The following is a 242,306-nucleotide window of genomic DNA, read 5'->3' as shown; positions in this document are numbered from 1 at the left end:
TGACATGTTAAAAGTTTTGATTGGCCAGGGTCTCAGTACTGAGACCTCCACAATTTCTAGATATAGCCAGGAGAAGCAGAAGTCAGGTTCCATAATGGAGGCCATAATCTGCATTTAAATGGATTAAGTAGCGAGTTGGGGAGTAAAAAGTGCTGCCATGCCCTTTTCCTTGATATAGCTAGAGATTGGTGGGGGTCTTACCACTGATACCCTAACTGATCAAATCTTCACGTTGGAATTATGTCAAATTTTTATTATAAATTACATTGACACTTTAAAGTGCTATCTTATGACAGCATGTACTGTACGTCCATGAGTTTTACTCAAAGATATTTATTTACAAAAGACCTTTCTTAATAAAAATTAAACTGTTTAGTAATATTTTATGTAATGTTTTATTATCTTCTAGGCTGAAATATGACTGAACGATGTTACACATCCAAAGCCTGACACCGTTCCACTTGAGCCTCTTTTACAGGGCTGAGAAACAGATGAACAAACGATCTTAGGAACATTTTGTTTATGATCATTGGCCTGTGTAAACACACCAACAATCAACAAAAAAAAAACAACAAAAAAAACTCTTGTTTATCAAGTGATCACATCTTTATGTCTTTTTTGTCAGCAGCACATATTCCTGTAAATGCTGCCAACATAGAATCATGTCTAGAAGTGGAGGATTGGAAACAAAAATTAAAGGACACTGTATCAATAATTGCATAGTGTTAGGCTGGGTTCACACACTATGTTTTTATCACATTTTAAAGGTCATGCAAAAAAATAAATAAATAAAGTAGTATATTGTATCTAGACAGAAAAAACAGCAGAGCTTCTCATGGGATAGTGTTACGTTATGCGCTCCGGCCACACATGCTGGCTGTGATCACATGGTCCCTCTACCTGCTGCTGCCAGCGGGGTTGGGAATTGCATCACGGGACATGCCCGCATGCGAGCCCCAGTCTGTTACTCATCTGGTGCTTCTCCTGCCCCTGCCTCTGCCTATCTGCTCCGACGCGCATGTCCCCATCCCCTAGGACGTGCGCGCCAGAGCTTTAAGGCTTAAAGGGCCAGTGTGCTCATTAGTGTAATTCACCCGTGGCTCATTAATAAATTCCTCCACCCTCCTCACTTCCCTGCTGGATCTTTGTTGCCTTGAGCCTGAGAGAAAGCATTCCTGTTATTGGCTTGCTGTGTATCTGATCCTTTGCTCCGTGACCTGGCCTTGCTCCTTGCCGTCTGCCTACTGACCATTTGTTACGTTCCTGACTATGCTACTGTGCCACCTGCCCTGACCTTCTGCTATCCTGACTACGAGCTGTCTTATCCCTCTTGTGCCTCGCATCTCCTCAGCCGCCTGTGTGGTTGAGCCATGCCAGGGGTAAGTCCATCTTGCTTTGCGGCAGGCTCTGGTGAAAGCCAGTGGCAACTTAGACTCCGCTCCCTGGTACGGTCCGAGTAAACTGCCACACATGTCCATCGGGATTCCTGTCTTCTTAAACGTGAGTGATACAGTAAGATCCGGCCATGGATCCCGCTGAGGTACCCCTGCCTGAATTTGCGGATTCTTCCCTTCGTTGGGGTACATCAGTCGCAGCAGTAGGCCCGACAGGCACAGCAACTTACCCAACTGTCTGCTATGGTGCAACAGTTATTAGCCTTGCAGCAGCAGCAACAGCAGCAGGTACCGCAACCTGGCTCACTCCCACCACCGGTTCCTGCAGTGTCTTCTGGCTCCCAGCTACATCTTCCATTACCTTCCAAGTATGATCAGGATTCCAAGTCATGCAGAGGCTTCGTTACACAGGGCTCCATGCACTTGGAGCTCATGTCTGAACAGTTTCTGACGGATGTGCTAAGGTGGCCTTTGTCATTAGACTACTGTCCGGAAAAGCCCTCTCCTGGGTTACACCCCTTTGGGACCGTGGTGAACCGGTATCCTCCAATTTGTCAGCCTTCTTGGCAGAATTTTGCAGTGTTTTTGAGGAACCCGCATGTGCCTCTTCTGCTGAGATGGCTTTGCTCAACCTCTGTCAAGGGAATTCTTCCATTGGTGACTATGTGGTTCAATTCCACACTCTTGCCTCTGAACTTTTCATGGAATGATGAGGCCTTGTGTGCCACATTCAAAAAAGGACTGTCAAGCAGGATTAAAGATGCCCTCGCAGCACGTAATCCTTCATCGTCTTTGACTGAACTGATCCACTTGGCCACTCGCATTGATGTGCTATTTGCTGAGAGACAGGCGGAACTGCGCTTAGAGAGGGAACCTGCCCAATCAAGAAGATATCCTCGTCTAGTACCCGTGTTTCAACGTCCACCTCTTCTGTTTCTTGCGCCTCTTGCCGAAGAGGCAATGCAGGTGAATCGTTCTCGTCTTACGCAACAGGAGAGGTCACAACGATGTAGTGAGAATTTGTGCTTGTATTGTGCTAGCCCAGAGCACTTCCTCAAGGACTGTACAGCTCGCCCACAGCGTCTGGGAAATGCTCGGACTTAGGGCTTGTGGGAGAGGCATCCCTGGGTGTGAATACTTCCTCTCCACGCTTAAATATTTCTGTACAAATCTTCGCTTCAGCCAAGTCTTCCTTCAGTGCTACAGCATTTTTGGATTCTAGATCAGCAGATGACTTTATTGATGCTTCTTTGGTCCACAAGTATCATCTTCCTCCTACTCGGCTTGCCAAGCCCTTGTTCATCTCCTCTGTTAATGGACAAAATCTGGACTGTATGGTTCACTTCCGCACTGAATCTCTTATCATGCAAGTGAAATCTAGAGAAAGGAAGGAAGGCGCCTCATGTGCGGGATCAGTAGATCTTGCAGGTGGGGGTAGGGGACGGTGCTTCCCAAGCCGCTTACCAAAGTTGGTTGTGCGCCCACACACAACAAGGTTAAGAGCAGAAGAGATATAGAAGAAGGTCCACTGCAGCCCTCCTGGGTAAGAGTAAAATCAAAACCGAATGACCAGGGAGTCAGGCGTTTGTCTGGCGCAGAGAGGAACCATCAGGCAGCCAAGTAAAATCAATGGATTTATTAGATGCAACGCGTTTCGCTGCGCATGCGCAGCTTCATCAGGCTGCCTGATGAAGCTGCGCATGCGCAGCGAAACGCGTTGCATCAAAAAATCCATTGATTTTACTTGGCTGCCTGATGGTTCCTCTCTGCGCCAGACAAACTCCTGACTCCCTGGTCATTCGGTTTAGATTTTTATCATGCAAGTGGGAACATTTCACAAAGAAAAGATTGAACTCCATGTTCTGCCAAGATTTCTCTGACGTTTTCTGTAAGAAACAGGCTGAGTCTCTGCCTCCATATCGTCCTTACGACTGCCCTATTGATCTTCTGCCTGGTACCACTCCTCCCTGTGGAAGGATGTACCCTCTATTGGTTCCTGAGTCCAAAGCCATGGCTGAGTATATTCACGAGAATCTCCAAAAGGAATTTATCCGAATTTATCCGAATTTATTGGTTTCTTCTTTGTTGGAAAGAAGGATGGCTCACTCTGTCCATGCATTGACTACAGGGGACTTAACAAAATCACGGTCAATAACCGTTACCCTCTACCTCTTATCTCAGAACTTTTTGACCGTCTATGTGGTGCCAAGGTCTTCTCCAAGTTGGACTTGCGTGGAGCATATAACCTCATTCGTATCCGCAAGGAAGATGAATGGAAAACAGCCTTCAATACTCGTGATGGACATTTTGAGTATCTTGTAATGCCTTTTGGTCTCTGCAATGCTCCAGACGTTTTTCAAGAGTTTGTCAATAATATCTTTCGTCATCTTCTCTACACCTGTGTTGTCGTATACCTCGACGACATCCTGATCTTCTCTTCCAACTTAGAGGAGCATCCTACTCATGTTTGTATGGTTCTTTAGTGACTATGGGAGAATCATCTATACGCCAAACTGCAGAAATGCCTGTGCGAGAAATCTAGTCTTCCGTTTCTTGGCTACATTGTCTCTCATCAGGGCCTTCAGATGGATCCAGATAAATTGTCTGCAGTATTGGATTGGCCTCGTCCTTCGGGCCTATGTGCTATTCAACGCTTTCTGGGATTTGCAAACTATTATCATAAATTTAGCCCACATCTTTCATCCTTAGTTGCTCCAATTGTGGCTCTCACTAAGAAAACATCTAATCCTAAATCTTGGCCTCAAGAGGCTGAAGAGGCCTTCTCCCGTTTAAAGTCTGCATTTGCCTCTGCTGATCCTGAGAGGCTTTTTGCAATAGGTTAAAAAGTAGGGGCAATACCGCTCACCTTTATTGTTGTGTGCCAGACACAACAACCTATTGTAGCATATAGTCATGGTGCAGCCGCCCGGGTATCGGCACTAAGGAGCCTTCTGACAATCAAAGATATATTAGGTTGATAGAAAAGGGTCCGGGGGTCATCGACGCGATCAGTCCGTTCCAGAATCACAGTAAGCAATGTGTATGATAAACATTTATTTATTTCAATGCCAATAAAACAAACATGTTTCGATACCTGAGCAGTCTCTTTCTCAATGCTAAAATGGCACATAGCATATATGCCATTTTAGCATTGAGAAAGAGACTGCTCAGGTCTCCAAACGTGTTTGATTTATTGGCATTGAAAAAAATGAACACATCTCTTAGGGTGGGTTCACACTACGTTTTGTCCCATACGGGAGCGCATACGGCAGGGGGGAGCTAAAAGCTCGCGCTCCCGTATGTGACCATATGCGCTCCCGTATGTCATTCATTTCAATGAGCCGACCGGAGTGAAACGTTCGGTCCGGTCGGCTCATTTTTGCGCCGTATGCGCTTTTACAACCGGACTTAAAACTGTGGTCAACCACGGTTTTAGGTCCGGTTGTAAAAGCGCATACGGCGCAAAAATGAGCCGACCGGACCGAACGTTTCACTCCGGTCGGCTCATTGAAATGAATGACATACGGGAGCGCATACGGTCACATACGGGAGCGCGAGCTTTTAGCTCCCCCCTGCCGTATGCGCTCCCGTATGGGACAAAACGTAGTGTGAACCCAGCCTTACTGTGATTCTGCAACAGAAGGATCGCGCCGATGACCCCTTTCTATCAACCTGAAAAAAATAAAATAAAACTTTTCCAATTTTACGATGCGCATATATTTAACAGATGCAGCACTTTAAAAATATGTTTCACTTGTTGGAACCACACTGATAAAAATAAAAACCACAATGCAAAACACATTTCCTTTTGGCAGGCTTGACAAAAAGTTTGGTTTGTGGAAACCGGCAATGCAATAATCCTCAAAATGTCTATAACACTGTCTAAGAGCTCTTAAAGGGGTACTCCGCCCCTAGACATTTTATCCCCTATCCAAAGGATAGGGGAAAAGATGTCTGATCGCGGGGATCCAGTTGCTGGAAACCCCTGTGATCTCTCCTGCAGCACCCTGTGTCATCTGCTGCACAGCGCAAACTTTGCTCCATGCCTGATGCCGGGCGATGTAGGGGCCAGAGTATCGTGATGTCACAGCCCCCTCGTGACATCACTCCCCGCCCCCTCAATGCAAGCCTTGTATAACTCTGCTAGGATAACCTAGTAATTTATTGAAGTAGTTTTAAAGTGTCCTTAAGGCTAAATGAATGCCAAAGATACAGCGACATGTGTTAACCCATAACAACTAACAGCTTATTTACAAACACATTACACTAGTGATTTAAAAAACTAAAATAGAGATGCATAAAGTAGCAAATTTTTTTGGCATGCCATGCTTTTTCCAAGCATTCCAAAATGTGTTCCTTTTGGGAGTTGCAACAGGATTGAAGAAAATTATCACTTTTAATGGGATGGATCATGGCAGGTTGTGTATGTGAAGGCTTGGCTGGTAGTAGCAGTGCATCCCTTTGGAGACAATTTATGTCAGGTTGAAATACCGGATGTAAAAACTTTGTCATCATGTATTCCAGTGTGAACATGCTGCTGCTGTTGGAAAGCCATAGCAAATTGACTGCATAGCCTCTTTCTTGGAAGGTGAAAAAAAATTCATCCATTGTTGCATTATACCAAGGGTGGCTATCCAGTACTCATCTCTTATCTTTGTGTTCACAATACAACTGCCAGTGTCAGCAGGCAGTGGTAGAATAGTAGCTGTATCCAACAGACAGTAGGCATTGGTGGAATAGTGGTAGCTGTAGCCATAGGACAGCAGGCAGTGGTGAACTAGTGGTAGCTGTGCTTACATAGAGCCATATTTGCTAAATTCAGACCCTGGCTATGCCTTATTTAATTTATTTATCCTCGTTTTCTGGATCCGACAACATAGAAAAGAATTTCCACATGGCAGAATACCATAAAGATAAAGGTAAATCCTCACTTGACTGTGCTCTTCCTCTGGAAGGCTATTTTCTCAAGAGTATATATGCAGCAGCATCGCCATCACCTGCTACTGAACTGACCACACCAGCAGACCTTCTTATGGTATATTTGAAAGATGTTCTGGTCCTACCTCCACTCTGCTCTTCATTATTGACATCAGCATCATCATCAAATACCTCATCATCCCTATCATCTCAGTATGAACTTCTGATGTCTGACCATTAGCTTCTTGCTTCCCCTCAGCATATCCACCAGTATCCCCACCACACCTACCACTACCAGTCCCACTTGTGCTATGGCTGGCTCCATCTTCCACCTCTACAACCTCTGCAACACACTTCAAAGGCTGGCTGTCCTAACACAACTCCTTATGGTTAATGCTATCCTTCTGCTAGTACTAGTAGGGAAACAAAGACGGATGATAGAACAGACTGTCTAGGACAGACATTTCCACAATGCCATGTAAATGTAGACAATGAGGAATCCACGGACACTTGGTCAGTGTCATATCGACTGTTCCTCCTCCTGTGATGACACAGAACGAGTCGACCAGTCCTTTAAAACCACACAACCCCTGGACAACAGTGACAACTTTTGCTTCCTGATGCTATTGCTACTACTACCACCAGGCACCTGGCTGCTGCTTATACGTGTACTGGTTCTGGTACTGCCACCAACATGCTTACTGGCAGGACATGGCAAGGATACTCTTTCCTCTACCTTGTCCTTGTCCAATATTTCCTCCAACATTTTATCAGACTTTTTAATTGTAAAAGGATTTGGAGGATATTTTTATGTTTTTGTAGTTATTTGTCACTCACCTTCTAGTAAAGTAGTAGATAAACTGTAAGTGAACAGGATGGGAAATGGCAGGTAAAGTTCAACACAGAAAAATACAAATAAAAAAATACAGATAAATACAGTCTGGGTATATAAATATGTATATATATATATATATATATATATATATATATATATATTAAATGGAAAAACACTGAGGATGACTGACATGGAAAAGGACTTTTAGTCAACAGTAAATTTAGCAGTAGAAATCAGTGTCAGGCAGCTACTGCCAAGGCAAATAAAATCATGGGGTGCATCAAAAGGGGCATAGACATGAAAATTATTATTTGCCCACGACATGAAAATTATTTTACCACTGTACAAATGACTATTCAGACCACACATGGAATACTGTGTACAGTACTGGGCCTCAGTGTACAAGAAACTTATAGAGGAGCTGAAGAGGGCTCAGAGATGAGCAACCACACTAATATGGGAAATGGGATGACTACAGTACCAGAAAGATGATCAGAATTAGGGTTATTTTATTTAGAAAAAAGACAGGTTAGGGGTGACCTAATAACTTTTTAGTATATAAAGTATATCAGGAGGCAGTTCAAAGATCTCTCACATGATCTATTTATACCCAGGACAGTATCTATAACAAGGGGTCATCCTTTATGTCTAGAGGAAAGAAGTTTTCTACACCAGCACAGATGGGAATTCTATACTGTTAAAGCAGTTAGACTATGGAACTCTCTGCCAGAGAAAGTGGTCTCTGTAAATTCAATAAAAGAGTTGCAAAAAGGACTGGACACATTTCTGGAGAGTAATATTATTGATACTAGATTCATAAGGACAGAATGTTGATCCTGGGATATTTTATGATATTATCAGACATTGGCCCTCATTTACTATTACAAACCCGACATGTTTTGTCGGTTTGTGCGCCAGATTCTGTCGCATTGCACCAGAAATTCTGTCTGCGCCAGAATTTGCACCAGAATTTAAAAAGCCCCGACTAACTCTCCATTTTGCTAAGAAAACCCGAAAAAGGGTCTTGGTCACTGGGAAAAGAGGGCATGGTCTCTGAAAAGGGGCGTGTTCCCGGCATTTTCACAAAAACCCAACATATTTACTAAGGTTTCCACAGAAAATGTGGTGGACTTCAGCTGAGTAAAAACCCAACAGATCAGAGCATGTGTAAATAAAAAGCAAAGTGTAGGGAAAGGGGAAAATGTAGGGAAACCTTAGTAAATACCATGGAAAATAAATTGTAGGGAATTAAAACCCACAAAGAAACCTACACTCCACTCTTAGTAAATAAGGGCCATTGTGTCATATATGGAGTCAGAAAGGAATTTTTTCCCCTTAGTATGGGGCAATTGGCATCAGCTTCATAAAGGTTTTTTTTTTGTTTAGTTTTTTTGCCTTTTTCTTAATTTCAACACTGTGAGGACACAATAGGGATATAGGTTAAACTTGATTGACTCTGGTCTTTTTTCAACCTTTTGAACTATGTAACTATATATAATTTTATAATTAATAAAGGTATTCCTAAAGGAAATCTGTAAGCGACAATTCACATTCCAAACTACTGACTGTAAGATTCACAGCACTAGGCAGACATTCCTAAGTCTCTAAAGTTCTGAGGCTAGAACACCTCCCTTCCCTGTCCCTGCTTAACTGACAGCTGGAAACCACGCCCTGCTTTCTGTGCTGTGCATACAAACTGTACGCAGGTGCAAGATTTGGGAACAAAATGTGTCCAGTTTATCCCCACCAATTTTGCTAAACATTCCACAATCACAGCATTGTTTTATACTTTATATCTTAATATCTTCACCATCTTTGGGGCAAAAACGTCTCCCAGGGATGGTGAGGATCATGATTTTATTATATATAACGCGTTATCTAGCGTTATATATGCTAAAGTCTGCTGATTGGTTCCCTTTAAATAGGAATCCCAACTCCACCCTGTCAAACACCTAATTTTAAAAAGACGAGGTCTTCAGAAAACCTCTGATGCAACGCATATGCCTTTTTCTTTAGATTTTAGGCCATGAAAGCTTCATTTTGTACAGTAGATTTGTATTGTATTGTATTATATTTGTATTTATTTGGTATAGCAAAATGAATTCTCAAAAATATAACAATAAGGAAATGCTATGTAAAGCCAATACCATCTCACAGTAATAAAACTGGGTGGCTTTTGTTAGTCTTTTCTCGCCTTGATGGTTGTTTGTCAAATTGCTTTCTTGGTTTTAAAGAAATCAATAAGTTATTCATTAGATGTTTTGCACTGCATTTAACACGTGCTGCTCTTTATTTATGGGTGCTTGACAGGAGATAAAAGGTTCTCCTTTCCATTAGGCTAGGATGACTATAAAGCATAACAGATCCAAATAATCTAAACCTACTTAGCTGTAATAGTGTGGAAAGGTTGACTGCTCTGAACTTATGATGTGCACTAAAATAAGTACTGTAAAATGTATACAATATGTAACATTGAATTTATCTCCTGTTATTCACCTGTTTGTGACACATAAATGAGAACTTATATCACAGCCAGCAGAACTTCCTCCCTCGACTGTGGCAGTAACTGGGAGCAAAGCCAGAGGGTTGGAGCACACGATATCAAAGGAGGAATCCCATTCAGGCTGGGCTAAGCATACTGGGAGCAACATCATCCCTGAGCAGGGCGGCAGAAAGCGGGCACCGGGCATTGGAAGAGAAGGTGGTGGCTCTAGGCAGCTGACCACACAACTGCATTCCACACAACCAGACCACACAACTGCATTCCACACAACCAGACCACTCAACTGCATTCCACACAACCAGACCACACAACTGCATTCCACACAACCAGACCACTCAACTGCATTCCACACAACCAGACCACACAACTGCATTCCACACAACCAGACCACAAAACTGCATTCCACACAACCAGACCACACAACTGCATTCGAGCCCCCATTCTCACAGGCCCCATATCAGTTAAATGGTCTGCCTGTATGGGCACTACACCACTGATTAACTGGTTTTTCATTCACCCATAGGTGAATCTGAGGACAATCAGTCTCCAATATTTATGTACTGATGTTGCTTTTTGTAGAGCATTATACAAGACATTGAAAGTTTATTAGAGAGTGGGGCCCCAGCTAAGTAAATCTAGTGTTGCAGTAATCCTAAGCAAACACAAAGAGAACATACACTTTACATGTAGTCATGGCCGTAAATGTTGACACCCCTGACATTTTTCAAGAAAATTAAGTATTTCTCACAGAAAAGGATTGCAGTAACACATGTTTTGCTGTACACATGTTTATTCCCTTTGTGTGTATTGGAACTAAACCAAACAAGGGAGGGAAAAAGGCAAAATGGACATAATGTCACCCCAAACTCCAAAAATGGACTGGACAAAATTATTGGCACCCTTAACTTAATATTTGGTTGCACACCCTTTGGGGGACAAAAAACAGAAATCAATCGCTTTCTATAGCCATCAATAAGCTTCTTACACCTCTCAGCCGGAATGTTGGACCACTCTTCCTTTGCAAACTGCTCCAGGCCTCTCTTATTTTCCCAACAGCAATTTTAAGATCTCTCCACAGGTGTTCAATGGGATTTTGATCTGATCTCATTGGTGGCCACTTCAGAACTTTCCAGCGCTTTGTTGCCATCCATTTCTGCGTGCTTTTTGACGTATGTTTGGGGTCATTGTCCTGCTAGAAGACCCAAGATCTTGGACGCAAACCCAGCTTTCTAACAATGGGCTGTACAGTGCAGCCCAAAATCCATTGGTAATCCTCAGATTCATGATGCCTTGCACACATTCAGCCAGAGCCAGCAAAACAACCCCAAAACATCATTGAACCTCCACCATATTTCACTGTAGGTACTGTGTTCTTTTCTGTGTAGGCCTCATTCTGTTTTCTGTAAACAGTAGAATGATGTGCTTTACCAAAAAGCTCTATCTTGGTCTCATCTGTCCACAAGACGTTTTCCAAGAAGGATTTTTGGCTTACTCAAGCTCATTTTGGCAAAATGTAGTCTTGCTTTTTTATGTCTCTGTCAGCAGTGGGGTCCTCCTGGGTCTCCTGCCATACTGTTGGATTATCCTTCGTTGACACCTTTCATCAATTTTTCTCTTCCATCCACAACCAGGGAGATTAGCTACACTGCCATGGGTTGCAAACTTCTTGATAATGTTGTGCACTGTGGACAAAGGCAAATCTAGATCGCTGGAGATGGACTAGTAACCTTGAGATTGTTGATATTTTTCCACAATTTATGTTCTCAAGTCCTCAGACAGGTCTCTTCTCCTCTTTCTGTCATCCATGCTTAGTGTGGCACACCCAGACACACAATGCAAAGACTAAGTGAAGTTATCTCCTCTTTATCTTCAGCTTTGAGGTATGATTTTTATATTGCCCACACCTGTTACTTGCCCCAGGTGAGTTTAAAGGAGGATCACATGCTTGAAACAAACTTATTTTTCCACAATTTTGAAAGGGTGCCAATAATTTTGTCCAGCCCATTATTGGAGTTTGGTGTGACATTATGTGCAAATAGCTTTTTTCCTCCCTTTTTTGGTTTAGTTCCAATACACACAAAGGCAAAAAACATGTTTATAGCATCTGTAAAAAAAATACTAAATTTTTTTGAAAAATTTCAGGGGTGCCAACATTTACGGCCATGACTGCAGATGTTATCCTGGTTCTATTTGGCAGTGCTAACCCCTGAATAAGCATGTAATGTATAGAGTACCTATCACCAAACTAAATGTTTAACTCCTTGGGGACGAAGGGCGTATGCATACGCCCTCGCGTCCCGTCACTCAAGGACGGAGGGCGTATCCATACGCCCTCGGCATTTCCGATCACTGCCGCTTGCCGGGCGGTGATCGGACCGGGATGCCTGCTGATATCTAAGAGCAGGCATCCCGTGGCAATGCCTAGGGGGGTCCTGAGACCCCCCCATATCGGCGATCGCAGCAAATCGCAAGTCAATTCAGACCTGCGATTTGCCGCGATCCGGGCAAATCGGGTCACTGGTGACCCGATCTCTCGGAAAATAAGACTGATCGGAGCTGTCAGAGACAGCTCTGACCAGCCTAAAGCATAGGAGCAAAGTGGCAATGTTGCCACCCCCTCCTATTCCCTGCCATTGGTCGGTCAGGCTGACCACCAATGGCAGGAGGGGGGCGGGGGGGTTACAGTTCCTTTCCCCCCGCTCTGCACACCGATCGAAGTCGGTACAGAGCGGGGGGAACACGGGCGGCGAGGGGGAGGGCATGGCCCGGCCTACCCGGACCGGAGGAGGCGGCGGAGGCGGCTCATGAACAAGCGGCGCGAGCAGGAGTAGCGGCGGCCGGAAAGTGCGGCTGAGAAGGCTGCAGTGAAGATCGCGATAAGTGATCTTGACTGTGGCCTTCTAAAAGCTGCAAAACTACAACTCCCAGCATGCCCACACAGCCAAAGGCTGTCTGGGCATGCTGGGAGTTGTAGTTTTGCAACATCTGGAGGGTCACAGTTTGGAGACCACTGTGTAGTGGTCTCTAAACTGTGGTCCTCCAGATGTTGCAAAATTACAACTCCCAGCATGCACTGACTGTCTGGGCATGCTGGGAGTTGTAGTTTTGCAACATCTGAAGTGGCACAGTTTGGAGACCACTATATGGTGGTCTCCAAACTGTAGCCTTCCAGATGTTGCAAAACTACAACTCCCAGCATGCCCAGACAGTCAGGGATGCTGGGCGTGTAGTTCTGCAATATCTGGCCCTTCAGATGTAGCAGAACTACAACTCCCAGCATGCCTGGACAGTCTGGGCATGCTTGGAGTGGTAGTTTTGCAACATCTGGAGGGCTACAGTTTGGAGGCCACTGTTCTTCCCCAGTTGTTGCATAACTACAACTCCTTGCATGCCCAGACTGTCCAGGCATGCTGGGAGTTGTAGTTCTGCAACATCTGAAGGGCCAGATATTGCAGAACTACACGCCCAGCATCCCTGACTGTACGGGCATGCTGGGAATTGTAGTTTTGCAACAGCTGTAGGCACACTGGTTGGGAAACACTGAGCTAGAGTCTGTTTCCTAACTCAGTGATTCCAACCCGTGTGCCTCCAGCTGTTGCAAAACTACAACTCCCAGAGTGCACTGACAGACCGTACATGCTGGGAGTTGTAGTCTTGCAACAGCTGGAGGCACATGGGTTGGAATCACTGAGTTGGAGTCTGTTTTCTAACTCAGTGGTTCCCCACCAGTGTGCCTACAGCTGTTGTAAAACTACAACTTCCAGCATGTACGGTCTGTCAGTGCACTCTGGGAGTTGTCATTTTGCCACAGCTGAAGGTTTGGGGCACCCCCCCCCCCCCCCATGTGAATGTACAGGGTACATTCACACGGGCGGGTTTACAGTGGGTTTCCTTCAAGGAAACTTACTGTGAACCCCTGCCTGTGTGAATGTACCCTAATAACACTACACTACACTAACAAATAATAAAAAGTAAAACACTACACATACACCCCCTTACACGTCGCCCCCCCAGTAAAAATGAAAAAGTCTCATACGGCAGTGTTTCCTAAACGGCGTCTCCATCTGTGGCAAAACCACAACTCCCAGTGTTGCTGGACAGCCATAGACTGTCCTGGCAGGCTGGGAGTCTTGCAGCAGCTGGAGGCACCCTGTGGGAGACAGTGCCATAGGGTTTTGGTGGAGACAAGCCCCATCCTTGTAACCGGGTCCACCCCTACTGAAAATTCCTAATTCAGGCCTCAAATGCGCATGGTGCTCTCTCACTTCAGAGCCCTGTCGTATTTCAAGGCAACAGTTTAGGGCCACATATGGGGTATCTCCGTACTCGGGAGAAATTGCGTTACAAATTTTGGGGGGATTTTTCTCCCATTACCCTTCCTAGAAATGGTAAATTTGGGGAAAAAACCTTTTTTAAAAATCTTTTTTTTTCATTTACACATCCGAATTTAACGAAAAGTTGTCAAACACCTGTGGGGTGTTAAAGCTCACCGGACCCCTTGTTACATGCCTTGAGGGGTGTAGTTTCCAAAATAGTTTGCCATGTGTTTTTTTTTTTTGCTGTTCTGGCACCATAGGGGCTTCCTAAATGCGACATGCCCCCAAAAACCATTTCAGCAAAACTCACTCTCCAAAATCCCATTGTCACTCCATCCCTTCTGAGCCCTCTACTGCACCCGCCGAACACTTGACATACACATATTAGGTATTTCCATACTTGAGAGAAATTGGGTTACAAATTTTGGGGGGCTTTTTCTCCTTTTACCCCTTGTAAAATTTCAAAAACTGGGTCTACAAGAACATGCAAGTGCAAAAAATTAAGATTTTGAATTTTCTCCTTCACTTTGCTGCTATTCCTGTGAAACACCTAAAGGGTTAACAAACTTACTGAATGTCATTTTGAATACTTTGAGGGGTGCAGTTTTTATAATGGGGTCATTTATGGGGTATTTCTAATATGAAGGCCCTTCAAATCCACTTCAAAACTGAACTGTCCCCTAAAAAATTCAAATTTTGAAAATTTTGTGAAAAATTGGAAAATTGCTTCTGAACTTTTAAGCCCTCTGATGTTTTCCAAAAGTAAAAACATGTCAACATTATGATGCAAACATAAAGTAGACATATTGTATATGTGAATCAAAATATTATTTATTTAGAATGTTTATTTTCCTTACAAGCAGAGAGCTTCAAAGTTAGAAAAATGCAAAATGTAAAATTTTTTCATAACATTTTGGAATTTTTCACCAAGAAATGATGCAAGTATCGACAAAAATTTACCACTAACATAATGTAGAATATGTCACGAAAAAACAATCTCGGAATCAGAATGAAAAGTAAAAGCATCCCAGAGTTATTAATGCTTAAAGTGACAGTGGTCAGAATTGCAAAAAATGCTCCCGTCCTTAGGGTTATAATGGGCTCCGTCCCCAAGGAGTTAATATATGGTTCCCTATGTAATTATAATACACTTTGCTATTTAATTGCTGTTAAAATTCTCATCCTTTATATGTTTCTAACGTGATTGAAAAAATGGCCACTAGGTGGCTCTGTTCTGTTTCCTGAAACAAGTCAAACAGTCAGTTTGGTCTCTTTCCAGCCTTACAGGAGACCAAACTCAGGAAGTGAGTGCAGGGTATGACGAGGCACAGCTCTCGCAGACTTTAGCGACGTTGTGCCTGCTGGGGAACACCCACTTTCTCCTGACAGGAGCTCACACAATATGAGCAAACGGAAAGGTATGATACAGAGCTTTTTAAAGCTCGGAATTTTTTTTTAAAGGCAGGAGGGGTGTAAGGAGTAGAAAGGGAATATAATCTGAGTAAGTTTAGAAAATATGCTTTGATGACAGGTACTATTTAACATGGATAAAACAATGTTCTTTAGACTGAGTTCGACTAAACGTTCTTTTACAACAAAAAAAAGGTTATACAAAGAGATAAAAATGTTACATTTGCACATTAGCAAACCTTTTCACTTCTACTGCCTTTTCTTACACAGCACACACCACCCACAGGAATGAATAAAATCCCATAAAAATCCTGTGCCAATTTAGTGTTTACAAGCTAGCGTTTTACAGCACAATAAGGAAAAGAAGACATTAGCTAGATTTCTGCATACAATAAGGTTCCCCGGACAATACGATAAATTAAATGATCGTTTCTATACAATTTTTTTTCATTCTAAATTCTTCATTTTCAACACTAGTCTTTTGTTAGATACAAAGATAACATAGCTCAGTAACACAGTGATTTAACTGATCCAATTTATTTTTAATAAATGTAGCTTAAATAAGTAGCTCTCAGACAGGGTTAGTTATATAGAATCAACATGTCTGATAGGGCTTTACATAAGATTTAATCAGTCACAATGCGTGCAGTCATCGAGTCTCATACACAAATACTAGGGTCTTTTTAAATGTTTCTTTCGAGGACTTTTTCATTGATGGCGTAGCCTCAAGATAGGCCATCAATAGGTGACAAATGGGGGTCTGACACCCAGCACCCCTGCTCATCAGCTGTTTGCCAGAGTCCACATATACGGTGAAGAGTGTGTCAGAAGCAGTCAGCTCTGTACATTGTATAATACCAATACCAAATTACTGCTGCAGGATCCCGGCAAGGCCACCCCACAATGTATGGAGTTGTCTGCTTCCAGCTCTGTTTACTGCATATTACATTGGTGTCATCTTGACAGTGCATGGCTGTGACACCTCCAACAATGGATTTATTGGGGACACATAAGTATTGGGGATACAGCGATCAGTTTGCTGACTTATTCGTTTATTGTCACACGCACACACTTGTGGTACCACCCAATCGCGCAATATCATGTTCGGTAGTACTTTGTTCATCAATTACATACACCCTACTGCAGCATTTTAATAACAGTGGTTGTTGTTTTTGCTGACTATTTTATATTATAGTTTTGGCTGCATTTCTTCAGTTAGTGTTGTTTTTTTTAAGACCCATGGAAGGATATCGCAGGGAAACTTGTCAGAAGAGTGGGAAAGTTTTCTTTGTAATTGTTGAGTAGTTATTGATGTAATTAACATTGTTTGCTTATTAAGGTGGTTATACTAGTGTGGATCATCTACTATTAGTGTTTTTGGCACAGCATAACTATTGATTTAATAATTTTTTCTTCCGATCATTTTTTTTATTCTTTATTTTGAAAAATGGGTGGATAGAGAGTTCAGAGCTGGAGAAGAAAGTAAGAAGGGGGATGGAGAAGGGAAGGAGCACGCAGAAGAGGATGTCTTCAATAGGGGTGTCTCCAGTAGAGGTAGAAAGCTGTACAGGGTCTATCTACATTGAATATGAGAAAACATAAATGTGCAATAGGTGTTCAGGAGGGCTGAGAGAGATCCTCAATAAGGAAAGCATGCCCTTTCAAGAAGTTCTAAAACTCTGACTTGGGGTACCAAGACTAAAAAAGGTGGCATTGGTGTCACATAGTGAAGCAGTAAGGTCTTCCATTCACTTAAGCTCACTGACCTTTGTGAGCCCCAATTACACAAAGAAGTAGCGTAGTTTGCAAGGCCTAGCCGCTCTGACTAGTGCTAATCTCACAGTGATAGAGAAGGTACCAAATCATTTGAAAGGTCTGTCATAACAAAAAATAAATAATAGTATCATCCACTGAACCACATCTCCACAGCATCATAGTTACATAGTTACATAGTTAGTACGGTCGAAAAAAGAAATATGTCCATCAAGTTCAACCAGGGAATTAAGGGGTAGGGGTGTGGCGCGATATTGGGGAAGGGATGGGATTTTATATTTCTTCATAAGCATTAATGTTATTTTGTTCCATGAATGTATCTAATCCTGTTTTAAAGCTGTTAATTGTTCCTGCTGTGACCAGTTCCTGAGGTAGACCGTTCCATAAATTCACAGTCCTCACGGAAAAGAAGGCGTGTCGCCCCTTGAGACTAAACTTTTTCTTCTCCAGACGGAGGGAGTGCCCCCTCGTCCTTTGGGGGGGTTTAACCTGGAACAGTTTTTCTCCATATTTTTTGTATGGGCCATTAATATACTTATATACGTTTATCATATCCCCCCTTAAACGTCTCTTCTCAAGACTAAACAATTGTAACTCCTTTAATCGCTCCTCATAGCTAAGATGTTCCATGCCCCATATTAGTTTAGTCGTGCGTCTCTGCACCCTTTCCAACTCCGCAGTGTCCCTTTTATGGACAGGTGCCCAAAACTGAACAGCATATTCCAGGTGGGGCCGTACCAATGCTTTATAAAGGGGGAGTATTATGTCCCTGTCCCTTGAGTCCATGCCTCTTTTTATACATGACAATATCCTGCCGGCTTTGGAAGCAGCAGCCTGACATTGCATGCTATTCTGTAGTCTGTGATCTACAAGTACACCCAGATCCTTCTCTACCAGTGACTCTGCCAGTTTAATCCCCCCTAAGACATACGATGCATGCATGTTATTTGTACCCAGAGGCATAACTTTACATTTATCCACATTGAACCTCATTTGCCAAGTGGATGCCCAGACACTTAGTCTATCCAAGTCATTGTCACGATGCCGGCTGGCAGGTAGTGGATCCTCTGTGCCAGAGAGGGGTGGCGAGGACCGCGCTAGTGGACCGGTTCTAAGCCACTACAGGTTTTCACCAGAGCCCGCCGCAAAGCGGGATGGTCTTGCTGCGGCGGTAGTGACCAGGTCGTATCCACTAGCAACGGCTCACCTCTCTGACTGCTGAAGATGCTGAAGATAGGCGCGGTACAAGGGAGTAGGCAGAAGCAAGGTCGGACGTAGCAGAAGGTCGGGGGCAGGCGGCAAGGATCGTAGTCAGGGGCAACGGCAGGAGGTCAGGAACACGGACTAGGAACAGACAAGGGAACACTTTCACTAGGCACAAGTGCAACAAGATCCGGCAAGGGAGTGCAGGGGAAGTGAGGTGATATAGGGAAGTGCACAGGTGGGAGCCAATTAAGCTAATTGGGAAGATTGGGCCAGGCACCATCATTGGTGCACTGGCCCTTTAAATCGCAGAGACCCGGCGCGCGCGCGCCCTAGGGAGCGGGGCCGCGCGCGCCGGGACAGGACCGAGGGAGAGCGAGTCAGGTACGGGGGCCGGGGTGCGCATCGCGAGCGGGCGCTATCCGCCTCGCGAATCGCATCCCGGCTGAAGGCGGGACCGCAGCGCACCCGGTCAGTGGATCTGACCGGGGCGCTGCAACAACGAAGATGAGGCGAGCGCTCCGGGGAGGAACGGGGACCCGGAGCGCTCGGCGTAACAGTACCCCCCCCCTTGGGTCTCCCCCTCTTCTTGGGGCCAAAGAACCTGAGGAAAAAAAACTCAATTTTTCCGGGATGAGGTCCGATGCACATTAGGAGGGGTTCTGTGTGGAAACGTACGAGACAGTCCAATCTTTTATTGTAAAAACAATAGATGTAGAGGGGTCTGGCGAGACTGGTCACAGGAACGTAGAACCTGTTGATGAGAGAGGCCAAAAAAAATTTTCCTGCAGATCCGGAATCCAAGAAGAGCATAGTAGAGAAGGAGAAGGTAGAGGCAGATATCCGCACAGGCACAGTAAGGCGTGGAGAAGCAGAGTTGACATCAAGAACTGTGTCACCTTTGTGCGGAGTCAGCGTACGTCTTTCCAGGCGGGGAGGACGGATAGGACAATCCTTCAGGAAGTGTTCGGTACCGGCATAGTACAGGCAAAGATTCTCCATGCGGCGTCGTGTCCTCTCTTGAGGTGTCAAGCGAGACCGGTCAACTTGCATAGCCTCCGCGGCGGGAAGCACAGGAACAGATTGCAGAGGACCAGAGGAGAGAGGAGCCGGGGAGAAAAAACGCTTCGTGCGAACAAAGTCCATATCCAGGCGGAGCTCCAGACGCCATCCGGAAGAACGCATGTCAATGCGAGTGGCTAGATGAATGAGTTCATGTAGGTCAGCAGGAGTCTCTCGTGCGGCCAGAACATCTTTAATGTTGCTGGATAGGCCTTTTTTAAAGGTCGCGCAGAGAACCTCACTATTCCAGGACAACTCATAAGCAAGAACACGGAACTGAATGGCGTACTCGCCAACGGAAGAAACACCCTGGGCCAGGTTCAGCAGGGCAATCTCGGCTGAAGAAGCTCGGGCAGGTTCCTCAAAGACACTTCGAATTTCCGAGAAGAAGGAGTGTACAGAGGCAGTGACGGGGTCATTGCGGTCCCAGAGCGGTGCGGCCCATGACAGGGCTTTTCCAGACAGAAGGCAGAACACGAAAGCCACCTTAGACCTTTCAGTAGGAAACTGGTCCGACATCATCTCCAAGTGCTGGGAACATTGCGAAAGAAAGCTACGGCAATACTTAGAGTCCCCATTAAATTTGTCCGGCAAGGACAGGCGGAGGCTAGGAGTGGCCACTCGCTGCGGAGGAGGTGCAGGAGCTGGCGGAGGAGAAGATTGCTGGAGAAGTTGCGACTGAAGTTGGTGCGAAATGGTGGACATTTCCGACAGCTGACGGGTTAGAAGGGCGATCTGTCGGGCTTGCTGGGCGGCCACCGTGGTGAGGTCAGCGACAACTGGCAGAGGAACTTCAGCGGGATCCATGGCCGGATCTACTGTCACGATGCCGGCTGGCAGGTAGTGGATCCTCTGTGCCAGAGAGGGGTGGCGAGGACCGCGCTAGTGGACCGGTTCTAAGCCACTACAGGTTTTCACCAGAGCCCGCCGCAAAGCGGGATGGTCTTGCTGCGGCGGTAGTGACCAGGTCGTATCCACTAGCAACGGCTCACCTCTCTGACTGCTGAAGATGCTGAAGATAGGCGCGGTACAAGGGAGTAGGCAGAAGCAAGGTCGGACGTAGCAGAAGGTCGGGGGCAGGCGGCAAGGATCGTAGTCAGGGGCAACGGCAGGAGGTCAGGAACACGGACTAGGAACAGACAAGGGAACGCTTTCACTAGGCACAAGTGCAACAAGATCCGGCAAGGGAGTGCAGGGGAAGTGAGGTGATATAGGGAAGTGCACAGGTGGGAGCCAATTAAGCTAATTGGGAAGATTGGGCCAGGCACCATCATTGGTGCACTGGCCCTTTAAATCGCAGAGACCCGGCGCGCGCGCGCCCTAGGGAGCGGGGCCGCGCGCGCCGGGACAGGACCGAGGGAGAGCGAGTCAGGTACGGGGGCCGGGGTGCGCATCGCGAGCGGGCGCTATCCGCCTCGCGAATCGCATCCCGGCTGAAGGCGGGACCGCAGCGCACCCGGTCAGTGGATCTGACCGGGGCGCTGCAACAACGAAGATGAGGCGAGCGCTCCGGGGAGGAACGGGGACCCGGAGCGCTCGGCGTAACAGTCATCTTGTAACTTATGCACATCCTCTATAGACTGTACCGTGCTACAAAGCTTGGTGTCATCTGCAAAGATAGAAACAGAGCTGTTAATACCATCCTCTATATCATTGATAAATAAATTAAACAACAGCGGGCCCAGTACAGAACCTTGGGGTACACCACTAATAACCGGGGACCAATCAGAGTACGAATCATTGACCACCACTCTCTGGGTACGATCCATGAACCAGTGTTCAATCCAGTTACAAACTAAAATTTCCAAACCCAAAGACCTTAACTTACCTGTCAGACGTCTATAAGGGACAGTATCAAACGCTTTAGCAAAATCCAGAAACACTATATCCACAGCCATTCCTCTGTCAAGGCTTCTACTCACCTCTTCATAAAAGCAAATTAGATTGGTTTGACAACTTCTATCCTTAGTAAACCCATGCTGGCTATCACTTATAATACAATTATCCCCTATGTATTCCTGTATGTAATCCCTTATAAGTCCTTCAAACAATTTACCCACAATGCACGTTAAACTTACCGGTCTATAGTTTCCCGGGGAAGACCTAGAGCCCTTTTTGAAGATTGGCACCACATTCGCCTTGCGCCAGTCCCTTGGCACAATACCAGACACCAGAGAATCTCTAAATATCATGAACAGGGGTACAGATATTACTGAACTTACCTCTCTAAGAACTTTTGGGTGCAATCCATCTGGCCCTGGAGATTTGCTTACATTTACTTTACTTAACTTACCTTGTATCATCTCTACATTAAGCCAGTTCAGTACATTACATGATGTTTTACCAGCACTGACCTGGCCAATTTCAGCTCCTTTTTCCATAGTGTATACAGAACTAAAGAACCCATCTGTGGCATATGAGAGTCACATTTTTTGTAGGGAAACTGCTTCTTGATACCTGGAGCTGATCAAGGTTTTGTGAGCAAGCATGAAATTGTTCAATCTCTACTATTTAGAAAGGGAGAGTAGATATAGCAACTGGCAAGCACTGAAGATAATAGAACGGAATGTGCCCTTAGTATATCTCAAGCAGTCTGCTTGAATAGAGGCAAGCAATTTTGGCAAATTGCAACTGTAAAGGAAAATGGGCTTTGCAGTGAGGTATATACCCTGGTATTTAATGTATTGAATGACCCATTTAACATTGTTTCTATGGAATATTAGTATTACTAAATTGCCTCTACTGCTTTTTGCCTATACCCTATATGTACTATTTGGAGACATAGATGTACAATAGAACATTCTAATTAGGCTCCAGAGCAGGATCACTCTTATTTTCTAGGAAGGGATTAACTAGGAACTATATAAGGACAAGAAATATTTAGGGTCTCAATTGATTTCCTTCCCTGCCAGTATATTTCATGAAAAGTCTGTGTTCATATCAATATTAGGAGCTCCATTAGCTGACTTAACTTAAATGCCATTCTTTTTGTTCACCAAAATCCTGCATAATAATGTGCATCCCAACGAAACCCCAACAGACCCCATTTAAAGTGAACGGGACCTGTCGGTATATGTTGGTATTGTATCACAATCTCCTTGCAGTGTGTGTAACACAGCTCCATAACACTGATGTGAACATAGCCTAAAGCAGTTTGTCTTATTCATCCAGCTATTCCACTTCATAGTGTGTTGTAGTGTATAGCATCATTCAGTGCGGTATCTTCAATCAATTTATGATTGCCAGTTTTTCTGAAAGACTACTTGTGGAGTGTATGTTAGCATTACCACAGTCTAGATAGGTTTACTATTACCAGAAAGTTAGTCCTGCATTTGGCTTGGCAGGGAATTGGGCCAGCTATTAGGAACTAGAAATAGTGTCAGGCCCTTTCAATTCACCTAGCCCCTACCTGGTTTCCAAGATGATTGTGTTACCATTGGCAACACTTTGTTGTACTTTGGGGGGTTAATAATGGTCATTAAAGGATAAATGGGTACTGTCAGAATTCTGAAATTTTTATATGTTGTACATCTTGGCAAAACATTGACCTTTGGAACATAGTTCATAAAATATGTAATCTGCATTTTATAGAAGTCATGGCTTATAAAAAAAAAAAGACCACTTGGGGTCCCCATACCATTCATAACATAATCATGTCCAGTCGCGGCATAATCTTTGTCCAAGCTAAAGAACAGGCAGGGCAAAGTCCAGGAAGTGAGGGCAGGACTAGCACTCCTCCATGCTCACTCCAGTCCTGTCTATCAGATCACTGTCTGAAAACACAAAGAAGGAGGAAACAGAGCAGCCCGTAGTGATTGGATGAAGAGACTCAGCACAGCAGACTCAGGGAGGAAGTGAATGCATGGCGGGCTTAGTGCTTGCCTCAGATACACCCCTTCATGTCAGAATGAGTAACCAGCAGAATGAAGGGATTTGTGATCCAAATACAGGAGCTTGACAAATATCAAACACATGTAAAGAATCTGCATAACCTAGTGGGTAAAATATAAAACACTTATTTTTTCTGTGATGTGACAAGTACGCATCAAGTTTTAAAAGGTTACGGTTTTGGTGGATTTGCTTCAGTAATTTGTGTCACATTCCACTTTTTTTTTTACCTTGTTATGATGATGACAGACAGGTTGGTGCAAGGACACAAGCAGCTGATTATCAGAGGTGTGAGATGTTGACCCCCACAAATCAGATATTGATAGCCTATACTGGGGATAGGCCATCATTGAAAATGTCCCCAAAAAACCCTTTAAGGCTGCATACATCATGTTTGCAGCCTACGGCTGCCAGATCCGGCTGGTGGACCTGTGCCGAAACCAACATCAAGTGATGCACTGATAAAACAATATTTGCACATTAACACTTACTTTTTTTGGCAGGCTTTGGACAGTGTAAATAAGACAGTCTGAAGACAGTAGCTCATGCAGTTTAATAAATTTGGCACATTTATAAATGTTGTCTAACTTCATATCACCTATTGGATGCTCACTTTATGCGAATACTTTGCAGCAAAATTTAGACACATGAGTTCATTCTACATTGGTCAGGCTTTAGTTATACCCGCCCTTTAATCCCTTTATGCTTTGTGGCACATATACCCTAAGTGATGGTTACTATGGATGTCACAATGATCTTAGGGGTACTGCCACTGTACCCACAAAATCACTGTTATATACAAATATGTATGCTCCTGTGTAACCACTAGGACTGGAGATAGCTCTGATCCCAGCAGTTTAAAGGTAATGTGTCCAAAAATGACCAATTGTTTAAATCAAGTTTTAAAGGGGTTATCCAGGAATCGAAAAACAGACCTAATTTTTTTCAAATATTGATCCCTGTCTGTCTGCACTTTGGGTGTGGTATTACAACTTGGCTCCATTCACTTTAATGGAACTGAGCTGTAGAACCGCACCCAACCTGGAGACAGACAGGGAGTGGTCTTTGAAAGAAATCTCTTGTTTTTTTCGATTCCTGGATAACCCCTTTGAAAGTTAGCTGAGACTTCCTGTTCTGTCTGAGATGCTAAGGAAGAGGCTGATGGTAAGTGAACTGTACAGGATTACAGTGAAAGGTGACAATAATAGATAGAAGACAATAGCCAATGCTAAAAGCTCAGTCTATGTCCACTGTGCTTGCTGTAAAGCATATAATAACATACAAAAAATAAAATAATAAATATCACAATATGAATATAAAAAATAATGAGAAAAAAGAACAGTATCTGGCTCCAATCAGTTATTGTCAGATGGAGGTGGCTTCCTCTGTCAGCTTATTAGGGCCCCTCAATATGATCGCATATTACATTGAGTCTCCTTAGCAGCTGAGGGCCTAACGAACCCAATCGGGACTTGCCTATAAGACTTCTCATAAGTTTTACACTGACAGGTGATAATGTAAATGTAACCAAACTGATGCTGAAAAAATACAACCTATCCAGCAAAAAACAAGCCCTTATATGGCTATATTGTCAAAAGAGAAAAAAAAGGTTTTAAGTCAGTTAATGTTTTTATTCGACAAAAGTACCAAAAAAACAGGGAAAAAAACACTTAGGACATGTGGTTGTTACGCCTAGCGCTCCGGGTCCCCGCTCCTCCCCGGAGCGCTCACGGCGTCTTTCTCCCTGCAGCGCCCCGGTCAGTCCCGCTGACCGGGAGCGCTGCACTGTCTTGGCCGTTGGGGATGCGATTCGCACAGCGGGACGCGCCCGCTCGCGAATCGCATCCCAGGTCACTTACCCGTCCCGGTCCCCTGCTGTCATGTGCTGGCGCGCGCGGCTCCGCTCTCTAGGGCGCGCGCGCGCCAGCTCTCTGAGACTTAAAGGGCCAGTGCACCAATGATTGGTGCCTGGCCCAATTAGCTTAATTGGTTCCCACCTGTTCCCTGGCTATATCTAGTCTCCTCCCTTGCACTCCCTTGCCGGATCTTGTTGCCTTGTGCCAGTGAAAGCGTTTAGTGTTGTCCAAAGCCTGTGTACCTGAACTTCTGCTACCCTTCCTGACTACGAACCTTGCCGCCTGCCCCCGACCTTCTGCTACGTCTGACCTTGCCTCTGCCTAGTCCTTCTGTCCCACGCCTTCTCAGCAGTCAGCGAGGTAGAGCCGTTGCTAGTGGATACGACCTGGTTGCTACTGCCGCAGCAAGACCATCCCGCTTTGCGGCGGGCTCTGGTGAATACCAGTAGCCTCTTAGAACCGGTCCACTAGCACGGTCCACGCCTATCCCTCGCTGACACAGAGGATCCACTACCTGGAAGCCGAATCGTGACAGTAGATCCGGCCATGGATCCCGCTGAGGTGCCGCTGCCAAGTCTCGCTGACCTTACCACGGTGGTCGCTCAGCAATCGCAGCAGATTGCCCAACAAGGACAGCAGCTGTCGCAGTTGACCGCCACGTTACAGCAACTTCTGCCTCTGCTACAGCAGCAACCATCTCCTCCGCCAGCTCCTGCACCTCCTCCGCAGCGAGTGGCCGCTCCTAGCCTCCGCTTGTCCCTGCCGGACAAATTTGATGGGGACTCCAGACTCTGCCGTGGATTTTTGTCTCAGTGTTCCCTGCATATGGAGATGATGTCGGACTTGTTTCCTTCAGAACGGTCTAAGGTGGCGTTCGTAGTAAGCCTTCTCTCAGGAAAGGCCTTGTCTTGGGCCACACCGCTCTGGGACCGCAATGATCCTGCCACAACCACAGTCCAGGCCTTCTTCACTGAACTCCGGAGTGTCTTCGAGGAGCCAGCCCGAGCTTCTTCTGCCGAGACTGCCCTGTTGAACCTGGTCCAGGGTAATTCTTCCGTTGGCGAGTATGCCGTACAATTCCGTACTCTTGCTTCAGAATTATCCTGGAATAACGAGGCTCTCTGCGCGACCTTTAAAAAAGGCCTATCCAGTCGCATCAAGGATGTGCTGGCCGCACGAGAGATTCCTGCCAATCTGCAAGAACTCATCCATCTAGCTACCCGCATTGACATGCGTTTTTCTGAGCGACACCAAGAGCTCCGCCAGGAAAAAGACTTAGATTTCTGGGCACCTCTCCCACAGTATCCGTTGCAATCTACGCCTGGGCCTCCCGCCGAGGAGGCCATGCAAGTGGATAAGTCTCGCCTGACCCAGGAAGAGAGGAATCGCCGTAGGGAAGAAAATCTCTGTCTTTACTGTGCCAGTACCGAGCATTTCTTGGTGGATTGCCCTATCCGTCCTCCACGCCAGGGAAACGCACGCACGCACCCAGCTCACGTGGGTGTGGCGTCTCTTGGTTCCAAGTCTGCTCATCCACGTCTCACGGTACCCGTGCGGATTTCTTCTTCAGCCAACTCCTCCCTCTCAGCCGTGGCCTGCTTGGACTCCGGTGCCTCTGGAAATTTTATTTTGGAGTCGTTTGTTAATAAATTCAGCATCCCGGTGACCCGTCTCGTCAAGCCGCTCTACATTTCCGCGGTCAACGGAGCCAGATTGGACTGCACCGTGCGTTACCGCACAGAGCCCCTCCTCATGTCTATTGGACCCCACCTTGAGAGGATTGAGTTCTTCATTCTCCCCAACTGTACCTCTGAGGTCCTCCTCGGTCTGCCTTGGCTCCGGCTTCATTCCCCCACCATTGATTGGACCACCGGGGAGATCAGGAATTGGGACTCTGCCTGCCACAGGAAGTGCCTCTCCCCCCCTCCCAGTCCCGTCAGGCAAGCCTCTGTGCCTCCCCATGGTCCCCGTCCTGGTGTCACACTGCTCCGTGCCAGGCCTCGCCCTCTGCCCTCCCTCCCCATTCCCACTCCTGCTGTACTGCCTGCCGTTGAGGAAACCCTCCATTCTTTCCAGGTGTCCTCATCCCAGGGGAGGCAGTTACCGGACAAAGAGAAGGGGAGACCTAAGGGGGGGGGTACTGTTACGCCTAGCGCTCCGGGTCCCCGCTCCTCCCCGGAGCGCTCACGGCGTCTTTCTCCCTGCAGCGCCCCGGTCAGTCCCGCTGACCGGGAGCGCTGCACTGTCTTGGCCGTTGGGGATGCGATTCGCACAGCGGGACGCGCCCGCTCGCGAATCGCATCCCAGGTCACTTACCCGTCCCGGTCCCCTGCTGTCATGTGCTGGCGCGCGCGGCTCCGCTCTCTAGGGCGCGCGCGCGCCAGCTCTCTGAGACTTAAAGGGCCAGTGCACCAATGATTGGTGCCTGGCCCAATTAGCTTAATTGGTTCCCACCTGTTCCCTGGCTATATCTAGTCTCCTCCCTTGCACTCCCTTGCCGGATCTTGTTGCCTTGTGCCAGTGAAAGCGTTTAGTGTTGTCCAAAGCCTGTGTACCTGAACTTCTGCTACCCTTCCTGACTACGAACCTTGCCGCCTGCCCCCGACCTTCTGCTACGTCTGACCTTGCCTCTGCCTAGTCCTTCTGTCCCACGCCTTCTCAGCAGTCAGCGAGGTAGAGCCGTTGCTAGTGGATACGACCTGGTTGCTACTGCCGCAGCAAGACCATCCCGCTTTGCGGCGGGCTCTGGTGAATACCAGTAGCCTCTTAGAACCGGTCCACTAGCACGGTCCACGCCTATCCCTCGCTGACACAGAGGATCCACTACCTGGAAGCCGAATCGTGACAGTGGTATCACTGTAATCATACTTGACCCTTAGACTTAAGACAAAAATGCAAAAAATATTTACAGAATTGCCAATAAAGAATGTGCCAATAAAAACTACAACTTGTCCCGTAAAAAATACAACCCATCATAAAGCTTTGTCAAGTGTAAAGAAAAAAAAATTAAAGGTTTTGGAATGAGCGGATAAAATTTTTTAATACGAAATCACTAATCCCTGAATACAGACCACATCCTCAACTGGTTAAAGTAATTGTAATAAGTAGTCCCATGTCCTTAAAGGGTTAAAGTAGTTTTTATATGTAGCCTTGAATACATTACACTGTCCAATGGTGTTATCGTTTTCTGTAAAGCATTTTGTGGGTTACTAATTCTGACAGTGAGAGCATCTGTGATATGTAGACATGTTTATATATATATATATATATATATATATATATATATATATATATAAATAACAAATTGATTTGTAAGATTTTAGCAAGGATAATGCAGTTGGAAATATTGGAGAACTGAATCGTAACAGACGTTGTGGAAAGGCAACGCTGCACACTGACTTCACCCACTGATAAATACATAGAATCTGTGCTATACAAATTCAATTGGCCCTTTAAGCAGCAATATTCATCTCCTTGCTCAGCAAGACAGAACTAAACGGTAGAGAAGGCAGCAGCCATCACATGCAAGAGTACCATTCCAGGGCTGGCTGTAATTGACTCAAAACACTGCAGCATGTAGAACGCAATCGTTCCAGGCCACTGAAGCACATAATAGGTTTTGGTTAGGATCAACATCATCTTAGACTATGGACAACAGACACTTTATCCACCTAGCAAGCCGAGCAGCTGGAGGCCTGAAATATTATTTTTACTCTCTCTTGTCCAACCTGCTTGTTTTCTCTGGAGATGGAGGTGTACACTATATATAACATAATGTTGTAGTCTTTACCAAAGCAGTTATTAGTTTAGCACCGCTAATGCGACATGCTATGTGCTTGAATTAGCTTGTTCAGACAAATGTCCCAAGAGATTAAAGCCCAAAAAGGCATCAAATATTGTGTACTGATCCCTTTCTACGTTTGCTTATGAATGTAAAGCTAAGCTTTTTTACTTTTGCACATGAAATTAGTTATGATAGGAAATATCTTATTGTAAAAACAGAGAACAGCACATAATGTTGTAAAGTACTATTATACTTAAAGGGTCACTCTCATTAAAACAAATTTTTGCTATTGCACTCCTTATGGTAAATGAAAAATATTTCTAATATACTTTGTTTAAAAAAAATTAAGTTTTCTATGTTTTATTTGTGCTTTAAAAAAGCTCAAGAGCACATTTCCCCCCATCTTATACACAGACTTTGGACCAAAGTCTAAACACAGGAAATGCCGCCTGGAGTGCTGAGGGGGGGGGGGGGGTGTCCAGCCTCGTCCAATCATAGCTCCTCTCACACATAACTGCCATATGCTGTTGGTTGGACACCCACCCCCACCCCCCTCAGCACTCCAGGCGCCACTTCCTGTGTTTGGACTTTGGTCCAAAGTCTGTGTATGAGATGGGGGAAAATGTGCTCTTGAGCTTTTTTAAGCACAAATAAAACATATAATTTTTTTTTTTTTTTTTAAAGTATATTAGAAATATTTTTCATTTACCATAAGGAGTACAATAGCAAAAATTTGTTTTAATGAGAGTGACCATTTAACTTTTTATGAATGGATCAAAACACAAGGCAGTGCTTACTATTAGGCCCTGGAGGCCTGCACCTAGGGCTTACAGGGGTGCCAGCTACTAGTATTAAAAATTACACATTTATTTTGCATAATCATCACCCCCCACCCCCGCACTCCTGCTTACAGCTGCTTTTAAAGTTATAACTGGCATCTTTTCCATGAGGGGGGGGGCTTACTGTGATAGTTTGAAGTATATAACAAGTGTCTTCTGCGGCTGTTGTAGGGATAGCACAGTGAGAAGTGAAGCAGGGGCCAGCTTTGGATGCTGTGACACCGAGAGATCAAACTGAGCACCAGCCCCAATGGCAACATTTCAGTATTGACCTTCTTCCTGGGGGAGATTAAAATGTTGCTGTTGGGGTGGGCACTCAGTCTCCCAGTGTCAATGTTCCCTTGCTGATGTATTTTTGTTGCACAAGCACCTTACTTTTGAAATTTATAGCATCTGGGCCGCGTGCAAACTATTCTCCTCTTACACATTTCTTACAGGTAGTAAGTAACCTTTTGGTTTACAGTGTACCTGTTATACTTAGGTCACTTTTGTGAGTACCTTCTTTATATTTAAAATACACCTTTTTTCTGTCTTGTAGGTTTATAGTAGTTTTATTCTTTGCATAAGGCAAATCTATACACTATTATCCGAAAACATAGGCCCAGTGTCACAGTAGTTTTTAATACTGATCCCTGACATTTGGACGTTATATATACTGCAGGTATTCGTAAGTAGTCTAAGTGGGATTAGGGAGACCAGGGACGTGCATACTAGTGTTGAGTGTTAATATTCGAATAGCGAATTTTTATCAGGAATATTGGCATTTATATTTAGAATTCAGCAAAATATATTCCTTATGACGAATATTTGTTTTTTTTTTTGTTTAGTTTTTTTCACAGTACACATCACAATGATGTGTACTGTGTAAATAAAAAGGGATATTCGCGAATTTTCGTATGTTTTCCTTCCAGCTTCCAGCTTGTGGTCCTAAGAAGGAAAATATATGAAAATTTGCAAATATCGGCACTTCCAGAGGACACTGATCCCTCCCTTCTTTTAGCTTGTGGGACAATGAGAAGGATGCAAATACAGTTATCAGAGGTTAGCAACCAATAGGAAAGTAGTTAGTTGAAAGATATAATCGCGCATGCGCATTTTGCAAATTTCATTATTGATTTCACATGAAAAAAGTGATCGAATATGCAAAATTCGCGAATATAGGACGAATATATTTGCAAATCGAATATGGCCTATGCCGCTCATCAATAGTGCACACATTGACTAGAAAGGGGGCTTGCGCCCCTGCCCTTTTTGATTCTCTTCCTAAAAGTGCCCTCTTCCTATGGTATGTAGTATAATGAGTGGTAATTGATCTGCACAGCTCAGCAATGGAGACTGAGAGGAGGGGGAGGGTAGGGGAGTAGAGAGAGAGCAGGGACATATCCCAGCTCTGCACTAGCACCTATACAGAGACAAAATCCCTGCTCTGCACAGCTCCTCCTGTCAGTTCAGACTACAGCAGAAACTACAGCAGAAAGTGAGTTAACCCATTATTGTACACAGACACAGGAGTCAACACTCCAACCCGGAGGAGTCTCAATCAGCAAGATACACAATGGGAAAAGCGGTCGCAATTCATTAAGTGCGGGGTGCGTATTCAGAGGAGCATAGTTCAGGTAAATCCAAGAATAGAAAAATCATGAAATTGCACTCACCGTTCTAGTAGAGACAAAAAAGACGATTTATTCAAACTTCACAGACAAGGTGTATGGTGCTATACAAAGATGAGATGTGGCTCTTCCAAATGAATGGGTGACAGTATATCCTTATATGAAGGACATACCTGAGCCCGCATACCACGCCAAGGTTTCTCAAGTGATGCAGGAGGTATGTCCTTCATATAAGGATATACTGGCTAATGTCTCAATTTTACATCAGTTTTGAGGGTTAGCTAATGTCATTGTTACATCCACCACACCAGTGCATTTATGTTTATGTTGTGTTTCTGTACTTCTCTATGTTCCCATCCACACACCCATTCATCGGGGACAGATGATATATGTTGGTCCTTGTGGTTGGTTGCAGACATCCTCCATTGTATGCATTTTTTTGCTGGGGATTGCCCATAGCAACGGACCACAAGTGCAGGACTTGCTATTACCTATAAATGCACACCAGCATTTGGGCTCGAGCACTTCCTGACATTTGAGACCACGTTCTTGTTGTGTTTGTTTTGTAATAATATAAAAAATGCGCCTTTATTATCATGTATAGGTAGCATTTAGATGCACCTGTGAGGCCAGCAACTCATCAGCCTACTTAGGTGGGGCTTATAGCCTGCTTCCTCCCTCCCATTGTTTGTGTGACCACACACTGGAGTTGACACTGGGAGCAGTCTGTAAGTCGGACCAAAAGCTTTTGTAATTGCGCATTTGCCCCTGTTTTCTTGCTTATCATGCACAGGCAGGTTTAGGTTAGGTCCCGCATCACTTGAGAAACCTTGGCGTGGTATGCGGGCTCAGGTATGTCCTTCATATAAGGATATACTGGCTAATGTCTCAATTTTACATCAGTTTTGAGGGTTAGCAAATTAAAAACAAGCAAAAGCGTTAAAATATGCAAACTTCATACAAAAACACTGTAATCCAGCCTTTCATTTAATCCGAGATTACTGTGGGCATTCGTTTTGAGAATCCATTTTACTTCGGCACAGAGTAAGGCTTTCTACCTATCAGTACCCGCTGTATAATTAACTCTTTCGATTCCATGAAAGGCTAGATCACAGAGAGAATCATGATGACATCCCTTGACATGCTGAATAAATCTCGGAGACTCCTTTTGTGACTTGATTGAATATAGATGTTCTCTAAACCGTGTGAGTATGGATCTTTTGGTGCTGCCTATATAAAACCGGACCCATGTACATACAATAGTGTAGACTACCCATTGAGTTCTGCAAGTTATTATCTTTAACAAAAATATCTACACCTCCAATTTGAAAATATTTACCAGGTAGAAAATAACTACACCATGAACATGATCCACATTTATGATTGCCGGTAGGACTGCAATTAGCTAACCAGTCTGAATTGTGCTTAGAAACAAAAGAACTTTTAGTTACAACATTCAATTCTTGCATCTTCTAAAAGCAAAAAGCGGGTTGTCATGTACTAATTGTCCTAGGACAGGGTCATTTTTAATTAGAAACCAATTTTTCTCACTGCCGATTTGATGGTGTCAGATATAGGGCTATATTTAAAGGAAAGGTGAAAATGAGTGGTGTCATTTGTAGCGACTTTATGCTTTTTACGTTTTTTGAACAGAAGATTCCTCCTGTCTTGCAGAAAGGTTCTATTCAGAGCCTCTTTGAGGATGCTTTCCGGATATCCTCTGGTATGCAATCGCTTCTCCAACTCTGCAGCTTGTTTAAGAAACCCTTCATTTGAGCTGTTAATACGACGCAGGCGCAGAAATTGCCTATACGGTATGGCCCTTTTAACATGCTCAGGGTGGTAGTTGTCGAAGTGGAGAAGAGAATTGCATGCAGTAGGCTTCCTGAAACCTGACATGGAAACCTGACCATTCTCAAGTTGGACAAGGACATCCAAGAACTCCAGTTTTCTATCATCAATTTTATAGGTAAACCTGGGGTTCATGTCATTTGTGGAGTTAAAAAAAGAAACAAATTCCTCAAAATCTGTTCGAGTGCCATCCCAGGCGAACATGTCATCTACAAACCTGAGTTAGCATTGAGCAGATTTGAGAAAGGGGATGGAGACCGAAAAAAACGAAATGTTGTTAGGATATGGCTACATATAAATTTGCTAACATGCAAGCTACGGGCATGCCCATAGCCACCCCCCGACCTGCACGTACCATTGTTCATCAAATTGGAATCTATTATTATTCAAAACAAAAGAAAGAGACTCGCAAACAAAGTTTATAAGACCTTCACCCTTGTCTGTGGCACTTAAAAGCCAATTCAAGAACTTGGAGAGAGGTTCGGTGACTGAACCCACCCCGGAGACAATAGGTCCACTGGGAGGGGGGGGGAGTTAGCGTTTTGTGTACCTTGGGGAGAAAGTACCATTGTGGGGGGGCCGGACAAGGGGGGATGAGTTTTTCCACTTTTTGCTTGGAAATGACTCCCAAGTCAACATATTTTCTTAATAAAGTGCATAGTGTGGCTTTTGTTTTTTTCTATCGGACTACCCCGCAAGGTCACAAAAATTGCTTCAACAACAAGTTGAGATGAAAATTGCGTCTCTACAACAAATTATTAAAGAGCAAAAACGTAATATGTACATCAGAGATCAACTGGACTATGATTTAAATAAAGTTTTTTCTTACAATATAAGCAGACGTCAACGCTTAAAGGGGTATTCCAGGCAAAAGCATCTTATCTCCTATCCAAGATGTCTGATCGCGGGGGTCCTGCCGCTAGGACCCCCGCGATCTCCCTGCAGTAGCCTGCATTCTATGCGTAGCTGCGTCTGCAGTTTCGGAAACCGCCGGGATTCCAAGATGGGGACGTGACGTCACACCACGCCCCTCCATTAATTTCTATTGGAGGGGGCGTAACAGCCGAAACGCCCCCTCCCATAGACATGAATGGAGGGGGCGTGGCGTGACGTCATGTCCCCATCTCGGAAGGCCATCGGTTTCCAAAACTGCAGACGCAGCTATGCATCGAATGCGGACTGCTGCAGGGAGATCATGGGGGGTCCCAGTGTTGGGCCCCCCGCAATCAGACATCTTATCCCCTATCCTTTCGATAGGGGATAAGATGTTTTTGCCCGGAGTACCCCTTTAAGGAAAAATAGAGGAAAAAAGAAGTTCACAGACTTCTGGACCACAAACTCAGAGTCTAGTGGAGCAGAAGACGCAGCTAGACAAAAAAGTAAAAATAAGAATAAAAACATCATTAAAATAAAAAATATAGCTGAAAATGATTCACACATAGTTGTTGTGAACACAAGAGCTTCATCTTCCTCTAACAGCATCCCTTTAGAAGGAAGACAAGGAGGGGTTCTAGACATAAAAGAACAACAGAACACATAAAGAAGACAGGGGAGCAGACAAAGAGGAAGAAAGTCACAAGGCACGAATAACACAAGATCTGGATACTTGTACCATCATTAACCTGACCGACGTCGAGTAGGACTCTGACACCATTGCAGTCCTTTCACGCGGTCTCAATTTTTGTTTATCGCAGAATTTTGATATTGTGGAGTTCGAAATCGATCTTTTTAAATGCATACGTAAACTTAACCTTAAATTGTTTGCAAATAAAGAATGTAATTTTTCTTGTTTGACTGGAGAAACCCCTGTCTCTATAGGCCCCCTAGGCTTCAGTGTCCTCAATGGAGCCTCTAGCACAGATTTAAATTGTTTAGATACATTAAAATATCTTTTTGTCCACCGGTTACTCCTGGCAGCAATCTTGACCTTTTTCAGTTAAAAGTGCTTGAGGAAGTTAGGACTCTGGTTTATTCTCCGGCTCCCCGCAATCTCACTTACACTGAACAAAAAGCATTAGACCGCCTTAAGCAAAGAGATGATATTATTATATGTGAAGTTCGATCTGCCCCCTAAACTTTAACATTGCGGTAAACTTTGACCCTGTGAGTCAGAGTCAGCAGACACATTACAGCCAATCAGCAGCAGTCCCTCCCTTCCAGACCCTCCTACCTCTTGCACGGACGCCATTTTACCCTCATTCAGCATGCTGCAGGCTTAGGAAGTGGAGGGTCAGAGAAGCTGCTCCTGCTGTATAGGGAAAGCGATAGCTAGGTTGCTGCTAGGTGATGTATTCAAGGTCCAGTTTACTTCTAAAGCACTAGTGTAACATCTGCTTTAAGGACAGCACCCAAAAAGCCCTTTTTAGGGCTGAAAGATATCAGTCCATGTGTCTTGCAACTCCTGGTTGGGAGGGAACCGCTGGTTAAAAGGGGTACTCCAGTATAAAACTTAATTTCCTTCAAGCAACTAACTACTACAGTATTCAAAGGGCTGAAAGATATCAGTCCGTGTGTTTTGCAACAGCTGGAGGCACCCTGGTGGGGGACCACTGCTTAAAAGGGGAACTCCGCTGGCAAGATTTTTTTCTTTAAATAACTAACTACTACAGTATTCAAAGGGCTGAAATATATCTGTCCGTGTGTTTTGCAACAGCTGGAGGCACCCTGGTTGGGGACCACTGCATAAAAGGGGAACTCCGCTGGCAAGCTTTTTTTCTTTAAAGCAACTAACTGCTACAGTATTCAAAGGGCTGAAATATATCAGTCCGTGTGTTTTGCTACAACTGGAGGCACCCTGGTTGGGGACCACTACTTAAAAGGGGAACTCCGCTGGCAAGCTTTTTTGCTCATTGTCACACTAGTGCAAATCACATTTGGTGTGACAGTTGTGCAAATTGAAAAAAACTAACCTTTTTTGGCTGTTAAATAAAACCAGTCGTCACTGTCAGTTCACGTCACAGTTGCCAGTTTTTTGCCTGCAGGGCAAATTGTGTCACCATAGTGCAAATCACATTAGGTGTGACAGTTGTGCAAATTAAAAAAACGTACCCTGAACCCCCAAAGTTCTGAGGACTTAGTTGACTGGCTATCACAAGACACCCAATCTACTACAGCTTCCACTCGGATCCTTGATGCACCATCCTTCTCCTCCTCTAGCTTAGCTTCGGGCACCTCTCATGCTACCACTTCCCCGCCTGCCGCCACCACCAACACTAGCACCACTGCAGCTTTACTTGATCCATCAGAGGAGTTATTTACACATCAGTTTGAAGACATGAGTGATGCGCAACCATTATTGCCAGAGGATGTAGTTAACAGGGATATGTCTCAGTCAGGCAGCATTACACACATGGACGTACGGTGTGATGATGAAGTTGTAACCACTGCTGCTTTCTTTCTTGAGGTGTCAGATAGTGGTGAAGGTGTTGATGAGGGGGAAAGTTCAGATGGGGAGACAGAGAGGAGGAGGAGAGGAGTTGGAAGCAGGGAGAGGTTGTCGCAAGGGGCTAGTGGCACAGTCAGACAGCATGCATCGGCACCCGGGGTCAGCCAGACGGGACACCAATCAACGCATGCTGTTGCCACCACCAGAATGCCATCATCGGTCAACAATGCAGTCATCAAGCAGAGCTCAGCAGTGTGGCATTTTTTTTGTGTGTCTGCCTCTGACAACAGCGAGGCCACTTGTAACCTGTGCCATAAGAAACTGAGTCGTGGGAAGTCCAACACCCACCTAGGCACAACTGCTTTGCGAAGGCACATGATGTCACATCACAAACGCCTATGGGATCAACACATCAGTACAAGCAGCACACAAAGTCAAAACCTCCATCCTCCTCCTGGTCCAGCATCTTTAGCCAGGTCAACCACTGCTGCCCTCCTTGCCCCCTCTCAACCATCCGCCTCTCCGTCTCTCACCTTGAGCAGTTCCTGCTCACCTGCCCACAGTCAGGTGTCTGTCAAGGAGATATTTGAGCGCAAGAAGACAATTTCTCAAAGTCGCCCCCTAGCCCGGCGTCTGACAGCTGGCTTGTCGGAACTGCTAGGCCGCCAGCTTTTACCATACAAGCTGGTGGAGTCTGAGGCCTTTAAAAAATTTGTAGCCATTGGGACACCGCAGTGGAAGGTACCCGGACGAAAGGCAATCCCCAACCTTTACTCCATTGTGCAAAAGGAAATTATGGCATGTCTGGCACACAGTGTAGGGGCAAGGGTCCATCTGACCACTGATACCTGGTCTGCAAAGCATGGTCAGGGCAGGTATATCACCTACACTGCGCATTGGGTAAACCTGGTGACGGCTGCCAAGCATGGAATGCGTGGCACTGCAGAGGAGTTGGTGACACCACCACGACTTGCAGGCAGGCCTGCTGCCACCTCCTCTACTCCTCCTACTCCATCCTCTTCCATAACATCCTCGGCCGAGTCCTCTTCCATTGCTGCCCCCCCCCAGCTCCCCAGGTGCTATTCAACATCCCGGATACGGCAGTGTCACGCCATCTTGGGGTTGACTTGCCTCAAAGCGGAGAGTCACACCGCACCAGCGCTCCTGTCGGCCCTGAATGCACAGGTGGACCAGTGGCTGACTCCGCACCAACTGGAGATCGGCAAGGTGGTTTGTGACAACGGAACAAATTTGTTGGCGGCATTGAGGTTGGGCAACTTGACACACGTGCCGTGCATGGCACATGTGTGTAATCTGATTGTACAACGCTTTGTGCTCAAGTACCCAGGCTTATGGGATGTCCTGAAGCAGTCCAGGAAGGTGTGTGGCCATTTCAGGCGTTCCTACACGGCCATGGCGCACTTTTGAAAAGGATTTCTTTGTGGTTTTTTTTTACCGTCCTGCATTATAGAGTCTTCTGGACTTGATGATAATTTAAACTTGAATTTTCAAGAGTACTAACCAATGTTAGGGATCGACCGATATCGTTTTTTTAGGGCCGATACCGACAATCGGTGGAGGTTAAGGCCGATAGCCGATAACTTATACCGATATTCCGGTATAAGTTATCGGCTATTTATCCCCCCGCGACACCGCTGCAGATCATTGATTTAAAGTGGGCGCTTTAAATCAATGCACTGCAGTGGCTTTTGCGGTGCCATAGGCCGCCGCCATCCGCTTCTCTCCCCCTGCCTGTCCGGGGATCCTGAGTCCTATCACCGACACCGACCCCCCCACCGCCGCACCGCTCCCCCCACCGCCGCACCGCTCCGCGCCCCCTACCTCCCCACCGCGCCGCATCCCCCATCGCACCGCCCCGGCCCCATTGCCTCCCCCATCCCCGGTTTTATAATTACCTGTTCCCGGGGTCCACTCTAGATCTGGCTCCGGTGGCGTCCTCCTGAGCTGTCACTGTGCGCACTGACAGTGACATCACGTCGCGCACGTCACGTCACTCGTCATTGCACACAGCGTAACGCAGGATGCAGCAGGAGCCAGAAGTAGCGTGGGCCCCGGGAACAGGTAATTATAAAACCGGGGATGGGGGAGGCAATGGGGCCGGGGCGGTGCGGGGTGCGACGTGGTCGGGGGGGCAGTCGCGGTGCGGCGGGTCGGGGGGGTGGTCGCGGGGCGGTGCGGGGGGCTGGGCATTATCGGCTTATCGGCAAGGTAATTGCCAATACCGATAATGCCGATAATATGGCCAAACCGGCCGATAATCGGTCGATCCCTCCTAACCATTACACCAAGGAACGCTTGTTGCGTGTGATTTTTTAACTTAAATTTTCAAAAGTAAAATACAGAGAGGGAAGAACTAATTTCTTTGTGTGTTTCTCCGTCCTGCATTATAGAGTCTTCTGGACTCTTGGATATGCGCTTGTTCTTATATTTCAGCCATGTGTACATGCCTAATGTTTCGGGCCTCTGGTGCTACACTTTTTCTGCTGCTGCAATTTTTCTGGCCGCTGCTTTCATCTTGATTTGATGAAAAATTTTATTTGGAAAAGGATTTCTCTGGGATTTTCACCGTCCTGCATCATAGAGTCTTCTGGACTTTCTGATAATTTAAACTTGAATTTTCCAGAGTACTAACCATTACACCAAGGAACGCTTGTTGCGTGTGATTTTTAAACTTACATTTTCAAAAATAAAATACAGAGAGGGATGAACTCTGTTTCTTTATTTGATGAAAAAATGTATTTAGAAAATAATTTCTTTGTCTGTTTCTCCGTCCTGCATTATAGAGTCTTCTGGACTCTTGGATATGCACTTGTTCTTATTTTTCAGCCATGTGTACATGCCTAATTTTTCTGGCCTCTGGTGCTGCACTTTTTATGCTGCCACAATTTTTCTGGGCGCTGCTACAGCTGCGGCTGCAACAATACCAAATTTTTGAGCCATGTGTACATGCCTAATTTTTCTTGTACTCTCTGCTGACATCTCTGTCAATTTTAGCAACCATGCATATTAGATGTATGGTAAGGGTAGCATGGTGGCTCAGAGGTTAGCACTATATGCTGCCTAAAGGGGGGCTCTAACTATGTGCTGCCTAATATGGGGGAATCTATGTGCTGCCTAAAGGGAGGCTCTAACTATGTGCTGCCTAATATGGGGGAATCTATATGCTGCCTAAAGGGGGGCTCTATGTGCTGCCTAACATGGGGGAATCTATGTGCTGCCTAAAGGGGGGATCTAACTATGTGATGCCTAAAGGGGGGATCTAACTATGTTCTGCCTAAAGGAAGGCTTTAACTATGTGCTGCCTAATATGGGGGAATCTATGTGCTGTCTAAAGGGGGGATCTAACTATGTGATGCCTAAAGGGGGGCTCAATGTGCTGCCTAAAGGGGGCTAAAGCATGTAATTCCAAACCATTTAGGAATAATAGGTGATTTATGCCCTTTATGGATTGAAACCAGACTCTGCATCAACTATGTAATTTTCCATGGGAGTTTTGCCATGGATCCCACTCTGCCACGCCACAGTCCAGGTGTTAGTCCCCTTGAAACAACTTTTAAATCACTATTGTTCGCCGGTTCGCGAACTTTTGTGGAAGTTCGCGTTCATGGTTCGCGAACCGATAATTTTATGTTCGCGACATCACTATTCCTCACATGTCTTTCTGAAGTATCTTGGCCGGAGTCTTGTCTCCTAGCCTCGATCGATATAGAAATCTTTACACTAGTATCTCTCAAAAATTTGCAGTTGAATGCATTAGAGAACTATTAAGTGCCACAGACAAAGGTGAAGGTGTTATAAACTTTGTTTGCAAGTCTCTTTCTTTTGTTTTGAACAGGTCGGGGATGTGGCTATGGGCACCCCCGTAGCTTGCACGTTAGCAAATTTATATGTAGCCATATTCGAACAACATTTCATTTTTTCTGACTCCATCCCCTTTCTGAAATCTGCTCGATGCTACCTCAGGTTTGTAGATGATATTTTCATCGCATGGGATGGCACTCAAACAGATTTTGAGAAATGTGTTTCTTTTTTAAATTCCACAAATGACATGAACCTCAGGTTTACCTATAAGATTGATGATAACAAACTGGAGTTCTTGGATGTCCTTATCCAACTTGAGAATGGTCAGGTTTTTACGTCAGGTTTCAGGAAGCCTACTGCATGCAATTCTCTTCTCCACTTCGACAACTACCATCCTGAGCATGTTAAAAGGGCCATCCCGTATGGGCAATTTCTGCGCCTGCATCGTATTAACAGCTCAGATGAAGGGTTTCTTAAACAAGCTGCGGAGTTGGAGAAGCAAATGCATGCCAGAGGATATCCTGAAAGCATCCTCAAAGAGGCTCTGAATAGAGACTTTCTGCAAGACAGAAGGAATCTCCTGTTCAAAAAATGTAAAAAACATAAAGTTGCCACAAATGACACCACTCGTTTTTCCCTTTCCTTTAAATATAGCCCTATAGCTGACACCATCAAATCAGCAGTGAGAAAAAAATTGGTTTCTAATTAAAAATGACCCTGTCCTAGGACAATTAGTAGATGACAACCCGCTTTTTGCTTTTAGAAGATGCAAGAATTTAAGAGATGTTGTAACTAAAAGTTCTTTAGTTTCTAAGCGCAATTCAGACTGGTTAGCTAATTGCAGTCCTACCGGCAATAATAAATGTGGATCATGTTCATGGTGTAGTTATTTTCTACCTGGTAAATATTTTGGAGGTATAGATATTTTTGTTAAAGATCAAATAACCTGCAAAACTCAATGGGTAGTCTACACAATTGTATGTACATGGGGCCGTTTTTATATAGGCAGCACCAAAAGATCCATACTCACACGGTTTAGAGAACATCTATATTCAATCAAGTCACAAAAGGGGCTCCTTATTCAGCATGTCAAGGAATGTCATAATGATTCTCTCTGTGATCTAGCCTTTCATGGAATCGAAAGAGTTAATTATACAGTGGGTACTGATAGGCGGAAAGCATTACTCCGCAAAAGCAAATTGGATTATCAAAACGAATGCCCACAGCAATCTCGGATTAAATGAAAGGCTGGCTTACAGTGTTTTTGTATGAAGTTTGCATATTTAAAAGTTTTTGCTTGTTTTTAATTTACACCTACTTTTGTTGCCACCTCCTCTGATGCACGTCATCCCGATAGACTTCTTAAGGTGATGCCGGTGTGTCAGAGGATAGGGTCTGAGGAAGCATGCCTGTGCGCACGCGCAACAGCTGTCACCCATTCATTTGGAAGAGCCACATCTCGTCTTTGTATACCACCATATACCTTGTCTGTGGAGTTTGAATAAACCGGCTTTTTTGTCTCTACTAGAGCGGTGAGTGTGATTTCATCATTTTTCTATTCTTGGATTAACCCATTAATGTCTTGCATCCCACTGCAGTCCCATGAGCTACACAGGGACAGGTTTTGATAAAGTGCTCTTCACAACACTCACTGTAATGCCACTCCATGTGTTTTCCAGGCCTCACCAGCATTCATTTCTTTAGGAATGTGTGTATATGTGACTCTATGTATGTATGTATGTTATAGCTATCTTGTGTGTATTGTATGTATGACTATGTGGTGATTGTGTGTTGCATGTGTGACTATGCAGTAATAATGTGTTGTATGTGTGACTATGCGGTGATTGTGTGTTGTATGTGTGACTATGCAGTGATTTTGTGTTGTATCCATGACTATGTTTAGATTGTGCTTTGGATGTGTGATTATGTGGTGATTGTGCATTGTATAATCTCTGATAGCAGTAATTCACATGCATTGAATGTGTCTGCGTTTGGCAAACACTTGGAATGTCACTAGGGGAATGTGAGCAGTCTCTGATGCATGGGCATAGATCAAGTATTTCCCTCCAAGCGGGATGGGGGCAGCACAACCATGATATGACGTTAAGAGCTCTTTTGTGTTTTTAAATTAGGAGCAAGGAATTCAGAGAGATTGAATCATAGATATGATTTTCAGTATTAGTATTGAATAAATCCCTTTTCTTGTTATTTCCTTAAGATAATAGTGTCTCCTGTTTTTTGCTAATTTCCTCTTATTTATGATATGTAATATAAGTGTGCTTACAATAAAATATTATATCAATTTAAGAAGATTATATAGTTATGTAACTGTATGCTTCCTAATGAATATTGCAGAAGAGCAGCAAAAAATATTCAGTGGCGCTCCCAAGGAAGTAACCCGAAGTCGTGGGTATAGGGTATAAAGTAATTAATTAAATTTTACAGCATAAAGGAATCAAAGAAAATAAATAAATAAAATAAAATAAAAAACTAAATGCAAGACGCGTTTCGGGAGTCACAGCTCCCTTTCTCAATTGCAGGTGGTGGCTGTATAGCAAGGTAACAGGTAGGGGGGTTTTAAATACTTTAGAAAATGGTGCAAAAACCAGGTGAGCTGGTGACTTCATGTGGGATGGATGCCGGGGACAGGTGTGGACAGGGCAAAAGAGATACATTTTCAATAAAGGAGCATGAAAACCATGTAAAACCTAAGAAATTACATAAATATATATCGGTAACATAGTATTTTAGGGGTATTTGGTGGTTTAAATAAACCGCGTGAAGTGTCCATGGAGGCGACCAATCAGAAAGCTGCCGGTGTCCGTGGGACCAATCAGGAGGCAGAGGGAGTAGGCTGTCATCGCTGTGCAGGGTTGCCGCGGTGGGTATGAATGGAGACTGGCCTCTTGAAGCTGATTGGTCGCTTGCTGCTGGATAGTATGGGGGCGACCAATCAGGGACGTGCCGTACATAGCTGTGTACAGTTACGCTGTCATAGGAATAAAGTCAGTGAGGGGATGCCATCCAAACATGGGCATGGGGATGGTAGGCTTAATTCTGATTGGCTGTTCGGGATGTTGAGTGGGCCAATCAGAGAGGGGATGTATAAATTCGGTTTGCAAGTCTTTGCCGCTTGTGGCAGCAGGATATCGTTCAAAACTGTCAACCAATCGCTGCTGGGCAGGTCCAGGCGGCGGACAATCAGGGTAGAGACGTATGTTTCCTCTTTGGAGAGTTCCTAGAGGCATCGCTGGCAATTCTTTTTTGAAGAATCCGACCAATCACGTGGGGGGGTGGCAACCAATCCAGAAGAAGGAGGTTTTGTAACGCTGTCAGGATGCCGGTATCCAACTTTATCATCGTCCGGTCAGGCTGTCATCCGATCTGGTGGTCATTGGGGTCGGTCATCAGGGTCTGGATCACACCTGAAAATGAAAAAAGAACTATAAGTGACCATTTTCATAGAGGAGCTATGAATTACCTGTAAGGGAAGGAAGAGGTAGAGGGGAGGGAAGAGACAGGTGGCTTCTGCGGCAGCTCGGTGTCATCTTGTCCCGCAGTGAGGAGGCATCTGGTGCGGATGTCACGATGTCATCGGGACCTCGTAGCTTGTCTTTGGCTGGCATGGGTGATGCAGGCGGAGTCATCGGGTAGTGCCGGCGGTGGCATCGGGCAGGCAGCGGGGTCATCGGGTGGTGCCGGCGGTATCATCAGGATGTCATCAGGGTAGCAGCAGGTGGCGGCATCGGGATGGCATCTCGTGGAGGCATCAGGGTGGGCAAACTGGCAACAGTGGCTTGGCATTAGGGCAGCAGTAGGTGGGGATATGAATTAGGTGACATTTTCGATGTACTCATTCAAACCCACGGGTGTCAAAGTTTTAAGGGTGAAAATCCAGAAGTTTTCGCGTTTTCTTAGCATTGCGAAGCGGTGGGTAGTGTCAGCGAAGAATTTTGCGTCTTTTTGTATATATTATTTGGCATCTTTTTGTATATATTATTTGGTGTTTTTATTGTTAAACATGCACCTTTAAGACTTTCATTTATTTAAATTGTTATCATATGTGTATAGAAGGTTTTTAGTGGTGAATATTGTTATATAAGTTTATTTTGTACCAGTAAGCTCCATGACTATTACTAAAGACTTCTTGTCCAAAACATGTTAGTCAAGTTTTTAGATCTGTTTACTTTTTGTATGCACTAAATGAAGAAATTCAAAAAGAAAAGAACTTCCTGTGGAGCATATAACAGCTGATAAGTACTGAACGGACTAAGATTTTTGAATAGAAGTGATTTACAAATCTGTTTAACTTTCTGGCACCAGTTGATTTAAAAAAAAAAAAAAAGATTTTCCAGCACAGTACTCCTTTAACCCCTTAACGACGCAGGACGTATATTTACGTCCTGCGCCAGCTCCCGCGATATGAAGCGGGATCGCGCCGCGATCCTGCATCATATCGCGTCGGTCCCGGCGCTAATCAACGGCCGGGACCCACGGCTAATACCACACATCGCTGATCGCGGCGATGTGCGGTATTAACCCTTTAGAAGCGGCGGTCAAAGCTGACCGCTGCTTCTAAAGTGAAACTAAAAGTATCCCGGCTGCTCAGTCGGGCTGTTCGGGACCGCCGCGGTGAAATCGCGGCGTCCCGAACAGCTGATCGGACACCGGGATGGCTCTTACCTGCCTCGTCGGTGTCCGATCGACGAATGACTGCTCCGTGTCTGAGATCCAGGCAGGAGCAGTCAAGCGCCGATAATGCTGATCACAGGCGTGTTAATACACGCCTGTGATCAGGATGAGAGATCAGTGTGTGCAGTGTTATAGGTCCCTATGGGACCTATAACACTGCAAAAAAAAAGTTAAAAAAAGTGTTAATAAGGTCATTTAACCCCTTCCCTAATAAAAGTTTGAATCACCCCCCTTTTCCCATAAAAAAAATAAAACAGTGTAAAAAAATAAAATAAATAAACATATGTGGTATCGCCACATGCGTAAATGTCCAAACTATAAAAATATATCATTAATTAAGCCGTACGGTCAATGGCGTACGCGCAAAAAAATTCCAAAGTAAAAAAAAGCGTATTTTGGTAACTTTTTATAACATTAAAAAATGAATAAAAAGTGATCAAAAAGTCCGATCAAAACAAAAATCATACTGATAAATCAATACTTCAGATCACGGCGCAAAAAATGAGTCCTCATACCGCCCCGTACGTGGAAAAATAAAAAAGTTATAGGGGTCAGAAGATGACATTTTTAAACGTATAAATTTTCCTGCATGTAGTTATGATTTTTTCCAGAAGTGCGACAAAATCAAACCTATATAAGTAGGGTATCATTTTAACCGTATGGACCTACAGAATAATGATAAGGTGTAATTTTTACAGAAATATGCACTGCGTAGAAACGGAAGCCCCCAAAAGTTACAAAATGGCGTTTTTTTTTCGATTTTGTCGCACAATGATTTTGTTTCCCTTTCGCCGTGCATTTTTGGGTAAAATGACTAATGTCACTGCAAAGTAGAATTGGCGACGCAAAAAATAAGCCATAATATGGATTTTTAGGTGGAAAATTGAAAGGGTTATGATTTTTAAAAGGTAAGGAGGAAAAAATGAAAGTGCAAAAACGGAAAAACCCTGAGTCCTTAAGGGGTTAAGGACGAAGCCCATTTTTACCTAAAATGGGCACTCTAATTAAAACTAATTTTTGCTACTGCACACAAAAATCTTTCTAATGTACTTTAAAAAAAAAAAAAAAAAAAAAGTTTTCTATGTTTTATATGTGTTTAAAACATGCTGCCACTAGGTGTCTCCCTACTTGCACAGGGCACATTTTCCCCCATCTTTTGCACAGACTTTGGACTCCTGCTGGCCTGGCAGAAGTCCAAAATCAGGAAATGCTGAGGAAGGGGGGTGGGGTGCTGCCTTATCCAATCATAGCTCATCCCACACACTGAACTGCTCTGGGCTGTGTGTAATAGAGGGTGGAAATTCTCTCCTGTATGGCTCCAGATGATGTCATGCCTGCTGGGTAAGACCCCTTCCCAGTCTGTGAATCTGACTGAGACTGAGCAGAAGATACAGAGCAATATTGAGGTAGAAAACTGATTCTGAGATAGTTTTTTTTCATGATATATTCTACTTTAAGATAGTGGCAAATTCTTGGTGAAAAATTCCAAAATTTCATGAAAATTTTGAAAATGTAGCATTTTTCTAACTTTGAAGCTCTCTGCTTGTAAGTAGAATGGACATGCCAAATAAATGATATCTTGATTCATATATACAATATGTCTGCTTTATCTTTGCATCATACAATTTACATGTTTTTACTTTTTGAAGACATTAGAGGGATTCAAAATATAGCAGCTTTTTTCCAAATTTTCACGAAAAATTCAAAATCTGAATTTTTCCTGGACCAGTTCAGTTTGAAATGGATTTAAGCATCTTTATGTCAGAAATCCCCTATAATGGACCCAATTGTGAAAACTGCACCTGTATTCAAAATGACAATCAGAATGTTTGCTCTTTTTGAGTGTTGCTGTGTAAGAGGGGGCGTGAAAGAGGAGTTTCAAAAACTGTGATTATCTGTTGTGCGGAGTGAATCTGTGGAGTGGGTGCGACTGCCTATAGCCCACATTCTTATTTTGGGTAAGTTTTTCTCTTTTGCACATAGTGGGATAACTGTTAGAGTTTAAACACCCTTTTTCATTTTTTTTTTTTTTTTTCTCTGTTCCACCTCTAGGGGGAGGAGGAGTAGATTGGGCACAGGTGTATAAATCTTAGCTTGGGACTCTTATTGAGAGCTTGCTCTTTTTGAGTGTTGCTGTGTAAGAGGGGGCGTGAAAGAGGAGTTTCAAAAACTGGAGTTTGAAAGCAGGAGGTTGAGATCGCTGTGAGTTCATTTTTGAACCCACAAGGTCTACAAAAAATTTTAAGTGTCATTTTGACTGTCTGTTTTTTTTGTGAAATCCCCATAATTAGATGGCCTCCATGTTGGAAAATGCAGTCCAATGTACATCCTGTTCAATGTATGCAATCCTTGAACAACAGTTTGAGGGTGCATATTGTTGTGCGAGATGTGTGCTAGTTGTCCGTTTGGAAGCCCAGATCCTGCATCTAGAGGGGCGACTGGCAACAATGAGAAGCATTAACAACATGGAGAGGAGTCTCCTGCTCACTGAGCAGGCACTCTCGGGAATAGAGGTGGGGGAGGACAGTGGGACGGAGTTGCAGGACAGTCAGGCAGTTAGCTGGGTTACAGTTAGAAAGAGGGGTAGGGGAAAAAGTGTCAGGGAGGCTAGTCCTGAACTGGCACACCCCAACAAGTTTGCCCGCTTGGCAGATGAGGGGGATGCCATTACAGAGCTAGCAGAACTGCAGCAGGATACCGCCTCTGACCGCCAGGGGGGTGTCTGCTCCAGTAAGGAGGGAGGGAGGAGTACAGGGCAGGCCAGACAGGTACTAGTTGTGGGGGACTCAATTATTAGGGGGACAGACAGGGCAATCTGTCACAAAGACCGGGATCGCCGAACAGTGTGCTGTATGCCTGGCGCACGAGTTCGGCACATCGCGGATCGGGTTGACAGGTTGTTGGGCGGGGCTGGAGAGGACCCAGCAGTCATGGTACATATTGGCACCAATGACAAAGTAAGAGGTAGGTGGAGTGTCCTTAAAAATGATTTCAGGGACTTAGGCCGCAAGCTTAAGGCAAGGACCTCCAAGGTAGTCTTTTCTGAAATACTACCAGTACCACGAGCCGCACCAGAGAGGCAGCGGGAGATCAGGGAGGTAAACAAGTGGCTCAGAAGCTGGTGTAGGAAGGAAGGGTTTGGGTTCATGGAGAACTGGGCTGACTTCGCTGTCGGTTACCGGCTCTACCGTAGGGACGGGCTGCACCTCAATGGGGAGGGTGCAGCTTTGCTTGGGGAGAAGATGGCTAGAAGGGTGGAGGAGTGTTTAAACTAGGGACTTGGGGGGAGGGAACCTACAGCAAAGAGGGGGAAGATAGTGTAGATAGAGAGGTGGGAATTATAAATGTACCTGGGGGTGGAGCGGAGGGAGGGGTTAGAATAGTTAATAGGAATAGGCTTCATAGGAAAATAAAACTTACACCCTTGAATCCCATTAACCCCAATAACATAAAGGATGGAAATGTAAAGTGTATGTTCACAAATACCAGAAGCCTAGCAAATAAAATGGGGGAGCTTGAGGCCTTGATACTGGAGGAACATATTGATATAGTTGGGGTCACTGAGACATGGCTGGACTCCTCGCATGACTGGGCTGTCAATCTGCAGGGGTTTACATTGTTTCGCAAGGATAGAATGAACAGAAAAGGTGGTGGAGTCTGTCTGTATGTAAGAAGTGGTATGAAAGTCAGTGTGAACGATGCCATAGTGTGTGATGATTCTGAGGATGTGGAATCATTGTGGGTAGAATTACAAAAGGAGGGAAATACTGAAAAAATAATATTTGGGGTAATCTACAGACCCCCTAATATCACTGAAGAGATAGAAGTTCGGCTTCATAAACAAATAGAGAGGGCCGCCCGGGCAGGTACAGTGGTAATAATGGGAGATTTTAACTATCCAGATATAGATTGGGGTCCGGGGTTGGCTAAAACTACAAAGGGGCGACAATTCCTAAATTTATTGCAGGATAATTTTATGGGCCAGTTTGTGGAGGACCCAACAAGAAGTGATGCCTTGTTGGATCTGATCATTTCCAACAACGCAGAGCTGGTTGGTAATGTAACTGTGCGGGAAAACCTTGGTAATAGCGACCACAATATAGTTACTTTTGACTTAAAATGTAGAAAACAAAGACAGGCGGGGAAGGCAAAAACATATAACTTTAAAAAGGCAAATTTCCCTGGGCTGAGGGCTGCACTACAGGACATAGACTGGGGGGAGGTGTTCTCAAATACTGATACAGAAGGTAAATGGGACATCTTTAAATTAACTCTAAATAACTATACAGCTAAATATATACCAAAGGGGAACAAATATAAACGATTGAAACTAAATCCTACATGGCTGACACATGATGTTAAAAGAGCAATAAACAGCAAAAAAATAGCCTTCAAAAAATACAAATCTGATGGGTCAGCGATAACATTTAAACAGTACAAGGAGCTTAATAAAATCTGTAAAAATGTAATAAAAACAGCAAAAAAATCAAAATGAGAGACAGGTGGCCAAAGAAAGCAAAACTAATCCTAAATATTTTTTTAGATATATAAATGCAAAAAAACCAAGGACAGAGCATGTAGGACCCCTTAATAATGATAATGGGGAGGTTGTCACAGGCGATCAAGAGAAGGCGGAGCTACTGAATGGGTTCTTTAGTTCTGTATACACTATGGAAGAAGGAGCTGACATTGGCCAGGTCAGTGCTGGTAACACATCATGTAATGTACTGAACTGGCTTAATGTAGAGATGGTACAAGGTAAGTTAAGTGATATAAATGTAAGCAAATCCCCAGGACCGGATGGACTACACCCAAGAGTTCTTAGAGAGGTAAGTTCAGTAATATCTGTACCCCTGTTCATGATATTTAGAGATTCTCTGGTGTCTGGTATTGTGCCAAGGGACTGGCGCAAGGCGAATGTGGTGCCAATCTTCAAAAAGGGCTCTAGGTCTTCCCCAGGAAACTATAGACCGGTAAGTTTAACGTGCATTGTGGGTAAATTGTTTGAAGGACTTATAAGGGATTACATACAGGAATACATAGGGGATAATTGTATTATAAGTGATAGCCAGCATGGGTTTACTAAGGATAGAAGTTGTCAAACCAATCTAATTTACTTTTATGAAGAGGTGAGTAGAAGCCTTGACAGAGGAATGGCTGTGGATATAGTGTTTCTGGATTTTGCTAAAGCATTTGATACTGTCCCTCATAGACGTCTGACAGGTAAGTTAAGGTCTTTGGGTTTGGAAATTTTAGTTTGTAACTGGATTGAACACTGGCTCATGGATCGTACCCAGAGAGTGGTGGTCAATGATTCGTACTCTGATTGGTCCCCGGTTATTAGTGGTGTACCCCAAGGTTCAGTACTGGGACCGCTGTTGTTTAATTTATTTATCAATGATATAGAGGATGGTATTAACAGCTCTGTTTCTATCTTTGCAGATGACACCAAGCTTTGTAGCACGGTACAGTCTATAGAGGATGTGCATAAGTTACAGGATGACTTGGATAGACTAAGTGTCTGGGCATCCACTTGGCAAATGAGGTTCAATGTGGATAAATGTAAAGTTATGCATCTGGGTACTAATAACCTGCATGCATCGTATGTCTTAGGGGGGACTAAACTGGCAGAGTCACTGGTAGAGAAGGATCTGGGTGTACTTGTAGATCACAGACTACAGAATAGCATGCAATGTCAGGCTGCTGCTTCCAAAGCCGGCAGGATATTGTCATGTATCAAAAGAGGCATGGACTCAAGGGACAGGGACATAATACTCCCCCTTTATAAAGCAATGGTACGGCCTCACCTGGAATATGCTGTTCAGTTTTGGTCACCTGTCCATAAAAGGGACACTGCGGAGTTGGAAAGGGTGCAGAGACGCGCGACTAAACTAATATGGGGCATGGAACATCTTAGCTATGAGGAGCGATTAAAGGAGTTACAATTGTTTAGTCTTGAGAAGAGACGTTTAAGGGGGGATATGATAAACGTATATAAGTATATTAATGGCCCATACAAAAAATATGCAGAAAAACTGTTCCAGGTTAAACCCCCCCAAAGGACGAGGGGGCACTCCCTCCGTCTGGAGAAAAAAAAGTTTAGTCTCAAGGGGCGACACGCCTTCTTTACCGTGAGGACTGTGAATTTATGGAACGGTCTACCTCAGGAACTGGTCACAGCAGGAACAATTAACAGCTTTAAAGCAGGATTAGATACATTCCTGGAACAAAATAAGATTAATGCTTATGAAGAAATATAAAATCTCATCCCTTCCCCAATATCGCGCCACACCCCTACCCCTTAATTCCCTGGTTGAACTTGATGGACATATGTCTTTTTTCGACCGTACTAACTATGTAACTATGTAACTATGTAATGTTTGTTAACCCTTTATGTGTTTCACCGGAAAAGTAGCAAAGTGGAGGAGAAAACTCTTATTCTCCATTTTTTACACTAATATGTTCTTGTAGACCGATTTTTCCATTTTTACAAGGGGTAAAAGAAAAAAACACCCCAAAATTTGTAACCCAATTTCTCTCGAGTATGGAAATACCTCATGTGTGGATGTAAAGTGCTCTGCGGGCGCACAACATGGCTCAGGAGAGAAGGAGCAACTTTTGGAGAGAGAATTTTGCTGAAGTGCTTTTTGGGGGGCATGTCACATTTAGGAAGCCCCTATTGTACCAGAACAGCAAAAAAAAAAAAAAAAAACATGGCATACTATTTGGAAAAGTACACCCCTCAAGGAACGTAACAAGAGGTACAGTAAGCCCTTACACTTCACAGGTGTTTGACTTTGTTTCACTAAAATTCTGGTGTTACCCCAAATTTTTCATTTTAACAAGGGTTAATAGGAGAAAATGCCCCTCAAATTTGTAACATAAAGTGCTCTGTGGGCGCACTACAAAGCTCTTAAGAGAAGGGACAAAATTTGGATTTTGAAAAGAAAATTTTGCTAAAATAGTTTTTTGGGGGGTATGTCGCATTTAGGGAGCCCCCATGGTGCCTGAACAGCCATAAAAAAAAAACACATGGCATTTATTTGGTAAACTACACCCCTCAAGGAACGTAACAAGGGGTACAGTAAGCATTTACACTCCACAGGTGTTTAACAAGTTTTTGTTAAAGTTGGATGTGAAAATGAAAAATAAAAATGTTGCCTTGCCTTTTTTACTTGGAATATGACAGGGGTCTGGAGTGAGAGACCGCCATGCGCATTTGAGGCCTAAATTAGAGATTTGCATAGAGACGTGTGAGTTGGTCCATTTGGTAATATTGTTTATACACTTGTTTCTGTGTTTGTGAAGTTGTCTATCTTTGGCGCTATACTATTTAATCACTAGGATACTCCATTTATTACTAGCATTTCTATCTGGGTTTTTATGTTATGTTCTCTGATAATTATTTTTGTGTATCTTGGGCAATTTATATACTGTTGGTGTCCTATTATATACTCCTCTTGTAGCCATATATACTACAGCAACTGACACTTACCAGAGCCTCCTCTTCTTTTGCCTCTGTGGCTGCTGAGTCGTATTCAGGCCTAGGTATTTACATCATTTTAGTGATTTTAAATGTATGTTTTTTTTTCTGCATTTATGTAAAATAAAATATTTTGATATCTTTACAATCCGATCTGTACACGCTTTTTTCTTTATGTTTGAATTTTCTAATTGCGTAGGATCTTAAATATACATTTTAGGGGTCCCTAGTGTATAATTTATCTAATCAAGGTAAAAGCATTTTTTATGCGGTATTTATCATTATTGTTTCCCATGACAAAGACATGACTATCCTTAACTACACATACTTAAAGGGGTACTCAGGTGGGAAACTTTTTTTTTTTTTTTTTTAAATCAACTGGTGGCAGAAAGTTAAACACATTTGTAAGTGTAATGTACTTTTATTAAAAACATTTACCCTTCCAGTACTTTTTAGCAGCTGTATGCTACAGAGGAAATTCTTTTCTTTTTTAATTTCTTTTTTGTCTTGTCCAAAGTGCTCTCTGATGACACCTCTGTCCATGTCAGGAACTGTCCAGAGCAGCATAGGCTTGCAATGGGGGTTTTCTACTGCTCTGGACAGTACCCCTCAGGGAGCTCTCGGTAGATGAGTCTCTTATCAGTTTTAAGGGGAGACTCATGTTCCGCCAGTATATTCCCTTGAAGCGGGCGCGGTATGCCATGAAGCTCTACAAACTTTGTGAGAGTACCTCCGGGTACACAATTTTAGAGTATATGAGGGACGAGATTCCCATATTGAACCCCTCTATTGTTCCCCCTACTCTGGGTGTTAGCGGGAAAATCGTTTGGGACCTTGTGCACCCATTGCTGGATGCGTGGACAACTTTTATACCAGCATCCCTCTGTTCACATCCCTTGCCGCCAGATCCACGTCCTCTTGTGGGACCGTGCGGAAAAAACAGAGTGGCCTCCCTCTAAATTTTCTCCAGACACCTATGCCCAAGGGTGAGTCCTGTGCCCTTACCCATGAAAACCTGTTGCTGGTCAGTTATAAGGATAAGAAGGATGGCCTTATGCTGACCACAATTCATGGTAACGGCAGCTCACCTGTCCCTGTGCGAGGTACCACAACAACGGTCCTCAAGCCCAATTGTATTCTGGACTACAATCAGTATCTGGGGGGGGGGGGGGGAGTTGATTTCTCTGATCAAATCCTCAAGCCATACAACGCCATGCGGAAAACACGGGTATGATACAAAAAAGTTGCGGTCCACTTTGTACAGGTTGCCATGTACAACTCTTTTGTACTGTCCAAGTACGCTGGCAACTGGCAACACAGGGACATTCCTCCAGTTCCAAGAAGAAGTCCTAAAGGTCCTGATCTTTGGTGACCGGGAAAGAGCAGGCCAGACTTCTCAAGGAACTGAAGTTATAGGTGCCAGGATCGTCCCAGGCCAACACTTTCCAGGTGAGGTCCCCCACACTGGAAAGAAGGGATGATCCCAGAAAAGATGCAGAGTGTCACAAGAGGGGGATTCAGAAGGACACCACCACTCAGTGTGGTACTTGCCCTGATCATCCGGGCCTCTACATTAAAGATTGCTTCAGGGAGTATCACACTTCCATGGAGTACTACATTTTCCCTTTTCATTTTAATTTTTCATAATTTGACCCCAATGTACCAAGTCCAGAGTACATTGCAAATTTTAACCCCATAAAACCACTAAATTGCCCCAAAAACTCTTTATAAAAAAAAAAAAAAAAAACTGATAAGACCTCTGGGGGTATTTTTTTTTCCAAAAATGGGTTATGGGTCACTGAGTCACTATCATCGGGAACTTTTTATGTTGCCTCAAATGCGAAGTGCTCTCTCTCCACTTGAGCGGGGTGCGCATTTGAGGCAACAGGTTAAGGACGGCCACACACATCACATTCCCAGAATGATGATTCAGAGCATACGCTTTGGGGTGGGCACATTTTTTTGTTTTGGCTATGCTCTGGGTCATCATTCTGGGAACATAACCTGTTTTTTTTTTTTTACGTCCCACTGTACACCATTTTAGTTATTTAGTGTACCCCAGTTATTTACCCCATATAATGCCCCTTGAGGGGGGGTCCCGCTGTTCTGGCTCCATAGGCAGCAATGCAAGCCCTGACTGCGCTCCTGCACCTCAGAGGACAGTGTGTAACCGCAGAGCTCCTAACATCCAGATATGAGGTATGTCCTTACTCCAAAGAAATGTATCTACAAATTTACGGTGACATTTTCTAGTTTTACCACTTTTGAAAATGAAAAATTTGGGGTAACCCCAGCATTTTAGTGTAAAAAAATCTAATTTTTCCTTTTCACATCCCATTATAATGGACATTTATCAAACACCTGTGGGGTGTTAAGGGGCTTCCTAAATGCCACATGCCCCCCCCCCCATTTCAGCAAAATTTGCAAATGTGACTCCTTCTCTTCTGAGCATTGTCGTGTGTAAAAAAATGAAGATTTTGAATTTTCTCCTTCACTTTGCTGCTATTCCTGTGAAACACCTAAAGGGTTAACACACTTACTGAATGTCATTTTGAATACTTTGAGGGGTGCAGTTTTTATTATGGGGTCATTTGTGGGGTATTTCTAATATGAAGGCCCTTCAAATCCACTTCAAAACTGAACTGGTCCCTGAAAAATTCAGATTTTGAAAATTTTGTGAAAAGTTGGAAAATTTCTGCTGAAATATGAAGCCCTCTGATGTCTTCCAAAAGTAAAAACATGTCAACATTATGATGCAAACATAAAGTAGACATATTGTATATGTGAATCAATATATAATTTATTTGGGATGTCCATTTTCCTTATAAGCAGAGAGCTTCAAATTAAAAAAAAATGCAAAATCTTAAATTTTTTCATCAAATTTTTGAATTTTTCACCAAGAAATGATGCAAGTATCGACGAAATTATACCTCTGACATAAAGTTGAATATGTCATGAAAAAACATTCTCGGAATCAGAATGAAAGGTAAAAGCATCCCAGAGTTAGTAATGCTTAAAGTGACAGTGGTCAGATGTGCAAAAAACACTCTGGTCCTTAAGGCCAAAATGGGCCTGGTCCTAAAGGGGTTAAAAATTAAGTAACACTAGTGGGCACCATAACATGGAACCACAATATTTCATTATGGCATATTAAAAAAAAATTATTCCAGGTAAAAAATTATGTCTTGCGTCATATAACAAAAAATGTAATAACCCCTTTAAAATTTACTTACAAATACCATTTCCACCCTTCCCCATTTATTGTCTGGATTCAGGAACTGAGGATTCATGGTATGATCCCTGGGAAAAAGTATGCAAATTAGCTCCTCACTGCCACCTACTGGAGACTAAAAAATAAAAACATATGTCATCTCTAAACTGTAGAGTTGAGTGAGCTTTTCAAAGCTTGTTTCATTAACTGGCAATGCAGTACCCGCAAAACCTGTGTATAACACTCTAATAACTCAAAAGCCCTGTATAATACTGCTAGGGCACCTAGGACTGTATTTGAGTTTTGTTTTTTTTTTATTGTTTTTATGGCTAAGTTATGGCGACATGTGCTAACAGCTTCCTTAAAAACACACTGCATTAACAGATGTTTTAGGCTTAACACTAAAATAAAGGTGCATAAACTATTGCTGTTTGCTGGCAGATGCCTGCTGGTGTTAAAATGCCCACAGAGGTATCAGAAGACACAATGACTTTTTCCAACTGTGCCCTCCTGTAAAGTTCTTTTTTTAAGTAAACTTTTTTTTGCCAGCAATGGAACTGTGCTGTATTGGAATTTAAAAATGCAACCCGGTCTTAGACTGAGTCTCAGCTGAGAGGTAACTAACAACAAAGTTCCCAAAGGGCACTAATCCCTCATAAATCCCTCCACCATAAAACATAACTTTTAATATTCCTTTTATTTTAAAAATAAGTGCAAGTGGGTTAAAAGCACATCCACTATCTGCTGCGCACTAATTTACTAATCCAAACCCTATACACTGTGCATATGCAGGATTTATCCCCTTTATTGGGATCCAACATTCAACATGTTATTAACCGATCCTAGTGGGGTTTGGATATTAGTGCTGAGATATCACTAACTAGTAGCAATGGCCGTGAGCGAGTGTGTTAAAACCTCTGCTCTTATAGTGCTATCAGATAGTGGTGCAACTTAATATATTGCTGCTAAACAGGATGTAGCAGCAATATGCACCACTATCTAATAGCACTATGAGCAGAGGTTTTAACACACTCGCTCACGGCCATTGCTACTAGTTAGTGATATCTCAGCACTAATATCCGAACCCCACTAGGATCGGTTAATAACGTGTTGAATGTTGGATCCCAATAAAGGGGATAAATCCTGCATATACACAGTGTATAGGGTTTGGATTAGTAAATTAGTGCGCAGATAGTGGATGTGCTTTTAACCCACTTGCACTTATTTTTTAAAATAAAAGGAATATTAAAAATTATGTTTTATGGTCAAGGGATCTATGAGGGATTAGTGCCCTTTGGACACTTTGTTGTTAGTTGCTACAGTGTACCCTCCCCTCCATCTGGGGCAAATCATTGGTTGTGTATATCAGCTGAGAGGTAAACATAACATAACTCAGGATAGGCTAGGTAATGGACATAGCATAAGTAATATATGCAGTCTACATTAAGATAAAGCATAAGATATATAACATAAAAGAGAAGAAAAAAACATAAAGCAGCCACTGCATTACGGAGTGCCACATAAGAGCAGAAATCACTTTCGTAAACAATGAAATTTAGAAAAGTTGAAAGGAAACATAAAAATTTCTCCATATTTTATAGTGTCACAAAATGGCAAAGGAAATCACTTTTGTAAACATTGAGTAACATTGAGTCATTGGCCCAGATTTTATCAAACTGTGTGAGAAAAAAAATAGAGTGATTATCCCCCAGCAACCAATCACAGCTCAGCTAACGAGCTCTGGTAAAGTGAAAGCTGAGCTGTGATTGGTTGTTGTGGGAAAAATCACTTTATTTTTTCTCTTACACAGTTTGATAAATCTGTGCCTTAATCCCTAAACTCAGGCCCTGACTACTTTCTTTTTTGCAGAGACAGCACTGTGGCTGGTTTTCTGCATCTGGTAAGATAGAAAAGAGTTTTGACATGATAGTGTCACCTATTGGCAGGGATTCAGTGCTCACTTGATCTACGGGGAACCCCTGCCTATTGCGTAGTTGCCCGAGGCAATGACTCCACAACTTGAAGACAAACCCTATTCTAAATAAGTGCAGGGTTGCCACAAGTCAAAATAGTGAACTTCAAATACACAGTAAGGTCTGGGAAACAGTGAAGGTACAGAAACAAACAAACACAAAGGATTGTCAGCGAGCCAAGTCAAGAAGACAAGAGGACAGCAAATGTGATGAGAACCAGAGGGAAATCCAAATACAGAGCTCGGGTCATAAATACTACGTAATCAAGATAGATGCAGGATATAAACGCTAGCTACAGAGACTGCAGGCTTAAATAGCAGAGCTGACCAGGTGTGGTCACACAATCACCTAATTGGCCAAAGAGACAGAACAGAGGATAGGCAAGGGTGTAACCATGGCAACACAAACTCTGTATACAACCAGGAAGATTCTATCTTATTTTGTTTTCCAGATAGAATACCTTAAAGAGAGGTACACCACCACCCAACTTTGCCCCAGGGTTGCAATAGGAATAGAGTTGCAACAGGATTGGTGTCTCAAAACAGTAAAGAAGAAATTGCTTTTATAAACACTGAACATTGGGAAAATGTACAAGAATTCTCTCTTGTTGGGAGTTGCAACAGAAGTTGATGTCTTAAAATAGTAAAGAAGAAATAGCTTTTGAATAAAAAGCCAAAATAAATTATCCCTTTTTTGGTATCATGGGTTGTGTGTGTGTGTAGGCCTGGTTGGTAGTAGCAGCAGTATGGGTGGTGGACTGGTGAAAGTTGTACTAGCCAGCGGAAAGCAGGAAGTGGTGGACTAGTGGCAATTGTAGTAGCCAATGAACAGCAGGGGTGTTGGACTAGTGCTATTTGCAGACAGTGGTGGACTAAAGATATTTGCAGTAAGTCCTTGTGATGTCACACCATGTGGTTACTGTCACGATGCCGGCTGGCAGGTAGTGGATCCTCTGTGCCAGAGAGGGATGGCGAGGACCGCGCTAGTGGACCGGTTCTAAGCCACTACAGGTTTTCACCAGAGCCCGCCGCAAAGCGGGATGGTCTTGCTGCGGCGGTAGTGACCAGGTCGTATCCACTAGCAACGGCTCACCTCTCTGGCTGCTGAAGATGCTGAAGATAGGCGAGGTACAAGGGAGTAGGCAGAAGCAAAGTCGGACGTAGCAGAAGGTCGGGGGCAGGCGGCAAGGATCGTAGTCAGGGGCAACGGCAGGAGGTCAGGAACACGGACTAGGAACAGACAGGGAACGCTTTCACTAGGCACTAAGGCAACAAGATCCGGCAAGGGAGTGCAGGGGAAGTGAGGTGATATAGGGAAGTGCACAGGTGAACACACTGATTGGAACCACTGCGCCAATCAGCGGCGCAGTGGCCCTTTAAATCGCAGAGACACGGCGCGCGCGCGCCCTAGGGAGCGGGGCCGCGCGCGCCGGGACAGAACAGACGGAGAGCGAGTCAGGTAGGGGAGCCGGGGTGCGCATCGCGAGCGGGCGCTACCCGCATCGCGAATCGCATCCCGGCTGGCAGCGGAATCGCAGCGCCCCGGGTCAGAGGACGTGACCGGAGCGCTGCAGCGGGGAGAGTGAAGCGAGCGCTCCGGGGAGGAGCGGGGACCCGGAGCGCTCGGCGTAACAGTACCCCCCCCCTTGGGTCTCCCCCTCTTCTTGGGGCCAAAGAACCTGAGGAAAAAAAAACTCAATTTTTTTCCGTGATGAGGTCCGATGCAAATTAGGAGGGGTTCTGTGTGGAAACGTACGAGACAGTCCAATCTTTTATTGTAAAAACAATAGATGTAGAGGGGTCTGGCGAGACTGGTCACAGGAACGTAGAACCTGTTGATGAGAGAGGCCAAAAAAAATTTTCCTGCAGATCCGGAATCCAAGAAGAGCATAGTAGAGAAGGAGAAGGTAGAGGCAGATATCCGCACAGGCACAGTAAGGCGTGGAGAAGCAGAGTTGACATCAAGAACTGTGTCACCTTTGTGCGGAGTCAGCGTACGTCTTTCCAGGCGGGGAGGACGGATAGGACAATCCTTCAGGAAGTGTTCGGTACCGGCATAGTACAGGCAAAGATTCTCCATGCGGCGTCGTGTCCTCTCTTGAGGTGTCAAGCGAGACCGGTCAACTTGCATAGCCTCCGCGGCGGGAAGCACAGGAACAGATTGCAGAGGACCAGAGGAGAGAGGAGCCGGGGAGAAAAAACGCTTCGTGCGAACAAAGTCCATATCCAGGCGGAGCTCCAGACGCCATCCGGAAGAACGCATGTCAATGCGAGTGGCTAGATGAATGAGTTCATGTAGGTCAGCAGGAGTCTCTCGTGCGGCCAGAACATCTTTAATGTTGCTGGATAGGCCTTTTTTAAAGGTCGCGCAGAGAACCTCACTATTCCAGGACAACTCGTAAGCAAGAGCACGGAACTGAATGGCGTACTCGCCAACGGAAGAAACACCCTGGGCCAGGTTCAGCAGGGCAATCTCGGTTGAAGAAGCTCGGGCAGGTTCCTCAAAGACACTTAGAATTTCCGAGAAGAAGGAGTGTACAGAGGCAGTGACGGGGTCATTGCGGTCCCAGAGCGGTGCGGCCCATGACAGAGCTTTTCCAGACAGAAGGCTGACTACGAAAGCCACCTTAGACCTTTCAGTAGGAAACTGGTCCGACATCATCTCCAAGTGCTGGGAACATTGCGAAAGAAAGCCACGGCAATACTTAGAGTCCCCATCAAATTTGTCCGGCAAGGACAGGCAGAGGCTAGGAGTGGCCACTCGCTGCGGAGGAGGTGCAGGAGCTGGCGGAGGAGAAGATTGCTGGAGAAGTTGCGACTGAAGTTGGTGCGAAATGGTGGACATTTCCGACAGCTGACGGGTTAGAAGGGCGATCTGTCGGGCTTGCTGGGCGGCCACCGTGGTGAGGTCAGCGATAACTGACAGAGGAACTTCAGCGGGATCCATGGCCGGATCTACTGTCACGATGCCGGCTGGCAGGTAGTGGATCCTCTGTGCCAGAGAGGGATGGCGAGGACCGCGCTAGTGGACCGGTTCTAAGCCACTACAGGTTTTCACCAGAGCCCGCCGCAAAGCGGGATGGTCTTGCTGCAGCGGTAGTGACCAGGTCGTATCCACTAGCAACGGCTCACCTCTCTGGCTGCTGAAGATGCTGAAGATAGGCGAGGTACAAGGGAGTAGGCAGAAGCAAAGTCGGACGTAGCAGAAGGTCGGGGGCAGGCGGCAAGGATCGTAGTCAGGGGCAACGGCAGGAGGTCAGGAACACGGACTAGGAACAGACAGGGAACGCTTTCACTAGGCACTAAGGCAACAAGATCCGGCAAGGGAGTGCAGGGGAAGTGAGGTGATATAGGGAAGTGCACAGGTGAACACACTGATTGGAACCACTGCGCCAATCAGCGGCGCAGTGGCCCTTTAAATCGCAGAGACCCGGCGCGCGCGCGCCCTAGGGAGCGGGGCCGCGCGCGCCGGGACAGAACAGACGGAGAGCGAGTCAGGTAGGGGAGCCGGGGTGCGCATCGCGAGCGGGCGCTACCCGCATCGCGAATCGCATCCCGGCTGGCAGCGGAATCGCAGCGCCCCGGGTCAGAGGACGTGACCGGAGCGCTGCCGCGGGGAGAGTGAAGCGAGCGCTCCGGGGAGGAGCGGGGACCCGGAGCGCTCGGCGTAACAGTTACGTAGAGCCGTAATTCCTAAACTCAGACCCTGGCTATGCCTTACTTTTTTTTTTTTTTTTTGCAGAGACGGCACTGTGTCTAGTTTTCTGCATATGGTAAGGTAGAAAGGAATTTCCACATGGTAATTACCTTAATGAGATAGGTACACCATTACCCAACAGTTCTTTTTTTAAGCGCACAGATGCTGCAGTGTCGTGGTCACCTGCTACCTGGCCTACGTCTGGTACATTGGACAGATGTTTTAGCCCTAACCTCGGTTCCGCTCTTTATTGCTGACATCATCATGGATGGAACAGACCGTCTAGAAAGACCACTTGCACCACTCCATGTAATTATAGACAATGAGAAATCCCCTATCTGGCACACTGTCATATCGTTAGACTCTTCCTCCTCCTGAGATGACTGAGAAGGAGCCAAGCAATCCAAAATGGCTGTATTATCCTCAGAAACAACACAACCCCTAATGGATGGACAACTTTTGCTTGCTGATGCTGCTGGTATTACTTCAACCAGGCACCTGACTGCTGCTGCTACCTCTACTGGGCCTGGGTAAATGAGTGGTGTCCACAGTGCTGGTACTGCCACCAACATGCTTACTGGCAGAGTAAATGACACAATGGTGTGCTCTTTCCTCTACCGCATCCAACCATTTTTTTATTTTTATTGAAAAATATTTGGAGATTATGGCCCAGATTGATCAAACTGTCTGAGAGAAAAAGTGGAGAGATTTTCCCACAGCAACCAATCACAGCTCAGCTTTCACTTTACCTCAGCTTGTTAGCTGAGCTGTGATTGGTTGTTACGGGAAAATCTCTCTACTTTTTCTCTCACACAGTTTGATCAATCTGGGCCTATGTTACTGTTTTTAGGGTAATTAGTCACTCATCAACTAGTCAGGTTGTGGAGAAACTGTCTAGAAATGCGGATTTATGTCAAACCCAGGTAGAAGGGCCATGTTTTTTATTAAACCCAGAAAATACAGGTAATTTGGCGTGAAATGTCTATATCACATTTACCCTCAATGCTAAAAATGAGGATTTATGCCAAATAACAGATCAGCCCACTACACAATGCTTTACTCATCTTTCTTTGTATTGTAGTGGTAGTGTAATAGCTGTATATGGGCCTGTTTTGCAGTCACACTGCTAGAATTTGTAGTGCAACAACTGGACACAGTGACTGAGGTCAGCCCCCTGCACAATGCTTTGCTTAAATTGCTTTGCATTGTATTTGTAAATGGCTTTTTGGGATCATTAGTTCCAGAGTGAGTTCTCCTGTGCACCGCTCACTGGTCAGCTTTTCCTCCAAGATAGCACAACCTGACAAAACATGTCTGGTTTGCCATAGTAAATCAGGGCCCATGTGTTCCTTATACCTTCTCTTGTAATAGCGTGCAAGCCGAGCCTGGCAAAATTCTAATGTACGGTGTCCATATTAGGACATCATTAGGCGTCACACAAACCTCCGTCACACCTCAGACAAGCCTCCCTCAGCCCTCAGCTCTCAGCCAAACCTCCGTCATGCCTCAGACAAACCTCCCTCAGCTCTCAGCCAAACCTCCGTCATACCTCAGACGTCAGCCGGACAGCAGTTAAAGTTTTCCAGCCTCCCTATGCTAACTGCGTAGCGGAGGAAAGCAGAGCATGCGCTCTGAGCAGTACGGACAACTGCGCATGTTCAGGGCTATGCTCCTAACGCTGCCTACTTTAGCCCTACGCTGTCAGCGGAGGGCTGCACATGCACTCTCAATTTTCTATGAATCAAGGAAAACTGACGTCTGAGGCATGACGAAGGTTTGTCTGAGAGCTGAGGGAGGTTTGTCTGAGGTGTGACAGAGGTTTGTCTGAGGTATGACCAAGGTTTGTCTGAGGCATGATGGAGGTTTGGCTGAGAGCTGAGGGCCAAGGGAGGTTTGTCTGAGGTGTGACAGAGGTTTGGCTGAGAGTTGAGGACTGAGGGAGGTTTGTTTGAGGTGTGACAGAGGTTTGTCTGAGGTGTGACAGAGGTTTGTCTGAGAGCTGAGGGGTGAGGGAGGTTCGTCTGAGGTGTGACGGTGGTTTGTCTGACGGCTGAGGTAGGTTTGTCTGAGGTGTGACGGAGGTTTGTGTGACGCCTGATGATGTCCTAATATGGACAACGTACTAATGTTCTTTGATGCTTTTCACCCAAAGTTCTAAGCGAGACCAGGTTTGCCAGACTCAGCTCGCTCATCTCTACTAAACTGATCTATATGGTTGCCAGGCCCATTTACTCCAGATGCAACCCAGGAAGACAAGTAGTATTATATTTAAAAACAGAATATTCTGAAGCTTTTTGATCTATTTGCCCAGTGGTTATAATGACCCCACGAGTGATTCAGACCTGGGAGAGTTTAGTATATTCAGTGAATTTTCATAATAGGTCCATAACCTGTAAACTCAGAAGGGTTGTATTGTGTTAATGACTATAAGGCTAGGTTCAGACTACGGAATCTCCAGGCAGAAAATTTCCGCCCGGAGATTCCGAGTGCCGCCATCAGACGGCGCTAGGACCGCGCGGACACTGCAGTCTCCAATAGACTGCAATGTGTTCCGCCTGAAGAAAGAGTACCGCCTGAAGAATTTCCAAGCGGATTGTCCGTTCACAAATTCCGCTTCACAAATTCCGAAGTGTCAATTTGGGAACGGAAAATCATTCATAGTTGTTACGCCGAGCGCTCCGGGTCCCCGCTCCTCCCCGGAGCGCTCGCAGCTTCCTCGTATTTGCAGCGCCCCGGTCAGACCTGCTGACCGGGTGCGCTGCAATATCCCTCTCAGCCGGGATGCGATTCGCGATGCGGGAGGCGCCCGCTCGCGATGCGCGTCCCGGCTCCCGTACCTGACTCGTTCCCCGTCTGTCTTGTCCCGGCGCGCGCGGCCCCGCTCCTTAGGGCGCGCGCGTGCCGGGTCTCTGCAATTTAAAGGGCCACTGCGCCACTGATTGGCGCAGCAGGCTTAATCATTGTGTTCACCTGTGCACTCCCTACTTATACCTCACTTCCCCTGCACTCCCTCGCCGGATCTTGTTGCCATTGTGCCAGTGAAAGCGTTTCCTTGTGTGTTCCTAGCCTGTGTTCCAGACCTCCTGCCGTTGCCCCTGACTACGATCCTTGCTGCCTGCCCTGACCTTCTGCTACGTCCGACCTTGCTCTTATCTACTCCCTTGTACCGCGCCTATCTTCAGCAGTCAGAGAGGTTGAGCCGTTGCTGGTGGATACGACCTGGTTGCTACCGCCGCTGCAAGACCATCCCGCTTTGCGGCGGGCTCTGGTGAATACCAGTAGCAACTTAGAACCGGTCCACCAACACGGTCCACGCCAATCCCTCTCTGGCACAGAGGATCCACCTCCTGCCAGCCGAATCGTGACAATAGTGTATATAATAATATGTATAGTGTATAATGTATAGCGTAGTGAATGGTTTTCCGTTCACAAATTCACACTTTGAAATTTGTGAAGCGGAATTTGTGAACGGAAAATCCGCTTGGCCTGAAGAAGCCTAAGCCTAAGGGAGGAGAAGTGTAAGTCTTTCCTTTATATGTCCTATTCCTTTTGAATACATGTCTGGATTTGGCTCAAAAACTGCAGTGGCAGTTGCCCAAAAACTGCCAGAAAAAAAAAACAAGTGGAAACTTAGCCTTAAACGTTATTTTTACATTGCAGTGGAAATTTATTAGCACAGTGTATCTTGTAAGGGTACTATGAATAGTGTCATTGTAAAAGAAAATACCTCTCTTTCCCCTATTGACTTGCTTAATGATAAACACAACGAGGTAAATATTGCGCCCCATTGTCTTGGCTAAAGATAGTGCACGCATTAGATATCATAGCTATGACATACACATTTCACTTTTCTTTCCTCAGCTAGCTAGTCATTGTATTGTACTGTACAGGCCTTGGCTGGAAAGTTAAAGAATGGAGCATAGAATGGAGTAGAGACTGGAAAGAAGATAGGAGTAAAGGAACCAGGACCAGACATTGTCCATTAAGAGGTTGTGCAGGTTGCCGTCCAGATTTGCACTGCCAAGAGTGGTTTGTCTGTTATGAATATGTGGTAGCAGCCTTGGGGTGTAGTGTAGTTGGGGTGTTGCTTCGGTATATGAGGGGTTAACTTAACCCCTGTCACTCATGACACCAGGGTGAGGGTTAATACACTGAGGTAAATCTTCGACCTATCGCCACCCTTCCCAGAAACGATAGGTGCGTGCTTAAATGAATGAAGTTCCACAATAGAGATAAACTTGAACTTGCATAAACTTTACTGAGGTGCTTGCGGTACATCCAGATAACAGCAACAGTCTTAGCAATACAGTCTCTATGTAGAACGGCAGTGATTGACAGATGCCGCGGACCATTAGCTTATCCAATGACTAGCAGAATTAGGATTGATGCAGAGATCTGTCCGGATTTAGGGGTCTGTTTAGGTCCGGTGATCTTGCAGACTTAACAGGGATTGAGGTAACTCACAGTTTTGTAAGATGGCCGTTGCCGCAAGGCTTGGGCCTAGTCACTGCTGACCTTTATCAGCAGCCCACAAGGAAAGAGAGAGATTAATGGCCGCCGCTCCCTTATATGGGCAGGGGCACGGCCGTTTTGGATTGGTCCATGTCAGCTGTCACTCACCGTTACAATGCATGGTGGGCGATCACCTGACTTCCTCCAACGGTCCTTGAATCATAAAACCATAGAGTTTTGGAACGCATCACGTGACCCACAGGTCCTGCGACACTACAACAAGGTAAGTGCACTTTATTTACGTATATACACATTACATTTGAATAATTGTAACTATTACAGGGGTGACAAGGGGCTAACTATTGATGAGGACCCCACCGGTACCTAGGAACTCTGACTTTGGGGACCTCACCACAAGGTAACGGATGCAATCCGGTACCGGGACACCACAAACCCCCTTACTTAAAACAAGTCGACCCCGACGCCTGTCCCCTAAGGCAGGGGAACTAGGGAAGGTAGAACAGGATTGCTAACTAGACAGAATCTATATCCTGACAAAACTTTTATACACATTAGGTACTTTTAAACCTACTAGATATTTTTCTAGGCATTCAAAACATTTGTTAGACTAGTAATCCTACTAGACAATTGTAAAGGCTTCCTGGACATTTATGAAGCTATCTGGATAATTATGAAGCTATCTAGACCTTTAGTTTCTAGCTTCTTAGACATTTTAATTAAGCTTACTACACATTCTAAGCTTACTATACAATTAGGCAGCTATCTGAGATTTAGTTGCTAGCTCCTAAAACATTTTGTTTTAGCTCTCTACACATTTTATGAAGCTAACTAGACATTAGTACAGCTCTCTATACATTTAGCTTCAAGCTGACTAAACATTTTTTATTATCTCCCGCATTTTTTTCGCCAACAATGAGTTACCTGTCAGTACACGAAAGGTATACTGGCTAGCCGGAAGCTAGGTCACAGTAAGTTTGGCTGCTAGGGTCTATCAGCTACACGCTACCCCTAGAGCACTTCAAAATAACCTACCTAGGCTACCTCTAGAATTACGTGTTTCATTCTATATTCGCAAGAGCACCTACTGGCCAGGTAGAGCATCTCACACACGCAATACAGAGAAGAGAAATATGAGTGTGCCTAACAGTAGCAGGAATTGGGATATCAATTGGCTACAATTCCTAAGTGTTTTCTTGAAATGTGAGATACATTTTGTTTTTGTGTATGTACTGAAGTAGACGGAGGTAGTACATTTAAGTGAGCAGTCTAGAGTACTATGTGTGCAAGTACTATATTAAAGATAAGTTACCCTATTATTTTTATTGAGACAGGTGCTAGCGATTGGCGACTAGAACAATGTCACTCTCGGAGGAGCCAAGAGAGTCACCTATTGAGCAACTACTAAAACACCTTTGAGCATTTTTATACCTTTGTATGTACATGTGTACAAGTATTATTTACATTTTTGTGTTTGGTGTACACGTGCATATAGCGGGCAATTTTCTGTGCACAACCTTTACTTACTTTTTATGTACACAGACATGAAGCTATATATTTTTTTTCTTGTGTACAAGAACCATATAAATTTTTATGATACATTTATCAACACTCCAACAAGGTTCAGGCGCATACACCTGATAAGTGCAACATTTAGCAAGAGAGTCCTATAAATATAGGGTTATGTACATAAAACGGACGTGTAAGGATCTGCAGTCCACCTACACTAGGAGTCTATGGGAAACACGACTTTACCACAATCAGCCGGGCACAAAACTTACAAATCTCCTACTGGCTAGGAGTCTCTTGACCTGAGGGTCAGGCACAAAGCTTGATGGTTACATTGCTGAACTTAAAACTGGAACAATCTTAGCACAGTCCTGCTAGGCACATGTCTTGAACTTTTCTGTTACTGAAAAACAAAAGTGGTTAGCATATAAAAGCAACAAACATTACTTTACAGTCCTTTAAAAGACATTTATTCTGAATCTTCTCGTGCCTCTCTGGGTTCCCCTATATCTGCCAACACCTGGAGCAGGCGAGGAGTTAATGTAACTCTACCACACCACATTGGTGAGAGTAGAATGGGCACCAGTAGGATTCAAGGTGACCAGAGGCTTATTGGCCGGAATGTAAGTGGGGCAATAGGGCTTGAGCACCATCTCCAAATTAGGAGTGGGGCAAAACACTTTCGTCGGTACCCTGGAAGCAGGCAAACTCTCCATGTCAGAAGAGGGCCTTGGTACATACGTTGGTACCTGTGCAGGAGGCAAACTCTCATTGCTCCGAGAGGGCCTAGGTACATGCGTTGGCACCTCTGGAACAGACAAACTCTCATTGCTCTGAGAGGGTCTAGGTACGGTCTTTGGTGCCCGCAATTTAAGCTTACTTTCTGGAACTTGCAATCCGGTACCGGGACACCACAGTTGCAGTCCAGATTTTCACTGCCAAGAGTGGTTTGTCTGTTATGAATACATAGCAGAATCCTACCATTAAATTCTAAAGGATGTTTTACAACAGAGGTGAAACTGCGGTGTCTATACAGTAAATCTGCCAATAGCAATACTTATTCAGTAATGCCACATATTACCTCCCATACAGTAAATCTATAGTGTCAATGTTAATAGTAGCTGTAACAGACCCAGGCAAGGCAAGTACTGGAGTAACAAGGTACTGGGGTAACAGACCTCCAAAAAGCCCTAATGAATGTTTTACAAGGCGCTTTTTCAAAGGGGATATAAGATGTGAAAACAATGGGAGTCTGCTGCAATGGAATTTCCATGCTGCATTTTATAGCCTAAGGCTACGCTCATACAGCCGAAAATGTACATGTATGAAGGAAAATACGGACAAACATTCTGCACATTTAGGGTATGTTCCCACGAGTGGACCCACAGCGTATTTTACGCTGTGGATCTGCTGCTGAAGGACCCCTGCATGGTGGCTTTACATGTGGCTGCTTGGTTGGCAATACACCGCTACGAGCAGGCACACTGCTATGTGCGAGTCGCAGCGTGCATGCGCAGTATACTCGCACATGGCAGTTGCTCTCTGCCTAGCTCATGGAGCAGGGGGAGCGTCAGTGATGTGTGTGAGTACACTGCGCATGCGCGGCGACTCGCACATCGCTTCAGTGTCTCTGCTCCTAACGGCGTATTGCTGCTCTGAGCAGGCACATGTAAAGCCACCATGCAGCGGTCCTTCAGCGGTGGATCTGCAGCATAAAATACGCTGTGGGTTTGCTCGTGTGAATGTACCCTTAGGCTTGGTTCATACTTTGAAAGCTACATAAGGAAAAATTCTAGGACATTGCCGTCTCCATAGATGGTAAAGTCTGTGGAGCGTATTCCGCCTAGAGAATAGACAAGACCCTTCTTTTGTCAGTGGAATTTAAGCGCGCAACTAAAATTGTGAAGTATGTACTGTGCAGTGGAATCCCATAGTCAGCAATGCTACTCTGCTGCACCATAATTTCTGAGCGGAAATTGAAAACGAAATTCCACTCGGAAAATCTGTAGTGAGAACCTTGTCAGCAATGGGACTCTGCTGCACCCAAATTTCTGAGCGGAGTTTTAAAAACGGAATTCTGCTCGGAAATTCCGTAGTGAGAACCTAGCCTTACTTGGTGTGGCAGCACTAGGACCGCTCGGAAATGTGCCATCTCAATAGACAGCAATGCATTTTCGAAGGAAGTCTACAGATGCTGGAATTGGGATTTCCGTCGTGTGCAGAAATTCCGCCATGTGCACAGCGCAGCAGAATCCCATTGAAATCAACTGGATTCTGCTGCAGCGCAATTTCCATGCAAACTATTCAAGCTAATAATATAATGAAGTCTGCGGAGCCAGGACATGTATCAAGCTCTGGGCATTACATATACTGTGCTAAAGAGAGGAGTTGTATTTTTTTTTTTATTGAATTATTTTATTTATGTTTCCGAAAACTCACAAACACTTTATTGTATAGAACTTCCAGTAAGGGTGTGTTCACACTGAGGAATTCAAGAGGAATTCACAAGCAATAATTTCGGTCAGGAAATTGTTGCCTTCTCCATCAAGCGGAATTCGAGCGGAATTTCCATGTGGAAATGAAGAGGAATAGAAGGAGGAGGCTATTTAATCTACTTTTCTGATTTCTGCTTGAATTCTGCTCGAATTCCGCTTGATAACGATGTCGGGCAGAATTTTTTTTTTTTACCATTGACTTCTATTGGATTCTGCTCGCGGATTCTGCTTGAAGAATGAACATGTTCTTTCTTCAGGGTATGTTCACACTACATAATTCCCGCTGAATTGCGTAAGCGGAATGCCGCGAACGGAATTACGTTCTGTAAACATAAACATCAGTGTGAATGGGTCTTCCGCGAGACCCGTTCACACTGCGGAATTTCAGCGGCAGACAATTGTTCTGCGCAAAGAAAGAACATGTTCATTCTTTGCGCGGAAGTCCGCGAACACTGCATAACCGTCAATGGTGATGGCGCAGTGCCGCGTATAAAGGAATCTCCACTGGCGGAATTCTGCGAGCGTAGATTCCGTTCATTATCCGTAGTCTGAACATACCCTAGCGGAAAGGAATTCAGCGTTGGAATTCTGCTAGCAGAATTTCCGCGGTGTGAACAGAATAGCAGAAATAACATTAAAGTCAATGGGCAGAGGAGATGTGAAGTAATTTGGAGCGGAGAATTCAAGAGGAATTACTCGTCCCAGTGTCACATCACTGCTTCCCCTGACAGAATGCAGTAGTCTTCCTACGCACATGGGCCGACATTTATCATTGTCTTTAGACTGTTTTCTGTGTCTAGTAAAGGTGCAAAAAAGGCGCAAGCAGGGTTCATTTGCGCCTTTTTTGCGCCTTTCGGTTTACACATGTCTGCTGATTTCGAGTTGTAATCCACTGATTTTGGCAATAGACATGATATGGAAGAGTTTTATGAACTGCGCCTTTTTGTGAAAAGGTGCAAAAAAGGTGCAAATCACTGAAAAGTCTCTAAAACTACACCAGCCCAGACTTAGCTTAGCTTTTTGGTGGATGTGAAGAGAGACATTTCAGAAAATGTGACCTGCACAAAATGTATGAAATGCTCTGTGACCATTTAATACATTTGTTGCTCCTACACATTACAGCACACAAAAAAAGGGTGTAAAAAAATGCTTCACTTACACCTACAATGATAAATGTGGGCTCCTCACACCCATATTGCAGCCAGTGCCTGTTTGTCTATGACAGGGTTTTTCAACCAGGGTGCCTCCAGCTGTTGCAAAACTACAACTCCCAGCATGCCCGGACAGCCAAAGGCTGTCCGGGCATGCTGGGAGTTGTAGTTTTGCAACAGCTGGAGGCACCCTGGTTGGAAAACTCTGGTCTATGACCACAGGGCGTGCAGTTCCAGCAGCCACAAGCAGGGGGAGCAGGCAGCCTTGTAGAACGCCTTGTGAATGGAACACCCATTGGCACAGCATGCCCCTGTCCTCCTGGAGGAGCTCACTTCAGCCTGTGCCGGAGTCCGAGCGCCTCACATCACGGGGCTCAGTGAACTTTCCCCTCAGCACTTTCCTACCGGATTGGAGAAGTCGTCACAGGCAGCTGGGCATGAGCTCCATGGACAGGAGGTAAATGGAGAACGGTGGGCACCGCGTGTAATGTGAACGCTGCTCAGGAAAGTTATGTGGGAGTTATTAGTAGGGCATGACCTTGTCTGGCATTATCCTGGAAGCGTTATATAGGGGATTAGAGGACACTGAGCACGTGTTACATGTGACAGGGCTGAGGTAGCAGAGTGGAAGGTGTCATAATGAAGTATAAAACTAACACTGGGACATCACCACACAACTTGTCACATAACAAACTCAGCTCTGCTGCATTCACTTCATACTCGCGCTGCAGTGCCCCAGGCTGTGTGTTTTGTCATTGTCCAGGCAGGCAGTGGGGTGGCAGGGTCACACACTGGGCTGGGACTGTAAAGAAAGAGGCACCCAAAGGAAATGCATTCTTCTCCTTATCTTATCTGTATTATTCTTGCCTGCTGGTTGTTCCTAGTTTCTGTTTGTAAAATGTCACAAGGACTGGTAAATAGAACAGTATTCCCCAACCTGTGGCCCTCCAGCCCTGACAGTCCTTCCTGGACCATTACAAAAGGCCATAGAAAGTCTATAAACCCATACACCACAACCACATGCACTGCTCACTGAGAAGAAAGGAATGGTCCCAGCACCCATGTTAGAGATCAGTGGAGGTCTCAGCTCCTGTACCCCCACCCCGATCCAAACTTCTCCTGTCACTATGACATGTCAAAGTTTTTCATTATGGCTGCTATCTATGATTTATTACAGGTGTAGGCAACCTTACAGAGGTGGAGACAAGTGTTGCGCTTCTACAAGCGTAGATTTCGTAGATCGAAACACGTAAAGGGGTAGTAGAAAAAAAGGGGTACTTATAAAAAGGGGAAAACATTTTTATTAATTTTTTTAAATGAACTGGTGCCAGAAAGTTAAAAAGATTTGTAAATTACTTCTATTTAAAAATCCTAATCCTTTCAGTACTTATTAGCAGATGTATGCTACAGAGGAAGTTCTTTTCTTTTTGAATTCCTTTTTTTTGTCTTGTCCACAGTGCTCTCTGCTGACACCTGATGCCCATATCAGGAACTGTCCATAGCGAACCTACGCTGCTCTGGACAGTTCCAAACATGGACAGAAGTGTCAGCAGAGAACACTGGACAAGACAAAAAAGAAATTCAAAAAGAAAAGAATTTCCTCTGTAGCATACAGCTGTCACGCCCCCCTAGCTGTCACAGCTGTCACGCCTTGACATCACAACGCTCCGCCCCCGTGATCGGCAGTAATCAGACCCGGAGCGAACACGCTCCGGGGACTGATTCTAACAGGGTGCGGCGTGCAAGATCACGGGGGTCCCCAGTGGCGGGACCCCTCGTGATCAGGCATCTTATCCCCTATCCGATAGGGGATATAATGTCTAAGCGCCGGAGTACCCCTTTAAAGGGCCTTTACATGTCTTGGTTATCTCTCGGCCCGGCTTAATCACTGGATCGTTCGCCAACGGATCACTAAGCCTAGTACACAGGGCAAAAATGGCCTATTTATTCCATATTCGACCTGTGTATTAGGGCCCTAAGAATTGTCATATGTCCTACTCTCCTACTGTTACACATCTCATTGTAATCTGTTAAGGAAAGTAACTGAATGTCGTACTACATCACATGCTGTCACTAAGCTGTAGTAACTATTACAAAACCCCATGTGCTAAATGGGTTATCTGGGCATATACGGTACATTTCTTTATATTTTGCCACCTCACTGACTCAGGTGGGACATTGCTGCGGCCCCTGAGTAGACAGTTCCAGGTAAGAAAAGTCTGTGTTAGGCCGCGTTCACATGGACGGTTCCGCAGCGTATTTTACACTGCGGATCCACCGACGATGGACCCCTGCATTGCGCCTCCATCTGTACCTGCTCATGGCGGCAATCCACCGCTAAGAGCAGACGCGCTGCGATGCATAGCAGTGTACTCGCACACATCGCGGCTGCTCTTGGCCTAGCTCAGGGAACAGGGGGAGCGGCCGCAATGTGTGCCAGTATGCTGCTATGCATTGCAATGTGTCTGCTCGTTGCGGTAGATCGCTGCTACAAGCAGGCACAGCTTAAGGCACAATGTAGGGGTCCATTGTTGGCAGATCCGCAGCATCAAAATACACTGCGGATCCGTCCGTGTGAATGTACCCTTTAATGTACTTTTATAGAGCCCATATAAAAATGTTATTTCCCTGGATAACCCAATGAACTAAACAGATGTCAGCAGCCAGTTATGTAATATATCTAGTTTATTTCCATTACAGGTGTACAAAACAAAGTATTCTGCAACAGTTTGCTTTTTTTCTTCTTCTGTATGGTAGTCAGTGTTATACTCTATGGGGAAGATTTATCAAAACCTGTCCAGAGGAAAAGTTGACCAGTTGCCCATTGCAACCAATCAGATAGTCTCTGAAAAATGAAAGTAGTAATCTGATTGGTTGCTATGGAAAACTTGGAAACTTTTCCTCTACACAGGTTTTGATATATCTCCCCCTATATTCTTGCTTTGTGAACATGTACTCTGAACATAGCCATAAACCCAAATTGATCTGTCCTCTTAGCCTGCCCCAGGATCAACTGATGCCAGAAAGTTAAACATATTTGTAAATTACTTCTAGTTAAAAATCTTAACCCTTCCAGTACTGATCAGTTGCTGTATAGAGCTACAGAGGATGTTGTGTAGTTCTTTCCAGTCTGACCACAGTGCTCTCTGCTGACATCTCTGTCCATGCCAGGAACTGTCCAGTGTAGGAGAGGTTTTCTATGGGGATTTGCTATTTTGGACAGTTCCTGACATGGACAAAGGTGTCAGCAGAGAGCACTGTGGTCAGACAGAAAGAACTACACAACTTCCTGTGGAGCAATACGGCAGCTGATAAGTACTGGAAGGATTTAGATATTTTTAATAGAAGTAACTTACAAATCTGTTTAACTTTCTGGCAAGAGTTAATATAAAAAAAAATGTTTTTCACCGGAGTAGCCCTTTAACCTATAGGTAATTTTACGTGGGGAGCTTATCAGCTGACCTGTAGTGTATGGATCACTAATACATACCTCCCTCCAGTGTCACCCTTTTGCGGGCCAATCTTTTGACCCAAGTTCCCCTTTAGTCCTTAAAGAGTACCCGTCAGATCCAACAAAAAAACTTTTTTTTTTATATATATATCACTCAGAACCTAATCCTGACCATGTACATCTATTATTTTTATATGTTTAGCACCTTTTTTTTTATTACACTTTTAATTTAGCTCACTAGTCTAAATTCCTCTCAAAGGGAGGGGGCGTGGCCTCACTGTCTGGATCTCCGCCCCCTCCCTGAGTATGCTGTCTGCTCACATCTCCCCTAGCATTAGCAAAACTACAACTCCCAGCATGTCCTCACTGACAGTAGCGGGACACAAGCTGACAGTGGGAGGATTTTTCCTCCAGCTGTGACCCCTGCGCTCACAGCTGTCAATCAAGGAAGTGTGTCCATGACATAGGTGATGACGCATGGACACAGCAGGACTAGTATGTGTCCAAGCAGACAGGGGGTCAGTTGTTTGACTGGCTTTTTCAGTATGAAATACTGAACATTTTCTAATGAAAGCAATTGCAAAACCTATTGGTTATACATGCTTTACAACATATCAAAAGTTTTTGTATCTGACAGTGTTCATTTAAATAGGAATTGTCATTTTAAAAATGTTTAATAAAAAGATTGAAACAGGAATTGTTATTTCAGCAATCTTTGCATAAATCTGTAGTACAGTAATATAAGAACCTTTGTAAAGTATCTTTTTTCTGGTACGAGGCTCCCTCCCGCCAAACTGCCATCCACTCAGAAAAGCAGGGCAGAACGTTCTGCTGCCTGCAACATCCTCCAGCATGACCGGTTTGGCGTTGGGTCAGTAATTGTTTGGGGTGGCATTTCTTTGGGGGGCCACACAGCCCGTCCATGTGCTTGCCAGAGGTAGCCTGACTGCCATTATGTACCGAGAGGAGACCCTCAGACCCCTTGTGAGAACATATGCTGATGCGGTTGGCCCTGGGTTCCTCTTAATGCAAGACAATGCTAGACCTCATGTTGCTGGAGTGTGTTAGCAGTTCCTGTAAGAGGAAGGAATTGATGCTATGGACTGGCCCACCCATTCCCCAGACCTGAATCTGATTGAGCACATCTAGGACATCATGTCTTGCTCCATCCACCAACGCCACGTTGCACCACAGACTGTCCAGGAGTTGGTGAATGCTTTAGTCCAGGTCTGGGAGGACATCCCTCAGGAGACCATCCGCTACCTCATCAGGAGCATGCCCATGCATTATAGGGAGGTCATACGGGCACAAGGAGGCCACACACACTACTGAGCTTCATTTTGACTTGTTTTAAGGACATTACATAAAGTTCGATCAGCCTGTAGTGTGGTTTTTTCCACTTTGATTTTGAGTGTGACTCCATATCCAGACCTCCATGGGTTGATAAATTTGATTTCCATTGATCATTTTTGTGTGATTTTGTTGTCAGCAGATCTAGTATGTTTTATCTCAGTGTTCCCTTTATTTTTTTGAGCAGTGTATTATAGTTAGATTTTATCTGTGGAATGCTGCCTGGTTACAATACCAGCTATAACTCTGTTCATGAGCTAAGGGCAAAAGTACATATCCTATAGATCTACCTACTAAAAGTATGCTATGTAACTTTCTTCAAAAGGGAAGAGCACTATCTCATACGAGTTGAACCAGAAGCTCCTCCAAAAGGAAGTCACTCCTTTGTAGACAGCTTTTATGGGGTTCTTGGGGTTATGGGGCTCTTCAGTGCATACATGTGGAGGCATATTTACAAGTTGTTGGCACAAATTCAAATACATCTTTAATAATTTCAGACAGTGTGGGGGGAGATGGCAGCTGGAGCTTTGCCATAGCATGTAATCCCTATCAACAGGCCCAGTATTGCTTGTATACTGAAAGCAAGCCGTCTGTTAGGATCAGCTGACAGTCAGATACTGTAGATCAAAAAGATATGAATACCCATCTGTTTGTGTTGCAGGCATCTTCTAATCTAATCTTATGTGCTTGGGCCTTCTTAGTGTAACTTGGCTTAAACTTAATACATACTTAGTATTTTAGGCTCTTAAATAGTTTTTCCTTCATCATAAAAAATGTAGCTTGTGTTTGATGTCCATTCTATTTAAACATCTTCATTTTTACAGTACTTATCAGCTGCTGTATACTACAGAGGAAGTCTTTTCTCTTTGAAGTTCTTTTCTGTCTGACCACAGTGCTCTCTTCTGACACCTCTGTCCATGTCAGGAACTGTCCAGAGCAGGATAGGTTTTCCATGAGGATTTGTTCCTGCTCTGTACAGTTCCTGACATGGACCATAATGTCAGTAGAGAGTACTGTGGTCAGACAGACAAGAAATTCAACAGAACTTCCTCTGTAGTATACAGCAGCTGATAAGTACTGGAAGGATTAAGATTGTTAAATAGAAGTAGTTTACAATTTTTTCCACCGGAGTACCATTTTAAAGACCACTTTTCCATGCAATTTTAGGTAGCTGCCTTAAAGAGGTTCAACCTATATATTTTCTCTATAATCTTACAGAAAATGGGTTTCTTTATATAGTTAAATTGAGTATGAGAATCAAAATGACCTGCTTGATGATACTTCTACTCAGCCGGTGACACTGCTGAAGCGTCGCATAGTGCCATATCCATACTGCTGTGTCCCAGCTTGACTGAAATCCTTTCTCATTATGTAGCTCCTCCAATAGTTGTGAATGTGTGGTTGCTTTGTACTTGGTGGGCATACAGAGAGCAGCAATGTATTAACTGCCCAGTTTCATTGAAAGTGCCCTGTCCATGACCAGGAAGTGTGCTTTTCTGGACTGTGCATGCCCGGGAGGTACAAGACAACACATCACCAATGTCACGATTCGGCTAGCTGGTTGTGGATCCTCTGTGTCAGCGAGGGATAGGAGTGGACCGTGCCGGTGGACCGGTTCTAAGATGCTACTGGTATTCACCAGAGCCCGCCGCAAAGCGGGATGGTCTTGCTGCGGCGGTAGCAACCAGGTCGTATCCACTGGCAACGGCTCAACCTCGCTGACTGCTGAGAAGGCGTGGGACAGAAGGACTAGGCAGAGGCAAGGTCAGACGTAGCAGAAGGTCGGGGCAGGCGGCAAGGTTCGTAGTCAAAAGGATAGCAGGAGATCTGGAAACACAGGCTTTGGACAAACACTAAAAGCTTTGACTGGCACAAGGCAACAAGATCCGGCAAGGAAGTGCAGGGGAAGTGAGGTCATATAGCCAGGGAGCAGGTGGAAGCTAATTAGGCTAATTGGGCCAGGCACCAATCATTGGTGCACTGGCCCTTTAAGTCTCAGAGAGCTGGCGCGCGCGCGCCCTAGAGAGCGTAGCCGCGCGCGCCAGCACATGACAGCCGGGGACCGGGACGGGTAAGTGACTTGGGATGCGATTCGCGAGCGGGCGCGTCCCGCTATGCGAATCGCATCCCCGCCGGCAATGTCAGTGCAGCGCTCCCGGTCAGGAGTGATTGTAGGGTTTCCTCAAAGGCAGGCAGTACAGCAGGAGTGGGAATGGGGAGGGAGGGCAGAGGGTGAAGCTTGGCACGGGGCAGGGTGTCACCAGGACGGGGGTTATGAGGAGGCATGGCACAGTCCCGATAGGCCTTGGGGAGACCAGGCACAGGAGGAGACACTGAGGCCCGACAGACGGAACTGGGAGCAGAGGAGAGACATTTCTTGTGGCAAGCAGAGCCCCAATTCTTGATCTCCCCGGTGGTCCAGTCAAGGATGGGAGAATGAAGCTGGAGCCATGGCAGACCGAGGAGGACTTCAGAGGTGCAATTGGGAAGGACGAAAAATTCAATCTTTTTGTGATGGGGTCCAATGCACATTAAGAGGGGTTTTGTGCGGTAACGCACGGTGCAATCCAATTTAACTCCGTTGACCGCGGAAATGTAGAGCGGCTTGACGAGACGGGTCACCGGGATGCAGAACTTATTCACCAAAGAATCCAGAATAAAATTCCCAGAGGCACCAGAGTCCAAGCAGGCCACGGCTGAGAGGGAGGAGTTGGCAGAAGGAGAAATCCGCACGGGCACCATGAGACGTGGAGAAGCAGACTTCGTACCAAGAGACGCCACACCCACGTGAGCTGGGTGCGTGCGTGCGTTTCCTAGACGTGGAGGACGAATAGGGCAATCCACCAAGAAATGTTCGGTACTGGCACAGTACAGACAAAGATTTTCTTCCCTATGGCGAGTCCTCTCTTCCTGGGTCAGGCGAGACCGATCCACTTGCATGGCCTCCTCGGCGGGAGGCACAGGCGTAGATTGCAGAGGATACTGTGGGAGAGGTGCCCAGAGATCTAGGTCTTTTTCCTGGCGGAGCTCCTGGTGTCTCTCAGAAAAACGCATGTCAATGCGGGTGGCCAAATGGATAAGTTCTTGCAGGTTGGCAGGAATCTCTCGTGCGGCCAGCACATCCTTGATGCTACTGGATAGGCCTTTTTTAAAGGTCGCTTAGAGAGCCTCGTTATTCCAAGATAATTCGGAAGCGAGAGTACGAAATTGGATGGCGTACTCGCCCACTGAAGAATTACCCTGGACCAGGTTCAGCAGGGCAGTCTCGGCAGAAGAAGCTCGGGCTGGTTCCTCGAAGACACTACGGACTTCAGCGAAGAAGGACTGGACTGTGGCTGTGGCAGGATCATTGCGGTCCCAGAGCGGTGTGGCCCAAGACAAGGCCTTTCCAGATAGAAGACTCACTACGAACGCCACCTTAGACCGTTCTGAAGGAAATTGGTCCGACAACATCTCCATATGCAGGGAACATTGAGACAAGAAGCCACGGCAGAGTCTAGAGTCCCCATCAAATTTGTCCGGCAGGGACAAGTGGAGGCTAGGAGCGGCCACTCGCTGCGGAGGAGGTGCAGGAGCTGGCGGAGGAGATAGTTACATAGTTACATGGTTGCTGCTGTAGCAGTGGCAGAAGTTGCTGTAACGTGGTGGTCAGCTGCGACAGCTGCTGTCCTTGTTGGGCAATTTGCTGCGATTGCTGGGCGACCACCGTGGTGAGGTCGGCGACAACTGGCAGCGGGACCTCAGCGGGATCCATGGCCGGATCTACTGTCACGATTCGGCTAGCTGGTTGTGGATCCTCTGTGTCAGCGAGGGATAGGAGTGGACCGTGCTGGTGGACCGGTTCTAAGATGCTACTGGTATTCACCAGAGCCCGCCGCAAAGCGGGATGGTCTTGCTGCGGCGGTAGCAACCAGGTCGTATCCACTGGCAACGGCTCAACCTCGCTGACTGCTGAGAAGGCGTGGGACAGAAGGACTAGGCAGAGGCAAGGTCAGACGTAGCAGAAGGTCGGGGCAGGCGGCAAGGTTCGTAGTCAAAAGGATAGCAGGAGATCTGGAAACACAGGCTTTGGACAACACTAAAAGCTTTGACTGGCACAAGGCAACAAGATCCGGCAAGGAAGTGCAGGGGAAGTGAGGTCATATAGCCAGGGAGCAGGTGGAAGCTAATTAGGCTAATTGGGCCAGGCACCAATCATTGGTGCACTGGCCCTTTAAGTCTCAGAGAGCTGGCGCGCGCGCGCCCTAGAGAGCGTAGCCGCGCGCGCCAGCACATGACAGCCGGGGACCGGGACGGGTAAGTGACTTGGGATGCGATTCGCGAGCGGGCGCGTCCCGCTATGCGAATCGCATCCCCGCCGGCAATGTCAGTGCAGCGCTCCCGGTCAGGAGTGATTGTAGGGTTTCCTCAAAGGCAGGCAGTACAGCAGGAGTGGGAATGGGGAGGGAGGGCAGAGGGTGAAGCTTGGCACGGGGCAGGGTGTCACCAGGACGGGGGTTATGAGGAGGCATGGCACAGTCCCGATAGGCCTTGGGGAGACCAGGCACAGGAGGAGACACTGAGGCCCGACAGACGGAACTGGGAGCAGAGGAGAGACATTTCTTGTGGCAAGCAGAGCCCCAATTCTTGATCTCCCCGGTGGTCCAGTCAAGGATGGGAGAATGAAGCTGGAGCCATGGCAGACCGAGGAGGACTTCAGAGGTGCAATTGGGAAGGACGAAAAATTCAATCTTTTTGTGATGGGGTCCAATGCACATTAAGAGGGGTTTTGTGCGGTAACGCACGGTGCAATCCAATTTAACTCCGTTGACCGCGGAAATGTAGAGCGGCTTGACGAGACGGGTCACCGGGATGCAGAACTTATTCACCAAAGAATCCAGAATAAAATTCCCAGAGGCACCAGAGTCCAAGCAGGCCACGGCTGAGAGGGAGGAGTTGGCAGAAGGAGAAATCCGCACGGGCACCGTGAGACGTGGAGAAGCAGACTTCGTACCAAGAGACGCCACACCCACGTGAGCTGGGTGCGTGCGTGCGTTTCCTAGACGTGGAGGACGAATAGGGCAATCCACCAAGAAATGTTCGGTACTGGCACAGTACAGACAAAGATTTTCTTCCCTATGGCGAGTCCTCTCTTCCTGGGTCAGGCGAGACGATCCACTTGCATGGCCTCCTCGGCGGGAGGCACAGGCGTAGATTGCAGAGGATACTGTGGGAGAGGTGCCCAGAGATCTAGGTCTTTTTCCTGGCGGAGCTCCTGGTGTCTCTCAGAAAAACGCATGTCAATGCGGGTGGCCAAATGGATAAGTTCTTGCAGGTTGGCAGGAATCTCTCGTGCGGCCAGCACATCCTTGATGTTACTGGATAGGCCTTTTTTAAAGGTCGCTTAGAGAGCCTCGTTATTCCAAGATAATTCGGAAGCGAGAGTACGAAATTGGATGGCGTACTCGCCCACTGAAGAATTACCCTGGACCAGGTTCAGCAGGGCAGTCTCGGCAGAAGAAGCTCGGGCTGGTTCCTCGAAGACACTACGGACTTCAGCGAAGAAGGACTGGACTGTGGCTGTGGCAGGATCATTGCGGTCCCAGAGCGGTGTGGCCCAAGACAAGGCCTTTCCAGATAGAAGACTCACTACGAACGCCACCTTAGACCGTTCTGAAGGAAATTGGTCCGACAACATCTCCATATGCAGGGAACATTGAGACAAGAAGCCACGGCAGAGTCTAGAGTCCCCATCAAATTTGTCCGGCAGGGACAAGTGGAGGCTAGGAGCGGCCACTCGCTGCGGAGGAGGTGCAGGAGCTGGCGGAGGAGATAGTTACATAGTTACATGGTTGCTGCTGTAGCAGTGGCAGAAGTTGCTGTAACGTGGTGGTCAGCTGCGACAGCTGCTGTCCTTGTTGGGCAATTTGCTGCGATTGCTGGGCGACCACCGTGGTGAGGTCGGCGACAACTGGCAGCGGGACCTCAGCGGGATCCATGGCCGGATCTACTGTCACGATTCGGCTAGCTGGTTGTGGATCCTCTGTGTCAGCGAGGGATAGGAGTGGACCGTGCCGGTGGACCGGTTCTAAGATGCTACTGGTATTCACCAGAGCCCACCGCAAAGCGGGATGGTCTTGCTGCGGCGGTAGCAACCAGGTCGTATCCACTGGCAACGGCTCAACCTCGCTGACTGCTGAGAAGGCGTGGGACAGAAGGACTAGGCAGAGGCAAGGTCAGACATAGCAGAAGGTCGGGGCAGGCGGCAAGGTTCGTAGTCAAAAGGATAGCAGGAGATCTGGAAACACAGGCTTTGGACAACACTAAACGCTTTCACTGGCACAAGGCAACAAGATCCGGCAAGGAAGTGCAGGGGAAGTGAGGTCATATAGCCAGGGAGCAGGTGGAAGCTAATTAGGCTAATTGGGCCAGGCACCAATCATTGGTGCACTGGCCCTTTAAGTCTCAGAGAGCTGGCGCGCGCACGCCCTAGAGAGCGGAGCCGCGCGCGTCAGCACATGACAGCCGGGGACCGGGACGGGTAAGTGACTTGGGATGCGATTCGCGAGCGGGCGCGTCCCGCTATGCGAATCGCATCCCCGCCGGCAATGTCAGTGCAGCGCTCCCGGTCAGCGGGTCTGACCGGGGCGCTGCAGAGAGAGAGACGCCGTGAGTGCTCGGCGTAACAACCAAGTAGTGGAAGTGGCTGTTAGTGATGGAAAGGGAGGAGAAGAATGTTAGTCAAGATTGGAGGGGTAACTGCTTGACTGTTTGACTTTTCAGCATCTGTCACATTAAAGGTAATTTTATATAGATTGCTAAAAAGGACAATTGATTCAGGGGTATTTTTATAAAGCTATTCCCCACAGTATAACACTATAATGTGCGTCATGTTCATAATGGGATGTGAGTTACACTGTGATTAATGGCATATGATATAGAGTTATCTGACTTATGACATAACAGCGAAGGCAGGTAACTCATGATATGGTGAGGTGCTTATAGAATGGATTTCTTGACTGGTTATTCTTTAACTTGGGATGACCTCTGTAGCACATACTATATCTGCACAGTGCAGGTTACAGGTATGTGAAGTAAGATGTAAAAGGCAAGTAATGTTCAGGTTTGTTTTATGTCAGTAGTTGCATATTTACTGTAATTATAAACATGCTACAATTGCATTTTTTGTAAAATACTAAACTTTTTAATAATAGCTGACTTTAATGACTAACTACATAGATAAAATTCATAACCATATCTCCCTGACTACCCCATGAACATAATTGATGAGATTAACCAAGGGGACATCTTTGGGAACACACTACCAATCACCTCTGTGCTCTCTTTTTGCCTCCCATTGTAAAAAATCTTCCTACATATGCATCTGATGGAAATATCTAATGAATTCCGTTATATATAATCTTACACATCCATACATCACCCATAGAGTCCCATTACAGATAAATGCATGGCATGTCATGTGTGCTGTATGGCTTTGTAAGGAATTTGTACTGTATGGCTTTGTAAGGAAAAGTGTCGTACACTTTGAAAATAATAGGTATGCCAAGACATACTAGCCTGGTGGTAGCCTTTATGCACATTAATACAAATTTTTACCTGGGGTGCCCAAACTTTTGATCCCCACTGTATGTTAATACATTCAGTTGGTATCTCACTTGACAGGCCCAACACTGCAGAAACCATGACAGTTGTGTGAACTGAGCCTAGTGGCATGGGCTTATTTTCTTCATTCATCAGTATAAAATAAACTCATATTTCTTCCTTGTTTTCTTTCATTCCTTTTTTCCAATAGGGCTATATGTAAGGGAAAACACGCTGATGTAATGAAGGGTAAGGATTGTTCTGTTTACAGTTATTAGCTTTGATTCTTCCAATTGTATAGAAAATCTCCACTCAGTTGTATCCTGTTTTCCCATTTAGTCAGGACTGCTCCAAATGTAAGGTAACCAAGAAGGAGTAGGTGGTAAACCACTAGAGATGACCGTGCAGAGGAATAGTGCAGTAAGAAATGACACATGAGTCATTTGGAAGTGTTGCCTGTGTGTCAAATTTGTAACATGGATTTGGTAAAATGTAGTCAACTGTACCCAATATGTGGGAGTCGCTGGCAAAGGTAAGGGTGCGTTCACACGGCCGTTTGCCCCCGTTCCGTTAAAAAAAAAACGGATTTAAAAAAATGGATGCAAGCGGCTGAGCAAACGGGTATCCGGTTTGAACCGTTTTTAATCCGTTTATTTATTTATTATTATTTTTTTGAATGAAAAAATCAGCCACCTACCAACTCCTGCAGCCAGTACTAGTACTACTCCCATCATGGAACAGACTTGTTTCAATGGTGGGAGTAGTAGTTCCTGGCTGCAGGAGTCTGCCGGTGGCTGGGGAGGCTACATTAGTGTTTGTACTACTACCCCTATCATGGAACAGACTCTGTTCCATGATGGGGGTAGTAGTAGAGGGGCTAAGGGGTTGATCGCATCGGGTCTCACTTCGGAGACCCGATCCGATGTTATTAAGCAGGGGAGCAGGCGGCATGGTCCGCAACCCTGCGATCACCGATGTTCTGTATTTTTTTAATTCCCCGCAGGGAGCTCTGAATGGCTGAGGAGCCAATCAGGGCTCCCTGCAGGGATTTTTAAAATGGACAATGTATATTAAAAGCGCTGTGGGGGGGGGGGGCAAGATATATAGCGCTATATATCTAGCCCCCCAGCGCATTTATAACGATATAACCCCCGCCAGCGCAAAAATATATACCCCCGCAGTATATATATGTGTGACCCCCCGCCAGCGCATTTATAATGTAACCCCCGCCTGCGCCTTTATAATTATATACCCCCCGCCAGCGCAATTATCAATATATACCCCGCGCCAGCGCATTTATGTGACCCCCCGCTGGCGCATATGTCATTACTGCAGCGCAATGTATGAATAGTATTTTACTAGCAGAGCATCGCACCAGCCGCGGCCGGCGCGATGCTGCTGATAGAATACTATTCATGCATCGGGGGCATATGCCCCATTCATGCATCAGGGGCATATTATATAGAAGTGCTGTGGGGGCCAGATAATACTATATATCTGGCCCCCACAGCACTTCTATATAATATGCCTCTGCAGCGCGATGTATGAATAGTATTCTATCAACAGCATCGTGCCGGCAGCAGCTGGTGCGATGCTCTGCTAGTAAAATACTATTCATACATCGCGCTGCAGTAATGACATACAGTAACCCCCCGACCTATGATGGCCCCGACATATGATAAAATCGACATACGATGGCCTCTCAGAGGCCATCGCATGTCGATGTAAGCATGGACATATGATGCTTTTATATGTCGGGGCCATCGCATTAACTGCTATCCGACAGCGCAAAATGCTTAAGCTGCTGTCGGATAGCAGTTTAAGCATCCCAGACAGGTTCGCTTACCTATTCCCGCTGCTCCGGGTCCACTTCGCGATCCTCCGGTGTCTTGCGCATCTTCTCCAGGGTCCGGGCCTTGCTTTCCGGCGTCGTTATTACGTCACTACGCACGCCGCACCGGCGTAGCAGCGTTATAACGTCACCAGAAAGCGAGGCCCGGACCCTGCAGAAGATGCGCAAGACACCGGAGGATCGCGAAGAAGACACCGGAGCAGCGGGACAGCATCGGGAGCCCCTGGGACAGCATCGGGAGCGGTGAGGACCTGGTCCGGAGCGACGGGGACAGGCGAGTACAGCTTCCTATACTTTACATTGCACGGATCCCTCAACATACGATGGATTCGACAAACGATGGGTCGTTTGGAACGAATTACCATCGTATGTTTAGGGACCACTGTATGCGCCAGCGGGGGGGTCACATAAATGCGCTGGTGGGGGGTATATATTGATAATTGCGCTGGCGGGGGGTATATAATTATAAAGGCGCAGGGGAGGTTACATTATAAATGCGCTGGCGAGGGGTCACACATATATATACTCCGGGGGTATATATTTTTGCGCTGGCGGGGGTTATATCTTTATGTGGGGGGCTAGATATATAGCGCTATATATCTTGCCCCCCACAGCGCTTTTAATATACATTGTCCATTTTAAAAATCCCTGCACGGAGCCCTGATTGGCTCCTCAGTAAGGGCCATTCAGAGCTCCCCGCTGGGAATTTAAAAATGAAAGTAAAATACATCGGTGATCGCAGGGTTGCGGACCATGCCGCCTGCTCCCCTGCTTAATAACTCCTGATCGGATCGGGTCTCAGAAGTGAGACCTGGTGCGATCAATCCCTCAGCCCTTGTACTACTGCCCCCAACATGGAACAGAGTCTGATCCATGATGGGGGTTGTAGTACAAACACTAATGTAGTCCCCCCTCAGCCACCGGCAGACTCCAGCAGCTGGGGAATTACTACTCCCATCATGGAACAGACTTGTAGGCGTCTGCTGATGTCACCTCTTCTGAGCATGCTCAGATGTAATTACTGATATTTTAAACCTGGGTGCAAACGGATGACATTAAAGGTTCATCCGTTTGCCATAGACTTCAATGTTAAAATTATGATGTCCGTGTTTTCTTCCGTTTTTTTCACGGAAGAAAAATTACTGCATGTGCCGTTTTTTTCTTCCATGAAAAAAACCGAAATGAGTCCAAACAGGTGCAGACGGATGTAAACTGATTGTAAAAAAATCCCATTGACATGAATGGGATTTTTTTTAAACTGTTTTTAATCCGTTTACAATATGCAAAAACGGAGCTGAAACAGGGAAAAAAACGGGGGCAAACGGCCATGTGAACGCACCCTAAGTAACAATGTAGTCCATTGAGCACACAGTTCAGGAGCACACTTAAAATGTAATCTCCCTATTTGCTTTGCACTTACTGTACTTCCACAAGTACCTATAGGTAAAGTAAGGGATAAGTAGTTGGAAAATAGTTCTTCACATAACTTACAGGCAATAAGTTGGCTATTAGCTTCCCTAATGCATTGTTGTGCTGTTGCTAATAGATTTCATTGATATAAATGTTTTAATGTACATTAATATAATACACTTACTTTTTTCCCAGAAAAATGAAGTTTCCCAGTAACTAGGTGGACACTTATTTGTATTCTGTCATCCTGTACCAACACAGTTCACTTTGTGTGATCTCAAGGATATAGCACACCTATAAAAGCCATGTCTATAGGACTAAAGCAAGTATTTAACAAAGACAAGACTTTCAGGCCTAAAAGAAAATTTGATCCTGGCACACAGAGGTTTGAGTTACATAAACGGGCACAAGCTTCTTTAAGTTCTGGAGTTGACTTGAAAGCCACAGTTCAACTTCCCAGTGGGGAAGACCTGAATGACTGGGTGGCTGTTCACGTGGTTGACTTTTTCAATAGGATTAACCTCATCTATGGTACCATATGTGACTTTTGCACTGAAAGGACATGTCCTGTTATGTCTGGAGGTCCAAAATACGAGTATAGATGGCAAGATGACATGAAATACAAGAAGCCCACTGCCTTACCAGCACCTCAGTATATGAACCTTCTCATGGATTGGATTGAAGTACAAATCAACAATGAAGATATATTCCCTACAAGTGTAGGTAAGTCAAAACATTATCTTGAGTTGTTGTTTACTAAGATTCTTTCAAGGGACAAATAAATGTAAATCTATTACATTTATTTTGACGTGTTATACTTCTCACCATTGTTTATTAGGTGAAAAAATGGTTTATTAGGTCTTTACAACTAAAATCTGAGCATGAATTTGTGTTCTGTGCAATTGATAGACTTCTGAGGGCTATTTGAACATAAATCATGTAAATAATTTTTTGTTCTTGTTTTTATATCAATATTTTATATTCAATTCAGAATTTTTATGGCTTTTCACTAAACAATCTTTTGTTTATAAATATGGTTGTTTTGAATTACATAAGGACCAACATTGTCCTACATAATGCTTATCAGGTTGGTGATGTCTACTATTCAGTAAAGCTGCCCACATGTATAGGGCCTCCTTATTGTGGCTCATTTCAGAAAACTGAAGCATTTTGGATTTCATTATGCTCCATACGTTATTTTTACACCAGGAGATGTTGTCATAGCATCCAGTATAAGTTATAAAGGATTTCTTGGCTAATGTGATTGATGGCCTATCCTCAGGTAAATTTTATAGTGAACGGGGCCAGATGGGGCCAACGGGGGCAGTTTACTTTATTCACTGCATATTGAGCAGGCCTGGTTACTGCAGCTCAGCTCCTGTTCAACTGCTTTTGGAACCTGTTTACTGCAGGATAGGGGATACGTTTTAGATGGCGGAGGGTCTGATGGCGTTTTAGATGGCGGAGGGCCCAGCTCTCCCCTGGAGTGCCACGTCACGACCCCCACTCGCTTTGGGCCGGGTTCGTGATGCGCTGCTCCAGGGGAGAGCCAGGGTCCATACAGGAGATCGCAGGGGCTCATCGCTCTGAATATATCCCCGACCCTGCAGATAGAGGATACATTTTTTTCATGAGACTACTCCTTTAAGCCCTTTTGACATGGGGAAATGGTTAGCCTTTGTAGCATCTTCCCATGTAAGGAGGAGATGTACTGCTGACAATATTGTAAGTGAACAGATTGTTTGTATAATAATGGATCGTGTAAGAATTCTTTTAATGAGCTCTGATCGACTCAATTGGCTGGTCATCCGCTGCGCTGGTGTAAAAGGAACCTACCGTAAGTTGAATGTATAGAGTTCTATAGACTTCACTATAGTAAAAGTAATGGGTTATCCTGATGATAGTGTCACATTTCTCCTCTGGGGACTGAGAAGGAGCTTTTGGTGAGATTATTCCCCAGACAGTGCAGACCTAGGGTTGGGAAGGGGGGTTTAATTGGTGAAGCATGACTGCACAGCTAAAGAAGAATCCCACTAAACAAGTTACACAGGGTCATCCTACACAATAAGCATTTGTTTTCCTCTTACTTTTCTGTCACATCTGTATCTCTAAAGCTAACATAAAGGCATACATTGGTTAAGTGAAAACAACAAAACAAGAAAAGATGCCTAACTGAACATATGGACAAGAGCAGTAAATCCAGGAAGACTGCAATTGTTTATAGGATTTAGACGTGTATTGAGCTGATGACAAATGCAAACGTTTCCAGGGTCATTTCAGAGCAGCTTGCTTTACTTGTGCTCCTTAAAGTGCTTACATTCTTCCTTTATAGCTTTTGGGTACGATCACACATACAGGATCCTGTGCAGATTTGATGCGCAGGATTTGTAACTGCCGATTAGAAGCTGTGCTCAGTCATTTAGTTTACATAAAAATCTGCAGCAAAAAATCCTGTGCAGCAAATCTGCATACGTGTGAACGTACCCTTAGGGTCTATTCACATGTACAGTATTCTGTGCAAGATTTTCTGCTGCAGATTTCAATGTAAACTGAATGACTGAACACAGCTTGAAATCCTGCGCATCAAATCTGCGCAGAATACTGTACGTGTGAATAGACCCTTAAGAGGAGTTTCATTATTTAATATTTCCAGGGCTTAGTTCACACTCATTTTATATGCCTTCTAGATGGATCTTAGTAGAAGCATAAACGTTGAAACCTTTTTTTTCTGCTCTAGATGTTCAGTCACCTTTCTGAAGGAAGATTTGTCATGAATTTATACAGTTATGAAAACTCATAATAACTTTCATACACACCATGTTTTCCACTTTTGTGTTGCAACATCTGCAACAATTCTGGTGCATTGTGCTAAGTAAAAACTCTTTCAATGTATTTTGATTATTGCTTTTCACATGTATTTCAGTCCTTTAAAAAAAAACAAAAAACAGGGAATTCCATTTTTTCCACACTGCACGTTAAAACATGTAAAGAAGCCCTGATAGAGTTACTGTTTCACCTCCACCTTACTGTGCAAGATTCCGAGATAGCATTTAAATCTGTATACAATGGGGACATTACTTTCCTGTGTACTGTACTTTTTCCCCACTTATTAATATTTTACTTTGAACCTATAAATATTAGGATTATTGAATAAATCTGCAGTAGAGATATTTACCCTAAATGATAAGAGGTGCGATATCCTGCCTATGTGAGTACAATTTATGTCATCATGCAGTTTTGGGTGATGTCCATCTTGAAGTTGTTGGAAAGTTGGCACTGACACTTGCTTTAATAAGACTCAGTGGATCTCTGCAGTTAAATACAGCACCTTGACCTCATGGGAACTCAACCTGAGACACGGTGGTGCTCTACCTTTAAGAACAAAGTCCAACAATCTCTAATCTCAAAAAAAGAAAATAACAGGTGGCACTCACGGTACAGTAGTCAGGTTCTACGTTTCTTTATTAATCCAGGTGCATTAAAACAACATCCAGCGGGGCACCAAACTCATAGCATGCTGTAAGTCCATGCTGGATGTTGTTTTAATGCATCTTGATTGATAAAGAAACAAAGAACCCGACTACTGTGTTATATTAGTCTGACGAAATTTCTCTCTGGCGTGGTAGGAAAACTGATGCCAGAACTGATCGCATTGTTATCAATTGGATCGTTCGAGCATCCAGCATGTGAGTGGGGATGCAGAGAACTGGTCCAGATGCCGGATAGGAGAAAATGTCTTTGACAATCAATGCTTTTTTGCATCAGCTGGGGTCAGTTTTTGCACAAAGGCTGATCCCCACAGAACTGATATATGTGAACCCAGCCTTTAGCCTTTTGTAAGACGATTGCATAGTTGGGATGTACACAATTATCATTTGGAGCTATTGTTAAGCATTGAACCAGATGGTCAACCCGGGCTACTAATTACTCATCTGCTCTAGCCAAGCCTATAAAGCAAATGTTATGGCCTAATTCCCATGGTTCACTGGGTCTTAGCAGATGTTGTTCAGATCAATTAACAGCTGATACAATATAAATTATGGAATCAAATCATTTTGTAAAAATTGAGAATTTCTGTGTATCTCAATAAATTTCAGTGACTTGTCAGCTGCTGTAAAGATCCAAGTCACATTTCATGTTTCATTGAAAACCACAGATTCTCAGTTCAAGTGAATGGAGGTTTGCTGCAGTTTCCAGAACAGCCATTGACTTAAAGGGGAACTCCGGTGGAAACAAGTAGAAAACAAATGTTTTCCAATCAACAGGTGGCAGAAAGTTAAACAGATTTGTAAATTCTATTAAAAAATCTTGATCCGTCCAGTAGTTATTATCCTTTTCATCCTAACCACAGTGCTCTCTGCTGACACCACTGTCCGTGTCAGGAACTGTCCTGATTAGAAGCAAATCCCCAGAGAGCATTGTGGTCAGATTGAAAAGAACTTCACAAATTTCTCTGTAGTACATCTGTAACATACAGCAGCTGATAAGTACTGGAAGGATTAAGATTTTTATATAGAAGTAGTTTACAAATCTGTTTAACTTTCTGGCACCAGTGGATTTGAAAACTTTTTTTTTCCACCAGAGTTCCTTTTTAAAGCAAAATTTTTGGCCTGAAAAGAAATGCCATAATAAAGTGTTCCTTTTTGGCAGGAATACTGAATTACCCTTTATAACAAGTAACCTTTATTTTGAACCTTTAAAAGGCCAGCTTTATATATTCAGCTGAGCAACACATCAAAACGAAAATGTACATTCTGTTTACAGATGCATTTATCAGGCTGTATAAAAATACTTTTATTAATGCAGTGAAATGTGTGTTCAAAAGTACACAAAAGTGCACCAATATAACTCACTACCTCCACTTATAGGTTTGCATCATTTTGTCTTAGGTCATAGCAGGGTATAATCTGTGTGAGGCTAAAGGTAAAGTGTACCTGTCGCTTAGAAAAACTTGTGGCATGTCATGACATGTCAAAAGTTTTGACTGGTGGGGTCCCAGTGCTGACATCCCCACTGATCAGAAGAACGAGCCAGAAGAAGTGTGCAGCATTTCCCCTAACATGTAAACGTTTTTCTAAGTGACAATGCCCATTTAAGTTGTATGAATTTACAGTTAAGGAGTTAACAAAAAACCCCAATGTGATAAACCAGACACTGTCTCTGCCTGTGACCTTATATCTACCCTTGGTGGAGCATCCCCAAAGGGGAACCCCAACAGATACGACCCCTAATTACACTGTAACATGTAAAATTTCCCTTACTTCTCCAGATGTGTTTCGCCCAAATGTATCTTAGGTGTCAAATATTATATCCAAGTACCTCTGGGCAGGACATACATAGGGTGCAAAAAAAAAAAAGGTTAGATGCTAGATAATTGTCATCCATAGGCTACTTTCACACTGCCGTTGGGCATGAGGCCCTTTTTTTTTTTGCCATTTAGGTCCATTATCGGTAAGGGGCACAACAGGCAACAACGGGTCCCGATGGATTCCATTAACTATAATGTGGTCCGTCAGACGCTATTGTTTTTGTAGCGGAAGAAAAAGACCTCACAAGCACTAATTTTTCTCCCGCAATTCTCCCCTCCTTTCTTGGCAGTGTAAAAAGGGGCCTTACATGCTGATTTCAGTGGGACCAGCCAACTATCTAAAGTGTGTGATGGTCTCCTGACCAGTTACAGGTTTCAGGGGAGATAAAGATAGGGCAGTGGGATATCTTGTGGAGATAAGCCACCTTTAGAGGTGTCTGACACACATGGCATGTATATGGGACAATTGGTCTGGACAGGTGTTGTCTGAACAAGGATTCGGCTGACAGCTGTCTAATATGTATGGCCATCTTAAAGGGGTTATCCAGGAAAAAAATGTTTTTATATATATCAACTGGCTCCAGAAAGTTAAACAGATTTGTAAATTACTTCTATTAAAAAATCTTAATCCTTTCAGTACTTATGAGCTGCTGAAGTTGAGTTTTTCTTTCTGTCTAAGTGCTCTCTGATGACACGTGTCTCGGGAACCGCCCAGTTTAGAAGCAAATCCCCATAGCAAACCTCTTCTACTCTGTGCAGTTCCCGAGACAAGCAGAGATGTCAGCAGAGAGCACTGTTGTTGCCAGACAGAAAACAACAACTCAACTTCAGCAGCTGATAATTATTAAAAGGATTAAGATTTTTTAATAGAAGTAATTTAGAAATTTGGTTAACTTTCTGGAGCCAGTTGATATATAAAAAATACCCCTTAAACAACATCATTGGGGCATTTGTCAATACAGTTTGAGATTTTCTAGTATTTTGGTTTTCAATAAATGATTCCCTAAAACATCTCATGATAATGTTGTTGAGAAAAAGACAACACAACACAGCTGGACCACAGGGTGGCATTTTTGCAATTTGTTTCTCCAACATATACCTTGGGCAAACTAACAAGTCGACCTTTAATTTTGGCTATGTAATTCAGGTATATGGGACCTAAACATATTGTGGGTGTAGAGACAATACCAGCAATTTCCAGATATGTATCTTGGTCTGAGAGAGCATTATGTGAAGTGTGATCAACATCTACAGTGACCCCCCGACTTATGATGGCCCCGACATATGATCATTTCAACATATGATGGCCTCTCAGAGCCCATGGTATGTTGAAGGCAGCCTCGACATATGATGCTGCTGTGTGTAGGGGCCATCATACAAACAGCTATCTGACAGCGCTGACAACTTCAGCAACTGACAGATAGTTGTATAATGTGCCCCGTGTGCCCCGTTCTGCCTCCTGTTACTCACATGCTGTCCTGCTAACTCATACAGGCTTCCACTGTGAGCTCCGTGTAAGCCCTGCCCCCCCAGTGCAGCCATAGCCAATAGCCTGCAGCATCTTGCTGCAGGCATCCAATGAGCTGCTGGCTGCCCTCCCCTTCCTTTCCTATAGAGCTGTAGTCGGCAGGATGGTAATGGAGGACATTCTGTCTCCCCTGAAGGTATTTAAAGAACTGTACAGTACTATATGCGATGTCACACATCACATACAATACATATACACACAATACAACCCATACATCAATGTTTCCCTATCAGTGTGCCTCCAGCTGTTGCAAAACTATAACTCCCAGCATGCCCAGACAGTCCATGGCTGTACATGCATGCTGGGAGTTGTAGTTGTGCAAGAGCTGGAGGCACCCTGGTTTGTTAAACACTCCCCATACACTCCACATACAATGGTCATCCCAGAACCAATTAGTTTCCCATAGAGATATGTATTCAACATACAATGGTTCCGAGGCCCCAGAACCAATTACCATTTTTACATAGACATATGTACTCAACATATGATGGTTTCAACATATGATGGTTCTCCTGGAACCAATTAATATCATATGTTGAGGGACCACTGTATTTGAACATCATAGCTATAATCTATGAGATTTAGATCATTCATTGATATAGGGACAACTATTAGAGGAATCCCCCTGTGGGTAGTAGGGATATGAGAACAGATCCAGCAGTCAGTCGTGTTCAGCTGTTTGGCAGTCTGCTGATGTAGAAGCCAGATTGAATTTTTTCTTTTCACCTTCCACCTGTGCATGAAGATATAAAGCACACCATGTAGGACAGTACATGCATTTTTATTCAGTCAATCCTCTTCATCCCCAGAGGCCTCACCCTTTTGGTGCTTGTCCTTGTCACCAACCTGGAAGTCCACCTTCTTACAGTGGGAAGAGTTTATCCAGTTTGGCCTTCCTTCCACCTTGACTGAGGTGGGTGTAGTCAATAGCACCTGGTATGGGCCGTGAAATCGGGGTTCCAGAAGTCTCCACACAATCTCGAGATTGCAGGTGGTGAGTTCCGGTTACTTCTTCAGGATCTGGTGAAGGAAGAGAAAACGTTTCCATGCAAATTAGTTAGTTGTTTATGCATCTGAACGACATAGTCAGTTAAGGACACGTATTTTCCATGCAGTTCTTGTGGAAAGAATAGACCTGTCAGTGGTGGTCTGCCAAACAAAATCTCAAATGGTGAAAGGCCATGTTTTCCCCTTTTGGTATGTTTCATTGCAAAGAGGGCTAAAGGTAAGGCTTGTACCCACATAAGATTTGTCTGCTCACATATCTTAGCTATTTTGTTTTTCAAATCCCCATTTGCTTTCTCTACTTTGCCAGATGATGTGGATGATACAGAGTTTGGAGATGCTGATTAATCTGCTACCCTTTCAGCATTTCTGCAAACACTTGTCCTGTAAAGTGAGTCCCTCGGTCAGACTCTACTGTCTCAGGTAGGCCATATCTACACACAATTTCAGATATCAGCTTCTTTGCTGTCACACTTGCTGTTGCCTTAGCAACAGGCCACGCCTCCACCTAAGAGGAGAACATGTCTACACACCAGAACATACTCATAAGGGGAGATTTATCAAAACCTGTCCAGAGGAAAAGTTGCCCATAGCAACCAATCAGATTGCTTCTTTGATTTTTCAGAGGCCTTGTTAAAAATGAAAGAAGCTACCTGATTGGTTGCTATGGGCCACTCAGCAACTTTTACTCTGGACAGATTTTGATAAATCTCCCCGATAGACACCACATTTGGGCAGCTGGATATAGTCTATTTGTAGTCTCTGGAATGGGTAGTCAGGTTTTACAAGATGTTTAATTTCCACCTTTGTCATTTTACCTGGATTGTACTTGGCACAGATCATACACTTTTTACACCACTCATTTGCAAACTGTGAGAAACCTGGTGCAAACCAAAATTTGTTGATAAGAATAATATAATTCGAAGACACAGACAAACGTCCTGCACTCACCGCTTCAGTTCTTGTTGGACGGCTCCCATCTCAGGCTGTAACCAGAACTGAATCGTGATTGCAGGACATTTGTCTGTGTCTTTGGATGGTGTTATACTTATTGCTACTATTTGTCTTAGCACCACCACTACTGATTCATCTGGTTTTTGCCCAAGCCGAACCTTGCCCATCTCGGTTAGCTGCGCGGATAAGGTATCGGTGCCACTTGTCTTTTTCTTTATTCTTTTTTGTCAAAAGTTTTTGATACTAGCAATCATTCCCCTTTGGAAACATGGGAAGGGAGATGAGATAAACTCGCCAAAATGGGATACAGGACTGGGGGTGCACACAATCGGCCATCCCCATGTTTCCAAACATCATCGTCTGGTCTGCAACCAGCCTCTCTCCACTTACCCTGAGTGTGAGGTCCTGTTTGGTTCTGGAGGGTTTTTAAAACATCCATTGTCTCATTCTCTGTGATTGTAGATGGCAGCTGGAGAAGCATTAGAGCTGCTCTCTTAGCTGCTTCATCTGCTCTATTGTTACCCATAGTGATAGGATCTACTGCTCGCTGATGTGCCTGGCATTTCATCACAGCTATGGCTCTAGGTAGCTTTACCTTTTGTAACAGATCTTGTATGAGATCTGCATGTTTCACCACTTTTCCACTAGAGGTCAGGAAACCTCTATGCGACCACAGAACCCCAAAATCATGGAGAATTCTGTAGGAATAACGTGAATCCATATATATATATATATATATATATATATATATATATATATATATATTCACACACTTCCCTTCTGCCAATTCACATGCCTTGATCAGGGCAAGCAACTCCGCACTTTGTGTGGAATGCATGCTGGGATCAAGGGATTCAGAGTACAAAATGGAGGTGTCATCTACTGCCGCAAAACCTTCAGCAAATCCTCCTTCTGATTTCTGCAACCTTGACCTATCTACAAAAAAGAGTAATTTCTGCATTTGGAATGGGATCATCCAGGTCAGGATTAGGAGGAGTGTAATAAAGTTCCATCTCTTGCTCACAGTCATGATCTGGATGTTCACAGTCATCATCATGAAGTGGCAAAAAGGAAGTATGGTGATGTTAGATGGACCCAAAAAGGAGATCTCATATTTAGTCAGTCTGGCAGCAGATATGTGTCTGGTGGTCAGGATGGCTTGTACAGCATGAGGAACCATGAGGAACAACTGGTTCCCAAGAACTATGTCAGCCATTTTCTCAACTAAGATGGCTGCTGTAGCCTCTGTTTTTACACATGCAGCTTTTGCTGAAATCACAGAATCCAGTTTTGCACTGAAGTACCCCACTGGCTTCTGTTTACCCCCATATTTCTGGGTGAGCACTCCTGGAGCCTGTTTTTCCTGCTCATGACAGAACAGATAAAATTGCTTGGTGTAGTTTGGGAGTGAAGGAGCGCTGAGTATGGCAGCTTTTAGCTCATCCATGGCCTCTTTTTCCTCTTCAGACTGTTCTATGCGTCCAGCCTGAGTGATCAGAGCGTACAAGGGAGCAGCAAGCTGACATATATTTGGTATCCACTGCCTGCAGTACCCGACTAGTCCCAAGAAGGCTTTGATTTGTTTGGCATTCTGTGGGTATGGTGCCCTCTGTATCACGGAGACCCTATCCATAGTAATGTGTTTAGATAGTTTCTTCTTCTGCACTTCCTGTATGTTCCTCTGGATGGAGCTCGCTAAGCTCATTAGTGCTGGGACTGATTTTTCTCGACAATCAGGGTGGGCAGAGAATAATTTATCATGAATATCTTTATTCAGTCCAGACACCAATGTGACAGTGAGCATCTTCCCCATACCTTTGTCCTCTAAGCTACCACCTGCCTCTTCTACCATCTGCCTGAATCTTTCAAAGTAATCTTCTACAGGTTCCTTGGCCTTCTGCTGAATATTTGTCTCCCGGACCCAGGATTGGGGAGGGAAGACCTCCATGATCTTATCCTTGAGTTTGTTGACATATTCAAGTGCCTTATCTGGGGCATTCTGTGCTTCAGATAGCTCTAGGGGCAGGGGGCGTACAGAGGGTTTGGTACAGAGGGCAGCAGTATCTAATTGACCAGCCACTACTCTTATTATCTGCAATAGACCTATACATGTGGGATTGCAACTGATCACGATATTGTGCAACTCGTTTGCAAACCCACATGGATTGTTCCGTGGCTTAGGGACTGATGAGGGGAACCCCTTTCATTTCTCCAGTTGTCCATGGGACATAACCCGTCTGTCTACCTGACCATTTGTCCCTGGGATAAATTGTTTTCTGACTGTGTAAGCTGAGGCTTGAGATGAACAACCTTAATCAACAATCCTCCTTACTTCCTCTGTATTTACTTTAGAAGTGATCAGGAGGTTACCTTCTACTCCACTAAAGACCTTTCCATCACTTGGGTCAGATAACTCCTGCCAAGAGGTGGTGGGAGGTACATATGGTGGAGCAGTGGCCCCAACCTTGGGCTTACTGTATGTAGGAGGTGGACTTATTAGATCTCCAATGGGGTACACCATGGTGGAGCTGGCAGGACCCTTTGGTCTAGCTCCCATATCTACTGGGGTCCGTTGAGTACTCGAGTCAGGGATGTCTATATTAACCACTGTGGGCTCCACTAGAGACATTGCAAGCTGATCAATTAAGGGTGGGTCAACCACGGTTTTAGGTCCGGTTGTAAAAGCGCATACGGTGCAAAAATGAGCCGACCGGACCGAACGTTTCACTCCGGCCGGCTCATTGAAATGAATGACATACGGGTGCGCATACGGTGACATACGGGAGCCCGAGATTTTAGCTCCCCCCTGCCGTATGCGCTCCCGTATGGGAGAAAACGTAGTGTGAACCCAGCCTAACTCTGGTTCTTCTACATCTGATTCAGACTGTTTTTCCTTCTCCGCCCTAGTTTCTATAGTAAAAAATACCTTGAGCTCTTTTCTGTTTCCAATAGGAGTCTACGATCCATCTACTCCAAGCCGCCTTCTCATTTGGCTCTGTTAATTTTGGGCCAAAAGTTTTCTAAAAACCATCCCAGCAGGATCATTTAAAGGTTCCCCCTTTTGGAATCCTTAACTCCATTCCCCTAGTCAGCTGGCACCATTTTGGCAAATGGCGACTGACCCATCTACCATATTTCTTATTCATCTCCTCCTGTGGAGTGGGAGGAGTGTTTGGACGTCCATTACCTCTGGGTGGCACACAGCCACACGTGCCAAGATTGTTTCCCATAGCCCGGCTATGATGGAGGGGACTCTTACCCTTCTCTCTCAATTACTTAGATAACTATGGCTATTGGCTTTCAGGGAAGGTCCCACACTGAAAAAAATCTATTTTTCCAGATTTGTCAAATTCCCCAAAAGAGCCAAATGATAAACATCAAGGAGCAAATTACAAAAATTATCTGACCTCTAAAATCATCTAAATCAAACCACACTAAGAGGGAACTGCCTGAACCAGTAGTATTGTTCATGAGTGACAGGCCTGCTGCAGCTTTGGGACGCCCTTCAGCATAGGAGAATACAGGCCTAAACCAGCTGTTACAAGGCTGTTCAGAAACATGCCGAGAGTTGATCAAAAGATCGGGTCCTCTCGTTCTCTCGCACTGTGCCCAATAGCAGCATATGAACTTGTGTTCAAAGGCTGAGCACAGAGCATACCCAGAGACCTGTAATGACAGTCCCAGGCGAGCTGGTAAAAACACTGCATCCACCCACACTTAAAGGGGTACTTTGGTGGAAAACAATTTATTTTAAATCAACTGGTGCCACAAAGTTAAACAGATCTGTAGATTACTTCGATTAAAAAATCTTAATCCTTCCAGTACTTATCAGCTGCTGTTTACTACAGAGGAAGTTCTTTTCTTTTTGAATTTCTTTTCTGTCTGTCCACAGTGCTCTCTGCTGACACTCTTTTTATTAGAAAAATACAAAACTTATCAAATACAAAACACAAAGCAAGCTTAACCAGCTATAACAGGAATAAGAAATACTCTAGAACCAAAAACAAAACCCATAAACAAAACCCTGCCTAATCTGCCAGCCCAGCTATACTAAGATACTAAAATACTAAGATATTAAAATATGCCCAAAATATCTAATCAAACACTCACACGCTTACCGAAAATGAACATAAGAAAAATAAATAAAATAGCACAACTTGGCTTATCAAAATATAAACATAAAAGTTATCATTACCCGACTATAACTCAAAACCATCCATACTTGGTAACACGCAACCAGAAAACTAAACAAAAACGTAGCAAGCACACCTCAAAAAAAAAAAAAAAATTATAAATTTATATATATATATATATATATATATATATATATATATATATATATATATTATTTTTTTATTATTTTTATATATATATGTATATATATATATATATATATATATATAACTTCAAAAAATGGTGCGGCACTCCAAGTATCCAAAAAAATAACTTATTTATTCCACATGTCAAACAGTGCGACGTTTCAGCCCCTCAATGGAGCTTTTTTCAAGCATGTTTGAAAAAAGCTCAATTGAGGGGCTGAAACGTCGCACTGTTTGACATGTGGAATAAATAAGTTATTTTTTTGGATACTTGGAGTGCCGCACCATTTTTTGAAGTTATCAATTGGCTGTGATCGAGCCTGAGGAGCTGGCACCCGTCTACTGTGGTATAGTAGTGCTGCATTTTTTTGGGACATCTATATATATATATATATACCGTATTTTTCGTCCTATAGGACGCATGGCGTATAAGACGCACCCAATTTTTAGGGACAAAATCTAAAAAAATTAAGATTTTGAACCCAATAGTGGTCTTCAACCTGCGGACCTCCAGATGTTGCAAAACTACAACTCTCAGCATGCCCGGACAGCCGTTGGCTGTCCGGGCATGCTGGGAGTTGTAGTTTTGCAACATCTGGAGGTCCGCAGATTGAAGACCACTGCAGGAGGAGGTAATACTCACGTGTCCCCGCCGCTCCGGATCCGTCACCGCTGCCCTGGATGTCGCTCCATCGCTGTCGCCGCGTCCCCGTCGCTCCGGAACGTCTCTGCTGCCGGCCGGGTATCCTCGCTCTCCGTCGCCGCCATCACGTCGTTACGCACGCCGACGCATGTACGCGACGACGTGATGACGAGGAAGGAGAGCGCCGGCCATACAGGGGATCCCTGAACGGAGAAGACACCGAGGAGGTAGGTAAGGTCCCCCCCGGTGTCCTGTAAGCACTAACCCGGCTATTCAGTCGGGCTGTTCGAGACCGCCGCGGTGAAATCGTGGCGGTCCCGAACAGCCCGACCAAACAGCCGGGTTAGTGTCACTTTCCCTTCAGACGCGGCGGTCAGCTTTGATCGCCGCGTCTGAAGGGTTAATACAGAGCATCACCGCGATCGGTGATGTCCTGTATTAGCCGCGGGTCCCGGCCGTTGATGACTGCAGGGACCGCCGCGATAGGGGTGTATTCGCCATATAAGACGCACCGACTTTTTCCCCCCAGTTTTGGGGAAGAAAAAGTGCGTCTTATACGGCGAAAAATATGGTATATATTTTTATTTTTTTATTTTTTTTTTATAAATAAATTTACTAGTAATAATAATGAAAATAATCATAACACACATACATTCAATTACAAAACGACCAAATTAACTGGATCCTCTATCCGGGACTAATGAAAATACCAAAGAAAACATAACAAAACCGACCAAATAACTGAAATAAACTAAAAAAAACACGTATCAACACAACAACTGGTCCGGCTACCATAACTCTATAACATGAAACAATATAGATATAACACAATATAGGTACAAAATTACTAAATATACTATATAAATTAAATATAATATAAACAAATATATATGCACTATAGAAAAACACCTACAAAATCAATAGAAAACCCTAGGAAAAACCCTACACTAAAACTGTACCCTCACCCACACCACCCCTCCTGTACATGGGTCAGAGTCCATACCGTTCTTACAGTTCACAAAGTCCAGTCCTTAACTGACCCATGTCAGGTCCCCCAAAGATGAACACCACCACCCACAAGCACACCCTCCCCACATAGCACTCCTCTCAACCAACTTATACACAAACTTATACACACTGAACCACAACCCACTTTAGGCCCAAATTTGGTCGCCTGTATGCCCTTCATACCATATCAGCTTAAAAACAAAACAAAAAGCTAGCGTGCACATGCATTAGCCCACCACCAGGGAGAAGGATGGCAGACTTGATACATTCAAAATAATTTTACACTCTTTCCCTAACTCCCCCTACAATTCTCCCTAATCCTATCCCTCCATTCAAACTAACCCTGTTATCATCCTATCTCTATCCCTATAACACTGTCCCTAACCAAAATAATGGTACTCTACCCAAAAAGTCTAGTACCTAGGGCACATCAAATGAAAAACCTCTCCATAGGAGAGAAGCCCTACTGTTACCAAGACTGCCATACTCCAAAGACCTGATCTTCCCGAGGTCACCGGTGATGTTCCTACAGACCTCCACCTCGGAGAGGATTTCTTTTTTTTCTGTTGGGTCGACACTAAACATTCCACATGTAGTACCTAACCACTAAACTAAATAAGAATAAAGTGCCCCGGTCTCGGCCACCCAGGGTCCTGAATGCCCCATAAGCCCACTCCGGATAGGTAAGGCCGGCAAGTTGACTCCAGCCGATGGAAGCACCCACCCTGTTGTAAACCCCTTTATTAAAGGGACAATGAAGCAGGAAATGGTCCATGCTTTCCAGCGTGTCCCCGCAGTCTTCTCGGGGACATCCCCGGTCATCAGAGTTCCTACACTTCAAATTGTCCCTCACATATAGCTTCCCCTGAAAGCAGCGCCAGACCAAGTCCCAAAATTTCCGGGGGATACATTTCATGTTTAAAAGGTACAACCCCACCCTCAGATCCCGACCTGGGCAGTCCCTGAGCGCCAGAGGCTTCTGGAAGTGGGTCAACAGAACCCGTTTGTCAAGGAACTGCCTTGACTGGGTCCTGATCTCCCACACTCCCAGACCCCACCGACGTATCGCTTTCAGAGTCGGGGTAGCATAAGCCGGAAGATATCCATGGGGCATATGGAGGTCCTTCACTTGCCCTCCTGTCTCCCATTCCTGGAAGAGAGGCCGAAACCATTCCCTGCAGGAGATAAACCCACAAAGAAGCCCTCTCTGACCAGAGGTTTGAGATGTTAGCTTTCAAGAAGGTGTTGGTTAAGAACACCACAGGGTTTACCATATATAAACCCCCTAGTCTCCTCGTGCGGTACGTAACCTCCCTCTTGACTAGGTTCATCCTATTTCCCCATAACAGTTGGAAAAACAGGCTGTAGACCCTAGTGTAGTAGGCCTCTGGCAAGATACATACGCTGCCCAGATAGATAAACAAGGGGAGCAGGTACGATTTGATCAGGTGTACCCTTTCCCTGAGGGTCATAGAACCAACCCTTCCACTGGTCCACCTTCTGAGCGGCATCCTGGAGCTTACCATCCAAGTTTTTGGTGGGATAATCATCCTGGCCGAATGTGATGCCCAAAACTTTTGCTGATTCTTGGGGCCCTGGAAGGGTGTCCGGGAGATCAAACTTGGGATCTCCCCCTCCCAGCCAGAGACTCTCACACTTATCCCGGTTGATCTTAGACCCGGATGCCACCGAGTAGTGGTCCACTTCCGACATCACCACATCGACCTCCTCTCGCGAGGACGCGAAAATGGTGACATCGTCAGCGTACGCCACCACTCTCTGGGCGACATCCAGCTCCGCCAGACTCATCCCGACTCCCACCAACGGCCCACAATCTACCCTCCGGACGAAGGGATCAATCGCAAACACGTATAAAAGCGGGCTCAAAGGACAACCCTGACGGACTCCGGATCCCTAAACAAAAGAGCTGCCAGACCAACCGTTCACCAGCGAGAAACTCTCTGCCTCTGCATACAAGATCATAAGCCAATTAACAAAAGTAGTCGGTAAGCCATATCTCAGGAGGACGGACCAGAGGTACTCGTGGTTCACCCGATCAAATGCTTTGGCCTGATCCAGGGACAGCAAGTACCCCTTCCAGAAACCCGCACTACTCTGCTCCACTGCCTCCCTGACACTAAGGACCGCACTTAAGGTGCTTCGGCCTGGAACAGAGCAGTGCTGAGCCCCCGAAAGGAGCCGGGGTGCAAACTTCACCAGCTGATTAAACAGTATCTTAGCCAGAAGCTTCCTGTCCGTATTGAGAAGAGCTAAGGGCCTCCAATTCTCAATACGGCTGGGATTTTTACCTTTGACAGAAGAATCAGGGCTGACCTCCTCATTGAATTCGGCAGAGTGCCCGAGGAGAGACACTCATTGAATACCTCAGTCAAGAGGGGAGCTGAAGACTCCTTAAAGGTCCTGTACCACTCGGATGTTAAGCCATCCGGACCTGGTGACTTCTTAGGGGCAAGCCCCTCGATCGCCAGTCTCACTTCCTCTTCCCTGATTTCTTCTGCCAAAATATCAAGAGAGGGGTCTACCCCTGGCTCAGGAATGGTTTCAGCCAGGAAAGCAGACATCTTGTCTCAATCTAGATCCTTCCTCCCCAGGAGGTGCGAGTAGAAGGATCTAACGACCTCCAAGATCCCTGATCTGGACCGATTCAGAGATCCTGTACTATCAATCAGTCCTGAAATGCCTTTACTTCTCACTGACATCTTACAGTTTATGTAAGGGTCGGGCGAGCGGTACTTCCCGAAATCCCTCTCAAAAACCAAAGATGCGTGCCTATCGTACTGACACCCCATCAGCAAGGATTTCACTCTGGAGATATCCTCACGGCTACCTCCAGTCGAGACGAGAAGCTCGAGTTTCCTCCTCAGACCCTGATACAGGCGATACCTGTTCAGGGACCTGAGGCTCAAGAGCTGGCGGAAGAACCCCGCAACCCGCTTCTTGAATATCTCCCACCACTCTGACTTACTACTACATAGGCCCAGTAAAAGTACCTGACTCTGAAGAAAATCCTCAAAGGACTGTCTTACCTCCGCTTCCTCCAGGAGGGACGAATTCAGCTTCCAATAACCTTTACCCATCCGGGGGGTCTCTGAAACATTCAGGGAAAACAAAATCATACAGTGATCAGAGAACTCCACCTCAACCACGGACACTGCGGAAGAGACGGCTTCCTCCTTTAAATAAAGCCTATCTATCCTAGACCTGCGACTACCTTAATGATAGGTGAAACCCGCGTGGCCCGAGGGGCTTCGGATGTGGGCGTCCTCTAGGCGAGCTTCTCTAGCTATGCTAATCAGTGTCACACTATCGCAAGTCAGTGGACCATTGGAGCCTCTCCTATCTTGGGACCTTGTGACATTATTGAAGTCCCCTCCAAAGATCACTTGCTGACTCGTAAAAAGAAAGGGCTTAATCCTCATAAAGAGATCTTTACGGCCCCGCTTAGTTTGCGGGGCGTAGATGTTAATGAGCCGGAGCTCTTGTCCCTTCATGAAGACATCTAAGATCAGGCACCTCCCCATTTCTAACTCAATAACCCGTCTGCATTCAACAGGAGCGGTAAAAAGGACCGCCACCCCACTATACGGCTAAGCCGCAAGAGACCAGTGAGAGGGACTCCACTCTCTTCTGGCTTTTACCAGGGAGGCTAGATCTGACAACCTGGCTTCAACACGGCCGAGAAAATCAAAGGCTGCGAATCTAGCCGTATCTGATCTTATGCTGGCACAGTTAATGGATGCCAACGTCAGTGGGGTGAGTGCCGCCATCCTGGGTGATTGAGTTAGATGGCCTCACCCCTTAAACCTTCTTCCTCTCCTTCCCTCCACCCCCATCTGAATCGGAGGAAGACCCTTTACCTCTTTTTAAACTAAGGGATGGGAGGCATCTGGTGTCACCTCCGCCCCTGAGGAAACTGCCCCAGAGTAAGGAGGCTCGGCACCTCCTGGAGGCCGCACTGCCTCCTGATCCTCGAGAAGAGGAGGGGAGATAGTATCACCAAGGGCCTCATATCGATTTGAAAGGATGATCAGAGGGTCGGAGACTGAGTTGTTCCTTCTATGGTCTGAAGCTACAACTGAAGAGGAGGACGGCGCCGCCTTACTCTTACCCTTCTTCCTCCTCTTCTTCTTTTTCTGGCCACCATTTACTGTCTGCCCCTCCTTCTCCTCCTCATGCACAGTTTCGGATTAAGAGGCATGACTGGAGGAAGGAGCTTCTTGACCTTCTTCCCTACGCAGTCTCCCTATCTCCTCATCCAGTTCGGCCCCACTCAAAGCCTCAGAGTTATTCTGACCTCCTTCTGAGCCAGTGTCTGGAGTGGGACCCCGAGCCACCCCTGGCACCTGTGCATTCTCAAGGGCCCTCTCCAACCTGCGCTTCTCCTCTCGCCTCCGCATAGAGGGGGTCTTATGTTTTTCCTTCACTGGCTTTGGTGCCCCCTCTCCTCCACTAGTCCCCTCCCCCGCTGGGGCAACTGTTAGGCTCTCCCCAGCCGGGGCGGTCACAGTGTTAGAGAACGAGCGTGGACACCAGCTGAACGTGTGACCTAAGTCACCACACAAGTTACACCGAATCTGCCCACAGGTGGCCGCCAGGTGACCCACCCCACAGCAGAGGGCGCATATCTGCTGAGTGCAGTTGGCACTAAAGTGGTTTGGGTCACCACACCTATGACACAGCTTCTGCTGCCCCTGGTAGAAGTTCTGAACCCTGTCGCGTCCCAGGAAGGTGGCCGAAGGGATGTGGGTGACCGTGTTCCCTGAACGCCTGAGATGAACGGAAAACGTCCAGGCCCCAGACCATATATTGTGCTTGTCAAAGTTCTTCCGGGGGACGTCCGTCACCTCCCTGTACCTGACCAGCCAGGTCATAATGTCATAACAAGAAAGTGACTCGTTACGGGTCAAAACGGTCACTTTCTTTACCATACTCTGGCGAGATACCGCTTTTACAGTAAAATCTCGCCATCTGGGCTCGTTTTTCATCAGCTCATAATTAGACCAAAAGAGATCTAGTCCTTCCAGCCTAACAAAGCTGATGTCAAACTCGGAGGAGCCGAAGGGGTGAATCAGGGCAAAGATGTCCCCAGCCCTGAAACCCATCTGGAAAATAAGCTCCACCACCTTGCCCCTTTGGGGACACGCATCTTCGCCTTTCCAGACCAAACGGGCCACATTCCTGCGACCTACCTCCTGCCCGGGTGTCTGGAGGGACCATACGGTCTCCCCATTCCTCTCTCGGAACGCTCCCAGACCATGTCTCTCCACCCAAAAAGACAGGTCCATCTCCTTTCCCTCTACCTGGAGCGTCCTTTCTCCTCTCTTTAGTGCCTCCAGGAGGCACCGTTGCAACTGACCTTCACCAGATGCAGGAGGTAAAGATCCTACTGAACCCCCAGCCGCCACGCTGGCATAACTCCTGACGACCAGGGGGGCAGCCGGACCAGACACCGTCCCTACATCCCCGCCTAGGCCACCTGTACTACCACAAAAGCCACTCTTATTCTTACCATCCACACCACTACTACTACTCTCATTCACACCACTACTCCTCCCATCTGCACCACTACCACCCCTCCTATTCACTCCACTATCACCACTCTTATTCACTTCACTGCCACTCCTCCCGATCACTCCACTACCACTCCTCCCATCTGCACCACTACCACTCCTCTCATTCACTCCACTATCACCCCTCTCATTCACACCACTACCACTCCTCCCATCTACACCACTACCACTCCTCCCATCTACACCACTACCACTCCTCCCATCTGCACCACTACCACTCCTCCCATTTGCACAACTAACACTGCCACATACACCCCTCTCATCCACAGTACTACCACTCCCATTTTTCACACACCTTGTATTAACATTGCTTTTATTGACAGTATTTTTGGGATCAGCAGCTGCTTCACCCACTATCTCTGGGCTGGCCTGGACATGCTTTAGCTTGGCCTTCTTGTACATTCTCAGGTCACCGGCGGCTGCCATTGTCGTCGACGCTGATTCCTCCTCCATTTGAAATTTTACCGCTGACATCACCTCCCGAAGCTGAGGCTGCCCCTCCACCCCTCCTCCTGCCACTGATGTGCAGGGACTCCCCTCTCTCACAGGGGAGATCCCTGCAGTGCCCGCGCCACACACTGCACCCAACCGCACGGGCTCAGCAGCAGGTTCTGACACCTGGACGCTCCCCTCCCCCCTCACAGGGGAGTGCCCCGCAGCACCGACAATACTAGCAGCCCCTAGGGGACTGCCCCCCGAGCAGAAGATCGCACCACACACCTCAGGCGCGGTCTTCATTCTTTAATTTTTCTTTAAACATGCCTGCTCCCTCTACAATCAGCATTCGGGCTCTCACCACCTCCTGCTCCTCTGCCTTCAGCTCACACACCCTGGCAGCAAACCTTGCCCTCATGGCCTTGGCAGAGTTATCTGTTTTGTAGCGGGCAAACTTCAGGTCTTCCCTTATGATTTTCAGCTTTTTTCCCAGCTGCTCATATTCTACTAGATTTGCCTGCATGCAGGAACCAAAACTAGCTAGCGACTCCCTGGGTCCCTTCACCTCCCATTGCTGGGGTTCCATAATATCAGACACAGTCCCCGAAGACATAACCATAAGCTTCTTACCGGACGCCTTGCGGTTTCCAGCGACGGACGGGGGAGTGGGCTCCACATTACTGTGGAGCCTGCTGGATCTTCTCACCCCGTCCTGGGAATCGGCCGTAGCTCTCTCACTCCCACCCCCCGCCGGCCTAGTTCGAGGGGTGGAAGTCTGGGGCTCCATACCAGGAGGCTCTCCCAAGGAAGCTGCCACCCTCCTGGGGAAAAGGCTGTAGGAAACACTGCTTCAATCCTCTCTCTCTGGAAAACTCTGGAAGTCAGACACACCCAACAGCTGCTGTGTTCCACAGGAAGTGTTCTCTGCTGACACCTCTGTCCATGTTAGGAACTGTCCAGAGTATCAGCATATTCCCATAGCAAACCTCTCCTGCTCTGGACAGTTCCTGACATGGACAGAGGTGTCAGCAGAGAGCACTTCCTGTAGTCCAGAGCAGTTTGGTGTGCAGCTCATTCGGGTGTGTCTCTTTGTGTGCTCCAGAGACTTCCAGCAGACAAGAGCAGGTGATTCATCAGCCTCCCCGGGAGTGTAGCAGCCTCCTCGGGAGAGCCTCTCTGCATGGCGTCCCGGGCCTTCACCTCCCGTTCTTCAAGGCTGGCGAGGGGTGGAGAGCAAACAGCAATAGCCATTCCGGCCCGAGGGAGAAGATCTGGCAGAGTCTGCAGTAATGCAGGCTTTGCTCCCCCGGCAACGGGTGCCAGCCAGAAATCTGGTGGAAGGAAGGCCCGGAGGAAAAGCTTGGAAATGTGGGCTGAGAGAGGGCCCAAGGAATCAAGCGCAATATACTGCTCCCGCATGGCCGCACGGTTTGCGGAATATGACCAGTGCGGCAAGGAGATGAGGATGGCCAGAGAGGATCTTCGTGTTGCTCAGAACCTGGCGAACACAGTGTCCAAAAAGAATAGGCCAGAGCTGAAAAAGAGGATTACGGCTCTGAAGAGTGAGATTGCAAAGCTGGAGGAGAGGAGAGCAGAGATACTTGAGGGGAGCGGTCTCTTAAAGGAGAAGCTGGTGAATGGAGACCGGTTTTCCGTAATGAAATCCCCAGGTAAGGTGGAGGTGGATGATGGGGAGAGTAGTGGCGGTGAAGAAAGTGAGGATGGTGGTGAAGGTGTAAAGGAGGTGGAAGAAAATTCACAAGTGGTGGAGATGGATGCTGTTCCTGTAGCTACTCCCTGTGACACCCAGGACAGCTACATTGAGCCAGCACAGGTGGCTCTACCATCAAGCGATAGTGAGGAGGATGATGTGGAGAGTGAGGCTGGGGGTCTATTAATGACAATTGTTATGCAGGAGTCCCCAGCCCACTTCCAGAATTTCACCTTTGGAGACGACCAGTGTGAGGATGTGATGGTGAAACGTAAAGCAAAGAAACAAAAGACCCAGGAAACAGTGCAGTACGTGTTTGTTCCCTTCCAGCAGTCTGGGCCAGCTGCAAAGCTGGTTCAGGCTGCTGGGTCCCCCAGACTGACAGACTCTGTTTCTGTGGTGGAACGGAGCCAGCATGGGGGATACAGCATGGTGTCAGAAAAGACTGCGGACGCAATAGATATGAAGCCCACCCATCCTGCCGCTAGCGAGGGGCAGGATGGGCTCATGGTGGGCAGTGGCAAGGTAAACTATGCTGCCGTGTGCTCGGGGGGCGGTTCCCCGAGTGCTGTGGGCATTACCGGTACTGCGGGGCACTATCCTGTGAGGGGGGGGGGGAGTGTCCGGGTGCTGGGGGAGGAGAGTGGTAGGTCTGTGTGCTCGGGGGCGGTCCTCCAAGTACTGTGTATTCTGTGGGGCACTCCTCTGTGAGGGGGGGAGTGTCCGGGCGCCGGCATCATCCACAGAGCCCGTGCAGTCGGGCAAAGCAGGTGCTGGCACTGTGGGAGGAGCTGGGGTGTGCCCAGAGATGCAGCCCCAGACTCCGGAAGTGACTTCAGCCAAGGAGAAGGAACTATCAGCATCGACCCCGGCTGCTAAGCCAGAAAAGAAAAGTGTAATAAAACCTGCAACACTACAAGTCCCAGCGAGCCCAGAATCTGTTAGTCAGGATAAGAGTGCAGGATGTGAGAATGAGTGTGGAAGTGTTGTGGATAAGAGGAGTGTCAGTGGAGTGAATGATGGTGGGAGTAGTTGTGGTATGAATAGGAGGTCTGGTATTGATGGGAAGAAAGATGATGAGAGAAGTGGTGTGAATGGTGTTATTAGTGGTTCTGGTTCTGGTCCGGCTGCCCCCCCCCGATAGTGACTGCTCCTGGGAGCTATGCTAATGTCACTGCTGGGGGTTCAGGGGGGTCCTCGTCTCCGTCTGGCCCTGAGGGCCATTTGCAACAGCGCCTCCTGGAGGCTCTTCGCAGGGGTGACAGGTCGATCCAGGTAGAGGGAAGGGGTGAGGTCGACCTCTCTTTCTGGATAGAGAGGCACGGTTTGGGGGCTTTCCGAGAGCAGAATGGGGAGGTGACAGGACAATAACCGTAGGAATGTGGTCCATCTGATTTGGAGGGGCAAGGATGGGTGCCCACCTCGCACTAAAGTGGTTGAGCTTCTCCTTCAGATGGAATTCAGGTCGAGTGACATCTTTGCCCTGATTTACCCCTACGGTTCGTCTGAGTTTGACGTCAGTTTCGTTCGGCCAGAGGGTCTTGAACTCTTCTGGTCAAACTACGAAGTGGCGAAGAACGAGCCCGGCTGGCGGGATTTCGCCGTAAAGGCGATTTCCCGTCAGAACTCTGTCAAGAAAGTGACCGTTTTGACCCATAACGATTTGACCCGTTTTGACCCGTAATCGCTTTCTTGTCCTTCCTTGGACGTGATAGGATCCAGGTCTTTTACCAGGGGCAACCTAACGTCTGTCACAGGTGTGGCAGCCCCACCCACTTTAGCGCAGCCTGTACTGTGCAGGTCTGCGCTTTGTGTGGTGGGGTGGGTCATCTGGCTGCATCCTGTCGGCAGATCCGGTGCCACCTGTGTGGTGTCCTCAGACACCCTTTCAGCCATTGTCCTAGCGCCTTCGCCCGTGCAGCGGCCACTCCAGCTGAGGAGAGCTGTGAAGTTGCCTCGGCTGGGGAGGGTACGGGCAGGGATGGGGGCGCAACAGGGCTAGTGAGGAGGAAAAATGGCCCCGCCAAACTAAGGCGGGAGGAAAATCGTAGAAGGAATAGGGAGCTGGAGAGTGCCCAGGTGGCGGGGGTAGCTTCAGTCCCTACTCCTGAAGCTGGCCCTGTAACTGCTGAAGCCTTGGAGGAGAATGTGCTGGATGAGATCAGGAGACTTCACAGAGAGGAAGGCAATATGGGCGACCCTTCCGATTCCTCCCACTTTGAAAGTGGGGCAAAAGGAAAGGGAGAAAGAAGAGGTCAGAGCCATCTGAAGCTCCTGGTACTACAGGCCAGGTCCAAAGCGGAAGCCTGCCTGCCCCCCCTCTGATTGACCTGTCAAACCGGTACCTCGTCATCGATACTGTCACGATGCCGGCTGGCAGGTAGTGGATCCTCTGTGCCAGAGAGGGATTGGCGTGGACCGTGCTAGAGGATCGGTTCTAAGTCACTACTGGTTTTCACCAGAGCCCGCCGCAAAGCGGGATGGTCTTGCTGCGGCGGTAGTGACCAGGTCGTATCCCCTAGCAACGGCTCAACCTCTCTGGCTGCTGAAGATAGGCGCGGTACAAGGGAGTAGACAGAAGCAAGGTCGGACGTAGCAGAAGGTCGGGGCAGGCAGCAAGGATCGTAGTCAGGGGCAACGGCAGAAGGTCTGGAATCACAGGCAAGGAACACACAAGGAACGCTTTCACTGGCACTAGGGCAACAAGATCCGGCGAGGGAGTGAAGGGGAAGTGAGGTGATATAGGGAAGTGCACAGGTGTAAACACTAATTGGAACCACTGCACCAATCAGCGGTGCAGTGGCCCTTTAAATCGCAAAGACCCGGCGCGCGCGCGCCCTAGGGAGCGGGGCCGCGCGCGCCGGGACAGAACTGACGGGGAGCGAGTAAGGTACGGGAGCCGGGGTGCGCATCGCGAGCGGGCGCTACCCGCATCGCGAATCGCATCCCGGCCGGAGGTGGTAACGCAGCGCCCCGGGTCCGTGGAACCGACCGGGGCGCTGCAGTGAGGGAAGTGTAGCGAGCGCTCCGGGGAGGAGCGGGGACCCGGAGCGCTCGGCGTAACAGTACCCCCCCCCTTGGGTCTCCCCCTCTTCTTGGGGCCTGAGAACCTGAGGATCAGACTTTTGTCCAGGATATTGTCCTCAGGTTCCCAGGACCTCTCTTCTGGACCACAACCCTCCCAATCCACTAAAAAAAAAGTTCTTCCCCTGACCTTTTTAGAGGCCAAAATCTCTTTGACAGAGAAGATGTCCGAGGAGCCGGAAACAGGAGTGGGAGGAACAGATTTAGGAGAAAAACGGTTGAGGATGAGAGGTTTAAGAAGAGAGACGTGAAAGGCATTAGGGATACGAAGAGAAGGAGGAAGAAGAAGTTTGTAAGAGACAGGATTAATTTGACACAAAACTTTAAAAGGACCAAGATAGCGTGGTCCCAACTTATAGCTCGGGACACGGAAACGGACATATTTAGCGGAGAGCCATACCTTGTCTCCAGGGGAAAAAAATGGGAGGAGCTCTTCTTTTCTTATCTGCGAATCTCTTCATGCGAGAAGAAGCCTGTAAGAGAGAATTTTGGGTCTCTTTCCATATGGTGGAAAGATCACGAGAAATTTCATCCACAGCGGGCAGACCAGAGGGCAAGGGGGTAGGGAGGGGGGGAAGAGGGTGACGGCCGTACACCACGAAAAACGGAGATTTGGAGGAAGATTCAGAGATTCTGAAATTATACGAGAATTCGGCCCAAGGTAGAAGATCTGCCCAGTCATCCTGGCGGGAGGAAACAAAATGTCGTAAATAGTCACCCAAGATCTGGTTAATTCTCTCTACTTGTCCATTGGATTGAGGATGGTATGCAGAAGAAAAATTTAATTTAATCTTGAGTTGTTTACAGAGAGCCCTCCAGAATTTAGACACAAATTGGACGCCTCTATCCGAGACGATCTGTGTAGGCAACCCGTGAAGACGAAAAATGTGTACAAAAAATTGTTTAGCCAACTGAGGCGCTGAAGGAAGGCCAGGAAGAGGGATGAAATGTGCCATTTTGGAGAATCGATCAACGACCACCCAAATAACAGTGTTGCCATGGGATGGGGGTAAGTCAGTAATAAAATCCATACCAATCAGAGACCAAGGTTGTTCGGGGACAGGTAGAGGATGAAGAAAACCAGCGGGCTTCTGGCGAGGAGTCTTATCCCGGGCACAGATAGTGCAGGCTCGCACAAAGTCCACCACATCAGTCTCTAGAGTCGGCCACCAATAGAAGCGAGAGATGAGTTGCACAGATTTCTTGATGCCCGCATGACCTGCGAGATGGGAGGAGTGACCCCATTTGAGGATCCCAAGGCGTTGGCGTGGAGAAACAAAGGTCTTTCCTGGAGGAGTTTGCCTGATGGAGGCTGGAGAAGTGGAAATCAGGCAGTCAGGAGGAATGATGTGTTGAGGAGAGAGTTCAATTTCAGAGGCATCTGAGGAACGAGAGAGAGCATCGGCCCTAATGTTTTTATCAGCAGGCCGAAAGTGAATTTCAAAATTAAATCGGGCAAAGAACAGAGACCACCTGGCCTGACGAGGATTCAGCCGTTGGGCAGACTGGAGGTAGGAGAGGTTCTTGTGATCGGTGTAAATAATAACTGGAAATCTTGATCCCTCCAGCAGATGCCTCCATTCCTCAAGTGCTAATTTAATGGCTAGAAGCTCTCGATCCCCGATGGAGTAGTTCCTCTCCGCCGGAGAGAAGGTCCTGGAAAAAAAACCACAAGTAACAGCATGCCCGGAAGAGTTTTTTTGTAGAAGGACAGCTCCAGCTCCCACTGAGGAGGCATCAACCTCCAATAGGAAGGGTTTAGATGGGTCAGGTCTGGAGAGCACGGGAGCCGAAGAAAAGGCAGACTTGAGTCGTTTAAAGGCGTCTTCCGCTTGAGGAGGCCAGGACTTGGGATCGGCATTTTTTTTTGTTAAAGCCACAATAGGAGCCACAATGGTAGAAAAATGTGGAATAAATTGCCTGTAATAATTGGCGAACCCCAAAAAACGTTGGATGGCACGGAGTCCGGAGGGGCGTGGCCAATCTAAGACGGCAGAGAGTTTATCTGGGTCCATTTGTAGTCCCTGGCCAGAGACCAAGTATCCTAGAAAAGGAAGAGATTGGCATTCAAACAGACATTTCTCTATTTTGGCATAGAGTTGATTATCACGAAGTCTCTGAAGAACCATACGGACATGCTGGCGGTGTTCTTCTAGATTGGCAGAAAAAATCAGGATATCGTCCAGATATACAACAACACAGGAGTATAGTAGATCACGAAAAATTTCATTAACAAAGTCTTGGAAGACGGCAGGGGCGTTGCATAGACCAAAGGGCATGACCAGATACTCAAAGTGTCCATCTCTGGTGTTAAATGCCGTTTTCCATTCATCCCCCTCTCTGATGCGGATGAGATTATAAGCACCTCTTAAGTCCAGTTTGGTAAAAATATGGGCACCTTGGAGACGATCAAAGAGTTCAGAGATGAGGGGTAGGGGGTAGCGGTTCTTAACCGTGATTTTATTAAGACCGCGGTAGTCAATGCAAGGACGTAGAGAGCCATCTTTTTTGGACACAAAGAAAAATCCGGCTCCGGCAGGAGAGGAGGATTTACGGATAAAGCCCTTTTTTAAATTTTCTTGGACGTATTCAGACATGGCAAGAGTCTCTGGGACGGACAGAGGATAGATTCTGCCCCGGGGTGGAGTAGTGCCCGGGAGGAGGTCAATGGGACAATCATAAGGCCTGTGAGGAGGTAGAGTCTCAGCTTGTTTTTTGCAAAAAACGTCCGCAAAGTCCATATAGGCCTTAGGGAGACCGGTTACATGAGGAAGCACAGGGACACGGCAAGGTTTACTGGGAACCGGTTTTAAGCAGTCCTTGGAACAAGAGGGCCCCCAACTCTTGATCTCCCCAGTGGACCAATCCAGGATTGGGGAATGGAGTTGAAGCCAGGGAAGTCCAAGAAGGATTTCAGAAGTGCAATTGGGGAGGACCAACAGTTCAATCCTCTCGTGATGAGATCCGATGCACATTAGAAGGGGCTCCGTGCGGAAACGTATAGTACAGTCCAATCTTTCATTGTTTACACAATTGATGTAGAGGGGTCTGGCGAGACTGGTCACCGGGATGTTGAACTTGTTGACGAGAGAGGCTAAGATGAAATTTCCTGCAGATCCAGAGTCCAAGAAGGCCACAGCAGAGAAGGAGAAGGCAGAGGCAGACATCCGCACAGGCACAGTAAGACGTGGAGAAGCAGAGTAGACATCAAGGACTGTCTCACCTTTGTGCGGAGTCAGCGGACGTCTTTCCAGGCGGGGAGGACGGATAGGACAATCCTTCAGGAAGTGTTCGGTACTAGCACAGTACAGGCAGAGATTCTCCATGCGGCGTCGTGTCCTCTCTTGGGGTGTCAGGCGAGACCGGTCGACCTGCATAGCCTCCACGGCGGGAGGCACAGGAACAGATTGCAGGGGACCAGAGGAGAGAGGAGCCGGGGAGAAGAAACGCCTCGTGCGAACAGAGTCCATATCCTGGCGGAGCTCCTGACGCCGTTCGGAAAAACGCATGTCAATGCGAGTGGCAAGATGGATGAGTTCATGTAGGTTAGCAGGGATTTCTCGTGCGGCCAGAACATCTTTAATGTTGCTGGATAGGCCTTTTTTAAAGGTCGCGCAGAGTGCCTCATTATTCCAGGATAATTCTGAAGCAAGGGTACGGAACTGTACGGCATACTCGCCAACGGAAGAATTACCCTGGACCAGGTTCAACAGGGCAGTCTCAGCAGAAGAGGCTCGGGCAGGTTCCTCAAAGACACTTCGAATTTCCGAGAAGAAGGAGTGTACAGAGGCAGTGACGGGGTCATTGCGGTCCCAGAGCGGTGTGGCCCAAGCCAGGGCTTTTCCAGACAGCAGGCTGACTACGAAAGCCACCTTAGACCTTTCAGTGGGGAACTGGTCCGACATCATCTCCAAGTGTAATGAACATTGGGAAAGAAAGCCACGGCAAAACTTAGAGTCCCCATCAAATTTATCCGGCAAGGATAGTCGTATTCCAGAAGCGGCCACTCGCTGCGGAGGAGGTACAGGAGCTGGCGGAGGAGATGATTGCTGGAGCTGTGGTAGTAACTGTTGTAGCATAACAGTCAGTTGAGACAGCTGTTGGCCTTGTTGCGCAATCTGTTGTGACTGCTGGGCGACCACCGTGGTGAGGTCAGCGACAACTGGCAGAGGAACTTCAGCGGGATCCATGGCCGGATCTACTGTCACGATGCCGGCTGGCAGGTAGTGGATCCTCTGTGCCAGAGAGGGATTGGCGTGGACCGTGCTAGAGGATCGGTTCTAAGTCACTACTGGTTTTCACCAGAGCCCGCCGCAAAGCGGGATGGTCTTGCTGCGGCGGTAGTGACCAGGTCGTATCCCCTAGCAACGGCTCAACCTCTCTGGCTGCTGAAGATAGGCGCGGTACAAGGGAGTAGACAGAAGCAAGGTCGGACGTAGCAGAAGGTCGGGGCAGGCAGCAAGGATCGTAGTCAGGGGCAACGGCAGAAGGTCTGGAATCACAGGCAAGGAACACACAAGGAACGCTTTCACTGGCACTAGGGCAACAAGATCCGGCGAGGGAGTGAAGGGGAAGTGAGGTGATATAGGGAAGTGCACAGGTGTAAACACTAATTGGAACCACTGCACCAATCAGCGGTGCAGTGGCCCTTTAAATCGCAAAGACCCGGCGCGCGCGCGCCCTAGGGAGCGGGGCCGCGCGCGCCGGGACAGAACTGACGGGGAGCGAGTAAGGTACGGGAGCCGGGGTGCGCATCGCGAGCGGGCGCTACCCGCATCGCGAATCGCATCCCGGCCGGAGGTGGTAACGCAGCGCCCCGGGTCCGTGGAACCGACCGGGGCGCTGCAGTGAGGGAAGTGTAGCGAGCGCTCCGGGGAGGAGCGGGGACCCGGAGCGCTCGGCGTAACAGATACCATCTCCTCCCCCTCCTTGGAGGGGGAAGGTGAGGGCGGGGTTCCTCAGGAGAAAGAGCCTCTGGGGGAAACTGGGCCCTGTCCTGTCGAGGCACCTTCCTCGGAGGGCAGGGCTGGACCGGACGGAGACGGGGACCTTATGGACCAATCGGAGTTGAAAAAAAGATGTAAGAGTGCTCCTGCCCTCTCGTCGTCTTCAGGGGTTGAGGGGGCTAAAAAGAAGGGGAAAAAGAAATAAAGGGTGAGGCCATCTAATTCAATCACCCTCTATGGCGGCACTCACTCCATTGACGCTGGCATCTATTAATTGTGCCAGCATAAAGTCTGATACGGCTAGATTTGCAGCCTTTGATTTTCTTGGCCGCGTTGAAGCCGACATTTTCTTTTTACAAGAGACCAGGTTGTCAGATCTAGCCTCTAGATGTCTTCATGAAGGGACAAGAGCTCTGGCTCATTAACATCTACGCCCTGCAAACTAAGCGGGGCCGTAAAGATCTCTTTATAAGGATTAAGCCCTTCCTTTTTATGAGTCGGCAGGTGTTCTTTGGAGGGGACTTCAATAATGTCACGAGGTCCCAAGATAGGAGAGGCTCCAATGGTCCACTGACTTGCAATAGTGTGACACTGATTAGCATAGCTAGAGAAGCTCACCTAGAGGACGTCCACATCCGGAGACCCTCGGGCCACGCGGGTTTCACCTATCATCAAGGTAGTCGCAGGTCTAGGATAGGTTTAGAAATAGGTTATATTTAAAGGAGGAAGCCATCTCTTCCGCAGTGTCCGTGGTTGAGGTGGAGTTCTCTGATCACTGTATGATTTTGTTTTCCCTGAATGTTTCAGAGACCCCCCGGATGGGTAAAGGTTATTGGAAGCTGAATTTGTCCCTCCTGGAGGAAGCGGAGTGAGACAGTCCTTTGAGGATTTTCTTCAGAGTCAACTACCTTTACTGGACCTATGTAGTAGTAAGTAAGAGTGGTGGGAGATATTCAAGAAGGGGGTTGTAGGGTTCTTCCACCAGCTCTCGAGCCTCAGGTCCCTGAACAGGTACCGCTTGTATCAGGGTCTGAGGAGGAAACTCGAGGTTCTCATTTCATCTGGAGGTAGCCGTGAGGATATCTCCAGAGTGAAATCCTTGCTGATGAGGTGTCAGTACGATAGACACGCATCTTTGGTTTTTGAGAGGGATTTCGGGAATTACCGCTCGCCCGACCCTTACAGAAACTGTAAGATGTCAGTGAGTAGTAAAATCATTTCAGGACTGATTGATTGTACAGGATCCAGATCAGGGATCTTGGAGGTCATCAGATCCTTCTACTCACACCTCTTGGGGAGGAAGGATCTAGATCGAGACGGGATGTCGGTTTTCCTGGCTGAAACCATTCCTGAGCCAGGGGTAGACCCCTCTCTTGGCGTTTTGGCAGAAGAGATCAGGGAAGAGGAAGTGAGACTGGCGATCGAGGGGCTTGCCCCTAAGAAGTCGCCAGGTCCGGATGGCTTAACATCAGAGTGGTACAGGACCTTTAAGGAGTCCTTAGCTCCCCTCTTGACTGAGGTATTCAATGAGTGTCTCTCCTCAGGCACTCTGCCGAAGTCAATGAGGAGGTCAGCCCTGATTCTTCTCTCAAAGGGTAAAGATCCCAGCCGTATTGAGAATTGGAGGCCCATAGCTGTTCTCAATACGGACAGGAAGCTTCTGGCCAAGATACTGTTTAATCGGCTGGTGTAGTTTGCACCCCGGCTCCTTTCGGAGGCCCAGCACTGCACTGTTCCAGGCCGAAGCACCTTAAGTGCTGTCCTTAGTGTCAGGGAGGCAGTGGAGCGGAGAAGTGCAGGTCTCTTGCTGTCCTTGGATCAGGCCAAAGCATTTGATTGGGTGAACCACGAGTACCTCTGGTCCGTCCTCCTGAGATATGGCTTACCGAGTACTTTTGTTCATTGGCTTAAGATCTTGTTAATTGCTTAAGAGAGTTTCCCGCTGGTGAACGGTTGGTCTGGCCGCTCTTTTGAGGTGGGGTCTGGAGTCCATCAAGGTTGTCCTTTGAGCCCGCTCTTATATGTGTTCGCGATCGATCCCTTAAGAGGGTGAGTCGCGGACCATTGGCGGGAGTTGGGATGAGTCTGGCAGAGAGTGGTGGCGTATGCTGACGATGTCACTATTTTCATCTCCTCGAGAGAGGAGGTCGATGTGGTGATGTTGGAGGTGGACCGCTACTCGGAGGCATCCGGGTCTAAGATCAACAGGGATAAGTGTGAGAGTCCGTTTGATCTCCCGGACACCCTTCCAGGGCCCCAAGAATCAGCAAAAGTCTTAGGCATCACATTCGGCCAGGATGATTATCCCACCAAAAACTGGGATGGTAAGCTCCAGGATGCCGCTCAGAAGGTGGACCAGTGGAAGGGTTGGTCTATGACCCTCAGGGAAAGGGTACACCTGATCAAATCGTACCTGCTCCCCTTGTTTATCTCTCTGGGCAGCGTATGTATCTTGCCAGAGGCTTACTATACTAGGATCTACAGCCTGTTTTTCCAACTGTTATGGGGGAACAGGATGAACCTAGTCAAGAGGGAGGTTACGTACCGCACGAGGAGACTAGGGGGTTTATCTATGGTAAACCCTGTGGTGTTCTTTACGAACACCTTTTTTAAAGCTAACATCGCTAACCTCTGAAAAGAGAGGGCTCCACCGTGGGTACTCTCCTGCAGGGAATGGTTTCGGCCTTTCTTCCAGGAATGGGAGAGAGGAGGGCGAGTGAAGGACCTCCCTACGCCCCATGGATATCTTCCGGCTTATGCTACCCCGACTCTGAAGGCGATACGTCGGTGGGGTCTGGGAGTGTGGGAGATCAGGACCCAGTCAAGGCAGTGCCTTGACAAACGGGTTCTGTTGACCCACTTCCAGAAGCCTCTGGCGCTCAGGGACTGCCCAGGTCGGGAGCTGAGGGTGGGGTTGTACCGTTTGAACATGAAAAGGATCCCTCAGAAGTTTTGGGACTTGGCCTGGCGCTGCTTTCAAAAGAAGCTATATGTGAGGGACAATTTGAAGTGTAGGAACTCTGATGATCGGGGATGCCCCGTGAGGAGTGTGGGGACATGCTGGAAAGCATGGACCACTTCCTGCTTCATTGTCCCTTTAATATAGGGGTCTACAACCGGGTGGGCGCTTCCATCGGCTGGAGTCAACTTGCCGGCCTTACCTACCCGGAGTGGGCTTATGTGGCATTTAGGAACCTGGGTGGCCGAGACCAGGGCACTTTATTCTTAGTTAGCTTAGTGGTTAGGTACTACACGTGGAACGCACGGTGTTTAGTGTCGACCCAACAGAAAATCCTCTCTGACGTGGAGGTCTGTAGGAATATCACCGATGACCTCGGGAAGATCAGGTCTTTGGAGTATGGCAGTCTTGGTACCAGTAGGGCTTCTCTCCTGTGGAGAGGTTTTTCTTTTGATGTGCCCTAGGTACTAGACCTTTTGGGTAGAGTACCTTTTGGGTAGAGTACCTTTACTTTGGTTAGGGGCAAATGTTATAGGGATAGTGGGATAGAGTTAGAGGGATAGAATTAGGGAAAATTGTAGGGGGGAGTTAGGGAAAGAGTTTAAAATTATTTTCATGTATCAAGTCTGCCATCCTTCTTCCTGGTGGTGGGCTAATGCATGTGCACGCTAGCTTTTTGTTTTGTTTTAAACTGATATGGTAAGAAGGGCTTACAGGTGACCAAATTTGGGCCTAAGGTGGTTTTGGTTCAATGTATATATGTTAGCATGTATAAGTTTGTGTGTAAGTTGGTTGGGAGGAGTACTAGGTGGGGAGGGTGTATTTGTGGGTTGTGGTGTTTTGCTTTTCTTTTGGGGACCTGACATGGGTCAGTTAGGGACAGGACTTTGTGTATGAACGTATGGACTCTGACCCATGTGCAGGAGGGGTGGTGTGGGAGAGGGTACAGTTTTAGTGTAGGGATTTTAGTAGGGTTTTCTATTGTTTTTGTAGGTTTTCTGTAGTGTATATATTTTTAGTTAAATACTATATTATTATGTTCATGTGATTTTGTATGTATATTGTTTATATATTGTTTTTCCTATTATAGCATTACAGTGGTTATGGCAGTCGGACCAGTTATTATGTTGGTTTTATTTGGTTTATTTCAGTTTATTTGGTATAGTGTATGGGGATTTTTTTTTATTTTATTTTTTTTTGGAGCCACGTAGTGCTAAATTTTATGTTTATATTTTGCTAAGCCAAGTTGTGTTTTTGTGTATATATATGTATATATATATATATATATATATGTGTATATATATATATGTATAAAAAAAAATTGTAGTGGTGTGCTTGTTATGTTTTCTGTTTTGTTTTCTCGTTGTGTTTCCCGAGTATGGATGGTTTTGAGTGGTAGCCAGGTAGTGCTAAATTTTATTTTCATATTTTGAAAAGCCAAGTTGTGCTATTTTTATGTTCATTTTTGGTATGTGTGTGAGTGTGTTGTATGGTTCAGTTAGGTGGGTTGGCATATTTTAGGTTTTTGTAAAGCTGGGCTGGCCGGTTAGTCAGGGTTTTGTTTTTGTGTTTTGGTACCGGTGTATTTCTTATTTATGTTATAGCTGGTTAAGCTTGTTTTGTGTTTTTGTATAAGTTTTGTATTTTTATAATAAAAAAGAGTGTCAGCAGAGAGCACTGTGGACAGACAGAGAAGAAATTCAAAATGAAAAGAACTTTCTCTGTAGTATACAGCAGCTGATAAGTACTGGAAGGATTAAGATTTTTTTTTTTAATAAAAGTAATTTACAACTCTGTTCAACTTTCTGGCACCAGTTGATTTAAAATAAAAGAATTTCCACCAGAGTACCCCTTTAACCTTCTATTTCGTAAGAACCTCCACTGGCAAACAATGTTAGTAACAGCTTACTTGACAAACTCAGAAGATAGAAAACATGCGTGTCTGAGAACAGTAGGTTTCTCTTACTTTTCGCATCATTGTTCCCACTGGCTTTTTCCATTAGGAGGTGCGTCTTGAAACAACTACAATCATTCACCGTGAAGGTATCCTGTCGCTCTGATACAGTGTATAAAAAAAAAAAAAAAAAAAAAATATATATATATATATATATATATATAGCAACTGAAGAATGCAGCAGCACACTGCCAGCACAAGGATATAGGTGAAACATGAAAATGCAGTTAAAACATGGAGAGCTATACAGCTATGGTGTAATAAATGCAAATGTGAAACTATGAAATAGTGAGGCACTTAGCTCTCAAATTTGTCTCCGCCGGCGGTCAAATAGCTTGAACCGTCCCACCGCGATAAGGTAGCCTCCTTGGGACGGACCCTACACTGTGTATATGCCTCTGTGTGAACAGTTCAGTAAGCATGGCAGGATCTGGAACATCCAAGACACCTTATATACACACCTGATAGAGGTGGGTGGGGTGCAAGGCCAACATGAAGGTAGCCACTCCCCCGTATGTGCAATACAGACAAAGAATAAGTCAGCCAGCACTTTAGTTGATACCAAACTATCAACTTTGGTATCAACTAAAGTGCTGGCTGACTTATTCTTTGTCTGTATTGCACATACGGGGGAGTGGCTACCTCCATGTTGGCCTTGCACCCCACCCACCTCTATCAGGTGTGTATATAAGGTGTCTTGGATGTTCCAGATCCTGCCAGGCTTACTGAACTGTTCACACAGAGGCATATACACAGTGTAGGGTCCGTCCCAAGGAGGCTACCTTATCGCGGTGGGACGGTCCAAGCTATTTGACCGCCGGCGGAGACAAATTTGCGAGCTAAGTGCCTCACTATTTCATAGTTTCACATTTGCATTTATTACACCATAGCTGTATAGCTCTCCATGTTTTAACTGCATTTTCATGTTTCACCTATATCCTTGTGCTGGCAATGTGCTGCTGCATTCTTCTGTTGCTGTATATCTAGCCTAGTAGCGTGCACCTGTAGGCCAGGTCCATATAATAGTTTGGTATCAACTAAAGTGCTGGCTGACTTATTCTTTGTCTATATATATATATATATATATATATGTAAGGTTAGTTACAACCTGGGTTTATGGGAGGAGCCTCCAGCCTCCACTATATCAGGGGTAGGTAAGGGCCATAGTTCCACGTCACTTGTGTTGTTCCTGACACTTGCGGAGGGCGGTACTTCCGTTTTTTTTCGCGGTTCCGTACGGTGCATGGCCAGCTGTTCCAGCGTGGAGATCGGCGTCTTGGGTTAGTGACAGGCCTTTCGAGGCTTACCTAGCGGGGTACAATACGGCGCTACATGCGGTGCTTTACGCTATGCACTGAGGCAGTTCTGCTTTCGGTTTCGAACGGGGGCGTGGGAAGCAGGTCTCCGGCAGCAGCGCAGGTCAGTATAAGGGGCAGGGGATGTATGCCTCTGGTCTTAGCAGCCACTCTTATCAGCAGTTAGGTGGGCATCGGTGTCGGGCTTTCTCATAGGTATTTGGGGGTTGTGAGGTTAGAGTGCAGTCATAGCATAACGATGTCAATTTCACAGCGTTATCCACATATTTCTTATACAGTGTCAAACTCTCAATGTTTTGATAGACAGTATGATACGCTTATTTCTCTATACAGGATATACGCTCATGTTTCCTTATAGTTAATAAACTCATGTTTTGTTATAGTATAATAATCATGTTATTATGCAGTTATGGTCATTAATTAGGATTTCTGTTTGTCTGGTATGGTAAGTTAGTGTGGGGAATGGGTAATAAGGTGTCTGTGTGTTATAATGTTAAACAAGAATGATTTAGGTGACTGCATCTTTAAAAGGGAAACACAGGACACTTCTTCCTCTTATGCATCCCATGCACACATCATGTATACAATGGTATAGTCTATATTCAGAGATTTAGCAGATATTCAGATAAAATGGGCTCATGATTACTATTCAGTACAATATGTGCATGTTTATAGTCTGGGGGGCATTCAGGTTGCCTATCCAGTATGTTATGCTCTCGTTTTCGGCCCAATATATGCTTATTTTCCTTACGATGTGATACACTTATGTTTTTGTACAGTGGGACACATACAGCAGATACTCTCTCGTTTTTAGACTATATAATACGCCTATGTTCTACATAGTATTACACGTTCATATATCCATGTTATATATCTCACTCATGTTTCTATATAACCTTACACGTTTCTGTTTTGTATAGTATAGCACGCTCATGTTGTATTTAATATGGGTGTACTCAGGCGCTTATTTACTCTCTTTCATCTCGGATTTGTGGGGTTTAATGTTTTATTCTAACCTGTTTCAGGAGTTCACATTCTGTTGAGTATCGGTCGGCTGTCTCCGACTTGCAGAATTTATTCACTAGATTTGCAGGCTAAGGGTACAGTTTGTCTGATCGCTTGAATGATCTGTGACTCCACAGGGCTAGAAATGGCTGTCTCCATGTTAGGCCACAGGGAACAGGCAGGTGCATATTGCCCCGCTCCAGTGTGTGTCATCCGTACGGCCTGGCGGTGTTCTTCCTTTTTAGGGTTAGGATAACATCATGGGAGGTTCAGGTATGATATGACAGCTTGACAGGTAAGTGCCAATTTCGTTCACTTTAGCACCACGGTTCACGGTTATGGTTCGTGTTTATTCTTATGGCAGATATTTTTCTCTCATCACGTATTGTTGGGGGGGTCAATTCGGGATGTTTTTTAGGAAGATGTCACACGAATCAGACATCGAGGAATAGCTATCAATTCCTGAGACTCCATCTAGAGGCTCGGAGCATAGTAGTTCCGCATCATACAGGGCGTGGACTATTCTTAAAATGATGGCGGAGTTGCGTAGAAGAGAGGTGCCTTTTCCGGAGACCACCAGAAAGGCGGAGCTGTATAGAATTATGATGTAGAATGCTCCGGGTCCCAGTCAACAGGTGGATCAGTTTTCTTCAATTTAGGCAGCCTTGACCCAATTACAGGGTATGATGAGTGGCTTCTCTACCTCGTTGTTAGAAGTCAGGAATCGCTTGGATTCCATGGAATCAAGGATGCCAGCAACAGTAGTGGCAGGGGTTCCGGTGGCAGAATCTGCTCCGGCGGTTGTTCCCACGACAACCTCAGATAACACGGATTCAGCTGCGACAGCACTTTCTTCTCCACAGTGTTCTCATCAAATGCCAACGGCCGGTTTGGGCAAAGCTTCTGGTGCAGTTCAAGCTTCAGTTTCAGGTACTGTTGACAAATCTCCATGTGTGCTCCCAGCGCATTTTATTCCACAAAATATACGAAAAGACATTTTGGAAGGGAAAGACATTAATCTTGCGTCACTTTTGATAGCTTCTTCGAATCTTGCTGAAAGCATGACTATTGCCTGAAAAGTAAGGATGTTAGACTGAACCGGAAACTGACTTTACCCGAATTTATGCTTGCATTCATTCTTTACTGGGATGTTGTTTGTTCGGTGCATTCTCACTGCAGACAGGAGTTGGACATTTATTTATACAAACTTACGGATTTGGGACATAAATATGACGGATTTTCATTTTACGACTACCATGTGTCTTCTTCAGCCAAGGCTGCGGCAGCCCTCTCACAGTTCCAGCATACTACTGACTGGGCTGTGATGGATACCGAACTGTTCTGCCGCCATTTTGCGGGTCTCAAAGCTCTGACCTGCGCTACTTGCAATTCTATTGCTCATACTAGTGCCTGGTGGGGTGAAGTTAACTCACAAGCCTCTACCAGTGCTACTAAGAGCCCTGGTTCCATGGCTAGTTCTTTTCTGAGATCAGGTCCGGGTCTTGATAAGTTAGGCAGACCCATTAATTATCTGGGTAAAGCGCAAGTGTGTAACAATTATAATTGTTCATCCTGCAACTATTCTCAGTGCAGGCTCTTGCATGTATGTTCCCAATGTTTTAGGGCTCACCCCAAATCCTTATGCCCACAGAAGGGATCCTGACTAGGTGTGATGGATATGGAAGCCCTGGCAGCCTTCTTGAAATCTCACCCTGACCAATCTTGGGTGCAGTGGCTGTTACAGGGCTTCAAAGCTGGATTCCATACACGACTAGTGGCATTGCCTCAACAATCGCATCTTTGTCACAATTTACAGTCTGCGGGTAGGGATCCAGAGGCAGTCACCACTCTTATCCAGGCAGAGGTGCAGAAGGGATATATGATAGGCCCTTTCTTGGAAATTCCGTTTAACACATGGAGAATAAGTCCAGTTGGCATGGTTGTCAGTAAATTTTCCAATAAAAAGAGTCTAGTGTACGATCTGTCTGCTCCTCATTCCTGTAACATTCCGAGTCTTAATGCTCTGGTGCCATCTGAGGAGTACTCAATAAAATATGCATCGGTAGACCATGCCATTCAAATTATTCTCAGTCTTGGGGAGGGGGCGTGACTCTCTAAAGCGGATGTCCCAGACGCTTTTAAGTTATTGCCTATTCTCCCGGACTTATGGAAATGGTATGGGGTTCAATGGCAACGGCTGTTTTACTTTGCAAATAAGCTCAGGGGTGTGGAAATAAAAAAAAATATATACTTGTCCAAGGGACTAAAGCAGGACACAATCTACTTGTCCCTCAAGAAAATCCACTTGTCCTGGTAGATAAAATAATTTCAACCAAAATAGTACGATTCACCCCACTAGACCACCAGGGATGGATATAAGATCCCTTTAGACACTGCTGTCAACTTTAACAGCGGTCTAAACCATTAGCGATCTAATGGTTTAATAGCGGCCACGGTGATCGTAACATGCCAGGCTATTACGCCCGAGGCAAGCCCAGAAAATTGCGCCCCCCCCCCAATCTGACCCCCATAACTCCAATTTTTCCATATACAGGGATGAGGGTAATCTTGTGTGACATGATCTGTAGTTTTTATCTGAACTTTTATTAGGAAAGGGGCTTATTCACATATATACGCACTTCTTAAAATATTTTAATCACTATTTTTCAGTCTTCATAGGGACTTATATTTTGATTGGAAACCACTGAACAATGCTGTGTTACTGGGGGGGTGTCTGCTTCTCCAGTTTATATGGTGCATTTTATTTACTCTAATTGTGTCAGAAAATGCTGGAAGTTGCATTTAGTTACTAGATAACTACAACTCCCAGCATGCCCTGATACAGCCTATGTTTGTGTGGGTGTTGCAGCATGTTGCACTGTATAGTAGGACAGTTAAGGTTATTGTGTAACATGCTGTGAGTTGTAGTTTTGGTTTGTGTCAGCTGCAGAGCCATAGGCTGTGTCAAGGAATACTGGAAATTACAGTTAGTAACAACAACACCCAGCATGCCCTGATGCAGCCTATGGCTCTGCAGCTGACCTGAACCAAAACTACAACTCCCAGCATGTTACACTTTATAGTTCTACAGTTTAGGTTACGGTGCAACATGCTGGGAGTTGTAGTTTTGGTTCGGGCGTGTTTGCGTGCATCCGTGGGGCTCTTGGTTGGCGGGCGAGTATAAAGGGGGGTGGGATTCTTGTGGTGCAATTCAGTGCGGGTGGCCAGAAGCCACTAAAAATGAATAAAATTAGATAGCACAACTGGCAGCAGCACTTGTCAGTCCGCCCCTGTACAAAACATACATGCATACACATCATACATACACAAATACATATACCGGCCACTGCCCCCTATATTATACATTACATACATACATAGACACATCATACATACACCTGCTGCCCCCCATCATACATTACATCCACACACACACACACACACACATCATACACATCACACACAGACAGACATCATACATTACATACACACATCACACATACACCATACACACATCATATATACACATACACTCACACCAAAAATATACACCATACATATGCACACATCATACATACATACACCTGCCACTGCCCCTTTATCATACATTACATGCACACATCACACATACACCATACAGACATCATATATACACATGACACACACAGCATACATATGCACACATCATACATATACACCATACATATGCACACATCATACATACACCCGCCACTGATACACCCCCCCTAATCATACATTACATACATATACAACCACCCTTCCTGCCGCCTGCATTCTCGGCCTCCTCACCTGAGCCGGTGTGAGGTGAAATCCCCAGCCCGTGCAGTGCAGTCTCCTTTACACACGTCCTCTCCCAGCTATGTATTTTCCCCCGTGAATACTTGAAACCTCCCTGTGATAAATGAGGTCCTGTGTAGACGGAGCAGGGGGAAGGGAGAGGCTGTGTGTGGGGGAGGGAGGAGCTGTGTACGTCCTCATTCTCCCCCTGTCTTCTTGTATTATGCAGAGCTGCGCTCTCCATCCTCCATCATCTCCTGCAGACGTGCGACCTCGGGCTCTGCCCTCGCTCCTGAGATCCCCTCACACCGGCTGGGGGGGCTCTGAGCAGCGGCTCCCGACTACTGAAATCAGCTGGGGGCCGCCACTGCCCCTCCATACACCCTGAGCGCCGGTGTGAGGTGCTGACTTTCATCGGCTCCTGCACCTCACACTGGCATTAAAGAAAAATAAGGGGGAAGTCGGTCTGTCCCTGCTAGCCCGATACAGGGCTAAATCTATAAAAAATTCACCTGCCCGGCGCCCAAAACTACTTGTCCCGGGCGTAGGACGATAGGATTTCCACATCCCTGAAGCTTAGAGTCCGTGGTTGGTTGTCACCATGTCATCCATTACCTGGATAACTTCCTGATCATTGAACCTCCATGCCAAGCTCCATCCAGTTTGTCAGTGTTGAGACAGTTGTTTGATATTCTACAGGTCCCTGCCTCAGAGAAAAAAATGGAAGGGCCTAGCAGGGTTATCACTTTCCTGGGCATCATTCTAGATACTGTAGCAATGGAGGCAATGCCGGATGAGAAATTAGCATGCATCAGGCAAACGAGCTACGCTTTTTCAAAAAGTCATCATTGTTCTAAAGTTGAGCTACAGAGACTTCTGGGCATGCTCAATTTCGCTACCCGTGTTATTCCACGAGGTAGAACTTTTGTTTCCTGCTTGTTATCCTTGCTTACATCCGTCGCAGATCAGCAGGCGGTGATACATCTAGACAATGATGCCATGAGTGATCTGTTGATGTGGGACAATTTTCTTCAATCATGGAATGGGGATTCATTCTTCATCCCGACAGCTGACAGATGCTCCCCAGGGGTGTTTTCCGATGCCTCTTCGGTAGGTTTTGCAGCGATTTGGGAATCTCATTGGTTTGCTGGACCATGGCCTGGGAAAGTCTTGATTTTAGAGAAATTTAACTCTACATCAGCATTATTTGAAATATTTCCTATTGTAGCAGCTGCCGCTACCTGGGGGAGACATTGGGCTAGGAAGACGGTTGTTTTCTTTACAGATAATGCTGCAGTGGTCGAGATTATCAATAACGACAGATCCAAGTCGGCACTTATTATGACTTACCTGGTTATCGCTGATGCATAATTTTCATTTTGTGAACATGTGAACATGTTGATGGTGAACATGTTGATGGTGTTAAAAATGTAGCAGCCGATGCGTTATCTCAAGCTAAACTTGATTTGCACCTCTTGTCAAAGACCTGATGTTGAATTAGATAGTTTGATGTACATTGCTAGAGATCTTGTAAATAAAGCTCTTTCATAGAACATAGCGAAGGCGTATTCTCATGCGTGGAATTTTTTTTCGAATTTCATACAGCTACATCCTCAAGGCAGTCGTGACACCATTTCTTACATCCTTATGTCTGTGGGTTTTTGCCACTCTGACCTCAAATCTTAGTCACAATACTATTAAGTTATATTTGGCAGGGATTCAGCACTATCTGTTATTGGAGAATTCTGGGGGTGGGTCCATATTTTCAGCCCATCCTATGCGTACCATTCTCCAGGGTATTCAGAAGGCTAGACCTATTGTGTCACCGGTTAGGTTACCTATTACTGAGACTTTATTCAGACAACTCTCAGAAATGTTGGATCAAAATCCCTTTGGGTTATTGCATAGTAGAGTATTGAAGGCAGCTATTTATTTAGCCTTTTATGGGTTCCTCCGACCAGGGGAGTTTACCAGTTCTCAAGGTAGTAAGGGTTTTGTACAGGCCGGGCAGCTGCAGTTATTTTCTGAGCATGCACAACTTGCCTTGGTCTCTTCCAAGACCTCACTTGCCAATTTGGTAGTTCCTTACTTTATTACTGGTCACGCTTGGTGTCCAGTTGTGGTGCTCAGGGAATATGTGCAGTTCCGCAGTCAAGTATCGGGAACCGACCCTCTCCTACCATTCCCTGAGAAGGCTCTTACTACTGGTGTTTTTGTTTCCCATATCCGCTCTCTCATTAAATCTTTAGGTTTAGATGCTTCTAAATTTTCAGGCCATACATTTAGAATAGGGGCAGCATCTGCCGCATCCAGCAACAATGTACTGGCACCTATCATGAAGAGGTTAGGCAGATGGAGGTCTGGTTGTTTTACTACTTATATCCATGACCCACATAATGATATGATTTCTGCTGTTAAATCGCTTGTTTTCTAATAAACTACTTACCTAAGTTTGTTGCTTTTGCCCTCTTTAGGTGTACCCCCGATGGCAGCTGTGGCACACCACTAGCCGCAGTTAGTAGGTATGAGTGTGTGAGTTGTAGGTATTATCAGGAGGGGTGGGGGAAGCATACTATGCAGGCGTAAGGTTTTGACCATAAGTGTAAGGTTGGTTACAACCTGGGTTTATGGGAGGAGCCTGCAGCCTCCACTATATCAGGGGTAGGGAAGGGCTGTAGCACCATGTCACACGTGTTGTTTCCCACCCTTACCCCCACATTTTTCTCATAACATTTGGCATTCCTCTTCATGGGTATGCCCTCTTTAGGTTTTCAGACGGCGCCTCGGGCACACTGTTAAAACATTTAACACAGCTGTTTCAGGTTCTTAGGGTTTGTACTCAGTACAGAGGACAGAGGGTTTGGGAATCAGAGGAGAGAGCTTCTAAAAAAAGGATCTCACCTATTATTGGCGCCGGTGCCGGTCCTGCTGATCCTTGTCCTGTTTCCATTCCCGCCGCTTTCAAACTACCGTCAATTTTTTGAGATAAAGACAATGTGAAACAGCTGGACCAAATTAAAAATAAATTATTATTAATTAATTAGGCAAGATTCCAATGAAATATGCATATACATAGCATCTCCCAAATATCTTACCGACATAAGCAAATTGATCAGATAACAGCACTGTCTTTTACTGTTTTCTGTTACTATTGTAACATAGTTCAGCCAATCCAGAGATTAAAAAAACGTATTTATTCTTATTTTCATTCCATATGGTTCTTAGCAGGGCGTGATGGCATGGGCGTATTACACTCATAAGAAAAACATAGGAGTACATTTTGTAAGAAAAGCAAACATCCTCATGACAAAACAAAGTGTAATTGTTTAATTGTTTAAGAATCAACTTGATTTTAAACTCAGGAAAGATGGTAGAAATTAATTGACTTCTTCAACAATGTCTCTAAAATAAAAAAAAAAAGTGTTCAAGGAGTATTGAATAGCTATAAAACTGTCACAGGAGTTTGACTAATGTCAATCTATAGACCTGTTTCCTGTGCCCCCTTATGTTTAAGGCTGGGGACACGTTAATTAATCTTTCTCACAGGCTTTATTGCTAGAAAAATGTTATACTTCCTGTAAAATGATATATATGATCTCCCTGTGTCAGATGAAAATCCTAGGTAGTTTTTGACATTGTGAAGAAGCAAACCACAGACATGCTACAGTCAATGGAGCTCAGATAGTTTATTGTTCCAACCAGCATCACCAGAAAACAAGGGATCACTGTCTTCTAAGCTCAGTATTACATGGAGTACATTCCTGTTACTGTTCGTAATGACGTTTGTACAGTATGTTATTTTTAATTTTTGTCCAATGTGTAAAGCATGAGTTCTTTAGAGATGTAATGTTAATAATCTTTTGACATGACTATTTTAGTAAATAGTCACAGAAAAGGCACAAAGCAGAGTTGCAAGACACTGAACCAAAGTAGTACCGTATTTATCGGCGTATAACACGCACTTTTTAGGCTGAAATTTTTAGCCTAAAGTCTGTGTGCGTGTTATACGCCGATACACCCCCAGGAAAGGCAGGGGGAGAGAGGCCGTCGCTGCCTGCTTCTCTCCCCCTGCCTTTCCTGGGGTCTAGAGCGCTGCTGTCGGCCCTTTTCACCCCCTGGTTATCGGCGCTGAGTCGGGTCCGCGCTGCTCCGCTGCTCCAGGCCTCCGTCGTTGCTATGCGCTGAACGGCGCGGCGCATGACGTCAGAGCGCCGCGCCGTGCATAGTAACGACGCTGGGGACGCACGACGGAGGCCTGGAGCAGCGGAGCAGCGCGGACCCGACACAGGTAATTATGCCACCGGGGATGGGGGGAGGCAACGGGGCAGCAGCGCCGGCAATGGGTGCCGCTGCCCCTTCTCTCCCCCTGGCTGTCGGCGCCGCTTCTCTCCCCCTGGCTATCGGCGCCGGCACCGATAGTCAGGGGGACAGAACGGGCAGCGGCGCCGATAACCAGGGGGTGAAAAGGGCCGACAGCAGCGCTCTAGACCCCAGGAAAGACAGGGGGAGAGAAGCGGGCAGCGACGGCCTCTCTCCCCCTGCCTTTCCTGGGGGTATATCGGGGTATACACGCGCACACACGCACCCTCATTTTATCATGGATATTTGGGTAAAAAACTTTTTTTACCCAAATATCCTTGGTAAAATGAGGGTGCGTGTTATAGGCCGGTGCGTGGTATACCCCGATAAATACGGTATTTACCACAACCGACTGATCCTCCACAGCTAGCCAATGGAATGTCGTAGATGGGTACAGGACCTGACAGATATGCAGTTTGTAAAGGTACAGATCCTAACATTTTTCACATAGAATCTGTAGCAAGTAAGTGACAGGTTACAAAATCTATGCAGAAATATTCCAGTGCTTGGAAACACGGCTGTTTCACAAATTATCTTCTAATTTAACACAATCCTCACTAAAATCCAGGCCAGATCAATGTGAACATAGCTATAACTACAAGTATAGCTGGGAAACACTTGGTGTGGGTTAAAAGGAATCTGTAAAACCATGGCCATTACCGGATCACTGCTGGGAAAATATGTTTAAACATGGACAAGAAATTGTACAGAATGCATGCCACATGATTTTAAGATTGAACTCGTTGCTGTACTCCCAAGTCCAAACAGTATGTCTGGATGACGGGGTTGAGGCTACTAGATTACTCCAGGACCCTTGTGGGCCCAAATGAAACTTGGCTAAGCGAGTGATCAATTGCCCAGGTACACCAAATTGGGTATGAATAAATCTGATTTCCCAGCAGCTATCCAACACTGCTCACGGTTCTATATGTAAAAATGTGCTGACAAACTAACAAATTTATATTTGAGAAGAATTTATACCACACATTTTTTTCTGACTCTTAAAGGGGTACTCCACCCCTAGACATCTTATCCCCTAGCCAATAGATAGGGGATAAGATGTCTGATCATGGGGGTGCCGTCACTGGGGACCCCCGCAATGCACGCAGCACCCAGCTGTTACTGCTCCGGAAGCGCTGGAGGGTCTGGCTCCCGACCACGGGGACGGAAGATCGTGATGTCATGACCCCGCCTCCTCAGTGCAAGTCTATGGGAGGGGGCATGGTCGGGAGCCAGACCCTCCAGCGCTTCCAGAGCAGTAACAGGTGGGTGCTGCATGCTATATTGCGGGTTCCCCAGCGGCGGGACCCCCGTGATCAGACACCTTATCCCCTATCCTTTGGATAGGGGATAAGATGTCTAAGGGTGGAGTACCCCTTTAAATTGGAAAGTACTCTAAATGACTCAATGGTACTCTAAATGCTTAAAGGGAAACTGACAGGCTGTTCACCCGGACTAAACCAAATACACTGGGTTATAGTGCGAGTGAACATCATTACAACAAGGGGTCACTTACTTAAATTGGTGCAGTAGATTAAATGGCGGGGAGCCCGCTTGTCAAGCTCTCCTGCCTCTACACGCAGCACTATTCCACCCATCTTATGAATATTCTTATTTTTTTCACTCTTCAAAGTGATGTAAGAGCCTACCGGGAGTCTGGGCTTTGCGGTACTGGATGTGTCCACTATCTGTTATAAGCTTTGATTTCAGTTTGGCTATTTAGTTGGATAGTTAAAGGGATTGTCCAGATAAAAAAAATAACAGGTAATGTTATAAAAGTTTCCACCTTTAGTGATCCACCATGTGAGTGCTGCTTCAGTGGTCACATGTCAGTATGGTATCGGCAGGAACCCATTTTAAATGTGCCAGTCAAAAATGACTTATATTACATATACAATGGGGTGGGGAAAGCTCAGCATAGTCTTCAAATTGTCAAACTGTTACCTGTAAACATTTCATATATATATATATATATATATATATCTATATATATATTTATATATATATATATATATATATATATATATATATATACATAAAGAAAAGCACCACAAGATAATTTTCTTATTATTTAAGTTGTGCCTACATAGTGTGAAATACTGTACTCATAATGTAGTTGTATATATTCCAGTGGCATTCCCCTTTCTCAAAAACTTGCACTAGAGGGTTGACACATGGCTACATTCTCTATTGTTTTTTGTGTTTTTTGTATGTCTGTTAACTACTGTATAACTCAAGTTGACTCCAGAAGTGGTTTGTCCAGCCCTTACAGTGTACCTGTTGCTTCAAAAAACTCTTGCTATATCCTAGAGACATGTCAAAAGTTTTGATCGGTCGGGGTCTGAGTGTTCAGACTCTGACCAATTGTTAAAATGTTATGTCTTGGTGGAAAGAAAGAAAAGAAACTTATTGCACAAGTATCTGCACTGGCCCTTTGTTTCTTATTGGCTGGACTTTCCGGTGTTGGTTCGCACTGATCCGTGCGCTGAAGTATTCCTACATTCATGTGTTTTGTAACCACTGGTGTATGTGTCCTAGTTCTTACCAGCGCCAGATGACATCCTCTGTGTAAAGCATCTTCTGTGCTCCCTGGCCTTCCTCCTCTGAACTCTTCCCTGCTGCTTCAGCTATTGCTGCAGTTTCCTTATTGTCCTCTAGGGGCTACACGCATGCACTCCCTAATGGATCCCCCTTCAATCCCTGCCAGGTACTGCCCATACAAGGCTGCTCCACCTGTTCCCTCATAGCTTAGCAACAGTGTAGTTCCTGCACAGCTAAGGTCTTAGAGTTTTTCTGCTGATCATGTGTTTCCTGACCATAGCCTGCCTTCTGGACTTTGCAATATCCTCTTCCCTTGGATCCGGACTGTCTCTCCTGTGTATGAAATTGGACTGTATACCATGCCTCTGTCTACCAGCAAGCTTGTTCTACCTAGCTGCACCTGTAGCCTACTCAGCTCTACTGTATTCACAGCATCTGCTCTGCTATGAACACCTAGTTCTGCTATGTCTGACACTATGTTTAGTGTCATTTAGCCCCTTCTGCCACTTGGGGCACAGGGGGTCCACACCAGTGGGGTGTTACAGTGGCTGACTGAGACAAACTCATAGACTTACACTGTAAGTTTGCCTCGCATAGTGCGCTCTTCTTCCAGTGGTCTAGTCACGTAGACCATGACCGATCAAATTTTTTGACACCTCTCTACATGTCAAAAGTTTTTTTTCTAAAAGTGACAGTGCCCATTTAAAGTATTTGATCTGTGCATTACAATCTTTTTGACCTGAGACAAGTAGATAGTTTAGAATGTCGGGAAAAGCAGTACCCAGGGTACACCTACACAAGTACAGGAGAAATAAACACTTTTCATGCAGATGGGGCCCTGGTTGTTTTTTTATTAGACTCCATTGTGCATTGACCTTGGTGCTTTTTTCTAGTTTGAAATAAAACTGTCAGATGTTTTACCTGACTGTAGCCTTCCCTATACCGTAAGCATAATAATATCTTAAGTATGCTGACCAGTAAAAATAGTACTCTGAACCTAGAACGTGTAGAAATGGACAGGTGCATGAGCTGAATAACACAAATTATAGTCTGTATTGTACAGTAGCAGAATGTGCAGTTATTTTAAAGGTAACAAGCAGGTGAAAATTGCCATTTAACACCATTAGCACTCAACTGTTCCATTTCCAACCACAAAATGAAGGATGTGGGTGGATATAAGATGTGACTCTGCCAGGCCAAACGTTATAATCATATGGGCTTGAATGCCTTTTAAATGACTACATAATGTGGGTAAATTAGGGCTAATGGTACCTATTATATCAGTAGAATCAAATGTTATGAGGTATGTGTGTATAGGGAGGCCTTGTAATAGGTTTCCTCTAGTTACATTCCCGTTGTAAAGGGAGGTTAGCATGAGTAAAGTATGTCATCAAGTTCATGGCAGTTGGCGAAATAAAGTGGAAAACAAATCCACAGGACGCGGCATGAAATGGCTATGTAATTTCCTAAAGTGCTTTATATTAGGCTAGCCATTAACATATCGTAGAGACTGAATGGTGCCTCTGAAAAAGGGAATTACACCTTAGGGCAAAAACATGTGGTCATCTGTGTAAAGAAGCATTTTAAAAAACATTCCCCTATAAAACCAACATGGAAATTAGAAGTTGCTGAGTTAAGTTAGGGCTACACCTAGACTTTTTCATCAGAATTCTAGCAAGTGATTTTTAAGGCATTTCCAAGTGATCACATACGAAAGAAAAGTAACCGCTGCTTTTTAAAAGTGCTCCGAAATCCCAGCATGTGGTGAGTTCGTACTTAGATCATGTGGCTGGGGCGATTTCTAAACTACTCAGAACATATGATAAAAGCCTAGACTAAACAATTTCAGTCAGCTGACCATCTAATGCAGTGTTTCCCAACCAGCGTGCCTCCAGCTGTTGCAAAACTGCAACTCCCAGCCTTTGGCTGGCTGGGTATGCTGGGAGTTGCAGTTTTGCAACAGCTGGAGGCACGCTGTTTGGGAAACACCAATCTAATGTGTAGGGTGGCCTCCCAACTCCAGTGTGTAGGGTGGCCTCCCAAGATCCTTTGGTTCTTGAGAAGATGTGCTGCTTACCCCCTTCCCTTTCAGAACACATGAATGCTTGTGTGTGTATGGCCAATTCATGTCCAGACGGAAAAAAATGCTTTTTTGTCTGACTTCCAAAATGCATTAAGGATTACCTGTCATCAAGCTATATTTTCTAAGCTAACTCAGATTATATTCCCTAACTACTCCTAACACCCCTCCTACTCCTAACACTTTTCCCCTTGCCCACATTGTATGAGCTCCTGCCAGGAGAAAGTGGGTGTTCCCCAGCAGGCGCAATGTCACTGAAGCCTGCGAGAGCTGTGCCTTGCCATGCCCCACATGCACTTCCTGAGTTTGTTCTCCTGCCAGGCCGGGAGGAGACCAAACTAACTGGTTGACTTGCGGCAGGGAACAAAACAGAGCCACCTAGTGGCCATTTTTTCACATTAAAGACATATAAAGGTTGAGAATTTTAACAGCAAGTAAATAGCAAAGTGTTTTATAATTACATAAGGAACAATTTATTAAAAGTTTAGTTTGGTGACACATCACATCGTGCGAACCCAGCAATAATATATAATGAATGATGACTATTAATTGTCTGATTGTCTATATGCAGGGTTGTCTTCATCAGCCCCATAGAGTCGAATGGAGAGAGAGCTTGTGTTCAACCACTTAAAGGGAATCTGTTATCAGTATCTCCCGCACTAACCCAGGGCTGGTACAAGGATTTTTGTCACCCAAGCAAAAGCTAATTTTGCTGCCTCCTTGACCCCATCCATTGTCTCTGACCTTTTGACACACCCCACCTTATTACTGGGGTGACACACTGTAACAAACCTGCTCCTTATGTAATCTCTAGCAATGGTGGAGTGGTGCTGGCTGTGAGCGGGTGGTTTGGATGCTGGTTGGCTACGTTTCTGCTGGCGGGAAGAGCAGTGCCCCCCTCAAGTGGGCTTTCTAGGCAGCTGCCTATTTTGCCTATAGGCAGAGCTGGGCCTGCACTAACCTGTTGGTATAGGCTTGTAGTGTGGGTGACACAGACGGCCGCCACACCCCCCTCCCATAGACTTGCATTGAGGGGGCGTGACATCACGATTCTCCGTCCCCTGCATTGCCTGTCATCAGCCACAGAGCGATCCTTGCTCTGTGCAGCTGAGAAACGGGGGTGCTGCAGGAGAGATTGCGGGGGGATCTCCGTGATCAGACATCTTATCCCCAATCCTTTGGATAGGGGATAGGATGTCTAGATGCGGAGTACCCCTTTAACCCCTTAAGGACACAGGGCGTATCCATATGCCCCCGTTTCCAAGTCCTTAAGGACATAGGGCGTATGGATACGCCCTGCGCATTTCCGGCCCCAGCCGCTAGCTGGAGCGGAGCCGGTGCTGGATGCCTGCTGAAATCGTTCAGCAGGCATCCCGGCATATCGCCCAGGGGGGTTATTATGTGATCTGCGGCGGATTCCGGGTCAATCGGGTCTCCAGTGACCCGGTGACCCGGAATTACTGGCTGATCGGGGCCGTCAGAGACAGCCCCGAACAGCCATAGCCAGCAGGGGTGAGGGACCCCAGGAGCTACGGCGGCGGTGAGGGACTGACCTGGATGCAGTTGGAGATGAGTGACAGCCTCCTGCTGTTGCTTAGCAACAGCTCCCATCATGCAAAAAAGGCATGCTGGGAGCTGTAGTTATGCAACAGCAGGAGGCAGACCACCACAACTCCCAGCATTCCCTTATGGGCATGCTGGGACTTATAGTTTTGCAACAGCTGGAGGCACATTTTTTCTATGGAAAAGTGTACCTTCAGCTGTTGTATAACTACAAATCCCAGCTTGCACAATCAGCTAAAGTGCATGCTGGGAGTTGTAGTGGTGCATCTGCTGGTTGCATAACTACAACTCCCAGCATGCCCGTTGGCTGTCGGTGACTGCTGAGAGTTGTAGTTTTGCAACAGCTGGAGGCACACTGGTTGTGAAACACTGAGTTAAGTAGCAAACCAGTGTGTCTCCAGCTGTTGCATAAATACAATCCCCAGCCAAAGTAGTATGCCTCCAGCTGTTGCATAACTACAAGTCCCAGCATTCCCTTCCGCTGTCCGTACATGCTGGGGGTTGTAGCTTTTGCAACAGCTGAAGGCACACTGGTTGCAAAACACTGAGTTTGTTACCAAACTCTGTGTTTCACAACCAGTGTGCCTCCAGCTGTTGCAAAACTACAACTCCCAGCATGCACTGATAGACCGTACATGCTGGGAGTTGTATTTCCCCCCCCCCCCCCAATGTGAACGTACAGGGTACACTTACATGGGCGGAGGTTTACAGTAAGTATCCGGCTGCAAGTTTGAGCTGCGGCAAATTTTCTGCCGCAGCTCAAACTGCCAGCGAGAAACTACTGTGAACCCCCGCCCGTGCGACTGTACCCTAAAAACACTACATTACATTACACTAACACTAAATAAAATAAAAAGTAAAAAACACTACATATACACATACCCCTACACAGCCCCCCTCCCCTCCCCAATAAAAATGAAAAACGTCTGATACGCCACTGTTTCCAACACGGAGCCTCCAGCTGTTGCAAAACAACTACTCCCAGTATTGCCAGATAGCCACTGACTGTCCAGGCATGCTGGTAGTTTTGCAACAGCTGGAGGCACCCTGTTTGGGAATCACTGGTGTAGAATACTCCTATGTCCACCCCTATGCAAATCCCTAATTTAGGCCTCAAATGCGCATGGCGCTCTCACTTTGGAGCCCTGTCGTATTTCAAGGCAACAGTTTAGGGTCACATATGGGGTATCGCCATACTCGGGAGGAATTGTGTTACACATTTTGGGGGGTATTTTCTGCTATTACCCTTTTTTAAAATTGTAAAATTTTTTTTTTTTTTACATATGCAAAAGTCAGGAATCACCTGTGGGCTATTAAGGTTCACATTACCCCTTGTTACGTTCCCCAAGGGGTCTAGTTTCCATAATAGTATGCCATGTTGTTTTTTTTTGCTTTCCTGGCACCATAGGGGCTGGGCTTCCTAAATGGGGCATGCCCCCAGAGCAAAATTTGCTTTAAAAAAAGCCAAATGTGACTCCTTCTCTTCTGAGACCTGTAGTGTGCCATCAGAGCACTTTTCACCCCCATATGGGGTGTTTTCTGAATCGGGAGAAATTGGGCTTAAAATTTTGGGGGGTATTATCTGCTTTAACCCTTTGTAAAAATGTAAATTTTTTGGGAAACCAAGCATTTTAGGTAAATTTTTTTACATATGCAAAAGTTATGAAACCCCTGTGGGGTATTAAGGTTCACTTTACCCCGTGTTACGTTCCCCAAGGGGTCTAGTTTCCAAAATGGTATGCCATGTGGTTTTTTTTTTTGCTGTCCTGGCACCATAGGGGCTTCTTAAATGCGGCATGCCCCCAGAGCAAAATTTCCTTCAAAAAAGCCAAATGTGACTCCTTCTCTTCTGAGACCTGTAGTGCGCCAGCAGAGCACTTTTCTCCCCCAAATGGGGTGTTTCCTGAATCGGGAGAAATTGGGCTTTAAATTTTGGGGGGTATTTTCTGCTATTACCCTTTTTAAAAATGTAAAATTTTTGGGAAAACAAGCATTTTAGGTAATTTTTTTTTTTTTTTTTTTACATTTGCAAAAGTCATAAAACACCTGTGGGGTATTAAGGCTCACTTAATTCCTTGTTACGTTCCTCAAAATTTTCAATTTTTTATCAAATTTTGGGATTTTTTACCAAGAAAGGATGCAAGTTACCACAAAATTTTACCACTATGTTAAAGTAGAATATGTCACAAAAAACAATCTCAGAATCAGAATGATAAGTCAAAGCATTCCAGAGTTATTAATGTTTAAAGTGACAGTGGTCAGATGTTCAAAAAATGCTCTGGTCATTAAAGGGGTAGTCCAGTGGTGAAAAACTTATCCCCTATCCTAAGGATAGGGGATAAGTTTGAGATCGCGGGGGGTCCGACCGCTGGGGCCCCCTGCGATCTCTCTGTACGGGGCCCTGGCTCTCCGGCCAGATAGCGGGTGTCGACCCCCGCACGAAGCGGCGGCCGACACGCCCCCTCAATACATCTCAATGGCAGAGCCGGAGATTGCCGAAGGCAGCGCTTCGGCTCTGCCATAGAGTTGTATTGAGGGGGCGTGTCGACCGCCGCTTCGTGCGGAGGTCGACACGCCCCCTTCCCGTGGGCTGTCGGGGCTCCGTACAGGAGATCGCGGGGGGCCCCAGCGGTCGGACCCCCCGCGATCTGCAACTTATCCCCTATCCTTAGGATAGGGGATAAGTTGTTAACCACTGAGTCACCACTGGACTACTCCTTTAAGGTGAAAAAGGGCTCGGTCCTTAAGGGGTTAAAGAACAGAAAATTCCCAGCCCTTGACAGAAGCAGACTATTCACTTATCTTCTGATGACACACAGTGCTGCACCACTGGTCTTAACTTCATGCTTTTACTTTCAGGATCCTGTTATCAGTTTCTGTGGTTGGGAACGTATAGCTTAGGCTCCTTTCACACTATATGTTGCTCCGTTTTAAAGACCCATTACAATTAAGAAAACCCTTAAAAACGGCAGTTACAAAATCCTATTCTGGTCTATGGGATTTTTTGATTATCCGTTATCACCCCTTATAGCCCGTTATGAATAATTATAATAATTATTTGTGATGGGAGAAAAATTAGTGCATGTAGCGTGTTTTCTCCCGTCATAAATAACATCCGTTATTCATAACGGGGTATAACGGGTGATATAACTGATAATCAAAAAATCCCATAGACTTGAATGGGATTTTGTAACGGCCGTTTAATGGCCGGTTTTAAGGGTTTTCTTAACGGGACATTGTAACGGGTCTTTAAAACGGAGCAACATATAGTGTGAAAGGAGCCTTAGTCATTGTGCAGTACTAGCTGTTCAAATGTTGGGTTCATTACAAGCAATATTATTTTTATATTATGTTCATGTGTAGTATTACAAGCATACAATTTACATATCTCATACGTTATATATGATATGTCCACCACCAACTTAACTAACGACTAGTTTACACGAGGCAGGCAAGAAATTGCTCATTCAATTCATCTCTGCTTAAAGGGTTACTCTGCCGATAACATCTTATCCCCTATCCACTGGGAAACCCCGCCATCTCTGGGCCGGCAGTGGTGGCGCCCGGAACACGAAAACATGGAGCTTCCGCGTTCGTAACATCACGCCATGCCCCCTCAATTCATGTTTATGGGAGGGAGCATGAGGGCTAGTACGTAGCATGGCAGCTGTAGATGACAGTTATCTGGCATGGAGCGGAGTTTGCTCTGTGCACAGATGACTGGAGTGCCGCGCCGGAGATTGCGGGGGTCCCCAAGAGCGGGACCCCTGCGATCAGACATGTTTTTTGGCAGATTACTCCTTTAAACCATACCTGTCTGTTTCAGCATGTTTCAGGAGTAGTATTTCTGGCCATTATATAACTTTTATATGCCATTTTACATTAGGCTTTGAAGGCTTTATTTCAAATTTTCAAAACCTATACTCTTCTTTTGGAATACACATTCCAATCCTGGGTAACAAAAATAATACAATATATATAACCTACAATGCGCTACCAACAATCAATAATTACACTAAGAAATCAAAACATTTTATTTTAATAAATAAACAAAATAAATTACATTGTACAGAACAGGGACAAAATCCTCTTGCTCATAAAAACCATATAACCCCAAAAGCCAGAGGTACATCACATGTATCTATAGATCTCTGAATGTAAGTAAGGGATGGGTAGAAAAACTCAGGACCAGATCACGTAACCAAAATAAATCCTATATTGCACGGTATAGTATATTGCACTCAGCCTATTGACATCATACATCTGCAAGTGTACATCAACAGATATATACATATATATATATATATATATATATATATATATATATATATATACATATTGGGCAATAGTTATTGCACTAGACAGTAATAAAGTCCGTTATCTGAGTTAAACATCTTACCCAAGACCATGTGGGGACCCCTGCAAATACCTTGTCAGTGTATAAGGTTTAGTGTGGGTGAACAGGCTGACAGTTTTCCTTTAACGTCTTCTTCCCTGTGCAGAGCTTTCTTTGCTGCAGAATAGGGCTCCACTCTGCAGAGGCTCAGCACAGGAGTGGAGGTGTTAATAGGAAGATGCCGGACAGACATCACCATGCATGGGGAACTCAAGAACGCCCCCTGCGCTCCAAGCAGGTCATTATCATGAAAAAAGAACCAGGGTTGCTGTGGAACTGAGGCACGGAGTAGGGATCAGTTAGTATTATTGTCATCAGTGTCACCCGCACTACAAGCCTGTACAATAGTTGGTGCGGTTGATACTAATGACAGATTCCCTTTTTGCCGTGAAAAATATGTGTAACAGGGGAGGAGCCTGAAAATGGAGATTTTTCTTTAAAGATATATTACTAAGTTTCTTGTATTATTAATTTATGTACATTTTGTTGAAAGTGTAGTGTAAATCTAAGTAAAACTAAAGCTTAGCTTTTATGTGATGCTTTTTAGATTACTTATATTCTAACCATGCCAAAGCTGTAGATAGGCATTGAATGGATCGCTGTTCACTGTGTCATCCACATTTTTCTGGTATGAATAGAATCCTTTGACTCATGTTTATACTTAGATCTCAAATGCTTATAGCTAGCAGTCTCAAAATACAAATGTATGGATTGAAACCATCCTTTAGCAGGTATTTACTTAAGGTTATATTGTTTGCTTTCTTCCAAGGGTTAAAAATGTGTCCCAAAAGTGTTTCCTATTATGTCCTTAGTATGGCCATTTGTCTGCTTGTGTATGAAGCCAGCAGCTTACAGCTATGCTTTGTACTTGTGTGTGCCCTATGACCACAGAGTTTGTGCTTATAACCACAAGTTTTTCCAGAGCAGGTTTAGACAGTCAGTAGGGATCTTTAGACATGCAAGCTTTTGTATGGCTTCTGCTAGAGAAATAAATGACTGACTTCAAACAAGGAAGCCTTCTGGAACAACTTAGATCACATAATCTTTGCTTTCCCACATTTCTTCAGTAGAATCTCAAACAGCAGTGTAGGAGCTTGCTACTGGACATAAGACTTGGATGCTATGGGGGAGATTCATCAAAACTTGTGTAGAGGAAAATTGACCAGTTGCCCATAGCAACCAATCAGATTTATGCTTTCATTTTTGAAAAAGCCTCTGAAAAATGAAAGAAGCAATCTGATTGGTTGCTATGGGCAATTGGTCAACTTTTCCTCAGGGTCTTGATGAATCTCCCTCTATATATTTACAACTAGCTGAATACCCGGCATTGCCCGGTTTTTCCTTCCTAATCCTTGTTGGGGAGGAAAATAAACAAAGGAGGAAGCTTTTGACTTCATATCCCGTCCTCATATATTGTTGTCATATCCCAACCCCATATCCTGTCCTCACATCCCGACCTCCTATCCTGTCATCATATCTCGACCTTATATCCCATCCTCACATCCCGTCCTCATATCACGGCCTCCTATCCCGACCTCCTATCCCGACCTCCTATCCCGACCTCCTATCCCGACCACCTATCCCGTCCTCCTATCCCGTCCTCCTATCTCGACCTCCTATCCCATCCTATCCTGTCCTCCTATTCAATCCATCTAATCCCAACCTCCTATCTCGAACCTCCTATCCTGACCTCTTATTCCGTCCTCATATCCCGTGCTCCTATCTCTTCCTCCTATCTTGACCTCCTATCCCGTCCTCCTATCCAGTCCTCCAATCCTCCTATCCCGTCCTCCTATCTCGACCTCCTATCTCGACCTCCTATCCCGTCCTCCTATCCCATCCTCCTATCCCGACCTCCTATCCCGTCCTCCTATCCCATCCTCCTATCCCGACCTCCTATCCCGTCCTCCTATCCTGACCTCTTATTCCGTCCTCATATCCCGTGCTCCTATCTCTTCCTCCTATCTTGACCTCCTATCCCGTCCTCCTATCCAGTCCTCCAATCCTCCTATCCCGTCCTCCTATCTCGACCTCCTATCTCGACCTCCTATCCCGTCCTCCTATCCCATCCTCCTATCCCGACCTCCTATCCCGTCCTCCTATCCCGTCCTCCTATCCCGACCTCCTATCCCATCCTCCAATCCCGTCCTCCTATCTCGTCCTTCTATCTCGACCTCATATCCCGACCCATAATGTATACCAGGTATTGATTATGGGGGAAGATACATTTCCCATTGATTTGCATGGGACTTTACACAAAAACCCTGACGCTCACAAATGGGGGTAGTTAAGGGTTAAATTAACTATCCTATATTTTAAGTGGACATATAAGTAACATGTGACCAAGTATTATGGAAATATCTCCAGCCTTTTGGAAGTTATGCAGTAACATATTTCCCATTGACTTGTATAGGACTTTAAACATAAGTCCCGCCCCTGGCAAATGGGGGTGAGTAAGGGTTAAATCACCTATCCTATGTTTGTTGTTGACATATAAGTAACATGTGTGCCAAGTTTCATGTTAATATCTTTAGCCGTTTGGACGTGATGCTGGAACATACACACATACATGCATACATACACACACACACACGTTGAGTTTTATATATATAGATAAAGAAGATGTTATAGCTGGTGTTGCAACACTTATTTATTTATTCATTATTTAGTTATAAAAACAGAGTCCCGCTCTCTCGCACACTCTCTCTCTCAAAATATATAAATATATATATAACACACATCCAGGCCATCCATATGTATGGATGATTGATTATCTGCTTGTTTATACTGTACAATTGGTGAGAGAATTTATTCACGCATTATGGTTGAAGTCTGTTTAACCAGTTAAGGACCCAGGGTGCACAGGTACGCCCTGACGCCCTGTTATCTAAGGACCCAGGGCGTAACTGTACGCCCGTGGACCGGACCGGGTTGACTGCTGGTATCGATCAGCAGGCACACCGTGCAAATGCCCAGGGGGGTCATCATGTCGGCGATCGCCACAAATCGCCGGTGAATTCACACCAACGATTTGCGTCGATTCCAGGTCATACGGGTCTTCGGTGACCCGGAAAATAAGGGGGATCGGGGTTGTCCAAGACACCCACAATCCCCCTGAAGGGATAGGAGTGAGGTGGCAGGGGTGCCACCCCTCCTATCCCTGCTATTGGTCGTTCACAAGCGACGACCAATAGCAGATCGTGGGGGTGGGGAGGGTTAACTTTCAGTTTCCCCGTTCTGCCCACCCACAGTAGGCCGAACAGAACTGGGAAAGTGATGAGCATCAGCGCCGAAGTCCACTTAGCCATCGTCGGCGGCAGCAGGCGGCGATCAGCGGTGGTGATCGGCGGCAGAAGAGGACGGCGGTGCGGCTCCGTGGATCTTAAGGAAGCCGGTGAGTTACCTAAACACATCTGTAGGGCTACAGTGTTCACTCCGCTAGCGCTGCGAGTTTTGTAGGGAGTACGCATGCGCGATACTCTCTCCGCCGGGATCGAGAGAACGAGTCGGCGCAGAAGTTCAGCTTGCCCGGAACACAGAGCGCCTGCGTCGTATTTGCCTCTATGGTTCGCTATGAAGTATATTGTCCTGAATGACATCCATACCGAACCAGTAGCCTTTTATTGTTATATGTTATTCTTTAATGTGTTTTATAGTGTATTATTTATTGTGTTTTAAATAATGTGGGCCAAACACCTGGCCATTACCTGCAAGTTGGGCTCCGCCCCGATTTTTGGCGCCAATTTTAGTTATAAAAAGCACACAGAGGCACTGACATACAGATAAGCCTGTTACCTGAAGAAGAGGCATGCGCCTCGAAACGCGTTGTATGTGGCTGTAATAAAGTTATATTACCTTTGAAGAGACGTCTGGAGTGGTTTGCGCTTTATACCCGGCTTTTTCCTGTTTTCCCTTCTACCATATCCATCGGCTGGAGCCCGATCCACGCTGACACCGGAAGAGCAGCACCACTATTCACCTATACGCTTCAAGTAGTTGTGAATTCTTCACAACTAACCCGGGTGAGCACCTACACTCAAAACCTGTCTGTGCATCTCCTGCCTTACTAGATATACTGTCCCATGGGAAGCTCTGCCTTTTTTATCTTATAGAGACAGGAGTGAGAGTACACCATGTACATTTGAGGCCTAAATTGGTGATTTGCACAGGGGTGGCTGATTTTACAGCGGTTCTGACATAAACGCCAAAAAAATAAATACCCACATGTGACCCCATTTTGGAAACTACACCCCTCATGGAATGTAACAAGAGGTATAGTGAGCCATAAAGGACAACTGTAGTGGAACACTTTTATATATTCCCGTGCCCGGGCCTAAAAAATAAACTTATACATACCTTCCTACGAGCCCCCGTTGGTCCGGCACAGGCCTCACGGTCCGGCAGTGCTGACCTCATTCCACTTCCTGGGGACAGGGACGCCGCAGAGCCGTCGGCGTATCACCGGCCGCAGCGATGTCCCGCCCCGGCCTGTGATAGGCTGAGCCCACTGTCATGTAAGGAGCTCTGGCCGGCTTCTTACATGTATGCCATGTGTTTTTTTTTTGCTGTTCTGGCACCATAGGGTCTTCTTAAATGTTACCTGCCCCCCAAAAACCATTTCAGAAAAACTCACTCTCCAAAATCCCACTGTCGCTCCTTCCCTTCTGAGCCCTCTATTGCACCCACAGAGCACTTGACATACACATATATGATGTCTTCCTAAAAACATGTCAACTTTATGATGTCAACATAAAGTAGACATATTGTATATGTGAATCAATGTATAATTTATTTGGAATATCCATTTTCCTTATAAGCAGAGAGCTTCAAAGTGAAAAAAAATGCAAAATTTTCAATTTTTTCATAAAATTTTTGAATTTTTCACCGAGAAGTGATGCAAGTATCGACAAAATGTTTCCACTAACATTAAGTAGAATGCAGGAAATCTAAAAAAGGATTTCTAAAGTGGCAAGAAAAATGGAAATGGTGGAAGTGATAAACAGGTTAGGTAACAGAGACTACATTTTTTATTTCTTTTTTTTTTGTAGTCGCGGGGAGGGGAGGGATAGGGGTGGGGTAAAATAGAAGGATTAACATACTTGTTATAGTATATTTTTTATATGTGTATATGTAATCATCTTTTTTCATAAATAAAAAAAATATGTCACAAAAAAAACTTTTTCGGAATCAGAATGAAAAGTAAAAGCATCCCAGAGTTATTAATGCCTAAAGTGACAGTGGTCAGATGTGCAAACAATGGTCGGGTCCTACAGTGAAAATTGGCTGGGTCCTTAAGGGGTTAAAACTGCAACCAAATCACAGGTTACATCCAGGTGTAAAATGAAAAGTGCAACCATTAAAGGGGTACTCCGGTGGAAAACAATTTTTTTCATATCAACTGGCTCCAGAAAGTTATACAGATCTGTAAATTACTTCTAATAAAAAAAATCTTAGTTCTTCCAGTACTTATCAGATGCTGTATAATACAGAGGAAGTTGAGTTATTATTTTCTGTCTGACCACAGTGCTCTCTGCTGACACTTCTGTCAGGAACTGTCCAGTGTAGGAGCAAATCCCCATAGTAAACCTCTCCCGCTCTGGACAGTTCCTGATATAGACTGGACAGAGGTGTTAGCAGAGAGCACTGTTGTCAAAGAGAAAATAACTATACAACTCCCTCTGTAGTATACAGCAGCTGGTAAGCACTAGAAGATTTTACAATCAAGAATTTACAAATCTGTTTAACTTTCTGGCACCAGTAGATTTAAAAAAAAATAAATAAAAAAAAAATACACTCTAAGGCTCCTTTCACACTATGAGTATTCATCCGTTATTAAACATCCGTTTCCTGTGTAAAAACGGATGTATATAAACGGATGAAATAACGGGTGCTAACGGCTGAATAATGTCCGTCAAACTAACGGGCATATTCATTCGTTAAGACCCGTTATAACATCCGTCATGTATGACCGTTTTAACACCTCTGCCTACAGCCAACCTCTCCCACAACCGAGACTACTACTACTCCCATCATGGAACAGATTTGTTTCCATGATGGGAGTAGTAATTCCCTGGCTGCAGACAGCTGGGGAGGCTACATATATACCCCCCGTCGGCACACACACACATATATATATATATATATATATTTATTTATTTATTTTAATTCATAGTGGATCCAGCATTTCCCCCGTCAGAGGCCATATGCCCAGCAGAGGTGAGTGAAATGAGTGTTAGGGTCCCATGCGAAATGAGGCCACCTCCACGTGGTGGATGGGGGACACATTATGATCAAAAAGTGTGCTAAGAGCCTCCATTGCTACTGCCTCCATTGCTACTGCAACCTTCTTTTTTGTATATACTATATATACAGTACAGACGAAAAGTTTGGACGCACCTTCTCATTCAAAGAGTTTTCTTTATTTTCATGACTATGAAAATTGTAGATTCACACTGAAGGCATCAAAACTATGAATTAACACATGTGGAATTATATACATAACAAAAAAAGTGTGAAACAACTGAAAATATGTCATATTCTAGGTTCTTCAAAGTAGCCACCTTTTGCTTTGATTACTGCTTTGCACACTCTTGGCATTCTCTTGTTGAGCTTCAAGAAGTAGTCACCTGAAATGGTCTTCCAACAGTCTTGAAGGAGTTCCCAGAGATGCTTAGCACTTGTTGGCCCTTTTGCCTTCATTGGGTTCAGGTCTGGTGACTGTAGAGGCCAGGTCATCTGGCGCAGCACCCCATCACTCTCCTTCTTGGTCAAATAGCCCTTACACAACCTGGAGGTGTATTTGGGGTCATTGTCCTGTTGAAAAATAAATGATGGTCCAACTAAACGCAAACCGGATGGAATAGCATGCCGCTGCAAGATGTTGTGGTAGCCATGCTGGTTCAGTATGCCTTCAATTTTGAATAAACCCCCAACAGTGTCACCAGCAAAGCACCCCCACACTATCACACCTCCTCCTCCATGCTTCACGGTGGGAACAAGCCATGTAGAGTCCATCCGGTCACCTTTTCTGCTTGTTGCCTGTCCTTAGCAGTGGTTTCCTAACAGATATTCTACCATGAAGGACTGATTCACAGTCTCCTCTTAATAGTTGTTCTAGAGATGTGTCTGCTGCTAGAACTTCGGATCGCACCGGGTCTCAGAAGTGAAATCCAGTGCGATCAATCCCTCAACCTCTGTACTACAACCCCCATCATGGAACAGACTTTGTTACATGATGGGGGTAGTAGTATAAACACTAATGTAGCCAACCCCAGCTGTCTGCAGACTCCTACAGCCAAAGAATTACTACTCCCATCATGGAGACAAGTCTATTCCATGATGGGAGTAGTAGTATTCCCTCAGCGCTGCTAAAGTCTGCTGATGTCACCTCTTCTGAGCATGCTCAGAAGTAATAATGGATATTATAAACTAGGTGCAAACGGATGACATAAAGGCTGATCCGTTTGCCGTAGACTTCAATGTTAAACATAACGGACGTTAATTTACCTGTTTCTTGCGATGGAAGAAAAATGAGTGCTTGTTCCGTTTTTTCTTCCATCACAAAAAACGTCCGATATTCGTGACGGCCTATAGCGGGTCATAACGGATAATCAAAAAATCCCATAGACGTGAATGGGATTTTGTAACGGACGTTTAACATCCATTATTAAGGCTTTTCTAACGGATGTTTATAGTGGATCTTTTAATGGAACAACTTTATAGTGTGAAAGGGGCCTAAAACATGCCTTTAAAGCAGGCACAAGTCCAGGTGCTGGACAAAATTAGTAGTAAATGACAAGCACTAGTGGCTATCTATGGCCTCTAATTTGTTTAATTGACCACTAATTATGGGCAGCACCTGGACTTGCCACTACTTGAAGTTGGTACCAACTGTAGTGAAGGGATGCTCAAGGTAGCCAAGGAAAGTACTGCCAGGTGCCCTTACTTCATTGCAGATTTACAGACAATCCTAGTAAAACTGGTTACACAACGATTGGTCTGCAACAGGAGTAGCACAACCAAAAATAGCACTGTGTGGATCCCGCGGTGTTGCACCTAAGGTAGATATATGAGGTTGCACTGTGACCCACAGGATGAAATTCTTGTTACTGACGTAACGATGCCTCTTGCGGTCTGTGATCATAGAGTTATCTTTTATCCTGTGGATAGGGGATAAGTGTTAATAGTGGGATAACCTCTTTAAAAGGAGAAGTCTCGTGGAAAAAAATATCCGCCTATCCACAGGATAGGGGAGAAGTTTTAGATTGTGGGGGTCCGACCACGATCTTCTGTATGGAGCCCCTGCTCTCCTCCACTGCCCGAAGCAGGGGCCACCACGCCCCCTCTAAATAGCTATATGAGAGAGCTGAAGATAGCTGTCACGCCCTCACAACAAAAGGAGTTATTAGCGGCAGGTGGAGGAAGGGGGTTCATTGTCTGCACATTCGGACCCCTTAAGGAGGGAGACACGCAGAAAATATGCTTGTGTGAACGGTTACGCTAATGGTTTATTCACACGTACAGTGCTTATTTTCTGCAGCTTGTTTTCTACAGCTTTTTTTCTGCTGCTTATTTTTTGCTGGTAAGTCAATGATAAAATAAGCAGCATAAAAGAGCACTTAATAATAAGCAGCAGAAAATGAAAAGCAGCAGATCGGCTGTGGAAAATCTGCACAAAAATCTGCTCATGTGAACAGGCCCTTAGGGTTAACACAATGGGATTACCTGCAGAATTTCTGCAGCATATTTGCTGCAGAAAATATACAGAGGATTTTGCTGCCTTTGACTTCAATGGGTTTGAAAGAAAATCTGCCTCTACTGCAGATTTGCTGCTGACCCATTGAAGCCAATGGTAGAAAATTCTGAAGGTAATCCGCCCGTGTGAACGGACCCTTAAGGTACATTCACATGGACAGTATCCTGTAACTGCAGAATAGAAGCTGTGCTCAGTCACTTAGTTTACATTGAGATCTGCAGCAGAAAATCCTCCCCATCAAATCTGCGCAGGGTACTGTATGTGTGAATGTACCCCAAGGGTCTATTCACACGTACAGTATTCTGTGCAGATTTCATGCTCAGGATTTCAATTTGTGTTCAGTTTACATTGAAATCAGAAAATCCTGCTTATCAAATCTTCGCGTCTGCACAGAATACTGTACGTGTGAATGGACCATTAAGGAGAATTTATTAAAACTGCCAGAGAAAATCCCTTAGTTACCTATATCAACCAATCACAGTACAATTTTAATAAAACTGCTCTGTGAAATTGAAAGCAATGCTCTGATTTTGTACTGTGAGCAATTAAGACAGTTCTTGATAAATGAGGCAACCAATTACAGCACAGCTTTAATTTCATATTGACATGTGCTGTTATTAGTTGTATGAGCAACAAAGATAGTTTCTCTTTGAGACTGTTTGTTATTTTCCCCGTATGTGGGCCTTCTTTATCAAAACTGTGTAAAAGAAAAACTTTGTTCCCCGTAGCAACCAATCATTGGGCCGATCCGATCTACTAGCCTTTGTTGATAGATCTCTCCCTGTTTGAGATCTATCAATTAACTCAGTTGGGGTAAAGAGAAGCTGCCAGGGACCACCCCAATGACTCATGGTTCAGGCAGCATGAAAGTGATGACAGATACCTTTTCAAAGGGATATTCAGATCTCATATGTATAGTATAGGGCAGTGCCTCGCAAGCAGAGCCTCCAGCCGTTGCAAAGCTTCAACTCCCAGCATGCCAAAGACTGTCCAGGAAAGCTGGGAGTTGTCATTTTGCAACAGTTGTGGGCTCCCTGTTTGCTAAACACTGGTATAGGGTATAACAAGCTGATCGGTGTGCATCATTCATTCCAGGGAAAATGTTGTCCCCATTCTCAAAATCATTGGGTTCCATAGAGAACAACATTTTAAAGGGTTACTCCGGTGGAAAACTTTTTTTTTTTTTTTAAATCAACGGTGCCAGGAAGTTAAACAGATTTGTAAATTACTTCTATTAAAAAATGAATCCTTCCAGTACTTATTAGTTGCTGAATACTACAAAGAAAATTATTTTCTTTTTGGAACACAGTGCTCTATGCTGACATCACAAGCATAGCGCTCTCTGCTGACATCTCTGTCCATTTTAGGAACTGTCCAGAGCAGCATATGTTTTCTATGGGGATTTTTTCCTACTCTGGACAGTTCTTAAAATGGACAGAGGTGTCAGCAGAGAGCACTGTGGTCATGATGTCAGCAGAAAGCTCTGTGTTCAAAAAAGAAAACCATTTCCTCTGTAGTATTCAGCAGCTAATAAGTACTGGAAGGATTAAGATTTTTTTTTTTATAGAAGTAATTTACAAATCTGTTTAACTTTCTGGCACCAGTTGATAAGAAAAAAAGAAAAAACTAATTTCCACCGGAGTATCCCTTTAAAGGACATCTGCAGCAAAAGACAACTTATCCCCTATCCACAGGATAGGGAATAAGTGTCTGATCGCAAGGCGTCCGACCACTGGGACCCCGACCGCTGGGACCCCCTGCAATCTCCTGCAACCAAACGGGGCCCCGCATTGCCGCTCTATGTGAGAGGCTAATTGCGCGTAGTGTCGACCTCTCTGAGGTCGATTGTGCACCCCTTCCCCATACAGTTCTATGGGAGAGGTGGGAGGCACGAAGGCTGCCTCCTCGCCTCTCCCATAGAGATACATGGATGAGGCGTGTCGGCCGCAACGTCATGCTGCTGCCAGCACGCATCCTGCACGGGAGAGCCGTGGCCCCATGCAGGAGATCGCGGGGGGTCCCAGCGGTCAGAGCCCCCCACGATCAAACACTTATCCCCTATCCTTTCGATAGGGGATAAGTTTTCTTTTGCTGGAGATGTCCTTTAAAATGGGAATACTTCTAAAATGTCACTGTCACTGACTGCACTTCAGTAGAGTGTCAGGTACTGCTGAACACAGCCCCCAAGCACCATAACCAAAAAGTTTCTTACCTTCGGCTAGGTTTCCACACAGGTTCTTTTCTGGCGGTTTTCTTTTTTTTTGGAAAACTGCCACTGCAATTTTTGAGCCAAAGCCAGAAATGTTTTCAAAACAAATGGGATAATATAAAGGAAGGACTTACACTTCTTCTACCTATTGGATCCACTTCTGACTTTGGATATGTGTGGGAATCTAGACTTCTGCTAATTTTTAGATTCTCTACTGAATAAAATCGTAGCAGCATTAAGGCTGGGTCTCCACTGAGTTTTTTGCAGTGGGTTTTTTTTGTCCAAAAAAAATGCCAGAAAAAACTCCAGAAAAACTGCCCTGCGTTCTTGGCTTTTTTTCTGGCGTTTTTTCTTGCGTATGAGGCTTTATGTGGAAATAGCTTTTTTATGCACTTTGGCGTTTTTTTGGTACCCTTTGTTGGGTACCAAAAAAAAAAAAAGGATGCTGTAGGGATGTAAAAAAAAGTATGTTTTTATGTTTTTAATAATGTGTTTAATAAAGTGTATTTGTGTTTTTTTTTACTTTTTAACCTTTATTTTTTTACATTTTTTAGGTAGTACTACTACTCCCATCATGGAACACACTGTTCCATGATAGGAGTAGTAGCACTTTGACTCACTGTCAGATCGCCCGGCTGTCACATTTGTCATCCACGGCGATCCTCCAGTATACTGTATAGGCCGGCCGCTCTCCTCTGGTCCCCTGTACTGCCGTATATTTACTAATATTCATATTTCCTGCTGAGATGTGATTGGCCAGAGGATTCTAGCCAATCACAAATGTCTGGGAAATATGAATATTAGGACATATAGGGACCTTAGAAGAGCGGCCGGCCGGCTGCATCTCTACTTTATACAGGATGATCGCAGCTGATGTCTAGAGTGACATCAGCTGTGATAATTTCTACTACTACTCCCAACATGAAGCACACTGTGCTCCATGATGGGAGCTGTAGTACTTTTACCGATTGCAACAGGTGTCAGAGGTGACGCTTGTTGCGATCTATTAATGCAGGTACTACAGCTCCCATCATGGAGCAGTGTGTGCTCCATGTTGGGAGTAGTAGTAGAAATGATCACAGCTGATGTCACTCTAGACATCAGCTGCGATCATCCTGTATAAAGAATAGATGCAGCCGGCCACTCTTCTAAGGTCCCTGCCGTATATGTCCTAATATTCATATTTCCCAGACATTTGTGATTAGCTAGAATCCTCTGGCCAATCACATCTCAGCGGGAAATATGAATATTAGTAAATATACGGCAGTACAGGGGACCAGAGGAGAGCGGCCGGCCTATACAGTATACTGGAGGATCGCCATGGATGACAAATGTGACAGCCAGGGAAATCTGACAGTGAGTCAAAGTACTACTACTCCTATCATGGAACAGTGTGGTCCATGCTGTGAGGAGTAGTAGTACTACCTAAAAATGAATAAAAAAGTTAAAGACACTCACATACACTATATTTTTATAATTGTCGGATACATTTTAGTGCCCTGCCCGCCCACATAAATTGCTTACTATTTCAAAATTAAATAAATAAATAAATAACAATTTTTTCTGAGGTATCTCCCTCACTTTTTTGGATCGCTAAAGTCCAAAAAAGATTAAAAAACGCCTGCAAAAACGCCAAAGTTAAAACCCACATAGCGTTTTTCTTTGCGTTTTTTCACTCCCATAGACTTCTATGGGGGAAAATGCAACTTTTTTGCGAAAAAAACGCCACACCCTCAGCAAGCAGACGTTTTTGAAATCCAGCGTTTTTGACCAAAATCACTAAAAAACACCAAAAGGATTAAGAAAATGCCAAACTCAAAAACGCCAAGTGCATAAGGATTTCTGCAGTTTCCTATAGACTTACAGCTAACATCTGTCCATAGCGTTTTTTCGCAAAAAAAAAAACGCCATGCGGCAAAATGGGCGTTTTTAACAGCATTTTTGAGAAAAATTACTCAGTGGAGATCCGGCCTTACAGTGGTAAAGACAGAAAGCCATGACTCTCCACCAGCAATGTGTACATTCACATCTGTGTTTTCAAAATGCATCTTTGTTATTTTATTAATATCAGCCCTTTAGTATTAGAGTCGCTTGTTGAGCTCAATCTGTACAAAAAACCTTCATCTAAGAATAGACATGAATAGAGGCAGTTGTGATGACTCTGCAGCCCTTTAACATCACACTGCTTCAGCTACAGAAGTGAAAATTAAAGGATCGACTTTAGCAGCTTTTTGCCCTCATCCGTCTCTATTTTGTCTTGAGTATTTCTCCTTTAGCGGTGTCACATTATTTTACAAATCCCAGCATGTCTCCAATTATCGACCACACAAACAAGTGAGGTTCCTTTCATTCTTTCAGCACTTGTAATGACACATACATTGCGTTATCCTCATTATGCTACCAAGTTTATACTTGCTGATCTGGTCGGATACACATAAAATGCAGTCAGCACGCCAGACAACATTCTAACATCTTTTTTTCTTTCTCAACTGCTCATAATAGTCAATGTATTTTAGACCACTTTGTTAAAATGAATGGGGGAGATTTATCAAAACCTGTGCAGAGGAAAAGCTGCTCAGTTGCCCCTAGCAACCAATCAGATTGATTCTTTTATTTTTCACAGTGCCTCTGCAAAATGAAAGAAGCACAGGTTTTGAAAAATCTCCCCCAATTTCTTCTTGGCATTATTTTTTGTGTCCTACCCATAAATATAGAAAACGCTATCAAGTGTTTTTAACCACCAGCTGTTTGTATACAAGTGAATAATGGAGTAGTCCATCTAAAAGCAGAATGTTAGATCATTAGGCTCCAGCTTTTGCATTTGGCCATTTACTTGAAGGGGTATTCCAATTTAGTTAATAAAAGAAAAAATGACAGTCTACTAGGTCTGTTGAATATAGAAATAAAGCATACTTCTTTTGCCACGCCCAGCTTGGTGCGTCAGTTCATCCCTGTTTTGCTGATAATGTTTAGAACACACTGCCCCCTTGCTGGATTTATAGAGTATACATATACTCTATAGAAGCACTTCCTAAAGCTGGCCATATATGTATGATCCTAATCTCCCCTCACATCTGTTGGGGGAGAGTGAGAACACCACCATACGCATTAAATAGTAAGGTGGTCCTGCCAAAATCAGTGGCTTCAGCCCAAATGTATTATAAATCCTTATGTATTGTAAGACTAGGTTCCCTTCTGAGGCTGCATTCAGTGCCTCTATTGCAGAGTCCCTTTAAATAACTGGACAAGCCGGCACTGCATGTAGTGTTTTTTTGTCTAGTTAAAATCCATCAAACGGACATTGTGCAGTAGACCGGCTGGCTGCTAAATGGAAGCTGTGCAGGGGCCCTGAATGCATCCTCCAACACAGATCTGAACCAACTGCACAGGATAGGGGATACGTTTTAGATTGTGGGGGGCCTGTGCGCTGTGGCCCCCCGTGATCATCTGTACGGAGCCCCAGCTCTCCCACAGAGTGGCGCATGACAACCCCTGCCCGAAGCGGGGGCTGCCATTCCCCCCCCCCCCCCCCCATATATCTCTATGGGAGAGCCAAAGATTGCTGAATGGCTCTCCCATAGAGAGATATGGAGGGAGCGTGGCGGCACCACAGCAATTGGACCCTCTGCGATCTAATACTTATCCACTATCCTGTGGAAAGGGGATACGTTTTTCTTGTACATACCGGCATGAGACTTCTCCTTTAACGTCTTGGCAAAATATAACATATTTTATGAAGTCAGTAAGTTTTCCCCAGACATTGCACCAGTTGCGTACTTTATAAGCTGGTCTTAAGCCAGAGTTGTTATGTGTTTGTGGTGCATCTGGCATGCACAAGGTTCAGCAAATGTTTTGCACAGTCTCAGTTGGGCTTGGTTCACATCATGATTAGTGTTTTAGTGGCACACATACCATTTCTGAAGCTCAAATCCTAAGAACAACAGTTCCTAAAAACAATTCTAAGAGGATACTTGGTCTTCCTTGTCTTTAAACCGCGTACTGATGTAACCACAGTCATATCCTCAGCCCTCATTTCTAAAGTGATACTTTTAGAAAGTTAATCCCCAGTCCACAGTTCCTTCTATTTAAAAATCGTAATCTTTCCAGTACTTATCAGCTGCTGTATGCTCCAGAGGAAGTTGTGTAGTTATTTTCTGTCTGACCACAGTTCTCTCTGCTGACACTTCTTTCAGTGTCAGGAACTGTCCAGAGCAGGAGAGGTATGCTATGGGGATTTGCTCCTGCTCTGGACAGTTCCTGACATGCACAGAGGTGGCAGCAGAGAGCACAGTGGTCAGACTTAAAAGAACTTCACCACTTCCTTTGTAGCATACAACATTTGATAAATACTGGAGGGATTAAGATTTTTAAATAGAAGTAATTTACAAATCTGTTTAACTTTTTGGCACCAGTTGAGTTTAAAAAATGTTTTCCACCGGATTAACCCTTTAAGCACACCAACGTTCTAGGTTTTTTAACTTACTCAATTGGATTAGAAAAGGGAAAAAAAATCTAATCCTTGACTGTTGGTGGACTTTGAGGACTGAGTTGGGTACAAAACCTAACAGGATGAAAATCACAAAATACACTATACTCCCTTTCTTTTATACTATCTGAGGTCAGCGACAATGCCAGTCAGTGGTCTTTTGCTGACTGCAGGGTGGCCAGGGAGGTCATCAGAAGAGTGGGGATAGTGCGTCAGCCAGGAAGGTAAACAGAAGTAGCCGTGAGGACCCTTGAGGCACCAGACAGCAGAGTATAGTGTATTTTATTTTATCACCATAGCAGGCTGTCATTTTTTTTTTTTTTTTATCTTTGATTACCTAGCCAACTGTCCTCTTCAATATAGAATGTAGACTTCACATAGACTTGTTTGCACCAGTATACTTGTACGGTGGTTGTACTTTATGTTTGTTTCTTTGTTTTTATTTTAAACTGAATAAAACTTTAATTTGAAAAAAAAAAAAAGAATGTAGACTTCAAAACTTCCCTCAAGAGGCAGAAGACATTTGTAATGCTGGGACCTAATTTTTGTATTGCTTGGGCCCAATACATCACACTGTCGCTCAGTCTATCACTAATTGCTAACCTCCTTGTTAGTGATTAGTTGCAGTCTAATGCATCGACCCTTGGCAACCAGAAAGAGGATCGCACTGGAGAATAGGGCAGCAATACCGGCGGCATCGAGGAGGTAAGTCCAGTTTTTTTTTTCTATGCAGGCAGCCTGGGCAGGATTTAAAAAAAAAAAAAGTTAAATGCCGGAGTACATCTTTAAAGTGCTAAAAATGTGCTTACTTACATGCCAATATTTTCTGCATTATTGACATTAATATAAGTTGCAATGGGTATTGCTCATCTGTGGGACTGATCAGTCCATGCACTACAGCCATTGTTAAATAAGCTTATGAGTTACACCCTGTGACATCTAGTGAAGAATTTAGTTAATCATTCATACAAATCTAATTGCCTTAATGATTACAAATTGCTATCAGAGCCATCTGCTAACCTATAGAATACATGACATCGACAGATGGTCAAGTGCTAGCAAAGGCACCCAACTTTACCTGGAGAAAGCACCCTGCTCTCCAGGTTTTTAGGCACAATTTTATTTTAATGAACAATGGTGTATATATCTGTTTGCTGAAAAGTTTATACCGCTATTAAGCTGTTAAGACCCTTTTTTATTTTATTTTTTTCAGCTGAATTTTATAGTGTTATTACCATTCTTATAGTGTTCGGGCTTGTCTGACTCTTAGAACACTCTCCCTATTTTGAATGATGCATTATAGATGTGCACATTCTCTGGCATACACATGGTATGCACATTCTAGACATCTTGCTCCTGCCACTAGTTCCTCATCTTCCAACATGCTTTGTAAAACCAGCAGTCCTGCAGTGATTTACAAGGACAGGGGGACAAGGCGGTTAAGATTTTCCTTAAGGAGAGCACCAAAAGTGTTTCTCCTCCAACATCTTTTACAATATATTTACAATAGTTTCTTCATGAAAATCTTGAATATAATCCAATGACTGCCATAGCCAGAGCATGCAGCGATTGTGAAAATCTGTCTGTGCTGCTTAGCAGAATTCAGTTGTAGAAGAATCCAGTTGCTTTCAATGGGGATTCTGCTGCACAGTGAATGTGGCGGAAACATCTGCCACAGAAATCCTGATTCTGACATGTCATTTCTTTCAGCGGAATCCGCTCGGAAATGCATTAAAGTCTATGGAGATGAAGCATTTCCGAGTGATCCTAGACATTTGCGCTATTTGCGAAATGTCCATGAATTTTCTGCTGTGTGGATATGGCCTTAGGCTGGATTTTTACTTTCCACTTTTTTGGAAAGCTGCTACTGCAGTTTTTGAGCCAAAGCCAGAAGTTTAGTCAGAAGAAATGGGAAATACACTGCTCAAAAAAATAAAGGGAACACTAAGATAACATCCTAGATCTGAATGAATGAACTAATTGTATGACATACTTTCCTCTTTACATAGTTGAATGTGTTGACAACAAAATCACACAAAAATGATCAATGGAAATCAAATTTATCAACCCATAGAGGTCTGGATATGGAGTCACACTCAAAATCAAAGTGGAAAAAAAACACACAACAGGCTGATCCAACTTTGATGTAATGTCCTTTAATGGGTACTCCAGTGGAAAACTTTTTTTTTTTAATCAACTGTTGGCAGAAAGTTAATTACTTGTAAATTACTTCTATTAAAAAAAATCTTAATCCATTCAGTACTTATTAGCTGCTGAATACTACAGAGGAAATTATTTTCTTTTTGGAACACAGTGCTTATTGCTGACATCACGAGCACAGTGCTCTCTGCTGGCATCTGTCCATTTTAGGAACTGTCCAGAGCAGCATATGTTTGCTAGGCGGATTTTCTCCTACTCTGGACAGTTCTTAAAATGGACAGAGATGTCAGCAGAGAGCACTGTGCATGTGATTTAGCAGAGAGCTCTGTGTTCCAAAAAGAAAATAATTTCCTCTGTAGTATTCAGCAGCTAATAAGTACTGGAAGGATTAATCAATTTTTTAATAGGCGTAATTTACAAATCTGTTTAACTTTCTGGCCCCAGTTGATTTAAAAAAAAAAAAAGTTTTCCACTGGAGTATCCCTTTAAAACAAGTCAAAATGAGGCTCAGTAGTGTGTGTGGCCTCCACGAGCTCATATGACCTCCCTACAACGCCTGGGCATGCTCCTGATGAGGTGGCGGATGGTCTCCTGAGGGATGTCCTCCCAGACCTGGACTAGGGCATACGCCAACTCCTGGACAGTCTGTGGTACAACGTGGCGTTGGTGTCCTAGATGTGCTCAATCAAATTCAGGTCTGGGGAACGGGTAGGCCAGTCCATAGCATCAGTGTCTTCCTCTTGCAGGAACTACTGACACACTCCAGTCACATGAGGTCTAGCATTGTCTTGCATTAGGAGGAACCCAGGGCCAACCGCACCAACATATGGTCTCACAAGGGGTCTGAGGATCTCATCTCGGTATCTAATGGCAGTCAAGCTTCCTCTGGCAAGCACATTGAGGGCTGTGAGACCCCCAAAGAAATGCAACTCCACACCATTACTGACCCACCGCCAAACCGGTCATGCTGGAGGATGTTGCAGACAGCAGAACGTTCTCCACTGCATCTCCAGACTCACATGTCACATGTGCTCAGTGTGAACCTGGTTTCATCCGTGAAGAGCACATTGCGCCAGTGGTGGATTTGCCAATCTTGGTGTTCTCTGGCAAATGCCAAATGTCCTGCACTGTGTTGGGCTGTAAGCACAACCCCCACCTGTGCATGTCAGGCTCTCATACCACCCTCATGAAATCTGTTTCTGACCGTTTGAGTAGACACATGCACATTTGTGGCCTGCTGGAGGTCATTTTGCAGGGCTCTGGCAGTGCTCCTCCTGCTTCTCCTTGCACAAAAGTGGAAATAACGGTCCTGCTGCTTGGTTGTTGCCCTCCTACGGCCTCCTCCATGTCTCCTGATGTACTGGCCTGTCTCCTGGTAGCGCCTCCATGCTCTGGACACTATGCTGACACCTTCTTGCCACAGTTCGTATTGAAGAGAGCCCACGGGCCGGACAGAATTGGAGGGGAGGAGGCACATGACAGGGGTGGGATGAGAAGCAAAAGGGGTGAATGAAAGGTTATTGTAAATAGCGGGGAAAGTAAGGGGGAGGAGCAAGTAAGGGTTAAAAAGGAGAGGACAGGAAGAGAAGGAGCAGTCACACAGGAGAAGCAAGGTTGTGAGTACTCACCAAGATGGCATCCCAGCTCGAAGAGGTTCTGTGGCGGGCTCGTGCCGAGGTGCTGCAGCGGGGTCCCGAGTGGCTTGAAAGGCAGCTGTGGGGGTCTCCCTCTGCTGTTGTGGCTCCTGCTGCTCCGTGGGAGAGCACTCAACTGTCACTTCTGCGCAGAGCGCGCAGAAGTGACAGTCCAGGGAGGGGGCGGGGATAATGCCAGAGTAGTTCCTGCGGCCGGGTGCAGTGCTCGGGCCACGGCGAGGTTGCGGCTTGAGTGAGGAGAGGGATCCAGGAGCAGCACTGCGGCCCCATCAGGTGTCGGGGGCCGGTAGCAGCCTGCCCGGTCACATGGTGCCTTGCTGCGTGGGAGGCTGGAGGGCTAGCCCGCCCACTGCTCATCTGATGAGAAAGAGGGGGAAATCGTGGAGCTGGAGGTGTTCCAAGATGGAGGAGTGGTGCATGCTGCTGCGATCGTGGCCCTGGACCGTTTGGAGTCACAGCCACTGGTCCTTCTGCCCCAGAGAGGTTGGGTGAGTGCACCACTAAGTCCAGTGTGGGGGGAGGCTGTGCTGGGGGAGGGCTTGTTTAACTTGCTACGTGATTGGCTGTGTGGGGGGGCTTCGGGGTCTGTTGCGGTGGCTGGGGGCTCTGGGGCTGTAGTTGGGGGGGTCTCCTGTGGAGGCCCCTGCTGTGGAGGTGCCTGGGGTGGCGGTGGCTGCTGGGGCAGATAAGATGGTAGATGGTGTGCGCTTGGCGGACTCTGCAAAGGGTGAGGTGTATGTCTGCTTTGAGGGCCCGCTGGGGGCGCATTTGAAGGCTGAAGTGAGGGAGCAGATCTGGAAGAAGGAGTATGTGGAAATGTTTTCCCTGCTCCCTCTGGAGTAAGTTTAACTTAGACAGGGTAAAGCCGGATGATTCTAAGAAGGAGGAAGAGGAGCAGCGGCGGTATCGGCTGATACCGCGCACTTTCTCTAATTGGTTGCAGGCGTTTGCCATTCTAGTGAGGGTTGTGGGAGAGAAGGCGCCGGAGAACTGCTCGGCCCAGTTTTGTTATCTGGATTCAGTGGGCGACGCTTACAGGGTGTATGAGGGTAATGCTTGGCTCAGATATGACGAGCAGTTCCGTCAGAGGAAGGCAGTGCGCCCGGTCTTGCACTGGGACCACAAGGACATAAGTCTTTGGATGCGACTCATTTCGGGTCCTAGGTCAGGGGGCAGGCAACAGCCCTTTCGTGAAGGGGCCGGCGGTTCGGGCCAAGGCTCCGGGCGGTCGGCAGGAGGGGGTAAAGGGTGTTGCTGGCAGTTCAATGAGGGGCAGTGTAGATTTGGAGCTGAGTGCCGCTTTAAACATGAGTGCTCCGGCTATGGAGGCACTCACAGTTTGTCGCGCTGCTTCCGCCGGGGCAAGGGAAGAGGGACTGGAGAGGCTGACCAGCAGAGGGTGAGCCGGTGAGGTTGGCAGAGATGCTGCCGTTCCTCGCGCAGTACCCAAATAGGCGGGCTGCTGAGTTGCTTAAATATGGTTGGGGGGGGGGGCTCTACTGGCCAAGACCGATATTGAAGCAGCGTTTCGTTTGTTGCCGGTACATCCAGACAGTTTCCATCTCCTGGGTTGTAGTTGGGGGGGGGGCTAGTTTTTTGTAGATTTGTCTTCCAATGGGTTGTTCAATTTCGTGCGCTTATTTTGAGTGTTTTAGCACGTTTTTGGAATGGGTAGTGAAGTCCAAGGCTCAGGTTGGGTCGGTGCTCCACTATCTAGATGATTTTCTGTTTCTGGAGCCATTTGGGTCGGCGTAGTGTGGGATACTGTTGCAGTCAATGGAGAGGGTGGCCTGTTTGTTTGGGGTCCCGTGTGCGCCCGATAACACTGAGGGTCCGGCTACAGAGATCAAGTTTTTGGAGATTGTGATAGATACCGTGGCAATGGAGTGCCGGCTGCGTTCTGACAAGTTGTCAGAACTGCAGGCGGCAGTGGCTTCGGCTGTCTGGGTTCGTAAGTTGCAGTTTCGGGATTTGCAGTCACTATTGGGTCGTTTGAATTTTGCATGTCGCATCATGCCTTTGGGGCGGGTGTTCTGTCGGAGGTTGGCGGCTGCCACCTCGGGCGTTCGGTGGCCGCATCATTACGTGCGGCTGTCGGCAGAGGTGCGGGCTGACTTGCAGGTGTAGCAATCTTTTTTCAAACGTTGCAACGGGCGGTCAGTGGTCATGGCGGGGTTTGTGTCCAGTTGTGATTTGGAGCTGTATACGGATGCAGCCGGCAGTGGGGTTTCGGGGCGTACTGGCAGGGTCTGTGGTGTGCGGGTGATTGGCCTGCAGGGTGGCAGGTGTCAGGATTGGTGCGTAATTTAGCGCTACTGGAGCTGTTTCCCATAGTGGTGTTGGTGGAGATATGGGGTGATCAGCTCCGTAACCGGAGGATCTGTTTCTGGTGCGACAATTTGGGGGTGGTTCAGGGGGTGAATGCGCAAACTGCATCTTCACCACCTGTGGTTCGCTTGCTGCGCCAGCTGGTGCTGCGGGGGCTAGAATTGAATTCTCAGTTTATTGCGCGACATGTGCCTGGTGTGAAGAATGCCATAGCTGACTATCTCTCTCTCCATCTTTCAGTGGGAGCGATTTCGGGAGTTGGCTCCGGAGGCAGAAAATCGAGGTGTGCAGTGCCCGGCGCGGCTCTGGAATCTGGTCTGAGGGATGCTTTGGGTTGGTTTGCCAGTCCGTAAGTGAAGCCATGTGGTTGGGGTATAGCAGGTGTTGGCGGGAGTGGGAGTTGGTTTTGGTTTGCTTGCAGGGTGAGGGGGGAGTCGGAGGATTGGGAGGTTCTGGTGTTGAGTTATGTGGGTTGGTGTTTTGGTAATAGGGTGTCTCATTCTGGGCTGAGCTGCCGTTTGTTGGCGATAGCGTTCTGATTCAAGTTTACAAGTCGGACGTTACCAAATCCTTTTTAGTTCGGCAGGCGGCCAAGGGGCGCAGGACTCACGCTGGTCTGTTTCTTTTTCGTTGTTGGAAAGCCTGGGGGTGGTGCTGGAGGAGGTGTGTGTGTCGGCCTATGAGGTGGGGCTCTTTCGCTTGGCTTTTTCGCTAGTGTTTTTTGGGGCTTTCCGGGTCTCGGAATTGGTGTCCCCTAGTAAGGCTGTGGTAGGGGGTTTGCAAATGACAGACATGGTTTTGGTGGATTCGGTTCTGGAGTGCTTTATCCGTAGGTCCAAGATGGATCAGTTGGGGCGGGGTTTCATGGTGCATTTGGTGGCCCATGGTACGTCCGCCATGTTTCCAGGCTTTTTTGGCTTGTAGGCCCGATTGTGGGGGACTGCTGTTGGTTCATGCTAATGGCGAGTATTTATCTCGTTTTCCGCTTATTCGTGTTTTTCGGAGGTGCGTGGACAAGGTGGGGGGGGTCAGGCGGGGGAATTTAGTTCCCATTCGTTCCGCATTTGTGCGGCCACTGAGGCCGCTAGGTGGGGTTTTGGCCCGGAGGCCATTCAGAGGATAGGCAGATGAGAATCGAGCAGATTCCGGTTGTATGTGGTTTTGGTCGGGGGTGGGGGGGGGGGGTTTCTTTGGTCAGAGCTCCTCCCATTTGTGCATTCGTTTGTGGCCATGGACCGTGCCCCGGATGTGTTGGTGGTGCACACTGGGGAGAATGATTTAGCAGTGCGGACCTCCCGATCATTGATTCGGGAAATTAAGTTGGATTTGCTGAGGCTGTGGTCCCTGTTTCCGGGACATTTGATTGTGTGGTCTGACATCATTGCAAGGCTTCGCTGGCGGCAGGTGCGGTCGGTGCGCTGCGTGAAATGGGGCTAGGGCCCGGGTCAATAAGGCGGTGGCAAAGTTTGTGGCTAGCAATGGGGGGCTGGTGGTCAGGCACACGGAATTGGAAGTCCCGACAACAGAGTTGATGACATCGGTTCTGGTTTGTGGGCCTTGTCTATTCGAGAGGTGGTTGAGAGGGATGTGGGCCTTGGCAGGAATGGAAAGGGGCGACTTGGAGGCATTTCTGGGAAAGTGGTGGCAGCGGCCCGGTTATACCGGCCTCTGGTGGAGCTGGGATGGGACCCAGTTGGTTGTGGCAGTATACTCTCCGAAGGTGGGGCCCTTGGGGTAGGGGGAGAGGCGACTAAGGGCACAGTAGGAGAAGGATTGGAGTTGGTTGCCTTCAGGTCCCCCCTTATTCTGGAGCAGTTTAATAGCTCAGGGTTTTAAGCAGGTTTGCTCTTTTTATAATGGTTTGCACTTTTATATCAGTTATGAAGGGGTTAATGTTGTCAACCCCCAAAATGTTATCAATGTGAATATTTATATATTTATGGAAAAAAGTTAATCAAATTTGGTCCGCTGTGGCTGTTTCTACCATAAAGCAGGTGCCTATGTCTTGTTGTGTAGAGGGAAGGGTGGTGGTATTAGGTCAGCGGATCTAGACAATCCCCTAGTCATGTGCCATCCTGGATGAGCTGCACTACCTGAGCCACATGTGTGGGTTGTAGACTCCGTCTCATGCTACCACTAGAGTGAAAGCACCGCCAGCATTCAAAAGTGACCAAAACATCAGCCAGGAAGCATAGGAGCTGAGAAGTGGTCTGTGGTCACCACCTGCAGAACCACTCCTTTATTGGGGGGGTGTCTTGCTAATTGCCTATAATTTCCACCTGTTGTCTGTTCCATTTGCACAACACCATGTGAAATTGATTGTCAATCAGTGTTGCTTCCTGAGTGGACAGTGTGATTTCACAGAAGTGTCATTGACTTGCAGTCACATTGTGTTGTTTAATTGTTCCCTTTATTTTTTTTAACAGTACTTCTCCTTCGACTCAAAACCTGCATTGGCTTTTTTCCTTAGGGTATGTTCACAAAATTGAATTTCCGTGCAGAATTACGCATTAGCGTTCAGCACATTCCACAGCAGCAGCAGTCTCATTGATATCAGTGTGATTCTGCTACAATGGTCACACAGCAGAACATGTCCTGTCGGCGCTCCGTTGTCGGGGGAATGTCCACACCGAAGTTTTCCTTTCGGACACTCTCCCGTGTGAACAGAGCCTTATACCTACTGGATCGTAAAGTAGCCATACCCATAAGATAGCTGGCAGCCATCCTCCTAATGCCCCCAGTTTCATGCTGGGTGTAGATGAATGTTCATGTGTTCAGAATTTAGTGGGGGGGGGGGGGTGTAGGCTGCTGACAGACGTCATACATGTATTTATGGGAACAGACAGTTTAGGAGAGGCAACAGTTGCACTATAAAGTTCAAATATATATATATATATACACATGGATGCACAGATAGATAAATGCTTACACATGTTCTTATTTTTTACAACTCCAGTAGCAGCAATAGTAATGTTGTCGCATAACTTCAGTAGATATATGATATATGCCACTGCCTCATAAACATTTCAAATGTTCTTTTATTATCCCATATCACCTCTAACTTACTTCTAGAAGAGAATATCCCACCTTCTTGAAATCACTGTCTGCAGGCAGCTGCTCTGGTAACTATCACTTGGGGAGATATTGTCAGTTCGCACTTATTTGAAGCTATAGTTTAAGAAAATATTCTGGTTTCACACAAGCATAATGCATACTCATTTTTGCATCTGTATTATGACCATAAACCTTGACCTGACTTTGGGTCTAAATACCTGACAGCATCAGTTGTCAATGTAATACATATTCAATGCGCTATTATTGCTGGCCTAGATTATGAGATGGACACTTGATGGACACATGTAGAATAGAATGAAGACACATTCTTGAATTTTTGTTTCTATAAAATTGTAAACGTAGAAATCACCATGTACACATTGGCCCTCATTTACAATTGGAAACCCGACATGTTTTGTCAGGTTGTGGGCCAGATTCTGTCGCATTGCGCCAGAAATTCTGTCTGATCCAGATTTTGCACCAGAATTGAAAAAAAACCTGAGTAACTCTTCTTTTTTCTTTTGCGAAGAAAACCTGAAAAAGGGGCATGGCTGCCAGGAAAATGGGGCGTGGTCTCAGAAAAGGGGCATGTTCCAGACATTTTCACAAAAAACCAACATATTTACTAAGGTTTCCACAGAAAATGTGGTGGATTTGAGCTGAGGAAAACCAGACAGATCAGAACATGTGTAAAAAAAGCAAAATGTAGGGAAAGGGGAAAATGTAGGGAAACCTTAGTAAATACCGTGGAAAATAAATTCCCACACAGAAAACTACACAACACTCTTAGTAAATTAGGGTCATTGTTTCATAATCCCCTCCATGTATTACTACTAGTGGGGATGAAAAGAAATGGGGGATATTTATCAAAGCTGTCTATGTCCCACATCAATACAGACCAACCTACAGAGGGTTAGGCTGGTCTATTGTGCGCTTTATTTATCTAAAGTCGCACGGCTCTTGATAAATTCTGCGCACAGACTTCGGGATCTATGGTTTAGACTGTATTTAAACCTGCTCCAGCATGATCTGACATTTCAAGGTACTTTCGGCCGATGCAACTTTTCGCCAAAAAGTCACTATTGATAAATTCAGCACTAATGCATTGTTCCATCTAAAATGGTCTAGAATGCATCATGTTCTAAAAATCCTCTAAAGAAAAAGTTGCAAAAAAGTTGCACATATTTAGACTGTGACTTTCTGTGTGACAATTTTAGATGGGGAAAAACTGTCTAAATCCTTTGATAAATCTCCCCCAACATCTCTACCATGGCTGCAAATGACAACAACCATGGTGTGTATCTGTAGATACAGTCATTGGAGCTCTGGCCTTAGATTACAAGTATCTGGTCATCGTTGAATTTAGTGGGTGACGGATCTTTTTTGAAGAAAAAAAAATTACTGTCATTAATTTTTATGTTTATTTTTATATCTGAACAAATTCTTGATTTAAACAACTTGTAGACCAGTGTTTCCCAGCTAGGGTTCCTCCAGCTGTTCCAAAACTACAACTCCCACCATGCCCGAAAAGCCTTTGGCTGTCCGGTCAATCTGGGAGTTGTAGTTTTACAACAGCTGGAAGTACCCTGGTTGGCAAACACTGTTTTAGACAGTATATAGCATTCTTGTCTCTATATGTGATCTGGAACAGGGGCCCGCACACAAGCATAATCTCAGATTAACCTGCTTCTTTATTTTTCCAGACACATGCTAAGCACAAAGCGCCCAAGCATTTGTTTTAATATGTTACTGTAGCACCCTTTTGTCTTATTCACCTTATTTAGCTTATCTTGCTCTGCAGGAGCACCATGCAATTAATACGGACATTGAACAACTATTTTATTTTATTGTTTTATTTTTTACCAAACTATATCACCTGCTATGGCAAATACTGAACATAATAGAGTAGCACATAATTGTTTGATAGAGGCAAATACCCACACAGTAGGGTAAGCCAGAAATGGATGCCACCAAAGACATGTTGAGTACAGGAAAGTATAGCTTCAGCCAAATAGGCCTCCCTAACCTCACCAACAACTGGGGGAGAGGCTCTCATTAATGAGGCCAGCCTCACAGTTTGAGATGAACCATCAAATTATGGAGTGTGGGCTCACACTGTCATGAAAATGACAATTAAGTTATACTTACCTGACCGATTTTGCATGTGTCGGTGGTCCCCAGTCCCCACTGAACATCACTTCCTGTCTTTGTTTTGACAATCAGGAAATGCCTACACAGCCAGTGACATATTGTAGTGGCAACATGCCTCAGCCAGTAATTGACTTAGCTTTAGTTTCCTGCAGAACTTCTGGCGAGGAATTGGATTACACAGGAAGAATGAACTTGCACAAAAAATCCCATTAACAGTGGACCGTTAGAATTTTGGCACTTGTTTTTGGGGCAGATTCAGCACTAAATAAGCGTCACTGAAATCCAGTGAGGAAATTCTTTGCGTAATTTCAACATTGTGAACATACCCTCAATCTACAATTGTGTGACGTTGGACTTCTCCTTTATAGAAGCCTTCTGGGATATAATGCAGTATAGACTATTATAGAATAAATAGATATTTTTGTGTATGCCTTTTGCCTACCTCTTTTTGATGTTGTGGAAGATTCGGTCCTGAGGAGAGGTCTTGGGAACCACAGAGGACAATATCTTGGGCCAGGATCTCCTCAAAAAGTTTCTAAGCCATAAGAGGGGAAGACCATGGGGGGGGGGGGGGTACTGTCAAGCTCTGCACTCCGGCCGTGAGCGCAGTGTCCCGGGGTCCCCGTCTGCCAGCGGGGCTGGGATTCTCATCGCGGGACGCGTCCGCATGTAAATCCCAGCCCGTCACTCACCCCGCTCTGCTGCTTCTGTGTCTCAGCTCCGGCGCTTGCATCCCCGTTTCCTAGGGTGCGCACGTGCCGGAGGTCGGAAATTTAAAGGATCAGTGGCCCGTAATTAGTGTTTGCACCTGACACCACATTATAAGTCCCTGCACCTCCCACACTTCCTGCCGGATCTTCAGTGCTCCTAGCCTGAGATTAAGCATTCCATATTGCCTGTTTGCCTTACCCGTGTATCCAGACCTTCCCGCTCCATTATTTGACTCCGCACCTTTGCCGCCTGCTTTGACCTTCTGCTACTTTTGACTTCTGGTACCTTGCCTTGCCCAGCTACCTGTGTGGTCAAGCAGTGTCGGGGGTAGCAACCTGGGTGTCGCCTGCCGCAGCAAGCACATCCTGCCTTGCAGCGGGCTCTGGTGAAGGCCAGCGGCACCTTAGACTCCACTCCCCGATACAGTCTGTTGAAGTCAGTAGGGTGTGCGGCCGATTTTCCGCAGCGGAAATTACGCAGCGGAAAATCTGCTGTGGACAGATGAGAAGAGCCCACCCCTTTCAAATACGCAGTGGGAAACCCGCAAATGAATCCGCCGTGTGAAAGTACCCTTAGGGTGCGTTCACACGTGCGTATTTTTGCTGCAGATCTGCAGCAGATTTGCTGCCCATTGACTTCAATGAACTGCAAAATCTGCTAAAGCAAATCTGCAGCAGAAAATACACACGTGTATACACACCCTTAGGCTGCATTCACACGACAAAAATTCTGCATATCTGCGTATATTCTGCATCCACATTGGTTTTGTGCATAATTCTGCAGTTTTTAATCATTTGCGCCATTTGTGCGGAATGTTTGTAGAATTTCCACACAGATTTGACAGCTTAGTAAAAGATAGACCTTATTTAATTAAACGGTCAAAGTTCATGCGGAGTCCGTATGGAATCTGCATGCATTCCGTATGCATTTGGCATGAATTCCGCACAAATTCGGCAGAAAGTCAGCCCGCAGCCGAAGTCCGGAAAAATATAAGACCAGACTTTTATTTTTCCGGATTGCGGAAATGGGAATTTCAGCAGCAGAATTCCATAAGCGGAAATTCTGCTGTGTGAATAAAATTGCAGAATACCATTAGAGTATGGGCGATACATTTAAGTGGAATTTAGCTCAGAAAATTCATGCAGAATCTGCAGAAAAGTTTTGTCGTGTGGACACAGCTTTAGGGTCAGTTCACACATGTATTTTCTGCTTCATATTTGCTGCAGAGTTTGTTGCACATTGACTTCAATAGGAGGCGAAATCTGCAACAGTAAATCTGCCACAGAAAATGCGAACATGTGAGCTAACCCTCCGATTACGTTAAAGGGGTACTCCTGTGGAAAACTTTTTTTTTTTTTTTAAATCAACTGGTGCCAGAAAGGTAAACAGATTTGTAAATTACCGTATTTATCGGCGTATAACACGCACTTTTTAGGCTAAAATTTTTAGCCTAAAGTCTGTGTGCGTGTTATACGCCGATACCCCCCAGGAAAGGCAGGGGGAGAGAGGCCGCCGCTGCCCGCTTCTCTCCCCCTGCCTTTCCTGGGGTCTAGAGCGCTGCTGTCGGCCCTTTTCACCCCCTGGTTATCGGCGCCGCTGCCCGTTCTGTCCCCCTGACTATCGGTGTCGGCGCCGACAGCCAGGAGGAGAGAAGGGGCAGCGGCACCCATTGCCGGCGCCGCTGCCCCGTTGCCTCCCCCCATCCCCGGTGGCATAATTACCTGAGTCGGGTCCGCGCTGCTCCGCTGCTCCAGGCCTCCGTCATTGCTATGCGCTGAACGGCGCGGCGCTCTGACGTCATGCGCCGCGACGTTCAGCGCATAGCAACGACGGAGGCCTGGAGCAGCGCGGACCCGAGCAGCGCGGACCCGACTCAGGCCTGGAGCAGCGCGGACCCGACTCAGGTAATTATGCCACGGGGATGGGGGGAGGCAACGGGGCAGCGGCGCCGGCAATGGGTGCCGCTGTCCCTTCTCTCCCCCTGGCTGTCGGCGCCGCTTCTCTCCCCCTGGCTATCAGGGGGTGAAAAGGGCCGACAGCAGGAAAGGCAGGGGGAGAGAAGCGGGCAGCGACAGCCTCTCTCCCCCTGCCTTTCCTGGGGGTATATCGGGACATACACGCGCACACATGCACCCTCATTTTTTCATGGATATTTGGGTAAACTTTTTTTACCCAAATATCCTTGGTAAAATGAGGGTGCGTGTTATAGGCTGGTGCGTGGTATATCCCGATAAATACGGTACTTCTATTTAAAAACCTTAATCTTTCCAGTACTTTATAGGGTTGTGTGTTCTACAGAGGAAATGATTTTCTTTTTGGAACACAGTGCTCTCTGCTGACATCATGACCACAGTGCTCTCTGTTGACATCTCTGTCCATTTTAGGAACTGTCCAGAACAGCATATGTTTGCTATGGGGATTTTCTCCTACTCTGGACAGTTCTTAAAATGGACAGAGATGTCAGCAGAGTGCAATGTGGTCATGATGTCAGCAGAGAGCTCTGTGTTCCAAAAAGAAAACCATTACCTCTGTAGTATTCAGAAGCTAATAAGTATTGGAAGGATTAAGATTTTTTTATAGAAGTAATTTACAAATCTGTTTAACTTTCTGGCACCAGTTGATTTAAAAAAAAAAAAAAAAATGGTTTCCACGGGAGTACCCTTTTAACACATGCATATTTTCTGCTGCAGATTTGCTTTCACAGATTTTGCTACCCATAGAAGTCAATGGGCAGCAAAATCTGCTGCAGCTATTTCACACAGCACAATTTCCATGCAGAATCCAAAGCGGAATTCCACACAGAAATTGTGCTGTGTGAAATTGCTGGAGATTCTGCAGCAGTATGTAATCCTGTAGACCACATTCTGTTGTTACCATTCGGTACTTGAAGATTTGGACAGTCAGACTTGTGATCACATGACCAACATACGTGCAATGCTGTTGTAGGACTAGTAAGAATAAAAAAAACTGGAGTGTTTCTTTAAATGTAAACCTCGTGGCTCCCGTGCTAGTAATAAAATAATAATAATTATAAAAATCACAATAGTAATTATTGTCATAAACACACAGACACATAACAGTTCATTACTGCTACCAGATGCCAACTAGCTACAAAGCACTAACAAGCCAAATGAATAAAAATAAAACAGATTACATTTTTTTTTTTTCATATTTTAAAAACCAAAGCTATAAAAACAGATTGTCTTCTGAAATCTCCGCGTGGATGCTTCTAATTTAACAGAGCTAGAATTACTGGTGTGTCTACTTTCTATATTCAGCGTTATGCAGTTCCATTCTAAGCAAGTTTGAATTGAGCTCTTCTGTGATTTATAGACCAAGTCACAGAAAGTAATAGCTGTGCTGGAACATGTCTTGTTTCTTTTTGCTCTTGTTTTTTTGCTGACTTCATCATTTTAGTTATAACATAGGAAATCCTATCCATTCTCTTAGCTCATTACCTGCACAGGGTCATTGTATATGTCATGAAATGATACTCTGACAATTCAGTATTGATCTCTTCTGAATACACAGCCGTGTGGTAAGCTTGTGCCTTGTCGATTTTTTTATCCATATCATTACTGGATTTTATTTCGGCTATATTTTATCTGAAAGATTGAAATGGAAAACACATTAAATGCTGGAAGACAAGCAATGAAGCTTTTCAGGACTCTATATTAAACAGGCTGTCACACCATTGCAAGCACTTTCCATATGCCCTAGTTACAGATGTCATAGAGGAGGGTTTCCCTGTTCAGGGCACCCTCGTATTAATCATTATGGAGAGGCTCTATCAAATTCTGCCCCAGATTTAACAGTCTGTATGGATTGTCCATAGCAACCAATCACAGCTCAGCTTCATTTCTTTTGAACCAATCATGAGATTTTACCATATATTACACGTAATAAGGCATGGTAAAATCTTCATCCTCCCCATCCCCCGGAGACGTTTCTGTCTGCAGGGATGGTGAGGATATGAAGTTTAACCCCTTAAGGACCAGAGCCATTTTATTTTAGCATTTTTGTTTCTTCCTCATCGCCTTCTAAAAATCATAACTCTCTTATATTTCCATCCACAGACCCATATGAGGGCTTGTTTTTTGCGTCACCAATTTTACTTTGTAATGACATCACTTATTTTACCATAAAATGTACGACGCAACCCAAAAAAATATTGTTTATGTGGGAAAATTGAAAAGAAAAACGCAATTTAGCAAATTTTGGAAGGTTTTGTTTTCACACTGTACACTTAACGGTAAACATGACATGTTTTCTTTATTCTGTGGGTCAATACGATTAAAATGATACCCATGATTATATTATTTTCTATAATTGCGTTGCTTTAAAAAAAATCTCAAACTATTTTAACAATATTAGTATGTATGAAATTGCCCTATTTTGACCACGTATAACTTTCTAATTTTTCCGTATACGGGGTGGTATGAAGGCTCATTTTTTGCGCTGTCATCTGTAGTTTTTATTGATACCACATTTGCTTGTATTATACTTTTTATAAATTTTTTATAAAAATTTTTTGGAAAAAAATGTGACAAAAAAAGCTGCAATTTTGGACTTTTTATTTTATAAATTTTTTTTACGTTTACTCCGTTCACCATACTGGATAATTAACAATATATTTTAATAGATCAGACTTTTACACACCTGGCGATAACAAATATGTTTATAAATTTAAAAAATTACGCTTTTTGGGGGGTAAAAATTATGATTTTTGATGAGGGGATTTTTCAAATTTGTTTACTTTTTAAAAAACATTTTTAACTTTTTTTTTTTTTTTTTTTTTTTACAATTTGAGGGTCTATTCACACGTACAGTATTCTGTGCAGATTTGATGCGCAGGATTTGAAGCTGTGTTCAGTCATTCAGTTTACATTGAAATCTGCAGCAGAAAACCCTGCGCATCAAATCTGTGCAGAAAACTGTATGTGTGAATACACCATAATAGTGCCCATAGGGGACTTTTTATAGAAATCAGTTGATTGCTAATACTGTTCAGTGCAGGGACGGACACAGACAGCAGAGGGCCCCTGTGCAAAGAATGTGCCTGGGCCCCCCCCAGCACTGTGCCCCCTTATGTACCTAGACCCCACCGGAGGGCCTCCACTTACCCCGCGCATGTAGTGTCGCCACTTGAATGGAACGGCTCCTGAGGTGGGCTCCGGGTGGCCCCTGTCCCTCTCAGTGTGCGGCCCAGTGAGTACTCCCCCAGGTCAGCCTGACCCGTATCTAGCTGGGAGGCAGAGGGCAGTGCTCCCCTTTACATTCGCACCCCTGGACTTAGCACGACACCCCTTGGCACCCCCTGGTTCCTTGGCTTCTTATCCTTAGTGATAGAAGTGACTTACAGGCAGGGCCAGACTGGGACCAAAAATAGGCCCAGGCATTTTAAAATAAACAGCCCATTTTTATGGTGGGGGTCTGACTCATGGGACCCCCACCAATCACCTTGGTTCAAGTCGCTCCCCAGATGTTGGAAAGCTGCAACTCCCATCATGTCTGAAGTGACTACAGCTGATGGGACAGTCAGGAGAATACACAATGATATCAGTGACTACAGCTCTGATGGGACAGTTAGGAAAATACACAATGATGTCACTGACCTGAGTGACGTCTTCTCTGCAGAGTCTGACACCTGGACATCATTGGTTCCTTAATTTGTCAGTAGATCCTCATCCTCTGTATGATGACAATAATCATTATAACCTTGCCAAATACTGTACCCCCTGAATATAATACTGCCAACCACTGTACCCCCTGAATACTGCCAACCACTGTACCCCTGAATATAATACTGCCAACCACTGTACCCCCGAATATAATACTGCCAACCACTGTACCCCTGAATATAATACTGCCAACCACTGTACCCCCGAATATAATACTGCCAACCACTGTACCCCTGAATATAATACTGCCAACCACTGTACCCCTGAATATAATACTGCCAACCACTGTACCCCCGAATATAATACTGCCAACCACTGTACCCCTGAATATAATACTGCCAACCACTGTACCCCCGAATATAATACTGCCAACCACTGTACCCCTGAATATAATACTGCCAACCACTGTACCCCCGAATATAATACTGCCAACCACTGTACCCCTGAATATAATACTGCCAACCACTGTACCCCCAAATATAATACTGCCAACCACTGTACCCCTGAATATAATACTGCCAACCACTGTACCCCTGAATATAATACTGCCAATCACTATACACCACTGAATCACCCCATACACCCCACGCAACCCATCCTCAGTCTCCTCATCACCCCATACACACCACGCACCCCTTCCTCAGTCTTATCCCCCCATATACCCCACACAACCCATCCTCGGTCTTCTCATCACCCCATACACCCCACACACTCCATCCTCGGTCTCCTCATCACCCCCATATACCCCATCCTCAGTCTCCTCATCACCCCATACACCCCATCCTCAGTCTCATCACCCCCATACACCCCACGCACCCCATCTTCAGTCTCATCACCCCATACACCCCACACAACCCATCCTCGGTCTCCTCATCACCCCATACACCCCATCCTCAGTCTCCTCATCGCCCCATACACCCCACACAACCCATCTTCAGTCTCCTCATCACCCCATACACCCCACGCACCCCATCCTCAGTCTCCTCATCACCCCATACACCCCATGCACTCCATCCTCAGTCTCCTCATCACCCCATACACCCCATGACCTCCATCCTCAGTCTCCTCATCACCCCATACACCCCATGCACTCCATCCTCAGTCTCCTCATCACCCCATGCACTCCATCCTCAGTCTCCTCCTCACCCCATGCACTCCATCCTCAGTCTCCTCATCACCCCATGCACTCCATCCTCAGTCTCCTCATCACCCCATGCACTCCATCCTAAGTCTCCTCATCACCCCATGCACTCCATCCTCAGTCTCCTCATCACTCCATACACCCCACGCACCCCATCCTCAGTCTCCTCCTCACCCCATGCACTCCATCCTCAGTCTCCTCATCACCCCATGCACTCCATCCTCAGTCTCCTCATCACCCCATGCACTCCATCCTCAGTCTCCTCATCACCCCATGCACTCCATCCTCAGTCTCCTTATCACCCCATACACCCCACACACCTCATCCTCAGTCTCATCACCCCATACACCCCACGCACTCCATCTTCAGTCTCCTCATCGCCCCATGCACTCCATCTTCAGTCTCCTCATCACCCCCAAACACCCCATGCACTCCATCTTCAGTCTCCTCATCACCCCCAAACACCCCATGCACTCCATCCTCAGTCTCCTCATCACCCCATACACCCCATGACCTCCATCCTCAGTCTCCTCATCACCCCCAAACACCCCATGCACTCCATCCTCAGTCTCCTCATCACCCCATGCACTCCATCCTCAGTCTCCTCATCACCCCATGCACTCCATCCTCAGTCTCCTCATCACTGCATACACCCCACGCACTCCATCCTCAGTCTCCTCATCACCCCATACACTCCATCCTCATCACCCCATACACCCCATGCACTCCATCCTCTTCACCTCATACACCCCACACACTCCATCCTCAGTCTCCTTATCACCCCACGCAACCCATCCTCAGTCTCCTCCTCACCCCATACACCCCACGCAACCCATCCTCAGTCTCCTCATCACCCCATACACCCCACGCACCCCATCCTCAGTCTCCTCCTCACCCCATGCACTCCATCCTCAGTCTCCTCATCACCCCATGCACTCCATCCTCAGTCTCCTCATCACCCCATGCACTCCATCCTCAGTCTCCTCATCACCCCATACACCCCACACACCCCATTCTCAGTCTCCTCATCACCCCATACAGCCCACGCACTCCATCCTCAGTCTCCTCATCACCCCATACACCCCACACACCCCATTCTCAGTCTCCTCATCACCCCATACACCCCACGCACTCCATCCTCAGTCTCCTCATCACCCCACGCACACCACGCACCCCTTCCTCAGTCTTATCCCCCCATACACCCCACACAACCCATCCTCGGTCTTCTCAACACCCCATACACCCCACACACTCCATCCTCGGTCTCCTCATCACCCCCATATACCCCATCCTCAGTCTCCTCATCACCCCATACACCCCACGCACCCCATCCTCAGTCTCATCACCCCCATACACCCCACGCACCGCATCTTCAGTCTCATCACCCCATAAACCCCACACAACCCATCCTCGGTCTCCTCATCACCCCATACACCCCATCCTCAGTCTCCTCATCGCCCCATACACCCCACACACCCCATCTTCAGTCTCCTCATCACCCCATACACCCCACGCACCCCATCCTCAGTCTCCTCATCACCCCATACACCCCATGCACTCCATCCTCAGTCTCCTCATCACCCCATACACCCCATGCACTCCATCCTCAGTCTCCTCATCACCCCATGCACTCCATCCTCAGTCTCCTCATCACCCCATGCACTCCATCCTCAGTCTCCTCATCACCCCATGCACTCCATCCTCAGTCTCCTCATCACCCCATACACCTCACGCACCCCATCCTCAGTCTCCTCCTCACCCCATGCACTCCATCCTCAGTCTCCTCATCACCCCATGCACTCCATCCTCAGTCTCCTCATCACCCCATGCACTCCATCCTCAGTCTCATCACCCCATGCACTCCATCCTCAGTCTCCTCATCACCCCATGCACTCCATCCTCAGTCTCCTCCTCACCCCACGCACTCCATCCTAAGTCTCCTCATCACCCCATGCACTCCATCCTCAGTCTCCTCATCACCCCATGCACTCCATCCTCAGTCTCCTCATCACCCCATACACCCCATTCTCAGTCTCCTCATCACCCCATACAGCCCACGCACTCCATCCTCAGTCTCCTCATCACCCCATACACCCCATGCACTCCATCCTCAGTCTCCTCATCACCCCATGCACTCCATCCTCAGTCTCCTCATCACCCCATGCACTCTATCCTCAGTCTCCTCATCACCCCATACACCTCACGCACCCCATCCTCAGTCTCCTCCTCACCCCATGCACTCCATCCTCAGTCTCCTCATCACCCCATGCACTCCATCCTCAGTCTCATCACCCCATGCACTCCATCCTCAGTCTCCTCATCACCCCATGCACTCCATCCTCAGTCTCCTCCTCACCCCACGCACTCCATCCTCAGTCTCCTCATCAACCCATGCACTCCATCCTCAGTCTCCTCATCACCCCATGCACTCCATCCTCAGTCTCCTCATCACCCTATACACCCCACACACCCCATTCTCAGTCTCCTCATCACCCCATACAGCCCACGCACTCCATCCTCAGTCTCCTCATCACCCCATACACCCCATGCACTCCATCCTCAGTCTCCTCATCACCCCATACACCCCACACACCCCATTCTCAGTCTCCTCATCACCCCATACACCCCACGCACTCCATTCTCAGTCTCCTCATCACCCCATACACCCCACGCACTCCATCCTCAGTCTCCTCATCACCCCACGCACTCCATCCTCAATCTCCTCATCACCCCATACACCCCACGCACTCCATCCTCAGTCTCCTCATCACCCCATGCACTCCATCCTCAGTCTCCTTATCACCCCATACACCCCACACACCTCATCCTCAGTCTCATCACCCCATACACCCCACGCACTCCATCTTCAGTCTCCTCATCGCCCCATGCACTCCATCTTCAGTCTCCTCATCACCCCCAAACACCCCATGCACTCCATCTTCAGTCTCCTCATCACCCCCAAACACCCCATGCACTCCATCCTCAGTCTCCTCATCACCCCATACACCCCATGACCTCCATCCTCAGTCTCCTCATCACCCCCAAACACCCCATGCACTCCATCCTCAGTCTCCTCATCACCCCATGCACTCCATCCTCAGTCTCCTCATCACCCCATGCACTCCATCCTCAGTCTCCTCATCACCGCATACACCCCACGCACTCCATCCTCAGTCTCCTCATCACCCCATACACTCCATCCTCATCACCCCATACACCCCATGCACTCCATCCTCTTCACCCCATACACCTCACGCACTCCATCCTCAGTCTCCTCATCACCCCATACACCCCACGCAACCCATCCTCAGTCTCCTCCTCACCCCATACACCCCACGCAACCCATCCTCAGTCTCCTCATCACCCCATACACCCCACGCAACCCATCCTCAGTCTCCTCATCACCCCATACACCCCACGCAACCCATCCTCAGTCTCCTCATCACCCTATGCACTCCATCTTCAGTCTCCTCATCACCCCATGCACTCCATCCTCAGTCTCCTCATCACCCCACGCACCCCATCTTCAATCTCCTCATCACCCTATACACCCCACGCACTCCATCCTCGGTCTCCTCATCACCCCATACACCCCACGCACTCCATCCTCAGTCTCCTCATCACCCCATACACCCCACGCACTCCATCCTCAGTCTCCTCATCACCCCATACACCCCACGCACTCCATCCTCAGTCTCCTCATCACCCCATACACCCCACGCACTCCATCCTCAGTCTCCTCATCACCCCATACACCCCACGCAACCCATCCTCAGTCTCCTCATCACCCCATACACCCCACGCAACCCATCCTCAGTCTCCTCATCACCCCATGCACTCCATCTTCAGTCTCCTCATCACCCCATGCACTCCATCCTCAGTCTCCTCATCACCCCATACACCCCACGCACTCCATCCTCAGTCTCCTCATCACCCCATACACCCCACGCACTCCATCCTCAGTCTCCTCATCACCCCATACACCCCACGCACTCCATCCTCAGTCTCCTCATCACCCCATACACCCCACGCACTCCATCCTCAGTCTCCTCATCACCCCATACACCCCACGCACTCCATCCTCAGTCTCCTCATCACCCCATACACCCCACGCACTCCATCCTCAGTCTCCTCATCACCCCATACACCCCACGCACTCCATCCTCAGTCTCCTCATCACCTCATATACCTTAAGCACCTCATCAGTATTACACAGCTGACACCCCCCCCCCCCCAGTCCTTCTCATCAACATTAAACCCCCTAATCACTACACCCCTGACTCCCCCTCTGGTCCTCCTTATCAACACTACACTCTCCCAGACCCCCAATCCTCCTTATCATTACACCACCAACCTCTTCAACACCCCTCCTGTCCTCTTCATCATCATTACAATCCCCTCCCCCACCGCCCTGCACCCGACCGTCACTCTCCTCACCTTATCTGCTCAGCGATGCGGCCGTGTGAGGCGGGAGGGTTTGCTGCTCCTGTCGCTTCTGCCGGGGTCAGAGGCCATGACATGTGACGTCAGGGGCTTGGAACAGACGTGCGTGCCTGCGCGGGGCACGTCTGTTCCCATCAGCCCCTGGCCTGTCCTCTCGTCCGGCCGGTTTAAAGGTAAATTACTACTGTCAGCGGCAGGTCCCGGACCTGTTGCTGCAGCATTTAGTATGAAGTACTTGCCGGGGGCCCTGCAGGGGCCCAGACTGTGAGGCCCAGGCTGTGACCGGGGCTACTAGGGGGCCCCCTAACACGCTGGGCCCCTGTGCAGCCGAACCGGCTGAACAAGTGATATGTCCGCCCCTGCTTCAGTGCTATGCATAGGGCATAGCACTGATCAGTGTTATAAGCAATCTTCTGCTCTGGTCTTCTCGGTCTCAGTGAGGGGACCTCCGGCCGCCATGCTGGATGATCAGATCCCCGCGGCAGCGCTGCGGGCGATCCGATCATCCATTTAAAGTACCGCACTGCCGCAGATGCCGTGCTCTGTATTGATCACAGCATCTGAGGGGTTAATGGCAGACATCCACGCGATCGCGGATGTCCGCCATTACCGGCGGGTCCCTGGCTGCTGATAGCAGCCGGGACTTGCTGCGCATGACTTGAGCACCGTTCCGGTGCTCGCGGTCATGGCGGAGTGTAAATGTACGTCATGGTGCTTTAAGTACCACCGCACTATGACGTACATTTATGTCCATTGTCGTTAAGGGGTTAAATGTCTCCCCCACTGAACCCATAAGTAGTCCCCTGGGCGGGGAGCTATACTTACCTAGTCCCATCTTCTCAGCTGTAATCACGCCCTTGGTATATTTGAAATCCTGCTTTACCTCTCTACTTTGTCTGCTTAGGGAGCAGAGCAGTGACACAGGTTGTCAATCACTCTAAAGGGGTGTGATTACAGCCGATAAGACAGGACTTGGTACCTTGAAGAACTTGACACCCATGGGACTACCTACTGTACAAGACCTGCAGGGAAGACTTTTAAACTTCATGGGGGAGATTTATCAAAACCTGTGCAAAGGAAAAGTTGCCCATAGCAACCAATGAGATTGCTTCTTTCATTTTGCAGAGGCCTTGTTAAAAATGAAAGAAGCGAGCTGATTGGTTGCTATGGGAAACTGGGCAACTTTTACTCTGGACAGGTTTTGATAAATCTCTCCCCATATCCTCACCATCCCTGCTGGCAGGAACGTCTTAGGGGAATGGTGAGAATGAAGAGTTTACCATATATAACGTGTTGCCATGCTTTATATATGATAAAATCTTATGATTGGTTTCCTTTAATTGCTCTCATCAGCTCTGAGCTGTGATTTGTGGCTATGGGCAGTTTTCGTCTCAGACAGATTGACCTCTCTAAATTTACAGTCTGTCTACAGCAAGGGTCCTCAAACTACGGCACATGTGGCCCGCCGAGGACATTTATCCGGCCCACCTGGTGTTTTTGCCACCGCTGCCTAAGGAACGTCCCAGCTGGGAACATACTGCCAGCCTAATGTGGGGGGAACTATACTGCCAACTTAATGTGGGGGGAACTATACTGCCAACCTAATGTGGGGGAACTATACTGCCAACCTAATGTAAGGGAACTATACTGCCAACCTAATGTGGGGGAACTATACTGCCAACCTAATGTGGGGGGAACTATACTGCCAACCTAATGTGGGTGAACTATACTGCCAACCTAATGTGGGGGAACTACAACCTAATGTGGGGGAACTATACTGCCAACCTAATGTGGGGGAAATACAACCTAATGTGGGGGAAATACAACCTAATGTGGGGGGATCTATACTGCCAACCTAATGTGGGGGAACTATGCTGCCTACCTAATGTGGAGGGAACTGTGCTGCATACTTAAAGGGGTAGTCCACTAATAAGATATATAAGTGTGCATAGGAATTTATTCATAGTTTTTTTTTTTACTATAGTCCAGCCCTCCAACGGTCTGAGGGACAGTGAACTGCCCCCGTTTAAAAAGTTTGAGGACCCCTGGTCTACAGTTTCTTTTTGTTGTTCAGTTACCAGATCAGTGCCATACAGGTCCATAATAACTGTGCCACATAGCACCATATTAGTGTTACAGAATACCCTATGCCATACTGAGTCACTGTTAGTGTTGCCCCCAGTAATTAAAAGTCAAGAATTAAGCTGGTGTTTTTTCTGCCATTGATAGTGTTTGGCAATAACAGGAGACATGTTCACCATGAATATTTGGAGTTAACACTTAAAACCCCAGAATGCTTTTTACGTTCCTCATGGGTCCCTCATGGGTCTGAAGTTAAGAGAACTTTGGATCTGCAGAAAAGGTTTGTATTAAAGGGACAGTCCAGGAGTTAATAAAAATAAGTATTTGCTGCTTCTGCATCGATTTTCCTATCATTCCTCGCCAGTCTTGGTTTGAATGACCGCAGCGATGATGCCAATAAGTATGACAGGGCAAGGCTGCTGCTATGTAAGCAAAGTATTACCGCGGAAAGATGTAACGTGATAGAGTTGTCAAGATTTTCACACACTGCTGACCAACATCCATTTGGATTTTGGGGTCTTTTTGATTCAAGGGAATTATGTTGAGGGAGTGACATGGAGACATGGGGGGTTGGATTGATCAAGGTTGGTTTAGGTTAACACTTTTTATACCTTTAATTTGTGGTGTTGGAAATGTGTATGCGCACCAAGTGTATTAAATGGTGCAGGGCATGTGAAAAATATGCTGCTGGTAACACATTTTTTCACTTTAGTACATCTCTTTGTAAGGCTCCCCCTCTGCAATTTTTTGTGCAACTTTTTAACCCTTTGTGCCAAGTGTGCGACTTTTTAAACATGGTTTCCTAAGGCAGTTTTGTAAGTCAGGTCTGGGCTGGTATAGATTTGTGGTGTTTTGGAGGGGGTTGGCTACTTTTTGTATGACATTCGCACCTCATAAATTTGAAATTTACTTTTGAAGAAGTTTGCAGGACTTTGCGTACTGCAAAAAGTTCCTTAAAAAAAGAGGGCTTAGTCACACGTGTGACATTTCAAGCTCTAAATACAATGATAAATTTCCCCCATGTCTTAAAAGGGCAGGGTGTATGTCCAGAAGAAATTGATGAGCAGGTTTTCAAACTCTTAGTGCAAACTTTCTTATCGTTAAAATTGCGGTGGTACCGTTAATTAAATGATATGTGTGAACACAGCCTAAAGGGGTTTCCTAGACAAGATAACTTAATTAAAAATGGAAGGAAGGATCAGATGTCATTTTCTCCCTGCAAAATCAGTGTCCGCTGTCTCAGGAATAGCGATAAGATGATCATAAAAGTGGCCGTCATATTAAAGAAGTTGTCTGTTTTCACACATGAGACCCAACTTTTTCTCTGTTTTTTTTATTTTTAGAATAAAAGTAAAAGTCCAAACATACAGTAGATACATTGGTCCAGATGGCGAAATACCAGTAATTCAATAGTGATGCTGCAGAAGGATGAATATTGAGTCCATTATACTAACCTTTCACTTTTTCTGTTTTTTCTTGACAGGAGTCCCTTTCCCAAAGAACTTTCTTCAGATCTGCAAGAAAATTCTGTGCAGACTGTTCCGTGTGTTTGTCCATGTGTATATTCATCACTTTGACCGTATCTTACTCATGGGAGCAGAAGCACATGTTAATACCTGCTACAAGCACTTTTACTACTTTGTAACAGAACTGAACCTCATAGATCGCAAGGAGCTAGAACCACTGGTAAGCTGAAAATAAATCCATCTTTATTGTTTTATACACTTTTCTGAGATATGGAGAATACCATGGCCTTTTAGACAATTGCTACTCAATAGCGGGTGATGTTTTAACTTTAGTAATATTACATTCTATTGCTAAGAAGACACAGTAGCAGGAGAATGTTGTAAAGAATTTACTAAAGACCCCTTAGATTTTTCTCCATAGGTGATTGTAAAAGTGGAGCGACAGAGGAGAAAAGATTTTTTTTAATCAACTGGTGCCAGTAAGTTATATAGATTTGTAAATAACCTCTATTTAAAAATCTTTAAAATCTTAATCTTTCCAGTACTGATCAGCTGCTGTATACTACAAGAAAGTTGTATAGTTCTTTTCAGTCTGACCACAGTGCTCTCTGCTGACACCTCTGTTCCTGACACAAAAAGAGGTGTCAGCTGCCAGCACTGTGATCAGACTGGAAAGAAGTACACAACTTCCTCTGTAGTATACAGCAGCTGATCAGAACTGGAAGGATAAAGATTTTTGAATAGAAGTAATTTACATCTAGCACCAGTTGATTTGAAAACAACTGGTGCTAGATCACTTTTTGAAGTGCCTGGAGTCCATGCTCTTTTCTGCTCCTGCTGATGTTTTCTTAAAAACTTTGCACTGTCACAGAGGGCAGGTTGCATAATGTGATTTTTTTTATCCCATTTCAAAACCCTAAGGCTTTATGCATACAACTTATACAGCCATATTAAGTTACCAAAACATGCTTCATTGGGAGCTGTATGTGAGGAACTACCAGGGCCGGCCTTAGGTGTTCAGGCGCCCTGTGCGAGCTAACCTTGTGACCCCCCCCCCCCCCCCCTATTACCCCATAAACATACACAAAGAGGAAAAAAATCTTTGTATCAAATATTTTTTTAAATATTTAATCATTCTCCTGCCCCCTTAATCAGCCCCATGTCCCCCTTAATCAGACGCAGTATAGTTCCCCCCACATAAGGTGCAGTATAGCTCCCCACAGTAGGTGCAGTATAGTTCCCCACATTAGGTGCAGTATAGCTCCCCACATTAGGTGCAGTATAATGTTCCCCCACATTAGGTGCAGTATAGTTCCCCCACATTAGGTGCAGTATAGTTCCCCCACATTAGGTGCAGTATAGCTCCCTACAGTAGGTGCAGTATAGTTCCCCACATTAGGTGCAGTATAGCTCCCCACATTAGGTGCAGTATAGTTCCCCACATTAGGTGCAGTATAGTTCCCCACATTAGGTGCCGTATAGTTCCCCCACATTAGGTGCCATATAGTTCCCCACATTAGGTGCAGTATAGTTCCCCCACATTAGGTGCAGTATAGTTCCCCCACATTAGGTGCAGTATAGTTCCCCACATTAGGTGCAGTATAGCTCCCCACATTAGGTGCAGTATAGCTCCCCCACATTAGGTGCAGTATAATGTTCCCCCACATTAAGTGCAGTATAATGTTCCCCCACATTAGGTGCAGTATAGCTCCCCACATTAGGTGCAGTATAGCTCCCCACATTAAGTGCAGTATAGTTCCACCACATTAGGTGCAGTATAGTTCCCCACATTAGGTGCAGTATAGCTCCCCACATTAGGTGCAGTATAGTTCCCCACATTAGGTGCAGTATAGTTCCCCACATTAGGTGCCGTATAGTTCCCCCACATTAGGTGCCATATAGTTCCCCACATTAGGTGCAGTATAGTTCCCCCACATTAGGTGCAGTATAGTTCCCCCACATTAGGTGCAGTATAGTTCCCCACATTAGGTGCAGTATAGCTCCCCACATTAGGTGCAGTATAGCTCCCCCACATTAGGTGCAGTATAATGTTCCCCCACATTAGGTGCAGTATAATGTTCCCCCACATTAGGTGCAGTATAGCTCCCCACATTAGGTGCAGTATAGCTCCCCACATTAAGTGCAGTATAGTTCCACCACATTAGGTGCAGTATAGTTCCCCACATTAGGTGCAGTATAGCTCCCCCACATTAGGTGCAGTATAGTTCCCCACATTAGGTGCAGTATAGTTCCCAACATTAGGTGCAGTATAGCTCCCCCACATTAGGTTGGCAGTATAGTTCCCCACATTAGGTTGGCAGTATAGTTCCCCACATTAGGTGCAGTATAGCTCCCCACATTAGGTGCAGTATAGTTCTCCACATTAGGTGCAGTATAGTTCCCAACATTAGGTGCAGTATAGCTCCCCACATTAGGTGCAGTATAGCTCCCCCACATTAGGTTGGCAGTATAGCTCCCCACATTAGGTGCAGTATAGCCCCACATTAGGAATAAGTAGTTTTCCCACATTAGGTAGTAGCAGGTTCCCCAAATTCGGTAGCATTGTCGTTCCCCCATTCTCCCCCCCCCCCCCCCCACCTCCCCCCACCGACTCACACACACACAGGCAACCACACATGCACACACACACAGACAGACAACCACACATGCGCACACGCACACACACACACAGACAACCACACATGCACACATACACCCACACATTCACATAGACAACCTTACCTGACCTGCGCTTCTCTTCTCTCCGGCGGTGCCCTGATGAGTGACGTCACTGACGTCCTGTGCGGGTCTGCGGAGGTACATCACATGTGCGACGTCCCTCTTCAGACTCCAGCCGCCAGCCAACCGGAGATGTGGCGGAGGTCGGGGTAAGTGAAGCCTTCCAGTGTAATGAAGAAAACTGTGCCCTGAAGCGGAATGTGATCCTCCGCATAGGAACACAGTTGAGGGAGGGTAGTGGGAATGTAATGAGAGGGAGCGGCCTGCAAAGCAGAAAACTGTGTCCCTGTGCGGAGGGTCACATTCCGCTACAGGGCACAGTTTTCTTCATTACACGGCATTTAGCGCTGCTTGCACGAAGCAGGGCTAAATTCCGGGCGTCGGGCAATACAAATGATATATACTTGGTGCGAGCTGTGTCGGCCGCTCGGCGCCCCTGTTGCTATGGCGCCCTGTGCAGCCGCACAGCTCGCACACCCCTAAGGCCGGCCCTGAGAACTACTGCCTCCTAGAGCCAGTGCTTTAGAGGAGAAGCTCCATACATGCTTACAGTATCTGTTAGACTGTGCCACCTTTTCCGGCAGTTTCATATAGAATCCCACAGATAAAAATCTGTGTATGTCTTTGCAAGCATACAGAGATACAGTAGATGTGCCTATAAATAATGTGCCAATAGAACTTTAGATATGTTGTAAAGCATGTATAACCAATAGGTTATAGCAATTGCTTTCATTAGAACATTTTCAGTATTTCATACTGAAAAAGTCAATCAAACAACTGCTGTTAAAATATTGTGGTAAAAAACACAGTATTGTGAGAAAACCGTCACACACAGGTACAGACACTATATTATGAACTACACTAACTTTACAGTCCCTGTAGCATAGTCAAATAAAAAAAATTCCTGGAATACCCCTTTAACCTCTGGTTAATATGGGTCATTTAGTTTGAGTGTCTGGTTTGCTAATTGCCTCCTTACATGAACAGACCCAGAAATCCATTGTCTCCAAAGATTTCTTGCAGCTTTAATTGAAGATGTCATCCACACAAGGGAAATTAGAACAGATATGCAGCATTAGGCAATTTTCCATGCAGTCATTATTGTGCGGTCAGAACAGGCAGACACATTACGATCATCAATATCATCTACCTGGTTTACCAACAACGCCATTAAATGCCTTTTTCCAGGAAGTCGAGGTCTGGACTTTATCAATTTTCAATACACTGAGTAGTTTGTTTTGTGCTTTTTAGATGTCTTAGTGTAGCAATATTCCTTATGAAATTTAATGCAGAAACTAAAATAAATATTGGATGATGGACACCTCTGGATATGAGTTTCCTAACATGAAAGGAGATTGTAAAGCCCTTGTTTTAGACATGAGAATGTGTGAAAAGCATTGTATCATCATTAGCTTCCTCCGGAGGCTACAGATGTGACAGGTGATAGCTTAATCAGTCATAAAGCAGAGTAGTACATAATTATTAATGAGAGAAGTTCATTCCCAGGTGGAGGACAGCGCCTCCAGTCATCGGTGTTGTCGTGTCTTCCTCTTCTTTCATGTCTTCTCATCAGCCGCTGTGTGCAGATAGTGTTACATGAAGCTCTGCTCTCAGTATGCAGGTCATACCTCAGTAAACAGACTCAACTGTTGTGACTAGAAGTGACTAGTGTACAATATTGGAAATGTTTGATAATGCTTTTTTGGGTAAGGTAACAGAATGTGCACAGGTACAGATTAGGAAACCCCTCCCTTCTCCCTTCTTATTACTAGAAATAGGCTTGCTGCCCCTAAAAAAAATACGCCTTTTATCTTTATCCCCTGTGCTGTAATACATTGTAATGTGTACTGTGTGGCTGTGCAGCTCAGCTTTGGGTACCAGGGGGTCAAGAGCACAAAATTATTTAGCGGATACCTTTCTGAATTAAGTACATAGTTATGTTTACCACTTCAGAATACATTACAGCCTGTCTGTCATTACTAATGTAAATGATTCGGACAGTTTTCCTGATATACATGATAATTCTTCGGTGCTCCATTTTTTTGGTAAAGCACACAAATATTATTCTGTCCCCTATCTTGAGAGACCTGTGATTCAACCGCCATGATGTGGCTACAATGTATTTGAATATCTTGGTAGCCATGAGGGAGGTATCGGTGGCACAGAGCACTTGCTGGGAGACCTGTTGTAGAGTAAGTTTCTCCTCAATCTCACCAGAAGGGAGAGAGCGCACGGACCCAGCAGCCTTAACCCCTTGTGGACAAAGCCCATTTTAACCTAAAAGTACCAGGAAATTTTTTGCAAATCTGACCACTGTCACTTTAAGCATTAATAACTCTGGGATGCTTTAAAGGGGTTGTGCGCTGCCCTGCAGTTCGGAGCTCCGCTCACAGCGTCCGGAAGTTCATTACTCCGAACGCTGTGTGCGGGCTTCCGTGTTCGTGGCCGCCGGGCGTGACGTCGCGCCCGGCCCCTTTGTGACGTCTCGCCCGCCCCCTCGTGACGTCACACCCGCCCCCTCTACCAAAGTCTATGGGAAAGGGGCGTGACAGCGGTCGCACCCCCTTCCCATAGACTTTCGTTGAGGGGGCGGGCGAAACGTCACGAGGGGGCTGGCGAGATGTCACGAAGGGGCCGGGCGCGACGTCACGCCCGGCGGCCACGAACACGGAAGCCCGCACACAGCGTTCGGAGTAATGAACTTCCGGACGCTGTGAGCGGAGCTCCGAACTGCAGGGCAGCGCACAACCCCTTTAAAGGGTATTCCACTGGAAAACATTTTTTTTTATCAACTTGTGCCAGAAAGTTAAACAGATTTGTAAATTACTTCTATTAAAAAATCTTAATCCTTCCAGTATTTATCTGCTGCTTTTATGATCCACAGGATCATTTCTTTTTGAATTTCCTTTCTGCCTGACCACAGTGCTTTCTGCTGACACCTTTGTCCATGTCAGGAACTGTCCAGAGCAGGAGAGATTTTCTATGGTCATTTGCTCCTACTCTGGACAGTTCCTAAAAGGGACAGAAGTGTCAGCAGAGAGCACTGTGGTCAGGCAGAAAGGAAATTAAAAAAGAAAACAACTTCCTGTGGATCATACAGCCGCTCATAACTACTGGAAAGATTAAGAACTTTTAATAGAAGTAATTTACTAATCTGTTTAAGAAAAATTAGTGATTTAATATAAAATGTTTTCCAGTGGAAGGATTAAGATTTTTTAATAGAAGTAATTTACAAATCTGTTTAACTTTCCGGAGCCAATTGATATATATAAAAAAAAGTTTTGCCTGGAATACCCCTTTAACCTAGGAATTTGATTCCGAGATAGTTTTTTCATGACATATTCTACTTTATGTTAGTGGTAAATTTTCGTCGATACTTGCATCATTTCTTGGTGAAAAATTCAAAAATGTCATGAAAAATTTTAAAATGTTGCATTTTTCAAAATTTGAAGCTCTCTGCTTGTAAGGAAAATGGACATTCCAAATAAATTACATATTGAAAACATATTGCCAGAACAGCAAAAAACTAAACAAAAAAAAACACATGGCACACTACTTAGGAAACTACATACCTCAAGGAACAAGGTGTATAGAAAGCCTTAACACCCTACAGGTGATTGACAAACTTTTTTTAAAGTGGGACATGAAAATTATTATTTTTTCCACTAAATTAGCAGTGGATAGGATATAAGATGTCTAGTACCCCTTTAAGTGGAAATCTTGGGTGAGTTCCCACACTTTTTTTCCCAGGACTTGACCCCTGGGTACATCACACAGTCGAATTCACAGCAAGTTTCCCGCTGGGAGTTTGTGCTGCAGCAGAAAACTTGCTGCAGCTCAAACCTAAAACTGTAAACCTCAGCTCAAACTGTAAATCTCCGCCTGTGTTGATGTACACTTTTTTGGGGGGGTTGCAAAACTACAACTCCCAGCATGCTCTGACAGACCGTGCATGCTGGGGTTGTAGTTTTGCCACAGTAGAGGCAATGGTGGGGAAACGCTGAGTTAGGTAACAGACTAATTCAGTGTTTCCCCACCAGTGTGCCTCGTTCTGTATGAATACTACAACTCCCAGCATCTGTGGCCCTCCAGATGTTTTAAAACTACAACTCCCAGCATGCACTGACAGCCGAAGGGCAAGCTGAGAGTTGTAGTTATGCAACAGCTGGAAGGGGCACAGTTTGAACCCAGTGTAGTGGTCTCCAAACTGTTTCCCCCAAGTTGTTGCAACTCCAACAACTCCCAGCAAGCCCAGACTGTCCAGTCATGCTAAGAGTTGTAGTTAGTAACCATCTGAAGTCGTAGATGTTGCAGAACTACAACGCCCTGCATACCTGGCTGTCTGGGCATGCTGGGAATTGTAGTTTTGTAACATCTGTGGGGCACAGATTGGAAACCACTGCACCTCCAGTTGTTGCAAAACTACAACTATCAGCATGCCCAGACTGTCTAGGCATGCTGGGAGTTGTAGTTCTGAAGGGCCAGACGTTGCAAAACTACAACTCCCAGCATGCCTGGACTGGCTGGGCATGCTGAGAGAAGTAGTTTTGCAACATCTGGAGTACAACAGTTTGGAGACCACTGCAAAGTGGTCTCCAAACTGTGGCCCTCCAGATGTTGCAAAACTACATCTCCCAGCATGGCCAGACAGCCAAAGGCGTTCTGGGCATGCTGGGAGTTATAGTTATAGTTTTGATAACCTATTTAAGGCCGCAGTGAAGATCACTTACCAGTGATCTTCACTGCCGTCTCCGCCGCCGTGCCGCAACTGCCGGTCACAGCCACAGCAGCCCCTGGTCATCGCAGCAGCCCCCAGTACACTTAAACATCCCCCCCGGACTCTTTCAACTTTAACCCCCCCCCCCTTCCTGACCGACCAATGGCAGGGTATAGGAGGAGGTGGCACCTGACTCCTATCCTTCAGGATGATCAGGGCTGTTTCTGATCATCCTTATTTTCCGGGTATTCGGGTCACCATTGACCAGCCAATCACGGGGATCGCCGTTATGGGGGGTCTCAGAACCCCCCTAGATGATGTGCCGGGATGGCTGCTGATAAATATCAGCAGTCATCCCGTTCCAAACACCTCCCTGTGCGTACAGGTACGCCCTTAGCAGTTCTCCAGGGGTACTTGGAAAAAAAATTTGTAATGGCAGTCACTTCCACTGGTTACTGGTCTGGACCACTTTAAAAGAAATGGTGGGCTGACTTCCCTGCATCGAGGAGTGGAGCAGGAGGACAGCAAAGGGGAAGCATGGGCACTGGGCTGCTTTGGGCAGTAACTACCGTCAGCTTTGTTGTTCCACTACCCTTGCAGACCGAGGACCTGAGCCATAGCAATAGGTCCCCAGACCAGAGGAGCAGTGGAGTAGTGATGAGCGGCAGGGGCCATATTCGAATTCATGATATTTCGCAAATATATTCGCTATGTTCGTTCTCTTTTTTTCCATGCGAAAATTCGTAATGAATTTCACATAGTGTGTATGCGCAATTATATTTTTCACCTAAAAGAAGGGAGGGATCAGTGTTCAGTCTGGAAGTGACAATATTCACATAAATATTTGCAATAAATATTCATCATTACAAATATATATATATATCACTATATTCGCGAAATGATATTTGCGGTAAAAATTTGCATTTCGAATATTCGCACTCAACACTACAGTGAAGCACCAAAGCAGGACAGTATGGTGGCCTACAACTTTATATGGGGGGCAGTTTGGGGGCCTACAGCTATATTGCGGGGCACAGAGGGGGCCTAACAACTTTATGGGGACGCAAAGCGGGTACAATTACTGTGTGTGACAATAAACATGGGGTGTTTGTAAATAGGTGTGTATTGTACTGCAGAAAGGAGCCTAAAATGTTTGTTTGGTTGGTTCTGTGGAAAAGTATTGTATGGGAGAAATCTTAATGGCCGTCTAGGCCAGATAGTGAAGAAGAAAAAAGTAAACAACTCTGGTTAGAGAAGACGTCCGCTATAAATTGGGGGACTGGGGAGAGGAACAGGGGGGCTGTTTTACAGAGGAAAGTAAAGCATATAAATAATACTATAATCATTACAAAATGTCTCTAATATGGGGGTACAATTTTTTGGGAATGGGCTGTCAAGGGGTACTCAGGCAAAAAGGTTGAGAACCACTGGTCTAGTGGTTCACCAGTCAGTTTTTCATTTGGTTAATGCTGAAATGCTTTCAATAAACTTATTGCATAGCATTCCTGTTTATATCTCTCATTTATAGTGTGAATTTGAACATTTAGTTACATAGTTATAGGCAAAAACCTTCTAAGACAGATTCCATCTTGTCTCATAGTAGGAAGGGGAAATTCCCCCAAAATCCAACTGTCAGTCTGTAGAAAATACCGGGATCAGTTTCCAATTTTTGCATCCTTAAAATATATATTCCAATAATTTGATAATCACTTGTGCTGCCAGTCAGACCAAATGGGCATCCATTGTTTTGTATGTAGGTACATCATCCATAAAGCTATCAGCATAGTCATAGCTATCTTAATTCTCAGGACTTTCTCATAATTGGAACCAGTGGACGTTTTGACACTGCTAAAGCACAATACTTACACTGAACGATCACTGCATTAGGAACAGTTGGAGCCTGACATCCTGTGACTTATAACATAGTACCACGGGATGGCCTGTAAGAATTGGACCATGCCACCAGTTGTGTACTAAGACTGGATGAACCATGGACAAACATCTGAAAGAAGATCACACAGGGGAGGCCACATGAGGTTGATCCAAAAGTTCAATGTTGTTTGGCACAGTTGCAAGTAAGACACATTTCCACAATAACTGCTGCATATCTTATGTGGACTGTGGTTTAATAGCCAAAGACCAACAAAGGTGCCCCTGACAACACTCCATCATTATAAACATTTAAGGATTTTGGACACATATCAAAAGGTTGTGTGGAATGGGGAGTTCTATTTCATGCTGAACCATATGGATGTTCAGGTCCGCATCTGGCGTAAACTGCATAAAGCCGTATGCCATTGGTGCACCATTGAGGTTCAGCGGCCGGTGGTGGTGTCATGGTCTGGGGACCTTTTCCTGGTATGCTCAACAATAATTAGTTGTCAAGCCACATATCCTTGAATGGTGAATGGTATAGGGACCTGTTAGCAGACCATCTATGCCCATGTCTTCAGACCACAGTGCCATCTTTGGGCTAAGAACACCAGGGAGTGATTGGAGGAACACGACAATTGATTCTCCGCGCTGCCTTGGTTCCCAAATTTTCTGAACCGTAACCCCATTAAACATGTTTGGGATATTCTGGAACAGGCTGTATGGTCTGCTTGTATCCTGACAGAGCTGCTGCAGCATGGGTTGAGTATGGATGATGTTCACCAGCTTATGAGACCTGTTCCCCAACATCTGCAAGTCATGATCGCCCCAAAAGGTGGAACAACCCATAATTGAGTTTGTGTTCCTAATGCAGAGGTCATTCATTGTTAAATCTGTATTCTCTAACTGTATTACAGCAGAATAAGCAACTATGTGTGTCCATTTTACCATTTTGTCCAGTTTGAAGTAATACAGTACTAAATGGTCTTTATGTCAGAGGCAGCATTGTACCTACCAATTTTATCTTCTCTGTAATATAGTAAACATTATACAACAATACTTGTATGAACATGTTATGTTTGTTTGTGCATATAGTTTGTTGCAAGCAACCCTTATGTTTCATGATAAGTATAATCATTTTGTGTGTGGTCAGGTTAGTCAGTCGTACATTTTTCGGGAGCTATACAGTAACTCCTAATTCTGCATGTCTGTAGCAGCATAATGCACATGCGATGTTCAAACAGATGGAAGAAAGCTTATATTTAGTGTACAAATGCTGGTTAGTCATTGGGATAATTACAGTTTACGTTTCACATCTGGAGCTGTAATGACTAACCAGCTGTATGTCTAGGGCAGGCATGGCGGACTAGTTTTTCCCCACAGCTGGTTTCTTTTCAGAGTCATTGAGTTTGAAATAATGGATACTAAATGTTATTGGGCTTTCGAGTAACTGTTGTGTGAAGCTTTACAAAATAGCCATGGCTTTTTTATAGCGTGGGTCAGTCATTTGCTGTGTTAAAATAAATAAGAGGAAACAAACAACATATGCTTCGGCGCTACATCAGAAATCCCTTCAGCACAGATTGGATCATCAGTGGCCAGCAAATGACGGCAAGTGTGAACTGAGGATGTGTGTCTGGGGAATTATTAGATTCAAGTGGGATGTTTGAGCGCGGTCTGAGAAAAGAAATATTTAAACATAGAAACTAATTTTATGTCATGCCATAAGATCCAGGAATTAGCTAACTCTGTATCAACATGATATGGTGCCATTCAAAATACCATTTTAACTGCTGGCATATGAATAGTGTGCGGTAATTAGGAGATTTTTAAGGGTACAGGTTAAGCTGGGTTTGAACTGGCATTAAGTTGGTGCTGCTTTAAAATGATCTCATTTTGGCAGAGTGACATATAAAACAGAATCATGGGAGAAAACCTGAGTTACCTCTCAAGGCTGACTTGTAGAGAAAGTCTACCTTTTTTTATAAATAGTGCACTTTTCAAAACAAAGTAAAATTAAATGCACATTTGATAAAATAAAAAGAAAGTCAACTCCTCCCCCCCTCCCCCCATCATTTTGCGTTTCATGTCCCATCATAACAAAGTGAAAACGTAATGTTATAAGTAGTCACACACTTTACTCAGTACTTAGTTGAAGCATCTTTGGCAGAGATTACAGCCTCTAGTGTTCTTTGGTATTATAGCACAAGATTTGTATACCTGGATTGGGAATTTTCTGCCATTATTTTTTGCATATCCTCTTAAAGGGGTACTCCGCCCCTTTGGATAGGGGATAATCTTTGGATAAGATTTCTAGGGGCGGAGTTCCCCTTTAAGCTCTGTCAGTGCACAGCCATTGTTAGGTCTCTCCAGAAATAGGAAGAGGAAACTCCAAAACAGCGAAGTCCAGCACTCAATTATGTTAAAACACTTACTTATGTTAAAACATATCCAGCTTTATTGAAACTTCTTAAAATGTCCAGTGGACTCTCCCTCAATAGTTAAAACCAACGTGTTTCGCTGTAGTCTTTATCAAGGCTTGTGGATATGGCATTAGACACGATATATATAAGTTATTAGGTCTGTATGGTCCACCTCTCTCTCTCACTACCCCACTTGTGTAATTCGCTCCTCCTATGCTCCACTATGATATTAACCCGTGATGTGACCTACACATAACAAAATACCAGGTGTGTGGTAACTAAACCTGCAACATATACAAATACAAATTTAGAAAAATACAAAATGCATAAATAAATATATGTATGCATACATGTCTATGTGAATACGCAGCATTTGCAGCCTATGTAAGTTTATGGTGCAGACATATGCCAAATGCAACATTTAAATCAGAAGTCACAGGACGGGTTTTCACAATTAACACATATGTGTCTTGTGAATCGTTACATGTGGTGTATTGCATCACATGTGAAACATGTACATTATAATACGTGGGGCCCACATCCAGGAAGGTGAAAAAGCGAGTAGCAGAGCATATAGCGGGCGCAAAGCCCTCAAGCAGTGTTCACACCAGAGCAATGTCGTGAGCATCCAGGCATTTTAAAGAGTGCCCTGATGGCTCAGTTTCTACAATGAAGGTAATAATAGTGGAACAGGTCAGGAAACCCATTAAAGGAGGTGACGGGGTGAAAAAACTGCACAGTTTGGATTCTAAAGATGGAAACTAGGAATCCAAAGGGCTTGAATTATAGGTCTGACATTATGTATTTTTATTGATGTATATTCTCAGGATACTATACTGTACATGTGGATCTTCCAAATGCTGCGTATTCACATAGACATGTATGCCCACTTATATTTATTTATGCATTTTGTATTTTTCTACATTTGTATTTGTATATGTTGCAGGTTTAGTTACTACATACCACACACCCGGTATTTTGTGTGTAGGTCACATCACGGGTTAATATCACAGTGGAGCGTAGAAGGAGCGAATTACACAAGTGGGGTAGTGAGAGAGAGAGGTGGACCATATAGACCTAATAACTTATATATATCGTGTCTAATGCCATATCCACAAGCCTTGATAAAGACTATAGCGAAACGCGTTGGTTTTAACTATTGTGTGAGAGTCCACTGGACATTTTAAGATGTTTCAATAAAACTGGATATGTTTTAACATAAATGTCATCCTTGAGTGTTGGACTTCTCTGGTTTGGCGTTTCCCCTTTCTACTTCCATATACCACTGAGTGGCTGTGTGATCCTGGTCCCGTGCACCTCGGACAAGACCTCCATGTAAAAATTGACTATATGAATAGTGAGCTGTAACCAACCTGTTTTTCTTGTATACATTATCTCTCCAGAAATGTTCGATTGGATTCAAGTCAGGGCTCTGGCTGCACAACTCAAGGACATTTGCAGAGTTGTCTCTAAGATTCCTTGTTGTCTTAGCTGTGTGCTTAGGGTCAGTATTTTGTTGGAAGGTGAACTTTCAGCCCAGTTTGAGGTCAAGAGCACTCTGGGTCAGGTTTTCATTAGGAATATCTGGGTACTTTACTCCAGCTTTTCCTAAACCCTAAGCCAGTCTTCCTGTGCCTTCTATATAGAGATGTATTGGTAGGTGATGAGCAGTGCCTGGTTTCAGTTCTATAACACTAGATTCCAGAAAGCTCAATTCTGGTTTAATCTGACCAGAGAATCTTGTTTTTCACAATCTGAGAATCTTTTGGGTGTTTTTCTGCGAACTCCAGGTAGGCATATATTGGTGGATTGCTGCAGTGATGGTTGACCTTCTGGAAATTTCTCCCATCTGCACATTTGATTTTATAAGCTAGACAGATTGACCACTATTCTTGGTCATGTCTCTTAGCAAGGCTCTTCTCCTCAGATCACTTAGTTTGATGAGGTGGCAAGTGCAAGTAAGAATCCTGGTTCTTAGCAGATCACTCCTGTGTGCTTGCAGACCCTTTCCCTTCTTGCATTGTCTGTATACTGCTGCAGCTATCTCTATGGAATCAGGATATTTAGAAGATATACAATTCTCCCGTGGCTTCGTTCACACATTGCATTTCTTGCAGCATTTATTACCGCAATTGGGCAAATCACAGTAAAAATGTTTACTTTTTTACTGAGATTTTTACTGAGGTTTTTAAAAATCACAGCAGAATCCAGTAAAAAGTTATGGAAAATGCAGTAAATTTCAATGTGCAGAGACAGCCTAAATACTTCAAAAGTTCATAAAACACCTCAATTGTGCTTCAAGGTCAAATCACATTTGCCTTATGGCAATATCTCTCGCACTTTGAATCAGAAAATGGAAACGGCACATAATGTGAACTGTCCTCAACTCATTTATGAGTCTAATGAGTTCACCTGGCTAAACTCCTGCACCAGCAGTTTAATTGCATGATCAGGTGCAGTGATTCAATGCTCCACCCAATCTTTTAGCAATGCCAGAGAATTCATGGGAAATGTAAGCAGCATTATCAAGTCCATCAGTGATAGATTTGCATTTAATATAGACCCAGATGCATGCCTTCCACATCATCTAAAATAGTTAAGCACAAGGCATACACAAGAACCTGTATTATTCTCCAACAATAGTCTATGCTGTACTATATAAACACAAGCTTTTGCAATCACTTACATCAATTATGCCAGAAATTGGTGTAAATTATGTTTACTTCTCCAGACTGTGAGAAGTCCTCCCTCCAAGCCCCACCCAGTTTTTTGAGGTAGTATAAAAGCTGTTTTTTTGCAGAAAAAAAAACGGTCATTCAGGGCTAACAAATGCCCCCGCTGGCCAAAGCGTGAACATAGCCTAACAGTGTATTTGTGATAAGTGACATAGGCTCAGATTTTTTAAATCTGTCTGCATCTATTTTACCAGAGAAATTTGAGAAGGGAATCTGAGTTGTGATCTGTTATGGGCAAATCAGACACATTTTTGTCTCAGATTGATAATCTTGGCAATTTGTGTTTGTGGGGAGGATTAGGTTACATTTACAATTGTATAACATCAGGTTACTGTGGGAAAATACAGAACTAAAACAGTGCATGAGCCCAATACCACAATTAACTTTATCCCACCATCATTTAATATAATCATGGAATAGATAAACAGGTAAATATAAAGACCTACAGAACATTAGGCTGGAATGTAATTCATTTAGCTGGCTCATGAGGAGCCTCCACCACATTTGTGTACAGCTTTATGGCTGACACAAGTCCCGCCGTGTTTGGAATGCAGTCGAGCTGCCCACAGAGCCGAATGAGGGAAAATGAAACGTTTATTGTTGCATAATTGTGTGAGTGGGAAACAATTCCAGGAGCTGTGCTTACATTATGCCGCCATCACAATGCCTACTGCGGTCATTGGAAATGTATGTATTAAATGTCTGCCCACACTCTTCAACACTATCTGTTACACTCAACAACACATACCCTTTTGTATTTTACAAAAGAGACACTATAGGAGCCAGAAAATAAAGGTTACCATGTGACACATATTGTACATAATATATAGAACAATGCAACACCTGCTGTAAATAAAAATTATACTATTAACTATCACAGTAGAATGGTCATTTACAAGTCACAGAACTCTAAAAACAGTTTAGTATTCATAATGGATGCCCAGAAGAATGTAACTACAATGATAAGGGCCATGGAAAGCCTAAAGGCAAATTAACTCTCTCCCTCCAGCTAGGTCTTCTTAGGCATGATAACTAAGTAGCCATATTCTCAAATAGCATAGAATGTTTTGCAGTACTGAGTTGGCATTTTAAGGGGTTATCTGGTGGGAGGGGGGGGGGGGTTCGAAGCTATGCACTTTGTGGCATATAAAAAAATAAACCTCTGCTTACCTCAAGCGCTCCTGCGATGGCTCCGGTGTCTTGCTCCGATCCCTTGATGTGATAGTCTTTCTGCGCTACAGCGCAACTATCCATCTTGGGAAGTACCTGAGCCCAGTGTGTCATACTGCCGCTTAGTGAATTGCTTGCCAAGGCGGGACATCACTGCAACAAGCTGTTTGCTGAGCCGTAGTATGACTCGTCACGCTACAGATAAGAAAGATGATCACACTGGGGGGACCGGAGCAGGGCACTGGAGGCATTGTGGGAGAGATGGATGTAAGTAAAGGTTTATTTTTTAATATTCCACACAATGGGCATCATTTTTTACCCCCACCCCTTCTGCTGATTAACCCTTTTAAGCCCATGTATAGCAGGGCAATATCACAAACAATTTCTCCAAGGAAAAGATAGGATTTTCTGACGGGCACCAAGAGAGCCTTTACTCCAAGAAGGTGTGTAACTAAAAGGTTTATTACCCAGTATACAATGTGTTTCACTGCAACAGCAGCTTAATCAGGCAGCCTACCTTCATGTCTGAGGAAGCTTCTGTTGCAGTGAAACGCTTCCTGCTGTAGCTCTGTGTGTCTGCTCGTATCTGCAGATTTACCGCCAGCAGTCAGGAGCTGACACACAGAGCTGAAGCAACAGCAGGGAGTTCACTCTGCCTTAACTCTGTGTGTGCAAGTAGCGCATCCATGGCGTCAAATACACTGCAGATGCGCTTCTGTGTGAACATAGCCTTAGCGTTTTACCCATTCTCATGGTAATGCACTATAAAGCGCTTTTTGTTTTTATTATAGTATGTAAAGCCAGGGGCACACTGGTTTGGGAAACACTGCTGTGAGGTGATCAGGAACCATTTGGAAACGGTCACTTTGGCATTGTCTGGGGACTGTCATGGGGAGCGGACTGGGGAAAGCTCTTCTGATGTGCATGCTAATTTGTGGCGAAACTGCATGTCCGCTGTGGTTCCTACACATAGGGACAATCCAAAGACCACATTTCATAAGATATTGAAGCCATAAATAATGCATGAGAAAATGCACTATGAAAAGTTATACAGAGTTTTGCTTTCAATTTATCTCTTTTTGCCCACTGCATCCCAAATCACAGAAGTGACATTGTTCCCAACAACAAAAAAAAGAGCTTTTAATCACATATGACCAGAGACATTTCCTTGCTCTTTTCCCATTTCTTCTCACAAATAGGCAATTTCTGAATACTGAATGAAAGTGTAATGGAGCCATGCTGGTTTAAGTTATGTGTTGTGCAACCCAGTCACTCAGTTCTGTGTTAAGTGCTTATCACTGCAGTCATAATTCATTGCATGCTTGAAGAAACTGGAGATCAAAGTGAGAGCTCTAAAACACCACAGCCGGTTGCAGAACTGTTGGGCTTATATCAGTCAATTTAATGAGGAATAAAAAGCAGCATGCAAGAGAGGGTGGGAAGCAGGGATGCAGAATACCAAAAGTGTGATCAAGCAGATTGATCATTTATTAATGACCAGTTAATTATGACTATGTTCCATTATTTTTTATTATGAATGATTTAACTTTAGTTTCAATATTTTCATTTGGGATGTTCAGATTCTGAGTTACATCTAGGATCTTTGAATCACTTACATAAATAAATAAATAAATGTCTTCATTATTATAGTTTTTATTCAGTTTTTCACATATCCATAAAAAAGAATCAGAATTATGTATAATTCACCATTCTGAGCAATCCATAAACAGCCCCCACCTTCCCTCTGAGAGAAAAACAAAATACCCTTCTTCCCTGTTTTCTGAATCCTAATGTCCTGAATCCTAATATCATAAGCTATAAACATCAGTCTTTATATGGATGGGTTAGTCCATCCCATAGCCAACTGTTTAATCATATCAATAAAAATATAGTAACTGTTGACTACATCTATACAATGAAAAACTGCTTTTCATTTCCAATTCTTAGCAACCAGCAGATGTGTTAAGGGGTACTCCGGTGGAAAACTTTTTTTTTTTTTTATCAACTGGTGCCAGAAAGTTTAACAGATTTGTAAATTGCGTGTATTAAAAAATCTTAATCCTTCCAGTACTTATTAGCTGCTGAATACTACAGAGGATTTTTTTTTCTTTTTGGAACACACTGCTCTCTGCTGACATCATGACCACAGTGCTCTCTGCTGACATCTCTGTCCATTTTATGAACTGTCCAGAGTAGGAGAAAATCCTCATGGAAAACATATGCTGCTCTGGACAGTTCCTAAAATGGACAGAGATGTCAGCAGAGAGCCCTGTCTTCCAAAAAGAAACAAATTTCCTCTGTAGTATTCAATAAGTACTGGAAGGATTAAGATTTTTTAATAGAAGTAATTTACAAATCTATAGCAAAAAATATTTACCCAAAACCTCAAGGAAAGTGTATATTGAATAATAAATTAAATAGACCGTGCTTCAATTAACTGTAATATTTAATATAATATCATATCAATTATAAAAAGAGATTAAGATGATCCCCTCACAGGGCCCTATGGGGGGATCGAACAAATGCAATAAAATACACTAAAATAATTCCTGATGCTTCTAGTGTACGTTCATATAACAGATGAACTATATCTTAACAATAGATGATACCTTGTGAAAAAATAAGTATGGTAAATCACAAAATAGAATAAATGGTAATGAATACTAATGGCAGTTATAATGGAACGGTATTGCAGTGTTATCCTTTTGGAATAAAGATATCAGAATTGCGGTAATTCCGCCAAAAGCAGAGATATTTAAAAGTTCAGATGTTAAAAGTTCCAGCAGTATTGAGTATAGTAAAAAGTCTGTGGGCTATAATGCCTGTGTTGGTCTGCGCTGGCAGGCGCTGACTAGCGATATTGCCAGTGGTAGTGGCAGCTGGTCCGGACAGCACCGGACCCGATGTATTAAGCTGCCCGTCTGTATGCACAGGATTGTAAAAGCGCTTTAAAGGTGGAAATAATGCGCTCACCGGTATCTGATGTTTAGGCAGTCCACGTTGAGATCCGATCAGGGGCAAGGCTGTTTGCCGGTTCTCTGATGTACTCCAGTGGTCAGCCTCATGGAGTTGGCGTGTGACGTCACTGGGAGCTCTGCTGGAACAACGGCCTCACCGGAGTAGAGATGAAGGTGGAACAAGAGCCGCAGATGTTCAACCGCAAAGATACTCTGCAAGGTGTATTAGGTAAAACTGCAACTGCCAGGTATAAAATCGCACACAAGGATGGCATCTACTTCCTAGACGCGTTTCAGGGTACTGAAATATCGACCCTTTCTTCACTCCTACTGAAGAAAGGGTCGATATTTCAGTACCCTGAAACACGTCATTATAGTCCACAGACTTTTTACTATACTCAATACTGCTGGAACTTTTAACAACTGAACTTTTAAATATCTCTGCTTTTGGCGGAATTACTGCAATTCTGATATCTTTATTCCAAAAGGATAACACTGCAATACCGTTCCATTATAACTGCCATTAGTATTCATTACCATTTATTCTATTTTGTGATTTACCATACTTATTTTTTTTTTCACAAGGTATCATCTATTGTTAAGATATATTTCATCTGTTATATGAACGTACACTAGAAGCATCAGGAATTATTTTAGTGTATTTTATTGCATTTGTTCGATCCCCCCATAGGGCCCTGTGAGGGGATCATCTTAATCTCTTTTTATAATTGATATGATATTATATTAAATATTACAGTTAATTGAAGCACGGTCTATTTCATTTATTATTCAATATACACTTTCCTTGAGGTTTTGGGTAAATATTTTTTGCTATAGAATCCTCTTTTTTGCACCTAGGGTATAGGTGCCTACCCAATTTAACCTCGGATTAGTGTATTAATTGTGAGCTGCACTTATTCCTTTTCTTCTAATTTACAAATCTATTTAACTTTCTGGCACCAGTTGATTTAAAAAAAAAAAAAAGTTTTCCACCGGAGTACCCCTTTAAGGCCAAAAGTCTAGAAACCATCGGTTTAGTATTCTGATACACTTGAGCAAACCTTTTGTCCAGCAGATAAAGCTCTGGTTTTTATAGAGTGACTTAATTTGAATATCTTCTCCCGCAGTGAATTGGCATAGGCCCCTTTTATCACTTTTGGCCTAAAGATTATAGACACATATTGGAAGTTGTGATCAGTGGGGTCCGGCTGCTGAGACCCTCACCAATCGCTAAAATGAAGGGACAGAAATGTGTCCATTTGTTTTGTCTCGGTTTTCCTTGGACTCTGGAGTCAGTACATCTTACACTTGAAAAGCCAAGCAGAAACAAAGGGACTACACTTTTCATAAGATTACAATGTAAGGTCAAGTATTTTCAGGTTACTGTTTATGTAGAAGGACAGCTCCCTAACTGACCTTTAGTTATCCAAGCAATGCAGAGATAAATAAAGGGTCTAGTCTCCTTTTATTTTGTTTTACAAGACATTGCTATGTTGCCATTGCTATGTGAACATGTCCAAAATAGTCTTCTCCTCATCCTATTTCCAGCATAAGGTTTAAAGGGGTATTCCAGGATTTTTTTTTATTTGACTATGCTACAGGGGCTGTAAAGTTAGTGTAGTTCATAATATAGTGTCTGCACCTGTGTGTGACGGTTTTCTCACAATTCTTATGTGATTTTCACCCCAATATTTATTTTTAACAGCATACAAAATGACTGTTGTCTCAGATTTTTCCCAGCTTCCAATGCGGTCGAGACCTGACTTACTAGTCAGCTGATGACAGGGAGCCTGTCTGCTTCAATGGGTGGAGAGAGCAATTTGCAAGTAATGCAACAGCTGGAGGCACCCTGATTGAAAACCACAGGTCTGCAGCTCATTTATGTTTCAATGGGTGGGGTAGCTGATGTGTGGGGAGGAGGGAAATGGTATCATGGGATTTGTAGGCAAACAAGAAAACTGAAAACAGGAAATACAAGTTCACAGAAAGCTAGCCACAGTGTTATGGTAATCTCACAGCATAGCCATTTTGCCCAAGACAAGTGCAGATCCTTCCGAAGCATGTCCATTACTGTTTGCCAGGTACGTACTAAAATCACCTTATGCTGGATAACCCCTTTAAGTTCCACCAAAATTTAACTTTTATGAGAATTCAATAACAGATGTGCTGATGAGGCTTGATACATTCCTATAGGTGTGTCCATTGCATGGAAGTCTTATAACTAAGGCCACTGTCTAGCTTAAAGTAGTATTCATTACCATTTATTCTATTTTGTGATTTACCATACTTATTTTTTTCACAAGGTATCATCTATTGTTAAGATATAGTTCATCTGTTATATGAACATACACTAGAAGCATCAGGAATTATTTTAGTGTATTTTATTGCATTTGTTTGATCCCCCCATAGGGCCCTGTGAGGGGATCATCTTAATCTCTTTTTATAATTGATATGATATTATATTAAATATTACAGTTAATTGAAGCACGGTCTATTTCATTTATTATTCAATATACACTTTTCTATTGAAACATAAATGAGCTGCAGACCTGTGGTTTTCAATCAGGGTGCCTTTAAGCTAGACAGTGGCCTTAGTTATAAGACTTCCATGCAATGGACACACCTATAGGAATGTATCAAGCCTCATCAGCACATCTGTTACTGAATTCTCATAAAAGTTAAATTTTGGTGGAACTTAAAGGAGTTATCCACCATAAGGGGATTTTAGTATGTACCTGGCAGACAGTAATGGACATGCTTAAGAAGGATCTGCACTTGTCTTGGGGCTAAATGACTATGTTGGGAGAATACAATAAGACTGTGGCTAGCTGTTTGTGAAATTGTATTTCCTTTTTGGCTTTTTTTTTATTTTTTTTACTACAGATCCCACAATTCCATTTTCCTCCCTCCCACACATCAGCCACCCCACCCATTGAAACATAAATGAGCTGCATCCATTCTAAAGATTTGTGGTTTTCAATCAGGGTGCCTACAGCTGTTGTATTAGTTGCAGATTGATCCCTCCACCCATTGAAGCAGACTGGTTCCCTGGCATCAGCTGACTAGTGAGTCAGGTCTCGGCCACATTGCAAGCTGGGAAAAATCCGAGACAGCAGTAATTTTGTATGCTGTTAAAAATAAATATTGGGATGAAAATCACATAAGAATTGAGAGAAAACCGTCGCACACAGGTACAGACACTATATTATGAACTGCACTAACTTTACAGCCCTTGTAGCATAGTCAAATAAAAAAATTCCTGGAATACCCCTTTAAAACAATCATGTATTTTTTCATATTCACTCATATTGATGACTCAAATTACATGAAAGGATTTAGAATATGTAACTGGACTGTGTCTTAGATTATATGCCCATAATGTAGCACAAGACCTAGAACTGAATGATAATAGTAAACAGGAGATACACTTGTCCCTGCTGCCTGTGGTTCTGTGGGATTTTTTACGTGTTTTTTTTCATGTTCCAGTCCTTGTAGAAATCCTGCACAGAACAGAGTTTTTCAGCTGATCTGTTCTATTGTCAGCTCTTGATGGGATGGAGTCTTGCCAAGTAGACATAGCTTTACAATCTTTTTGTCTCACTAAGGCAAAGGGGGGAGGATCCTTCTGCAGCTACTTGTCTTACTGTCAGATATAGGATTGTAATGAGGTGTTGGGGCAAAATCACTGCTCTACTGGGATACAAAGAGAAGCCCTATTTATGTATTTACTAGTTTTATATGCTACAAACTCCTGGGCCGAAGCCCGGAGTCACTAAAATCCCCTCTAAGGAAAAGCCCCCTTAAAATTTAACTTTTATTAGTATTATTAAAATATAGATCCCCAGTTGTGAGATAAAAACAGTATCCACAACAGTGCAGAAGTACAAAAGCTCAAGTGCAATTCCAGACATAATAGAGAAATGAATGGTGCTGCAGTACACCAAAAAAGAGCACTGTTGTGGTGTGCAATTAAAACATGAACTGTATGGCCACCCTCGACATGTTTTGCTGTGGCTACAGCGTTGTCAAGAGGATCATGTGGCTACGGTGATCCCGCCGCCTGGTGGATCTATTTATAGACCCACCGGCTATCATCATCACTGCTCGACTCTAATGCCGCCAATGATAGGTGTCTCTGATTTACTTCCGGGTATAGATACAGGTAAACCTATCCCCATTCAGGTAACCAGCCACTCAGGTGCTCACCTACCTGTGTGACGTACTCCCCGTCTGTGTCAGATGTGGCGCGTCATCGGGTGTGCGTCCGATTCCCCTGTCTTCCTTTCTTCGCAATGCACACTTCGCATGCGCATTGGTAAAAAGATCTGACTTAGAGCCAGCTGGTCCCTATGTGGAGCAATGCGCATGTGCCAGGGATATCAGTGTTTATTATCTGTGGAGATGAAAGGCTCTATGTCTTAGAATATCAGATAATGGAAATGTAGTTGATAAATAACAACTATCAGTAAACACTTAATGTATTACAAATAACCAATGGGGGGAATAAATAATCATAAATATCAATATAGAACCATATCAAATGTATGAGTTCAAAAAAGCAAACCCATGCCTTATTGTTTTATTGTTAACTAATATAGCAACAACCATCATAGTGACTTATAATGGGGTTAAGATATTACCAAGTTACCTATTGTCATATTATTATAGTGATATTGTCCCTTTTTGTTCACTCCTTAGGAGTTAATACTAACGTATGATCATCACATACCAATATATATGAGAGGTCATATGGCATTTGATATTAAGATGTAAGGTTAGATAACAGGGCCTGATTGGCCTAAGTGGGGTGTAGATGGACCTCCCCCTAATGTCATACAAGAGGTCCCTAAGGAAATAATAAGTAATACAGGGACAAGTGGGGAATAGGTACCATGTATCTGATGTTAACGTAATGGATATCATTAATCCATATGTACGAAAGGGAAAAGGACAAATTGAATGCATGATAGGCGGGATCTAAATGTACAGTGATCAATGGTAATCAACATAACAGGCATAACTTAATATAAGTGCATCCGATTATGATGCCTACAAGAAAAATAATTTTTTCTGTTGTGGTGACAGGGTAAAACATCAAAATTGACAGTTTGGTGATAGAAGTAAGTGAAACTCTATAAGAATGCTGAGAATGAAAACCCTTCATTGATCCCATTAGGGGCTTTGCTCTTGAGTCGAAATATCCATTTCGCCTCTTCTTGTAAAAGGCGAACATCTAAGTCTCATATTAGTTTTAATTCCAATATGACACAAAATAGATTCAAAGAAAATGGCAAAATTAAGGGAGAAACTGCTTGGATTTTTTTTACTGTTTTGTGCATTTTATATGTTTTAATATGGAAGTTTAACATTGCATAAGGCCAATTTTAACTACTTATATAAAATGCAAGCATTATGCCCCACTAGGCAGTGAATATAAATAAAATTGCAGTAGGGTGAACAATTTATGACTTTGCTTCTACTTGCCTTCTGTCACAAAGTATTTCCCCAGAGATAAGTTCTGAAATAGCCTACACTACGGTGTTAGAACTGTGTGTTTAGCGCCCAACCTAAATCACAAGAAGAGATTAACAGTGAGAAGGTAACACTAAATTGATTTGCTGAGCGACACACAGTAACTTTTCATGTCCGCTGCTATGATATAAACCCACAAGAACCATCTATTCATTTCTGGTTTACATTAATACTTTAGGAAGTCTTAGATCAGAAGCAATACCTCTTCATGCTTTTAAAGCTGTGCTAGATTTATGAAGCTGTTTAAAAGGCATTTTATAGAAATCTGTTAAGATCAGGACAAGGAACTTTAGAGTCTAAGGTGTTTCTTAAAGAGAATCTGACAGACTGTTTACCTGTACCTTACCCAATATACTGGGTTATAGTGCAGGTGAACAGCTTTAAAAAGAAGAGTTACTCACATTTATTGATAAAGTATTACCTGAGTTATGGCCCTTTATAATTTTATTTCTATTGTGCCGCTCTGCACAATGGAGGCAGGGAGCCAGCTTGCTGAGCTCCTCTGCCTCATCAGTATTTACTGCCCAGCGCACCCACTTCCTGAATATGTAAACATCTTTACTCTCTCAGAGGGCAGAGCGCTCACTCCCAACCACAATCCTCCCTCTTCTGGCTTTCTGTCTCCATTGCGCCGAGCTGTGCAATAGAATTAAAACTGTAAACAGACATAACTCAAGGGATACTTCATCGATAAATGTGAGTAACCCTTCCCTTCTTTTTAATGCTGTTTACCTGCACTATAATCCAGCAGATTGGGCTAAGTGCGATTCTTTATAATGACAAAGTGTAAGGAATGGCATAAAAAGCATTTTTCTATATTCTAGTTCAGATGAAAAAGTAGCAACTGGCTGGTGGGAGCTAAGTCACTAAGGTATTAAACTTTCAAAGGTCTCACATCCTAAATATATCAGAATATTGTATCATGGTGTCTACTGCTCTATAGGCAGAGTACAGGGCCTTCCATAATAGCAGCCTGCATTTTGATGGATTGCAAGGTAACAGTAGGGGAAAGCCAGAGTCATTATCCACAGTCCCTTAAAAGGGGTACTCCGCTGCTCAGCGTCTGGAACAAACTGTTCCGAACGCTGGAGCCAGCGCCTGGAGCTTGTGATGTCATAGCCCCGCCCCCTCATGATGTCATGTCCTGCCCCCTCAATGCAAGTCTATGGGAGGGGGCGTGACAGCCACCACGCCCGCTCCCATAGACTTGCATTGAGGGGGCCGGGTGTGATGCCATGAGGGGCGGGGATATGACGTCATGAGCTCCCGGCGCCAGCTCCAGCGTTCGGGACAGTTTGTTCCAAATGCTGAGCAGCTGAGTCCTTTAAGCTTACTATCAAATTATTGCTGCTTAGAAAGAGAGTAAAATAAGTTTAGACTTTAGACCAGGAGCATAACTATGGGGTACAGAAGGTTTAGGTGCACTTGGCCCCAGCACCCTGAGGGGCCCCATTAGGTCTCTTTTTCCTGCAAGGGGTAGAAAAGTGTTATATATGAAGTTTTATAGATGGGGGCTCAGAAAAGGCTTTTGCTTTGTGGCCCAGAATCCTAAATTTACGTCACTGCTTTAGACAGTTTTAAGTAATTCCACAACAGATGGGAAACCTTAAAGAGGTATTTCTGTATCAGAAAATTATATTTAAATAAGACTTTTCACCCAGGGGACAAGTCCTGGGGAAAAAAGTGGGGGAACTCACCCAAGATTTCCAGCCGCGGCCCTAACCACACCCACATGCAAGTTTAAGCACACCCACTATGGGTAGCATGGGCTATGCTGCACACACTTCACTACTTCTTTCTGGCACTGAGGGGGTAAAAAAACTAACCAAAACATTTTTATTATGGAAGTCAATGGTGGAAAGAGGCTACTTTACTCTGCTTATAGTGGTACAAGTCAAGGATGCACGCCTGAGGAGTCTCTCCATTTGTACATCCAATCCAAGCATGTTAGGGGACATCACCTCATAGCTGTGCTTTTTAATCTGTGTCTGTCTGGTTGTTCTAAGACTACAACTCAGTGTGCAGGGAGTTGTAGTTTTGGAACAGCCAAAAGTTGTCAGGAAATGCTGGGAGTTGTAGTTTTGCAAAAGCTGTAGACCATGTGGTAGGAACAACTGTAATAGAGGATCCAGACTGCCAGGGCATGATGGGAGTTGTAGTTTTGTAACAGCTGGAGAGTCACAGCATTCAAAACATTGTTTTTATAAAACAGAGTGTAGTGTCTACATAGTGCACCACCATGACCTCCCTGCAGTTTGGGGTACGCTTAGTACCCCAAATAATACATTCCAGGCAACGTATTACAATCCAAAGGCACTAAGGTTGTCAGGATATGCTAGAAGTTGTGGTTCACCATAAAACCTAAATCCTCCCTTATAGCTTTCCCTGTAATTTTTCACAATTCACAGAAAAGTAAAGTTTTGCCTTTCAGGTCAGGTTGGGTCTACAGGTCCTTTAAAAGCTTAATGGGAAACTGCACATAACATATTTCCAATGGGAAGTAGTCTACTGCTACTGTTATCAGCCTGATCGACCTTGGGAAAAGATGCTATTATAATAGTATAGGAATCCATATTGGCAATGTTTTCTATAAAATAATGTTTTCAGATGCAAAGCCCCTTTAAGCAACAGAAGCCCAGATATGATCCCAGAAGCAGCAGGTTACCTCCCTTACATGCTTCAGGTAGCAGGCGGAGATACAAGATGCTGTGGCCCTCCCGGGTGTACTCTGGTCACTACCTGCACAATAGTGCCGCACAAACAGGGAAAAGCCCCAAAGGCACTCATCACTTGTACTTGCCCCTGGTCTCTGCTTCAGCCACCACTTAGCTCAGCCTCCCATTCCTCCTCTTCGCTGATGCCAGTACGTCAGAAACAAGATGGTGGCTGCTTGCATTACCGTGGCCTATACTGCAAGGACCGGTTCTATGGCACTTCTGCTATGGGAACAACATTCCTGTGGGGAAAAAGTACCTTACATCAATGGGAAATTGGCCTAACTCCATTCATTGCACTTATTATTGTAATGGTACGCTAACAAATAGTTAAAGCAGTCCCATGTAAATACCATGACTCCATCCCTTCAGACCCCTCCAATATACTGTTCCACACAAATAAAATGACCCCTACACCTAAATACAGTTCATTGTAAATAACATGACTCCCTCCTTCAGGCCCCTCCAACATAAAATCCCAAGTAAATAACATTACTCCTCTACCCCCTATATACAGTCCCATGTACATAGCATCCCTCCACTACCACCTACATACAGTCCCATGTAAATAGCATTACTACCCTACCACATCTATAAAGTCCCATGTAAATAACATCGCTCTCTCCCTCCAGACCCTCCAACATACAGTCCCATGTCTATAATATCCCTCTTCATTACACTATTACTCCCCCCAGCAGCCAGCAACTTACCACCTCCTACTGTCACGATGCCGGCTGGCAGGTAGTGGATCCTCTGTGCCAGAGAGGGATTGGTGTGGACCGTGCTAGTGGACCGGTTCTAAGCCACTACTGGTTTTCACCAGAGCCCGCCGCAAAGCGGGATGGTCTTGCTGCGGCGGTAGTGACCAGGTCGTATCCACTAGCAACGGCTCACCTCTCTGGCTGCTGAAGATAGGCGCGGTACAAGGGAGTAGGCAAAAGCAAGGTCGGACGTAGCAGAAGGTCGGGGCAGGCAGCAAGGATCGTAGTCAGGGGCAACGGCAGAAGGTCAGGAAACACAGGCAAGGAACACACAAGGAACGCTTTCACTGGCACTAAGGCAACAAGATCCGGCAAGGGAGTGCAGGGGAAGTGAGGTGATATAGGGAAGTGCACAGGTGAACACACTAATTGGAACCACTGCGCCAATCAGCGGCGCAGTGGCCCTTTAAATCGCAGAGACCCGGCGCGCGCGCGCCCTAGGGAGCGGGGCCGCGCGCGCCGGGACAGAACAGACGGAGAGCGAGTCAGGTAGGGGAGCCGGGGTTCGCATCCCGGCTGGCAGCGGAATCGCAGCGCCCCGGGTCAGAGGACGTGACCGGAGCGCTGCCGCGGGGAGAGTGAAGCGAGCGCTCCGGGGAGGAGCGGGGACCCGGAGCGCTCGGCGTAACAGTACCCCCCCCTTGGGTCTCCCCCTCTTCTTAGAGCCTGAGAACCTGAGGAGCAGACTTTTGTCTAGGATGTTGTCCTCAGGTTCCCAGGATCTCTCTTCAGGACCACAACCCTCCCAGTCCACTAAAAAAAAATTTTTCCCTCTGACCTTTTTGGCAGCTAAAATTTCTTTGACCGAGAAGATGTCCGAGGAGCCGGAAACAGGAGTGGGAGGAACAGATTTGGGAGAAAAACGGTTGAGGATGAGTGGTTTGAGAAGAGAGACGTGAAAGGCATTAGGGATACGAAGAGAGGGAGGAAGAAGAAGTTTATAAGAGACAGGATTAATTTGACACAAAATTTTGAAAGGACCAAGATAGCGTGGTCCCAACTTGTAGCTAGGGACACGGAAGCGGACATATTTAGCGGAGAGCCATACCTTGTCTCCAGGGGAAAAAACGGGGGGAGCTCTTCTTTTCTTATCCGCGAACTTCTTCATGCGTGATGAAGCCTGTAAGAGAGAATTTTGGGTCTCTCTCCATATGATGGAAAGGTCACGAGAAATTTCATCCACAGCGGGCAGACCAGAGGGCAAGGGGGTAGGGAGGGGGGGGAAGAGGGTGACGGCCGTACACCACGAAAAATGGGGATTTGGAGGAAGACTCAGAGACCCTGAAGTTATACGAGAATTCGGCCCATGGGAGGAGATCTGCCCAGTCATCCTGGCGGGAGGAAACAAAATGTCGCAAATAATCACCCAAGATCTGGTTAATCCTTTCTACTTGTCCATTGGACTGGGGATGATATGCAGAAGAAAAATTTAATTTAATCTTGAGTTGTTTACAGAGAGCCCTCCAGAATTTAGACACGAATTGGACGCCTCTATCCGAGACAATCTGCGTAGGCAACCCGTGAAGACGAAAAATGTGTACAAAAAATTGTTTAGCCAACTGAGGCGCAGAAGGAAGACCAGGAAGAGGGATGAAATGTGCCATTTTGGAGAATCGATCAACGACCACCCAAATAACAGTGTTGCCACGGGAAGGGGGTAAATCAGTAATAAAATCCATACCAATCAGCGACCAAGGCTGTTCGGGGACAGGCAGAGGATGAAGAAAACCAGCGGGCTTCTGGCGAGGAGTCTTATCCCGGGCACAGATAGTGCAGGCTCGCACAAAGTCCACAACATCCGTCTCCAGAGTCGGCCACCAATAGAAGCGGGAGATGAGTTGCACAGATTTCTTGATACCCGCATGACCTGCGAGATGGGAGGAGTGACCCCATTTGAGGATTCCGAGGCGTTGGCGAGGAGAAACAAAGGTCTTTCCTGGAGGAGTCTGCCTGATGGAGGCAGGAGAAGTGGAGATCAGGCAGTCAGGAGGAATGATGTGTTGCGGAGAGAGTTCAACTTCTGAGGCATCCGAGGAACGAGAGAGAGCATCGGCCCTAATGTTCTTATCGGCAGGACGAAAGTGAATCTCAAAATTAAATCGGGCAAAGAACAGAGACCACCGGGCCTGGCGAGGATTCAGCCGTTGGGCAGACTGGAGGTAGGAGAGGTTCTTGTGGTCGGTGTAGATAATAACAGGAGAACTTGATCCCTCCAGCAGATGCCTCCATTCCTCAAGTGCTAATTTAATGGCTAGAAGCTCTCGATCCCCGATGGAGTAGTTCCTCTCCGCTGGAGAGAAGGTCCTAGAGAAAAAACCACAAGTGACAGCATGCCCGGAAGAATTTTTTTGTAGAAGAACAGCTCCAGCTCCCACTGAGGAGGCATCAACCTCCAATAGGAAGGGTTTGGAAGGGTCAGGTCTGGAGAGGACGGGAGCCGAAGAAAAGGCAGACTTGAGTCGTTTAAAGGCGTCTTCTGCTTGAGGAGGCCAGGACTTGGGATCAGCATTTTTTTTGGTTAAAGCCACGATAGGAGCCACAATGGTAGAAAAATGTGGAATAAATTGCCTGTAATAATTGGCGAACCCCAAAAAGCGTTGGATAGCACGGAGTCCGGAGGGGCGTGGCCAATCTAAGACGGCAGAGAGTTTGTCTGGATCCATCTGTAGTCCCTGGCCAGAGACCAAATATCCTAGAAAAGGAAGAGATTGGCATTCAAACAGACATTTCTCAATTTTGGCATAGAGTTGGTTGTCACGAAGTCTCTGAAGAACCATACGGACATGCTGACGGTGTTCTTCTAGATTGGCAGAAAAAATTAGGATATCGTCCAGATATACAACAACACAGGAGTATAACAGATCACGAAAAATTTCATTGACAAAGTCTTGGAAGACGGCAGGGGCGTTGCACAGTCCAAAGGGCATGACCAGATACTCAAAGTGTCCATCTCTGGTGTTAAATGCCGTTTTCCACTCGTCCCCCTCTCTGATGCGGATGAGGTTATAGGCGCCTCTTAAGTCCAATTTAGTGAAGATGTGGGCACCTTGGAGGCGATCAAAGAGTTCAGAGATGAGGGGTAAGGGGTAGCGGTTCTTAACCGTGATTTTATTAAGACCGCGGTAGTCAATGCAAGGACGTAGGGAGCCATCTTTTTTGGACACAAAGAAAAATCCGGCTCCGGCAGGAGAGGAGGATTTACGGATAAAGCCCTTTTTTAGATTCTCCTGGACGTATTCGGACATGGCAAGAGTCTCTGGGGCAGAGAGAGGATAAATTCTGCCCCGGGGTGGAGTAGTGCCCGGGAGGAGGTCGATAGGGCAATCATAAGGCCTGTGAGGAGGTAGAGTCTCAGCTTGTTTTTTGCAGAAAACATCCGCGAAGTCCATATAGGCCTTAGGGAGACCGGTTACTGGAGGAACCACAGAGTTACGGCAAGGGTTACTGGGAACCGGTTTTAGACAGTTCTTGGAACAAGAGGACCCCCAACTCTTGATCTCCCCAGTGGACCAATCCAGGGTAGGGGAATGAAGTTGAAGCCAGGGAAGTCCAAGGAGAATTTCCGAGGTGCAATTGGGGAGGACCAAAAGTTCAATCCTCTCATGATGAGATCCGATGCTCATAAGAAGGGGCTCCGTGCGGAAACGTATGGAACAGTCCAATCTTTCATTATTTACACAATTGATGTAGAGGGGTCTGGCGAGACTGGTCACCGGGATGTTGAACCTGTTGACGAGAGAGGCCAAAATAAAATTTCCTGCAGATCCAGAGTCCAAGAAGGCCACTGTAGAGAAGGAGAAGGCAGAGGCAGACATCCGCACAGGCACAGTAAGACGTGGAGAAGCAGAGTAGACATCAAGGACTGTCTCACCTTTGTGCGGAGTCAGCGTACGTCTTTCCAGGCGGGGAGGACGGATAGGACAATCTCTCAGGAAGTGTTCGGTACTAGCACAGTACAGGCAGAGGTTCTCCATACGGCGTCGTGTCCTCTCTTGAGGTGTCAGGCGAGACCGGTCGACCTGCATAGCCTCCACGGCGGGAGGCACAGGAACAGATTGCAGGGGACCAGAGGAGAGAGGAGCCGAGGAGAAGAAACGCCTCGTGCGAACAGAGTCCATATCTTGGCGGAGTTCCTGACGCCTTTCGGAAAAACGCATGTCAATGCGAGTGGCTAGGTGAATAAGTTCATGTAGATTAGCAGGAATTTCTCGTGCGGCCAGAACATCTTTAATGTTGCTGGATAGGCCTTTTTTGAAGGTCGCGCAGAGGGCCTCATTATTCCAGGACAATTCTGAAGCAAGAGTACGGAATTGTACGGCATACTCGCCAACGGAAGAATTACCCTGGACCAGGTTCAACAGGGCAGTCTCAGCAGAAGAGGCTCGGGCAGGTTCCTCAAAGACACTTCGGATTTCCGAGAAGAAGGAGTGTACAGAGGCAGTGACGGGGTCATTGCGGTCCCAGAGCGGTGTGGCCCATGACAGGGCTTTTCCGGACAGAAGGCTGACTACGAAAGCCACCTTAGACCTTTCAGTGGGAAACAGGTCCGACATCATCTCCAGATGCAGGGAACATTGGAAAAGAAAGCCACGGCAAAACTTAGAGTCCCCATCAAATTTATCCGGCAAGGATAAGCGTATCCCAGGAGCGGCCACTCGCTGCGGAGGAGGTGCAGGAGCTGGCGGAGGAGATGACTGCTGAAGCTGTGGTAGTAACTGTTGTAGCAAAACGGTCAGTTGAGACAGCTGTTGGCCTTGTTGCGCAATCTGTTGTGACTGCTGGGCGACCACCGTGGTGAGGTCAGCGACAACTGGCAGAGGAACTTCAGCGGGATCCATGGCCGGATCTACTGTCACGATGCCGGCTGGCAGGTAGTGGATCCTCTGTGCCAGAGAGGGATTGGTGTGGACCGTGCTAGTGGACCGGTTCTAAGCCACTACTGGTTTTCACCAGAGCCCGCCGCAAAGCGGGATGGTCTTGCTGCGGCGGTAGTGACCAGGTCGTATCCACTAGCAACGGCTCACCTCTCTGGCTGCTGAAGATAGGCGCGGTACAAGGGAGTAGGCAAAAGCAAGGTCGGACGTAGCAGAAGGTCGGGGCAGGCAGCAAGGATCGTAGTCAGGGGCAACGGCAGAAGGTCAGGAAACACAGGCAAGGAACACACAAGGAACGCTTTCACTGGCACTAAGGCAACAAGATCCGGCAAGGGAGTGCAGGGGAAGTGAGGTGATATAGGGAAGTGCACAGGTGAACACACTAATTGGAACCACTGCGCCAATCAGCGGCGCAGTGGCCCTTTAAATCGCAGAGACCCGGCGCGCGCGCGCCCTAGGGAGCGGGGCCGCGCGCGCCGGGACAGAACAGACGGAGAGCGAGTCAGGTAGGGGAGCCGGGGTGCGCATCGCGAGCGGGCGCTACCCGCATCGCGAATCGCATCCCGGCTGGCAGCGGAATCGCAGCGCCCCGGGTCAGAGGACGTGACCGGAGCGCTGCCGCGGGGAGAGTGAAGCGAGCGCTCCGGGGAGGAGCGGGGACCCGGAGCGCTCGGCGTAACACCTACATACTTCAATACTATACAGGCACCGCCCCTTCCCGGAATAGACCCAGCCCCCTAATGTGATGTCACTTACCTGGAGCAGTTATGGGATCTGATCGCCTGTGTGCTCCTCTCTTCTCCTGCACAGTGGACTCGCTGTAATACCCAGCTGTGCAGGAGAAGCCCCAGGAGCTGCCACAGTCTAGCCCTGTAGCCAGGAGGCTCGGGTGGTCTTCTGACTAACATTCTGCCCGGCTAGGCACATTTTCAGTCAGGGACTAAATGTCATACTGTCTTATCTGTACAGCATTATGATATGGGGAGGGGCCTCGGCCAGTGGCTTTTGCTGCACAGGGGGACGGGACATTTCAGTGAATAGGAGGAGCGGCTTTTCTCCGCTGCCTCCTGTCACTGATCTCGATTTCACAGTAAATAGGCACAGACACAGCCAGTCCTGCAGGACGCCTACAATGGGAACGACGTTCCTGTTGTGAAAAAAGTGCAGGAGCGTCGTTCCCATGCGTTCTTGCAGGACTCGAGCCCTGCTTTCCCCCAAAGAAATTTTACTGTTATAGTGTAACCACTAATTGTACTAGCCTTAGCATGCTTTAGTTGAATGACGCCTGAAAGGAAGTTGTGTAGTTCCTTTATTGTAAACATGGTGTTGTCTCCAGCTCCCGGGCTACTCTCTCCCGAGGTGATGCCGCAGGAGGCTTAGTTGGATCTTGTCTCTGAGCTTAAGCCTCCTACACACATATGTATCTGTTTGTTTGCTTGTTTGTTTTCACTTATTGGGGGAAAATAAAACTTTATTAGGACATTTGGGTGAAAAATGCAGTGTGTTAATCATGCTGTCTTGTGATAAACAAGGCCACAGGCAGGGGAACAGACAGGGAATGAATACAGCAGCTGTTTGCTGACAGACTCTGTAAAGGCGTGTTCACACATGGCAGATTTGTTGAATACATTTCTTTATTTTAAAATTTATCTGAATGGGAATATTTCTGATAAATAGGACAGTTGCAGAAATGATCTGCCACATATGATTTCATCCTTAGAGTATGTTAACCCAGTATGCACTGCAGATTTTATGATGTGTTCATCTTTTTATATTGATTAACAAAGCTTGTAATCTGCAGCAGAAAACTTTTGTTTATACTTTTAGTTTATAGATTGATGTAGTGACAAGTGTCACATTTGATTTACAGCCATGGAGTGAAGCACAAGCAGCCTTATAACTCGTCATTACAGCGGGTGTCAGCAATGAAAATGGATGTGATCTAAATGTCTTTTTAAATGATAGTAATGCTTTAAAGGGGTAGTCCAGTGGTGAAAAACTTATCCCCTATCCTAAGGATAGGGGATAAGTTTGAGATCGCGGGGGGTCCGACCGCTGGGGCCCCCTGCGATCTCTCTGTACGGGGCCCCGGCTCTCCGCCGAGATAGCGGGTGTCGACCCCCGCACGAGGCGGCGGCCGACACGCCCCCTCAATACATCTCTATGGCAGAGCCGGAGATTGCCGAAGGCAGCGCTTCGGCTCTGCCATAGAGTTGTATTGAGGGGGCGTGTCGGCCGCCGCCTCGTGCGGAGGTCGACACGCCCCCTTCCCGCGGTCGGACCCCCGCGATCTGCAACTTATCCCCTATCCTTAGGATAGGGGATAAGTTGCTCACCACTGAATCACCACTGGACTACTCCTTTAAGGCTAGATTCAGACTATGGAATTTCCCAGCATAATTCTGTTTAGAAATTGAGTGTAGAAATGACGGTGCCCCATTGATGTCAATGGGATTCTGCTGCCCAGTGCTGTCCTAGCTCTGACTGATTCAGTCGGTGGCAGACGCCCCTAGATCTCTGGACTAAATATTTTTTCAGTCTGAACCAAGTCTGAACCTAGCTTTTCTTGATGGGTTCTGGATTAAAACCTGATAGCTACAAAGTTATACCCTAGATGTAATATATACTAGGATAGAGGAGAACCAAACAAAACAAAAATAGGGAGAAATCATATTTCATAATGGAAGTTAGCAATCATACTTTTTAGTTACATTTTCTACTGAAACAAGTGCTTCAAGCTGAAGGCTGGTAAATCTGAAACACACAAGGGACCTAATACATTAAAGTGTACCTGTCTGTAACAAAAACTTTTGATATAATGTAGATCATACCATTACATGCACCAACAAAGGGTGTCTTGGTTTATAGTAGGTAGTTGTAATGTCTCTACAATATATCTGACTTCCCTAAATAATGGACAAAAAACAGCTTGAGCAAGTATTGTACTGGTTTATTGTTGTTCTGATTAACACAATTGTTCATTTTACAGCTAGCTTTGTTATCAATAGAACATCAGTTTTCCACTGTGTGGTGTGTATATATGCAGTTTAGTATTCCTCTGCTGACACCTTGTGGATATTGTTGAAAGTGCAGAGGTAATGAAAGCTGTTCCAAGTTATGGGGATATTATCTCAAAGATCATCCCAAGACCTTTCTTTGTAAAGTATTTTTGTAAATACTATTATTTATCTCTTATGCCCCATTCCAAAGATATCATGGCCAAGCCCTCTCTTTATAATTGTCTTCCCTTGGTTTGATTCTTCAGATTTTATCTGGATTCTAGAAAGAACCCATATGCCGAGCATGAACAGAAGCTCCTAGCCACCTCTTTACTGCTCCATAGACGTCAATAGGTTGAATCCTTGACATGCACAATAGCCAGGAAGCTGTCCTATTCAGCTGACAAGCAAAGTACAACAGTGCTCTTATAATAGAGATATCTCCTAGAAAGCATATTGTATCTTTCTACAATTGAATCTTACTACCATGTCTCTTCTGTTTCACCTCTTGTTGTTCTTAGTTGATACTTTGCCCTTCCACTAGGTGACCAGTAAGTGGTGCTGTGATGATCATGGGGCAGCTTGTGTCTGTGTGCATGCTCCTATATTACTAGTAGCATTGAGAGTTGTAGTCACTGATCACTTTCACTACTCTCTCTCTCAATCCCCTGTAGCATATGTTTATTCAAACAATTATCCCTGTCTCCCAAGTTTGGTTATCATTCACCCACAAAGTATATAAGAACACATATAACATAAATAGGCTAGAAAGAAATGTAGTATAAGTTGATTTGGTGCTAAAAAGACAACAGGAGATTATAAAAAAAAGATCAACTAGAGGTCAGTAAAATGTGGCGTAAGCTGTAAAACCAGACACAGCCTATAGACAAGTGTGTCCATATTATAAAGGAGAATAAACTTGGTTATCTAGTTCCACGAAAAAATGGAACATCCAGTCACAGAACATCTGACACCTTTCTGCTTTCTTTTGAGCTGTAATTCTGATGGATTGCCTTAAATACAGTGGGAAGGTGTTAGAAAGTTAGGAAACTGTGTTAGGTGGACTTTGAGTGATGCTTTGAATGTTAGACACATTACTGTAATTTTAAGCTTGTACCATTCGCTGATGCTCCCTGATTCAATATTACAGAGAGCTGATGTGACAATAAGATAATATGGTATTGTCATTGTGTGACAAATCACCGTCCCACTTACCCCAGGGATAAGAGAAGCGTCCTGCCAGAGATCATCACAAAACACAGTGATCAGAAAGTTTACAAAGGCTGTCTTCCTGCTGCTCCTATGTATCTTTTTACTAATACTTTTTACTGTAATACTAAATCATAAGGTGTTCATAAGAAACAGCTGAATAACGGCAAATACAGCTCTGCTACATGTATACGTGACTCCTGCTATAATCTTGTTTTAGATCTCATCTTACATTACAATGATATCATGTTATTACTTTTTCAGAAGGAGATGACCGTACGAATGTGCCAGTGAATGAGATGACCAAGAAGAAATGTCCTCCTCCATTTAGCACAGTGGATGTTACCCTGTGTGACTGACCCAACTGGATTGTGGTTCTGTTACCAGACTTCAACTATGCTGCTAGTCAAGTTCTGAAGTTGGTGGAACTGGAAAATGAAGCAAAACCTTTGAGTGGGATATTATATTACTATGTAGCAGAGTATCAGTAGAATCCAGGGCCTTGGCAAACATGTCCATGGTATTTAAATATTTCATTTGTACTAACTCATTTAATAACAAAAACTTTTAAGGGAACTCAGATATTCTTAAGCTAGGTATACATTTTGCCAATGTCATCCACCAATAAGAAGTGTTGGTAACAATGTGGTGATAAATCTAACATTCAGAACAGATTCTAAGTGGTACTGAACATATTAATGTAATGCATTGCCTTTAGTACCAATTGGGCTTCTTCTAGGGAACACCTATTTACCTGTGAACTAAAAGTGATGGAATAGACTAAATTCACTATCTGCATCATGTTATAGGCATTAGAATCTATCATTCATGTAAATGGCAAATGTTCATAATTGTACTATAATATGGGTTGAACACAATGGAGACTTGGTTTGTGCTAGTATAGGAGGGGACAGAAACAGAGAATATTACTGCAGGAAAGGTTTGATCTTGTAGAATCTGAGCCTTACTCTTCTTCTAAACAGTGCACCAGCAGTTGAAAGCACATAAAAGGTTTGTATGGCTTTCCTTAAGAGAATGTTTCATTATCTTCAAGCCACAAAAAATATTCCTTAATCCTTCTTACTTGAATCTGAGTTACAGAAAAAGTGGATTTTTGTTTGTTACAGGAATACAGTTATGCCCCATGCATCACATGCATCACATTTCGGGCTCTGATGCTACTACACATCAGAATATCTTGAAAATAGTATTTTGAAGTATACTGCAGCATATCTGCAGCCCGGCCATAGACATTTACAGATAGAACATACCTGTTTTTAGTCACTACTTCTGGTCTATTTCCTGAACGTATATGTTTTGTTTGTATGACACAAAAATACTACATTTCACGACGATTTATGAAACAGAACAGTCACTAGTAGACTACACAGAGTCAATGGCTGTGCCACAGGTATTCAGTAGTATACATCGGTATATCCCTTTTAAGGTATCCTGATGTAAACTGGCATCAAAACACTAAAGCAATGTGAATAGGCACACATAGTTAATCTGCTAGAGGTTTTATGCTTTAGATTTTACTATTGTTTTACTAGCATAAAATCTGCAGAAGATTATGTACATGTGACCATACTCTAAGAGTGGTCTTTAGAGAATCAATGGGTCTTCTGGTCATTAAGAACTTTTAGAAACACTGTTGCCTCTGTCATTAAAGGTCTGCTTTTTTGGGATTATCTTTGCAAAAAATAAAAAACAGGTAGACCATATTTTAATCTCATACTAAATAATGTTTTTCAAAAGAGGTTGTAAAACCTCCTACCATATGTTGGACCCTGAGACATACTATAATGATGATGGTTTTCTCTGCTGACAGCTTTGCCATGGACATTCTGATCATTTTTTAGCCATGGACAAACCAGAATGTTAAAGGGGTACTCCAGTGGAAAACTTTTTTTTTTTTTTTTATCAACTGGTGCCAGAAAGTTAAACAGATTTGTAAATTATTTCTATTAAAAAATCGTAATCCTTCCAGTACTTATTAGCTGCTGAATGCTACAGAGGAAATTCTTTTTTCTTTTTGGAACACAGAGCTCTCTGCTGACATCACGGGCACAGTGCTCTCTGCTGACATCTCTGTCCATTTTAGGAACTGTCCAGAGCAGCATATGTTTGCTATGGGGATTTTCTCCTACTCTGGACAGTTCTTAAAATGGACAGAGATGTCAACAGAGAGCACTGTGCCTGTGATGTCAGCAGAGAGCTCTGTGTTCCAAAAAGAAAAGAATTTCCTCTGTAGTATTCAGCAGCTAATAATTACTGGAAGGATTAAGATTTTTTAATAGAAATAATTTACAAATCTGTTTAACGTTCTGGCACCAGTTGATAAAAAAAAAAAAAAAAAAAGGTTTCCACCAGAGTACCCCTCTATCAGCAATATAATGTAACAGATAAACCCAATGACATTCACATCATGCATTTATTATGGAGCATCCCATAACTTTACAAAAAACTTGGGATTAATGTGTTTAAAAAGTTTTCAAACCATTCTTTTCTCAAACAAGTCTCCTGACTTCTTCTCTGCTCTCTTCCTATTGAAGACCTACTGAAATTGGACAGCCTGGCGCTTGGGGACCGGCTATGTGACAACCCTAAATAAAGCTATGGGTCCCTCTAAAAGTCTTAAGTGACTATTAGGCTTGAGGAGAAGCAGCCTGGCACATCACACCATTCCATATTTCGAGTGGCTTGATTATTTATTCAGCTTGCATTAAAAAATTGTCTGCTGATATGGCAATAAGAATAGTGGTGAATATTATAAAACATGACAAAAAAATTGTAATGACAGAGCGTGAGAGAACACTATAGATTAGAACTGAGAAACATTGGGGGAGATTTATCACAGAGTTTTTTTGTATGTCCTTTTTAAAGTCACTTTTGTTGCGGCTTTTTTGGCAGACATGCACACAATTTATCATTTGCGTGATCAATAATGTGCAAGGCCACCAAAATAACCAAATGACTTCACAACACCATTTGTGACTTTGTAAAGTAGGTTTCTAGAGCAGCACTGAAAAGGTCTATGTTTGCAGGCTTTTTTCAACCATTGTGTTGTAATTTTGCGTATTTAAAAAAAATCACAAATGATAAATCAATGACCACTGCATGATAAATGACTAAATAGACAAGTATTCAGCAATCACTTATAAGTAAAAACAAGTGTGCAAATAAATATGCAAATAAAATAAAAACATGCAAATTAGACCAATAACAAGTAAGAAAAAATCATAAATCTCCCCCATTGTACTTATCTGCACAAAGTTGGTGATGGCAAAGACACGTGGAATGGTTGATGTATTCAGTTTGAAAGATGATCTCCCTGTAGATTGTGCACCAGGAGTCTATCACAACATGAACAGAGAGAAGACAATCTCTCATACAACACTGTGGAGTCAGTATACACACCTTGGGATGTGTGTTTGATTACAATGGCATTGAAATCATTATTATGATCTTAAGTGAGGTAAAATCACCCAAAAAAGACCAAAGAGAACAATTGCTATGCATTTCTAGATATATTGGCCCAGATTTATCAATCTGTCCAACACAAAAACTGGTGCCAGTTGCAACGAGTCACAGCTCAGCTTTCATACACTAAATAACACTGGTGAAATGAAAGCTGATCTGTGATCGGTTGCTATGGACACATCAGACAGTTTTTGTCTTGACAGAATGATAAATCTGGGCCAACTAATCAGTATTGCTAACCATTATGTAAACTAACAGCGCTTTCCACTATAGTATCTGGATTAAACTTCTGGTTACGAAAAGAAAAAAAATAACTCAGGGTACTTTTAGATTAACTATATAATAATATGTACTATTGACTCATTGGCCATCTTTAAGTTTGATACTAATGATTACTTTGATGTCTGCTTCAGGTTTAGGCTGCTGTTTTTGTCTGTTTTGTTTTTGGTAAGGAAATGTGAATGTGTAGTTCCCACAGAGTAATGGCCCATCCACACTGCTGAATTACTGATGGTGAAAATTCGGGCAGCAGAGTCCAATTGGATTTAAATTCCACAGTAGAAATTTAGGATCATGTTCATGATTATGGCCACACCAGCTGCAGAAAGGATCTCCGCCCAGAATAGCTTCAGGAAGAGATTCAGCAGTGTGGATGGGTCCTAAAAATGTATAGCTTTCTATGTAATCCAATCATGTAATTTACAGCCCAAAAACACATATGAAACCACAGAGTAACCATATGGTATATATAGATTTGAGATTTCTCCGCTTTTAGAGTACGGTCCCACGCAGTGCATAAGCATTGTATTTCTAGCTGCGCAAAAACTGCTGCACAGCAGAAAATATGCTGCATATTTTTCGTTGAGCATACACATAGGGCTACCCAGCAGCAGCCCTTTGTTTTCAGTGAGGTTTGAAGGCAGGCCGTATGTCATAGTCACGCTCCAAACCTTACTGAATTTTCAATACAGGGCTGCCCCCAGGTGTGTATGCTCAACAGAGAAGACGCAGTGTATTTCCCACTGCACAGCAGTGGACCATACCCTTACATTTCTTAAGGTATTTTACCAAAGCTCCTAGAATGAATTCACTTGTGCTTTGACTTTTGTAGTTGTAGCTGCTTTATCAAATGTGACAATATAAAATGATTGCACAATCTCATTCCAACCCCAGACCACACTTTGAAACAAACTTAGGTAGATTTAAGCTGTTTAGTTATTTATGAAGAGTGTGAGCCTTTTTTGATAAATTTGAGAGAAGTACACATGACTTTAGGACAAGCAAAAATAATTTATTTTACACAACAATGATAAATCTCCCCCCTCCCCTGTCTTAAAGGGGTACTCCGCTGCTCAGCGTTTGGAACAAACTGTTCCAAATGCTGGAGTCGGCGCCGGGAGATTGTGACATCATAGCCCCTCCCCCTCATTACATCATGCCCCGCCACCTCAATGCAAGTTTATGGGAGGGAGCGTGACGTAATGTAAAACTGAAATGAGGTATCAGACATTCACATGCGCAATTATCTTATAAAATAGCAGTCAAAAAATATTCCTGTAATTCAATACAACCTAAAAGGCACTTTTAGCCTTTTTTTCGCATTTGAGCCATGCACTATGTCCGAGGTATACATTGGCATATGTGCAGAACATAAAGCCATTGTATTCCACGGCATACTCAACCCATGCCCCTTTAGCTCAATGGACTAAACAATGTCTCCTAATGAGTGCATTATGTCTATTTTTAAGAATATTCTGTATTTCTGCAGAACTGGCAAGCGAAGGCGGATGCACCTTTGAGTCCCACATAATTAAAGTATATGCTCAAAAATAGACTGAATTTAGTCACCAGAAGACTACGTCGGGTCTAGTCTACTGAAAGGGCACTGCGTGAGTATGCCATAGTATAGTTCTGCATGCTATTCTGCTGACATATGCCAAACATGGTCCTTTCACAAATGTGAACATAGCCTTACTATGGAGGACCAGCATGTCACTGGTGGCTATATAATCCTTCACTTACACTGTGGTGGCGCTGCTGAGAAATTGCCAATTTGCCAGGTTTTTTACAGAACTTAACAGAGAAAGGTCTTATGCCTCCATATGGTACCGGGGAGCATACTGCGGTACAGTATAGTAGCCCTATTACAGCTCCATACAAACATAAACCATAAAACTTAAAAGCACAATAAAATAACCTAACCTACTTTTCTAAATATCCCCAGTGTATGAGTTAAGTCTCAATCATTTCCTTGCCACCATAGGACTGGTAAATGGAATTGAGATTTCCCGATAAGCAAATCTAAGAGCATTTAATTGTCTTTTATAGTAATAGAATAAGCTGAATGATTTTCATGATTTTCTTAAATTTTTATGTGAATAAAATATGCATTTTTCTGATTTGTCAGGAAATCCTTTTTTTTTTTTTTTTTTTTTTTTTTTTAAACATATCTTTTGCGTTTGCTGGCAACTACTTCTCCACAATTACAGCATAATGCACTTTTTTTTTAATTCTTTTACTGTAGTGTGTAGATTGTAAGTGATAGAACGTAGCAGCCTCCTCCATGATAATTAACAAGCAGAAACAATTTAGAGCAGCTCTTGTACACAGCACAACATAAACCCAGTGGTAATCCATGCAAATTGCTCAGTACCGCTGCATTTATTAAAAGAAATCATTTCACCAATTTTACATGTAGTGACTTCCTACACTAATCCAATTTGACATAGACAAAGCATGTCTGTGCTAAACCAAATGAAGATTAGTGGGCTAGGTATGCTTTTTTTTTTTTTTAATCTCTTAATAAAATGAAATTGTTATTTATTAACTTGATGCCATGTCACATTTTGTTAATTTTTTTTTCTTCCTATGAGAAATTGCTGTAAATAATAATTTGCCTAGCTGCTGCAGTTTGTAATTCTAAATGCAAACTACTATTTCTAATGGAATGATATATGTGTTCGGTCAAGCATTTTTTGCATCACATTTCTTTAATTAGACATTAGAAAATGTTTCTATTTACAGTTTGATTGTAGAACAATTTTTAGATTTCAAGAATTTATTGACTAATGAGGTAAAAAGATTGACAACCAATAAAATAAATTTTGAAATGTATGGGCTCAGTCTTCTTCTGTTTTAACTGTGATTTATTTTATAAAGCCTTTGTATGTAAAACAGGTAATGTCACACAACAACAGGCACTTCAAATATAGTTATAACAAGGCAAACAAGAAACAAACAGTGTCACAAGTCATATGGACTCAAATATTTAGTATTTTATAGTTTTAGAGATCTAATCACTATGACTGATTTGGTGCAGCAGTAGATATAGCAAAGCATGAGGGTGGTTTCACACATTGCATTTTTCTGAAAAACTCTGTGAGGGGGAATTAATGAAACATTCCACCTGGCTCGGGGAGGGAGACAAATGTTTTGTGCACACCTAGGATTAGTGCAAAAATGTTTTGCCCTTTTGCCTCTGCATCTTGCTTACCAAGGGGGTAGGGTTTGGTACAGAAGGGGTGGGGTTTTACACAAAGGGGCAATTCCCCACATACACCAAATTAACTACAGCTTTGAGCTAGCATAGATTTGAGGCTGCCAAATGAGCTGCAGATTCCTTTATATAGACAACAGTGTGGGTGTAAAGTACATACCTGTGCCACCCGAGGTGGTGGAGAAGGTGGGGCTAAGCTGCTCACATCCTGGCCTTCCCTGCGCTATCTGTCCTGTATAACTGAAGTGCATAGCTCAGCTTCTAGCACTGAGCCCTACACTTCAATTATCCAGGAGGGTAAAGGGAGCCAGGAGATAAGCGATGCTGCAGCACAAAAAGGGGTTATCCACCATAAGTTGATTTTAGTACGTACCTGGCAGACAGTAATGGACATGCTTAAGAAGGATCTGCACTTGTCTTGGGGCTAAATGGCTATGTTGTGAGATTACCATAACACTGCGGCTAGCTTTTGCTGAAATGGTGTTTCCTATCTGAGTTTCCTATTTGAGTTTCCCATAATTCCATTTTTCTCCTTCCCACACCTCAGCCACCCCACCCATTGAAACATAAATGAGCTGCATCCACAAAAGACCTGTGGTTTTCAATCAGGGTGCCTACAGCTGTTGCATTAGTTGCAGATTGTTCTCTCTCCCACCAAGCGATCCCTCCACCCATTGAAGCAGACAGGCTCCCTGTCATCAGCTGATTAGTGAGTCAGGTCTTGGCCGCATTGCAACCTGGGAAAAATCTGAAACAACAGTAATTTTGTATGCTGTTAAAAAATAAATATTGGGGTGAAAATGACTTAAATGGGAACTCGCATTAAAACTAATTTGTGCTATTGCACTCCTTATGGTAAATAAAAAATATTTCTAATATACTTTGTTTAAAAAAAAAATGTAGTTTTCTATGTTTTATTTGTGCTTAAAAAAGCTCAAGAGCACATTTCCCCCCATTTTATACACAGACTTTGGACCGAAGCCCAAACACAGGAAGTGCAGCCTGGAGTGCTGAGAGGGGGGTCCAACCAACAGCATATGGCAGTTAAATGGGAGAGGAGCTATGATTGGATGAGGCTGGACACACCCCCTCAGGACTCCTGTGTTTGGGCTTCGGTCCAAAGTCTGTGTATAAGACTTTGTTTTTTTAAACAAAGTATATTAGAAATATGTTTTATTTACCATAAGGAGTGCAATAGCAAAAATTAGTTTTAATGAGAGTGACCATTTAAGAATTGCAAGAAAACCGTCACACACAGGTACAAACTCTATATTACGAACTACACTAACTTTACAGCCACTGTAGCATAGTCAAATAAAATTAAAAATCCCGGAATACCCCTTTAAATATTCCTTAGCCTTTCCATTATACTTTTTCCTAGTTAAAGTTAAACTGCGGACCCCCGTGATCTTGCACGCCGCACCCCGTTTATAATCAGTCCCCGGAGCGTGTTCTGATCTGATTACCGGCGACCACAGGGCCGACGGCGTGTGACGTCATGCCTCCATCCCCCGTGTGACGTCACGCTCTGCCCCTCAATGCAAGCCTATGAGAGGGGGCGTGACCCCTCCCATAGGCTTGCATTGAGGGGCGGAGGCGTGACGTCACACGACATCGGCCCTGTGGTCGCCGGTAATCAGACCCGGAGCGAACACGCTCCGGGGACTGATTACAAACGGGGTGCCGCGTGCAAGATCACGGGGGTCCCCAGCGGCGGGACTGCCGCGATCAGGCATCTTATCCCCTATCCTTTGGATAGGGGATAAGATGTCTAAGCACTGGAGAACCCCTTTAAGAAAACAAAACAAAAACTACCACTTTGCTGTATAGAGTGGGGTAAGAAGAGCAAAGTCATCTTAATATCAACAAATTGTATAACCAATCCTCAAGGATTCTACCCCAAAAGGTACATAATGATATTTGAATAAAATGTCATAGGATGCTTTAGTTAACAATTTTTATTCAATACATATATAAAATAGTATATTGCACTATATATCCTCTGCCATAAAATATAACAGGATGAAGAAAACCACTGGGCCCAAGTGGTGACACATTCCCTATATATATAGAGATCAAAAAATGGTGAAAAAATATGTAAAATAATGTCCAGCACTCTGATATATATGAATGTCCTAGACACGTTTCAGGGTTCTATTGCAGGTAGCGCACGACCCTTTCTTCAGTAGGAATTATATTTGCTTTTAATTTCTACTGAAGAAAGGGTCGTACCCTACCTGCAATAGAACCCTGAAATGTGTCTAGGACATTCATATAATATTGCACTCATATACAAAGTGTGAATCTGGCACCAGTACCTGGAAAAGACTGAGACCGGTATAACTTCAGCTCTAAATCCGTTCCGGATTTTCTCTATGTTTGCCATGATCTGAGCAGAAATCCTGCTGTGAGAGCTCCATTTGCTCACCCGCCCAGGACTCCATCATCATACCACGAGGGACGCCATACCAACCAGCGGTACCCCCTTTGGTAACAGCAGTGCAGAGGTCAGGGGAGACGCTTTGCCAAGCGCACCCACAAAGGCATCCGCTCTGCCAGCAGAGACACCTTCTGCCAACGCCTCCGCATGAGGCATATCACAGAGGACATCGTACACAGAGTCCCACAGGAGCGGGTGAGCTATACTACCAGCAGTAATATCTGTTTGAGCTCAACTAAGTAACTTTCTCAACCAGCTATAAGTTACAACAGCAAGGATATATTATTTGCTACAATATCATTTGCAAAGACTGTAACATCGCTCAGCAAGGGACTTGTAACAATTGTTACAGACTATTAACAATCTACTAGACCGGAATTTTTTTAATTAGACCTCATACACATAATAAGGTCACCAGAGTGCTGGACATTATTTTACATATTTTTTCACCATTTTTTGATCTATATATATATAGGGAATGTGTCACCACTTGGGCCCAGTGGTTTTCTTCATCCTGTTATATTTTATGGCAGAGGATATATAGTGCAATATACTATTTTATATATACAATTTTATATATGTATTGAATAAAAATTGTTAACTAAAGCATCCTATGACATTTTATTCAAATATCATTATGTACCTTTTGGGGTAGAATCCTTGAGGATTGGTTATACATTTTGTATATATTTTTTTCATAATTCCGGCCGTTGGGTTTCGGCATATAACCAATTATATCCTCGGATTGTGTTTTGTGAGCTGCACACATCTCTATATTTTCATCTTAATATCAGACAAATTAATTGTAGGGGATAACTGTTTGCTGGGGGTCCGACTGCTGGGACCCCCACAAGCTTGAGAAGAGGGACCAATTCTACCATCAGAATGAAGTGGCAGAACACACATGTGTGGAATTCCATTCATTCTTAATGGGAGCTGCCAGAGATAGTTGAGTACAACGTTCAGTGCTCCATCACTTCCCGGAAACTGTAATAGTCTAAGATATATTTCATGTTTATGACAGCTGCTCAAGATACGTGAGCTGTTTCTGGTAAATGGAAACTCCACAAAGGGTCTCTCAACATACAATAATTGGTTCCATTGGACGATTATTGTATGTAGAAACCATTGTATGTTGGCTTCATATGTACGTATATTGGGTGGAAATCTAGTAACTGGTTCCAACCCCAAAATTAGATCCAAAAATAGGAAAACATAAAAAAATCCATTTTATATATATATATATATATATATATATATATATAGTGTGAACAAAACAGCCTTTTTGTATTAAGTTCCATATTTGGCCATTTTCACCCATAAAACGGTAGTTTTAGGAGTGTAAAAACTGACCAGAATACATTTTGTGGACATGGCCTAAGGAATGCTCCCCAGCAATTTAAAGGTCTGCAGCTGTTAGGTCATGCTGTGACTTGTAGTTCTCCAGTAAAGGGAAATAGTGGATTATACTTAATACAGCGGGTAAAATAAGTATTGAACACATCGCCATTTTTCTCACTAAATACGTAATTGACATAAAGATTTCACCAGATGTTGGCTATGAATCTTAAACTGCGAGGTGCGAATCAAAAGGTGCTTCTTCCAGCCTTGAGGCCAAAATTATGGAATTACTGTTTCCTATAATGTTATCAAAAGAACACTCGTGTTGTGATTACCGAAAGCTTCTACATTCTTTTGTTGATAGCTTGGTTTGCTGACGTCTTTGGTTCACATTAAGATGATTGACTTGTTAACCATTTTTCAATTTAAATTGCTATTTCAACAGCTTGATCCATTGGTATTACAGAGGATAACCCGTGGAAAAGTAACACACTTAAAACAGAACATTAATTAACTAATGTGGATTTAAAATTCTAACAAATACATGGAGATTAATTAACTCTCTTCAAATAATGGAAAGGAAAGTAACATAAGCCTCAGAAGCTGTGATGACAGTCATGCATATTATCATGAGCATGGAGGGAATAACATACACTATGACTATGTTTGTATATCTGTCATTGTCTTACTATATGCTAGCCTACAAATTATAGATAAATCTGACCATGACTTTCTAAGGGGTTTAAAACAACATCTCACTTTTAGTTTGTGGTGAGTGCTTCATGAATATTTAGCATTAAATTTGAATATATCATATGTAAAATGTCGTCTATAAAACTTTTGAGATGTCATGCAGATATTTCAAAACTTTTTACTATATCCGACTTAAAAATCTTTAAAAACAGCATTTTCTGTAACCCTTTTACCTAAACTACAGTTAAGCAGGGATTTGCACATAAATTGATGCTATTTACTAACTTGATTTGCTTTATTGCTCATGCTTATGGTGAAGCCAGATTCCAGGTCTGAATTTTATCACCATAGGCAATCCATGTGACCTCTCCAATACAACTTTAAAGTAGTTATCTGGCCACTGATGTATAAAACATCCCTTAGGCTTACCATGTCCCGTTAAGTGTTCTTAGCCAGATTCGCCTGGTCCATTACACACAGGAGAACTCAGTTTGCCCTGCTTCAAATGCTGAATTTTTCAATCTGCCATGTGCTGTCCAGTTTCTACAAGCCCCATAAGTAATTTTCTCCTGCTCTGTGGGTGTCCCAGCACACCTAGTGAGACATGCCCAGGAGTAGAGCACTGCCCACATTACATCAATGCTTGATATATTAGGCCCTTAATGACCACAGGACAGCAGGAATGCCGGGACTCGGGAACCAACATTCTGGAAAACTACTAAACTTCTAGCAGAGATAGCGATCTGAAATCCTGAGCTATTGCTCCTAAACTGGTATTGAAGGTAGATAACAATTCGAAATAACTTGGTAATGTGGGGGTAGCTATAGATTTGTTTAAAACTCCAGATAACCCCTTTAAATTCTTGGGATTTTTGACATGGAAACTGCACTAATTTTTGCATCAATTCCATTCAATTCCACTCCCATTGAAATTAAAGAAGCCATGCTGAAAAATCACTGCACAATCAGCACAGTTTTAATGTGAACATTACCTAATGCATAACTAATAATGAATTTTAATATGGGCTTCTTGGGTGGCTAGCAGGGGTCCAAGGCTCCAGGGAGCTCATGGCTGCATAAAGTGCCCATTATTTAATCTGGCACTATTCCCTTTAGGCTGCATGACCATGCAGTTTAGACTTCCACCTCAACTTCTCAGGTAAAGTATGTTACTGTCTCTCTAAATTATCTCCTTATAGATGAGGCAGAGTTACAGCTGCACAGTCCTCTGTTTCCAAGAGTAAAGGAAGCTGAGCAATCAGTGGTCAGCTTCCTATTACAGCAAGGGCACTGCTGGAGCCTGGAAAAGTAAATAAACCACTGCACACCAATTATGCATTTTTAATCCATACAATGGCCCTGATTTACTAAGTGGAGTGTAGGTTTCTTTGTGGGTTTTAACTCCCTACAATTTTTTTTTCCACTATATTTACTAAGGTTTCCCTACATTTTTCACTTTCTCTACATTTTGCCTATTTTACACATGCTCTGACCTGTAGGGTTTTCCTGAGCTGAAATCCACCACATTTTCTGTGGAAACCTTAGTAAATATGTTGGTTTTTCTGAAAATGTCAGGAACACGCCCCTTTTCTGTGACCACACCCCCTTTCCCATGACGGCCACACACCCTTTTCAGATTTTCTCAGTAAAATGGAGAGTTTGTCTGTTTTTTTTATTTTTTATTCTGGTACACATTCTGGCACAGACTGAATTACTGGCGCAACATGTTAGGTTTGCAGTAGTAAATGAGGGCCAATGTCTTAGATTATAAAACTAACCCTTTCTCTAGTCTAAACCACCAGGGATGAAGCCACTAACCTTAAATATGCTGGCCTGAGCCAATTCTGCACCCAAGACTACCAATAATGTAAATATCAAACCCTTTTCTGCCACAGACCCGTGTGCGTCCCGAAGATTGGGGCTATGGGGTGATCGGTCTTTTTTGAGGCAACCGCTAAGAAATCTTCCTGTGCCAGTTCCTACCTTTCAACGGGAATAGTCTCCGGAAGTCCTCTTATGAGTTAAGGAAAGGTACCAGCGTAAGGGGATTGATGGAATTATCCACAGTGGTCACATGCATCCTGGTAGTCTCCTCTGGGGTATTTCCCTTTTTTTCAATACACTGGCTATTATTTTTTTCATAGATGGAGAGGTCAAGCAGTGGTTGTAGCATACATATTGGGTTTTGGGTGCCATTATCCCGGATCACATTTGACAGGGATCGTATCGGCGACTACCTGTTTTTCCATCGTAGCGGCGACTACCAGTTACCTGTAGTATGGCTTCATATTTCTTTTTAAAGCTTAGTCCTGCTTGGAGGAGCTTAAGCATAGAGGTTTGTGATTGTTCCGGTGTTTCAAGGTTCACCTGGGCGACTCCTCTGTTAAATGCCGAAGGAGGTAGTTCTTTCTGTGTCACCACATGAGCAGGGGTTCTCTCTGTGAGGGAATTTATAGTACCCGAACTTGGCATCTCGGTGTCCTTTGGTATTTCCTTAGGACGGTGGTGTGGCTCTTCCTTCTTTCTTTTAAAGTTGGTATTAGTGAAAGATTTAGAGATTACAGCACCATTTCCTACCGTTTTTTTTTTTTTGCTGTATTTAGATCGGTGATCTCGATTCTTGGCCCCTCCTTCTGGGTTCAGATTATGTGGACCAAAATGATTCTTGGGTTCTTTATTATATTCTTTGGTAGTGTTGTCCCCAGTGGAGTTTTTGGGGGTCTCGTCTCCTGGTGGTCTATGGTTTTTAGTACTTTTATTAGTCGTATATTTTCCGGACACATCATTTCTGGACATAGGGGTTGCAGTGTTATGGGATCCTAAATGTCATCTCCATTTCCATGGATTCCCTTTCAGATAATCTGCCCTATCCCTCTTGAGTTTTTATTTTTTTTTGTCAATAATATCTAATTCGAGTTTTATAAGCCTGCTGGCAATATTCTGGTTAATGTATGGGAAATCTGTGTGCGTGTTGTAATATTGAAGTTTCCCTATTATATCTACAATATTGTCATCTGCAGTATTACACAATGGTAACCTTTTATCAATTAACATTTTCATCATTTTGAAGGTACTCTGATCTAACTACCAATTTTTTGAGCACACATCATCGTCAGGAAAAGTTGGGTTCACACAGAGTGTAAGACCCCTTGGGGTAATGTCCTTCTTTAGATATATGTTCAAAAATGAGACATCGGCCTGATGTTGTATCTCAATTTTCAGCCGATGTTCAAGGTTATTGAATAGTTAAGTCATAGCTTTAATTAATCTCAACATCAGTAAAGGTATTACCTGTATCTTTGGCGGCTTGTAGTTGTTGTTGCATATTCCCTTTTGTGAGGCGTGTCACGGCACGCTCCGTGTCCCGGTGCCCTGCGCGGGGCCGTCTGCGCCTCCTCTCCCGCTCCTGTGTGCCCGTGCCCCGGCATTCTCCTCCCCGCCACTTACCTTCCTCTTCTGTCACTCCCGCTGGGCAGCATCCTCGTCCCGCTCGCACGGGAGCCGCGTCCTTGGGCTTCTCTCGGCGCGTCTCCCGTGCATCCTCCTGCAGTGCTGGTGCGCGCGCGTCTCTCCCCCAGGGCGCGCGCGCCACTCTGTGAGATTTAAAGGGACAGTACCCTTTCTATTTGTCACTTAGTTGGTCCCACCTAATTTAAGCATTTCACTTCCCTTGTTCCCTGCCGGATCTTTGTGCTATTGCCCTAGAGAAAGCGTACCACTACTGTTGACTACCTGTGCTACCTGACCTTTAAGCTACGTCCCCGACTTCGTACCTCGGCCGCCCGCGTGGTCGAGTCGTACCAGCGGAAGCGACCTGGACGTCGCCTGCCGCAGCAAGTCCATTCTGCTTCGCGGCGGGCTCTGGTGAAGACCAGCAGCGTCTTAGATTCCGCTCCCTGGTGCGGCTCTCTACATCTGCCACGTGGTGCTCAGCGGATCCACCTCCAGTCTTCTCCGGTGAGTGTCACATCAAGATCCGCCATGGATCCCGCCAAGGTGCCTCTTCCCAGCATCGCGGACCTCTCTACTGTGGTGGCTCAGCAGTCCCAGCAGTTGGCACAACAGGCTCAACAACTGAACCAATTATCCGCCATGATGGAGCAGCTTCTCACCATGCAGCAGCAGCAGCTTCAGCAGCCGCAGCCACGGCAACCCGTTCCCGAGCCTGCTCCTGGACCAGAGCCTCCAGCCTCTGCTCTCGGTCCAAAGTTGCGACTCTCCCTGCCCAACAAGTTTGAGGGTGACTCCAAGGCGTGCAGGGGTTTTGTGTCCCAATGCTCCATGCTTATAGAATTAATGGCAGACCAGTTCCGATCGGAACGGGCCAAGGTGGCCTTTGTCCTCAGTCTCCTTTCTGGAAGAGCCTTGGCCTGGGCCACCCCTCTTTGGGACAAAGGTGACCCTATTACATCGGACCTGCAAACCTTTTTTACCGAGTTCCGGAGCGTCTTCGAGGAACCTGCCAGAGCCTCTTCTGCCGAGTCTGCCCTCTTGAACCTTTGTCAGGGAGATTCGTCAGTCGGTGATTACGCCATCCAGTTTCGCACCCTAGCGTCTGAACTGGACTGGAATGAACCGGCACTGTGTGCCACCTTCAAGAAGGGCCTGTCAAGTAGGGTCAAGGATGCCCTGGCCACTCGTGACCCCCCCTCTTCTCTTCAGGATTTAATCCATTTGGCTACCCGCATCGATGTTCGTTTTGCGGAGAGGCAAGGGGAACTCAGCCAGGAGCGCCAGCAGCCAAGACCACGTCGCTTCCCTAGGCTGGCTCCGGTATTGCAACACCCACCAGAGGCCTCCTCATCTTCAGTTGTTGACGAGCCCATGCAAGTGGACCGGGCCCGTCTTACCCCTCAGGAAAGAACCCGTCGCAGGGAGGAGAATCTTTGCCTCTACTGTGCCAGCCCGGAACACTTCTTGAATCGTTGCCCTCTCCGTCCTCCTCGCCAGGGAAACGCTCACACCTAGGAGACGTGGGAGAGGCGACCCTAGGTGAGAGGAACTCCTCTCCCCGCTTGAATATCCCAGTTCAGATCACTTCTCCCTCGGGTAATACCTTTACTGTTCCCGCTCTTGTGGACTCTGGTTCTGCCGGCAATTTTCTTTCCGCTCACCTAGTTTCTAAGTACCGCCTTCCAGTCTCTCGGCTCCCTAAACCTTTGTACATATCTTCCATCAGTGGGGAGTGCCTTAATACCGCAGTGCTTGAGGTGACTGCTCCACTCGAGATGCAGATTGGGGTGCTTCATAAGGAAAGGATCGTCTTCTACGTTCTACCTCGCTGCACTTCTGATGCTCTCCTGGGTCTTCCTTGGTTGCAGCTTCACGCCCCACTCTTGGACTGGCGCTCCGGAGAGGTTACTCGTTGGGGTCCGGATTGCCAGAACCGTTGCCTGAAATCGGTTCAACCTAGTTTTCCTCCTCCCAGTTCTGCCCTACCTGGCCTTCCAGTCCACTATCGAGAATTCACCGACATTTTTTCTGAGCAGCAAGCGGAGTGTCTACCTCCTCACCATCCCTATGACTGCCCTATCGACCTCCTGCCAGGCACCTCCCCTCCTCGGGGTAGGATTTATCCACTGTCCGTGCCCGAGACCAAGGCCATGTCGGATTACATCCGGGAGAACCTACAGAGGGGATTCATCCGAAAATCTTCCTCCCCTGCGGGAGCCGGCTTCTTCTTTGTGGAAAAGAAGGATGGTTCGCTACGCCCCTGTATTGATTATCGAGGGTTGAATAAGATCACTATCAAAAATCGGTATCCTCTTCCACTCATTTCCGAGCTCTTTGATCGCTTACGCGGAGCTAAGATCTTCTCTAAGTTGGATCTTCGAGGTGCCTATAACTTGATTAGGATCAGAAAGGGGGACGAATGGAAGACTGCATTTAATACCCGAGATGGACACTATGAATATCTTGTAATGCCTTTCGGCCTGTGTAACGCACCAGCAGTTTTTCAGGAATTCGTCAACGACATTTTCCGGGATCTCCTGTACTCCTGTGTTGTCGTCTATCTCGATGACATTCTCATCTTCTCCCCCAGTTTAGAGGTTCACCGGACCCAAGTACGCCAAGTTCTTCGTCGCCTGAGAAGCAACCATCTTTATGCCAAACTCGAAAAGTGCCTCTTTGAGCAGACCAGCCTCCCATTTCTTGGTTATGTCATCTCTAGCCAAGGGCTTCGCATGGACCCAAATAAATTGTCTGCTGTTCTGAACTGGCCTCAGCCTTCTGGATTAAAAGCTATTCAGCGCTTTTTAGGCTTTGCCAACTATTATCGGCAGTTCATTTCACATTACTCTACACTAGTAGCACCCCTTGTGGCTTTGACTAAAAAGGGAGCGGACCCCAAGTCTTGGCCTCCCCCTGCCGTAGAAGCCTTCTCCCAACTCAAGTCTGCCTTTGCTTCTGCTCCGGTCTTGACACGCCCCGACCCAGACAAGTCTTTTTTCCTGGAGATGGACGCCTCCTCCGTGGGAGCTGGAGCAGTCTTAATGCAGCAATCCACCAAGGGCAAAATGTCCACCTGCGGTTTCTTCTCAAAGACCTTCGGGGACAAGGAGCTCTTGGCTATTAAATTAGCCCTGGAGGAGTGGCGTCATTGGTTGGAGGGAACAGTCCTCCCAATTTCCATTTATACGGATCACAAGAATCTTCTTTACCTGCAAACCGCGCAACGGCTGAACCCCCGACAGGCCAGGTGGTCGTTGTTCTTCTCTCGTTTTAACTTCCAGATCCGCTTCCGTCCAGCTCATAAGAATATCAGAGCTGATGCTCTCTCCAGGGCCTCTGATGTAACGGGACTAGACTCGCAGCCTCAGCACATCATTCCTCCTGACCGCCTCATTCCTGCAGCACTGGCTTCCCTTCTTCAGGTACCTCCTGGAAAGACCTTTGTACCTCCTCACCTGAGAACCAAGATCTTGAACTGGGGCCACTCTTCCTTCCTAGCAGGACATTCGGGGGTCCAGAACTCCATCTCCCTCATTTCCCATCACTATTGGTGGCCCAGCCTACCCCGCGATGTCTCCGATTTTGTTCGTGCTTGTGTCATCTGTGCCCGGAATAAAACTTCTCGCCAGAGGCCTGCTGGCTTACTGCAACCGCTTCCCATTCCGGAATCTCCTTGGGACCATATAGCCATGGATTTTATCACGGACGTGCCACCGTCCTCCAATTGCACTGTAATCTGGGTTGTAGTGGACAGATTCTCTAAAATGGCCCACTTTATCCCGCTCCCCAGTCTACCATCCGCAACCCAGCTAGCAAGTTTGTTTTTCCGTCACATCTTCCGGCTCCATGGTCTCCCTCTCCATATTGTGTCTGACAGGGGGGTGCAATTTGTTTCAAAGTTCTGGCGTGCTCTGTGTAATCGCCTCAAAGTCAAGTTGGATTTCTCCTCTGCATACCACCCTCAAACCAATGGTCAAGCGGAAAGAGTGAACCAGACCCTTGGTACCTATCTTCGTCACTTCGTCTCTGCACGACAAGATGATTGGTCCTCTCTTCTACCCTGGGCCGAATTTTCTTATAATCACCATGACTCTGGTTCTTCCGGCAACTCCCCGTTCTTCATTGTCTATGGACACCATCCCCGCCCTCCTCTCCCACTGCCCATCTCCTCCGAGGTCCCTGCGGTTGATTCCCTGGTTCGATATTTCCAGGCCATTTGGAAAGACACCCAACGTTCATTAACCCATGCTTCCTCCCGTATGAAACTCCAGGCTGACAAGAAGAGAAGGCCTCCACCAATTTTCCGTCCCGGTGACAAGGTGTGGCTTTCCGCCAAGCATGTTCGCCTTAAACAGCCCAGTTATAAACTAGGACCCCGTTTTCTGGGCCCATTCAAGGTTCTACGTCAAATTAACCCGGTGGCCTACAAGTTGCTCCTGCCTCATTCTCTTCGTATCCCTAACACCTTCCATGTCTCCCTCCTCAAACCGTTGGTCTTGAATCGATTTTCCACCAAGTCTTGTACTCCATCTCCAATCTCTGGTGTCTCTGACATTTTTGAAGTGCAACAAATTCTTGCCTCCAAACTCTCCAGAGGAAGACGGTTCTTTTTGGTTGACTGGAAGGGATTTGGTCCTGAGGAGAGGTCGTGGGAACCTGAAGAGAACATCCTGGACAAGAACTTAATCCAGAAGTTCCTGCAACTCAAAAGGAAGAGAGGGGGGGTACTGTCACGGCCCGCTCCGTGTCCCGGTGCCCTGCGCGGGGCCGTCTGCGCCTCCTCTCCCGCTCCTGTGTGCCCGTGCCCCGGCATTCTCCTCCCCGCCACTTACCTTCCTCTTCTGTCACTCCCGCTGGGCAGCATCCTCGTCCCGCTCGCACGGGAGCCGCGTCCTTGGGCTTCTCTCGGCGCGTCTCCCGTGCATCCTCCTGCAGTGCTGGTGCGCGCGCGTCTCTCCCCCAGGGCGCGCGCGCACAACTCTGTGAGATTTAAAGGGACAGTACCCTTTCTATTTATCACTTAGTTGGTCCCACCTTATTTAAGCATTTCACTTCCCTTGTTCCCTGCCGGATCTTTGTGCTATTGCCCTAGAGAAAGCGT

At 45.2% G+C, this 242,306-nt stretch overlaps 1 protein-coding gene across 5 annotated transcripts; it reads left to right on the top strand.

Moving 5' to 3' along the window:
- Window positions 1–15,357: 15,357 nt before the first annotated feature.
- On the top strand, window positions 15,358–224,204 carry MOB3B (MOB kinase activator 3B). Of its 5 annotated transcripts, none has more exons than XM_056520891.1 (5): window positions 15,358–15,383; window positions 83,722–83,759; window positions 86,968–87,495; window positions 185,615–185,817; window positions 222,564–224,204. In XM_056520891.1, the coding sequence occupies exons 3-5, from the start codon at window positions 87,078–87,080 to the stop codon at window positions 222,591–222,593; spliced, it is 651 nt and encodes a 216-aa protein (XP_056376866.1). In that variant the 5' UTR covers window positions 15,358–15,383; window positions 83,722–83,759; window positions 86,968–87,077; the 3' UTR covers window positions 222,594–224,204. The 5 variants fall into 5 exon arrangements, with proteins under 5 accessions (XP_056376866.1, XP_056376856.1, XP_056376890.1 ...); XM_056520881.1 differs by lacking the exon at window positions 15,358–15,383 and adding an exon at window positions 71,375–71,585; XM_056520901.1 differs by lacking the exon at window positions 15,358–15,383 and adding an exon at window positions 73,200–73,336.
- Window positions 224,205–242,306: the final 18,102 nt, after the last annotated feature.

The sequence above is a fragment of the Hyla sarda genome, chromosome 1 (assembly GCF_029499605.1).
Source record: "Hyla sarda isolate aHylSar1 chromosome 1, aHylSar1.hap1, whole genome shotgun sequence".
In the NCBI taxonomy this organism is placed as follows: domain Eukaryota; kingdom Metazoa; phylum Chordata; class Amphibia; order Anura; family Hylidae; genus Hyla; species Hyla sarda.
The sequence above is the reverse complement of the archived record's forward strand: the minus strand, read 5'-3'. Positions and strand labels throughout refer to the sequence as shown.

Excerpts from the sequence above, each read along its gene's own strand:
- MOB3B (XM_056520891.1), top strand. The coding sequence starts at position 87,078 with ATGTCTATAGGACTAAAGCAAGTATTTAACAAAGACAAGACTTTCAGG. Across the intron at positions 87,496-185,614 it reads TATATTCCCTACAAGTGTAG|GAGTCCCTTTCCCAAAGAAC; the intron begins GTAAGTCAAAAC and ends TTTTCTTGACAG. Across the intron at positions 185,818-222,563 it reads GCAAGGAGCTAGAACCACTG|AAGGAGATGACCGTACGAAT; the intron begins GTAAGCTGAAAA and ends TTACTTTTTCAG.